Genomic DNA, 288,358 nt, shown 5'->3' on the forward strand with positions numbered 1-288,358 from the left:
AAGGTTGACGTTTCCTGTGAAGGAAAATTCCATTTTATGAACTCCTCGAATCCTGAATTTTGGCAATTTTCAGTTCCATCTTCAAACTTTGTAGTTTGGTTATTTTCTATTGTAGATATTGCTTATACTGTGCCACTGTATGCCTGCATAAAGTTCAGGGTTTCTAAGAATAGCTATAAAAGCAAGTCTTAGAAAAGAGAATAAAACTGTTAAAAAAAGTATAAATAAAATGAAGTCACACTGAAATTGCTCTGTGGTCTGCCTAATCAGTCTTACGTAGCACCCCGTGTTCTGTTCTTGTCACAATCCTGCTAGCTGCAGATCAAGAATTACTCACTAGTGAAATCCATGAATAATTTCAAATATACATACCAGAGTTTTACTATTTTTTGATAGAAAAAGATGCAAAATTCACTGAATTCATTTTTGTGTGAATTATTTGTCCAGATCCATGTACAATATAAGCCCAAAGTCTCTATTCCTTAGCAAGAAAATCTCCCCTCGCTTTCATTGGGAATTCTTCTTGCATTGAGAGTATGGAATCTGCCCCATACGCCAGTAGCACTTCATATAACACAGAACTTTTGACCTATAAAACAAGGAATGTAGCAGGCTGAGAGTTGCAGTGGATTAATGCAGTAGCCTTTCACCTTTGGAAAGCTGCACTTAAGTCATGCTTTAAAGGTCAAAAAGAAAATTAGTTTCATGATCTCTTCATAGTCTTAGTCTATAGAATAGGTCTATGATTGGAATAGCAAGAGACTTGGCAGCTCTGAGGAGCATTGGCAGGGCTGTGTCTGTAAACTCAAGCCTAATTTCTGTGAACATATAGGCACATACTTAGTTTTTTGCACATAAGTGGTTCAAAGTTAAGAATGTGTGTAAGTCTTTGCAGTATCGGTGATTTACACAGTATCATGTATCATTAGTCCTGCTTTGAGCAGGGGGTTGGACTAGATGACCTCTTGAGGTCCCTTCCAACTCTGATATTCTATGATTCTATGTACTGTTCCAATCAGTGCTATTGCTCCTTCATTTTCACAAGCACCAACATTAATTTACTGACAACCCCCCGAAAAAAATTCTATGAACAAAATTCTGCTCCGTTTACATCCTCTGTACAGGGCGGTGCAACCACTAGGCAAACTAGGCGGCTGCCTAGGGCGCCAAGTGTTTGGGGACGGACAAAAGCACGCTTCCGGGCGGCGGTGGAGTGGAGGTGAGCTAGGGCAGAGGGGCACGGGAAGGGCTGCCTGCAGCAAGTAAGGTGAGGCGGCACACAGGGGAACCGCTCCCCTCCCCAGGTCACCTCTGCTCCGCCTTCTCCCCGAGCACACCGCCCCGCTCTGCTTCTCTCCCTCCCAGGCTTGTGGCGCCAAACAGGGCACAAGGAGGAAGTTTCGCCTAGGGCGCGAAACATCCTTGCACTGGCCCTGCCTGTGTAATCAGATGATGTCAGTACCCAAAGACTGGAATTATTTATGTATAAGAGTAGTTCACAATATTTAGCAAAGAATTGTTGGTTGAAATGGTTTAGAGAAATTAAATTGCCAGAGAAGGTATTTACTTTAAAATACAATTTGAATATGCTATTTGAATATATTCATTTTCTGAACTATTTATAATCTAAAATAATTAATAAACGTTTCAATGTAAAATTGAAAGATCATCCGTAATACAGACAAGGTAGTTTATTCCTGGCCAATGCTAAAAGTGGTAGTGGGTATGTGCAATATATACATTTAAAAAAATTAAAAGCAACAGTAGAGTTACTAGTGTTATTTTTCACACCTGCCATCTGTTCTAACATTGGCTTTCTGTCCATCTGTCTAGCTAGGTACTTGTATGGACTTCATCTCCACAGTAACTGAGCAATTTACGAAGTATTTTAAAATAGAAAATACACTAATATTCCCTCTTTCATCTTACCTAGCCTCTAGGAGAAATTGCTTGTGTAGCCCATAAGATGTTTTTTTTATATATATATTTGTTTGTGTGGGTCTGTGAGTGGATGCACTCTATGTGTGTGTCTGAAAAAAAATTAAAGAGAAAACTAAGACAAAAAAGAACAGAGTCCTATGGCACCTTAAAGACTAACAGATGTATTGGAGCATAAGCTTTCGTGGGTGAATACCCACTTCGTCAGACGCATGCATCTGACGAAGTGGGTATTCACCCACGAAAACTTATGCTCCAATACATCTGCTAGTCTTTAAGGTGCCACAGGACTCTTTGTTGCTTTTTACAGATCTAGACTAACACGGCTACCCCTCTGATACTTAAGACAAAAAAATGAGCTTTGCATTTAGTTCTGAACAGGGAGCGGTCTGTGGTCATTCTTCTTGCAAGAGTGAGTTCCACAGTCTAGTACCAGTTTTTGTAAAGGTTCTACTGCCTGCATTCTCAAGCACCCCACTAATAAACAATAGTAGAGCTGCCCAGAAAATAGACATTTTAAATGCAAAATTTTGAAAATCCTACCTTTTAACTCACTGACTGGCTGAATGTGTATCAGTGTGCAGTAGGCACAGACAGCAATCATTTTATTACCTACCAGTCATTAGAAACTTTATTATGTTGAAAAAAATTAATTTATTTTACTGCAAACACCACAGTGTAAGAACATAAAAATTGATAGTGCAACCAACTGGAAGGTCATAAAGCTGGGACCGCAACTGATTCTTGCTATTTCAAAGAACAGCCAAAAAAAGCCATAATGAGAAAAATAACTAGCAGTTATTGTACAACTGTTTGGTTTAATTGCTTAAATTTGAAAAGTTAGTAAATGTTACTATGCAGAAGTCAAAAGATTGATTTTTTATTTTTTCTCTGAAACTTTTTTCTACTACACAGTGTGTAATTTTACAGTCATTTTATTCAAAAATATGATGCAATGAAACCTATAAAATATAAATTTTCACCTTTTTTTCAAAGTGAAACCAATTGCTTAAAATTGGGCCCAAGTTTTGACTAAGAGTCTGATGCAAAGTCTATTCAAATTACCTCAGTTAGCTTTGAATTAGGCTCTCAATGTGAAGCCACCAACTTTAATAAAAGCCATAGAGAAGTTACCTCAACATGACTCTGCCACTGAAGTTCCAGAAGGCAATTCTGACAACATTTGGGCCCTTTTCCGCATCAGTTGAACATCCAAAACTCTTCTGCACATGCAACGTATGTAGAAACAACCTCCTTGCTAATACTGTAGAGATCAATTAAATACTGATTGAAATCAATGGCAGTTAGACAGGGCCATTTTTTTTTCTTTTTGGCTGAATGAGTAGTACAATGTATGAAGTGTTTCTCAATATTTCCTCAAAACTGAGGACCACATTGTCTCACATGCTGTGTCCACACTGCACCACATAAAAGTAGCCAGAGACGGCTAGTGGAAGATTACCCTATGAGTAAGGGAACTCTCTGCTAGTATAACCACATTCTGTGCCTGGAGCATCCTCCTCTCTGGCATACTTGGCATGCTGGGGTCAGAGCAGGGAGGAGGCATGGCAGAGTGAAGCTATGCGGATCCTCCAGTGACATGAATCAGAGTTGCTCCCTCGCCTTTCTAGCTTGTGCCAGGATCAGGGCCATTCCCTCTGAGTGGAGCAGTCAAGAATCTGGTTCTAAATTTTTTATTTGAGCTAAGGTAAGGTCCACAAAATTTTGGCAACCTTAGGGCATATTTACACTATGAAATTAGGTTGATTTTATAGAAGTCAATCTTTAGTAAGCGGTTTTATACAGTCGATCATGCATGTCCCCATTAAGCGCATTAGGTCAGTGGAGTGCATCCTCAATACCATGGCTAGCATCAACTCACTAAGCTATCCCACAGTCCCCGCTGCCCATTGGAATTCTGGGTTAAGCTCTCAATGCCTGCTGGGGCAAAAACATTGTCATGGGTGGTTTTGGGTACATGTCATCAGTCTCCCCTCCCTCCCTCCATGAAAACAACAGCAAACAATCATTTTGCGCCTTTTTTCCTGGGTTATCCATGCAGACACCATAGCACAGCAAGCATGGAGCCCGCTCAGCTGCACACAGTTTTTCTGAGCATTGTAAAAACCTTCCGCATTATCCTGCAGTATGTGCAGAGCCTAGCTAGGAGCCGCCAGATTATGAGGAGGACATGGACACAGACGTTCCTGAAAGCACGGGATGTGGCAATTGGGATATCATGGCGGCATTGGGGCTGATTGATACAGTGGAACACCGATTCTGGGCCTGGCAAACAACCACAGACTGTTGGAACCGCATAGTGTTGCAGGTATGGGATGATTCCCAGTGGCTGCGAAACTTTCGCATGCATAAGGCCACTTTCATGGAACTTTGTGAGTTTCTTTTCCCCACACTGAAGCACAGGAATACCAAGAGGAGATCTGCCCTGACAGTTGAGAGGCGAGTGGTGATAGCCCTGTGGAAGCTTGCAATGCCTGATTGCTACTGGTTAGTTGGGAATCAATTCAGAATGAGCAAATCTACCGGGGGGGGCTGCTGTGATCCAAGTAGCCAGGGCAATCAGTGACCTTCTGCTAGCAAGGGTAGTGACTCTGGGAAATGTGCAGGTCAGTGGGTGGATTTGCTGCAATGGGGTTCTGTGGCGGGGCCAGGCTACCCCACCTTAGCCCGGAAAGAGTTAAGCCCCAGGGACTGCATGGCGGGGCCAGACTACCCCGCCTTAACCCGGAAGGAGTTAAGTCCCAGGGACTGACAGCGGAAGTCCCGCCTCCCTGGGCAGACTGGGCATGCTCCAAGTGCTATAGGAGTATAAAGGGAGGGAGACCAGCTCGTTCTGGGCTGGAGCCTGTAGGAGAAGGACCTGCCGGGGAAGCTCCTGCGGTGGACCAGCCTCAGCCGTTGACTGCCGGGGAAGCTCGTGCGTGGATGGCATCTCCAATGGGAAGAGATGCCATCCACGACCCGCCGGCATCCCGGCGGTTGGAGGAGACCCAGGGGACGACCGAATCCGCCGAGTACCAAGGACCCGACGACTCCTGGGAGACCCCAACGGAAAGCCTGGTAGGAAGGGACCCCGGGAGGGTGACAGAGGGGTACCTTCCCCACCCCCCCCCCGGGGAAACTCGGCGTGTTTTGGTCGGAACCCCCCGCTGAGTTGGTGGAAAGCCCTACGCTATGGTTAGGGCCCCGGGTCGGGGCCCCCCTACTGGGGCTGTCACACCCCAAGTCCTGGACTCTGGCTGCTAGGCCATGCTACCTTCCACCCGAGGGTGCTTCCTGGACTCTGGCTGCTAGGCCACGCTACACTCCACCCGAGGGTGCTTCCTGGACTCTGGCCGATAGGCCCTACTGCCCGGTAACCGAGGGCTGTGTTACAGACTCCTGCCATCAAGCTGCGTCCCCTTGAGGAAAAGGGAACGTCATAGACTCTGGCCGCTAGGCCATACTGCCCTGGACTGAAGGGCTATTTGACGGACGGTGGCGGATAGTCCACGCTGCTCGCAACCTTAGGGGCGTGGACCATCACAGGTTCCCTAACTGTGATGGGGCGATAGATGGAACACATATCCCTAGCTTGGCACTGGACCACCTTGTCAAAGAGTACATAAACCACAAGGGGTACTTCTCAATGGTGTTGCAAACACTGGTGGCTCACAAGGGCCGTTTCACCAACATCAACGTGGGATGGTCTGGAAAGGTGCATGACGCTCGCATCTTTAGGAACTCCGGGCTTGCAGCTTTCCAAACAGAAGGGACTTTCGTCCCAGACCAGAAAATTACCATTGGGGATGTTGAAATGCCAATAGTTATCCTTGGGGACCCAGCCTACCCCTTGCTCTCATGGCTCATGAGGCTGTACACAGGCAGACTGGACAGCAGTTCAACTATAGGCTGAGCAAGTGCAGAATGATGGTAGAATGTGTCTTTCAACATTTAAAGAGGCGCTGGCACAGTTTGCTGAGTAGGTTAGACCTCAGTGAAAGCAATATTCCCATAGTTATTGCTACTTGCTGTGTGCTCCATAATAGCTGAGAGAGTAAGGGGGAGATGTTTATGGTGGGGTGGAAGGTTGAGGCAGATTGCCTGACAGCCAATTTTGAACAGCCAGACACCAGGGCAATTAGAAGAGCACACCAAGGCACGCTGCACATCAGAGAGGCTTTGAAAAACAGTTTCATGACTGACCAGGCTATGGTGTGACAGTTGTGTGTGTTTGTCCTTGATGCAAAGCCTTCCCCTTTGGTGACTGTATTTCCCTGTGCAGCCTGACCCAACTTCGGGTAAATATAATTGTAACTTGAGGATTAACAGGTTCTTGTCCCAAGATCAGGCCCAGTAAGATTATTGTAAAATTATAAATATAATTTGGGAACCCCGATGTGCACAGGTGCAACACTCACACTATAGAAACTCTCTCTATATAAATATGATTTATTAATAATTTAGCAAAGATTATAGACACACAAACTTAACAAAGCAGATGGAGATAATACAGAAAGTACATTTGGCCATCCATACTTACACCCTTATCTTTCATACTTGATCATTATCTTTCTCATCATCATCCTCATCTTCCCCACTAGCCAGCATTCTGGCCCCTCCCAAGGTCTACATTTCTCCCACCTCTCCCCCCCCCCCCCCCCCGGCCCCGTGTGGCTATTCTTTGGGATGATCCCTTTTAGCCAAGCACAAACAGCCCAGCATGCCCAGAGTCCAATGTGTCAGGGATCATCAAACAGAGGGGTTTACTGTTCCATTACAAAACTTCCCCTATTTCAACCAGGTGACTGTGAATGATATCACTTTCCTGAGGCTGACACAAGAAGATAAAGACCGAAAGTTGCATAAATGCGACCAAAAGCCAGGACCATTCGCTGCCATGCTTTGTGCTGCAATGATTCCAGATCATTTGCTACTGGCTTGGTGTGGTAAAGTGTCCTACCATGGAGGACGAAATAAGGCAGCCCTCCCCAGAAACCTTCTGCAAAGTATCTCCAGGAGATCTTCATGGAGATGTCCCTGGAGGATTCCCGCTCCATCCCCAGACATGTTAACAGACTTTTCCAGTAGCTGTACTAGCTGTGAATGCATCCCAATTGTTCAGGGCAAATCAAACAAACACAATTTCTTTTAACTCCCGTAGTGTCGTTAAAATGTGCACTCACCAGAGGTGCCTTCTCCACCTTCAGGGTGTGGGAACAATATGCCCTGGGAGGGTATTGGCTCCAAGGTGAGGAAAAAGTCCTGGCTGTTGGGAAGAACGGATTTTCTGCTTTCCTGCTGTGCATTCTCCTTCTCCCCTTCATCTTCTTCATCCACAAAATCCTCATCCATGTTGCGTGAGGCTGCCACCTTGCAGGTGTCCACGAAGAGTGTTGGGGAGGAGTACAGCGGTTGATTTTAAGAGCGCTCTATGTCGGCAGGAAGGGATTGGTTGTGAAGACACATTCATTATAAAATTGACCTAAGGTGGCTAAATTCAACCTAACCTCATAGTGTAGACCAGGCCTTAGTTCTGAGTGAACCTGAGCCACATCCATCACTTTCCCTGTCTCAGCCTTTCACAACACTAATAAACAGTTCTCAAACAATTCTAATTGTTACTCTTTTCATCCATGTTTACTACACCTTTGTTTATAGAGTAATTCAGTATCTTCATAGTTGTTTCCTTATTGGCTAGCTTAATTTTGGACTTTACATATAAATTGTACAAATATTGTGTTCTCTATGACCTTATCCACCATACAAGCTCTACTGAAGTAATTTAAAGGGGTAATTTTTCCATTTTGTTTTTCCATCATCTCCACCATAAAATAATCATCATTTCATTGTTGCATTGAAAAGAATCATGAAATATGCAATGGCATCAAATGTGAATGAACAAAGCGTTAGAGGGGAATAAAATGATAATCACTGTTTTAAAAAAAGGAAGAACAATATGTCTAAATTAAAAGGCTGGTCAACAGAACACAGAGCTGACATTTACAAAGGTTATGTTTGACTGTAATAAAATAAATGACAGCTTTTTGTGTACACAGTTGTCAATTAGCATTGCATATGTGTCTCTCTTGGCTACATTTATTTCTGTCTAATGACTCCTTATTCCAGATGCAAAAATCTATTATTAATATTTGATAAGTGCTCCTGACTGAGGCAAATAACTAAGAATAATAGCTGTCTCTTTGTATTAGTGCATGCTTTGTGAGAATGTCATTAAAATGAATACATAATATAATATTTAAAAACAGCTGAATTGTTGGAAAACAAGAGAGTCAAAATTGAGTAGAAAAAAATGAAAGTTTGAAACACACAATTTTTTTTTTAATGGTTAAATTAAAGCACCCAAATCTGTTATTTATCTACTTCTAATCTCTCATGTGTAGTATTGTTGCTAATGTGGATATGATTAGACTTGAATGATACTATTTAGCAATAGGAGACAAAAATATTTGTAAAAGCATTTACATTTATTGCAAAGCAAGAATGCTGCTTCTGAATGATTACTCTTTAATGCAAGTTTTAGTTCCTCTTTGTCTTTAATCAGAAAAATTCAAATTGATCAGGAAAGGCTCAAAAGCACAGGGGTTCTCAAACTTCATTGCCCCGTGACCCCCTCTGACAACAAAAATGACTAAGTGACCCCGGAGGGGGCAGGGCTTAAGTCTCAAGCCCCACCATCCTGGGCGGGCAGGCCAAAGCCAAAGCCTGATCCCCACTGTCCCACGTGGGGGAGCCAAAGCCAAAGACCAAGGGCCTCAGCCCCAAACAGGTGGCCTGTAACCTGAGGCATGCTACCTAGGGCTGAAGCTGTAGAGCTTGGGCCCTGGGCAGTGGGACTTGGGCCCCAGACCCCAGCAAATGTAATGCCAGCCCTGGGGACCCCATTAAAATGGGATTGTGACCCACTTTGGGGTCCCAACCCACAGTTTGAGAACCCTTTTGACATTGGCCTGGAAAATCACGCTGCACCAAGAGGAGTGTACAAGGAACATGCCAGCTGCATCATCCATTAACGGTGTAATACATAGGTGTCTGGGGTCTTTTGAGAAGATGCACAAGCCCCCAGTAATGCACACAGGGCACATTCCAGTGCCCACTCAAGTCAAATAGAGTTCTTCCCCTCAATCTTCCCCAAAGAGAAATCTCAGATTTAATTGATGTACAAATGGGTTAAAATTGACCACAGGCCCAGTCCTTCTGCCCTTAATCTTTTTCATATCTAGGCAGAACTACCACTAATAACTAAGAGGAATTCTGCCTGAATCAGGTATGCAAGACTGGACCCCAATTTCACCAGAAACATGCATATGGAGAGCCCATCAGTAGCCAGATGTAAGAAAATACAGACTGATCAAAGTTCATCTCGGTTACTGAACTTCTGCTTAAGGACAAAACAGATGGACAGCACAGAAGAAGTCACTCTAGAAAAGGCAGCATAATTTGCAGAAACATGGTCAAATTTTGTCAGGTGCCTAAGTGACTTAGAAGTCTGAGTCCCATTTTCCAAGGTGGTTCAGGCCTTAAAGAACCTAAATCTCATTAAAAGTAAATAGAACTTAGTATCCTAAGTTCCAAAGGACAGATTTCAATGGTATTTAGGTATCTAAAGATGCAGATAGGCATGAAATGGGTTTTCAAAATCTCTTAGGCAATTGAGATCTTCTGCCGGTCATTGTGAGTTAGGCCTCTAACCAGTTTAGGCACTCTGGAAACCCACTAGGCATCTATCTGAATTTTTAAGGGCTTAAATAGCTTTTAGAAGTGGGGTTTAGGTACCCAAGCCACTTTTGGAAGTTTTACTCACAGTCAAAACTTAAGCTTAAAAAAAACTTAGATGAAATAACAACCCCAGGAAAAGGTTGTGCAAGAAATCCACTGTATTAATAGGTTTTGAAGAGCTGTCTTTATACAGGCTGGAGTCTTGAGGCACAGTACTATAACAGATTAGTTATGGTGGTTTCAATCATTCCCAACCTGACCTGCTAGATTAGGTACAGGGAGAAAACCAACTTTGTGCAGACCTCCCCATTACTGCCCCTTCCATGGTAGCACTTCCTCTTCCTCCAGAGGCTACGGAGGGCATTCTAAAGGATATGGAGTCTGTGAGGCAAAATGGGGACAGGAATCACTAGAATTACAAAGACAAACATACACAGCATAGAAGGAAAGAAAATGGCAGAGAACTGATAGATTAATAGTTGTTTTACTGCAGTTTTCCCTAAAAATGAAAGACCCTGACCCAGCAAAGCACTTAAGCAGATGCTTAACTTTGAGCACCCAAATAGTTGCCTGTCATTCATTTAGGGCCTGATCCAAAGCCTTAGATTAGACTGGAGTTCATGTTCAGAATACTTTGCAGGATCAGGGTCCAATATTGGTGCCAGTGGCAGGGCATACTCCCCCTTGGGGCATGCCTTTACAACTGGGTACAATATCGCTAGTATCCAGTGCCTGCTATTGGCTGTCTGCCTCTGGTGCCAGACCTTCTATGGCTCCACCCCCAAGCCAACACACAAAGTTTAAACCCTTTTTGGGGTATCACAAACAAATACAAATGAACCGGAATAATTATTCTGCCCCAGGGGGCTACTGAATGCTTTCCTCTTTACTCACAAACCCCATCTCAGAGCTTTCCCTGTAGGACCCTACCCTGCCCCAGCAGCATGCTTCTCCCTTGAGCCTCCTATTAGGCCCTAGCTCTGCCAGAGAAACACCTGTCTCCTCTGCAATCTCTCCATTAAGAGAGTGCCTTCAATCTACTTATTATGGTTTAGCTCTGGCCAGGAGCCAATTAACTATTCACCTCACCAGGTGCAAAGCATGACTAATTGAGTGCATTTGCTAGCCTTGCAGGTGATGGAAATTAAGCCCCATCACACTACCACTCCCGTTACAGGGCCTTTCCACTTGCTTTGCAAATCCTTTCTTTGTTAAACTGCTGAAATATTCAGGATTCTAGTCCTCAGCCTGTGAGTTGCTGTGTGACATAATTTTCCCCTGGACAATAACATTCACACTGACAGTAGACGGGCACCTCCCATGCCCTCAACCCACATTGATTTGAGGATGCCCAGGAGCTTGTATGATGCATACCCAATTACTAATATTCCTTTAGGGCTTGATCTGGCTTCTACTGAAATCAAAGGAAGTTTTATTTTCCACTTATGAAATCAAGTACATTCAATAACAGCAACTCTTATGCTGCTGTGCTTACCCCTGCCTATTTGTTTTTAAATATTAACTTTTATGGTTTGCAAGAAAGTTTGTATTGACTAAAAAGTGCCATTAACATTTTAGAAAGTTATAATTTGAGCTTACTTAATTATTTGGTTCTTATTGGGTAAAGGTCTTGCTATTGATCATTTTGATAGACTCCGTTTGAAGTACACTCATAAATAGGATGGGCATTTAGAGATACAATATTATTCCCCTATGTCCTATTCTGAAATTCCTCCTGGTTTAGTTTATATGAAGTACTTTATCTAAGCAAATATGTTTCATTTTAATATGTTAAAAATGAGGCAGTTTATATGATAATGATTTAAGCCTCCAGTATCAGACATTTATAATGAGCTATTTCATGGGCCCCTATTCACATGCAGAACACTAACAAAGTGTTTTAATTTATTACCCGATGAACTAACTGATAATTCTAAATGTGATAGGGCACACATAATAAGGGAATACACTGGGGCACAGGCATGATTCACCCAGCAGTATGTTCCTCAGACGTATAACCTACTGATTTGATAAACATCAAGACCTTAGACCTGATCTCAGGAACAAAAGAAAAGCTTACAGGCTCCAGCCATGAAATAGGTTATTCATAGGTTGCTTTGGGGAGGAGAGCAGGTATTTTTCCCCCTTCATCAGCTGCAACTCAGAGCAACTACTAATTTAGCATCTATCCCCAGAATCCCAAATTAGGACAACAACAAAGCAATTTGGTGTGATTACCAGCCTCAGACTAGAGCCAGAATAAATATAGTCATCCAATGCAGTTTCCAACCAAGGACTCATGCTGGATTAGTTAATCCCCAAAGCAAAAATGCTTTTGAATGTGCATCACTCAGGTGCCTTAAAGATGATGAGCCCTATCCTCAGCTGGTGTAAATAGAATTAGTTCCACTGGCTTCAGTGGAGCTACACTGATTCAGACCAGCTGAAGATCTACCAAGATGTGTGGATACTTTCCAAATTCTTTGACATCCAACAAAATGCTGACGTCCCAGGTGTTAGAAATGTAGGGTGTTGCATCAGGAACCTAATCACCCACCCTTTGACTTGACATCAGGATTACCATTTGGGGAATGATATACCCCCAGCATTCACTTTACACTCATGCCATGCCTATGATTTATAGCAATATTCCCTACAACAAAGACTTATTCCTAGTGATTGGAATTCTCTGTCATATTAAGTCACTGAACACAATTATTTGTACACCTACAGCATTTTAAGTAGACAGAATAATACACAATGTTCATGCAACCCTGTTGACTCAACAATCATTTTTAAAAGTTAATGCGAAGCCAGATTTTTTTTTTGCATCTTGAAATTTTACTTTTGATATGATGTAATATAGAAAGTTCAGCAGATCCACTTTTGAAAATTTGGCCCTAAACACAGTCCAGAAGTTAAACAAAAATCAATGAAGAGATTTTTCTTATTATTTTTCTCAATATTCTTGTCCCATGTCAAAGTTTACCCCTCATGACAATGAGTTCTATTGATTAGATGGGTAACCATTCGTGCAAAGATTAAACAACAGCAAAAATGGTACAGCAAGATCTGTTTCAAATGAGTCCTTCAGCTCCATCTCTTCACCATTACTGTTTGTTTTAAGGAAGAGAAAAATGGCTAAATCTGCTTCCATTTAGAGTTCAGTTTCACTTCAGAAAACTTAAGAACCGTTTGAAATCAGAGCTTCTTCTGATATACCTCTAGCTCAGAGGATTGACTCAGATTTCTAGGCTCTTCCTCCACTAGCTTTGATGTTCCTGTGACCAGTACTGATACTTAATTTGTAAATTCAGTGCCTTCTCTGATCATCTTTGACCTCCCTAGTCTTTTCTGATTATCCCTTGGTCTGCTTGGCTGCCCTCCAGTGCTCCTACATTCCTTAAACCTGTTTGACTTGCGGTAACTTTTACAGCCAAAACCAGCAACAGTTATTAACTTTTTGAAAACTCGCAGTTGTCATGAGCATGGTGCATTCAGAGGAACCATATGAAGGAATAGATGTACAACAAACATCATCTCTAAGATTTCCTTTTAAAAAAAAAAAAACCCTGAACATAGGTTGTCCATCACAGAATCTCACTAGGATGAAGGGAAAGGAGAGGAGAGATGCCTCGGACAGATAAGAGACATAATTATCAGATGCAAAAAATAAATGAATTTTTTTTTGCTTCCATCGCTTGTTGGGAATATAGCAGAGTGTTATTAATTCACAAGCAGACGATCTGACAAATTAGCTAACTTATTCCAGTGCACTACAGTCTTACCATAAATTAAGTTTGCATCCAATTTATCCTTGTTTATGTGACAAAGTGTTCATAGAGATAATGGATGATAAGTCACAAGTCCATGCTACTATTGCTCAGACAACTGTCCCATATAACATAATTTGCTAGATGTTAATGTCCTGCAATAACCCTTACATTATATTAAATCCCAAATTCAATGATGACAGTGAAATCACTTGAGAGGGAGAGCACAGAGACATTGGGAAAAGATGGAGATTTGCTGTCATTTGGCCACTAGAGACAAAATGTTTGCTTAAGAGCTGAAAGAGATAAAAGATCCATGGAGGATGTGCTATGGCTGTTGTTAGATATGTGTGAACCATAACAACGCTGATTTCCTGGTGTTTGTTTGTTACTGGAAACTGCAAACCAAATGAAAAAAAAGTTTGTACAGTCTAAAAATGGACAAGGAAACAACCAAAATAATCAAGTTTGACATGGCTTCAGGTCTCAACCCTTCAGCTTATTGTGATTTCCACCATAAAAGATAAACAGCCTAAATTCATATGGCCCAGATATGGCAAAAGATTCATGAACCTCAGACAATTTTTGACATACAAAAGCCTAAATCCATTACTTATAACAAAACCACAACCAGATGAGTTCACATAACAGTGAATTTTATATGGGAAAGAAAAAGATAAATGTTATGAAATGTGGTTAGTTTGTGAAATTGATTGGATAAAATTCCAGACTTCTTCTTGCATCGTGCCATGCTTGCCAACAATTCCTTATAAAGCAAAATTATAAAATCTCACTACCACAGGAGTTTTCTATTTTGAATAGATCACATGAATTTATGAGATCATTAATTATCGACGTTCCTTGAGCAGGAATGGCTATTATTTGGTATTCAAACAAATATTGAAACTGCTGTTCAACAAGCTGGTGGACACTGGGATTAAAAGGAACGTATATGGGCCACCAGTTATATAGTCATTCCAGCCAATCAGTGGCTGTATTTAGACTTTCCAGGGGCTAGACATGATGTGAAAGGTGATGTAAATCATATCCCCCTACTCTCAGTCTCCCTTAGGGCTTGGCTAGAAAATAACATTGTGATAGCACTAGACTTAGCACTTGGTATACACAATGAAAAGTCGTATTTTCCATTACGACAACTGGCCATTGTTAACTCTAGGTTTAATTATGAAAGGCTGAAGCAATTTTAAACATGATAATCCCTGTCTATGTTAATGGTGAAATCCTGGCCCCACTGAAGCAATGGCAAAACTTTCATTCATTTCAACAAAGACACGATTTCAAGTGTTTAATGTGTTAGGAACCACAGCCCCTCAATATTATATTTTAAGATGATGCAATTTTCTATTGTAGGCAATCTATTAGATATACTTATACCCACTCTAACATTGTGTGAGGAAGTCTAATTCAGTGTAGCACTGGGGAACCAGAAGGAAGTGTAAGCTAATGTAGCCTCCACTTTACTTTAAATCTTCTTACACCTTATTTTGGCTTTTTATGAAATTTACACCAATATAAACTACCTCATACATAGGAAGAATAGATGAAGATGGGTTTAATGGAGTCTAAGTGCATGCCATAGAGGTGCTAAGATAATGTAAAGGAGACTAAAGCTTCAACTATCTTACACATCACCTCTGAATTTGGCCCTCAGTCATAGGACTTAAGTGATCCAGCTATTTTGTTATCTTTCTTCATTTGTTTTGGGGGGTTGGCTGGAAGCAGTAGCTTTCATCCTGGAAATCTCATTGTGAAAGAGAAGGGAAAATATAAAGTGGAAAGACATATCTACATTAAAATAGTAAAAGGAAATGCATCTCTCTTTTCCTCTCCTCTGTGCTTGCTCTTATATGCCGCTGTCCATCTTCTACCCATTCTCGTTTGCTGCCCTCCTGCAGGTGCCCAAATTCTAGCCATTACCATTTTCTGCTACTGTGCCCTGCTCACCTAGAGCTACATAAACTACCAAAGCAACTATATATATTTTATTGCTGTATCTTTTTCATCCTATACTCTATTGTCCTCCCCTTCAAACTCTCTACCAATACTTGCCTTTCCCCCCTTCTCTCTTCTTAAATTTTAAACTTGTTGGGGGAGGGAACATACTTTTCATGAGGCACTGAGTAAAACTGAAGTAATAATAACAATGTCCATGTGCATAGGTAATTTAATATGTTGCTTATGTACAGGTCATCAGGTATCCTTATATTCAGAAAGACTTCAATCTTCTGGTTCACCTGGTCTCCTTTTTAAAATGAATCTAAAATTTAAAGCTTTCTCTTACTCAGCTAAGATGTTAAGGGGTAGATTTTCAAAAGCATCTAAAGAAGTTAGGTTCCTAATTCCCATTGCATTTCAATGGATGTGGAGTGCTGACTCTCTTAGGTGCTTTTGAAAACCCTAACCTAAAAGGGGGGAGAATTCATTGGGCAGGATCCGGGCCACCGTTCCTGCATCATTCTTAGCAGTGGGGAAAGCTTCAATCTATCGAGTAAAATGATCAATTAGAACCAAGCATTTTTTTTCCTTTTGCAGATGACAATGGAACTATAAAGTCAATTTGAATATTTTGCATAGGGCCTGTGGGTCAAGGCTGATACCTTATAGCTACTTTAAGCTTTTTGCCTTCATTACATTTAGCGCATATGAGGCATTGTTGACCATAGTCATGTATGTCCACTGTCATTTTAGGCCACCACCACTTTCCCTTTATGTGGTACAACATAGCTTTTGGGTTTGGATGTTTTGGCAGGTGGTAGAGATCACAAAGGTAAGCTATAATTGCTATAGGAGCCACAAACTGTTGATCTTTTGTAACCCAGGTGTTGCTTTTATAAATTTTGCAGGCATTTTCAATCCATGTCCATTTTTCCTCTTTAGGACATTGCTCTTGTATCTCAGGTAGAGAAATTTGCTTTAAATCAGGAATTTGGGTGGCTGCTACTTGGAAATTGTCCTGCAGCATTGTGGCAGCCTTTTTAGTTGCTTTGTCTATGGCTGCATTTGCAAGGGAAGGAGGGTTATTGTTTCTGGTATGTGCCTTGATTTTGACCACGGCCAGTTTGGATGGTTTTTGGATTGCTTCCAATAAATTTGTAATATATCCCCCATTTTTAAGAGGGGTACCGAATGAAGTGAGGTATCCCCTGTTAGTCCAGGAATCCAAATAATTATGAACCACCCCAAATGCATAGAGGCTATCCATGTAAATAGTTACATTGTGACCTTCAGCTAGAAGGCAGGCTTGCCTTAAGGCCACCAATTCTGCCACTTGGGCCTAACAGGACTGTGGCAAGGGACCTGAGCAGAGACACATACCTGACAGGTGACAAACTGCCCAGTCAGTGTAAGGTTGGCTGTTAACATAGTACCGGGATCCATTAACAAATAAAACAAAATTGGAAAAAGGTAATGGCTGTTCAGATATAAATTGGTCCTTAACAATAGTATCCTCAGAAAGAGGGCACTGATGAGGTTCCGCTGTGGTCAGCATCAAAGTAGCAGGATTAAGAAGATTAGAGTGTGCAGTTGTAATGTGTGGGCTTAAGAGGCTGCACTCCCACTTGGACCATCAGGCTGAGGTGGTTTTTGAAAATCAGCCCCCATTCAGGGTTTTATGAACCGCATGTGACACAAAGTTTGTGAGAGGGGCCCCAGAGACTCGAGGGGCTGTGACAGTTACGGCCCAAGAAGCTGCCTCCACAGCTTGGAGGCAGTGGTTAAAGGCTAGAGCTACCGGATCAATGAGAGTGGAGAAATAAGCCACGAGGTGGCACCTGTCACAGTGGTTTTGAGGGAGCACAGCAACAGCATGACCGTCCTGTACATGTGTCCAAAGTTTAAATGGTACTGTGGGGCAGGGGAACCCAAGTGCAGGGGCAGAGAGAAGGGCTATTTTGAGTTTGGTTAAGCAGTGGACATGTTATGGTGACCAAGAAATAAGGTCTGAGGAGGGTTGGGCCCCTTTAAGGAGATTATTGAGAGGTTGTGCTAAGGTGGAAAAGGATGGGACAAACTGCCTACAAAAGTTAATAAGACCCATTAGTTTGCATAGCTCGTGCACTGTTGTGGGTCGTGGGGCTGCAGCAATTGCAATTCCACGGTCTAAGGTAAGGGCTTATGAGTGCTGGGAGACCATGTAGTCCAGATGTTGGACCGTAGGTAAAGCTATCTGGGCTTTCCGAGGATTGACTTTTAGGCCTATATCTGCCAAGGCCTGAAGTAGCAGTTGAAGGGCATGTAAGTGGTCAGAGACCATAGAGGAGGCAAGCAATAGATCATCCACATATTGTAAACATGCAGAGTTGTCAGCAGCCCAATTTACCAAGGAGAGAGCCTTAGCCATAACCCAGTGGAAAAGGGTAGGGGAGTTGTGGAAACCTTGGGGCAGGCGGGCCCAACTGTACTGTGTGGGGCCAAAGATAAATGCAAACCAGGGCTGTTTGCAGGTGGGAGTTAAAACTTTCCTTTAACATTTTTAGAAATGCCTGATCAATTTTCTTTGGATGGGCAATGCCTGCATTACTTGAATACATCTCCCATTTCTGCTCACAGTATTGAGCAGCAGGCTTTTCCTTGCCTTGTACGCATCCCACTATTAGTCCCCAATTACTGGCACTATTCCCCAAGGCATTTTGGACAGCTTCCTTAAAATCAGTACAGGCACAAGTCATATCATTTTCTGATTCAAATTTGATGGAGGCCCAAATGTCATTTTAGTGTTCTTCTGAGGGGATCTTGACCCATGAAAGGTCAGGGCATTTAGCTTTAGTTAGGATATGAAGATCCCTGGGATATAATGTATAGGTGGTAACCATCTGACATTTTTTTCCAGAATGCCAAATTTGCGTCTTTGGGCTTCAGATCAGGGAGATCTTTCAGTAAGCCCCTCATTTCCTCTGTGCTAAGAGGAATGTGTTTATAAGTATTATGAGCCACTCTGTTATCTGCTGGTCCTGACCACCGCATGGTTACTTGGAGAGGGGTCAGGAGAGCCCTGGTACTTAATTCTGGGTTAAAAGGAGGAGGACAATTACCCCGGTTTTCCCCCGTGTGTGCCAGGTTCCAATCCTGGATTTGTTTTTCAAGGTGTTTCCAATTGATTGTGTTTTGGTCGTTATCAGTATCGCTGCCTGAACCAGAGTCAGTAAAATTAGCCTTTTGTTGTATGCTAGCAGCAATACAGCGTGCACCGGAGCTGCTTTCTTTTATTTTTGCTTTTAGAGTATTGTTTTCTGCTTGAAGCTCACTTAATTTGTGGTTTAAGTCTGTCTTTTTGTTCAGCTCTGATGTAAGTCTTTTGGAGCATTTCCAATTCCCGTAACTTTCTTTCATATTCACAGTACAGTATTACGATTCCTTTCTCTAACTTTCTCTCATCTGACCAGACCACCACAACATGCTATCCTTCACACTCATACCCTCATTCCATCCATCCTTTGCCATAGTCTTTTGAACTTTCCCATGTTTTCCTTTTAAAAATCAATGATTCTCCCTCCCGTAAAGGGTATCATTGATGCACCCTGGGGCAAGTCATACGACATTGTTACCCAGCTTCCTGAAACCCACTCAAGCATTGTTTCAGGGGAACCGACCGAGCACACCCTCGTAGTCAGCACTACTGAAGCACGCTCTGATGCTCAGTACTTGGTGTTGCAGCCTTCACCTACAGCGATCTCTGCAACCCAAAAACCCTGGCCACAAACACAATCTCATTCAGTCCTCTTGTCTGTGCCCCCTACATGTGGTTCATATTTTAAAAAGGGAGTACTAAGAGGTGTCTCAGGGAGTCCCAAACCAAGGTGTGCACTAGAGATGGTAAATAAAAGGGTACTCACCTCTAGCCCTCGTTGTGAGAAACTTTCCAAGGATTCCTGACCTGATCACACCCTGCTTGCTGTGCCAAACTGTAAAGCAAGGAGATTCTTTTCCCCAAAAATCAGGCAGCACAGACAATACTGAAGAAGTTTATTCATGGCAGCGGGAAGACTTCAGCTTTGGCTACACTTGCATGTTACAGCGCTGTAAAGCCTCCCCCAGCACTGTAACTCACTCCCCGTCCACACTGGCAGGGCATTTACAGTGCTGTATCTCCCTGGGTACACCGCTACAGGTACTCCACATCTCCGAGAGGAATAACAGCTGCAGCAGAGTGGCTACAACTCACCGATGTGAGTGTGAATGCTTGCAGCGCTGATTAGCCTGCCTTAATTGATTCTAGCAGCTTCTTCTCAATTGACTCCAGGTGTCCTAATTAGCCTGCCTGCCTTAACTGGTTCTAGCAGGTTCCTGATTACTCTAGTGCAGTCCCTCCTCTGGTCACTCAGGGAACAGAAAACTTCATCCAGTGACCAGTATATTTGCCCTCTACCAGACTCCTGTACCCCACTGGTCTGGGTCTGTCACAGTACATGTACGCTAATATAAGTAACTGTTACATAGAACTATCATTACACTGTGAAGCTCCCAACCATAACATAAAACTGTTCCAATCTCCTGACAACAATAAAAATAGGACAGCAGCAGTTCCACCTCCTACCCTTCCTTAGGGTGAATTTCCTCTGAGGTGCTGGAGACAGCTCCCAGCACTCTGCAACAGCTTCAATGAATCTGGCTGACATAAATGTGGATCTGTGAATCCATCAATGCTAAACTTAAAACCACTTGGGCAGGGGGTGGGGTGGGAGGAATCATTAACCAGAGGAAAAGAATTCAATAAAAAAAATTAATAATAAAACAATGTCTTTTTACCCTGCTAATCAGAACTATGGGGTAATATACATCACACTGATGGCTAGATAGGAAATCATTTGCAGGTAATTTGAAAGGCTCATCAAGATTTTATTTATTCTCTCACGACACAGTGGACTCGAAAACACTCTTCACATTTCAGGACCTTTTGAATTCTTCTGCCTTTCAGTTGGCCAGAAACTGCATAGATTCCCAGCTGGCCAATTAAGTTTCTCAGGCTCTCAGTATGGCTTTCCTTAATTCAGTAATGAGTGAAAAGTCTCTTCAGGGGATGCACTAGATAGTATGAGACATTGCTGTTTCTAATTGCAGTGGCTGTACGAAGCACTGAAAGGATAGGAAAAAGGATAGGAATTCACTTACACACTTTTGTAGCTGTAGGGCAATTAACATCACATTTACTACTAGCCCAATTTCAAATGGGGCTAGTATTTAATAGTTTTCCAGTTTATATTACACTGGGTATTACAGTGGTCCTGTGCCAGAGATGTTTGGGTAATTTAACACAAGGCAATGTTGGAAGGCCCTGTGTAGCTCAGGTATTAATTATTAATTGTTATCATTATTGCATGCATTCCTAAGGCAGCCATAATGGCCCATCTGGTGTGCCCCTTACAGCATATAGAAATGCAACTGCTCTCTGTCAGAGGAAGGGAGAGGGGATGAGACTCTCCTCTCCATTCTCTTGGTAGGAACTGCTTCTTTAACAAAAGTGGCAAACCCAGGTGATGTTCAGAATGCAGTTAGGACCATGCCAGCATCGAATGACTGGAAAGCCAGTATATAGGGATGAGTCTGCAGCAAGGTGCCACATAGGAAGCATGACTTTGGCTGAGTCATATCTCTGGTGGGAGCAAATTCTACAGAGGAACATGGATCAAGAAAATTCATCCTCCAGCCCCCACCAGTACTACTTTGGGACCAACAATAAAATAATTCTTGTTGATCACAACCTGCATTTTGGGTGAGGAAACTGAAGCCATCTCTGAAGAAGTCTAGTCCATTAGGTCTTTATAGATAAGCATAAGGACTTTGAATTGAAGCTAGGATTTATTTGGCAGTCCATGGATAGAATGGCGCACAAGCATGGAAAAATGTGAATTGCCTCTAATATACCACAGGGTAAGATTGTGAGAGCAAGAAAGAGATAATAAAATAGCACCTATTTCCCCTATAGAAACTACATTTTATCTCCTCAAAATCCAGAAAAAAATTCAGGGCAAAACCCACAAAATAAGACACTTTTTTGTGAAACCACAAGAACTTAATTATTTGTCAATTTCCTCATCTGTGAGAATCTTTTTGCATTCTCCCCACCCCTTTATCTGCTGTTTCCAGTTAAGATGCTCAATCAATAAGCATCCTTCTTATCTGAAAAATATCCAAGTATTTTTTTTCCAGCAATTAAGCTGGAAATTGCTGTCTTGTGACATTTCCAATGCACCCTGCATTGAGATGAATGAAGAATTCTGCACTGTAGCCTTTCTTTATTTTCAATTTTTGTCTGTATATATACATATATATATTCACTCAGCATGATTAACTTTTCTATGTGGGGCTGTCTTTCTTACAGATATAATGTGCTACCTGTAGTAGTACCACTTAATAAACAAGCAGCTTCATTCTGCACTTCTTCAAGTTCAAATGGTTTTAAGGTGTAGCCCCATACGGAGCACATTACAATAAGCCAGCTTCAAGATGCCAGAGGCATGGGTAACCATGGTGAGGTCTTCATTTGAAAGGAAAGATTGAAACCCATTTTGTTAAGTATCAGTGCTAAAAAGCACTCTTGATAACTACGGCCATGAAAACATCCAGAAGCCAATGGGGACACAACAGGACCCTCACTTTGTAAACTTGTGTAACAAACATTTAATTAGGGCTGCCTATTATGATTCTTGATACCGAGGTCAGCAGGAACATTCTGCTGCACGAAAAAGGTCGCATGCCAGTTCAATGGTACAGGGAGATGATGCAACTCTAAAATGTTACCTAATATATTTATATTACTTGCAAACAGTCCATCAAAAACAGTGTATATATAAAATTGATGATCCATTTCAAAAAAGATCTCTGGGGCATCTAATCCTAACTTCTCTGGCATTCTATATTCATACATTACTGAACCTGAATGTTCTAGAGGTTTGCTCCAAGAGATTTACTGTGCTATCCACTTTGATTAACATGGCCTTGTGACATTCAGCATTAAGTTCTAAGTCGGAGCTTTTCTTTCCAGGATCAGACAATCTTGGGTTTAATTGCTCAAATTTATTGTGTATTGTAATTGCATGCTGAATTGTTTCCTGTCTACATTAATCTCCCCTCTGCTTTTATCAGCTCTGCTAACATCCTTAAAATTGGTTCTGCTGTCATAGTGCCATTAAATCACATGACTAGGCCACCTGTTGTTTTGGGTTAATTTTAAACTAATGCTGGTTAAACTATTAATCAAAAGTACTACCTCATCCTTCAGTAACACTGTTGCAAGTTACAATATTTTGGTCCATTACAGTAAACTGCAGTAACAATTTTTACTGATTAGCCTAAATGTCAGACCCAACCCGCCCCATGGTATTTTCAGTTGTGGTGTGAACAAAAGACTAGCTCTTCAAATGCTCATTCTTCTGGGCTTTTGCTGTGCTACTGCAAGCTCTGATGCATGCAGTGAGACAGTAGTGGCTTTTTCCCACTGCTTGTAGTCCCTTCTCAGTATTCAGTGAAAATATATGAAGGGTGGGGCAGAGGAGAGTCAGTCAGAAAGAGGAGACAATGAAAAGGAAGTTGAAAAAAAAATGGAAAGTTAGTGCCCCTAACAACATCCTCCAAAAGCTGGTCACCTCAAAGTGGGGAGCCAATCCAGCTGCTTTGTGGACCACTGCTCTCATCATGTGCCACTCCAGGAGACAGTATGCATGTCCAGTGTGGGTATGATCCGTCCATGCTAAAAAATTAGGCCCTGTTCTAAACAACAGTTGTAATGGAATAACATGATGTCTAAAGCCAACACCAAAGGATAGCCTGTACTTACTGGCTGGCATTCCACCACCTGATATCAGGAGGAGGATAGCAAGCCAAAGGGAAAGATCACAGCAGATGGAAGATCCAAGGCATCCATTATATGGTCACACTGGAGTAATCAAATGCCTTTTATAACTAGTGTTGTGCCTTTGGATATGACAGCTGGCAAGGCACAACTGAGGTTATGGAAAGAAAGATGCATTGAAATAGATCTGGAATGCCAGGAGAATCTTCCCAGAGGTGCCGATACAGACTGGTCAATGTGGCGATGCCTGAACTGTGTGCGCATGCAAACTGGCAGATTAAAGTCTAACATGATCAAATGGGGCTACTCTAATGACATGAATATATGTGAGTGTGGTGAGGTGCAGACCATGGACAACCTGATCATTTGCCGACTCTTTGGGCAGATCTGTTTGAAGGAGGACCTTGCTGCAGCAATGGAAAGAGCTATTGCTTGTGCACAGTTCTGGAAAAAACATCTAGTTTCTGACAAGGACATGAGAAGAAGACTGCCTCATTGGAATCCTAGTTGATGTGTAAATGTAAGTGAACTGAAAGGTGTGTAGATAAATCAGAAGATGCCCAATAATTCATTCAGGAGTCAGAAAGACCACCTGGATGGAGAGAGAAAATAATTAGGACATTAAAAATTTGCTCCAAGTGGGATATTTGCTCTGACAACACAAAGTGTATGTGTGTCCTCTGAAACAGTACCAAAGGTGCTAAGTAGATACAGGATCAAAAGGACTCTTTGAAATGTTCATTATGAAACTATATAAATGGTGTGCAGGGAAGGAGAGATTTTGAGGAAAGGAAAAGTTTGTATATCAAGGGATGCTTAACTTAATCAAACATGCTGTAGTAAAGAGATATAGTTGTAAGTGTATGTTACATGTGCTTTGACATCAGAGATAAAAGATGAAGTAATTTCTAACATTAGTACTCTCTCAAATTTTTAATCATAGTGTGGGTCATATCTTATTAGAGACATGATTTCACAGACCACCTCCCCTCTCATTTGCACTCATGGAGGCCACCTCTCTTCCCATTGCTGATTGTGTAACACTTCTATAGGAAGAACAGCAATTTCTTCCATGTAGCGAAATATTAAGAAAGTACTTAACATACCCTTAGCTGTATATTTATGTGGTTTAGCAACTGGAAGCAAGGTGGCGGAGCCAGCACCATGAGACCAGTCAGCTCACTGCGGATCATCAGCAAGCTATCTGTGAGCCATAGAGTGGGAACCTCTGATCTAAATATTGAATGAATCTGCAGATCACAAAGGTCAAGAACTATTATTTTTAAAAGCTGACAGAGGGGCTGGATTGGCCAAATCATCAAAGCTGCATTAGTAACTTCCTAGGGCCCAGATCCTCAACTGATAGAAATCAACTTGGCTCCATTGAAGACAGTGGAGCTACACCAATTTCCACTAGCTAAGGCAACTGCCCACTGAACAGGAGATGCTACCCTGAAGAGACATGAAATAAAATCTGTTTGAGAACTACCAACCTGAATGCTCATGAAATTAGAATATTTGTATTTCTATTAATGCAAAAGGGTATGATCAAAAGATCCAGTTGACTATGCATATGCACTCCATTTATTCTAGCCATATGTTTATTCAATTTAATTTTTTTCTATGATTCTCTCTCTCTCTATTTTGCTAAAATGAAGTTGTTTTTAATTTAAGGCAACCTGAAATTGAATTGGAGACACTTATATTGGGGACATTCACTGCCAGATATTTAAAAGGCAGCAAACTAGGCTCAGATATGTTGGAAACTGAGTCAAAAAGGTGGACCAATCTAGATCCTGGGTCAAAAAGTACACATATGAGGCTTTCCTAAAAGGAACTGTGGAGATGATGACTATGGTCATGGTCAGTATGTGGGAAAACCTTAAGAACTTGAGGGTAGCTTAGATCTGATTATAGATACTTTGACTAGATCCAGACAGTATGTAGGTGCATCTGACTTTGAATGCAAAACCCTGCACTTGCAAACTAAGTAACTGAGCGCACACATGTTGAGATGTGTGCAAATATCACTTTGTATTTGCATGTACAATTACCCATTTTGCAACTACAAATACAGATTTTTACACATGTGAACAGATACACTCACAGATATTAGAGATAGAGTTCTGGACCCTCGTAGTTTTATTTTCAGAGGTACTGAGTATCCAGAAGTCCCTTTGACTTCACTGGGAGTTTCAAGAGCTGAGTACCTTTGAAAAACAGGCTAGAATTCTCTTCCATAAGCAATTGAAAATCGGGAGGACTTAAAGGTTCAGATAATCTGAATATTCATCCAAACTACAATGCAAAGCTTTTCTATCAATGGTGCCTGCTAATCTTCCTATTTCTGGGCGTAAATCTTCAAAATTGCATTGCCAGGCACAGTAATTGCATGTACAAATAATCAGCTGAGATTTCTAGGGGAATGTCTACACTGGATCTGGAAGGTCTAATTTCCAACTCTAGCTCTGACTGAAAATAGAAGTGTAGCCACAGTAGCAGGAGGGGCTAGCCACCCAAGTACACATCCAGGGTCTTGGATACGATCATATTCAGGGGGCTAGCATCTCCTGTTGCTTGTGCCATTGTGGTTACACTTTTATTTTTAGTACAGTAACTCCATCAGAACTAGTGTGGCTATGCCTCCTTAGACTAGAAATTACACCTTCTAGCTCTTAGAGCCAGAGTGTGAAGCCCTTAACTTCTGCTGGTGCACAGTTACTCATTGTAGGACTACTCAGATAAGTAAGTAATCACCAGTAGGAATAAGGACTTCACAATCTGACCCAAAGTGATCATTTGAGTGAACAATTAAACTTCTGTATTTTTAGAAGCACAAGACTTTGAAGATTTGAGGCCAAATTCATGACCGTCATAAATATCTCCAACTCTACTCTACTGAAGGCTCTTGGTCTCTGCTGTGCCCGAATTATCTATTTGCCACCATGGTATAATCTAGGAGCCACAGAAATCGATGGAGTTTCCAAGTTCCCCAATCATGAGTTTCTATCAGTATCTCCTGTAAAATGTAAAGTTAGCAAACATTCATTAAAAACTATCTTTTTTTTTTTTTTGGCAAAGAGATGGAGCTTAATCTCTAGTGATGAGCTTCTGCAGCAGCCAGTTTGAGACCAAAGCTATGATCTGAGTAGGCTATTTATCAGAAGAAAACATTGCTGAGCAGACTGCCAGGAGAAAGATTTATCAGTTGGCTAGTGCACTGCAAAGGTCAAAAGAGCTCAAAGTGGAAGGGAACTCAGAGGAATTTAGCTCCAGCACTTTCCCGCAGTGGAACCAGCAATTGAGAAATAATCAAAAGTTTCATAGTGTCACTCAGTCATGACAAGCATGATCCTGAGACCATAGGAATAGACTAGAGAGGAGAGAAGAGATTCACATTTTTAAAAAAAGACAATAATGGAAGAGGAAGAAGAGTTAATTCCAGAATCTATTCAGCCATTGAGAGAGAGAGAGAGAGGGTAAAGTGACACACGCTGAAGTGTCTGCAGTGCCCAGATGATACCCCAGGCTATATCTAATTCACCTCAAACACAAACCACTCCACCACCCACCTTTCTCACTGTGTAATTGAAATCAGCACCTGAATGGAGAACAGCCAGCTAAGTGAGACACAAGTGAGACTGAGATGGATGCTACTAAGAAGACAAACACTTTGAAAAATGTACCTCTTGGATTACATCCCTCAGTATCGAAGGCACTTATTCTCAGACAGTTGTCAGTCAAACGCCTTGGGATGCTTTTGGCTTCCTGAATAGTATTGGATGCCCTTAAATAATCATAGAGCAAAAAACACTCAACTGTGCTTGGCACCACAACTGATTAAACCTAACCATAGTCCTGGTGACCTAGGCCATTTGTGACCTCAAGTCTTGATTATTACAACTTATTAGACACAGGAATGAAGCCATATGCCCTGAAAACTTCCAACTGGTACAAAACATTGCAGCCCATCTGCTTAGCAACACAGGCCACTGTGAACACATCAGTTTGGTGCTCTGCTCTGTGTAATGCCTCTGTATTGAAAACAGAGTCTAGTTCAAGGTCTCTGTCCTGATATTCAAAGTCCTCCATAGGATTGGCTCTAGCTATCTGACTGATCATCTCTCCCTCTTTGCCTATGACCGCACATGCCAGCTATGTTCCACTGGAACAATCACATTGTCAACTCCTAGGGGAGGCTCAATGAACTTGGAGACAGAACTTTCACAGGAGCTGGACTAGACTATGGAATTCATTCCTGCAAGAAATGAGAGTGAAGATAGACCTCTCCATTTTAAAAAATTAATGAAATTTCTTCCACTTAGCTTTTCCTCAGGTAGTTCTTCACACATGCCTAGACACGCACACACATGCACAATAATTTGAGCAAGTGTTTTTAAAGAAAACATTTAAACTAATCAATCTATTTCTCCTACAGGCTGGAAAGTAGAAAGAGAGAAAGACTGTGTCTACAAGGACAAAAAGGTGTGAAGTATTCCAGTTACATTTGCTCAACGGGGTTGAAAACCCCCATTAACGTCCATGCAGACAGTTTTACACATTTAAGATCAATGTTTCAATTGAAACACACATTTTTGCTCTTGCAGACATGGCCAAACAGACGGTTATTTTTAATTCTATGTTTCAATTCTTAGGCAATGGTCAGATTCTGCAGTGCCAAGGGTTATATGAATACTTAGGTACGTACAGAGATAGATCTGCAATATTTGGTTCCATTTTTCATTATTTCCTTATGCTCTGCTCTCCCGTATGAGAAGACCTCACCTATGTTTTTATTTCCCCTTTGACTATTAGGAAAATAGTTAGATATCATTGGCTCCTGTTGGTCTTTCTTAAGACTATTTTTTGTTGTTATTTCTGAAGAGACTCACATGAAACAAGAAGAACATGAAACAACATGATGCACTTCATATTTTTGAAAAAAAAAAAATACTTCAAGAATCACTTGGGGGCTGACAGAAATTAATATAAATGACTAAGCTTAAATCAATCAATAGAAGTGGGCTGATACCAAAGCCAACTGATATCAAAGGGCATCTTTCCATGGACTTCAGTGGGCTCCGGATCAGTGCCTGGGCTCCAATTCTGAAGACGGAAAAAAGCAAACCTGACTTGGGCATTGTCAATGACACAAGTTGCTATATAAACAGATGTCATAAAATGGCTCAAAGTAGAGCTAGTGAAGAATATTAGATGGAACAATCTATCAATTTAGACAGCATTTTGGATGGAAAAAAGTCAAAATGTTTCATTTCAATAACATCAAAACATTTCAATTTGAATTTATTGTTTTGATTCATTTTTTGACTTTTATATTATGTTAAATTATTATATCAATATGTCTTACTTTATATATTATATTTAATAATTCAATATGATAAGAGTCCATATGATATTATTGAAACAAAATGTTTTAGTGATTCTGGGGGAGTGGGAATCACAATTTTCATTCTGTGGGAAATTTCATCTTTTCATTCTGATTCAGAACTTGTTTTCTTTTTAAAGAAATTTCTCAAATTTCCTGTGGAACAGAAATTCTGGCTTCTGACCAGCTCTAGCGCAAAGATTTATAACTCTTAAAGTGTCTGGCCCTTTAAAAATCCGAGGACAAAAGGATCCTGAAATAGTCAGATCAGCAGGACCTAGCAGGTCCCACATTACCAGACACGGGAGTGAGCTTATCTCAGAATTTTTTCCAGAAAATGACACCAGAGGAGGTGATAGGTGCTTTAAATTGGGGAGTAGCTGTTGGAAGGGTTTTGCAGGAACTAGTGGTAGAAGTTAAATATTCTGGTCATTTATACCAGCTTTAGATAGACCTAACTCAATGTAAACTCTGGAATCTTTGTTTTTTTAAACCACCTTTATAATAGAAAGTGATCCATACATTGTGAGGTCTGATCTGCTCCTGTTTAATCAATGAGTTTTGTCCTTGACATCACATGAATCATGATAATGTTCTTAAAATCTCTGTGTATACAATTTATAAATGAAATTAATAGAATATACAAAATATAGAAACATTAATTTTAAACATTCTAATTCACAAATATAAAGTGCAGAAATCCCTCAAAATCTACAAATGTCAAGTTGTTAACAAGAGAGTTGAGGGTGCTTAGCCACTCAGAGAATCAGACCCTTCTTGTCTAAACTGAAGGTTCTCTCCTCTTAACCAGCTGTCATGGGTTTGATCCTGAAAAGCACTGTTCCATCAACAGTTCCCACTGGCTGCAGGAACAGCTGTCATCACTCAGTGTCTCTTAGGATCATGTCCATCATTCCCCTGAGTTTTTTTACAAATTTAAAGAAGAAAGATCTGTGAACTGGCCCTAAGAGCCAGTCAGCTGGAATACATGGAGGTTCTAGTCATTTTTTACCCCCAAATTAATAGTGTTTGTTATACTAGTGGATTTTAAATTAATAATTTAGAACTTGCATTTCAAAAGAAAACAAAATTTATTTAAGATTTGAGAAAGGCAGACAAAAAGATGTAATTGTTCGCTTTTAAATCCTCAAACACTATGTAAGTGCAATGTAACACTCAGTATAATTAATATTTATTATTTGCATTACAGTAGTGTCTGGAAGCTCCAGCCAAGTTTGAGACCCTATTGTGCAAACACACAGTAAGAGACAGTCACTTCCCCAAAGATCTTACAATCTAAATAAACCTCACAGATGAAGAGTAGGAAGCAAAGTACAGAGAAGTGAAGTGACTTGCCCAAGATCACATAGTAGAGCAAGGAATAGAACACTCATTTCCTGACTTGCAATATAGAGAACCATCCAATGCACCACAGTGCTTCTCAACAGCTTACTGTAAAGAATCATGACTAGGAAAAAGAGGTAGTTGTCTGGGTACACCGCAAGAAGGACAGGAGACACTTGTTATGGATTTTAATCAGGCTGCAACTTTATTATATAGATGTCTGGGACAACCTGGCAGATAAAGTGTACAGTGCAGGCAAATCCATGCTTATTCAGATCAATTCTCCAGGGCTTCCACCAGCCCCCATGTTTCCATCCAGGTCCCCCAGCCGACCCATGGCTTGGACTTTACCATCCACCACCCTCGTAAGAGGGTTAAAGTGGGCTACGAGAACGGGGGGGAGGGAGTGTTGGCTCCCTGCCATACTAATCAGAGGAGTCCCCAATCCCCGCACCCCATTCTGTTCCTTTATCCAGTACCTCCTTTTAAGTCCTTTACCAGGTCATTTATCTGGTCACTGACTGCCTTTCCAATGAAGTACCTGCACTGGACATAAAGCAGAGCTGTCTTTCCTGGGTAAGCCCCAGACAAACTTTTCCCCACCTTAGTTGTGGTGCAATCAATGTGGCTTTCTTAAACAACAAACAAAATCAGCCAAAGCACAGGACTTGGTGGTGATGCGGGACTTCAATTACTCAATCATCTGCTGGGAAAATGATACAAATTTTCCCACAAGTTCTTGGAATGCATTGGAGACAACTTTTTATTGCAGAAGGTGGAGAAAGCAACCAGGGGAGAGGCTGTTCTAGATTTGATTTTGACAAATAAGGAGGAACTGTGAATTTGAAGTTGAAGGAAGCTTGGGTGAAAGTGATCATGAAATGATAGCAGTCTTGATCTAAGCAATGGTAGGAAGGAAAACAGGAGAATAAAGACAATGGACTACAAAAAGGCAAACTTTATCAAACTCAGGCTTGGTCTACACTACCCCCCTAATTCGAACTAAGGTACGCAACTTCAGCTACGTGAATAACGTAGCTGAAGTCGAAGTACCTTAGTTCGAACTTACCTTGGTCCACACTCGGCAGGCAGGCTCCCCCGTCGACTCCGCGGTACTCCTCTCGCCGAGCTGGAGTACCGCAGTAGACGGCGAGCACTTCTGGGTTCGACTTATCGCGTCCAGACTAGACGCGATAAGTCGAACCCAGAAGTTCGATTGCCAGCCGCCGAACTAGCGGGTAAGTGTAGCCAAGGCCTCAGAGAATTAGTAGGTAAGATCTCATGGGAAGCAAGTCTAAAGGGAAAAAAGAGTTCAAGAGCATTGGCAGTTTTTTAAAGGGACATTATTAAGGGCACCAGAGCAATGTATCTCAGTGCATAGGAAAGATAGGCAGTATGGCAAGAGACCACCCTGGCTTAACCAGGAGCTCTTTAGTGACCTGAAACTAAAAAAAGAATCATACAAAAAAGTGGAAACAGTCAAATTATGATGGATGAATACTACCCACCCACAAACAAGTATGCATGGACAAAATTAGAAGGGTCAAGCCACAATATGTAATTAAACTAGCTAGGGACATAAAGGGTAATAAAACATTTTACAAATACATTAGAAGCAAGTGGAAGACCAAGGACTAGCTAGGCCCATTACTCAATGAGGCAGGAAAGACAATAAAAGAAAATGCAGCAAGTGGCTAAAGTGTTAAATGCCTTTTTTTGTTTCCGTTTTTTATTTCTTTTTTTTTATTATTATTTCTGTTTTTACCAAAAAGGTTAGCAGTGATCAGACTAGTAACATAGCAAACAGCAGTGTAAATGGGGTAGCATCTGAGCCTAAATAGGGAAAGGACAATTTAAGAATTACTTAGACAAGTTAGATGTCTTCGAGAAGGCAGGGAGTGACAAAATACATCCTAGTATACTTAAGGAACTGGCTGAAGAGAATTCTGTGCCATTATCTTTCAGAACTCATGGAGGATGGGAGAGATCCCAGAGGACTGAAAAAAGGCAAATATAAACCATATCTGTAAAAAGGAGAATAAGAACAACAAGATATTTATAGACCAGTCAGCTTAACTTTGGTACCTGGAAATTTAATGGAGCAAATAAAACAATCAGTTTGTAAGCACCTAGAAGATAATAAGGTGATACATAACAATCAACACGTATTTGTCAAGATCAAATTATGTCAAACCAAACTAATATTCTTCCTTGACAGGGTAATGCCTTGTGGGTAGGCAGGAATTAGTAGGTGTGATATACGTCAACTTTAGTAAGGCTTTAGTAAGGCTTTTTATAAACCATCTAGGGAAGTACTGCCTATACCAGTGGTTCTCAAAGCTGGTCCGCCGCTTGTTCAGGGAAAGCCCCTGGTGGGCCAGGCCGGTTTGTTTACCTGCCGCGTCCGCAGGTTCGGCCGCTCCCACTGGCCACGGTTCGCCGCTCCAGGCCAATGCGGGAAGCGGGAAGTGGCGTGGGCCGAGGGATGTGCTGGCCCCCGTTGCTTCCCACCGCTCCCATTGGCCTGGAGCGGCGAACGGCGGCCAGGAGGAGCTGCAATTGGCCGAACCTGCAGACGCAGCAGGTAAACAAACCGGCCCGGCCCGCCAGGGGCTTTCCCTGAGCAAGCGATGGAACGGCTTTGAGAATACTGGTCTAGACTAATATATTATATGATGGATGCAAAACTGGTTTGAAAACTATACTCAGAAAATAGTTATTAATGGTTCACAGTCAAGCTGGAAGGGCATATTGAGTGGTGTCCCTCTGAGATCAGTCCTGAGTCTGGTTCTATGCATTATATCCATAAATTATTTGGATAATGGTATATACAGAGTACACTTATAAAGTCTGTGGATGATACCAAGCTGGGAGGGGTTGCAAACATTTTGGAGGACAGGATTAGAATTCAAAATGACCTTGAGAAACTGGAGAAATGGTCTAAAATAAGTAAGATGAAATTCAATTAGGACAAATGCAAATATTATACTTATGAAGGAATAATCAATTACACACATACAAAAATGGGAAATGACTGCCTAGGAAAGAGTACTGCAGAAAAGGATCTGATGGATATAGTGGATCACAAACTAAATATGAGTCAACAATGCAATACTGTTACAAAAAAAGCAAACATCATTCTGCGGTGTATTAACAGGAGCATTGTCAGCAAGACAGAGAATTAATTCTCCTTCTCTACTCAGCAACTCTGGGCACCACACTTTGGGAAAGATGTGGACAAATTGGAGAATGTCCAGAGACGATCAACCAAAATAATTCAAGTTCTAGAAAACATGATCTGTGAGGAAAGACTGAAATAAAATGGCTTTGTTTAGTCTGGAGAAGAGAAGACTGAGTGATAGTACGTAACAGGTTGTTATGTAGAAAAGGGTGATACCACTTAACCACTGAGAGCTGGACAAGAAGCAATGGGCTTAAACTGCAATAAGGGAGATTTAGGTTGGACATTAGGAAAAACTTCCTCACTGTAAGGGTAGTTAAGCACTGGAACAAATTACCTAAGGAGTTTGGGGAATCTCCATCATTGGAGGTTTTTAAGAACTGGTTAGACAAACACCTGTCAGGGATGGTCTAGATAATACTTAGTCCAGCCTCAGTGCAGGGGACAGGACTAGATGACCAACTGAGGTCCCTTCCAATCCTAGATTTCTATGATAGTCATTCACCATTTTAAAAGTTGTGTCTAGGAAAGACACTTACTTGCTTTTTTGTTCATGCTGCACTAAGAGACAGCTATATGTATTTTCCTACAATACTTCCCTTGTTATACTTTAAGTAAGAGCTCAGAAAATGTTACAGAATGCCAGTACACTTTGTGCAACAACAACTAATTTACAACACAGGTGGCAAATAATATAAAATGTTGTGATGCCATTAAAAGAATATGTCATATAAATAGAAAATTCTTGGTCATGATATTTTCACATACTGAAAATGACAAGCTTCATGCAGCCATTTGCACCATCTTCATCATCATCTTACAGTCCAGGCTTGAGAATGTCTTCAATAACTCCACAGCAGCCAATGGAATTGTGCTTGCTTACACCAGTGCCAAATTTGGCCTCAAATTCTTTCCCAGTGTATCTACCTTGGCACAGTTCCATGGACATAAAAATACTCACTACCCGACTAATTGGCAAGACTAATACTGAGAAATGCTGAGACAGAGAATATGAACATCAGGGTCCAATCAATATAAAAAAAACCTAAACAGATTAATAATTGTATAAGGTTGTACTTCAGAAAGTATAACATTAACATCTGAACCCATGGGTTCCAGCAATAAGATCTCTTCTCCCTTAATACACTCATACTCTCACCCCTAAACCACTGCCAAAAGTTCTACTGTCAAAAGTAACTAAAAAATGACACCTTCTGACAAAAATCACACTTAATCTTTGTTTACTTCTGTAACTATTGCAGATTCAAAACAGCTTAAGGAGGCCTTGTGTCATAACTATAAAGGGAAGGGTAACAGCCCTCCTGTGTACAATACTATAAAATCCCTCCTGGTCAGAGACCCTAAAATCCTTTTACATGTAAAGGGTTAAGAAGCTCAGGTAACCTGACTGACACCTGACCCAAAGGACCCATAAGGGGACAAGATACTTTCAAATCTTGGTGGGGAGAAGGCTTTCGTTGTGCTCTTTGTTTTGGGGTTGTTCACTCTTGGAACTAAGAGGGACCAGACATCAATCCATGTTCTCCAAATCTTTCTGAACACGTCTCTCATATTTCAAACTTGTAAGTAACAGCCAGGCAAGGCGTGTTAGGTTTATCTTGTTTTCTGAACTTGTAAATGTTCCTTTTTGCTAGAGGGCTTACCTCTGTTTGCTGTAACTTTGAACTTAAGGCTAGAGGGGGTTCCTCTGGGCTCTTTGAATCTGATTACACTGCTAAGTTATTCTCCATCCTGATTTTACAGACACGATTTTTTACCTTTCTTTCTTTAATTAAAAGCCTTCTTTTTAAGAACCTGATTGATTTTTCCTTGTTTTAAGATCCAAGGGGATTGGATCTGAACTCACTAGAAATTGGTGGGGGAAAGGAGGGGGAATGGTTAATTTCTCCTTGTTTTAAGATCTAGGGGTTTAGATCGGTGTTCACCAGGAAATTGGTGGAGAAGTCTCTCAAGGCTACCCAGGGAAGGGAGTTAGTACTTGGGAGTGGTGGCAGCAAAACCAGATCTAAGCTGGTAATTCAGTTTAGAGGTTCACATGCAGGTCCCCGTATCTGTACTCTAAAGTTCAGAGTGGGGAAGGAACATTGACATCTTGTCTAGACAAGAGTTTTTGGTCATGTGTCAAATAACTTCATGGTAAAAGTTAACACAAAAGCTCCACAACAATTGTGGCTAATTTTAGGCTGATTTTCAGCTACTATAGTTAAAGAAGCACAGAAGTGTTTCTCATATACATTTTTATGAGGAGTGCTATGACCCAAAGAGATCTGTCTTCATGCTGGCCAGATGCAGGAAGTGATGGGAATATGCTGCATCCCATAAAGAAATCTGCACTTTGCATGCACAGGGGAGCTCCAGGATGCATTCTGCCTCTCTGAAGCAGAAAATCTCTGGTGTTTCCCCCCTATGGCAATACAGTTCCATACTGCACTAATGGACAATGACCTAAATTTGGAGATAAATAGCCATTCACTATGTTGTTCTCAATAAAAGTTTCTAAAACCTAAACTTCTCTCTGGTCTGACTTAATTAAACTGAGTAATTAAACTGCTCTACAGCCAAACTGCTTCTGAAATAAATGTAGTCAAACTTTACTAATTCTGGGTCACTGAGAATGAAAACGATGGTTAAAATTGTTGATTGGCTCTAGTTTTCAAGATATGCTATTGGGTCAGTATATACGACCCTTGACTTGGGAATGGTGGAGGATAAGTGAGTTATAAAGGGAAGGGATCTCAATTTAAACCAGAAATGACTAAAATACATCTTTGACTGGATCTGTGAATAAATCTATGACTGGGTTTGGACAGTACTTGCTTTTTAGGCAAAACAATGAATGATGCAATCTGAAGCTGGTATTGCATCATACTTGATATGAATTGCATCATGTTATTCCTAGAAGTCATGGATGATGCAATCATAATGAAGCTTACATCACTCTGTTGAACAAATTGCCCTATATCAGCTCTAGAAATCATACAGTGTCGTGCTCTCTTATTTGTCAGTGTTTGATTTTGCAAAGGGACACATTTCTGTTTAGCCAAAGTGAACAGAGATGCCTCATACTTGTGTGAACAGTGCAGATAACTTCTGCTATGTTTGTGGTGAAGTGACTTTTGCATCACAAAAGTGCAGTATAACCACTATGGTAAAGAAAGCCTATCACCTTTATTTTGGCTGCAAAATTGGAGATCAGGACAAGAGGTGGGCCCCACACATATGCTGCAACACTTGTGTAACAAATCTTCGCCAGTGGTTGAACAGGAAAAGGAAATCTATGCCTTTTGCAGTGCCAATGATTTGGAGAGAGCCAACAGATCATACCAGCAATTGTTACTTCTGCATGGTGCCTCCAGTTGGGAAAGGTGTGTCAAAGAAGAAAAAGTGGACTGTGCATTATCCAAAAATTCCATGAACTATACGCCCAGTACCCCACGGAGAAGGACTGCCGGTTCCTGATGCACCAGAATCATTCTCACTTGATTCAGATGAGGAAGAGGAAGAGGATGAAACTTCTGGTCCTGAACCATCAATGTTCCAACCAGGACCCACATTTTCTCCCATCCTCCTCCTCTGAACCACACCTCATAACACAAGGTGAACTGAATGACCTTGTCAGGAATTTGGAACTACCCAAGAGTAAGGCAGAGCTATTGGGCTACAGACTACAGCAGTGGAATCTCCTGGCAGGTGATATTAGGGTTTCTATGTTCCGTGACCGTCAAAAGGATCTTGTCCCATTCTTCTTCATGGAAGATGATCTTGTAGCCTGCAACAACATCGATGGTGTGATGGCAGCCCTCAACATCGTTCACAATCCAGATGAGTGGAAACTGTTCATTGATTCATCGAAGACGAGTCGTAAAGTTGTTTTATTGCATAATGGCAATGTTTTGCCATCAATTTCAGTTGGTCATGCAGTCCATATGAAGGAAACCTATGACAACATGAAACAACTTTTGAGGTGCATAAACTATGACCAACATCAGTGGCAGCTTTGTGGTGACTTGAAGGTTGTTGCTCTCTTGCTTGCTCTGCAGACTGGATACACAAAGTACTGCTGTTTTCTCTGCTAATGGGATAGTCGTGCAAGAGATTCCCACTACATCAAGAAAGATTGGCCACTCCGACAGTCATTGGAGCCTGGGAGGAAAAGTGTTCAGCATCCACCACTTGTTGAATCAAGGAAGATTTTGTTACCATCCTTACACATCAAGCTGGGTCTGATGAAAAACTTTGTCAAGGCCATTGACAAAACACAAGCAGCTTTCAAGTACCTCCGTGGAAAATTTCCAAGGTTAAGTGAAGCTAAGATAAAGGAAGGTGTCTTTGTTGGTCCTCAGATTCGTGAACTTCTTCGAGATGATGCATTTGACCATGCACTGGGTGGCAAGAAAAAGACGGCATGGAAAGCCTTCCAGTTAGTGGCAATAAATTTTCTCGGAAACAACAAGGCAGACAACTACAGGTTGTTGGTGGAAAACCACCTCAAGGCATACAAAAGCCTTGGTTGCAACATGTCACTAAAGATACATTTTTTGCACTCTCATCTAGATTTTTTTCCACCGAACTGCAGAGCAGTGAGCGATGAGCACGCCGAGCGATTTCACCAGGACATTGCAACAATGGAGAAATGCTATCAGGGCAAATGGAGCCCATCAATGCTTGCAGACTATTGCTGGACAGTGACAAGAGATGCTCCATTTAATGAATACAAGAGACAAGCCAAGAAGCGCCGAGTAGACACTGAATAGGACTAAACTATGTACATAATACTTTTTTGCCTTTTGTTTCATAATACATTTTATTTATATAACCCTTTTTCTGATTTTTAAAGTGTTACATAAACAGGACAGGTGAAATATCATCATTTAAAGCAACCATAAACACATGAAAAGACCTAGGTTTACAATTTATGATTAAAACTCTACTATCTACACAATATACATAGACATAAAATGTAAAAACTTAAATATCTTAGAAACAGTAGCCAATCAGTTGTTTTAATTGTCATATTTGAATTCAGCACATCAAAATACATAATAAATAGCACATTTTATCTCTGAAGCAGACGACGTCTCAAAAATTGTAGACCAGTGTTATCAGAGTCTTTCAAAACGCACAAGGACAAAATTGGGTCCCTAAATCTGCCTTGTGGCTCTTGGCTTTGTCTGGCTTTGTGTTTTTTTCCAGAAATATAGAGCGAGTAGAATATTACAATCAAGCTCTACCATTTAGAGCTCAGAGCAGAATTTTGCCCTGGACAGAAAGAAGCAAGACACAATGAAAGCTCTATGAATGAGTGAATATTGTATTACACTTATTTTGAGAAGGATCAAGTGCTCTTTATGAGTTGATAAATCTTCAGGCTCCTCAAAAAACAAGTTGAACAATAAAGATAACTACGGTGGGAACATTTAAACATTGCATTCTGGTTCTAGTGATATTACTGATATTACTGCTATTCCTCATTTTAAGTACAAGATATTTGGCTGGGATCTAGAGCATACCAGATCCTCAGTTGCTGTAAATTTACATAGCTGCACTGAAGTCAATAGAGCTATGCCAGCTTCCAGAGGATCTGGCCCAATGCCTCTACAACAGAAATTAACTTTTTAAGTATACCAGATGTAATCATTTTTCTACACACTGAAAAGAAAAAACCTTCAGAGACTTATAAAGGACTGTGCTAAATATTGCAATAATGTTAATGTAAATAGTCAAAAAGAGAATAAAAAGGAGGAAGTTTTATCTACAAAGTGTCCTATTTCTTGCTGATAATGGTTATTTGGCATATATTTGATTTAAAGTAACTAAAAATTCACTTTCTGTTGTTGATCAACAGCAACTGAAACAAGTAGTCAGCTTTGTAAATAGCTCTAAGTAGATCCTCATGATTGATAAGTATTCATCAGCACCTAATTCATTCAGCTGAAAGTACTACAAAAATTGAAGAATGTTATCCGAGAATATTTTGTAATCTCAGTGAAGAGATGAGCTTTGATTTCTCTGTGGACTGTTGCTGGTTGCAAAAAGTGCCACAACTGTACTTCACATTTGTTTGGATAATACAATATAAAATGCACTGCAGGTCTCCAGTGTTTCTGAAGCAATAAATTTAACTGACACAAGAAGTCTACTCATGCGAAAATGGAAAATTTGTTGTACTGCACTCCTAAACTGTAAAGGTATTTATTGTAACTTGGGTATTGATCTAGAAAATCAATGCTGTTTCCTGTCAGGTCTGTCACATAATATGAACCTTTTTTTTTTCTTTGGAAAGACTGCAGAATCACCAATTATTGGGATTCCTGAAAAAACTACCATCCCAGACAATGTGTTTTTAGATTTAAAGAGACAATAACTATATAATAAATACCGGAATTACTCTGAGTTATTGTCTTCCACATCATGGCAGAGGGCACCATTTAACTTAATCTCAAAGGTCTCTAATAGTGGCTAAATTGGAAATATTTCATACACTTCAGGTCAGAAACAATTCAAAAAATCAGCAGATCTGAAGAATCAGGTTGCTCTTGACTAACACAGGCCTTTGACTTGGATGGATTCTAAAACAGGTTCTGAGGTGCTGGGTGAGCTAAAGATGAGACTAATACAGTAAGGAAGTGTTCCATATGTCAAAGAAAACCAAATGCACTAGACTGAGGCCAAATTGCAATTTGGTTAAGTACATTCTGCCTAAAAAAATTCCCCTTAGACTTTCAGTTACTGCGATATTCTTGAATTCCTGTCTGAAAATCTTCAGCAGTATTTCTGTGTGCTATTTCACTCCTCCTGCTATGTACCACCGATACATCTTATTTCCATGCTCAAGTATGAGCCATGAGCCTCATCCCCACTCATCCGTATCCAAATCTCCTATTAGATGTCCCCACACATTCTTCACAATCAACAGGAGGGGTCTTCCCCCCTAGTTAATTTAGCAACAGAAACAGTTCCAAAGTAATCAGTGCTTTCATGATAATACCAGAGGCAAGTTACTTAGTTGCTTTTTTTCCACAAGACATTTAAATCTTTAAAAATTGCATTGAAAAGAAAGTTAGAAGGCAAGGGAACTAGGCACATTGTGTTGTAGCATGTCACTCGTTTGATCAGGCCAACATTCAGTACATGCTGTTTTTAAGTGATCATAGTCCAGTGACTTCTTATCCTCTAAAGCTTTAGATGTTTATTCCCTAGTTTGTCTGAATCATTCAGTTTATTTGAGGTCTTCTCCTCCCTTCCCACAGGTCCATGACCACCTCTCTCCCCATCGTATTCAATTATCTCCTTACGGGGTTGGACCACACCTCAAGTTCTGTGTTGGATCCATAGTTAGGTTGTTAGTCAAATGATTTGTGCCCTCTGTCCTTCACATCGGAATTGCCCCAGATCACATATGTCTATGACTGGAAAGCAGTAGTACAAGTAGAATTCATTTCTTACCTGTAAGCAGCACCAGTTAAAGGGAAGGCATGCGACCTCCCCACCTGACGCCTCATGTGACCCCGCCCCGCCCCCAGCCCATGGCCCCGTGCTCTCCCCTCTCTTCCCCATGATCCATCCCATGTTACCTGGGGAGGGAAGCGCTCCCAGTGGGTGGACATGGCACAGCTGCTATGTGGGCTGCTAAGAGAAGAGGAGGGCTTGCTCTCTGGAACAATAGCCAGTTCACAGTCACACCTGCTTTGGGAATTGCCAGCAGAAGAGCTTCAAACTAGCTCCCTGTGACAGAGAATATTTTTTTTAGATACTCTAGCAACCGAGCCCCACGCTGGCAGCTCCTCTGGCATGGCTGTACCGCCCCCAGCTCTGTCCTCCAGTGGGGCTGCTCTACAGACCCCGGACAGGAGACGCAGGTATGCAGCTGCATGTTAGGGCTGGGCACAGTACAGCCATGCTGGAGTTGCTGCTGGCGTGGGGCCACCGGGCAGCCCCACGTTCTGCTCCTCCTGTGTCTTTCCGGTATGCCATACAGGCCATAAATAGCTTACTGGTATGGTGTACCGTATCACTCTACTTACATCACTCCTGGAAAGCCTCTAAGTGCATGAACCCAAAAGGGTCAAAAAACTAGGCCAAGCCCAAAAAACTGGCAATCTAGGGAACCCAATTGGGGTAACTTGCCTATTACACATATGCACTTGGCATTCTGGTAGAATCCACCAGGAGCTAACTGACCCCACTGGAGACTGAACACAATCGGTTGCAGGAGGATTATAAAAAATATGTTTTTTTCAGGCCTATAACTGGGGGAACTCTCAGTGAAATGGAGTTAGTCCTGTTGACTGGTTGCAAATAGAGAAAAGGGAGAAAGAAGGGGATTGTTGATTGCTTGGGGGAAGTAAACTTATCTGAACCTTAAAATAATATTTGGAAGAATGACAGTGGCAGGTTAGCAGATATTGAGGTAGTGAGATTAAATCTTTATTCCACGTCTCAATAAGGTTAGTAGTGCTGGAGTGCAAGACTAAACAGGCAATGTTGTTCTTTCCACAGACAGACTGAACTAATAACAGCAGCGCACCCACCCTATGCAATCCAAATTTGACAAATTTTCAAGAGCAAAATAATATTAAATGAATATAAACAGGTATATTTTGTAATAGAAGAGCAATTAATGAGCCTAATGCCTCATCAGTATATGGAGGTTCCTGGGTGTAGATTGTTCTTTTCACGTCATGCCTTACCTCAACTTTGATAGGAATATAGATCTGTAATGGATGCCGTTACTGGATGTCATAAATGGAAACTATAAAGGTAAAATGTGACTTGACAGTTAAACATTTTGCTTTAGCCAAAAGAGTAGAAACAATGAATCTGGATAACAAATTCTCAATAACTGAGTAAATACATGGCACATTTATACTATTTTTAGTTAAGATCCTGAGCTAAATATGTGGAAAATTAAGCTAACAATGACAGAACATTTGTCCCAGATCTTCAGAGCATCGTGGAAAATGAGCCTCTCATTCACATCAAGTTTGCTTTAGAACATGTGAGTATGTTTATTTTCCTATAATTAATAAATTATTAATGGCAAGTAATTGGTTCAAAACTAGTGGGTCTAGGAACAAGACTATTAATGTTACTTGTATTATGTTAAGAAATATTGCAAGAAATAAAAAAAAGGCTAGATCCCCAAGCTGATATAAATCTGTGAAGCTTCATTGAGTTATATAGTGCTACACCGCTTTACACCAGGTAAGAATTGGGTCCAAACGCTTGATCTGGAGTGAGAAAAATATTAATGTAATTTACTGTTTTAACAAGAGAACTTCAACTCATTTCTCCTGATTTTTGTTGATTAACACATAGCCCATGAAAGCCATCTAGTCATGAGCAGGCTGCTATTTAAAAGCTACTGCACTGGCAAGCAAGGTAGAAGAAATAGACAAACAGCAACTTCAACCCTAAGAAGTTCAGGGTCTGTATCCAAGGCATATTGTGATATTCTGAAGTAGTGAATGATATTCTTTTTATAGATGCGCATACATGAAAGAAAACACTAGAGAAGAGAAAAGGAGAAAAGCAAGGAACTGAAAAATTAGCAATATAAAGCCCAATAACTTTTGTGGAAGATAAAATTAAACAGGAACTAAAAAGGGTGTTTATTTGCTACTCTGTATATATCTTATAATGGATTAAGGCACTGATAAACCTCCTGTGATAAAATAGTCAATTATAAAGCAGCTTTACATTCACTTTCTTCTGCTGTGTTTAGTTCAACTGCTTTTTCTCATTTGATTAGGGTTTATGCCACAGAAACTAACATAGACCTTGGTAGAAAACCCTAACAGCGGATGTCCACTCAGAGGATGTTGCAGATACATAAAGCAGCCACAACTTCCTCTCTCCTGGGGGGTCTAAAGGGAGCTAACACAAGTTATAGGGCCAGATATAGAAATCACTGGGGTTCTATTGGGAAATCCTCTCTTAGTGATGCAGTGTGAGGGAAACTCTGTTGGTTTGATTCTCCACTGCTCTGCAGCTTGCACAAATTCATTACAAAGTGTGCTTAACTCTACTAATCTGATTTGGTAGTATTGTCATCTTCTTTGAACTCACTCTGCACAGATGTAAATGACTAGGCAAGATACTAGACTGCGAAGAATCACCCTTCTGAGCAGAATCAGAGTTCTTTCATAGCTACATAGATTTAGAGAAGGATAAGTATGAAATACACCATTTGTATGAAAGATGCTACTCAAATCTGAAGTCTACTTCTGCTTTAAGAATAGTGCAGCCCTTCATTTCAGAATGAGCCACAGTCCTTTCCTGCATCAGTTGTGTAAAGACATTACAAGAGGTCTCATGATGGAACTTTGCTTCTCTTCATAATGTCAAATTCTCATACAGTTTCTTCAGTTCCTCTGCTCATTGATAAAATTCTACAACATCTTCTTTCTTTTCCACACATGGTAGTTTTAATGTGGGACATAACAAAAGGTGTTTTGAGGTCTATAAAATCATGAATAGTGTGGAGTAAGTGCATAAGGAAGTGTTATTTACCCCTTCACATAACACAAGAACCAGGAGCCACCCAATGGAATTAATAGGTTTAAAACAAATGTTAGGAAACATTTCTTCACTCAATGCACACTCAACCTGTGGAACTCATTGCCAATATATGTTGTGAAGGCCAAAAGTTCAAAAAGGGTTCAAAAAGAATTAGATAAGTTCATGTAGGATAGGTCCATCAATGGCTATTAGCCAAGATGGTCAGAGATGCAACCCTATGCGGGGAGGGATAGCTCAGTGGTTTGAGCATTGGCCTGCTAAACCCAGGGTTGTGAGCTCAATCCTTGAGATGGCCATTTAGGGATCTGGGTCAAAAATCTGTCTGGGGATTGGACCTGCTTAAAGCAGGGGGTTGGACTAGAGGTCCCTTCCAACCCTGATATTCTATGAGTCTATGCTCTGAGTGTCCCTAAACCTCTGACAGCCAGGATGAGATGACAGGGGGTGGATAAATTGTCCAGTTCTGTTCATTCCTATGGAAGCATCTGACACTGGCCACTGTGAGAAGACAGGATACTGGGCTATATAGACCATTGATCTGACCCAGTATGGCCATTCTTATGAGTATATTAGTCATTTTTGTTTCCTCCCCTTCTCTGCAGGGAATGTGAACTGAGGATAATTGATGGGGAGTCACATTATTAAGACTTAATATTGAAGGGATCACTATTTCAGGAATTTGTTTCATGTTGTGAAGTTTTGTTGGTTTTGTTGTTTTGTTTTTATGTCTAAAGAACCCAGGATTTGACCTAGTGAGGAATCATCTACAAATTCTTAAATGTATTGTGTTTGTCTGTTGCCATGAATAATTACCCAAGCTTGGTATTTTTCTATATTTAAGTTTCTGAAGTTGTCAAAATATGCAGTCCCAACTTAGAATAATGAAAGAGGTTTTAGACAATTTCTGTGGCCTTGGGATTGCTCTGCTCTAACTAATGACTGTCACACATTCCCCTTTTTAAAATTAATTCATGTTTCAGAGCTAAACCACCACAAACCATTCTAATTTTGCCTCTCTTTCTCTTTATCTGCCTTCCTCCATAATAGTTCTTTAAAAAAGAAGAAAAACAGACAGTCCTACCAAGCTTTCTTCAGGGAATTTCCAAGTCATGCCTCTAGCTTTATAGTGATGCAATTGAGAACACTATGAACTCAGTTACCCTGGTATAAATCTGAAATCAGCATCTAGACCCAGAACTCTATCTCTAGCAAAATGGAAATGTGAGGGTAATTAACAATATCTATGGATATGATAAATTCTCCATAACTTGGTGACTTTCAGTCAAGACTAGATGTCTTTCTAAAAGACATGCTCTATTTGAATCACAAATTATGGGGCCAGATATAGAAATCACTGGGTGAAAACTGTGGCCTGTGGTACACAAAAGGACTGACTAGATGACAACAAAGATCCCTTCTGGACTTAGAAATCTATGCATCTAGGAAATAGGACTGTTTTTAGATCTAACTCAGCAGATTACTCAAGAAACCTAAACAATGAGGAGTCTCCTCGTTGTTTTTGCTGAAACAGACTAGCACGGCTACCACTCTGAAACCTGTCAAGAAACCTAATGTTCCTAAATTATATTTTAAGATGTGATTATTCTGTATTAACTCCAGATAAGGTTTTTCCCCTCCTAATTTGGAACAATAACATTAAAGAAGGGTAGGTAGATTGTACATTAGAATTGTATATTTTTGCATGTCAGTTTAAAGAATACTACTGAGAACTCTGGCAGGTGATCAGACAGAACTGAGCATATGAAGGACACTTTGTTTTAGCCACATCTTTTAATGCTGCCTTTAACAAATTAAAGCAAATCAAATAGCAGAATGTTGTGAGGAAAGAGCTTACAAACGAACAAAAATCAAGAATGGGCCGGTGGGAGGAGCACATAATCATGTTAAAATAACCATCAGGCTGCTCTAGCCTATGTCTGGGTTGGGATTGGCTTAGAACTGCCCTCAAAATCAAGGAGTCATAGAAGGCTCTCTAAGGGACCCTGCTCTCTGATGCGCTGAGCAAAAATTTGGTATTGTACCTTAATAATGTAGGACCAAGTTTAATAATTTTGCACTTCTATTTTATGCATGATTTTACCTTCTGTCAGCAAAAAGGTTTGCAATCATTGCTGATTTGATGAAACCTCATTTCTCCATTAATTAAAATGTGTTAATCCACGCTCCCACATTTCCTCTCACTTTACCAAGTCTCTGTACCTCTTCTTCACCATTGACGACTGGTCGCCTTGAGAGGTTTAGTTTTTCTAGAAGTACAGTGCATGGTTTCTCATGTGGTTCTTCTAAATGCTTTTCCTCTAAGTTGTTCATTTTCAGTTGAGCGGGCAGGCAGACAGACAGATAGAGCGCCCATATAAAATTTCAATGGGAGTTAGGTGTCTAACCTGTTTAAAAATCCCATATATAATTTCAATGGGAGTTAGGTGTCTAAACTGTTTAAAAATCCCATTAAGTGCCTATCTATATCTTGAGGTGCCTAAAACCTTTGGAAATCTGTCCCTTAATGAAATAGATCACAGAATTCCAGAGTAGATAGGTTCTATAATTTTAAATTCTAAAGTAGGGATTCCAAAACATTAATAGTAGGGGCCACATTTTACTTATGCCAATGTTGACGTTAGTTCATATTCTGATCTTCTATTATTTAGATGAGATGTTAGCCTTATTCTTTTTAGATTTACAAAGTTTTCTCCTTTGTTAACCATATATGAATTTCATTAATTTTAAACAGAAACAAAGAATTTATTTAATAGGAAAAATGGGTAGCTCTTGAGACAGCCCACATGCTTGGCTGCTTATAGAACTAACAATATACCCAAATTTACCTGAGTAAATTGACAGCATGGCAGCCAGCATTTTTAATGACTAAAAAGAGAGTCACCCCAAAAGTACTGTATTTCTTTAGTTAAATGATCATTCCAGAAGCTAATATCCCTTAGGAAGGTGGCACTGAATCTGTACAAATGGAAGAGAGGTACTCTACTATATTTAGTGATCGATTATCTGTTACCTTGCACATGGCTTTTCCAATCCTTCTCCCAAAACAGTGCCCAGATTAGTGGTGTGAAATATGGCAGAAAGGAATACTTCAAGTGTGCTCCTTCTGGAGCCCCTTTCCATGCACTCCTGAGTGCCTGTTCCCAGATTATGTTTGCACTGTGCACTGATGAGCTAATATGAGGAATGGGCTTCCTCTACACTCTACCACTGCAGCACACCTGAATTACATTTTACCCATTAGCTCATAGCTCATTCAACCCAGGTAATTTCCCCTGCCCCATTCATAGAAAGATGGATTTGTGCAGTTGTGTATCTCTCACTGATGTATCTGATACAATCCTGGATATTGTCAATGACAAGATAGCAGACTGGATGGACATTTAATCTGTTCTGGTTTGGTAATTCCTATGTGTTTATGATTAAGTGCTGTCCAATTTAGCCAATGCTTTTTTTTTTTTTTACCATTTCTGGCATAATCTGAAAATGCTGATGAATTATTATTCCTTATAGGATTGTTACCCTCTCCTTCTCTGCTCTATAGAATTTCCATCCTTTTGGAATACTCCAGCAAAATAAATGTTCAGGTTCCACTGAAACTTTAATGTCTTTCATTCACAGGGCTTTTTAAAGAGAATATTTTACTTTTTCCCCTCTCTCACTTTTCTTTTGTGTAACGTTATGCATTCCTGATAGTTTCCTCAATTTTTTCTTCATCTTCTGTTTTTATGGCCATATCCCGCCATTGTTCTACACACTGAACACCTTTTGAAGACAATATGGGCCAGATCATCAGATGGTGTAAATAGACATAGCGTCACTGATTTAAATGGCACTATGCCAATTTACACCAGAGGTGATATGGCCCTTGGAGTTTAGTGTAACTGTCATCTGTAGTTATATGTCTCTCAATATTTTGGAAGCCCTCTTTTCCTCTGAGTGTGTTCCTTTCTACCCCATACTTCCCCCTTTCTAGGAGAGATGGCAGATGACAACTATTCATCTGCCTTGCCTTTTGCTATCTTTACAACTTATGCTTCACATAATGGAAAAACTAACAACAGAGTTGTGAATAAACTGCTTGACTTTACTCTTTTGCTCAGGGTCCAAGTTATTCACTGTTTATGACAATTCACATGACTACTAGGTATGCAAGGAGAGGTTTGTGAATGCCCAAAGCTCTATGGATTTTAGCATGAATGATTATTCATCTGAAAGTTTATAGTGAAAGTGCATTATTCTCTCCTGAATATTCACTATTTATCATTTGTCATTTCTTTGCTTTTAAAAGTTCCAGTCAATGAGTCATAGAGCAGGAACAATACCATGTAATGTAGGCAACCATTCACACACCAATAATAAATTAATTCCAAATACCCAAAAGGTCTAATCCAAAGCCCTCTGAAGTCAGTGGGACTCTTTCCATTGATTTCAATGGGCTTTGGATCAAACCCAAAGTGATCTCTTAGGAACAACCCATATACTGAATATTGTTTGGCCAAAATATTTGCTGCACTTACACATAAGTGAACTGGAAGAAAGCAGGATTCATATTAGGAATGAATATTATTGGCAGCATATAATTTGATCAACGTTCCTACCCCTTTTCCCCAGCTCCTGTTACTAAATAAATTTAGCTGTGAAAATTGTTAAGCCTCAAAGTTGCATGGACAACTCTGCTGAAACTGAAGGAACAGCAGTTTTATTTTGTAGTATTTTGAACCAACACAGAGAACAGCAGCCATCTCCATGGCTGACCTCTCAGCTTGGCATTTTTATTTTAAAGCCATCTATGGGCCTAAAGCAGAAAATAAAAATTATGTCCTTTTGTGCCTTTTTATTATGTAGTCTCTTGTCTTGTCTATTTTTTATTGTTAGCAGAACATCAATAACTCTCATTTTTTACAAGAATTCCACTAGCTTCCATGTTTTATAAGAACAGCAATGATGTTCTCATTCTGCAATACAAGTTGTGGTTAAGTGAGATATATCCATTGGTGGGTCTCTATAGACATCCACATTGCTTGTTGTGAATAATTTATGTTACAATGCAAAGAAATGTAAGTGCCATAATAATATCTAATACTTACTGTGTACAGAACTTCATATTTTCAAAGCATTGTATACTAATGTTAACTAATTAATGCTAATTAATACGGAAAGAAAACAGCACAGACATTTCAAATTAAAAATTAAAACTAGGTTACAATGTTCTCAGCCTACCTCATCCCTAATGGTAATAACATAAACTAGATATAGACTTTTAGAGTCAAAGATCTTCAGAATCTGGAATTCAGTAACATTTTTTGTCCCCTAATGCATTTTGAACATACTTTATTCCCCTTGGACTTTTGTTGCTGTTGTTGATTATGAAGTGAATTTGAAATCTTTTGTGTGAATAATTTGCCTTTTCAGTTTAGCAATTACACAGCTAAAAATACTGCATAATAGGAGAACTTAATGAGGTGCCTCTTTCATTAAAAAGTGTTTAAGACAGAAACTTAAACAAGAGCAAAACTATTACATATGCCATTTTTCAATTCTTCCACCTCCTTCCCAAGATACTTGATTTTGCTCCATACTATTGCTTGCTTACAATCTTTCTGAGCTAGTATTGCATGGTCTAATGGTAAGAATACAGAAAGGGTGACAGTGGCTTTTGGGGGAGAAATATGTTCTTCCCATTTAGACACAATAAGAAATATTATTGGGTATTACAAAATTGTAACATTTTCATTTCACCCTTTCTTTTCACTCAGTTTTTTTTAGAATGCAATGCTGATTAACTATTTTCTGAAAGGAAGTGCAAATAAAATGAGGATTTCAAATAAATAAAGCTATATTTTCTATTTATTATTTGTTGGTATTATGGTAGCACCTACTGGGCTCAAAAGAGACTAGGGCGCCACTGCACTAGGAACTCTAGATACACATAGTGAGACAAAGGTTCTGCCCTGGTGATCTTATAGTCTAAATAGAAATGACAAAGGGTAGGAGAGGAAACAGAGGCACAGCGTACTGAAGTGACTTGCACCAGGTCACACAGCTGCCAAAAGGAAGGATGGTCAAGTAGGTAGAGCACTGGCCTAGGATATGGGAGACCCAGGTGCAGTTCCCTGCTTTGCTGTGGACTTCTTGTATGACCTTGGGCAAAGTCACTTAGCCTCTCTGTGCCTCAGTTCCCCAGCTGTAAAAAGGGGAGATCATAATGCTTCTTTATCTTAGAGGGCTGTTGAGAGGATACATTCATTCAAAAGATTGTCAAGTGCTTTGAGACCTTGTGATAAATGAAGGGGGGAGGGTGTAGCTCCCAGCCAGCCAGTTAGCTATAAAATCTCTGTTAGTAGCTGTTCTCTACTTGCTTTACCGGTAAAGTGTTTAAAAAGCCCATAGGTAGAATGAAGGGAATGGGCACATGACCAAAAGAGCCAATGGGAGGCCTAGAACTTTTTAAAATTGGGGGAAAAATTTTCCCTATGTCTGTCTGTGGTTGTTCTCCGGAGAGAGGAGATGCAGAGCAGCAATGCTGTAAGAAGCTTTAAGCCAGATATGAAAAATCATCAAATCATACCTAGAAATTACTTATTTAAAACCCCAGATATGTAAGTAGATCAGGAAATATCTAGAAAGATGTGATTAATAATTATGATTCTCTCTTTTATTTCTGTAAGGCTTGTGGACTCCTCTGTGCTAGCCCCAGGTGCTTTTGTTTTGTTTGTAACCTTTAAGATGGGCCTCAAGAGAGCTATCTTGATGCTTCATTTTTGTAATTGTTTTTAATCTAGCAAAAAGCCTAAATTCCAGATGCATTTCCTTTCTTTTTGTTTTTAATAAAATTTACCTTTTTTAAGAACAGGATTAGATTTTTGCGTCCTAAGAGGTTTGTGCATATGTTGTTTAATTAGCTGGTGGTAACAGCTGATTTACTTTGTGTTTCTTTCTCAGTTCTTCCCTGGAGGGGGGGTGAAAGGGCTTGAGGGTACCCCACAGGGAGGAATTCCGAAGTGCGCCTTTCTGGGTTCTCTAAAAAGGTTGGGTTTTTTTTTTGCACTTGCATGGTGGCAGCATCTACCCATTCAAGGTCAGAGAAAAGCTGTAACCTTGGAGTTTAATACCAGCCTGGAGTGGCCAGTATTATTATTTTTGTTAATTCTTGCAGGCCCTCACCTTCTGCACTCAAAGTGCCAGAGTGGGGAATCAGCCTTGACAGACCTATTGATGAAAAGAGCTATATATGGAAGATTCATTGTTGTTATTATTATTAATGGCAAAGCTGAGAATAGAATCCAAGTCTTCTAACTCCAGTTCAATCTCCTATCCTCTGAACCACATTGCCTCTCTAAGGGTTATAGTTATGTTTCAGGTTTATACTGATTAGCACATTGGTCCTGTATTTTTTAAGTGAAGTAACCTAAGAAAGCAAACCAAAACATAGATAGGACTCCTAACATTTTAAACATTATTTAAATGAAAGCCTTAGTTTTTCTGACACGTACATTAAGATTTCTTTCCTGTCACTATCATTGAGCTCCACAGGGAGAACTTCAGGATCCAATCATATGCTGGGTGCACCAAGATTGGATGACTGAACTATCATAGATGGCATAAAAAGGCACGTTTAAGAAGCAAGACTCCCTATGGATCTGCAAAGTGCATATGCTAGCAGCACAGGACTTCTACATGCCACATTAATAACTGAACACAAAAAATACACTTAAAAATACTACACATAATATTGTGGTTTACGTTGGAAGGGTAAAGGTGCAGCTCTCTTCTCAACATACACTGAATGCATTTTATGTTTTTGATAGTCAACTGGAGACACTTTGAAAGCACTGTCCATCACTAGACTTTGATAATATGATACCAAAACATCAAAGTTTCTTTAGAATTCATGTAATTCCAGACTTTGGTGTAATCAAATGCATTCTGCATTGGTACTTTTTCATACACCCTTTTATGTATACTTAAAAGATTGTTATTAATACCTACAATCATCACCTTTCTCCAAATACTTAAAATCTACCTAAAATATTATAATCCTCAGATCTGAGAACATGATTAAACTCAGGTCTCCCAGCTTCTTTGAATCAGCCAGTAAGTACTTTAAGAAAATGGAATTTAAAGCTTGCTCTGAATTTATTTTCTAGCTTTGTTGACAACATATGCTCCTTCCCTTCAGATCAGCATCCATCAATTTAACAATTTAACAAATGGATCCCAAGAACTGAAAGCAATCAACAGCATTTCTGTTCAACTTCAACCCAGATAACTCTGATTCTTTTCTCCTTCCCTAAAGTTCACCCTAGTCCAAGATGTTCAATGCAGATTTGTACTTAAAATAACTACTTTCATAATTATGTTACACTATACCATTCAACGAAATAAGGTTCTGGATTAATGTAAGTTCCCTAAAGGTATTTACCAATTTTTCAATTTTAAAAATTAATACCACACTGTTTTCTCTAGTAGGATTCTCTGCTCCCTTAAACACACGAATCAATGATGTTCACAAATATGGCCAACATTATCTGTGAACCTGTAAAAGAACCATGCTCAACTGTGTCCCATTTAGAGATGAGCTGGTATGAATTCAACATACCCAGCTTCCACTCCCCCAAAACACAGAGGTCCTGGGAATACAGCAGACATCGGGGAGTCACACTGCATATTCACTGTGTAACATAACCTGTCATTATCTCTCATCATTTAGGGCCAAATTGTAGAATCTTCACTCATTCATGTAAACACAGGAATACCAGTACATAACAGGACCTATTGTGTAAGTACTCACCAGTAAGAGTTCAACAATCAGTTGGACTTCTTCCACCATCCAGTTTACAAACTGTAGCTATGCTGGGAAGTTACTTAAAAACTCCACATTCTGCAATACCATTATCCTGAGCAGAGGGACTACTGATAGAGAAAGCAGAATAACAATATCCCTGAACTGTTCCCTTGTGGTTGTGGTAGGGGGGATTGTTTCTGGTTCTCATGGAACATAGTTGATGAAATATAATTTGCCTTATTTCCATCTCCACTTCTCTTAAAATGTTTATGGTGTTATTTAAATATTCACTTTATTACATATTACCTATGGAACTTCCAGGATCAATAAATACATCTCCTTTCCCTAAGTTATCTAGCAGGTCTTCATACATAACTACTAAGAGCATTGTTAAAGTGACATGCTAAAGCAGTTTAGTGTGCATGTTAGTTTGGGATCTATTCCAAGCTTCCTTCTGAAAGTGATGAAATATAAATTGGGATTAGAAATAGAGAGAGGTGGGGCTGAAATCTTTGCTGAGTTGAAGATTTTGTCAGCTACTTTCATGTTGTTCCACAAGTGTACACAGCACTGTACCAAACAAAATTCTGAAGATGAATTACATGTGCCCACTCAGTCTAAGATGATGAAATACAAAGAAATATTGAATAAAAGCAATATTTTATTTCTATTAATAGTTTCAACTAGCATATTCCAAAATGTCAGTATTTTAAAATATGCCTATACTTCAACCTTGGTATCTCTGCATTAAGAAAAAAAAATGTTTCAGATCTTCACAGCTAAATAAGAAATGCAATTTATATTGAATGGGTATTAAGGAAAAGTTGTGGCCATCTGTACATATAATAGCCAAAATCCTAAGATTTGCTTTTGATTATTATCATTGGTTAGATATCATGGTGAAAGTTGTCTTACAAACAGCTTAGATGGCTCAGACAGATATTAGCAATTGTCCAAAAAACCTGAAACTCTCATGCTCATTGGCAACCAAATCTTGGTCCAATTGATGATTGGGAGTTTTGCCATTGACCTCAATGGGACCAAGATATGATTAAAATGTTGTGATCTAACCCTCAATTGACATATGGTCCATACTGTGAAAGTCTTTGGGGGGGGGGGGAAACGGTTACTCACCTTCTTGTAACTGTTGTTCTTTGAGCTGTGTTTCTCATATCCATTCCATTAGGTGTGTGCATATTGTGTGCACAGTCATCAGAAAGTTTTTCCTTTAGCAGCACCCATCCGGTCAGATGTGGAGCCCCCTGGAGTGGTGCCTTCATGGCACCCAATATATGATCCTGCCGACCCTGCACCTTCTCAGTTCTTTCTTGCCGATTACTCCGACATAGGGGAAGGCAGGTGGGTTTGGAATGGATATGAGCAACACATCTCAAAGAACAACAGGTACAAGAAGATGAGTAACTGTTTTTTCTTCTTCAAGTGATTGCTCATATTGATTCCAATTAGGTGACTCCCAAGCCTTACCTAGGCAGTGCGGTCGGAGTTATGGAATCGCTGACTGGAGCACCGCCCTGCCAAAACTCTGGCACGCTGGACGATGGTGTAAAGAGAGGTGAACGTATGTACCAAGGACCAAGTTGCTTCCCTGCAGATTTCTTGTATCGGGACTAGGGCTAGGAACGCTGCTAATGAGGCCTGAGCCATTGTGGAGTGTGCCGTAAGTGCCGGGGCTGGTGTTTTGGCCAGCTAGTAGCATGTGCAGATGCATGACGTGATCCAGGAAGATATTCTTTGAGATGAGACTGGGAGTCCTTTCATCCAGTCTGCCACTGCTATGAACAACTGGTTCAACTTCCTGAACAACTTAGTGCGCTCGTTGTAGAAGGCTAGTGCTCGCCGAACATCCAGGGAGTGAAGCCTCTGCTCATGGCTACTGGCATGAGGCTTAGGATAAAAAACAGGCAGGAAAATGTCCTGACTAGTGTGGAAGTGTGACACACCATAGGAAGAAAGGCCAGGAGAGGTCTGAGTTGCACCTTATCCCTTTGGAAAACCATATAAGGTGGGTCTGAGGTAAAGTCCTTTAACTCTGACACCTTCCTTGTTGATGTAATGGCGACCACAAAGGCTATCTTCAATGACAGATAGAGAAAGGACCAAGTCACCAGTGGTTCAAATGGGGGCCCTATTACCCTGGAGAAGATCAGGTTAAGGTCCCACACAGGGATAGGCTGTCTGAGCTGGGGATATAGCCATTCCAGACCTTAAGGAACCGACCAACCATAGGGTTGGCAAAGACGAAGCGTCCAGACACTCCCACTTGGAAAGCCGAGATAGCAGCGAGGTGCACCTTTATGGAGGACGCTGCCAGGCCTTGATGTTTCAGGTGCAGAAGGTACTCTAAGATGAGAGGTATAGGTGCCTGAAGAGGGGGTGTACGATGCTAGTCACACCAACAAATTAATCTTTTCCACTTTGCCAGATATGTGGTTTTAGTGGAGGGCTTCCTGCTGCTGAGTAGGACCTCCCTTATCTGTTCTGAGCATGGTGATACCAGTCAGCTCTGTGTTCTTGGGGAACCAGGGTGCAGTATCCAGCCTGTCTGACTCATGAAGGACACCTCCCCACCTCAACCTCTGCTTGAACCAAAACCGATCAGAGAAAAGTCTTGCAGAGAGCAGTGAAGTTCGGTGGGAGACACACCTAGACCCCTCCTGACAAGGGTGATAGGATTAAAGCAACTCCTCTAGCCTCATCTGCATCAAAGATGGGACAGGGAGGCATCTCCAATAGCATACAGAATGGAGAACAGAGATTCCAAGGCAAGAACCGCACTGAACTCTGGGACCAGAAAAGCAGGGAAGCACTGCATCCTGGGTGATCTCTGCTCCAGATTTTAATGAACCTACGCCTGCACATACCCAGCTCAGCAGTTATCAGACCAATTCTAGTAATAAATCCTTGATTGATATCCAAAATACTGAAGCTGCCTAATTGCATTGTGATCTCCCTGGAAGGGACACCACCCATAGCCAAGAGTGATCAGCCACTTTTGTCTAGCCTAAATAAAACCCTTGAGTCATCAGTTTATCCATAAACAAATCTAGTGTTCTCCCTTGAATCATTGTTGTTTCCCTACAAGAAACATTTCCCCACGCTCAAGTGTGTTCTGATGCATGAATCCAAACTCTGCATCAGTTCCACTGGGATTTCATCTTCTCATGACTGATAGTGCTGGGGGCTCTGCCTGTCTCCAGCACCCAGGATCCTGAACTACCACCATCACCTGGGAACCCCGACCAATTCAAGCTTCGTGGAGCGTTGAGATCTCTCTCTCTCTCTCTCTCTCTGTGTTTTCTTTTCTACCTCAGGTATAACTTTCTAACCCTGACTTGTTTGATCAGGTATAGTTTTCTATATATGACTTTTGTAACCTTTAATAATGTATGTTATGTTGGTTTAGGCTCTCCTTGTGTAGTTATCACTATTATTCAATAAATAACTTTTATGGTTAAGCTGGTTGCTTCCCTTTCTCTCTCTCTCTGAACTTTACTCTTGTGTTTTTAGCTTCCCCATTTATTCTGCTGCAACACTTCTTTTACCTAAACTAAAGATCCCTGTAGCACCCAAAAGTACGGTGGGGTTTGCTCATCAAGTGGGTTACTACCAGTATAATTGTAACATGAAAGTGGGGATAGGGACATGCTGAACCTGTGACATACGAGGGTGGCAGCTGGAAAGTGCTGTTTGACCCAGTCCGCTGAGTCCAGGGGCACGTAAGGGTGGCAGCCTGGAAGTGCTGCTTGGCCCAACCTACTGAGCCCAGGGACATATAAGGGGTCAGCTTGAAAGAGCTGATTGACCCGGTCCACTCAAACTTGCTCTGTTAATATGTGTGTGTGTGTGTGTATGTGTGTGTTCAACCGGTTCTGGGGTTGTGGTACTGCAAGATAGCTCCATTGGGAGGAGATTTGCAGAAGGGAGAAGACGATCTCCATAGAAAACACAAGTGACACAAGCCATACATTGATAGAATTACAGAACTTCCCCCCCACACCCCGAAAAGTAACCCTAATAAATGAGCATACCCCAAAGTAATGGACACATCTAGTAACAACAGAAGCTCCATGGGACTCAGCCATGAAGCTTCCAAGCTGTGAGATGGAGGGACTGCAAGTCAGAGTGATGAAGTCGGCTGTGGTCCTGAGTGATCAGGTCGGGGAGGAGAGACAATGTGATCAGGGCATCCACTGACAGTTCCAGGAGTGTGGTGTACCAATGTTGTCGAGGCCATGCTGGTGCCACCAGAATTATCTCTGTCCCGTCCCTGCGGACCTTGAGTAGGACCTTATGCACAAGAGGGAACGGGGGAAGCGGCCTCCCCAGGGTAGCAGGAATGTGTCCATGATTGAGCCTGGACTGTGTTTCTGGAAGGAGCAGAACATTGGGCACTTTCTGTTGTTCCGGATGGCGAACAGGTCGACCTGGGGAAACCCCCACCTTTGGAGATGAAGTGTATGACATCCAGCCAGATGGACCATTTGTGATTGCAGAAGGACCCGCTGAGGTGGTCCACCAATGTGTTCTGAACTCCTGGTAGATAGGATGCTTCCAGATGAATGGAATGGCTATGCAGAACTTCCACAGCTGGAGGGCTTCCCGACATAGGGGAGAGGACCAGGCTCCACCCTTCTTGTTGATGTAAAACATAGCGGTAGTGTTGTCCGTCAGAACTGCTACGCACTGACCTTGTAGTCAGGCCTGAAAGGTCTGGCATGCTAGTCGCACTGCCCTCAGCTCTTTGATATTGATATGGAGAGAGAGCTCGTCCTGCAACCAAAGGCCCTGTGTTTGGAGGTCACCCAAATGCGCACCCCATCCCAGAGCTGCCATGGTCTTTTACTAGGGACAAGGAGGGCTGTTGAAGGGGACTCCTTTGCACACTGCTTGAGGGTTGAGCCACCATTTAAGTGACTCGAGCACCTGCCCCGGCACAATGACCACTGAATTCAGGCTGTCACGTCCTGGGCAATAGGCCAAAGTGAGCCACGTCTGTAGAGGCCTTAGCCTCAGTCTAGCATGCCAAGTCACGTAAGTGCATGCTGTCATGTGGCTGAGGAGACTCAGGCATCCCCTTGCTGTAGTGGTTGGGTATTGCCTGAGGTCTTGACTGATGCCCGTGATGGCTTGGAATCGAGATTCTGGCAAAAATGCTCTTGCCTGAACCGAGTCCAACACTGCCCCAATGAATTCTATTCTTTGGCTCAGTGACAAGGTTGACTTGTTCAAGTTGAGGAGGAGACCCAGTCTCTCAAATGTGGATCTGACCAATCGGGCTTGAAACTCCACCTGCCCCCGGTGTGGGCCCTGAGCAGCCAGTCATCGAGGTAGGGTTATACCTGCACCTACCTCTGACGAAGGAAGGCAGCTATGACCGACATGCACTTGGTGATCACTCAGGGGGCTCTTGAGAGGCCAAATGGAAGGACCAGAAATTGATAATGTTTGTGGTCGATCACGAACCGTGGGAATCGTCTGTTTGTAGGCCAAATAGTTATATGGAAGTATGTGTCTTTCATGTCGAGTGCAGCATACCAGTCTCGTGGATCCAGAGAAGGGATAATTGTGCCCATGGAGACCATGCGGAACTTCAACTTTACCATGAACTTGTTGAGTCCTCGCAGATCCAGAATGGGTCTGAGACCCCCTTGGCTTTGGGGATTAGGAAGTATCAGGAATAGAATCCATTGCCCCTGAGCTCCTGAGGAACCTCCTTCACCACTCCCATGGTGAGGAGCGCCCGCACCTCCTGCATAAAGATTTTCTTGTGAGAAGGATCCCTGAAGAGGGATGGGAAATGGGGGTGAAAGGGAGGGTAGGAACATAATTGGACAGAATATCCCACTTCTACTGTATGGAGAACCCAGCGGCCCAAAGTTATTTGGGACCAAGCATGGTAGAAGTGGGACAGACGATTCAAGAAAGATGGAGAAGGATCTTTGTGTGGCTGGTGTACCATCCTCGGGTGCACCTTCGAAAGGCTTGTTTTGAACCTGATGATGGTTTAGTCAGGTCCTGGCCCTGCACAGCGGTGGGTGGGAAGGCTTGTGTCTGCCATTCCTGCCCCTTCTCCTATAAAAGTCCTGCCTCGGCCAAGGAGGATAGGAGCGCTGCTGCTGAGGCTTGAAATGTTTATTCTGGGTTACTGGGGAGTGCATACCCAAGGACTTCATGGTAGCCCTAGAGTCCTTTAGGCTATGAAGCCTAGAGTCAATCTGCTCTGCAAACAGACCTACCCCATCAAAAGGCAGATACTGCATGGTCTATTGAACCTCGGGCGGGAGTCCCGAGGCCTGCAGCCATAAGCTACGCCTCATGGCAATACCAGAGGACAAGGTGCATGCCGCTGAGTTCACAGCATTCAGTGAGGCCTGTAAAGAGGTCTGTGCCACTGCCTTGCCCTCCTCCACTATCGCTCCAAACTCCTTCCTGGACTCTGTTGGCACCAGTTCCTTAAACTTGAGCATCGAGTTCCAGGAGTTGAAGCTGTATCTACTCAGAATTGCCAACCCCCATGGAATACACTTTGCGCCCAAATAAATCTAGGCGCTTGGTGTCCTTGGACTTAGGTGCTGGGGCTTGTTGTTCCTGCCTTTCCTTTTCATTTACTGCAGCCACCACCGATGAACAAGGCTGTGGGTGTGTGAAGAGGTGTTCGTACCCCTTAGATGGGACGAAATACTTACTCTCCACATCTTTTGCAGTAGGAGGGATGGACACCGGGGTCTGCCAAGTGGTCTTAGGATTGGCCTTTATAGTCTTGATGCAGGGTAGAGCCACCCTCGATGGGCCTTCTGGGGCCAGGATGTCAACCACTGGGTCCTCCGACTCCACCACCTCCTTGGCCTGCAGGTCAATATTTCGCGCCACCCTGCGAAGAAGGTCCTCGGGGCATGGCTGTCGGGGGGGGGGCGGTCCAGAGACAGAGATGGCTGCAACTGCCTCATCCAAGGAGGATGACGAGGAGGCTAATGGGGGAACAGGGTCCTCCTGACCCTCTTGGTCTCCAGGGGCCTCCTCTCCTGCCTCTCTGTTGGGGCCAACCAGACCTGGATCAGGCTCAGGAACTGGGGTTGGTTCCAGAGGAGATAGTGAAATCTGTACCTTAGGGGTGGAGTGACTAGCTGATGCCTCTGGCACCTGTGGTTCAGAAGCTGCTGAATGGGAACCATTAGATTGGGTACCCTGTGACTGATGGTACGCCCATGGGGTCTAAAATGGCCACTGCACTGGTCTCTGCCACTGTGCAGGCCATGGACCTGCCCCCACCTCAGGCCTTCCACAGCCTGACTGGTGCCAGCCCCATTCTGAGTATCTAGACCCCGTCTCCGAGTCCAAAGATGGGGACTGGGACCGTGATGGCCAAGCGGAGCTGGCCTGCAGAGCAGTGCCGCGAGGCTTGGAAGTGGTGTCATAATCTGGATCAGTACCGAGATTGGGGTCTGATCAAGGACGCTGACTGTGCTGGGATGACCGGTGCCGAGAGCGGGACCTGCTGTACAATGGGAATCGGTGTGAGGATCGGCATCACAATTGGGAGCGCTGCCATGACCTGGAGTGGTGCCACGAGTCTGAGCGGTGCCATGATTGCGAGCGGTGCCAAGATGCCGAAAAGTGTCATGATTCCACCAGCGGTGCTGAGGGACGAAGCATCACCAGTTTGCCTGGAGACAGTGTCACAAGTTGTGGTACTAGAGGCTTGGCTCAAAGGATCGGGGTGCCGTTGTGGTGATGAGATCCCTCGCAGCCTCAAAGGACAGCAATTCCACCTCCTCAATGACCTGTCTCAGGGAGTCCAACGGCACCAGACTTGTTGATCCACCTCGCTGGGCTGAAGTTGACGGTGCCGGCTCCAAAGTCTTCGGCCCTGGGTGCTCCTCTTTGCGACCAACTGTCTGGGTGGGTCTCTGAGCTGGAGATCCACTCCTCCCATGCTTCCCATGCCACTTCTGCATTGGGGAATGGACCAGTGCTGGGTCAATCCCGCCGGTTTTGGCGCTGGGGAGTGGTGGTGCTGCGGGTCTCTACCAGAGTCCTTCCGTGGTGCCACTTCTACCACTGCCACCAGGGCACTGCGCACTGATGAGCTCAGTGCCGGGTCTTGCCGCACCGATGTAGGTTGCAGTCTAAGTGCTGCCTCCATAAGGAGCTGCTTAAGGCGAAAGTCTCGCTCCTTTTTTGTTCTGGGGTAAAACCCTTTACAAAACCTGCACTTGTCCACTTGGTGTGCTTCCCCCAGACACTTTAAGCAAGTGTCGTGAGGGTCGTCAGTTGGCATTGGCTTTTTGCAGGACTTGCAGGGTTTGAACCCTGGGGACTTAGGCATACCCCGAGTCCCAGCAGGGAGCGCAGTCGGGGTGAAGGGGAAACACCCCCCTCTTCAGCTATCTCCTGTAACAACCGAAAACACTAAAACTAAACTTATTGAGGCTATGAATAACGGTGAACTAAATTAAACTAAAAGCTAGGGAAAACGAGGAGAGGTTGCTAAGCAAATCACCGCAGTTCCAACGACCATCACTGGCAGTAAAAAGGAACTGAGGTGGCACTGGGTTTGCAGAGTCATATATTGAGTGCCATGAAGATGCCACTTCAGGGGGCTACACAGCCAACCCGACGGGTTAAAAACTGCTGCTGCTAGGGCAAATACTTTCTGACAACTGCACATGGCACACACACACACCTAATTGGAATCGATATGAGCAACCACTCAAAGAAGAACCCAAGTTATACAAAAAGAATCCGAGAGGAATAAGATACACTATACTTAAAGATCTGGTTCTGTCTGATGGCTGTAAATCAAAGATTCTTTGAACAAATAAAACCAGCTGTAGGATTTCTTTGTCTCTTCACCCTGTCATATTAACCAGAACACTAGAAAGATGTAGGAATCTCTTGTACTACATTAACCCTTCCCTTCTTAAGAAGCACTAATGCGATTGTTTAAAATCGAATTAGGCTGGGCATTCTGCCATAAAATAGTTGATGAATTCTATTCTCATTATAAATAGCCTGTTGCCTAAATGCCATTGGACAGAAAAAAGGGGTAGACAAATGGACAAAGTTTATCCTGAGTAAAAACAATCTTCTAACGCTTTCTTATTTTTACAATGTTCAAGGCTGTGTAGTTTAAAAGGACATAGATAAATGTCTAGTTTATTGCACAATACAGTCCTACTGAGCTTCATGTGAGCTAAGTTTCTCATATATGTTTCTGCTCCCACAAAGAAAACTTAAGAACAATCTCTGCATAAATAAACCTCAGTAAACATGGGCTCTAAATGATCTATGAATGTGGGAAAATCAAAACTGATTTCTTTTTGTTCAAAATCTGAAAATTTTAGTTTGGTAATGCCTCCAACAGTGTTTCATGGGAGTTGTCGTTTAGATCCCTCCATGACATTTTTTGGCTTTCAGATGTTTGGACTTTTGACAAAAAGCTGCAACATTTATCGGAAAGCAAATGTTTTCCATAACAATTTTCAGTTGAAAACCCAATTTTTGTAAAACAAAACAAAACAAAAACAAACAAACAAACAAACACCATTTAAGTGGAAATATTTTGACCTACAGCCTTAGCTGGAACTGATATATGGGTTCCTGCAAAAACAATATTTTACTTATTGAGTTTACCATTAAACTTCAGTTTTTCCTTTGCACTTACTGTGAACAGAAGTCCACAGTGTGGTAAGTTTAAAGTTACAATGTGATTAAAGTTTCTTTTTTTTCAGATCACTCAGAATAGGTATATCTAAAGCAACTGCTTAATTGTCCATCCCCTTCAAACTGCAGCCATTTCATTGAAAGGAGGGTTACTTCAGGAAAGGAGAGTTACCCATACATCGCTATTTCACATATTCCAATCAAAAATCAAGTTAAGGTGTTACACAGTTCATGAGTACAAGATGTTTCACATGCCTGCTGGAATAAATAATATATGAAGGCCTGCTCAGATAACTAATGAATTAGCTTTGGTGTGTCTAATTTTACATATCCTTGAGCTTACTCAGAGATATAAATGTAACATCGCACAATCCACTCACGTGTATCTGTGATATTCTTTAGAGTCTTTAAAACAATGAATTGTCAATTGCAATACTCAAATTATGTAACACAGAAATATGGTCCAGGACAAGATGATCTAATCCTACTGTATTCAGACTGTAGGCTAAGTGAAACATTCATCCCAGGCCTCAACAGCCTATCCAGTGACACTGAAGGAAGAGATAAAGGAAGAGGAGGAGAATTGGGCCACCCACTGCTCAAATCAGATCTTAACATTTCCTTTAGTATGTTAAAAGAAGATAATTTCCAAAAGTGTCTATAAGAAGTGATCAGTCACTAGAATACACCCTGCTCAATGCATATCTTTGTACTGGAGAGCTCTGACCTCTGTCTTAACATAGATAGTGAGCTAAAAGATTGTGTAGAAACTCAAGTAAAATTAAATAACCAAATCAAACTTTATAAAGACAAATCCATTGTAAGAAATTGATCTATAAATAACTGTGCAACATCTGGATTAGCAAATTAAATCAAGCATTCAAGATGGGTCTCTACTGAGTATCACAAATCTGATTCCTACTTGCTTTAAAAAGAAACTAATCACCTCCTCATTAGTTCATTCTACTTTTCTAAGTTATAATGGAACTCCATTTGTATTTGAAATTGACTTACATAACAAATAAAAGGCTGTACCACAGCCAATGCATAAGAAGTTGAAAATGATTGTCATTGCTAGACCTGGCCAGCCGCTTGAGAAACAGTGTCTGTAAGAATTCGTCCTTGAATTCCAAAGGGCTGTTCAATTCAGCAACGCTGATGTCTCCAGCTATAACTCATTTCCCCCAAGAGTAGGTATAAGATTTGCTGTGAAGCTCTAGCCCAGGGGTCGGCAACCTTTCAGAAGTGGTGTGCCGAGTCTTCATTTATTCACTCTAATTTAAGGTTTCGTGTGCCAGCAATACATTTTAACGTTTTAGAAGGTCTCTTTCTATAAGTCTATAATATATAACTATTGTTGTATGTAAAGTAAATAAGGTTTTTAAAATGTTTAAGAAGCTTCATTTAAAATTAAATTAAAATGCAGAGCCCCCTGGACCAGTGGCCAGGACCCAGGCATTGTGAGTGCCACTGAAAATCAGCTCGCGTGCCACCTTCGTCACGCATGCCATAGGTTGCCTACCCCTGCTCTAGCCTCTGTCCTGTGAATGAGATGACACCTTGTTGTCCCCTAAAAAGATAGTTTAGTGCTACAAAGAAATCATTATTATTTCCTTATAAGAATTTAGTATTTTGGAGCTGGAGAGGGAGAGACAAATTAGCTACAACGTTACCATTATTTATTCATGTACTATTTGTTAGACAGCAGCGGAGCTGAGAATCCAACCAAAATCTCCCAGTTCCCTGGTTGTTAACCTTTAACCCCCTCACCGGACAAGCTAGATTTTATAGACTTCTAATAGCTATCGCTATTACAAAGAGATTTTTTTGTTAATTGGTTGATGAGGTAACCATTGATAATATGTATGTGCTATTTAAGATTTCCTGCAGAAAAGAAGAGGTGACTATGTTTTCCACAACAGAGGAGGTCAATATTAAAAATGACAGTGGTGCTGTATCTTAATTGACAGGACGATTAATGTGCTGTAACTAGTTCGTTAATCCAGCCAACCTGCAATTGTTACAGAGACAGTAGCTCTAATAATGTGTTCAGCATTTATTATCAGAATACTGTATAATTGCATTGTTTTATTACCACAAATATGATGTAAACTATCTGAGAGAATTCATACTATTTTATTTTACATTGATACTGTATCTTCTTTCAAATTTAACACATAAGAGGCAGCATGGTCTAATAGATTGGAAACTGCAGACAAGTGTGCCATTTCTGGCTCGGCTCTGATCAGCTGGGAGAACTTGTCATGTCACTGCTCTTTGCCTCAGTGTCCCCTTCCACATTTTGTCTATTTAGATTGTAAGATGGTTTGGGACAGGGACTGTCTCTTACTGTATACCAAATAATACCAATACCAAATACAATGGGTTCCTAATCTCAGCTGAGGTGTCCAGTGCAACTATGATAAAAGCAATACATATAAAATTAAGCATTTTGTATTTGCTAAAATAAGTGACCGAGGAACAGTCAGCTTTCCTCTACATGAGTTTTTACACCTTGCTCAGAGACACACACTTTAAACAGCAACAAAGATTCCTGTGGCACCTTATAGACTAAGAGATGTATTGGAGCATAAGCTTTCATGGGTGAATACCCACTTTGTCAGATGCATGTAGTGGAAATTTCCATAGGCAGGTAAAAATATGCAGTCAAGAATCAGTCTAGAGATAATGAGGTATAGTTCAATCAGGGAGGATGAGGCCCTCTTCTAGCAGTTGAGGTGTGAACACCAAGGGAGGAGAAACTGCTTTTGTAGTTGGCTAGCCATTCACTATCTTTGTTTAATCCTGAGCTGATGGTGTCAAATTTGCAGATGAACTGAAGCTCAACAGTTTCTCTTTGGAGGAGTCTGGTCCTGAAGTTTTTTTTTGCTGCAGGATGGCTACCTTTAAATCTGCTATTGCGTGTCCAATTGCTCGCTTTCATAGGCCTTGGGAGGCAGGCCAGTCCTTGCCCACAGGCAACCTGGTGCATATTCTCACACCACACACCTCACCATGGTAACTCTAACTCAGGAACCAATCCTCAACAACAAACCTCGATGCCAACTCTGCCCACATATCTACACCAGCAACACCATCACAGGACCTAACCAGATCAGCCACAACATCACTGGTTCATTCACCTGCACATCCACCAATGTAATATACACCATCATGTGCCAGCAATGCCCCTCTGCTATGTACGTTGGCCAAACTGGACAGTCATTATGTAAAAGGCTAAATGGACACAAGTCAAATTTAGGAATGGCAATATACAAAAACCTGTATGTAAGCGGGGGAATGGTCCCGCTATTGTGGGGAACTTTCCTAACTTCTGCACTACCCCGGTGAGGTGGGCTAGCGAAAGGATCTGAGTCCCCGCTCCCACTTCCTTTACCCAGAGGCCTCCCTGCCCTTGAGGGCTCCCCTTCCACTCTCCTGTCTGGCTGAGTCCTCGTAACCCCAACAAGGCTGGGACCAGGATTCCTGGGGGGCTCGACCCCCAACCCTGCTGTGGTCACCTAGGACAGGGGCTAGGGTGTCCCCACTCTGGGGTACTCTCTCTGCACTGGGCACCTCCCTGACCCACTGATTATTCCATACAATTTAAAGCAAATACAAGTTATTTAATTAACAATTAATCTAAAGAAAAGAACAAGGAAAAATGGGAAAGGTTAAAGGAAAACACATCACCCCGCTCTGTGGCAGAGAACATCACAAACAATGTCTCTGGAATGTCAGGGCAGGTCACAGTCTGCTTCTTGTAGGTCCCAGGCCTCCTTCTCAGGCCCTGGCCGTGCTGCAGAGACGCTGTGGGTTGGACACTTGCAATGGTTGTGGCCACACACCTCCGGGCTTTGAGTGGTGGGACCCTTCTTCCCAGCGTCAGCCCCCCGTAGGGTTAAGGTCCCCCTCCCAGTCTGGCCTGCAAGGGCCCTTGTCTGGGGGTGTCTTTCTGTGCTGGGCCCTTTGCCCAGGTTCCCCCTTGGCTAGCCCCACTTGCTCACCACACCTGGCTCTGTGGCTGCAGCTCTGCTCCCAGCACAGGACCTGCTCTCCCCGGGCTGCGTCTCTGGCTCTGTGGCTGCACCTCTGCTCCCAGCACAGGATCTGCTCTCCCTGGGCTGCGTCTCTAGCTCTGTGGCCGCAGCTCTGCTCCCAGCACAGTTCTGCTCTGCAGGCTGCTTCTGTGACTCTGCTCCCAGCTCTGACCTGCTTCCTGGCTGCCTGTCTGGCCCCTCTGGCTCTGGTTGCTACAGCTCTGTTCCCAGGGCAGGGCTGCTCTCTCTGGGCTGTGCTCTGGCTTTTGGGGCTGCCGCTCTGCTTCCAGCAGCTTAGCTCGGGCCCCTGCTCTCTCCTTAGCTCGGCCCCACTCTGTCTGACTCAGGCCATTCCAGTTCACACGGAGGACGGGACCCCCTCTGGCCTCCTGACTCCCTGATTAGCCTGCCCGCCCTGTCAATCAGGCTGATCTGGAGCATTGGCCTCTCCCCATTGTACCTGGGGACTGTCAGTCTGAGGCTCCTGATTTGCCATCGACCCTTCCCCTTTTAGTGCTGGGAGGTAGCCAACCAAAACACCCCCACTGAGTGTTAGTAAGGGGGCAACAGTCCCCTTACATGTAGGAGAACACGTCAATCTCCCTGGACACACAATAGCAAATTTAAAGGTAGCCATCCTGTAACAAAAAAACTTCAGGACCAGACTTCAAAGAGAAACTGTTGTGCTTCAGTTCATCTGCAAATTTGACACCATCAGCTCAGGATTAAACAAAGACTGTGAATGGTTAGCCAATTACAAAAGCAGTTTCTGCTCCCTTGGTGTTCACACCTCAACTGCTAGAAGAGGGCCTCATCCTCCCTGATTGAACTATACCTCATTATCTCTAGACTGATTCTTGCCTACATATTTATACCTGTCTCTGGAAATTTCCACTACATGCATCCGACGAAATGGGTATTCACCCATGAAAGCTTATGCTCCAAAACATCTCTTAGTCTATAAGGTGCCACAGGACTCTTTGTCGCTTTTTACAGATTCAGAGTAACCCGGCTACCCCTCTGATACTTGACACTTTAAACAGTTAATGTTTTGAGGTAAGGGCTCTGCTGAAAGTAATTTACTTGAGAGGCTTAATCAATTCTCATTTTGAATGTATCCACCATTGCAGCCATGAAGCAGTTCAATGATTTAAAAGGTTATTTTCAATAATACCATTTTCATCTGAAGGCATTAAGCTTATCTTCAGTGGGATGTGTGTTACTAGCTAGAGATATGTTAGCTATAGGGAGGAGAAACCTCTGCTGTATCATTCTATGAAACTAATGTTTGTACAGCTGATCAATGCCTCTACAGTGGTAATCTAAATCTACCATCATACTAACATGTTACACAATCTTAAAAAAAAAAACATGCAGGAAAAATGTTTATTTCAAATAAGTAGCTGGGATACTGATCAAGGCAGATGCTGACAGAGGTGCTGAAACAATGTGTATAGTGGGGGTACTAAAAGCCATTGAATAAACTGTGAATATGTATATGATGGAAACCACTTCAAGCCAGGGGGTGCTGCCCCACCCCCAGCACCCCTAGTTCCAGCACCTATGGATGCTGAGTACCTCAGCTCCTGTTTTTAGTGCAGGATTGGGCTCAAATGGGCTTTGGCTCAGTAAATAGAAAGGCTTCCATTTGCTTCAAGAGGCTTCAGATTAGGCCCAAATTGTGGAACCAAAAAAATTAGGCCTTCTTTTCATTCAATTCTAATCCTGATCCTGCCAAGTGCTGAGTACCCTCAGTTTGCACTGAGGTCAGTATGAAAAGTAAATGCTCAGCAGGCAGCTCAAAGGAGCATACAGAAAAGTTGGGTATTGAACTTGATTTTGCACATCTCCCTCCCTCCCCTCCATGCTTATGCCCCCAAAAGCTTATGTGGGCTGGAAATCTCTCTTATATACACACACACACACACACACACACACACACACATATATACTTTCTTGTAGTATTTTCACCATACATTTCCACTCCTGACTAGAGACCATAAGTGTATAAATTGTCAGAGATGTAGCCAAAACTCTCCTTGATTTCAATGGGCCAAGGATTTAACCTAAAGTTCAGGTTCTGTTCTGAAAATATGTGAAGATGTAGGTTCATGGGTGATGGAAGCAATCCTAACAGTTTCTTCAAACTGGTTCACCTATCGCTAATACTTATTTATATCAGAAGACACAGAGGAAAATCCCCTTTCAGACCTTTTCTTTTCATAAGCGAAGACTCTGTAACATTCTTCTTATTAAAGTTCTATCTCATTGCAAAATCAGAAATGGAGAGAATCCAGACTTTCCCAAAACTCAAGATATTTTCCAGATCTAGGGTTGTAGTTCAGGGCCTTCTCTAGCTTTAACATTAAAATACATCTGACTTAAATAGGCACAAAGCAATGAAAATAAATAGTATTTATCTGTGTTAATTTGTGGGTCAGTCATTTAGTGGCATAATCAGAGATTTTTCAAATCCTCAGAGTACAAAATGTTAATGGAATACTTGCTTAATGCAGAATTTCTAATGTTCATGAGAAAGACAGTTAATTAATATATGCATGCACATAAAAAAAAGGAGACTAAAGAAGGGAAGGTAGTAGAGACAGCAGCTCTGAAAGAGAAGAGGGCAATTGAGGCTTGAAGAGGTGAAATGGGAAAGGGAGTTATTCTATGAATGGTAGCAGTGGGGGTAATTGAGGGCAACAATTAAAACGATCATATTATTAAGACATGAAGCATTAATGCAACCGCCTATAATTCAAATGCTTCGGTGATATTTCTGTTAATCCAGGCTGTTAGTCATGACTATGCTCTGCAGCAACATTTTCTTTCTTTCTTTCAAGTTCCTAAGCATCTTCATTAGGAAATATTTTATATCCACTTCCATCACTAAAGGCTAGGTGTAATAAAACCAAAGGAAGCTCAATTCCAGTAGGACCCAGATCCTGCACAATTCACTTTCTCCAGGAGATAGGTTTATGTCAACACAGATTTTTTTCCCCATTCATCCTGTGCAACCCCAGATTTTTTTATTTGAACTTTTATGTCAAAAACTTGGTCAAAATTAACCTCAGTGTTGGAAATCTAACATGTTCTGTTCAAAAATAAACAGGAACGAAATTTTGTGCTGTTGCCTCTATCCTTGGTTGAATGATTGTGCATCATAAACTGATTTTCTATGTTTTCAATAATCTTTCAGGGGAACTGTGCTTCATGTATCATATTACAGTGGCTATTAGACTCATCCCTTATAATAGTTCCACAACACAGGCTATGTGGCTTTTCTATTTGGAAGTTCAACGTTGTTTTTCTGTCTTTTGTTAATGCTACATAGTATGAGTTGCTGTGTTTTGTTGTCAATATTGGGCCTGAGCCAAAGTCCATTGACAATGGGCATCCTTCTATTGACGTCAATGAGCTGTGGTTCAGACCCACTAGAAATAGTTATACGTAATTTACCAGAAGTATTCAATATTGGGAGAAGGCCACAAGCCAGCAAGTTGATTTTTTTTAAGTAGGCAAGGAGATTGTAAGTTTTTATGACACAATGAGTGATATCTGTATGAGATCCTGAATGCCTGGGATACATTAGCTCAGTCCACTGAAGAAGTGATGGGAAGAAGACATCACAAATACTATGGGAAAGGTGAAGGGCTTGATAAAGATCTTCGCACTCAACAGTTCCTATTTAAGTACCTAAATAAAGTGGCCAAAAGTGCTTAGCACCCAGCACTGCCAACCGTTATAAATAGTAACTGCTGGGTGCTTAATAATTTTTGAAAATCTGACCCTTTCATAGGCAACTAAAGGTATGCCTACACATGGATAAAAAAACCTGTGGTTGATTCAGGCTTGTGGGGCTTGGACCCCAAGCTGAAAAACTGCTGTGTAGATGTTCAGGCTCAGGCCAGAGTCCTAGCTCTGGGACCCTGAATGTCAACCCAGAGATGGAGCCCTGTGAGCCTGAGTCAGGGCCTGACCAACCTGATTGCCTTCTATGATCAGATAACTGGCTCTGTGGATGGGGGGAAAGCATTGGATGTGATATATCTTGTCTTTAGCAAAACTTTTGATATGGTCTCCCACAGTATTCTTGCCAGCAAGTTAAAGAAGTATGGATTGGACTAATGGACTATAAGGTGGATAGAAAGCTGGCTAGATTGTCGGGCTCAAAGGTAGTGATCAAGAGCTCGATGTCTACTTGGCAGCCAGTATCAAGCGGAGTGCCCCAAGGGTCAGTCCTGGGGCTGGTTTTGTTCAACATCTTTATTAATGATCTGGAGGATGGCGTGGACTGCACCTTCAGCAAGTTCGCAGATGACACTAAGCTGGGGGGAGAGGTAGATAGGCTGGAGGGTAGGGATAGGGTCTTGAGTGACCTAGACAAATTGGTGGATTGGGCCAAAAGAAATCTGATGAAATTCAACAAGGACAAGTGCAGAGTCCTGCACTTAGGAAGGAAGTATCCCATGCACCGCTACAGGCTGAGGACCGACTGGCTAAGCAGCAGTTCAGCAGAAAAGGACCTGGGGATTACAGTGAATGAGATGCTGGATATGAGTCAGCAGTGTGCCCTTGTTGCCAAGAAGGCCAATGGTATATTGGGCTGTATTAGTAGGAGCATTTCCAGCAGATCGAGGGAAGTGATTATTCCCCTCTATTCGGTATTGGTGAGGCCACACCTGGAGTATTGCGTCCAGTTTTGGTCCCCCAACTACAAAAGGGATGTGGACAAATTGGAGAGAGTCCAGCAGAGGGCAACAAAAATGATTAGGGGGCTGGGGCACATGACTTACGAGGAGAGGCTGAGGGAACTGGGGTTATTTAGTCTGCAGAAGAGAAGAATGAGGGGGGATTTGATAGCAGCCTTCAACTACCTGAATGGGGGTTCCAAAGAGGATGGAGCTAGGCTGTTATCAGTGGTGACAGATGACAGAACAAGAAGCAATGGTCTCAAGTTGCAGTGGGGGAGGTCTAGGTTGGATATTAGGAAACACTATTTCACTAGGAGGGTGGGGAAGCACTGGAATGGTTTACCTAGGGAGGTGGCGGAATCTCCATCCTTAGAGATTTTTAAGGCCAGGCTTGACAAAGCCCTGGCTGGGATGATTTAGTTGGTGTTGGTCCTGCTTTGAGCAGGGGTTTGGACTAGATGATCTCCTGAGGTCTCTTCCAACCCTAATAATCTAAGTGTATTACATTGGTGCAGCTACATTTTTCATGCACTCTCACAGGTGGATATTTTCATCATCTTCACACTCATTCATATACAAAAAGGTATGACTCATCTCACCGACTCCCTCTACTCTTTAGCTAATAAGGAAGAAGAAGAACGTATCACTCAGTAGTAGTAGTGGCTCCATAGTCATGGAGGATGTCAAAGATGAACAAATGAAGAAAATCACAGCGTCAGAGAAAAGAGATAAGCAATAAGGACAAATAACAAAGAGATCTACAGAAGCACACAATAACTGACTTTTAGAAGACAAACTGTTGGGTGCCCTAGTTTTCAGAACACATTATTGCTATTTTCTTCTGTGTTATGAGGGCCTCAGGTTTCTGGGCTATAAATTAGGAGTTTAAAGCAAACATTAATTGGTCTCATTAGTAATTTGTAGCAACAATAAAGAGCTTAAAAGCCATATGCTTCAAAGTTATAATACCTAGTAACTGCTTCTCACTCTAAATACCCACTCTCTGTATTTAATTCTATCTTGTAATTACTTCACAAACATTCACATAGTAATAAATGCCCAGCCCCATACAATGGCCTTCTGAAAAACAAAATGTTCAAACTAAAACGCGCATCAGATCTTGTTATATTAGCATTGCCAGACCATGCCCTTTTACAAATCAGGTTGTTGCTCTGTGTATCTGGCTGTCAGAATAGTGCAGCTCCACACTCCAAGCATACAATGACCAGTGTTCAGAGAAGCATTACCATCATATCTGAGGCTAGATTTCACCCTGGCGGGGGGGAGGTGGGGGAAGGGCGTTGTGTTGTTGTCGTTTGTGTGTTTGTTTGGTTGTTTCTGGCCAATCAAAAAGGCAGAGTCATTCCTAATAACTTCATTGACTTCAGTGGAATTACGATAAATAGAATTTGGCCCCAAATGCCTTCAAAACACACAATAGGCTCTTTACTAATCTTCTTTGAGGAAGTACACTGATCACCTTCCTAATGAGAAAAGCATTTTCTGACACACATTTATGTTTGTGATAGAGGAGTAGAGTATCATCATCTATAAAATTATTCCATGGCAGATTATCCCTGACAGTATTATGAACAAATGTTATGTAGCACAAAAATGAGGCATGAATCTGTAGAAGGAAGGCTATCTAAGGCAGCATAATATTAAAGGTATAACAATATTGTATACCTGTACTGTAAAGGATTTGCACATACTTTGAAAGAACAGATTCTAGTGGTCTACCAATGAAATATCCCTGATTCTTAATCATTGCAACATTATACAATAGGAGCTATTGCATTTTGTGTGTAAGCCACGCCTACTCAGTGTCCTTCACTAGGACACTTAGAGCTTAATGAGCCTGCTACAACCTTGGCTAAGAAAGCTGGATCTTTTAGCTCATGCAGTAGACACTCATGAATTAAGATTCAGAGGTCCCAGATTTAATCCCCGCTGGCAACATTCTCCTCAGAGTCATTGGGGTGGCATGCATGTCAATGAAGTGAGAGGCATATCACATGCATGCTATTCCGTGGTAAATTACTTCCAATACATTATGCCATGGAACTACACAGTGGAGATGTCATAAAACAGGCCAAAAAAAAAAAAACCCTACAGATATTGTAATACATTTCTTATTTCATTGATGTACAAGTTAAATTCAATTTTGCAACTAAGACTATCAATATTTATCACAAAAAAGTGAAAGCTTTGAAATTAGGAGGATGTGTGTTATAGTTTTAAAATTTGGCATTTCAAAAGTTGACATATTGTTCCAAGAAAGATCAACATTCACATGAAAAGCAGAAAAGCTTTAATATGTCATATTTTTTTATGCAAAAATAGAAATTGTGTCACAATTTTGTCCTTTTATTATTAATTATTATTATTATCAGCCTTATCAAGAACCATCATCAGCCAGGAAACATTTAATCAAGCTCAGGGAGGCAGCCATACGTCAACTTGGTCTAGTGGACAAGAAACTCAACTGGCAGTCAAGATACCTCGGTGCCGTCCCAACCTCCAGTACCGTCCAGTTGCATAACCTTGGATAAGTCATTTCATGTCTTTGTTCCTCCTCTTTTGGTTTGTCTATACCATGTAATTAGACTGTGGTTATCCAGGGCAGAGATGGTCTCAGAGACTTATTGCAGAGGATGTTGTGAAGACCAAAAGTATAACTGGGTTCAAAAAAGAATTAGATAAGTTCATCATGGAAGACAGATCCATCAATGGCTATTAGCCAAGATGGTCAGGGATGCAACCCCATGCTCCAGGTGTCCCTAAACCTCAGACTACCAGAAGTTGGACTGGATGACAGAGACTGGATTATTTAATAAATTGCCTGCTCTGTTCATTCTCTCAGAAGCACCTGGCACAGGCCACTGTTGGAAGACAGGACAGTTGATAGATGGACCATTGGTCTGACCCTGAGTGCGTTGATCTTATGCTATGTTTTTGTACAGAGCCTAGCAAAGTGGGGCTTCTAACCACTCCTGTAATACATATAAATAACAAAGTTGACATTATGGAATATCAATGTTCACAAAACGGCCTAGAACAAAACTAAAAGAAGAACTTTGCAAATCCTGTCATACATTTTGGTTAAACAGTTTCCGTTCTAATCCATGTGGGTTTACTCTTACTCTTTTGTACCACACCTGAGACTCACCTTGAAGCTAAACCCGGAGTCCAAACACTCTGAACTTTGAGATGGAAATTCCAAACATCTGGATTTGGGCCCATTTCTAGCTGAAAGAAAACAGCACCCATTTTGTTCTAGACATAACATATATTTTGCAGTTTACTCTTTTTTTTTTTTTAAATATTCAGTTCTGATCTGAAGGAAATGGTTATGTTTTTCCTAGCCAAATATTCAAACTTTGGGGCCTAAAGTTGGGTCACTAAATCCATATCTGGGCTGGGCTCCTTTCCTGCAATATGCTGTGTGTAGTGTGGAGACTAGAACGAATAAAACAAAAATTCTGTTAATTAGTTCTCTTATTTAATTAATGTATGTACTTATTTTTTAAATGGCTTTTGGACCAAATGGATTTTTTTGCTGAAACATTTCATTGAAGATTATCAGGTTTCCAGCAACCAAAAACTGAAATATTTTTGGCTTTTAGTGTTCTGATGAAATCCTGAAAAATTCCAATGAAAACAAAATCTGTTTTGCTTTTATCTAAATCATTTTGTGATCAGCTCATATGCCCATATGGTACCCTTTTGTTTCAGGGATCCACTCACACTGAGCTGTTTTCAAGACGACAGCCTCAGTTACCTCACTAATTCAGATTTTAATCTCAAAATGGTGACACATACTTAATGAACAAACAAAATAGCAGTGGGTTTCCTCCTCCTGCCCCACCTTAAGACTCTGTATACCTTAATACACAGTGTGCAGCTAAGATTATAATCTAGTATTTTGTTTTCAAGATCTTCCTGCCAGTAATTAGTGTCTGCTGCTTGTGTGTTTATGATTTCAATTTTTTCTTTGAACCACATTCCTAAAAGCACTGAGGACACATCTAAGCTATTCTATCATCTTTAAACAGCTCCTGTATGTCTCCATTTGTTTTTCAAATTTGATTCCTACTCATTCCAGCAAAGGATTAGATCCCTGCTACATGACTATGCTTAACCAGGAGCTATGTCATCTGTATTGACTCCCTAAATATTCATTCAAAATGGGGAAGAAAGGAAACCAACCTGACACTAAGATTCTGGTTCATTGGAGATCAGGATGTCATAACAGTGATGCCGACGTTGTGCTTTTTTGATAATAATTTCCTATTACTGCCAGAATTACTGACACATACAAAAAAGTAGAAGTTCCAATGAACTGATACCTCTGACTCAGCTGATACTTTAGCAAACAGATTCTGTCTTGTAGCTTTAAACGAGTATTTTGTAGCCTTCACAGAATAGCAAATACCCAGGAAATTCATTTGCTGCTGTCATTGCTATTTATTCTAGAAATTGCCAAGAAAGAAAGAGGAGAGCTAGGTTTTAGCAGAATTTAAAATGAGATTATTCTCCCCCCACCCCTTTTCACGTGCATTTTAATTCTTGTTGCACAATGTGCCACATGATATTCAGTTACTCATTACAAGGGGATGGTCCTGTAGTTATAACGCAAAGGGCCAGATTCTGATCCCCTTACAAATGTCGAGAACCATTTTAATCCAGTTTTCCCATTGATGTTTACAGGGTTTCTCATTCAGGAGGGTATTACTGAATGTGGCAGAATCTGGCTGACTAATAGGAATTCTGTTCCCATCTCTTCCTGTCTGACCTCAGACAAATTCTTACAGTTTCATTCTACAGCTGTACAGATAGCGCTATGAAATTGTGGCTTGTGCTGGAGCCCACTCCCCTCCCTAGGCTTCAGAGTGTCTCCATACTTCATTTTTTACTAGATGTAAAAGGCAAAGAATGATATTTGACAGGGAGACGTGTAGCAAGACTAAAATTCAGGGGTGTTTGTGAAGGGCTTTGGGGTCTTCACTTTGAAGACACTTTGTGTATAGCCTCATGTGATTGTGCAGGGGCAAACAAGAAGGTTTCCCCTTCTGAATTCCAGGGACACAGGAAACAGTTCCTCCTGCTTCCCACCAGAGAGCACGACTCCAAAAGGGGGCTGGGAGAGGGCACGGCAATGTCCCTGTTGCTCCCTCCATACCAGGCCTTGAGGCAGAGCCAGTGCACCATGGGAATCCATCTTCTCCATCATAGTGAATGGAATGCATTGCTCAGCCTCTTCCCTTGTAGGTGTGCAAGGAACAGCACAGGAAAGATGGTATCTCTGAGTCAGACACTCCCAACAGTGCTTCTCCTGCAACAGCGCAGCTCCACAAGGGGCTGTGGATCAAAAGACACAATCTAGTGCAATATAAAGGGCAAAGTATTAGCATAGACATATGAGATTGATTATGATGGTGATTTCACCCGGTGGTCTATTATGCTTGACTGAAGGTGTTGCTACACACACACATACACACACACACACCTGTCCTCCCCGCCCCCATCGACACTGGGGTAACTTGCAGCTACCAAGCCGCACCCTTGCATAGTAGTTGGTGTGGCATGATGCTGGTTTAGGAGGAGCTGGCCAGATACTTGGGAACATCTCTTTGGCACCCAGCACAGCTCAGGGAAGGGAAGGTGGCTGGTTCTAATGGGACTTCTCAAGGAGGAAGGGTATCAGGCTGTCTTCCTGAGTATCTTGCACAAGGTCACACAGAGCTGTGATATAGCTAGGAATAATAAGCCTTCCTAATAAAGACTGCTTCTAATAGGTTTCTCAAGTACTAAAGCCTAACTCTCTCCTCAGTTCCAATAAATTTAAAAGAAGACGTTTATGCCCTATTGTTTATTATTTTGTTTTTCTCCCTTTTTTACCACATCATTATATGCTGCCTCTAACAAGCATAGCAAACCCAAAAGGCTGTTTCTGATTTCATGAATACCAAGAGGAATGTTTTCCTAAGCAATTAGTAATCATACAAAGGCACAGTTCCCCTCACTTGTTATATGAAGTCAGGATAAGAAAATACTTGAAATGCAAAGCACACCTACTACTAAATTATCTAAAAGACATAATAGCAGGATAGTAAATGTGTGGTATGTATATTTAGTATTTATTACAGAAATTTACTGCATATAAATTATGAGAAAGTGCCAGATGTATCTAATAAATACGAATGAGGAAAATTTCATGCCCCCAGAGCTATATATGATGCTGTCTTATAACTCTGGGGTTGAAAACATTATATGAAAATCACTTCACCTTGTTTAATTGGAATTGGGTCCTTTAAATCCTCTATCCCCCTGTTAATCAGCTATTCCTAAACAACTTTTATTTGCAGCTAAATTCCCTATGGCAGAGTCCAAAAAAGCTAATATCTAGCAGAGTTAGGGCAGGGAAAGAGAAAAATTGCAGCACCAATAAACCTAGCAGAAATCACGTCTAGTATCACAAGCAGAAAAACCTTGTGAATATTTTGTAGTTTTGCTCCTTCCCCACTCCAACATAGTTTCTATGAAAAGGTAAAAATGAGTCCACAAGTTGCAGGGGAGGAAAAGACAACTTTACCTGAATGGTGGCATGTCTTTGAGAAAATGTGACCTTTCATTTGAAACAAATTATGAAAATCTAGTTGTTCCATGATAAAATGTCACCATTTTTCACTGCAAAAAATGTTTGATAAAGGATGAGGGGAAATGTTGTCCTTGAAAATTTTCCAACATTCCTCACTTTTTCTTGAAATGTGAAATTTCACAAAGCAAAACCTGAGTGTAACCAAGAAGCTGTAATATTTAAAGTTGTGTGATAAACATTGCATACAAAATAATGTGCAAGGAAAACAAAATCATATTTTGCTTTTGATCATTTTGGTCTTTAATAAGAAGCAGGTCTTACAAGCAAGTATAACAAGCAGCAAACAAACAAACAATCCTTAAGAAAAAGCTCTGTAGAATTAAATAGACAGTGATACATACCATAGTGTTCATTTAAACTATAGGCTCCTATACAACTTAATTATATCCCTGCTATATGTAGAACATTTAGGGATCTGGGGCAAAAATCTGTTTGGGGATTGGTCCTGCTTTGAGCAGGGGCTAGATGACCTCCTGAGGTCCCTTCCAACCCTGATATTCTATGATTCTATGATTTAAAAAACTCTATAGAAAGAAAATCATTTTTGTATTAAATTCTAGAGTGTTCTAGAGTAATTCCTATAGAATTCTATTCCTGTCATCCTGTCACTGGGCCCCTTTAAGGAGAGTTCAGGCTATGATGGGCTTCTCATATTGGCCCAACTGAGTAATTAACTGTCTAGGTGTCTACTTAGCAGCTAATTGATTAACGAGCACCTGGGCCTGTTAAGAATCTATGAGAACTCAACTGCTGGAGACGGGACTCTACATGGGGGAGGGCTCTGAGTTATTACATAGAATTCCTTCCCTGGTTTCTGGCTGCTGGGTCTTGCTCACATGCTCAGCATGAAACTGATCACCATATTTGGGGTCAGGAAGGAATTTCCCCCCAGGTCAGATTGGCAGAGACCCTGGATTTGTTTGTGGGTTTTTTTGTCTTCCCCTGCAGAGTGGGACACAGGTCTCTTGCTGATTTGAACTAGAGTAAAAGGTGAATTCTCTGTAACTTGAAAGTATTTAAATCAAGATTAAGGACTTCAGTGACTCAGACAGAAGGAGTGGGTGGGTGAGGTTCTGTGGCCTGTTATGTGCAGGAGGTCAGACTAGATGATCGTGATGGTCCATTCTGGCTTTAAAGTCAATGAGTCTAATTCAGACATGGGCTGTGCTTCTGGAGTGAGGAGGCTCATAGTGAATGGGTCTCCCAGAGACACAGGCCAGGCCAGGGGCTGCTGCCTTCTGAGCTTTCCCAGTGAAGGGCTGCATTATTAGCACAGGCTTGGGTTAGAGTACACACACACACACACACACACACACACACACACACACACACACACACACACACACCAGGAGGAAGGCTATGGGACTCATGATCCTAAGAGAAGAATCCTGCCTCACTCATAGTACAAAGACCCCAGAAGTAGGGCTGTGACACTTCTGAACTTAGGAGAGGAGGCCTGTTAGAAGTAGCATAAGAAGGGTGGACTTGAGGGGTGAAAACAGTAAACAAATAAATCCCACACTGGGGCAACTTGATTTAAGTAGTCTGGTCTGGGAGTTAATCATTGCAAGATCACCAGAGAAAATCTGAGGGGGCAGTGGGCCTGCAGCTGCCACGCTGTGCCACAAAGGGGCATGCTCGAAGATGGCACTCTGCCACACATGCCTGCCACAATTCTATAGGACAAACAACCCTAACCCCATCTTCAAAGAACCTCCATGTGAAAATGGAATAAGGACACTAAGCGTCAGGTTTTTGAAAGGTATTTATGCACCTAAGGTGATTTTCAAAAACATTTCAATACCCAACACCCATTGATTTCAATGGGTATTAGATGTTTAGTGGCTTTTGAAAAAAATCCCACTAGGCATCTGAATACCTTTAAAAATCTGGCTCTAAGAGCCATACCTTGGCCTACCATTCCAGAAGACAATTCCCATTCATTTGTAATGAAACCATCCTGGTTTAGACACCAGGAAGCATGTGGCTCTAAAATATGTAACTCTTTGCTACATTTTTGTGGATGAAATCTTATGCATGCGATAAATAGCTTTTAGATTCACAACAAGCACAGCCTGTGAGGTAGTTCACATGGATAACTTGGGAGAAAATTCATTTCCCTGGCAGCTACAAACAAAAAGTCCCACATGCCCACTTTCCTGAAAGCTTCCAAGGCCTTCAATCCCCTCTGGAAATAAAAGTTCTTGTTCCCATCTCAAGTTCAATATTTCAATACTTTTGAAAACTGTCTTTTGTCAAGAGTCAAAAGCCACTTCAGATGTGCAAAGTATGGTGAGCCCTGCATGGAGTAGAGGCTTCTCTGAACATTATAGAGTCTCCTTGGCTGTCTGCTACTGAAATTTTATGAGCTATTCAGCCTATCTAGCACATTCAAGAGCGCTCTATACCTCTCCCCAGTTTACTCACCAATACTTAGGGCCTCTACTTTTCCAAAGATATGTTGATGCTGAAGGCATATCGGGAGTCTGCAGTGAACACTACATGTCTGATAAGTCTTTTCCATGTTTAGCATCTACAACATCCAGCCACACCGATTAAATACATTAGCTGCATATTTCTGCAAAAATTATCTATAGTGAAATAGTTTAAAATGTTAACATCTATAGTGTAGTGTAATATTTAGTCTTAGGCCTGGTCTACACTAGTCGGTTATTTCGGAATTAGCCAAGTTAATTCGGAAAAAAAAAAGGATTCCGCCCACACGACCAAACCGTTTTTTTTTTTATTTAAAGGGCTCTTTAATCCGATTTCTGTACTCCACCTCGGCAAATGGAGTAGCGCTTAAATCGAGATCGCAATCCCGGGTTAAAGGTATTGTGGATGCAATTTGACGTTATTGGCCTCCGGGAGCTATCCCAGAATGCTCCCTTGTGACTGCTCTGGACAACACTCTCAACTCTGATGCACTAGCAAGGTGGGCAGGAAAAGCCCCGGGAACTTTTGAATTTCATTTCCTATTTGGTCATGATCAGCACAGGTGATCATCAGCACAGTCCACCATCACAGGCGACCATGCAGAGTCCACCATCACAAGAGACCATGCATTCCCAGATTCGCAGACGAGCTCCAGCATGGTCCGAACGGGAGGTTCTGGATCTCATCGCATGTTGGGGAGACAAAACTGTTATGGCAGAACTACGTTCCAAAAAAGGGAACGCAAATACATAAACTAAAGTCTCCAGGGCCATGAGGGAAAGAGGCTATTCCAGGGACACAGAGCAGTGTCGTACAAAAATCAAGGAGCTCAGGCAAGCATACCAAAAAGCCAGGGAGGCAAACGGGCACTCTGGGTCACAGCCCCATACATTCCGCTTCTACCATGAGCTGTATGCAATTATGGGCAGTGACGCCACCACTGTCCATGGACACGTGCAAGGGGGGAGTTGCACAGAGCGAGGAGGAAGAGTCATTGGAGGATGAAGAGGAGGAGGAGGAAGACAGTGCACAGGCGGCAAGTGGGGAATCCGTTTTCCCCCCTAGCCAGGAAATATTCTTAACGCTGGAGCCAATAGCCTCCCCCCACTCCCAAAGCGGGCTCCCAGACCATGATCCTGGAGAAGGTACTTCTGGTAAGCGAGAGCCTGATCAGAGCCACATGGTGGGGGGCGGGGGGAAACCCATGCATGCTGGGCTGTTCGCGTTTAGTTTAAAGGGCTCATCCCTGCTCAGAGCTTCATTGGAGCCACGCGGTGGATGCGGGGTGTGTGTGGGGGGGTGTTCTGTGAAGCGATCATCCCAGAAAGCCCGCAGGCCCTCCTTTTATATTGCAAGCCCACCAGGCATTGCTTTCTATGGGAAAGGGGGCCCAGCAGTTTGAAAGCATTGAAATGAATGTAGAAGAAGCAGAACCCCGCGTGCCCCTAGGCTGCCTGCAAGCTGAATTCTGTTGCCTGGCCACGTGTGATGGCTTACTCACACCAAAGTGGCAGACACTTCAGTATAAGAGGCAAAATGCTAACTTGTACAGAAAGAACATGTGCTGTGTACTATGAATTGCCTGTTTCACTGAGGAGTGTCCCCTTTGTTCTCTGAAATGTATCTTTTAAAATACTGCCCTCCCTTTTTCTCCTCCCACAGGTGCAAATGTTTCAACATGGCCCCAGCTACTCCATCCCAAAGGCTAGTCCAGATTAGAAGGTGGAAAAAATGAACTTGGGACAACATGTTCGCCGAGCTCATGCAGTCCTCCTGCACTGACAGGGCCCAGCTGAATGCATGGAGGCAAACAATTGTGAAGTCCCATAAAGCATTACAGGAACACGAAGAGAGAAGGAATGTGCATGATGAGAGCAGGCAGGTCAAGCTCATGGAGGAGCAAACTGACATGCTGTGCTGTATAGTGGATCTAATGCAGGAAAGGCAGCAAGACCACAGACTGCTGCTGCAGCCCCTGTATAACTGCCCTCCCTCCTCCCCAAGTTCCATAGCCTCCTCACCCAGATGCCCAAGAACAAGAGGGGAGAGGCTATGGGGACCCACACACTCAACCCCAGAGGATCACCCAAGCAGCAGAAAGCTGGCATATGCGAACTTTTGATTTGGTTTCTGGACTTGTCCTTCCCTCCTCCTCCACCCTCCTAACCCAATTCCCCCTCCTCCCCGGTCTACCTTCTGATTTCTCTCAATGTGTTGTGCAACAAATAAAGAACGGTTTTTAAACAATTTTGACTTTATTTCCTTTCATATATATAGGGGGCGGGTAACTTCAAGAGAAACAAACACAACTGTCACACCGTACCCTGGCCGGTCATGAAACTGGCTTTCATAGCTTCTGTGATGCGCAGCATGCCCTGTTGCGCTCTAATTGCCCTGTTGTCTGGCTGTGCGAAATTGGCTGTCAGACGCATTGCCTCAACCTCCCACCCCGCCATAAACATCTCTCCCTTACTCTCACAGTGATAGTGGCACACACAACAAGCAGCAATTACAATTGGAATATTGGTTGTGCTGAGATCTAACCAAGTCAGTAAACTGTGCCAACGCGCTTTCAAACATCCAAAAGCACATTCTACCACCATTTTGCACTTGCTCAGCCTATAGTTGAACTGCTCCTTACTACTGTCCAGGGTGCTTGTGTACAACTTCATGAGCCATGGCCTTAAGGGCTAGGCTGGGTTCCTGAGGATAACTATAGGCATTTCAACATCCCCAACTGTAATTTTCTGGTCTGGGAAGAAAGTCCCTTCCTGCAGCTATTCAAACAGACCAGAGTTCCTGAAGATGCAAGCGTCATTCACCTTTTCAGGCCATCCCACACTGATGTCCATGAAATGTCCCTTGTGATCCACCAGTGTCTGCAGCACCATGGAAAAGTACCCCTTGCGGTTTACGTACTGGCCGCCCCGGTGTGCCGGGGCCAAAATAGGGATATGCGTTCCGTCTATCGCCCCGCCGCTGTTAGGGAACCCCAGTGCATTAAAATTATCCACAATGGTCTGCACATTTCCCAAAGTCACTACCCTTGATAGCAGCTAGTCAATGGTTGTGTTGGCTACTTGCAGCACAGCAGCCCCTACAGTAGATTTGCCCACTCCAAACTGATTCCCGACTGACCGGTAGCTGTCGGGTGTTGCAAGCTTCCGCAGTGCTATGGTCACTCGCTTCTCAACTGTGAGGGCTGCTCTCATTTTGGTGTCTTTGCACTTCAGAGCAAGTCACAATGTTCCATGAAAGTGGCCCTATGCATACGAAAGTTTCGCAGCCACTTGGAATCATCCCAGACCTGCAACACTATGCGGTCCCACCAGTCTGTGCTTGTTTCACAGGCTTAGAATCGGTGTTCCACGGCATGAACATGGCCCAACGCCATCATGATCTCCCAATTGCCACATGCCGTGCTTCTAGGAATATCTGTGTCCATGTCCTCATCAGTATAGTAATCACGCTGTCATCACTTCCTCGCCTGGTTTTGCAGGTACTGCACATACTGCTGGAAAATTTGTGAGGTATTTACAATGGTCAAAACTGCAGTGGAGATCTGAGCGGGCTCCATGCTTGCTATGGCACCTGCATGGGTAATCCTGGAAAAAGGGCGTGAAACGTAGGAGAGCTGTTCGGTTCAAGATGGCCGATAAAAGGCGGTAAATGGTTGTCTTCTGTAGCTTTCACGGATGCGGGAAGCTTGCTAGAGCTGCAAGAGCGGGAGAGCAGAGTTTGCGGCAGAAGCTGTGAGGCTCAGTTCACGATGGCCGAAAAACGGCGGGAAATTGTTGCCTTCTGTAGCTTCCATGGGAGCCCAGGACAGACATGGAGAAATTAGCTAGCGATGCAAGAGTGGGAGAGCAGAGTTTGCAGTGGAAGCTGTGCTGCTTAGTTCATGGTAGCTGAAAAAAGGCAGGAAATGGTTAGATAAAAGAGTAGATAGAAAGACGAGAGGACATGCAAGGTGGATTCATAGTACCAGGAGACAGGCAGTGCACTGTACTGCACCGTCTGCTGGCAGTATGGCGTTTGCTGTAGCTTTCACGGAGAGAGGAGCGAGTGCCGACACACTCCCAGAAACACCCATGAGAATGTTTTTGCCCCATCATGCACTGGGAACTTAACCCAGAATTCCAAAGGGGGGCTGGGACTGCGGGAACTGTGAGATAGCTTCCTACAGTGCACCGCTCCAACATTCGATGCTACCCTCGGTACTGTGGACTGCCAAATTCACACGCTTTAGTGGGGACACACAACACCGAATGTATAAAATCGCTTCCAAAAATTCAAATAGAATAAGTTCAAATTAATTTCATACTGTAGACGTACCCTTAGAGTTGACATTTCTTTGAGCTAAATGGGGCAGCTCAGACTTCTCCAAGAGCTACTGTTTTCTTCAGCTTTCTTTTGCAGTATAAAATGGAACAATGTGTTTAAAGTGATACAGCAGAGCCATTTTGTTCTGTTGTGAAAGGCAGTTACCTATGGGAAAGTTTGAATTCACAGTGGTAAACCATAGTTATTACAATCAGAATTCCAAAGACAAAGTCACCGCTAAAGGTCATCTATGCTAGTGTTTGGTACTCCCAGATCTCCCAGTTTCAGCTGCATCAAAACTAATGGAATTCAAATGTTGTGTCAGCTTGTGTAGTGGGCTGAATCTTCATGCTCCTGTGGAGACATTTATTTATGTGAACTTTCAGTAAAGCAGAGGAAAGCAGCACTTCCAGTAGCTGTCTCTTGCTTCCAAAGTCAGTGACATCTTTGTGTTACTTTCACAACCAAAACAAGGCCAGTTGTACTTGCCAATTTATGTTGGAATTTCATAACTTTGATCACTGCTTTGACTGGAATGCCATTTGTCAGCTATCTGGAGCATGCCTGACATTCACAGCTGTATGACCAACATTTATTTATAGAAAAAGCAACAATACACACATGTACTCCCCTCTCCTCCTTTATAAAGGTCAGCCCAGCTCATACCTGAAATTGTTTGTTAGAAATGTAAAGTTCCTTCAAACTGACTCTTTTTTTTTGTTTGTTTCAGCTGGAGAGCTTATGTGAAAACAGAAAAGCTGAGCCATAGAGATGTCTTGATTAAAGATGTGTGAATTGTTTGTGTTCTGTTCTATTCTCTGTAGGTTCTTATATCATGCTCATCTCTGTGAAATATTTTGGTCTATATAAATCTGCATTTTCGGGGGGAGACCTTGTCCAAAAATGTTTACCCAACTAAAGAAACCTACATGGAGAACACATTCTACCAATTCTCTTCCAGAGTTTGGCAAAACAATTTCAATACAATTAAAATGGACTCAAATCTTCAACTGAATCTTTTTCAGTATTAGAAAAAAGTTCACTTACCTTTCTACTGTAAGTACCTCTGTGCTTACTGGTTTTGAGTAAGTGTGCATAAACCAAAATACTGCAAGAAATGTTTTCTTTCATCTGACCAGGAAAGAAACAAGAAATACAGTACCACAATTCTCATGGGAAATTTTTTTCAGAAGATTTCCTGACTTAATTTCCAGGTGAAAGAGGTTCAGAAAGTATCTTTGGACACTTAGCCGAACTGACTAATTACTGTATTAATAGTAATACAAAAAACTGGATGTTCATCTGATGCTTATCTGAAATTATCTGAAACCCTTCGATTCACAACAAGCTTTCTCAGGAAACTTCTGGTATTACCATTTTTTGATCCCAAGCAAAACCAGGAAGTAAGTACATAGATCTGCAAGGACACCTCTACTCCGATATAACGCGACCCGATATAACACAAATTCGCCTATAACACAGTAAAGCAGCGCTCCGGGCGGGGTGGGGGGGGGCAGGGCTGCGCACTCCGGCGGATCAAAGCAAGTTCGATATAACGCGATTTCACCTATAACACGGTAAGATTTTTTTGGCTCCCAAGGACAGCGTTATATCGGGGTAGAGGTGTATTTACTTACACGTATGCCCATGCATGGTTAACTAAAGTTATTCCTGAGAAGCACAGTTAGGACTTGTCTACATTACCCCCTGGAACAACGGGCAATAATTCAGGAATAGAAAGGTTACCTGGCTTTTTGTTCTGCTTTACTTTGCTTTCCCTCCAAGGCAACTTGCAAAGACAATACTGTCAGGAGAGACTAGATTGATTATCCAATGCGGGTCTGGACTAGATGCGATAAATCAACCACTGAGCACTCTCCCGTCAACTCCGGTACTCCACCAGGGCGAGAGGCACAGGCGGAGTCAACGGGAGAGCGTCAGCCATCGACTTACCGCAGTGAAGACACCATGGTAAGTAGATCTAAGTATGTCGACTTCAGCTACGTGAATAAGTAGCCTCCAAATGGTTATTTTAAGAATGTCAGATGCTGCATAAGTCCAATTTCAAACAGAGCAAGAACACAAATAAATTTCTGATGTATAATTCTGCAAGAGGAGACCTAAGTAAGTGGTAAATGAAGCAGCCACAGCAAATCAAAGAAAAATGATGAAGACGCCCTAAAAATGTCAAAGATTGCTGTGAAGCCAGAATTTATGATCTAGAACCTGGGGGCAGGTCTCTCGGGTTCTTAACATAGCAGGATTAAATGGACAATGGATGCAGTTTTTGAATTTTCTTTAGAGCCACAGATCTTAAAAGTATGATTGATGTATGAGTTAGAAAACATGAAGTTCCATAACACTAGTCTACAATTTTTGAGAAGTCATCTGCTTCAGAGATAAAATGTGCTATTTATTATGTATTTTGATGTGCTGAATTCAAATATGACAATTAAAACAACTGATTGGCTACAGTTTCTAAGATATTTAAGTTTTTACATTTTATGTCTATGTATATTGTGTAGATAGAGTTTTAATCATAAATTGTAAATCTATGTCTTTTCATGTGTTTATGGTTGCTTTACATGATAATATTTCACCTGTCCTGTTTATGTAACACTTTAAAAATCAGCAAAAGGGTTATATAAATAAAATGTATTATGAAACAAAAGGCAAAAAACTATTATGTACATAGTTTAGTCCTGTTCAGTGTCTACTCAGCGCTTCTTGGCTTGTCTCTTGTATTCATTAAATGGAGCATCTCTTGTCACTGTCAGGCAATAGTCTGCAAGCACTGATGGGCTCCATTTGCCCTGATAGCGTTTCTCCATTGTTGCAATGTCCTGGTGAAATCGCTTGCCATGCTCGTCGCTCACTGCTATGCAGTTTGGTGGAAAAAAATCTAGCCCATAGGAATAGATGGGGATCTCAGACCGGAAGTAGCTAGGGGCCATCCAGAGGTCAGTCATGAGACCCCCCCCCATAGGAATACATGGGAGCCCATGGGAATGTATGGGGATGATGCAATCGGGAGGTAGGATTGCACCACTTCTGGGTATGACTCAGCAAAGTCCCATAGAGATACATTGTAGCCCCATAGAAGTCTATGGAGTGCGAGGAGCTACCTGTCAGGGGTGGAGCCACCCAAAAGTTGGAAGGTGATTGGCTGACCTTGGAAGAGTAAATCATATATAAAGACAACAGCCAGTAGGCTAAACCCTGTAGTGGGATGGATCGGGGACCTGGAAGAGAGAAGAGGCTACAAGGCACCTGCAAGAATGATCATGCCTGTGCAGAAGAAGCCACCTGAGAAGCATCAGCAGAACCTTGCAAAGCCGAGAGCTGCCTGAAAAGCAGTTATTACAGCAGCAGTAGCAGCAGCCCATCCAGCATTCCAAGGCTGTCCCAGGCAACAGCCACTTCCACTATCCAGCCAGCAGGAGACCAGGGCAGCAGCTTCCAAGCAGACTTCCATCTCCCTCACCTGAGAAGCCGTTTTACCTCAGCAACAGCAGGCAGCTAGTCCATGCCAGGAGCCACGGTCTCAGCGAGATCACCCTTCCATCGCACCCCAACACCAGACAGAGCAGAAGGACCTTTGAGATGATCTTCCCCTACCCATCTAGTAACTGCCTGGCCAGTGCTTACTGGATGTTTAGCTTTAAGTATATATTATTAAATGTTTAATTGATATATTGTTATAAGGCATAGAGTATTAAGTAAATGATTATATTTTATAGTGCTATATTGTTATTGCATTGCTTTATTTGCCCCACCACTTCACTCTTGTAACTGTAACCTTTATTGTATTTGTTCCTACTTATATCTATCTCTATTCTTTTACTGTAACTACTCATTTCTAAATAAATATTATTTTTGTTTTCAAAGATTTACTTCTTACTTGTCTATTCTTGATCAGAGGACTGTATCCATGTCCTTTCAAGGGAAAGCTACCTAGCTGTGGCTTTTCCTGGCAATTCCTTTAGAGCGGGCCACAGCCTGGATTTGCAGTTTAGATAGTTATAAAGGATTGTTAAACCAAATCTTCTGGTAACAACAAGCCTGCTCTCAGAGTTGAACAGCAGTTTGTGTCATGAAACACTGCATCAGTTCACCAAGACTCAGAATTTCTCTCAGAAAAATGCACTGAAAAACAAAACTGAAACTTCAGCAGATATCACCTTTACCCCAATTCATAGCTATCCCAGCTATGTACAGAATAGGAAGTCAAGAAAATATGATCTTTCCATTTCCCATGCTTTAACTTTTCCCAAGCTTAACTTTTTATATTTCCCCCTCATTCTCTCACTCCCAGGACTGGCAAAACAAGTTATTTCTTAATTAATTTATCAGTACTGGGAAACATTTTTATAAACACTTAGAATGTGGTATTAATGAAATCATCATCATCATCATTTATTTTGATTATACTAGTGTCTAGAGATCCCTGCCCTGAAGAGTTTACCATTTAAGGAAGCAAAATGGATACTAGGTGAGAGAGAGCAGTGTTAACACCATTTTACTGATCAAGAAACAAGACACAGAGAGATTATATGACTGCCAAAATCACACAAGAACTCAGATCTCCTCAGTCCCTGTATAGCACTTTAACAACAATACTATCCTCCTTCTATGTGAAATAATCTTTTGTTTTCCCAAGGACACTCACAAAGTATAGCACTGATGAGTTCAAGGTCCATTTATATTAGATAAATTAAAAAAAAGATAATCAACCCAGAATACTGAAAGATTATGAGGGGTATCACTTGTGAAATGGGACCAAAAATATCCCAACATACACTTCTATCTCGATATAACACTACCCGATATAACACGAATTTGGATATAACGCAGTAAAGCAGTGCTCTGGGGGGGTGGGGCTGCACACTCCAGTGGATCTAAGCAAGTTCAATATAACGCAGTTTCACTTATAACGCGGTAAGATTTTTTGGCTCCTGAGGAGAGCGTTATATTGAGGTAGAGGTGCATTTAGCAAATACTAGAAAATTAGGTAACTGATTGGAACATAAAGTAATTTATTTTTTTAAAACAAAAAGAAAGGAAATACATTTTGAACTTAGGCTTTTTGATAGATCTTAAAAAAAAACAATTACTGTACAAAAATTAAGCATCAGGATAGCTCTCTTGAGGTTCAGCTTAAAGGTTACAAGCAAAACAAAAGCATCTGGGGTTAGCACAGAAGAGATCCACAAGCCAAAATAAAGAAATAAACCTAATCAAGTCTATTTAAACATACCCTGTCCAATGATTTCTTCTAGATCATTGGTTTGATGCAATAATGCCATTCTTATATTCTTATATTATAATGGCCCTGAATTTTTAATTCTCATTGTACTCGATAACTTTGAATTAAAAATATAACTGTTTAGAAGTAGTTACATGTAGATTTGGAGAATTATGTGGTTGGGCCCAGTTGGGACTTTTACCACCTGGTAAGCCACAGTTAATGGTCTGGGACTGTGGGGCAAGCTGTATGTTTCTGCTAAACTTGTCAGAGGTGAAATCATTTATCCATATCAATATTTAAATTGTTATTATTTGGTTTCATGATTTAATACTTTTTGAGAGGAATGAGACACTTAAGACTTCTCAGAGCTATTTTTCCATTCAGGGCATCTGCAAACTCAGGAAAACAACACTGAAATGGCTTGCATTCTGTTCATATTGAGAGGTTTACCTTTGCAACCACAATGTATAGACTTTTTTTGTTTTTTGAAAACTTAGATTCTGCTCTATAATTCTGCACCATGGAGGGAACCCTGCAGCAGGTTCAATGACTGCAGAATATATGGAACAGTTGGACAGCCAGTTCAAAATGTAATGAAATTACAGTGAGCCAAAATGGTATCTGCATCATGGTACTGAGAAAATATTTGATTGTATTTTGTCACTGCAACTGTTGTGATATGCACACTAGAAACAGAGGTCCTCATTTTTAGCTGTATTGTGCCTACTTTTGCCAGTTCACTGATGCTAAGCATCTATATAAGCAACTAGGGCTGTTGAATAAGCGTAGTTAACTCACACGATTAACTCAAAAAAATTAATTGCAGTTTAAAAATGTAATCACGATTAATCACACTGTTAAACAATAGAATACCAATTGAAATGTATTAAATATTTTGGATGTTTTTCTTCATTTTCAAATATATCGATTTCAATTACAATACAGGATACAAAGTGTTCAGTGCTCGTTTTATATTATTTTCATTACAAATATTTGCACTATAAAAATGATAAACAAAATAAATAGTATTTTTCAATTAACCTCATATATGTACTGTAGTGCAATCTCTTTATCATGAAAGTGCAACTTACAAATGTAGGGTTTTTTTGTTACATAACTGCAGTCAAACAAAACAATGTAAAACTTCAGAGCCTACAAGTTCACTCAGTCCTACTTCTTGTTCAGCCAATCACTAAGAGAAACAAGTTTTTTTACATTTACGAGAGATAATTCTGCCCTCTTGTTAATTACAATGTCACTTGAATGTGAGAACAGGCACTTGCTATAGCTGGAGTCGCAAAATATTTACGTGCCAGGTGTGCTAAAGATTCATATACCTCTTCACGCTTTGGCCATTGTATCAGAGGACATGCTTCCATGCTGATGAACCTCGTTAAAAAAATAATGTGTTAATTAAGTTAGTGACTGAACTCCTTGCGGGGAGAATGGTATGTCTCCTGCTCTGTGTTTTTACCCGCATTCGGCCATATATTTCATGTTATAGCAGTCTCGAATGATGACCCAGCACATGTTCATTTTAAGAACAGTTTCACTGCAAATTTAACAAAATGCAAAGATACCAATGTGAAATTTCTTAAGATAGCTACAGCACTCGACCCAAAGTTTAAGAATTGGAAGTGTCTTCCAAAATCTGAGAGGATGAGACGTGGAGCATGCTTTCATAAGTCTTAAAAGAGCTACACTTTGATGTGGAAACTACAGAACCCAAACCACCAAAAAAGAAAATCAACCTGCTGGAGGTATCTGACTCAGATGATGAAAATAAACATGCATTGGTCCACACTGCTTTGGATCATTATCAAGCAGAACCTGTCATCAGCATGGATGCACGTCCTCTGGAATACCGGTTGAAGCATCATGGGACATATGAATCTTTAGTGCATCTGGCATGTAATTATCTTGCAACGCTGGCTACAACAGTACCAGGCAAACACCTGTTCTCACTTTCAAGTGACATTGTAAACAAGAAGCGGACAGCATTATCTTCTGTAAACATAAACAAACTTGTTTGTCTGAGCAATTGGCTGAACAAGGACTTGTAGGCTCTAAAGTTTTACACTCTTTTATTTTTGAATGCAGGTTTTTATTATACATAATTCTACATTTGTAAGTTCAACTTTCATGATAAAGAGATTGCACTACAGTACTTGTAGTAGATTAATTGTATTATTTCTTTTGTCTTTTACAGTGCAAATATTTGTAATAAAAATATAAAGTGAATACTATCAGAGGGGTAGCCGTGTTAGTCTGAATCTGTAAAAAGCAACAGAGGGTCCTGTGGCACCTTTGAGACTAACAGAAGTATTGGGAGCATAAGCTTTCATGGGTAAGAACCTCACTTCTTGCATCTGAAGAAGTGAGGTTCTTACCCAAGAAAGCTTATGCTCCCAATACTTCTGTTAGTCTCAAAGGTGCCACAGGACCCTCTGTTGCTTTTTAAAGTGAATACTGTATACTTTGTATTCTGTGTTGTAATTGAAATCAATATATTTGAAAATGTAGAAAACATCCAAAAATATTTTAATAAATGATATTCTATTATTGTTTAACAGTGCGATTAATCCCACAATTAATGTTTTTAATCGCACAATTAATCGTGATTAATTTTTTTAATCGCTTGACAGTCCTATAAGCAATAGATCATGCCAGTGGAGGATATCCCGTGTGAACAGTGAAGGTTATACAACTCAGTTGCTATCCGTTTGCAGGGCACAGAAGTCTGGTTAGCTTTATTATATAGTCTGAGAGAAATGACAAAGCACAATCTTCTGATAAGGATGTTCCTGACACCTGAAAACCTGCTATCTGCTACCCCATCTCTCTTCCCACACTTCCAAAATAAGTCTGTTTCAATGCCAAAATGATAAAACAACTGGCACAGAAATAGCTACATTTTGTCCATTGTTGCTCTAAGTCTTAAAGGAAGAGTAAAACAATCTCCATGGTAATTTTTATGGAACAATATCCTATCTACACAAATGGTCAAGGAACAAAATAAAAAAGGAACTGACTAATCAGATCAGGCCCGGTTCAAATGGTCCAGTATCCCATCTCTGATCATGACTAAAGCCAGACATGTCACAGGAAATTACAAGAAACCTTGTAATGGACAGTTTTGCAATAGCCTGTGCACAGGGGAGTTTCTTCCTAAATTCATCACTTAGTGGTTGTTTTATGTCATGAAGCATGAATATTTATATCCCTTGATATTTTTTTTAAAATCCTATTTATTGTAACTCTGGATGTTCTCATTATTCATATAAATTTCTAATTTTTTTCTTTCATTTTAATAAACTATTTTCCTTAATGATACTTTGTGGCACTGAGTTCCACTGGTTAATCATATGTTGTGGAAAAAATAAGGTTCTTTTCAACAGCATGAAATTCATTGTCTTTCAACTGAATGTCCTATTTCAGTGGTTCTCAAATTTTTGTACTGGTGACCCCTTTCACATAGCAAGCCTGAGAATGCGACCACACTTATAAATTAAAAACACTTAGATATATTTTAAACACCATTATAAGTGCTGGAGGCAAAGTGGGGTTTGGGGTGGAAGCTGACAGCTCGTGACCCCCCATGTAATAACGTCACAACCTGTTGTATCCACCAAGCAAAGTATTAACAAACTTCAACAGAACTTTATTTACAGTGGAAGTCTCTTTTCCAAGCTGTAGCTGCACACTCTGTAACTCTCTCAGCCTCCTCAACTCCTCCCCCCTCCTTCCTGTTTCCTGTCCTTTCAGACTCCCAACAGCCAGTGCTCCCAGTTCTAATAATCACATGCAGCATCTAAACACCACACGACCCCCTGAGGGGTCCTGACCCCCAGTTTGAGAACCCCTGTCCTATTTGAACTTGGATTAAGAGAGGCTAAAAAGGAGTTGCTGATTGAACTTCTTTTCTATAGCATTTATTATTTGATATGTCCCTATCATCACTTCTTAGCCTTCTCTCAGATAAACAATTCTAGTGTATTTAGTATTTCCTCATATAAAAGGCTCTTTATGGGTCTAATAATTTTCATCTCCCATATATGTCCCTCTTCTATTTCTTTCAATGGGGTGACAAGAACTGAACACAATGTCCCATATAGTGGTATATCATTGATTGATATAATGGCACTGCACTATTTTCAATATTATTTTCTATCCCATTCCTTTTACATCTTCACTTTTCCCCCTTCAATTTTGATTATTGCTCCAGATATTTTCATTCATCCTATGATGACATCTAGGTCTCTTTCCTTACTGGAATACAATTAACCTACAACCCAATAAGGTGCCCATGTTATTCCTTCCAAATATTTTGGAAAGCCCTTTCAAGTTCCTCCAAGCATTCTCAAGTCTCAACTAACAAATATTTTTGCCCTCTCACCCCTTCTCTAGATCATTATCATATTAAAGGGTTACCTATCAATTTTACTAAAATGCTTGACTAATATAATGATTATTAATTATTATGATTATTATGCGCTTGTATTGCAGCAGTGCTTAGGGGCCCCAGTCATGGATCATAGACATAAGTTCTTTGGTGCAAGAACCGGCTTTTTGTTGTGTTTGTACAGCCTCTAGCTCAATCCAAGTACAAGACAAGATTCATACCATTTCTTTTTTAAATTCTATCTTTTGTAATCTATACGGTAGAAGGGCAAATATAAATATATTGTGCTATCAGTGGATTGCCAGGAGAGCTAGGTAAATGCGATAAATCACTGTCCCCAAAACTCTTAATTTCAACCAGGTTTCTTCCCCTTATCTTTATGTGTTATTCACTAACAGCTGCACCAATGCTTGGGGAATGACTGTTCTGCATACAAATAATTGCATTTCTTACAAACTCATATGAAGAAGTGTATTGATGTGCAAATAAAACGATTCTTTGTTTGCTATTTCTTCATTTGCCTGTTTAAAAAAATTTCAGGATCAAATTTGGCCAGGTTGATGACCTGGCACTATTTTTTGAGGTGGCCATCTTGTTCTCTAGATCCTGGTCTTTCATTTAACAAAGTCTCTAATCCCCATGGTCATGCATAAAACCTTGAAAATGTAAAATGAGTGTAACTGATGCAGAGTTGTCTGCCTAAGACTTCAAAGAGTCTGAATAAGTAGCTCTAGGAGGAGGGAATTGTTCCATTCACTTCAATTTCCAGTGATGGGCAACTCAGATATCCAACAATGATGAATTAAATATCAACACTGTTAACTATTAAAATCATATTTAAAAAGACAGATTACAGATCTGCCTGATCTACCATGAGTGGCAACTCTTTCTTGTGCCACAAGTGGATTGTATTGGAGAAATATCACATTTCCCCCCAAAATTTACCCATGATGGAGCCAAAATTTCAGAGAAATGGAACACAGCTGAGCTGCCTCTACACCTCACCAAATGTAATCAATCTCATATACCTCAGCTGGCTATTCAAGCCCTGCTGATGGGTAGCCAATCCTGAAAAGCCCAGCAGGACATCCAGGCCTCACAACCACCCCCAAAACAATAGCAGCTGTGCTCTAGGTGCTGTAGATGTGCAGCCAGGCAGTTTCTTCCCTGGCTCTAGTGGCGGGTCTTCCTCCCTCTGCTGGAGGCTCTCTGCACACTCAAGCAGAGATAAGTGCATCCATTACACTTGAGTCATAGTTTCAAGTTTTTTCTCTATAATTTTTGATAGCTGAGATTCTGATGCCATCACATGACTAAGGGATCTGGGACCTCTTGTGCCTATGATGCCTCTGAGGTCCAGCAAGAGGAGCCAACCTGACGAGCACAGCAGAACTATCTGATCATATTCTGAACATCTGCACAATCTGCTCTGAGTGGCATCTCATTCCGACACCTCGAGTGGGTAGAACTCAGCTTGTGGGAGGAGCTTGGGACAGCAACATCCTTTTTTATTTGCAATTCAATCAACGCTTTGTGAGAAATCCATAGGCTGAAACCTCTTCTTTTGAATTATGTCAAACTATTAAGAATAATTAATAACATTCAGCACCTGAAAGTGGATAACTCACAAATAGCAGAAAAAAGTCTAAATTAATTATACATACTATTTGCAATAAATAATTCAGCTTTCTCTAGTTACCAGACACCAGAAGTTATAGACTTATTCAATCTTTTTCACATATACTTTCTGCCACAGTATTTTAATTCAGGGAATTAGTGATACTTTTGCATCGACTTAGGCAGGTGGCAAAACAAAGGCCACCTGTATGGTACAGTACATAATTCATTATGAAGGTAAAAAGCTCTTCACAGCAAATCTGAAATATTAACATTATTACTTTTATAAAGCTGGGTATCTGCCAAGGCCAAGATTTTAAAAAATAAGATCCTAAAGTTAGTCCCCTAAGACAAATAAGTGGCTTTATTTTCAAAAAAAAATCAAGTGGCCATCATTGAGGACACAGCAGCTCTCGTTGAAATCAATAGGAATTAGGAGCCTAGACATTGGTAAATCCCACTAGGGGCCATTCTGCATCTTTAGGTACCTAAATCCCTTTGAAAAATTGGTCCTTTGAAAGTCTTTCACTATGTAACTTAGGAACAAAAGTACCACTGACTTTCAAAGGGACAATGTGCTGGTGCTCCTAAGTCACTTAGGTGCTGTTGAAAATCCCACCATATTTAATTTTGTTGGAAATTACTAAGTAATGTAAAATATTGATACATATTCCATTTGCTTACATTGGTTAACTAAGAATTACTGAAAATAATTATGGACTGCGCTCACAGTAAGATTCGCACAAAGGACACACATAAAGGGAGGGATGCTGTGGTGGTGGCTCAGAGAGGGATATATCTTGGATTCCTTCTGTTTTGTGGTTGGGGAAATGAAGGTGAAGAAATTCAATAGAGCAAAAGTTTTCAGACAAAGTCTGAATAAGAACCCAAGTCTTCTGGGACTGATTAAAATCTTTCAGCAACCTCTAGACCATAAGAAAAATGTCCTGAAATATATCACAAGCTCTACTAAAGACAAATGTAAAATAGAATTTGCATATAATCCTATTATTTTCCCCCTAAGTATTAAGACATCCTTTTGACCTACAGTAATAGAAGCTTAAATGAAAGCCAAAACAATCAATGGACTAAAGAACATGGATATTTTAAAACAGATGTGAAGATATTGCTAACATTTACATAAAATATTGTCCCTTCTTTTCCTTTGAACCATGAAGAAACTTCCATTAAAAATTCAGCTCTCCTTCCTTTTTCTGTGACTGTGATAACTTCAGGATTTTAAAGGATATTTATGAATACAGTAGAAGTGCTTCTAATCTGGTACTTCATTGCTTAACATTTTAGATCCTCTGAATGTTCTTCATATTCTGACCTCTGCATTACTACATTAGAGTATCATCTCCCAGTGAGAAACAGCCTAACTCACATATCTGTTTGCGTGTCAGTGCAATGCCCATCCCTGAATTCTCTGTGTTATGTTTTATGAAGCATTTCAAAAATCTGTTTTTTTAACTTCTTAGAGTGATGATTTCAATATGTTTACTGTCAGTAATGACAGAAATACTAGGTGGTCATGAAAAGGGATAGAAATGTGTGGATTTATTATGCAAATATGTAACTGGCACATAATTTTCAAAGGTGTACATGTAATAGTGTATGCATGTACTCCATTATGTAAAATCAGGGTTTGTATATAAGAACATAAGAATGGCCCTACTGGGTCAGAGCAAAGGTCCATCCAGACCAGCATCCTGTCTTCCAACAGTGGCCAGTGCCAGGTGCCCCAGATGGAATGAACAGAACAAGTAATCATCAGGTGATCCATCCCCTGTTGCTTCTGGAAAACAGAGGCTAGGGACACCATTCCTGCCCATCCTGGCTAGTAGCCATTGATGGATCTATCCTCCATGAATTTATCTAGTTCTTTTTTGAACCCTTGGTTCTTGGCCTTCACAACATCCTCTGGCAAGGAGTTCCACAGGTTGACTGTGTGTTGTGTGAAGAAATATTTCCTTTTATTTGTTTTAAACCTGTGCCTATTAATTTCATTTGATGACCCTTAGTTCTTGTGTTATGAGAAGTAGTAAACAACACTTCCTTATCTACTTTCTCTACACCAGTCATGATTTTATAGACCTCAATCATATCTCCCCTTAGCCATCTCTTTTCCAAGCTGAAAAGGCCCAGTCTTATTAATCTCTCCTCATACAGAAGCCATTCCACACCCCTAATCATTTTTGTTTCCCTTTTCTGAACCTTTTCCAATTCCAATATATATTTTTTGAGATGGGGTGACCACATCTGCACACAGTAGTCAAGATGTGGGCATACCATGTATTTATTTAGAGGCAACATGATGTTTTCTGTCCTATTATCTATTCCTTTCTTAATTATTCCCAGGATTCTGTTTGCTTTTTTGACTGCCGCTGCACATTGAGTGGATGTTTTCAGAGAACTATCCACAATGACTCCAAGATCTCTTTCTTGAGTGGTAACAGCTAATTTAGACCCCATCATGTTATATGTATAGTTGGGATTATGCTCTCCAATGTACATTACTTTGCATTTATCAACATTAAATTTCATCTGCCATTTTGTTGCCCAGTCACCCAGTTTTGAGAAATCCTTTTGTAGCTCTTTACAGTCTGCCAGGGTCTTAACTATCTTTAGTAATTTTGTATCATATGTAAATTTTGCCACCTCACTGTTTACCCCTTTTTCCAGATCATTTATGAATATGTTGAATAGGACTGGTCCCAGAACAGACCCCTGGGGGACACCACTATTTAGCTCTCTCCATTCTGAAAACTGACCATTTATACCTACCCTTTGTTTCTTATCTTTTTACCAGTTACCAATCCATGAGAGCACCTTCCCTCTTATCCCATGGCAGCTTACTTTGTGTAAGAGCCTTTGGTGAGGGACCTTGTGAAAGGCTTTCTGAAAATCTAAGTACACTATATCCATTGGATCTCCTTGGTCCACATGTTTGTTGACCAAAGAATTCTAGCATGATTTCCCTTTACTAAAACCATGTTGACTCTTCCTCAACAAATTATGTTCATCTATATGTCTGACAATATTGTTCTTCATTATAGTTTCAACCAGTTTGCCCGGTATTGAAGTCAGGCTTACAGGCCTGTAATTGCCGGGATCACCTCTGGAGCCCTTTTTAAAATTTGGTGTCACATTAACTGTCCTCCAGTCATCTGGTACAGAAGCTGATTTAAATGATAGGTTACAGACTACAGTTAGTAGTTCTGCAATTTCACATTTGAGTTCCTTCAGAACTCTTGGGTGAATACCATCTGGTCCTGGTGACTTATTGCTATTTAATTTATCAGTTTGTTCCAAAGCCTCCTCTAATGATACCTCAATCTAGGACAGTTCCTCAGATGTGTCACCTAAAAAGAATGGCTCAGGTTTGGGAATCTCCCTCACATCCTCAGCCGTGAAGACCAATGCAAAGAATTCATTTAGTTTCTCTGCAATGGTCTTATCGTTCTTGAGTGCTCCTTTAGCACCTCGATCATCCAGTGGCCCCATTGGTTGTTTAGCAGGCTTCCTGCTTCTGATGTACTTAAAAAAAAATTGCTATTACTTTTTTAGTCTTTGGCTAACTGTTCCTCAAATTCTTTTTTGGCCTTCCTAATTGTATTTTTGCACTTCATTTGCCAGTGTTTATGCTCCTTTCTATTTTCTTCACTAGGATTTAACTTCCACTTTTTAAAGAATGCCTTTTTGCCCCTCACTGCTTCTTTTACTTTGTTGTTTAGCCATGGTGGCTCTTTTTTGGTTCTCTTACTATGTTTTTTCATTTGGGGTATACATTTAAGTTGAACCTCTATTGTGGTTTCTGTAAAAAGTTTCCACAGAGCTTGCAGAGCTTTTACTTTTGGCACTGTACCCTTTAATTTCTGTTTAACTAACCACCTCATTTTTGTGTAGTTCCCCTTTCTGAAATTAAATGCTACAGTGTTGGGCTGCTGTGATGTTTTTCCTGCCACAGGATTATTAAATTTAATTATATTATGGTCACTATTACCAAGCGGTCCAGCTATATTCACCTCTTGGACCAGGTCCTGTGCTCCACTTAGGACTAAATCAAGCAGTCATTTAAGGTGTCAAGAAACTTTATCTCTGCATCCCATCCTGAGATGACATGTACCCCGTCAATATGGGAATAACTGAAATCCCCCATTATTATTATTGAGGGGTTTTTATGTTAATAGTTTCTCTAATCTCCCTGAGCATTACACAGTCACTATCACCATCCTGGTCAGGTGGTTGGTAATATATTCCTACTGCTATATTCTTATTATTAGAGCATGGAATTTCTATCCATAGAGATTCTATGGTACAGTTTGTTTCATTTACGATTTGTATTTGTATTCACACATCAATACATTTGTATTCACATATCAGTACCCTAGTGCAAATCAAAGACATGAAAGTGTGTGAAGACTTTTATATCTGAACACTTTGTGAACCTCCTACATTGACAAGCAGTTACTTTTACAAGTAGATCTACTGATGTCAATTGGATTAATGATTATTTGTGTGTGTATCTGCTCCCCAATAACAGCAAGGAGTTTACAATTTGGGCATTTTGGAAATCAGGCCCTCTATTTACAGGTAGTCTTGCACTAAGATGCTCAAGTTTGAGTAAGGCAGGCAGAATTCATTCACCACAGTAAGAGCTGGGCAGGAAGCTCAACTTTTCCCATTCTGCACCAAGATGAACCCAAGACCTTTCAATATTTTTCAGTGTGGTGTAGCAGACTTGTCCCAGAATAGCCTGGTGGCTCAGGCACTCACATGGAATGTGGGGGTCGCAAGTACAAATCCCTGTTCTGACACAGGCAGAGCAGCGACTTGCACTTGGGTTTTCCCTATCCCATGTATGCTAGCCATCTGGCTATTTGGAGAGGGTGGACCTCTCTTCCCCTCCCATACTCTAACCTTGACCTGAAAAACCTTTCCTGATGAAAATGTCATCAAAATTGGTACATACCCAATAAAAGTTTTGGTTTTGATGAATCAGCATTTTCCAATAGACAACCATTTTGTTGCAAAGTTCATGACCAGTTCTAACCATAGTGTATCAGTTTTGTCATTGACAAATAAGCAAGCCCAGTATCAATGGGCTAAATTTATCACTGGAGAAACTGTTGGCATGCTAGGAGAAGGGTTTGCTCCAGCATACACTGGCTGATATTATATTCAGCATGTCGACACTTCAAGATGGAAGCAAACATTCCATCTTGAAGAGACATACCCATGCTAACTTTGATTGAGTGAGCACGCTAAAAATAGCTCTGATCTTAGACGCCAGGCACATACTCAGAGTGGCCAGCCCCTCCCAGCACTTGTGTCATTGTGACAACACTTCCTTTTTAGCACGCTAGTTCAACCGCAGCTATCAAACCTTTACACTAATTTCACTCACTTAAAAAGAGAGAACGTTAAAACATGAGATAAAGTGTTACTTTCAAAATGAAACATTTTAAGAATACAGAAAAATATCAGTTTTTTTTCCCTGAATGCCTTTTTTTTGTTTGTTTGTTTGTTTTGAGAATCAAAAAGTGTCACTTTCAACTAAATCCCATTTTCTGGATTAAAAAAAAAAATCATTGAAAAAAGGTTGACCAGCTCAACTATGGATTTCTACAAAATCTGCTTCATGATATCTTTTTAAATGCACACTGGAACTTATTTTTCAAGTGATATAAAGTACAAATTCAATTAAAAAATAAGGTAGATAATATAGCAAACTAAGCAGAGTTATGGAATGCAATCATTGCTAGCCAGATTATATAGCATTTATAAAGCAAATTTGAAGCCATATTGTGCAGGATATTTAGTGCAGCCTCTGTGAGTGGTAAAACACCTACATCACTTATGAGCACCATAATTTCTGTTATTTTAAAGCCTAGTAAAGATGCAGGGGAATCTGGTAGCTATAGGCTCATATTTTTAATTAATCCAGATTGTAAAATCCTTACAAAGCCGCTAGCTAGGATATTAGAATCTATTCTTCCTGAATTAATTCATCCAAACCAAGTTGGCTTCATTAGCCACTCAAACAATAACATCAGGTTTTTTATAGACTTAATAAACATTAACTAACATTAAAATAAGCATGCAGTAGCTATTTCACTCAATGCAGAAAAGGCACTTGGGTATCTTGGATAGGGGTGACCTGTTCCATATGGGAATGGAACTTGGATTTGGGAATAAACTCTGTTAAATGCCATAATCAAAGCATCAGTTACAATTAATGGTGTAATAGCAAGATTTTTACACTCTATAAAAGGATTGATAAGTGTGCCTGCTCTTCTTTGCTATCTGATTTTCCCTCACATTACTTACAAGCCTTTAAAATTAGTCATTGCATTTCATCTGAGTAGTAAAATGATTTGTCCACACAGCAAATAATTTGTGATAACACTGAATATTTCATTCTAATTTCTGGCAATTAGTGTAGAATTCTATATCTTTATGCCTGTTTTATTTCTCATAAAATCATAGAAATGTAGAATTGAAAGGGACTTCAGTAGGTTATCTAGTCCAGTTCCCTGCACTAAAGGCAGGACTACTTAATAACTAGACCCTTACTGACTGGTGTTTGTCTAACCAGTTAGGAAATTTTTCCTAATGTTCAACCTAACCCTCCTTTGCTGACATTTAAGCCCATTGTGTTTTGTCCTATCTTCAGAGGTTAATGAGAACATGTTTTTTCACCCTCTCATGAGAGATGGGCCATACATTACATTTAAATATATATGCATGGCTGGCCAATCCCACTAAGGAAGTTCACTTCTGCTTGCCCATTGCTAGGCGGCACAAGAATTTGTTCTTGCCAGCTGAATGGATGGTGATGGAGAGGATGAGACCTGTCTGAAGGCAAACCTCTTGTATCATCTAAAGTATAATGAGATACTTAAAACCTCAGGTGTTATCTGGTCAGCACTGACATTCGGAGTCTTGTTCAAAGAAACTCAGAACACAATCAGAAGATTACACATGCAATCACATCACATACCTCAAAAGGATACCCATTATATTAGCCCTTGCTGGATACACTGCAAGTCTTTAACAAATAATTAGTCATAAGTCTGGTGGGACCTGAATCTGTGGGCCCAGGGAATGGCCTTATTCTAATTCACAAGTATAGACCACAAAGCTATCCTAATGTTTGATACACAGAGCACTGAAGACAGTGTTTTAGATTAGGCTTCCTCTTTGGCAAGGGATCAATCCTGCAAAATGCTAAGCATCTCCAGGAGAGGTTGAGCCTCCCGTTGATTTCAATACCTTGCAGAGTCAAGACTCAATTGTACAAGTAAACTATGATGGGCTGGTGTAAACTGATGGAACTTCACTGAAGTCAATAGAACTACAGTATCACAGTCGTGTCATGGATGGCCAGATGTAGCAGTCAGAGCCAGGGTCCACACTCACAAGACAGGAATTAGAAGTCAGCTGGATCAGGGTATCAGAAGATCAGAAGAAGGAGAAAAACTGGATGTTAGAACCAAAAACAAGATGCCAGGAGTCATGCTGGGTCAGGATGCCAGGAAATCAAGCCAGGGGGAAGGGGCAGGAGCATAAAGCATTTGGGACACAGTCGAGATCAGGGTAAAGCCTAGTTGTTCAGATAGCTTCCTATTCCCACTCTGGCTTAAGCACAGTCATCATGCCAATCAGCTGTGCTGAGACTCTGCCAATAGAATTGCAGGGAAGGAGCCTCAAACTGGGGCTGGTCTTCATGGATCCCAGGTAAACAGTTGTCAGCAGGCTTCCTGATGGAGGGTTGGAACATGGCTGCTCCTATAAATCCTGCAGAGCCAGGTTCAAGGCCTGGTGGTCATGACATCATTCCATCTCCTAGGAGTGCCCTGTGGGTGATGTGGATCCAGGTTTTTCAGGGTGGCCCCCAATGGAGGCCCAAACCAGTATGGGAGCATTTTCTGCTAGTTCCTAAGTACATTCCTCTGGTCCATGACCTTCCCAATCGATCAGGTACTATAATTTGCACCCTTTTGATCTTAGAGTAAAGACTTCATGAACAAATTCCTCTTGACCCTGTACTTGTACACTTGTACTAGTATCAGAGGGGTAAAAAGCAACAAAGAGTCCTGTGGCACCTTATAGACTAACAGATGTATTGGAGCATGAGCTTTCGTGGGGAATACCCACTTCTTCAGATGCATGTAATGGAAATTTCCAGAGGCAGGTATAAATATGCAGGCAAAAATCAGTCTGGAGATAACGAGGTTAGTTCAACCAGGGAGGGTGAGGCCCTCTTCTAGCAGTTGAGGTGTGAACACCAAGGAAGGAGAAACTGCTTTTGTAGTTGGCTAGCCATTCACAGTCTTTGTTTAATCCTGAGCTGATGGAGTCAAATTTGCAGATGAACTGAAGCTCAGCAGTTTCTCTTTGAAGTCTGGTCCTGAAGTTTTTTTGCTGTAGGATGGCTACCTTAAAATCTGCTATTGTGTGGCCAGGAAGGTTGAAGTGTTCTCCTACAGGTTTTTGTATATTGGCATTCCTAAATCTGACTTGTGTCCATTTATCCTTTTAAGCAGTGACTGTCCAGTTTGGCTGATGTACATAGCAGAGGGGCATTGCTGGCACATGATGGCGTATTGTACTAGTGTGGCCATGACTGGGCTCTATGGGGAAATGTGCTCTCAGGGTATGGTTTCAGAAGTGAGACATGGAACACAGGATGGACTCCAAGGGTTCGAGGGAGCTGAAGCTCAAAGATGACTGTGTTGATTTGTCGCCAAGGAACTGATAGTCTAGTTTCTAGGAAGGTCTGTCTGTGCGGAGGTGTTCTGTTGAAAGCCAGACCTTTTGTCCTATAACCATCCAAACTGTATCTTCACCCCTGTCTGAAGTTCTATAGGGCAGTCATGGTCCTGATGTGGGGGGGGGAGGTTTTCTGCACTCTTCTTCTCAAGGATGTCCGTGTCATCATGGTACTTGGGGAGAAGTTCCATAGTGCAAATCAAAGACATGAAAGTGTGTGAAGATTGACCCAGGCCTGCCACAGTGGGGGGAGGGGACACAACCCCGACCTCCCGGTAACCCTATACCTTCTGGAAAGCGCCCCCCTCCAACACTTCTGGGAAAGAAGCAGCACCTCCGTGCAGCTCCCAGCTGTTCTTTTGCTTCTCCTGGCAGAGTTAAAGCAGCGGCACCTCCAAGAAGCTCCCAGCTGTTCCTCCACTGCTGCCTCTACCTCTTCCTGCCTGGGGCAGCTCACTGGCTCAGCTACTTCGCAGAGAAGTGGCCCTGCTGCACCACGTGACCGAGCAATCTGGAGGTGGGGGCATGTGACCCCACAAGCACCACCCCACCTGTCGCCTCTGGTCCCCAGGGATGTGCAGCTGCATAGGCACCTGCAAATGGGAAGCTTGTGGATAGGGTTCAGGAAGCATCTGAGTGAGAACTAAGGTACAGGGAAGTTCTCTTCTCTCAAGGTCCAGATTCCCACCACCGTGCCTGGGTCGGTTTGTTTCCTCAAGTTCTTCAGCATTCATACTAGGCAGCCTGAGATAGCATGGCTATGTTCACCACCGTAGAAGCCACAGGTGACATTGCCAGTCCTTTTGTTCAGGTTTGAGTTACTGACGAGACAGATTGGCTTGCATACGTTTGGCGGAAGATGGGTCATGGTATATGGTAAGGGAGGTTGCAGGCAACCTCCTTTCTCTTCCCTTTGTTCTCTCAGCCAATGATCTATGCGGATTGTGAAGTCCACAGAGGACACCAATGAGCCTAGATATTCTACATGGGCCAGTTCATCTTTGATTTCTTTCTGTAAACCCCATCAGACATGATACAGCTGTGCTTCATTCCTTTCTGTATCCTCAGTGAGGTGGCAAAAGTGCACTGCATAGGAAGGCACTGTGCCTCGCCCTCTCAACACATTGGGGCATGGGTATTGCAGGCATCTGTTCAGGGCAAGGTATTGCATGTTGCGTTTACAGCACAGTAATCTCAGTGCTGAGTTGCCTCACTTGGTCCTGCTGCCACTGGTTGTCTGAGGTCAGCTCTGCAACTTGGGCCTGTGATGCTTGATTGTCCATCTGACGGGCAAGGGCCCATTTGGGCAAGTCCAGCACTTATAGTGGCTGCAGTGGTGTTGCTGGGTTCATCCTTCTTGCATCAGGCTTGACCCTTTGGGGTAATTGTGGTCTGAACAAGCCATCATGGCTGGGCAAAGCCAGAGTCTTTACTCACGAGGCAGGAGTCAGCTGGATCAGGATACCAGAAGGTCAGAAACAGGAGACAAACGAGATCAGAACTATGAGTCCAGAACCAGAGTCAGGTTGGGTCAGGATACTGGGGGTCAGAGTCAGGAGACAAACTGGAGGTCAGAACCATGAATCAGTTTTCATGAGTCACAAGGGGGCAGGATGCCAGGAAATCAACCTGGGGGATGGGATAGGAAGCACATGGCACACAGTCAACAACAAGGTAGAACCCAGTTGTTCAAACAGCTTCCTGCTCTGTCTGCTGGCTTAAGTAGGCCACGCAGGCCAATCAGCTGCTCTGATTCCCACCAATAGGACTGCAGGGGTGGAGTCTCAAACTGGGGTTTCTCTTCACGGGTCCAGGTAAGCAAGCATCAGCAGACTGCTGGATGGATGGCTGAAACATGGCTGCTCCTATATACCCTGCAGATGCAGGTTTAAGATCTGTGGGTCATGACATGTAGCCATTTGTAGCAGCAGGGAATTTGGCCCTCAGTGTATATTTTGGGACAGATCATCAGCTATTCTAAATCAGCACAGCTCCATTGACTACAATGGGCTTCCTTTTTGAGCATTATGCTAGTCACCTTTCTTGCCTTCCCTCCCATTTCTGAAACAAGAAAATATTAAATGGAAAGAATACATTTGAAGATGCACAGCTGCATTTGGGGATGAATATAAAACAGGCACAAACTGTCATCAGGTGTCTTACACTCCTATTTTCACCTGTACATGTAGTCTTGGTTGGTGCCTTGTCAGCAATGACTTTGCTGCAGTGCAGGAAACTGCTAGAGAAGGAGGTGGTGGTAAAAATGTCATGAGAACACAGAATGCCAAAAAGCAACTCCTGTGCACTTTCATATTACCAAGAGGTACTTAAGGGATTAGTATTCAGATGGGTGATATTGTCTTCATAACCTATAATATCATTTAAAAACAAAGCACTGTAAAGTAAATTTCTGTAAAAATGACTGCTCCTGTGTGAAGAGACGCCCTCACAAATGAATAGCAAACAGAATGTAAACTGCTGAAAGAGTACATTTCCCATGCACCAAGAGTATGCATTTAACAGCTTTCTGCTATACTAGTGCTTGCAGCTGATACTCATTTACGGCAGCATTAGATCTGCAACAGATTTAGCACATTTGCAATTTAAATTTATTACCGTTCAAGTATTCCTACCACCTGTGCCTTAGCATTAATACATGTCCTCTAAATTTGCCGGTGACCCCAAATATAAGTTTCCCCCATCATTCAAAGATGAATGAACCTATAAGTGACATTGAAATGCAAATCTAAATCCACCCTTTCCAAATTTTTGCCCATATACTATGTTCATATGAATACCTTCTATCTGGAGGAAAACTGCCATGGTAACTTCACTTGCAATGTCCAATGTATAGATCAAATCTGCTTGTTCCTCATAGGAGTTATGCCACATAAATTAGTGTAAAACTCACAGCATCCTTCAGGGGGCAGGGTTTGCCCTGTAACATGAAAGAGTCTGGAGTTTCCACATCCTGAGACTGTATGTCCCTGAGACTCTTGTGGTTCTTGGGGATCCAGTGGAGGCAAGGGGTATCTACAGAGGTATCATGCTCCAACATTAACTTATGCTGCTCTATCTGATGGGGGTTTGTAACGAAATTCCATTGGATACCTGCTAGTGCTCCTGAACTACCACTGTCAGGAGGCAGAAGTGCCTTTCCCGCCTTCCCAACCTGCCCATCCTGGATCTAAAGGCACAGACACACACATACAAAGAAGAACAAGGAGGCTATATTTATGGAATCATTGCATCTGAGAAGTTACTGTATACTGTACTCTAGATAAGATTTGCAGCTACAGAAATAGGACTGGCCTAATTCATATCATCCTACACCCACTGTAAATTGACTAGAATATTTTATTTTTAAAAAACATAACTGAATCATTTTAATATGAGCAACGTGGGTTAATTTTAAACAAGTATACTTTTCTAACAGCATTGGTGTATTTCTGTTGTACACCCAAGGTATTTCATATGAAACTTTAATAGAGGCACTGAAAACTCAAGTTATATTTGGAATGGTGATAGTGAATATCAGACCAAATGAAGTTTCTCTCTGCCAATCAGCTTGTCCAAAAACCGCTCCTTTATTCCTGGATTAAAAATACAAATCACTCAACCACAAAAGCAGTAGTGACAGCAAAAATGAGCCCAAATTTTCTTGCACAAAAAGATACCAGTATCACATATTTCAGCACTTTACTCTTATGGACCACTTCATATAGTGAAAAGGAAAATATCTTCCTCTCTCTACAGTGGCTTATCCATAAAAGTACAGAAAGAAAATAAAAAAGACTTTGCTTTCTGTACTCTAGCCAACCAGCTATCAGGGAATAAACAGAAATGTGGGGAAGGAACTTTTAAAAACATCTCAGCCTATCTGTTATCATGAAAGCACAATCTTATGAATGTACTTGTTTCTTATATAGGACCCAAGAGCTTAGCTCTGAGCCACATATGAACTAACTATCCCTCATATAGACTTCAACACTGTATTCAACACTCACATTGTGTTGTGTAATGGAACCATACTGGTTCCACTGCTTGGGAAGCCATCACATTTGTGGAAGCAGGAGCTGGATTTGCCACTAAATGTACAATCAAGCCTTCTAGTAACATTAACTCAGTGGTTCTCAGCCTTTCCAGACTACTGTACCCCTTTCAGGAGTCTGATTTGTCTTGTGTATCCCCAAGTTTCACCTCATTTAAAAACTACTTTCTTACAAAATCAGACATAAAAATACAAAAGCATCATAGCACACTATTACTGACAAATTGCTTATGTTCTCAATTTTACATGTAATTATAAAATAAATCAATTGGAATATAAATACCATACTTACATTTCAGTGTATACTATATAGAGCAATATAAACAAGTCATTGTCTATATGAAATTTTAGTTTGTACTGACTTTGCTAGTGCTTTTTATGTAGCTTTTGTAAAAGTAGGCAGCAGAGAATTTGGCCCTCAGTATATATTTTGGTGAGTTGATGTACCCCCTGGAAGAACACTGAGTACCCCCAGGGGCATATGTACCCCTGGTTGAGAACCACTGCATTAACTGAATACTGATTCAGTGCTACAATCTGATTCTGGATTAGTTGATCCTGTTCTGTGATCTTATGAGGTTCATAGATTTATAAAGAATGTGTTTCAAAACAGTGTCATAAACAAAAACAAAGGATGGAAGAACGAAAGAAGTTTCCTCTTTGAAGTTGAAGTGATTTCAGATTTACCTTTGTCTGACTTTGCTTGATGTACTCGCTCTTATTGTCTAAATGTCTTTGTGTCTAGTAATTGATAGCTTTGCTCTTAAAAGAATCCATAAAAATGTAAGGGCAATTACACCTTCAGGTATTGTTCCCACACCACTGACAACAATATGACATGATACTTACTACAGCAGGTTCTAATTACCTTACCACAGCTAACCAAAAATCACCATATAAAGGGGTTTTCATCAAAAGTTATAAATGTAGCTGATGGATGCATTGAATAATTTCCAGAGAATAAATTTCAGGAATAGTTAGTTTCGCTTTGCATAAAGAGATAAAACTGTTAACAAGGCAATGCTGAAAGTATCACACACAGAGCAGACTGTTTTTATCACTGCACTAGGGGTGAAATTCTGTAACAGATCTGAGAATGTATATCTGTGCAAAGTGATTTAAATGAGTCCTGTTGTGGAAAAAAATAGGTAACTGATGATTCTGCTCCAAACTGTATCCATCTACACATCTGTATGTGTCCTACATTTCAAATGTGGGGACTTTTTTTAGCCTTATCCATTCCACCAAAGAAAGCTAGATTCTTCAGTCAGATCACTGATGTTTGTGTAAATGAAAGCCAGCATATATGAACAAATTATTCCTGCCTTGTAAGTAAATCTCTGACAAGTAAATCTCTATATCAGATATGGAGCTACTAAGGAAATGTCTAGAATAAATCTGGTGTTCTCTCTCTCTCTCTCTCACACACACACACAAACACACACACCATCCCCCCCTCCATCTGTTTTTTTTCTCTCTCACACCCCCCCCCCCCCCCGCACTATATTGAGGAATAGGGTAAATAAAGCCAGTAGAGTTAATAGGAAAAATCTCTTGTAACAAAAATATTTCTCCTCTGTCTACATGTCAGTTATTTTACACTGTATTGGGAGAATTAGAGGGTTATATTTAATCTACATGAGATATTTATTACTTTTTTTCAATACATTTTCTAACATTATAGTAGTGCCTATAAACTATTATAATGGGCAGATTATGAAATACATAGATAGAATCATAATGGAAACAATTGTAGGAGCTTTTATGGCAGCAAGTGGCCAGAATACCAGTTTAACTTGTCATCTAAAAGACTACATTTCTAATGGCACAGTGCCCCTAACACCATGTGGGATTCAGTAGGAAAGATGGTGTAACAATAAATAGCTTCCTAATAGGAGAGCTATAGTATGATTACCTCTAGGACCCAGTGGAGTGATGTGACAGTTATAGGTTTCAGAGTAGCAGCCGTGTTAGTCTGTATCCGCAAAAAGAAGAACAGGAGTACTTGTGGCACCTTAGAGACTAACAAATTTATTAGAGCATAAGCTTTCGTGGACTACAGCCCACTTCTTCGGATGCATATAGAATGGAACATATATTGAGGAGATATATATACACACATACAGAGAGCATAAACAGGTGGGAGTTGTCTTACCAACTCTGAGAGGCCAATTAATTAAGAGAAAAAAAACTTTTGAAGTGATAATCAAGATAGCCCAGTACAGACAGTTTGATAAGAAGTGTGAGCATACTTACAAGGGGAGATAGATTCAATGTTTGTAATGGCTCAGCCATTCCCAGTCCTTATTCAAACCGGAGTTGATTGTGTTTAGTTTGCATATCAATTCCAGCTCAGCAGTCTCTCGTTGGAGTCTGTTTTTGAAGTTTTTCTGTTGTAATATAGCCACCCGCAGGTCTGTCACTGAATGACCAGACAGGTTAAAGTGTTCTCCCACTGGTTTTTGAGTATTTTGATTCCTGATGTCAGATTTATGTCCATTAATTCTTTTGTGTAGAGACTGTCCGGTTTGGCCAATGTACATGGCAGAGGGGCATTGCTGGCACATGATGGCATATATCACATTGGTAGATGTGAAGGTGAACGAGCCCCTGATGGTATGGCTGATGTGATTAGGTCCTATGATGATGTCACTTGAATAGATATGTGGACAGAGTTGGCATCGGGGTTTGTTACAAGGATAGGTTCCTGGGTTAGTGGTTTTGTTCAGTGATGTGTGGTTGCTGGTGAGTATTTGCTTTAGGTTGGGGGGTTGTCTGTAAGCGAGGACAGGTCTGTCTCCCAAGATCTGTGAGAGTAAAGGATCATCTTTCAGGATAGGTTGTAGATCTCTGATGATGCGCTGGAGAGGTTTTAGTTGGGGGCTGAAGGTGACAGCTAGTGGTGTTCTGTATTTTATACAGACAGTTATAGTAAGGCATGCAACAACTCACTTGCATGCCTTATGCTGTCCAACATGGTATCCTCCATGCAGCATGCCTTGCACGTATGATGAGTGCGAGGTCATGCTGTGTGGAGGACACCATTTTGAGTCCTATATGGGGGCCAGATGGAATCATCCCATGGGCCAGATCCAGCCCACGAGCCTGTTGGTCATGCAGGGCATGCAATGCATACATAGATAGCATGCCACTGCTAGGACATTAGAGAACTCCAGTTCAGGAAGTCCTTGATGAGAGAAGACAATGTATGCAGAGGAAGGAAATAAAGCTTACATGTCACACTGTCTTGGGTCTCTTTCTTTATGCTCACACAAAGTACAGGTGGCACCTTCTGAATCAACACCTCTAACTTGCAAAACCTATGTTTTCTTTGGAGGTCTCCCCTACAAGCACTAACAAATCCAACCCAGCTTAGTTTCTGAGAGCTGACAAAATGAAATTGCCAGCTGCCCACACACATAAAATACATCCTTCTTCCACAGGAATTTTTTTATCCCGTTTTACCTAGGTTCTTATATCTCACCATGCTTAGATGTTCTGAATTCTCCCAATCTGACAAACCTCCAGAGTATGGAGCAGCAGCCTCCTGACAAAAGGCCATATTTCCTTGTGATGCTTTCCAAAACTGCACCTAAATGGCCAGCAGAGATCACTCCTAGTGCAATGAATGACTCACCTCTCCTACCCAGGTTCAACAAACTCTCTCTGACACTCCCAGCTCTTGTTAGCAGATGAACAAGATACCTCACCATGAGTGTGACAAGTAATAGTAGTGCTAGGCCACCAAAATGCATGTTAGCATGATTTTATTTTATTATTTTTCAAATTATAATTGGCTAAAACTATTCTGTATTCACTATGTGTGCCATGCTGGGATATTGCCACTTCTTGGGTGAGCAAAAGCACTTCACCTTCAGCCTTGTCTCTCTGAAACCAAGATAGCATGATGATATCCCAAAATGACACGTCTTGTGATATCTCACTGCTTAATTAACCAAGCTGTGAGGATAATGACCCCAGTTAATATGGAATATATGAATAATGGTATAAATATTTAAGTAGTATGTTTATGTTTATGAGTATATAGGCCTCAAATCTCTGGCTTCAGCCGCTCTAGCTTCAGCCTGAGAGTCTAATAACATGTCAAACAGCAGACTTCATGAATTTTCCTGAGTAACAGTACAAGGCTGCAGGCTAACAAAGCTAACTCATGAGATAAGCTGACCTCAGACTTTTATACTTATAGTTGCTAGATAATGCCTCACTCACCTTAAAACTCTGGTAAATAATATAGTTATTTCTTCCATCAATAGCTGGAATGCAGAAATAGTCACAGCTTCTGTGAAAGTAAATAACCTGCTCACATGAATGTGACAGCTATTGTATACCCCAGAGTACGTATGTAGCAATATACCATAGGATGTCATCTTGCATAGAATCAAGCAGGGACAGAGAATTATTAGACATTGAGATTTCTCTACAGGGAATTGTTAATGCCATTTGGGAAACGTTAAATCCCAGATGGCATTCCAGCATAATTCTTTAAATCTTTTCAGTATATTTTATGTCATGTTTTAATGGATATATGTAGTGATATTTTTGCTAGATGGTTACTCTCTAGAGATACACATCTTGCTTTAATCATTGTGATCATCAACAAAGGCAAAAGGGAATTCTACTTTTAAATATATCAACAGAAGACATATACCTCTGCTACTGCAATTTACTTGGGCAGAACACTAACTTAAAACATTTCAGGGCTGCTCATAATACTAGAGAAATGACCTTATTTTATTTTAATGGAGATGAAACAAAAAGTATCTTCTTAATCCAATCAATGTGTTATGATCATGTCTATTTGCTGTGGATGCAGTATTTTTTATTCTTTTTAGTTTCCACTCTTTCATACTTTACGTTGTGATCCTGTAGGCCTTATGGCCATGTAAGTCTTATTGGAGCCAATAACAGCAGGACTGGGTGTCTCCTTAACAAAATATGATTATTCTCAATCTGCTACTGTTCAAATTTACTGCTGTTGTAAATTATTAAAATGCCACTGAAGCCCTGGAACTGTGTCAATTTACACCAGCAAAGAAGTTGACCATTAATGTTTGTAAAACCTACACAAAATATGGTGGATTTATATAGCGGTAACTAGGAATATGAATTTAAGATGAAATTGGATAAAAATAAGCCCTGAGATAGCATACCATGAAACAATCTAAATATCTTTAAAGTATTAACTTGATAAAATAGGCTAGTAGCTAGAAAAACAATAAGTATTTAGTATAATGTGGCGTCTGGGGTGAAATCTTGGCTCCACTGATATCAGTGAGAGTTTTGTCATTGACTTCAATAAGGCCAGCATTTCATCCCTAAACTCCAATCTGGTCTGCCAAAGCCTGGATTTGGTAATTTTCCAGGCACACTGCACAGGTAATTTCTTTTCTCAGGCTATTGGGGAAGGCAGCTATTATGCTTGCTATGGAGCAGGTCTTATTTTTATTGTATCCACTGGTGCATTTTTGTATATAACTGGCATGGGATGGACAGGTCATTCTGACATTTTACTGTGAAAGTTAAATTATGTACAGGTACTCAGAGCCTAAAATGGGTGATACTTTTGCTTTAAAAATAAAAATTAATTAATGCATTAAATCAAACTTTTATGTAGGACATGAGAACCACAGAGCTGTTACAGTAAGATTCCGCTGTAATATAATTATCCTGTAGAATAAAGATTAAGTACATACTCTTTCTGTTGCTCCAGATGACATAGCTGTTCTTAGTGATTACTAATTATATAAATGATGGGCGTCACTAACCTATACATGTCAGATAGACGAGATGTGGTGCATCTAGACAAACTTACTCTGCTATCTCACAACATGGAAGGAACAGGTTCTGTGAGGAGAGGTGGCACTATGCTAATTACTGTGTTAATCCAGGGAAGTTTGAATAGACTCAGTCAGAGCTGAGTGTTTGTGCTGTTTAGAACTAGTCACATATTTTCCATCCAAATGATTTTTTGACAGAAAATGCAGTTTCCACAAAATTGAAACTTTCCACAATTTTTTTTTTTTTTAATTTCAGGAAAACCAAAATGAGATATTTTGTTTGGGGTTGGCTTGAAACAAATCAAAATATTTTAATTGTTGAACTGGCTGAAACATTTAATTTCAAGTCAGTTCAACATTAAACTGTATTTCCCTACTGTGGCACATTGCCTCATATGGATTATAGTTCAGCCCCTCCCTTCCATTTGACTCCCATGACACATCAAACAACCTAGTCAGTAGGGTGTCCACTTTGGATCATGGGAGATGCAGTCCAGCCAGGGACCTTAGTCTATAGGAGAAAATGGGGTCATCAGGTTTCTGAACTACAATTCCTATAAGACAATGCACCATAATAAGGAAATGCAGTTTAATGTTGAAGTGAATCAAAAGGAAGTGTTTGGGGTCAGTTCACAAATCGAAACAAAATATTTTGATTCAGGAATTTCAAAATGTTTCATTATGATCCAAAATATCAAAACAAAAAGTTTCACCATTCCCAAATCAAATTTATTTTTTGGAATATTTTGTTCTAAGATACTTTTTGCTATATCCATTTTTCATCCCAATTTATGAAGAAAGCAAATGTTGATATATTGGAATTTTCTGCAGGATGGGAAAAACAACCTTACTCTGCTTTAGTACTGTTAATAAAAGTGCCATAACTTCTTTCCATCTGGGAGTGTCATCTCTGACAGAGTTCTAAAACAAAGTTCCAAATATGTGTTACTTAGTTTCCTGTAATTCCTCCCATGCACATCCTATAGGAAACAATTTAAAAAATCTTGAATGCTTAATAACCCTGAAGTTACTTAGTGAATTCAGTGAATGTCTTTTTATTGATTTCAATGTGCTTTAATCAGGCTCTAGCCCTGTCATTTGTATAACACCTTTCTGCTTATACTGCCCCACACCCTTGTCACTTTTAAATCATCTATTACACTGAGGGCTGGTCTGCCCAAGAAAAAATAGATCAACCAGCTACATTTCTCAGGGGTTGGAAAAATACACACTCCTGAATGATGTAGTTAAGACAACCTAAGAATTCTTCCATCAACCAAGCTACAGTCTATTGGGGTTGTGGATTACCTATGCCAATAGGAGAACCCCTTCCATCAGCTACAGCTGTGCTACTGTAGCGTTTGAAGTGTAGACAAGCTCTGGGAGATTCTGGGTTGATGAAGTTCAGCCTCCTCAGCTTTTGAACTAATTTAACAAGTGGCTCGTGACTCATGGCTCTGGCAGATGTTTCTGGTATCAGGGACATTAGGAATTTTATGGGCCTTTTCTTAAGTCCCTCTGATAGGAATGGGATTTCTAATGGGAACTTGACATTAATTTAATAGTTCAGTAAATTGCTACATATTTTTACAGTCCATACCACACCACTTAGGGAAAATACTGATCTCAATTTTGGTCCTATAACTACCAAACCAAAAATATAATATAATTTAAGGCTGGCTGCCTAGTTACCTGACTCAGGGTTGCCTCTGGAGATAATTTTTTATCTCACATGGTTGTGTCAATTGTTACTTAGTATAAAATCTAGGTATTGCTGTTTATAGTGAAAAATGTACTTTGGCCATTAGCAGAACTATTCAAATGCAGTTTTGTAATAATAATAATAATAATAATAATGATGTATTGATTAATAAAAATCTACATATTGATTTGAGCACTATTGACAACCCCTTTTATTACCTACCTGTAAGAATGTGGGCAGGCTAAATTTTGTTGGAAGTGAAAAGTGAGAAGTGAAATAGTCATAAATGCAAAATTGAGGGCTGGCTGTGAAGGCTGTTATGAAGCTAGTCCCCAGTAAATACATGACTACTGAATATTTACTTACAAGTTTTCCTGAGATCAATGTCTGTCTCATTATTTGTTCACACAGATTATTTCAGGACTGCTGGCAGCATGTAATTATTCCTATTGAAAGGAGCTACCATTACATCAGGTGTTTCAATTGATCTGCTATTATCTAGCATCGTATAGTTTTAAACCCACTGTGTGCAGATGTCTGACAATATGTAGTTTGCCTTGGAAAGCAACTTGCAAAGACAGCAACTAAGAGCCAGCCAAATGTCAGTCACTATGCCCAGTTCATTTTGAGATTCTGCTGCTCAGATGTGTGAATGATTTCCATCTGTTCTGTTGCACGATAAAGGTTTATAACTACTGGCACGGGTGAGCATTCTCTAAAAAGGCCAACTTATGTCAGTGTGGGTTGGTTGTTCATGTATGCATGTATCTTTGTAACAAGCACTGCACAAATTGTCAATCTCTTGACAAACAAACCACACAGACTTCATTCCTTATGGATATTACTTTTCCAGCTACAATCAAAACAGCCTCTTTTTCTTTTGTAGTGTGATGGCACCAGATGCTGTTGTGTCTGCCAGCTGGGGGCTACACAATAGAGCAGACTTAACCGATTATTGGAGGCCCCCTATGGCTGGAGTTGCTGCATGCACATCCTGAATGTTACTGTACCTAAGACTCAAACACAGCTCTGCCAGATGAGCCAAAAGGGTTCCCTACGTCTGAGCCAGAAGGCAAACTCTTGCGCAAGACAAAAGTTGGGTTTTGCATCACTTGCTAGCACACATGTAGTAACACTGGCTGGGTAAATTTACAAGCAGACATGCCAAACCCATGAAAAAATGCAGAAATTGGGCTTGGGTTTTTTTGCTTAATTGGCTTGTGAGTTGCTTGTTGTCTAGTTTTGGGCTTGTAGCTTGTTTGGCTTGTAGCTTGTTGCTTCTTTTTTTTTATTGGCTCTCGGAAAGCAGGGGCCAGGGGGAGCAAGCAGGGTCAAGGGAGGAGAGAGTCAGGGGTGCACAGTGGGCCCACCACAGTCCCAGACTGCAGGCCTGGGAGATCTAGTCACGCAGAGTGTTGAAGTTCTTAGGGACTGGCTTGTTTTGGCCTTGTTTTAAAATGGGATTAGCTTGATTTCTGGCTTATTGTGAAAGTCAAGGTGTGAAAGTAGGCAACTGTGTTTACAAGATGATATGGGTGTCCCCAGTAAAAGAAAGACAAATTTCCTTGCAAGTGGCAACAGACAGGAGGTTAATCATAGCTCTGATTTATGGAACGTATCTTCAAAACATTCTGTTCATCTGATCATTAGATGAACCAATCTTTGCCAATGTCTTCAGTACCAAATACTTACTTACTAAAGGGACTTTCACAGGGAAGTTCAAAAGTAACTGCCTTCCCACATCTTGCCTCTGGCATGGAGAAAGGGCAGGACCTGTGTATTTAATACCAATCAGGTGGGCAGAGTGTGTGGAGCAGGCAGGGCACACAGAGGATAGGAGTGGGCAGTCATTTTGCAGTAAAAGTATGGTGAAAAACATTTCTCTCTAGGAGAAAGATAAGAGCAGAGAGCCTGAATTCCTTCTCAGGACTCCTCTTCGGGCAGTGCAGTGCAGGATTGAGTCTAAAGGCTTTGTATAGCCCTCAGGGGGATGACTTTCACTCTGGCATATCATTCTCTGTGGTCATGTCATGTTAATTTCCTCATTGTCCAATCAGCATGAACTGTATATATAACTTATGGTATATATCCTACTGTGTATGTTGAGACCAAGAAATTCATTGTTAATAACACACAAAACCTTAATTCAACTAGTCAAGCCAAGGAGTATGATCTGTAGCTCTGGGTACAATACATTTCATATACTCTTGAGCCACAGTACCAACTTAATTAATTATACAGGTGAATATTAAAATTGCAGTATGCATGGACAAGTAGTAAAATAGAGTTTTTATGAAGCCATCATATTAATGCTGTTGCTTAGTGACATTGATTGGGAAAGAATACAAATTGTTTCTAATGTCTACAGTTTAGGCAGCTAAATGATTTGCAGCACAGATCTGGACAACTAATACCAAATTTTTCTTTACCTCCTTTTTTAGCTTTTGAGGGGGTCTGTCTGGATTTCAAGCGTGTGTATAATTATCAACTCAAGAGACAAAGATGATAGATGAGTAGACAGTTGCCGGACAGGACTGAGGTGTGTGAGAACAGCTACTTAGGGAAGCTTGCAAAGTACCTGCATATACTGTATCTGTTTTAAACAATGTTATCAGTTCCTAACTTTCACATATATGAAAAGCCAAAACTTGGTCCAGTCCTGCTCTCTAAATGGACACCCATCATTTGTTCTTCTAAGCCCTCGGGGGCTGGGCAATGACTGATCTCTCTTATCTCAAGTGCACACCCAGTTTTAGTCCCTATGTCCATCAACTTTCTAGGGCAGTGTGATCCGACAGTTGGGCTGCTTAGACCCTGGAACCAGTGACTCAGCCCTACCAGGTTCCCCCATTGCTTAGACATGTACCCCCTCAACACATTCCACTGGCTACGGAAGCTTTCATTTTCTAGTTACACCTTTCAGTGACCACATATCACTAAAGAAGGAAACAGGCTTAGCAAAGAAATTTATCCTACAATCACTTTACCCTCAAAGCACAAAAGAGTTACAGACCTACGTAAACAGCATTAATCCTGAGCACAAACACTGAGTGTCCTCACCACACCTGTGAGCCTAAGGTAAGGTCAGCCTGCTTAAGGGAAGCCAAGTCCCTCCTGCCTCCACTCTCTTACCTGGACCTTCTGTTTCTGGCTATGAAATGGCTTTCTTTGCCAAAAGAGCATTCCTGTTTTAAAATGGCTTATGATACTATTCCTACCCCTACATTTCTGCTAAGGAACCATGCCTCACTTCCCTCTGGGCAGTAGGCAGAGAGTCATTCAAAGTTAATGGCCCTGCTGGAAACAAATCTATTGTTCCAATGGGGTGAAGCCATTCAGTGGTGATGACCCTTGATTGCTCTGTCACAGTTTACCAGATATAGTCTGTCCACTAAATATCAAGCTCCTCTTTCAAAATGAATGCTGAAAACCACACATTTAAGTTTACATTCAAAATGGAGTTTAAAATAAAAGAGTGCATCCACAAAACCAAATGGCTTACAAAAACATACCTCCCAAACTGTCACACTAAATCACTGTAATATTTTGGATGAGGATAGTAGGGGGAAATGTATCAAAGAGAGAACACTATACGCAGGGTTGGTAGACCCTCCCATTACTAAGCTTGCCCAGCACTTCCCATTATAAGACCCTGTTTTCAGTTACTTATAACTTTGCCAAACTTGAACCATTTAGACTGAAATTATCCAGGTTGGCTGTCTGCCTCAGGCTGAATTAAAAAAACAAATAAACTAAAAATATTCCACCATTTCTGAGAACAAGGCTATAGAAAAGTGCATTGTTTTGCTGAATGAAGCAATGGTCCTGTGGAAAAATATTGTGATAATTTCAAAAATACTTAGGCACCTAACTTCCATCAATTTCAATAGGAGGTAGGCACCTAAACCCATTGCTTTAAAAAGGTATTTTGGTGCCTAATTCCCCTTTAAACTGATGGGAGGCAGGCCCCCAAAACCTTTGAGAATCTGGGATCTAGGCACTTTAAAAATCCCAACAGGTGCTTAGCTGATTCTTATGCACCTAAATACCTATAAAAATCAGGCACTTACTCTCACTGTATCTCAGATCGCCATGCTTTAAAATGGGGATAATAGTATTTCCTTACCTCACAGGTATGCTGTGGGGATAAATACATTAACTATTGTGAGATGATCAGATAATACAGTAATGGAGGGGCCATGCACGTACCTAACGTAGCTGCTGGCTGCTCAACCCTTTTGATAAACAGGCAATTTAGGGCCTGATCCAAAGTCCATTGCTGTCAATAGGAAGGTTTCTATTGACTTCATTGGGTTTGCATCAGGCTCTTAGTGAGGTACCTAAATACAGATTTAGGAGCCTAATTTTAGGGTCTTCTTTTGTTTTTATTGTTTTTATTTTTTTTCTCTTGTTTTATGTTAATAAATAACAAGCCACTGACCGAGATTTTCAAACACGTCAAAAGTTTGTTAGAATGCCCAAATCCCATTGAATTTCAGCTGAATTTGGGTAGCTAACTAACTCTTTTGGATTCCTTAGAAAACCTCACCCAATATAAACATTTTGTATTTGCCATTGCTTGATAATTACTGTATACACATATTGATGATTCTGTTAAGTGCACAGTGCTCTGTAGTAATGTGACTGCCTTCAATTCCAAAATACTCAGATATCTGAAAATACAGCTTGCCTGCACTCAGAACCATAGCGGTCTTCCATGGTGCCATTCCTAACAAACCCATTGTCTGAAAAGTACACTATCAGATGACAGAGAGTCCCTATAAAGGTTCAGCAGGGTTTGGGATATTACTTAGTCCTCTAAATGATGTCAAAACATGCATCAGTTCATGGTATTTAGCTAACTGTGAGTATTACTGTACTGTTATCATTGAGCTTAAGTGCAGAGCTAATTCACATGATGAATCCCCAAGACAGGAGAAGTGAAGCATTGGCAGAATACTGTAGTCTTGTTGTGCAAAATAAGGTATGGCTTCCTTATGAGAGGGCAGGATTCCCATTTCTGTCATATGATAGGCTGTTAGTCTCCTCCTCAATAAATCTTCTCCTGATATGGACAATCTTCTAATTACCATCCTATTTCTAGTCATCCTTAGATGACTGAGAAGGTTGTGGCACATCAGCTCCAGTGCCAAATGGAGTCCTTAGTCTTCCTTGACCCTTTTCGATGTGACTTCCAGCCTGGGGACAGCACAGAGGCAGAACTGATTTCATTGATCAATGATCTTCACTTGGAGAAAAACAGAGGTCAAGTTCCCAGGCTGGCTCTTACTTCTGTCAGCAGGCTTCAATTCTACTGACTGTAATATTTCATAGACTCAGTGGGGATTATGGTAGGGGTGGATGGAATCAAATTTCATTGTTCTGTGCTTTCCTCTGTGAGAAGTCCCAGAGGCTAGTGTTAGCTAATTGCTCATTTGTCCTCATATAAGCTATTCCAGATTGACAGATCCGTAGTTTAACTTGTACATGAGGCTCCTCTGCCAGAAGGCACTATGAGAGTTAAAAATTTAGGTCTTTTTGCACCCAAAAGTAATGCTGCGTCTTCTGTCACTTGTGGGTGATTAATAACGAAGTGTTTGACTCTGCTGCAAGTACACATGACTGTCTGTGCTTCTCTCCTGCCTTCACAACAGATGACATGGTGTCAGAACAAGCTGCATGCCACCTCCAGAGATAGAAGAAAACAAAGAAAGAATGAAAGTAAGCCAGACTATTCTATAGTGAGGAATGGTATAGTGCACACACCCCACAGATACAGGAGCAGCTTGCAGAACAGGCCATACTACCAGCCACACCAGTCAGCAACGGAAGAAAAAAAGAGCCTGAGATTTTCATCTTGGCTGCTTCGTGACCACATCTCCAAGAGATTTTGTTTGTTTGTTTTATCCATATGTAAAATAAAATAATATCCAATCAACTCCTTAACTCTAATTAGCTTCAGACAACAGGGATTTCAGACAACGGTGTTCTTCATGGTCTGCCTAAACAGGGTCCAATTTTCTTATTCCTCCTCTCTTCTGCTGAAAGTCACGGTCACAGCTGCAGCTCTACACAGCCTGAGGGCATGAGAAATCCCACAAATGTCTGTGGCTCAGGTCAAAAGTCTGAGGTTAGACAAGTTTGCTGCTAGGGTTCCCTTGAAAAAGTAGGGAGCTGCTAAAGGTTCAGGGAATGGCTGTGAAGGCACAAAAAGCAACAGCCTGGTGAGGTGGAAAAGAGGAAAGCAGACAGGGCAGAGAAAAATAAATTCCCTTAAAATTAGACTCAACTGAGAAACTTGGCTGCAGGCCCAAAACACAGCAGCTGAATCAAGATGGCCCATATCCCATAGAAACAGAAGAGCCTAAGCCATCTCCACTGGAGCAGTGAGAAAAAACAAGCTGCCGCCTTATAGACACAGAAGTAGCAGGAGGAAAACATTAGAGCCAGGAGTTTGTTAAGAAACAAGTTATTTTGAAGCGCAATGGGGATAATATTTCGTATAATCCTGTTATATATTGTAAACTTTTGATAGGTGGGGCCAAAATGGTTCATTTGGAACAGTTTCATGTTGCACATAGTTCAGTGATCACTAATGAGAGTGATAAATACTAAGTAAATTTCCTCCTCAGCTAGGTCATAGGATCATTTTCTAATGATATCAGTCTTAATTTGTGATTTTCGGTGTTTGTCTTTGAGCTTCACCTCCCAGATTCATGTGATTACATGAGAATCTCATGCTTCCTTTTATTTTTTTTTATTAAAAGAATAAGTTTCTAGTACTCATGATTGTGAAGAAAAGCTTGAAAATGCGATATGAGTTCACACTAAAGCCTCAAAAAAACAGAATACAAATGGAAACACCCAACATTTATTATTTTTGTACAATTCTTGTGATTTTGGGGGCTTTGACTCATTTTTTAATGCTTGGAGTTGTCAATACTGCAGATTAGAAAAATGTGTATAAAATAGAGAAGTTGTTCTATGTGTCACGAGAAACCCGAGAAACCCCCACAGAAAATCAAGGAGAACCCTGAGGATGTGTATTTTACAAACTTCTCTGTGCTATAAACTTCTTTGTTGTTCTTGTGACTGACTACACCACTACATGTCAGCTATTAAAGAGGTGTTTGAACTACAAGGCTATCATTAGGTTAGGCTTATTATTACAATACTATTTTTTGATTATTTGGTGATGTTTGTTCTTGGAGTGCATTATCTGAGACAAGGTCTTAGATAAGAGTGAGTTGCCTAAACTTCATTCCAGGCAAAAGGTACAAAAAGACAGTGGAAGCATCTAAAGGGTAGAATTCACCTCTACTGCTGGACTATGTCAACAAGTCCTGCCATCTGATGGTGCTTCTACTATCAGCCTCTTCCGGCTCTTCAGGTTTCTATGGCAGCCACACGTGTTTCCCTTCTGTTTTTAGCTTTAAGCTTCCAATCCTTCTTCTACTATACCGACCTTACCACAGTAACCCATGCCTCTGTGATCTACAGATTAAATTAGTATAATGGTGTCATAATAGACTAACACTAACGATTATTTGAAAACGTCACCTGATGGAGGATGCGGAGACCCACTTACAGTGTCTAGCAATGTTAGCCCTGGAAAGGATACTATAACGGTTTTTCAAAATCTGCACCCAAGTGACTCTAGAGTGCAATTCCAAGGGTCAAAGGCTGCTTGATGAAAGTGAAATCAATGAGGACTATGCCATTTACACAAGGAATATGTTTGGCCCCTATCAATTTTGATCTCTAAAGCCCTCTACGGTTTGGATCCTAGTTGCTCTGGATCTCTTTCTATGCATCACTGCAGCATCTCAGGGCTTGTCTACACCTAAAGTGCTACTATAGTGCAGCTGCCCCACTGTAGCGCTTCAGTGTGAACAGTACTTCTGCCAACAGGTAGTGTTCTCTTATCAGTTTAGGTAATCCAACACCCCAAGGGGTGGTAGTTACACTGATGGAAGAATTCTTCTGTTGACTAACACTATCTACATGGGGACTTTGGCTGTCTTAACTACATCATTCAGGGGTGTGGATATTTCACACCCCTGAGCAACATAGCTGGGTTGACCTAATTTTCTCATGTAAACCAGCCTTGAGATTCACAAGAGTGCTGCAGACAGCTGTTGTTCCCCCCCCCCCAAAAAAAATGTGTTTCAAAGGATCACCAATGAAATGTATAAAGTCATGGTCCAATACCCAATTAAGACAATGGAAGTGTTCCCATTGACTTAAGGGTGCATTGTATTGGACCGATATGCTATACTCCAGTTCTCCAAGGACCTGTAACAAGTCTTCTGAATTTGAGGAATCTTACAGCTATATTTCAGCCTTGAATTACATTATTTCTGAAAATGCAATTCAGGATATAGATTAGTAACCATGAAGAAGGGTATGTATGCGTGTTTCCATTAATACTATTGATCAGGGACAGTGTGTGCTCATTGCTGGAACAAGAATCCCTAATTTGAGCAAATTCAGAGTCAAGATTAGACAGATTACAAATTATCCACAGCTGTGGATAAACTGTGTATAACCCCCTGTTTTAAGGGAAGAGTAATGATTAGCACTGAAATGAAGACACTTATATATCATTTCCTAGAGACAGAAAACAATAAAGAACTATCTGATGAATTGCCATTTTGTAATCCAAAAACAAGGTATGGCTTTTCTTTCAGTTTTCCTTGTGAATTGAATAGCAAAATGTCTCATGTTTAAAATATCTAAAAAAATTATTTGCAGAATGCTTTTTCTTTTCTTTACAGTTCTGTTTCTTTTAAACACACATCAGTGTTGACATGAATTCTCATCAAAGGCAGATTACATGTAGCATGACCTCAACTTTTACCTGACATAAATATAGCATGATCCTGAGATTTATTTAAACCCAGACATTCTGCTATTAAATTCAGATTTAAAAAGAAAAAGAGAGGAAGCAAATCTTGGCTCAGGAACAGAGCAGAACAGATGTACATTGGAGGGCTCTCTGGATTTCTTTGTTTAACATTTCTTTAATCTTTCCTTTTTATTCAAAAGCGCCTGTAAAAGTAGATGTTGGATGAAATATTAGTGCCAGTGCTCCTGAAACACCAAATTGTAAAGATAAAGGCTCTCAGCTTGAGTCTTTTATATTCTATTCTCCAATTAACAGAGTAGGGAGGGCCTTGTTTTCATCAATGCAAGGCATTTATCTCAGTCCCTGTATACAGCTATACTGAATGTAAAGAATGTTCTTGCTTCTCAAAGAAATGAATGTTAAATGTGATTATGTAGAAAATGCTTTAAACAATCTGGATAACAAGTTTGACCAAATGCAACAGTAGACTTTAACAAAAATAATAAAACCAGAGATTCAGCTATTGTTTGAATAATTAAGTGTCAGAGCTCCTGTCCACGTTTAGTTACCCTCCCCCCAAGCAAAAAATCCCACTTCATGAAAATACATGTATCCTGGCAATACGGTGTCTGATTCTCCTCTCATTTACCCTGGTTTTACAGTGGTATAAAAATGGGTGCCTTCAATGGAGCTTGTGTTAAGAGAAGAAACAGGCCTATGGCATCAATCTGTTTGCAATGTTTTTCTGTATATTGGTGATGTGTTTTATTTTGTAGTGAAAAAGCAGATTGCCAGATCACAACCGTCCCACCTTGCTTCCATATGCAAAAACAAACTTCATGACACCACAAACCAAAGACTAGTGAAAACCAAACCAAATTAAGGGAATAAAATCAAGCAAACACTTAATTTTCTGAATAACTTTTCTCACATGAGTAGCACGACTGATATACAGTGGGACTGTTTGCCTAAGTACAGTTCCTCAAATGTCATAGTATTTACAGGGTCAGAACCTAGATGATTTTAGAAGGATAATAGATTGCAGGGAGTCATTATACATGTAATCAGTTGCTGCCAAAAACCTCTGTGCATGGGGGTGGTGGGTGTAATTATATAATTATAAAAAGTTACTGGGAAGCTACCTGGTCTAAGGAATATATCATCTTGTAGGGCTGTAATTACCTTCTGGATTTTAATCTCAGTCATTTCATTTTCTAAACACTCTTCTAATTCGTCCATATCAATGAAGTAATGAAAAATAGATCAAGGACAAGTATATCATTCAGTTTTAGGAAGTTATTTTGTGGAATTGGTAAGTAAGGCTGGATGACTATATTTTTATAATATTGCAAACATATTGTGTTTATGTATCTATTTTATATGTAAGTCTGTTGTTATCTGGCCACTTCCCAATTCTAGTTCAGGAATAAATCTTGCAGATCTTCCAGTCTAGTTATGCAAACCAAAAGTGTTCTGTGGTTGTTTTATTCACCCCATTCAGATCATCTTTGTTTTAAACATACAGACTATTTGTTCTCAATAATCAGTTGTTTATTCAAGCTAAGTTATTTTTATTATTAGCAATTTTGTATCTCTTTCTTTCTTTCTTTCTTTCTTTCTTTCTTTCTTTCTTTCTTTCAGTTCCTGGAATTCCTCTTTTGTTCCTTCTGCTGTTTCTATAAGGAATAATACTGTCCCCTTATGGTAGCCTGAAAAGTTTCTCATCTGTAGTCAGGGGTGGTCTGTGTGCTATTATTTCTCCAGTATCCTTCTCTCTGTGTTGGTATTGTTATTTAACAATGGGGTACTACATTTCCAAGAATAGCTCTGTTAAACCAGAGGGTACAGAAATTCTATGGCTAATAGCAATGGGGAGTTATCTCTCCCCACTTGGGGACCATGCATAAGCCTCTATTTTGTTAAATATCTCTACTGGTACCAGGAAATATCCCATACAGAAGAAGCCATTATGTACATATAAACAGGAAGAAAATTGTCTATCATAGGTTTTCTATATTGCCAGGGTCCTAACTCTTCTAATTCTGTATTTTTAAACTGACAGTCTTTTTTTTTAATAGCCTGCAGAAGAGTCTGTATGTGGCACCATATTCAGAGGATGGTTTAGACAACTTTCTATATGACTTAAAATAGGTAGCCAGAAGAATAAGATCTTAGAACTTAAGACCAAAGAAAGTTGTGTTATCATCTGGAGGACCTATTCAGACCATTACTAGAGTTGTCTATAATCAGACATTGACCTGCTAGATCACAAATACTTTACATTTGAAAGGACACATTTTTGTGTACATGAATCACTACCTCCCTAATTCATTATCTTGGATACTGCAAAACTTCAGCCCATCCACAAGTTTATTTAAATTCAACATATCCTTCTGCACTAAATAGGATTTCTATATAAATGCTACATTGACACAGAGTCTTTTGATTGTCATAAGCATCCTGGTTCTTTTTCATTAGGCTGTAAAGATCATGAACATTCTACATAACAAATCTTAGTAGAGTATACATAGCCCCACCTTTTATATATATCTGCAAAATACCCTTACCATCTCCAGTTTCTGTACATCCCCTGCTTTACTGCTTTTTCTTCTTTCTCCAACCCCTATTTTCCCTGACATCCTTCTAGAGCAGTCTAGTTTCCTTTCCCCTACAGTATTATGCTGTAATGTTCTAAGATCAGTGAAAATGTTTTTTAAAAATAAGATTTGTAGTGACAGCAACATGATTGAATTAATATTTTGCTTTTCTTGCATACAAATCGTGTCACAAATGATGAATTTAAATCTTGCAGATATTCTTCGTTTTATAAACAAGCGGGAGAATACTGAAAGAGGGCGTGCACACACATTGCCCTACCAATACATTTCAATGCTGGTCTTGGGTGGGAGGGGTTCTTCCCCTAGTACTGAAAAGGATTATGCAGGCACCATGGTCTATACAATTCTTGACCCTCTCTGCAGTCTAGAAATTAGTACAAAGCATTGAGGGGAGTTTGTAATGTAAGATCTGGAGCTGAGACTCCAGCTAACTCATCTCACAGAGGAGTCACGAAAAATCCATTAGATGGAAATTACTTTCAGTCTCCACTAAATTGAACTGGATTCAAAATGGTACAAATGAAAGGCTCTTTCATTCATTAGCAATGCCCTGAGGCACTAAGCCCCCCAATAAACGGTAACTTGTTTGTAATAGGATTACATACCAAAAAAACTATCCTACAAGAACTTTAAGGCTGCAAGGTCAACCACCTGAACGTTAGGAAGTGCTAGAATTAAGGCTGGCTCTGTAACATAACAGGGCCCCTTTTTGTTTATACATTAAGATACAGGCTTAAATTATATGATTATATATCATCAGCAGGATTTCAATCTAGGATCTTCATAGCCACAGCAATAGACCTTTCCCACTTGAGCTCAATTTGCTACTGGCAAAAATCAATTTAAGCAGGTTGTGATGGATAGGGAGCAGCAGCCTGGGGGTTGATAATAGTGAGGGACCAGCACCACCTTCCTCCACATTCTGACCTGGCTCATTTTCAGATTTTCTGCCCTATTCTATCCATTTTGAGATTCTTCTCTCTTGTGACAATTGGGCCTAAATCTTTTTGTCTGCTTGGGAATTAACTATGAAAAGTAGGCCAAGTTATCTTCAGTATAGATAACAAGAAAACCAGACAAAGAGACTGAACTTGTCCAAACTAAAAGGCCTACTGGTACAACTCAAGGACTGTGTTCAGTTCATGCTTGGTAAAGAAGATGATGTGGGTCTAGAAATTAATGGACCAAAACTGGTATGGCAGATATTAGGACTAATTGGTGGTCAAATAATGAGGAGATTAAATATGCCGACCATCTTCCTCCCCACACTTTTTTAGGGAGGGTCATAAAAGGATCATTTGAAAAATCATCTTATGCCAACTTGACTCATCTCCTCCAGCTCATCTCCCCGGAGCCCCAAGACAGAAGAAGCAGGCAAGACCCAAGAATGTTCTTCCCAAGAGGAAGGCCATCAGGAAGGGTTTTTTTTTAATCTGAGTCCTGCAAGTCATCATATCATGCTAAAGGAACTTTAAGGTTGCAAGCCCATCAGAAGGGATTTCTAATTGTCAGCACCAGAGGGGCTCCAGGCAGAGGCATGTAAGATACCATTACACCTCCCTTCCTTTCTGTGTTAGTTTCTGTCCCACTATTCTACTTCCTATCCTATATCTTACTTTCTTGGTTTTTAATTGGCTCCTAAAATCAACTGCACTGTATGGATCAGCACAGGAGATGAGACAGCCCATCCAGCCCTGCCCTGTCTTGGGAGAAACCATCCAACAAGATGATGTCCTTCACTGTAAGGTGAGCCAGGGTCCAAGTAACTGGTGTTCTGGCCAACCTGCCAGCCTAAAGCATCCATTCATGACTGACCAGTGTTCCACTAACATCAACAAAAGCCATATTCCCCACCTTTTCTATCCTGTCTCTCCTCCACCTAATGCATCTGTCTGTCTGCTCAAAACAGGAGAAGTGCATACCCTTCATACATCAGGCTGGAGAATAAAATTAACCCTTTCCTTTTTAGTTTTTTCTTATTTTGTTTGTTTGTTGGATTCTTCTGTTTTGATCAATAAACTTCCAACTTTGGAATGAATGATTTGGGGTGTTTGCCAAGAAACCAAGTAAACCAGGGTGTCTATAGAAAAACCCAAAACTTTTGTGATACTGTTTCAGTGTCAGACCGTGAGAGAGTTTACAACAGTCTTTTAGCCCTTGATATCAATACAACAGCCTTTACCCTACTTCTGTGCCACCCCATAAGTCCTTTCTTTCTCTGTCCTGCATACCCCATCTGCTGCTGTCATCTCCCACCAGCTGCCTCTTCCTCTGTAGGGCTCCAAATTGGATGGGCACAAGGAAGGGGAGTATAAAGGAGAGAAGCAGACAGAATACCTTGGTGTGTGAAGCCAGGCACCACCACAGCCTCTGGAGTCATTAGGGTAAAACTGCAACTCATGCCTGCAGCTTTGCTGGAAGAGTGAGAATCTAGCTTGGATGCAGGAATGCATGACAGGGCTGCCAAAAAAGTGAGTGGCAGGTGAGAAATGTGACACTTTACTGCCTTGTATTTAGTAATGTTTCCACTTTTTGCCATTTCCATATTTTATTCATATTTTAGCTTACCCGCTCCAGTTTAATTATCACTCCTGCTCCCATTAGCCACCACTTCTATTATCTGTATTACAAATAATAACAACACCTGTTGAGACCAGCTGAGATTGATGGCATAGTGCTGTATGCTGCAGCACACATTTTGTAAGACACAATCCCTGGGCTGACGAGCTTACACTCTAACTAGTCAAGACTGATACGATGTGGAAGAAAGGAGATATTTTAGATGGGAAACTGAGACACAGAGGTTTTTTTTTTTTTTTTTTTTAGGTCACTTGCCTCATATCACACAGGAAGTCAGCTTTATGACCAAAAACTGAACCCAGATCTCCTGATTCCCAATCCACTGCCATAACCGGAAGACCGTCCTCCCCCCCCCCCCAGGTTGTTTCTTCTTTCACAATTGCTCATTTCCCACACTCTTCTAAAGTTTATCTTCATTAGGGTAATTTTCACTAGGAAGAAAGGTGTGCATTTTTAATTTATAGTTTTTACATGTCTCAGCAGGTCAAGAGGAACCTTAAGCTCTCCCCAGTCTTTAGTTTGACCTCATGCATGTCAAAACTACCAATTGCCTTGTCTTCACTAGAACTTTACCTGGTGGTTGTTAATGAAAGTTAGCTATGTCGATTTAAAAACACAAACCCTTTTTTCCTACTGAAGGTAAGGCAACCATGACATTGTTTTTTGTCATCACTATCAGACTATTTAGAATGTCATGGAAAACGTGCAGTGATGAGAATGTTAGTAATGTCGAACTAGAGCATGCAGGTATTTTTTATTTGCTAAGAGGTTTTTCTTTGGTCCTCATCACTATAGTGTCTGAATTTGCCAGTACTCAAACCTTTATAGTGTTAATTGTGCCAGTCTTTATTTTTTGTCTTAAACTCTCTTAGATAACTTTGGTCAGCTGTGAGTATTTGGTGTTCTTCTAGCAGACTCTGTTACACAGCTTTGTTTGCTACATGTGTGTTGTATCTCTCACGTTTCTCTCTTCCCTTCTACTAATGCTGGGCTGTTCCCTTTAGTTTTAAAACTACCCTTCTCTGCTCTCTACTAGGCTTATTTGAGTGTTATGATGTCTTTCTCCTTATTACATTAAAAAGACTCTGGAACTAATTAGCAGAACTAATGAAAAACTGGAACTACTGATACTTAAGATGAGCATTTATTAAAATGAAAATATCACAGATACTGCTGTCAAAATGGGCGAGAACATATACATAACAGCGAATGACCAAACAATTCTCTGAGCTTAAATCAGAAGAAAGCAAAGATCAAATACCAGTTCTCCCATGACACAATTGTCATGAAGCCCATATGATAAGTTCCATTACATCCATCTAAGCAGCACAAATTGCTTATTAAAAAAAAATCTTGTGACATATTTTTGTGTGTATTTTTTTCTGGGATTTACAAATACATTGTTGGGGTCACCAGTGGCGAAATACAAGACTTGAATTGCTAGGCTAGTCTCAATGTACTGATTAATATTTCTGCTAGAGCAAGCGCATCTCATAACTGAATGAGCAGCTCTGCTTGTTGGAAGGAGAAACATGTTAGGTGAGGCTCTTCCATAGTGATCCCACTGTACGTGGTGAGGGAGCCCTGCTAGTAGTAGAGGGATTCTATGACAAGCAGTGAGGTCATAGAGCTCAAGGCCCGAAAGTACCACCAGCTCATCTAGTCTGACCTCCTGTATATTACAGCCTACCACCAATACCCAACACCCAAAATTAGACCAAAATACCCCAACCCCCAGGAAACTAGACTATTATCAGCCACAGAGAAAGAACAGGCAAATAGGAGGGATGGAGATGCATCAGCGCTCAAGGTCCCCGCATTGGCAAGGAAAAGATTAAGTGATATATACCCAGATAACATAGGCAAGTGACTTGCACCCACACAATGCAGAGGAAGGAATCTGAAGAATTGGCTCTAACTTCTCCTACTCAGTGTGGGAGAAGGCCTACCTGCTACTCTCTTTTTCCCTTTAATATAAATTTAGAGATGCCATTTCTTTACCTGCAGTGATAGACTGCACAGTGGGAATCTCTAAAAAGGGGGTGGCTCACTCATCGTATGGGGCACAACCCGGAGGGCATATACTTCTAGCTGTCCACTTTGGAATTGTACTTTGTTTATTGCCAGCAGGCCTAGTAGTGTCAATTTCGGAAGATAGTATGTCTGGTAGTTAAATCATATCATTACAGATCTTATTTAATGCTGTCTGACATACTTCCTTGGAACAACGTAATCTAAATGTGGTACTTCTGCCTATGCCATGATAGAGCAGTGGGTTAATTAAGCAAGCACTGTGTGCACCTGCAAAGAGATGTAAACAGCGGATATTTTAACATCTGTAAAGGTTTTCTTTAAGTCAATTGGATTAGCATCCATTTTACTTTATCAGTTACTTTTAACAAGGCATTTGAGATTTAAAATGCATTTATTTAGTGAAGTCACATGTTCTCCAAAAAGTCAGAAAAACAGTTTCTGCACTCATTTAGGTTTAGGGTCAAATCAGAAGTGATGTAAAACAGACACACTCTGAAACTCTTATATTTACTGAGGTCAGGTCTACACTACCACTTACTTCAGTAGAACTTATGTGGCTTAGGGGTGTGAATAAGCCACCCCACTGAGCGATGTAAGTTACACCAACCTAAGTGCCAGTGTGAACAGCACTATGTTGGTGGGACAGCTTCTTCTGCCGACACAGCTACCATCTCCAGTGGCAGTGAATTTATTATGCTATTGGGAGAGCTCTCTCCCATTGGCATAGAGTGTCTTCACCCAATGTGCTACAGAGGTGCAGCTGCATCAGTGCAGCTTCTAGTGTAGCACTTCTAGTGTAGACTAGCTCTTAGAATGCCTTTGACTCAGACACCTTTAGATCTACTTATACCTATGTATTGGTGTGTGGGGGAGTCTGAATTGGTATAACATCTACTCTCCCTTCATCTGGTTCCTCAGAGTGTGAGTTACACCAAGTCACAGCCCCTAATACTCAGAATGGCAAGACATTAGAAATAACATGTATGGTAGGGTGCAAGTTGGGTCAGTGTAAGCAGTGAGTTTAAGGGAATCTGTAGAGAGATTCTAAGGAAGTGTAATTTACATGTTGGGGAGATGGAAGAAGTTCTGAGTCACATCAATTTCGAATCCCTCTGGTTTCCTAAAGTGCATCAATCCCCTCTAAATTTGGCCCATAGTCTCCACAGGTCATTAATGACTCAGAACATTTCCAGAGGTTCCTATGTCCACAAAGGAATACAATGTATGCCACAAATCAACTGAAAAGAAAAACACCAAAAGCAATGGGATCTAAGCTAACACTGCCATCTAAGTCCCAGCAATTTGATATTTGTTTTCATCACAGTGCTGTTGACTTTAAAGTACTGCTTGTAATTCAAGAGAAATTGCATACAGTGTGCCCTGTTTATTGGAACAAATTTCTGTCTTGAATTTGAGTTTCATATTGTGCCTCTGCTCAGCTGCTGAAATTACACCTCATAAATACCTCTAACAAATACCTCTAAACTTAAGTTCCTTTACAGTGTTTGAAAACATGAAGCTTTTTCTTTACATTGAATAAATTTCTGCTTGACAGTTGTAGACATTATGGGCTAGATTCTCAGCTGGTGTAAATAGGAATAGCTGTAGTGAAATCAATATTGCTAGAATAAATATGTCTGGTCAATTCAGTCTGTAGTTTAAGGGTTCTCATGGATTCTTTGATGCCGCTAAACTCTCATATAGCAGGTTTCAGAGTAGCAGCCGTGTTAGTCTGTATCCACAAAAAGAACAGGAGTATTTGTGGCACCTTAGAGACTAACAAATTTATTTGAGCATAAGCTTTCGTGGGCTACAGCCCACTTCATAGGGATGCTCAAATACATTTGTTAGTCTCTAAGGTGCCACAAGTACTCCTGTTCTTTTTTCTCATATAGCAGGATCCACAATGAATGCCTTCTACCACATCCAGTTGACAAGGAGACTCTCTTATCCTGGCAGACAATGACATGTACTCAGTTGTACAGGTTTTCATTACTTCCCATCTGGACTACAGCAATGTAATATACCTGGATGTGAAGCCACCAGCCCTCAGGTAATACCAACTCATACAAAATGCTGCAGTATGTCTCCTCCCCAATGTGGGCTACCATCAGCAAATAAGTCCCATCTTCTGCTTTCTATGCTGGGTTCCCATAAAACAAAATTAAGTTCAAGATCTCATTGGCCTAGATGCAGCAAATCTAAACGATCACCTGAAGTTCTGGGGTGAACTCCATGGACAGCAATTACACCCCTCAGGCATAATGGAATTTTCTACCGTAAGGGTAAACTCAGCTCCGCAGAAGACAGAACTGTCAAAGGGGCTGTCCCAAAACAGAAACAAACTCCCACAGGCCCAAATGGTGGGTTTGCCAACCCTCCAGGATTGACCTGGAGTCTCCAGGAGTTAAAGATTAATTTTTAATTAAAGTGTATGGCATGTGATGAAATCTCCAGGAATACATCCAACCAAAATTGGCAACCTTACCAAAGGGCCATGACAAATCTAATCATCTTCCACTGCAAGTGCCAGGCACACTTCTTGGATCTTCCTTCTCTAATACAAACATAGAGCAGGGTGTACAGTTAACAAAACTCCCAAATCAAAACACTACACTGAACACATGATTCTTCCCACTGTGGAGAGCATGAGAGAAAAAAAGAAAACTATACATGACAAAATGTTTGCCATTGTGATGGATTCGACCCCCTTTCTGGGATGCCACCTGATGTACTAGGGCCTCTCCTGCTCCACCATCCTGGACTCCCTCTCCCTGTTTTGCTGAATTAGGCTCTCTTTCCTCTTGCAGCGCGCACACACACACACACACACACAGGTAGGAACGCATCACTTCTAGAATCACACAGAGGCTGCAAACAGCTCTCTATGGGAAGGCTCAGCTAGGAAATTGCCCAGCACTCAAGTGCAGCTCCCCTCTAGAGTGTGCACCCAAGATAATATTGTTTTGTGCTCTAGAGAAATCTATACATTGTAAGTTCATAAATTCGCCCCTCCTTCGATGTGGAGGAAGATATGCACAGCTTTTTGCCCCCCCTCCCCGCCCCAATGCAAAACGAATTTATTAACTACAAAAGGTAGATTTTATGTGATTTTATGTGATTATAAGGGATAGCAAACAGAACAAAACAGATTACTAAGCAAATAAACAAAACATGCATACTAAGCTTAAGATCTTAAAGAAAATGTTTTCAAGTTGTATTTTCTTATCCTAAATGTTGCTTTTGGGACAGGTTGGAGTAATTTTTGAAGTTTACCTACCCTGCTTGCAGCTTAAATCTTCAGATACCAGCCTGGGCTCAACTCTTCCCCCTGTCCCCACCCACCTGTCTTTGTTTCTCAGATCTTTCTGGCTGCCATCCTGGGCGGGGATTCAGTGAAGAGTGAACCAAGATAAAATTAACTCCCCAGCCTTAATAGAATTTACATGAGGCAGGAACCTTTTGTTTCCCAGTCTTGACCTCCCCCTCTTTTAATGGAAAATCACTAGAAGTCCAAGATTGTGTTTAGTACCAGGTGACATGACCACATGACCTTATAATAGTGTCAAAGGAACTTCCCGGGACCCTTCTTAGGAAGGAGAAAGATTAGTATCTTCAAAGTCTTATTGTTTCTTCCTAATGGCCTATCAAGGCTGATGGCCTACTGTTTGGTGGGTGTTTCCCAAGTACACACACAGTTGTAATTGTTACATAGTCAATATTCTTAACTTTAGATACAGAAATGATGCATGCATACAAATTGGATAATCACATTAAGTAATTCATAACCTTTCTAATGATATCTTACAATACCCATTTTGCATAAATATAACTTAGTTATGCCATATTCATATCATAAGCATATTTCTAAAGAATATGGAGTGTAACGCCACAGTCACATCACCTAGTGAAATACTGGAAGGCACTCAGATGCTACCGTGATGACAGCAATTTAAGAATCTGTATAGAACAGCATAGAGTAGCAGAGTTTATGCAAGGTATTGGGCTTAAGTTTCCCATGCATGTGGGGTACATGCAGCACAGGAGGATGAGCAGTTTCAGCTCCCTATTTCTTCACAGGATTGTTGCTAACATGTGTTAGAGCAGCCTAGAACTTCTCTCACTTACACCAACGGTGAATTATCCCCAAGGGAACTTACAGCTGTGGAGGATGAACAGAGCAGAGTTCTGTCACAGTGGTGGTGATTAGGCAGCTGTCATGGGAGCTTGCTCTGCCAGTTTTACATTCATGGGCTGCTCCCCTTTCCAGTGAAACCCGCTGCTGGTGTGTTCTGTCCAGAATCTGGCCCCCTATCCTTTGCATTTAAAAACAAAAATCTGACTATGTCCTTCAATAACATTGGCTCTGTCTGTAAGTACCAGAAATACTGCAGTTAATAATCAAAAAATATTATCATGGGCCCCAGCCTGTGAAGTGCTAAGTGTGCTCCACTCATTAACTTCAATAGGAGCTTCAGGTTCAGGGATCATTTTGCTGCTAACTTCAAAGGGTGCAAGATGCAGGTGCTGGGTGCTCTGTATTACTTGGTATTCTGCAGCCCTCACAAGGGTTGCATAATGTGAGTGGCCCCAAACTAATGTTGAGTTAAGGGATGCAGACATGAACACCCATAAGTAACAATAATTAATAATTAGCTGTGTTATAGGGGTGTTGTCATGATAAATGTGTCTGTAGAGCACTTTACAAACTGAGAATTCAAGGCCTCTGACCAGACTTCAGAGACTGGGGGAGCATTCATCTAAGGTACACAAATACTAGAAGAAGGTTAAGAAGTCAGCCAGGCTTCAACCTTGGGGTGTCAGTTGACAAGTAGCAAAGAGAAGTGATGCAGGCCCATCTTCCTCTGGGTTTCTTGTCTCTAGTGTGGATTAGCTCTAATATTCTTTATGCTTTTTATTCAGGGTGTGACACTGAAGAAGCAAAAAAACAAAACAAAACAACAAACCCATATTCCTGGGTCATTTTCCATCTCTACTTTGACAGGGAATAAAAAGATCAGCTAGCAGCACTTTAATTTAGGAAAAAACAGAATTTTGAAAGACTCTGACTTGATAAATCTGCATTTTCACTAGTTCAGAAAGCTTTGCTGAGATGTAAGAACCATTCTTTCAATCTGAAAATTAATTTGATATGTAAAGCCAAGAGACTTGGGGCATATCTTCAGCTGATGGAAGCAGATACAGCCCTATTGATACACTGATTTATGCCAGCTGAGAACCTGGCCCCTAGCCTTCAAACAGAGGAATGCTACAATAGAGCCTTCAAATCTCAGATGACTATAGCTTTAAATGTATCTGGCATTGTAGCTGAAATGTCTATTACTTGTAATATCCTTTTTGCATAATACATGAACTGTATTTGTGAAAGATTTCCCGAAATGTTAATGTTTGAGGATTAGTTTTGTGTAGGTAACTAGGCAATCGATTTTCGTTTGTTTTTAAAATCACTTCTATACAAATCCCTTTTGTGCCTCCAAATTTGCATGTATTTTTTAGTAAAATGATTCTTCCAGTCTCCTACACGCATAGCTTGAGCAACTGTATTCACAGAGGTTCTGCAGAGCATAAAAATCCTGAAGTACTATTAAAAATGTTTTCTTCCTAAAGCAGAACCCTTTGTTAATCATTCAGAAACACAGTCTATGCATAGAGGCAGTCACTAAAAGTTCTACATCCGTTGCCTGAAGTACGTGCAGTAACTGAGGTAACTTCCTGGCCTTTTGAAAATCTTAGCCATTTGAAAACCTACCCTTATGGCAATCACATCTGAGCTTCCTAAACCCAAGTTACCTGAACTCTCTACATCCGTGACTTCAGACTGGGTAATTATAATAGCAGTTGTCAGAATAAGCTGGGCAGATCTGGCACTAGATCATGCTGTAAAATCTTCTCTAGACTTCTAGAATTCACAGTGTCTTGTTTTTATGTGAACCTGGAGCAATCTTGCCACTTAATAAAATGTCCCCAAAATTTCACAAATTCATTCTTGCTCTAAGACGTAGCCTCGTGGATTCAATGCCACACCATTTGTAATGACGCAAGTGCTTCATCCAGATGGAAACATACTCAATTACATAATCTAGGTCGGTGAAAATCTGCTTCAAACATCACACAATTTAGTCATTAATCTCTGAAAAGTATCCACTGGTCACCCCAAAAAGCATAACTGTGAACTGATAATGATGTGGTCCAATCAAAAAGGCTCTCTTTTTTTTTTTGCAGTTTCTTTAACAGTAGCTGCCAATATCCACAAGCCACTGGACAACTTCAGATTGGTCCAAAATATCATTCATCTGTTGAAATTGCTATGCACCTTTCTTTGTAACGTTAGACAAGCGGTATGTTTTACCTTTTTTTTTTAACCAGAAGAGTTGAAGATGCCCATGGATTTAGGGATGGACAAATTGCTCCCTTTGTAAGGCAACCTGCACGTGAATGTCAGTCTGACCCAGGAGTTTGTTGGGATGTCTATTTAATGGGATGTGCATCAGTGCAGTGCTCTGTCATGTGAGTCACTTCCAGCTTTTCAGTAGGTCCTGTCGCAAGGATAAATTTGTAACTGAAGCCTCAGCGTTGTATCTGTCAGAGCAGATGGAACTGATTACATTGATGTCAGTGTCCAATTTGGCATGACGTTTATCCCATCTCACTAACTGATTTCCCCCATCTATCACCATCAGATTCCAGACTATAAAATATGTTCTCAACACAGAGTCAGGCATTATATCAATAAAGGTGTGTTGCCTGGTTCATTTGAAAACATAAATAGACAAGTCTGCCATTCCGTTAACAATTCTTGGCTCCCATTTCCTTGAGCACAAACCAAATGAGGAGAAATCAGAAAAAAATCTGCAAAGTTCCCGGCCATTTGTACAACAGTAGCTCCAATGTCCACCAACAAAAACAGGTCTTCTGAGGCACAATCGCCAGTACAGCAACAGCATTTATGATAATACTACCTATATAAATGGCTTCATTAGGTTGTTCCATGGCCACCAACACAGAACCCCTCTAATTTTCAGGCATTATTTCCAACACTGCATGCATATGGTAAATGTTCTATCTGTCCACACATATAACATAGGCCATTACTCTACTATCTAGATGGACCTATGGTCAGCTGCCACAAGTGCTGAGGAACCATGCTTGACAAATGCAATAAGCAGCACCAATTTTAAGCATAGGAAGTTAATCCACAGGTGAGAATTTTGTAGTGAGGTTTATAATCCTGGACCTGCTAGCTAGAGCAACAGGGAAGCACGGAGAACAGGTCAGGAAGAAATCTATGTCATTGACATTGACAACGATAATATTATTTTATTATGGTTCATGCCATGAATGGACAGTGGAGCAGATAACTTTTGCCATTTTATAGAAAGTTGATTGGTTTATGTTTGTGCTAGAATGTCAAGATTTTTATGGACAGCAAGCAAGAGATTGCTCACCCCCTGGTAGTTATCGACTTAATGAGTTGTCTATTTGCTATCCCCAAGTAATAATGATTAATGTGATATTCACAATAACCACTATACTATGTGATGCCATCTATTGTGTAACTGGTAATAGGGTGCGATTCTAATGGAAATCACTGTACATGTAGGGTTTCTTAGCTACTGTCCAAAATATGTTTAACCAGCAATGATGCTAAATCTGATTTATTTCTTCATCATAATATCCTGCAACTGTACCCATGAAAGAATTATACCTTATCCATCCAGCTGTTTGTTACAAAACATAATAGGTTTATAAAACATAGTGCACATTGCCAGTTTAGATTACAGTATCCAAGCAAAAAAAAAAAAAAAAAAGGAACAGCTGGTATATCCTCAAAGCCTCACCATGTTATATTGAAATATATGAATGAGCTGACAAGCCAGAATATGACTCAAAAACTGCAAAGGCAGCAGGTGCAAGGGTCGTTGAGAAGCAAAACAATCAAAAGAAAAATGCCAAGTTTCATGAAATAAAGGTGATTACTGATTCTTCAAATTATTACCCAAAGAATGTATTGTGATATCACATTTGAAAAACAACTTGGACTCTGAAGCATTCAAAATTGGAAATCAGTGTTTCACACTCAGTATGTAAAATATATATATATATATATATTAGCTGAGGTAGCATAAGAAAATACACCTATTTAACAAAGATTGGCCAAAATTAGAACCATTAGTCCGAATTACCTTGAATGTTTGTGGTTTCGATAGAATGGACATAAATGGCCGTAGTTTGTCCAATAAGAAAAGTTGGGGAAACTTTTTTCTTGAACTCCCTTGTCCTGAACCTTGGTGGTTTGCTGATAACTAATTTGCTGGTTGGTTTGCATCTTTTTGTTTGTCTGTTTGTTTGTTTTTGTTTGTTTGTTTAAAGAAAGAAAAAATAGAAAATTCTGAGATAATTGAGTTTACAAATTTCAGTAACTTCTCCAATGCAGCTGAACTTCCTTGATCTTGAGACATTGAAGCTTGTACTCTTACCTCTCTTAAACTCATCCCTATTTAACTGAATTATCCTTTACTGAGCAATCCTTAACTGCCTCTGTAGTTGCTTTAACTAAATATATTTAGCTTGCAGAATTTATAAATTTGTTTATAACTGGGGCTTCCTTAACAAATGCATCCTTAAGTATGAGCTCACTAGCAATTTTGTCCTTAAATGTATTTTTAAAAGAATAGACACAATTCTAACTTGTCTACAGTAAGTTATCAAAGTTACAAGATCATGACTACTCCTGTGGGGAATCTGCACCACTGTGCAAATGCAGAATTCATGTCTCCTGCAGATTTCTCCCTCCCCTGCCCCCTGCCAGAATAATAGATTTTGCAAGGAAGGAGCTGCAATTATACCTTTCAACCCACAAGGGGCTGCTGTGCTGCCAGAACAGAGGGCAGCTGGCTCATGGCCAAAGCAGACATCCACAGAGAGGGAGGGGTCAGAGGCTACCTTCCTCACAGCATCCTGTGAGGCCAGGTGAGGAGGTATGGGATATGAAGGAGACAGACAGAGTGGGTCACACAAGGCTGCTGGGGGGGTCACATAGACTGGGGTTCAGAAGGGCTGAGGGGACAGATTGGGGCAGGGGCACAGGAGCTAGTGGAGTTACAACACTGAGCCAGGGGGCTGAATGGGAGTGGAAGTGCAGGGCCACATGGGGCAGGGGGAGGGGTGTCTGAGTGGGGGTGCAGGCTACATGGGGACAGGGAGCAGGGGGTGCAGGGACACATGGTGCCATACAGGGACACATGGGGACAGGCGCAGATGTGCCTGACTGAGTGGGAGAGGCTAGTGGTCAGCAAGGGTCTGCAGGGGGGAGGACTCCCCAACTCCCTAGCAATCCCTCCTCCCCCCACACAAAAAAACTGTTCCATGCTTCTCCCACCCACACCCAACAACCCTAGAGGTTCGCTCTGAGGCTCCTTCCCACCATTACTTCCCTCTTCCCCAGCTCCTCCATTACCCCTGACTCCCCCAAGCCTTTGCACTGCTTCTGAGGGGTGCAGGAAATACATTTTGTACTGTAATTTAAATGAATTATTGTTCAGAATTGTGTTATTAATATGCCTAATAAGGAATCTGTTTGTCAAAATACATTTCCTGAATCATCTTTTTTGTTGTCTGTATTGTTACAGAGATACTTGCGGACAGGAATTTTGAAATAAATTACCAAAATAATTGAAACAGGCATGACTATATTGTGTTATTTTGACAAATAAAATATGCAGAATGTTAAAATATTGTGTGTCAAATTTTGAATTTCTTGGTGCAGAATTACCCCAGGACTATCATAATGTATAAATAATTGTAGATGCAGACCATTGTGTGCATACGTCAATATTATTGTGGAATATTTTAAGTGAGTAATTCTTATTCAACTGAGAAGTCTAAATGAGGTTAATGGGATTTCTCATATGAGTAAAGATTACTTCAATATATAATGCTCTGATAGGTCAAGCCTATGAAGACTGTTACAGTTTTAAGGTTATAGTTAGAAATATTTCAAGCAGATTTAGTCTTCCTATCACAATTTGCTCCCATAACTGATCCCAGATTGACAACTGTATTGTGAGTAGAGATAGTCAGAAAATATTTTTCCCCAGGGAACAAAACAAAAATGGGGTGGGGGGGAGGGGAATTGCTTTCATTGAAATTTTCCATTGAAATGTTTGTCATCTATATTTGCGAAAACATCAAATATTTCAGCTATAAAATTTCCCGCTGAAAACCCAAAAATTCTATTTGGAAGTGCTGTTATAGTATTTCATGGGAATTATAGTTTGATGCCTCATGCCTCCATCCTCCCCTATTGGCCAGGCTATATCTCCCTAAGAAGCAGCACAGTCTTCTTCTTGCTCAGGCACTGAGGTAAAACAGAGCTGTCCAAAAGACACAGTGATCATGGGAGATGTAGTCCAGCTCGGAAACCCAGGTACCAGAGAAGAATGGTGGCTTGAAGCACCTGAACTACAACTCCCATGACACATTACAGTGGCATTTTGAATAAAAGAAGTTTGGGTTTTGGTCATAATTTCACAAATTCAGGCTGAAAACCAATATTTTGTTTTTCAGGTATTGAGTTTTCAAAAAAGTCACATTTTCAGCAAAAGCATACACTTTTTTGAGAAAAATTGTGTTCAGTCAAAAATCCAATTTGCCATTAAAAGAAAAAAACTGACAGAATTTTCAACCAGCCCTAATTATGAGTATTTTGAAAGGAACAGAACAGCCTGCTATTTTGTGTGCACAAATATAGTGGCTTGCATTCATTTGAAATGTGTGAAAATAAAGCAACCAGGGGAAAAAGTCACACCCAGCCCCTAAATATTTCTGTTTTATTTTCCTTTCACTTCTAGAACTCTGTTAATATTTCTTATATTTCCAAATAATTATGTACTCACTATACTTGACATCATTTAAAAAAAATACTGAACTGATTTTCTTCAAATTTGGCCTAAATTAGATAGAGCCTAAATGAGGAAAACAAGCTACATTTGAAGATTTTCATCTCAACTGTTTTAAAATAATCTGACACAAAATATCTGCTGGGGACATATGGAAAAATAGTATTTCATTCATGCACGCGTAACTCATAACACAGCTCAAGCAACTGTGCCCAACTTTTGCAAAAGTTATCACCCTCAGTGCTGAAGCTAATGGGACTACACGCGGGAGTAAAGCTTTGCAGGATCAGGCCCAGGTATGACTAAATATGAAGTCTTGGGTTTGCCAAAATGAAGGCTCACACAAAAGGGCTAGAAAACAGCATTTATACTTATCCCTTGCATAACTGAGAGTAAAGAGCCAGGATTTCCAGGAAGAACATCAGGAAGATGGTGCCTCAGGCAAGCTGGGTTTTCAAAAGTGTGAGTCCTGCCCCATCAATTGGGATGGAGCAGGTCGCTTCTCTGGTGCTCTGAACACCCACTGCAAGCCATTGCACAAATGTGATGGGGCTATGACTCTGACTCCTCCTTGACTCTCTCATCCCCTTTTTTGGTATGTTGCTCCTCAGGAGCAAGCAGTCCTTGTGCAACATATGACATGTCTACACAGCAAAGAAAAACCGTGGCTGGCCTGTGCCAGCCTGCTTATGCTTCTGGGGCTTGGGCTGCAGGGCTGTTTCATTTCTGTGTAGACTTCCAGGCTTGGGCTGGAACCCGAGCTCTGGGACTCTGTCATCTCACAGTATCCTAGAGCCCAGATGTCTACACAGCAATGAAACAGCCTTACAGTCTGAGCCCCACAAACAAGCCAGCGTCCAATGGTACAGGCCCGCTGAAGGTGTCTAGTTGTGGTGCAGACTTATCCATGGAGGGCAGAGACTATTGTTGTGGGAAGACCTTGAGAAGGTGGGCAAGATGGAATGAAGGCTTCTATCCAGCCTTGCACCCCTGTCAGCAGCCCTTACATGGGCGTGCAGTTTGACCAAAAGTACATAGGATTATTATGCAAAGAGATGCAACTATGCTGGCAATTTTATGTGAAAAGACAAGGGGGCAGATTTTTAAAGGGACAAAGTGCAGTTATGTGCTCAACTCCTGCTCAAAGTTGATGGGAGCCAAGCACCTAACTCACACTGTTGCTCTTTCTCCCACTATAAGTAAAGGCCCAGTCCTGTGAGGTGTTGGGTGCCCTCCTGAGAGATGCTGAGTAATTTCAACCGCTGCTGATTTCATTAGTTGTTGAGAAAACTAAGTGCCTTGCAAGAGAATAGAGGTTTTATATTCCACCCCCCATCATCATAGTCACTTCCTTTTGCTGGGATGGACCAGAAAGGACTAATACAAATTTCTATAAAAGCAAGATGAATAAAATACACAAGATATTGAAAATCTTCAGGATATCTACAAACTAGAGGTGGGTAAATACTCAAAATATTGTAATGATTTTTCTCAAATAAAAAAAATCTTTAATTCAACTTTATTAGGGTTCACGTGCCTTCTGAATTCCTGTTCTGTAAATATTCAAGCAAATGAATGTACTGTCAACATCTTATAAAAAATATTAGAGAACATTTATGCAATGAAAACTTTGAACTTATAAACCCAGGAATTTGTACTGGAAACATGATTCTAAGAGGTACTTCAGAAATCAGAAATAACATTATACGACTTTCAGATGGACTCGTAGTTAAGTCAGTGGACAGAAGATCTGGGTTCAATCCTGGGCTCTGTCATAAACTTCCTAGGTGATATTGGGAAAATCATTTAATTGCACTGTGCCTCAGTGCCCCATCATAAAATTCAATATAAATTATTATTTCTATTTTGATAAGACCTAGAGGATGTCACTGAGATGTGGTCTCCATTGTGGGAAGCCATGTACTTACCCACAGCAAGAGCCAGTCCCTGCCTGATAAATCTTACATTCTAAATAGAAAATAAAGGATGAAAGAAAAGAGGTTCCCCAATTTTACAGATAGGGAACTGTTGTACACACAGATTGCCATTTGCCCATGGTCCACACAGCAAATCTATGACAGAACTGGAAAATGGAATCTTCTGGCTGCTGTGCATTATCCATAGCACCATCCTCCTCTTCTCCTACCTTTACATTGCCTATTTAGATTGTAGGCAGGGACATTCTCTATATATTTATACAGTGTCTAGCACAGTGGGGGTCCCAATCTCATTTAGTGCCTCTAAGCATTACTGCAATACAAATAATTAAAATAATAAATCAAACATAACCAGTGCAACACAAGTTTGGATACAGAATAGTTACAATAATCATGAACAACTTACAGAGCAATTATTTGGCAAGGAATTTGGGCGGGGGGAAACAAGCTATAATTGTGTGAAAGTCATAGATTACGTAGGGTATGTTTACACGGCAAGTAAACATTCATGGCTGGCTTGAATCAGCTGACACAGGCTCATGGGGCTTTGGCTATAGGGCTGTAAAATGACAGTGTAGATGGGAGGGCTTGGGCTGGAGCCCAAGCTCTGGGACTCCATGAGGAGGTTGAATCTCTGAGTTGGAACATTTACACTGCAATTTTACAGCCCCATAGCCCAACCCCTGTGAGCTTGAATCAACTGAGAGAGGCCACCTGCGTGTAAACATACCAATGAAGTCTAGGTGAACTAATCATAACAAACAATTTATATATTGAATGTTGCCCTTTTTTTTTTGCTACTTCTGCCTATTATCCTGCCCATAGTTACACCAGTAAAATTCCACTGACTTCAGTAAGGTTTCACTGGTATAACCGAGAACAGAATTTGACCCTTTCTTTCTAGGCTAGTGTATTACATATAGTTATCCAAATCAGGCCTCATAGCTGCCAGTCTGGTATGTGACTATCATCCCATTAGCAGTTCAGCAGGCATTTGCTTTTAGACCATTCAGTGCTGTTTGGTAAGATAGCAGGAAAGAAGCTATTTGCTGTATTAAAGATAGTGTATCTCCTTTGACAGTTTTTACCTTTCTAACAAAGTATTTGGCTTCTCTATTAGAAACATGGATGCTAGAGGTGATAAAAAATAAGAAGTTTGTGATCGTGACTATGTACATTTTCAGTCACAGAAATATTTGTGAAAGTTCCACACTCCAAAAATAAGTTTTGCTAAAGGTCTTGAGACATAAACAATGTGCCCCAAACTTGACATAACTGATCCATATACTAAATGATAAGAGGAAGACTCACAGAGTATCTAGGTCACAGTGTACCAAACCATCAGTGGATACAACCGCATATTTTTGTGTTTAAATACTGGGCAGGTTGAAATATATCTCCAGGAAATGAACTCGCTGATAACTGAGTCAAAAGATTTACCGGTGAGAATCCCTTCAGGACTGCACTTAAACATTTGTTTAAGTCCCAGTGAAGTTTGGCTGAATCAGAAACTGGATATGCAATTACATTTTCAGTAGTTGTGTGCAAGCCCAAGGAACAGCTGAAACTCTTTTGGAGGCGCTCTTACAACATCTGCCACACACGATGGGCATACACGTCCAGAATTTACAGAAATCCAAGATGCTGAGTAGAGTTTCATGAAGAAGCACTTGGACATGCACTGCTCATCTAAGGGCTTGTCTACATTACCGGCTGGATCGATGGTAAGCAATCAATCCAGCGGGGGTCGATTTATTGTGTCTAGTCTAGACATGATAAATTGGCCGCCGAGAACTCTCCCGTTGACTCTGATACTCCATCAGGGCGAGAGGTGCAGGCGGAGTCGACAGGAGAGCATCAGCCATCGACTTACCACAGTGAAGACACCACAGTAAGTAGATCTAAGTGCATTGACTTTGGCTACGTTATTCACGTAGCTGAAGTTGCATAACTTAGATCAATTTCCCCCCAGTGTAGTCCAGGCCTAAATGATTTAAGACTATCTCTGGATTTTGGTAATGCCTATCACCATTTTTCCAGTGACTATTAAAGCAGCTACAACATACAGCAGTGTCAATGAACCATTGGCACATGTTCTGCCTTTGGCATGTGGACCCATTTTGCTTGGTATGCATGTATATAAATAAATTAAGAATAAATAGAAGGGAAAAAAAAGGAAATCGAACAAATTATCTGAAAAACAAAATATGAATTATAAATTCTGGCCCTTCATACATTTGTAATCTCAGTCTTTTCCTGCCTGAAATCTATAGCACATCACCTTCAACCTTTTTTGTCTATCCTCTGCCAAATTTCCTAGCGTTCCTTTGTGTCATATGTCCACATCTTGGTCAAATGCAATGAGACTTACACCAACACCCATGCTCCTGAGTGCAATTGTTTTAGTTTGCTGAATCCTGTCATTTTGAAACTGAACCGCATTGTGCAGGAAATGTTAGTTGTTTTAATTAAACATTTTAAGTTGTGATAGAATGTGTGAATGATTATACGAGTGGACCATCAGAATTACAATTTGACAGTCTTTAAAAGAAGTGTGTACAGTATTAAATGTCCATTGAAGCTGAGAGAAAAATTATTTCTTTTTATTTTTTTCAGCCAGGTCTAATGTCTGTCAGATTTGTGTAAATGCTGCAGTTATCACTTCTCTGATGCATATACACCCACACTCCCTGGAAGAGTGAACCTAATAGATGGCGTTTTTTCAGAGACACTCCCCATTGCCTATGATATAAAGGAAGTACTGGACTGCTACTACAGCACTGCAGCCCTTTGATCTGAAACAGGAGATCCTAAAGGTGATGCCACTGCTTCATTATCTCTCCTTGTCCCCATACCCAAGGACTCAGTTCCCTTGCTGTACGGACTGCTAACTGGGGGCCTGGTCCAAGGCCCGCTGGAGTCAACGGAAGTCTTTCCACTTACTTCAAGAGGCTGTGGATTAAGCCCTGAAAGAAGAGCCCTGCCCTGGCTGCTATTCTTCTCTGCCTAGTAGCAGCTAGGGCATGATTCTCAGAGAGTGTGGCGTAGAGTCAGCAAAGATAAAGGGACCTTGCCTTTGGTTTGGGGTAAGAGAGAAGCCCCTTCTGTGAGGAAAGGAAAAGTTGTTGTGGGTGGCAGAAGTGTGATAAGAGGAATTCTTTCTGGAAGTGTGACCCTGCCAGCAGGTAGGGGATCTTGGGGGACAACTACGGCACTGGTGGGGTGCAAAATAAACTTTATTAAGAAAATGCAAAAACAGGGAAAATTCAATAGTGAGGGGTACGGGGTTTGTTAAGGTAGACAATTGGGGAGGGGTTTCTTTTTGTAAATAGGATAGGGGGTTTCAATAGCGGGGTACAATACAGTGGGGTCCAATACAGTTGGTAACCAATTAACACTGAAGTATAAATGTAACAGGTAGCTAACAGTTCCTATGTAAAATCATATAACAAACTAACAGTTATGGGTAAAATGTGTTAAATAACCAACAACTCTAGGTAAAAATATGTCACAGTGGTGTAAATGTAAAACGTGAGGTGTGTTAGAGAGAAAAAGGGTAACCAATGGGGTTTTATGCTAGACTTCCGTAATACAATTGAGGTTTGGCAGCAGCAGGAGCGGGGTGAGCACGTGTGGGAAGGGATTAAAAGAGAGCGAGAGAGAGAAAGGCAATGGTAGAGGAGTGATGAGGTTGGGGGATGGGGGAAAAGGAGCACGTGATGGAGCAGAGACCAAAGGCAGAGGCGCTGCGGAGGGAGATTTAAACTCAGGGAGACACAGAGAGCAGACAGGCTGCAAGTTTAAACAGCAGAGAGACTGCAACAAGTGACTGGGCAGCTCGGGGGGAGACATGGGCAAGTTTTGGGGGGGGGGGTTAGGGCAGCGGGAAGACAGACTTCACCACAATTATACAGAACGCAGTAAAATCTTATCTATGATCTAACTCAACCAAGACTACACAAATTAGCAAGTAACAGAACACAATGCAACAATTTTTTAAACCTAACTTACAGAGCACAATACAAACAATTCTTTAAAGCTAACTTAACTACAGCTCTGCAAAATGAAATTACAACTTATCTAGACTAAGAACCTGATTCTAATAGGTGCACCTTACACTATGCCGCTTCTTTGATCGGGAGGGGGAGCGGTTCCGGAGACCAGAGTGGTGTGTGCCCAGGGTACAGCCCCCTGGGGGGGGGAGGAGGGGTTAACTAGTGGTGGCTGCAGCAGTGGGGTGGCTGCAGGCCGGCAGCCCAGGATAGAGTCCAGGAAGGCAAAGCCTAGCAGCGGCACAGGCCTATTTCCAGCAGCAAAGGCGCTGCGGAGCAAGAAACAGATTACAGATACAGACCAAGGAGTTAGCTTGGGTCTGTCTGCTGGGGAAACAAGGCCAGCAGCTAGGACAGGGGAAGTTTGCAAGAGGGAGTTCTTACCAATCCCCAGGACAGCAGCAAGCACAGAGACAGGAACGGCAGTAGCATCGGAGGATGGAGAGAGGACTTGATTCGCTTACAATAATCAGGAGATCCCCAGGCACAAATTCGTTGTTCGTGGGAGGGGAGTTTAAAAAATGGGGGTACGCTCAAAAACAAACGAGAGCGGGGAGAGGGCCCCCCAAAGACCCCTAGCTGATCAGACCAGGTGGCAAAGCAAGGACCTTCTCCGAGGTCTGATCAGAAAATGTCCGGCTTTAAAGGCAAACTCAGGCAGTTTCCCACCCAGTAATTTTGATTGGCTCCTTTTGATACAGGGGAGGAGAGAAGGCAGGGAAAGGCTGCAGGTAAGCATAGGCATGCCTGGGCATTTTTTTGAGCCACAGGAATGACTCATATGCTTAATTAGTTGGCCACTTCAGGTCTTGCATTTCTAGGCAGCGCCCCCCACGCCGAGCCCGGGTCTGAACAAAGGAACCAAACAAAGAAGCAAGAAGCCCCCTCCCTAGGCAGAGCAATGGCTCCAGTTAGTCTGTACAAGCCATTCCTATGAATAGGGCTGTGACTTTAGTTAGCACAATGGCCGGGAGGGACGGCCACACAGGACAAACAGAAAGGACAGGGGAAAAAGGAATGCAGCAGGGTGACAGCTGTAACAGACAAGGTGGCGGCAGAAGATGATGCTGGAGCAGAGAGATGATCACTCAGAACTAACCAACTTGTAATAGTTTAAAAGAACTTTTTTGTTTGTTTGTTTTACAGACTTCACTCACCACTTCTCGTAACTAAATATATAATGTGCAGACTGGAGAATAACAGCAGACAATAAACTTAACAGTAATAAAAGTAATAGCATATGCAATGAAACTGGATATAGACTGGATACTGGAAAGCCAAAACACTTCCCTTCCTTAAGAAAACATCAAGAAAAGTCAGCTACTTTCATGGGCACTGCTGGCAATATCAAAGAACTATGCCAATCATACTCAGATAGTAATGGGAAGTCACTGAATAACTTCTTGAAGACCTGATGCCTAGAAAATTCTTTACAATTCGGCATCACAAATCTCAAATCTCTAGATATTGACAACATCAAAATGGTTATGGTTGAGTGACAGGAGAATGCTACCTGGAAAACCAAGTGTGTTTCCAGGTTGGTTACTAGCTGAAAATGATTAAATATGGCAGGATTGAACAAAACAATCAATCCACTCCCCAAAATGAATTTTTGCAAGCATGGAGCACATTGCTTGATTATTATGTTTCTAAGAATAAACTAGCCATGGCTTTCTTGATGACCTTCAGGTCAATGCATTAATGCAAACAAGTTTTTCAAGAATGAACTTCATCAAGTCTGACACCAAGAATCATCTAGTAAATGATATGAGTACACCATGTGTGGCTCTGAAAACCATCCAATGCAAGCTTATAATTAAAAAAACAAAACAAAACCTGTCATCCAAAATTCAACAGCAGAAATCTCACTGTCTGTTGGTCAGCTGCCTCTGCATATCTGCAAATCATGTGATAATGAGTACATCTTTTGTAATCACTTGGCATAGTGAAGGTTAATGGTCACTGGAAGATAGTATCCCAGTGCAAGACCTCAAGGAATCATATCCACCGATTGTTAGAAAACAGGTGATGACAAGGCTACAGCCATTCAGTAATGTTTTATAGAAATATAAACCTAGTGTAGTATTTATGGTGACACAATCTCAGAATGTTTCATTATTATTTGCTGTAGGCTCATGACAGGGCCCACTTTGAAAAGTTTTGTCCCCTTCTTCCCTCTCCCCCGACCCCAGCATAAAAGTTCTGCTGAACTGAAGAAGAGTGCTGTGTAAGCTCGAAAGTTTGTCTCTCTCACCAATGAACATAAGAAAGGCCGTACCGGGTCAGACCAAAGGTCCATCTAGCCCAGTATCCTGTCTACCAACAGTGGCCAATGCCAGGTGCCCCAGAGGGAGTGAACCTAACAGGCAATGATCAAGTGATCTCTCTCCTGCCATCCATCTCCATCCTCTGACAGACAGAGGCTAGGGACACCATTCCTTACCCGTCCTGGCTAATAGCTATTAATGGATTTAACCACCATGAATTTATCCAGTTCTCTTTTAAACTCTGTTATAGTCCTAGCCTTCACAACCTCCTCAGGTAAGGAGTTCCAAAAGTTGACTGTGCGCTGCATGAAATTTGAAATTAATGGAGATATCCCATCTCCTAGAACTGGAAGGGACCTTGAAAGGTCATCAAGTCCAGCCCCCTGCCTTCACTAGCAGGACCAAGTACTGATTTTTCCCCAGATCCCTAAATGGCCTCCTCAAGGATTGAACTCACAACTCTGGGTTTAGCAGGCCAATGCTCAAACCACTGAGCTATCCCTCCCACCCCACTGAGCTATCCCTCCCACCAAAAAGAACTTCCTTTTTAAACCTGCTGCCTATTAATTTCATTTGATGACCCCTAGTTCTTGTATTATGGGAAAGAGTAAATAACTTTTCCTTATCCACTTTCTCCACATCACTCATGATTTCATATACCTCTATCATATCCCCCCTTAGTCTCCTCTTTTCCAAGCTGAAGAGTCCTAGCCTCTTTAATCTCTCCTCATATGGGACCCATTCCAAACCCTTAATCATTTTAGTTGCCCTTTTCTGAACCTTTTCTAGTGCCAGTATATCTTTTTTGAGATGAGGAGACCACATCTGTACGCAGTATTCGAGATGAGGGCGTACCATCGATTTATATAAGGGCAATAATATATTCTCAGTCTTATTCTCTATCCCCTTTTTAATGATTCCTAACATCCTGTTTGCTTTTTTGACTGCCTCTGCACACTGCGTGGACATTTTCAGAGAACTATCCACGATGACTCCAAGATCTTTTTCCTGACTTGTTGTAGCTAAATTAGCCCCCATCATATTGTATGTATAGTTGGGGTTATTTTTTCCAATGTGCATTACTTTACATTTATCAACATTAAATTTCATTTGCCATTTTGTTGCCCAATCACTTAGTTTTGTGAGGTCTTTTTGAAGTTCTTCACAGTCTGCTTTGGTCTTAACTATCTTTAGCAGTTTAGTATCATCTGCAAACTTTGCCACCTCACTGTTTACCCCTTTCTCCAGATCATTTATGAATAAGTTGAATAGGATCGGTCCGAGGACTGACCCTTGGGGAACACCACTAGTTACCCCTCTCCATTTTGAGAATTTACCATTAATTCGTACCCTTTGTTCCCTGTCTTTTAACGAGTTCTCAATCCATGAAAGGACCTTCCCTTTTATCCCATGGCAGCTTAATTTACATAAGAGCCTTTTGTGAGGGACCTTGTCAAAGGCTTTCTGGAAATCTAAGTACACTATGTCCACTGGATCCCCCTTGTCCACAGGTTTGTTGACCCCTTCAAAGAATTCGAATAGATTAGTAAGACACGATTTCCCTTTACAGAACCATGTTGACTATTGCTCAACAGTTTATGTTTTTCTATGTGTCGGACAATTTTATTCTTAACTATTATTTCGACTAATTTGCCTGGTACAGATGTTAGACTTACCAGTCTGTAATTGCCAGGATCACCTCTAGAGCCCTTTTTAAATATTGGCGTTACATTAGCTAACTTCCAGTCATTGGGTACAGAAGCCGATTTAAAGGACAGGTTACAAACCTTAGTTAACAGTTCCGCAGCTTCACATTTGAGTTCTTTCAGAACTCTTGGGTGAATGTCATCTGGTCCCGGTGACTTGTTAATGTTAAATTTATCAATTAATTCCAAAACCTCCTCTCATGACAGTTTGTCCAATAAAGGTATTACTTCATCCACATTGTCTCTGTAGTACACAGAGGTATTTCCAGATGCTAGACGTTGGCTATTGTATTGTCACCACATAAATGAAAGGATCCAACTGATTTTCACACTGCTACTCCTGGTGAAGGCCTTTTCTAATCATCTACTCTTTGTGTAACATCCAAAGAGTCCTGCTTCTCTGCTTTTATTCTGTCCTCCTGCAAGCATGTGAAAGAGATGGTCTGAAATAATGGAGCAGTAGCCTTATCCTTTACTTTCAAGATGACCTGCATGTGTGCTGCAGTACCCAACCAATTGTCAAACAGTCATTTTTCAGGCTCATTTTTTATATACATGGATTTAACTTCAGGAAACAGATCTCATTTTGGCTCACTGGTTTATCCTGACCCCTTAACTACATCTCATGGAAACTCTGCCCTGTGAGTTTCATAGGTCACTGCCTCCTCTAGTTTTCTAATCAAAGGCGCTGTTTGACCTGTGAAACTTTTTAGCTCAGCATCTGAGGTTTCAAATGGTACTTTTTTAAAATCTTTCCTTATAATAGCTTATTTCAGATGGCAAAAATATTGACTGATATACTTGTACCCAATTCCATAGTGATGGAATTATCTCGATTTCAAATTCAATCACAGTTTCTGATATTCTTTTGACTTGACACCAATTTATGGTGTGAATAGGCAATTCACTACCCGATGTATAATCTCTTTCTGCTGACTTGACTTCTTTTTCACCTGTAGTCACTCATGTTTGAACTTGTTTCTTTTTGGTTTTCTCATAAATTTTTATTTTGTTCCCTTTCTTTCTTTCTTTCTGCCTCCCATTAGTATTTTGTTAGGATCACTAAAGTATACACAACCAATGCATTTTTTGGATCCCAATCCTGCAATGAGCTTGCATAAATGCAGGGGACTGGCTGTGTGCAGTTCGTCACTCACTCATTTGTTGTGAATTTGACAGCCCTGCACCTTTAAGCGGGGCGGGGGAGGGAGGTGTTTGACTGGCTGGACAGCCGAATGAAGGGAACAGTACTTTATGGCTGGGAGAGGGTGGGAGAGAGAGAGATGAAAACTGTTGCAAAAGAGTCAGCATGGTCGCTGACTCATTCCCTAGGAATGCAGAGTTTAAAAGGGCCTGAAGCTCTTTTACATGGAGCAGGCTGAGGAGGGACTCACCCTCCCTCCCCTTTATGTGATAAAATACCAGTTTTGGTCAAGACCTGCTGTGGGAATTACGCTAGCTGCCCCTTTTTTAGAGGGGTTGTGAAGGATTTTTTCCTGTACCATCATATTAGCTTGGGTGCCGTTGGGGGCTTTTCACCTTCCCCACAGCTGGTTCAGGAAGGGCTCTGTTCATGCATGACACGAAGGGCAGTAGACTGTATGTCGCAGCTCATTATGTAAGTGTAGGGTGGGTATCCAGTGCAGGTACTCCATAGAAAAGGTATACAGTGACTGGAAAAATGGCTTGGAAACGACTTAAAAAGATGTTCATTAAAGGAACAAACAGGGGCTGTTGGGGACTCCTATGATTGGTACAGCAGGGAGCCACTCCCCTTTTCTTATAGCCCAGCTTAACCCTCCTACAAAGGGGGGTGAATGGTAAGGTCCTGGCACTAAATTTGCTGGTGAGACTTGGATGGAAAAAGAGGAGGAGCTGTTGGGAGCCCCACCACAGTATGGTAAGGTCCTGGCAATATATTTGCTGGAGAGACTTGGATGGAAAAAGAGGGGGAGCTGGTAAAAGCTCCCCGGGGAATTACGGAATAAACATGGGGTTACCTGCACTTTTATCTGCCGGGTGGTCCCAGACATCTAATAATAAAGTTGTGACCTAATTAAACCCATGTCAAATGTCTCCTGTCCTTCTTTCGGTATAGCCAGACAAGAGGGCAAAGGGCTCAGAATCCAAGAGAAGAGAGAGTTTTTGACTATATATTTATCCAATAAAACCAAGGTATTGTCACAGGTGCATAACAGCACTATCAGCTGTATGGCATGTTTAGTGGACCAAAGTACTACAGTGCCAAGGATTGGTAAGAAAAAAGTATTGCTTTTATAACATTTGTTTAAAGAACACTGCATTAATAATAGAAAATACTTTCCATTATTTAATATGAATTAATATTGAAGACTGGAGAAGAATTATGCAAGTAATATTTTTGGAAAGCATCATTTGTATAACAGCCAGTGATGCAACAATTCATGATGCTGTTTGCATTTTTCTTCTGGAGCACTTACTTTGCTATAACATAGTGTTTAAGTTTTAAGAAATTTGATCATATATCACAATATACTTAATTCCTTTTTGTGGCCTTCAAATCTATGATTAAATCCTTTATCCACTAGGGTTTGATTTTTACTGTTCAGTTAGAACCTGCTTTATGGAATTTTCTATTGATCCATGAATGTGTACATTGGTTATTCAAAGGCAGGTATTCATTTTAAATAACTGCAGTCATTCCAAATGTATCTGTTCTGTTTGCCCATGTTAACCTCTTAAACTATTTTCATTACATGTAACTGCCACATTTTGTAATACAAGAGAGTTGTGACCGTATGTTATTGTGGAATAGATCTTTAATGAAGAAAGAACCAGATTCAGTATGGTGTTTCAGCAGAAATATTTGAAGATTTTTGGGTAATGCTTTGTCAGACCACAAGGGTTATTGCCAAATAAAGCAGTCTCTTTAGGAGCATTTGGGAGCTTCAGAGCATTAGACCAGATTTCACTCTTTTGGCTTGTGTCCTAGGGTAAAACATATTATTGTTTTGTTTGTTTGTTTTTTTAAAGAGGCTTAATTCTCCATCACTTATACCAGCTTTACTCCTGTGTAACTCCACTGATTTCAAAGACATTAAGTCCAGTTTACATGAGTATGAGAAGAGTGAAAGGCCTACAGAGCATTTATCATTATATTCTGTCAGAAAGAGTCTGTTATTCTGTTGTGGGTGAGCTACATTTGGGTCATGACAGGATATGAAATGTTGTAATTCAGATGGAAGGCTAAAAGCAAGCCAGAAAGTGGCAGCCCCTGCCTCCAATCCTGTAGGTAGAATTATTGGGCCAGATCCTCAGGAGAGATAAAAGAGTATCTCCAGTGTCTTTAATGGGAGATACACTGAATTACACCAGTTGAGGCTCTGGCACCAGCTGAGGAGTTATCCAGTGATGACGACTGCTCCATACAAAGGAAGCAATTGCAGTACCCTAGCTTTAAAAATAAAGATTAGGCAGGATAACTGGAATCGTAGTAAATAAACTATTAATTTGGGGAAGAATTCCCTTGTGAATTACACTGATTTTCCATTAAGGGCCATTATAAAAAGTGTCCTTAACTCTTCAAATCATTTAATAATTTTGTTAAAAGAGAGGACTGTTCAAACAGCATATCTTTGTCCTTAAGGTAAGAGCACCTACAAAGTAAAGTATTTATATGAGCAGATTGGATAGTGGTAGCTGTAGAATTCAGAGAGCTATACTAACTATTACAGACTTCTCCCAATTAATATGTAGCCATCAATATTCCCCAGATTCTCTGAGGAAGGATGTTGAAGAAATATTAACAGATCACTAGTATATTAGTATATAGAAAAGCATTGCTGGAAACATTGCCTCTCTGAATTCAAGGGAGGAGTAGGTTGTTTCATAGTAAAATTGCTAAGGGTTCTGTGGCCTGATTTAACTCCCACTGAAGTAAATGAGAAAATTCCCATTTATTGTTATGGGAGCTGTATCAGGACTTATAACCTGATAAGCCCTTATAAACATAAAAGAAGAGGGGAAAGCATATGCCTCTATGGAAGTTGTTTGGGGGAAGGTTGCAATTGATTTTGATTATGCTTTGTCAGTTACTAAATACCATGTTTATAATTTTAATCATATTGAGTCCAAAGCCAGTTCTTTCAGCATATTCCATACAAATGCTAAAGCTATTCCCTCAGTCCCCCTTGCCTGATATCATCTCTCCCAATTTGTCATGTCACATCTAACCTAGGTCCTGATCCTGCAGTGGGGCTCTACATGGGCACAGAGATCCATGTGTACAGAGTTCATTGTGTGATCAGGATCCTACACTGCAAGCTCCTCAAGGACAGGGATTGTCTTTGTTCTCTCTCTCTCAAGTGCCATGCACTCTTACAGCAACACACTAATAATAAATAATAAAGTTAACAAATTCAAATTGAACTTCTGGAAGTACATATGATAGACACATAAGGGCTACATTAATTCATTAAAGTTGGTGCTATTAGAGTGAACACTAAATGTATTTCTAATGTCAGGACACTAAACATAAAGTGGGCAAGATTTTACATTTTGAAGTTCAGTGCGACAGCATCAATCATATTCAACACTTAATTCAGATTATATATAGCTTGGTGATTATACTTGCAGGTTCACACCCCCCCCCCCACTTCTCATCCACCTTTCATCCTATTCCACATTTCTGCTAAAGACCAGAGCAGGTCAGGGGGAGATGTTGTATCACTTTGCTTAGCTTTGTAAAGTTTAGCTTTCTTTCACTGCTATAGATGGTGATAAAAAAGGACTAAATTCAGCAACTCCAAAATGAATGGTTCCTCTTACAGATTGCAATCTGAGCAATAGAATACAGGAAATCATTGGAAGTTTATTACTTGATTGTCTGTGACTGTCACTGAAATATGGGTTGACTGTCTGCAAAAAAAATCAATGGTTTCCCTAAAAGAAAGCACACTTGGGATAGAAGAATGCAGGGCCCAAGTAATTTACTGGCTTCTGTGTTTGTCTGATTGAAGCATTACTGAAGCTGACAGGGTAACCATCGGATTCCTGAACCAAACAGGCTCTCAGTCACACAATGGAAAGATGAGACACAGGGTGAGCATTATACTGCTGTGTGTTCTGCATGTAATTTATTCTACCACACTTCTCTCTCCCCCGTCCCCAAATGCTACTTAGTTCGAAAAAAAAAGAAGCAGCTTTGTTTGGGTTTTTTCATTTTCCATTTGGAGAGGTCGGAGGGACAAAAAAAAAGAAACAAAATCAACCACTTGTTATGTTAATTTGATAGGATCAAGAGGCAAAACCCTGATCTAAAGCAGCATTTGAAACTGTCCCGAGTCTCAGGTGGTCAGATTCCGTAGTTTGGTTTAGCCCAGGTTAAAGATATTAACCATTCAGACCTGGATTCAGATTCCAAAGTCTCCCAGAATCCAGGGATATTCAGATCTGGTAGTTGTGTTTAGGGCCTCTCAACAATGTTAATAATTTCAGTCTTCACAAGTGGCTCAATCCTGAAAGGTGCAGAGCACCGTAGCTCAAATCCAGCAAAACACTTAGGCACATGCTTAATTCTAAGCATGTGAATAATTCCACTGAAGTCAATGGGACTATTCATATGCTTAGAGTTAAACATGTGCTTAAGTGCTTTGCTGGATCTCTGCTAGAGTGCTCAGCATAGAATCATAGACTTTAAGGTCAGAAGGGACCACTATGATCGTCTAGTCTGTCCTCTTGCACAACACAAGCCACAGAATCTCACCCACCCAATCCTGTATCAAACCCCTAACCTATGTCTGAGCCACTGAAGTCCTCAAATCATGGTTTAAAAACGTCAATGTGCAGCTAGTGACCCGTGCCCCATGCTGCAGAGGAAGGCAAAACCCCCCAGGGCCTCTGCCAAGCTGCCCTGTGGTAAAATTCCTTCCTGACCCCAAATATGGCGATCAGCTAAACCCTGAGCATGTGGGCAAAACTCACTAGCCAGAAACCCAGGAAAGAATTCTCTGTAGTAACTCAGATCCCACCTCATCTAACATCCCATCACAGGTCATTGTGCATATTTACCGCTAATAGTCAAAGATCAATTCATTACCAAAATTAGGCTATCCCATCATACCATCCCCTCCATAAACTTATCAATCTTAATCTTGAAGCCAGAAATGTCTTTTGCCCCCACTGCTCCCCTTGGAAGGCTGTTCCAGAACTTCATTCCTCTGACGGTTAGAAACATTCATCTAATTTCAAGTCTAAACTTCCTGATGGCCAGTTTATATCCATTTGTTCTTGTGTCCACATTGGTACTGAGCTTAAATAATTCCTCTTCCTCCTTAGTATTTATCCCTCTGATATATTTATAGAGAGCATATCTCCCCTCAGCCTTCTTTTGGTTAGGCTAAACAAGCCAAGCTCTTTGAGTCTCCTTTCATAAGACAGGTTTTCCATTCCTCGGATCATCCTAGTAGCCCTTCTCTGTACCTGTTCCAGTTTGAATTCATCCTTCTTAAACATGGGAGACCAGAACTGCACACAGTATTCCAGATGAGCAGGAGCGCTGCCAGCTTTTCTGCCGCCCTAGGCGGCGGAAGGTCCTGCCCTGAAATGCCGTGGAAGGTCCCGCCATCGAAATACCGCCGCGGTTGCTGCCCCTCAAATTGTAGTGCTCTTGGCAATGGCCTAGGTAACCTAATAGGTTGCATCGGCCCTGCAGATGAGGTCTCACTAGTGCCTTGTATAATAGTACTAACACCTTCTTATCTCTACTGGAAATACCTCACCTGATCCCAAGACTGCATTAGCTTTTTTCACGGCCATATCACATTGACACCTCATAGTCATCCTGTGATCAACCAATGAGCACCAAAACACTGACAGAACACCACACACTCCCTTCACTAGCCTGTCTGTTCCTCTGCCTCTCTTAGTCTTCCCCCAAACTCCTCCAACAGAAGTCAAACTCCCCTGTTTACAGCTCTGTTTGCTGGCTCCTATGCCACTGCAGCTGTCTGTACCGCTGCCTGATTGGCAGGCTACCTTTATAGGACCCCTAATCAGAGAAACCCTGCTCCCTAAACAGGGCTCAGGTTCTTCAAGGATCAAGCCAAATTAATGTAAACACTTAGAATGACCTGTATTCCCCCAGTAAAACCACTGGCTTCAGATGGTAGTATAATAACTATAACTTCAATTTTTGAGGCAAACCATGCCATTTTCCATTACCTATAAGCTCAAGCATGCTCAGTAGGTGCCTTGGTGTGGCACTTTTTGGAAGATGGCAACAGCCTGTGTGACAGACCCAGACCAGTGGGGTACAGTAGTCTGGTAGAGGGCAAATATACTGGTCACTGGATGAGTAGTTTTCTGTTCCCTGAGTGACCAGAGCAGGGGCTGCACTAGAGTAATCAGGAACCTGCTAGAACCAGTTAAGGCAGGCAGGCTAATTAGAACACCTGGAGCCAATTAAGAAGAAGCTGCTAGAATCAATTAAGGCAGGCTAATCAGGGCACCTGGGTTTTAAAAGGAGTTCACTTCAGTTTGTGGTGAGAGTGTGAGGAGCTGGGAGCAAGAGGTGCAAGGAGCTGAGAGGGTGAGGGTGTGGGTGTGCTGCTGGAGGACTGAGGAGCACAAGGGTTATCAGAGACCAGGAGGAAGGCCCTGTGGTGAGACTAAAAAAGGTGTTTGGAGGAGGCCATGGGGAAGTAGCGAAGGGAGTTGTAGCTGTCATGCAGCTGTTACAGGAGGCTCTATAGATAGCTGCAGGGCCCTGGGCTGGAACCCGGAGTAGAGGGCGGGCCCGGGTTCCCCCCAAACCTCCCAATTGACCTGGACTCTGGGTTCTTCCAGAGGGGAAGGTCTCTGGGCTGTTCCCCAACCCACATGGTGAATCTCTGAGGCAAGAAAATCCGCCAATAAGCGCAGAACCCACCAAGATAGAGGAGGAACTTTGTCACACCTGGTAAAGCAGCAGACAGTATTCCAGCTTCTGGTAATGTGTGTCAGTGTATGTGAGTTCAGAATTACTCAGTTCTAAATGTGAAAACTAACCACCATCTCCTTCTTTAAAGCACTCACAAAGATTCACTTCTCCCATGACACACAAAAAATTAGTAAGCCAAGTCATCTGAGTGAACTGCTCAACTACAAGGAGGAAAAATATCGAACATAGGGAGAGAGAGAGCATAAGGGCTCTTGACAGGGAATCAATGTAGGAGAAAGATGAGAGCACATAATTATGAAGGAAAAGTGAAGGAAGAGAATTCAATATATTTAACTTAATGCACATTTTTTAAAAAAGTAGGTAATATACCATAGGGCAGATGCTCACCTTCTGTAAATGACCATAGCGCAATTGAAGTCAGTAAACATTGAAACTATGACAATTTACACCAGCTGAGGATCTGCTGCCATGTGTCTGTCATGAGCCTGATCACTTTGTACTGTGTATTGCATCCCTTTCTCCCACACCTCATTGTTCTTTTAGACTGTAGCTTCTTCAGGCTTCAAGTATGTTTGAAAAGCAACTTGCACACTGTGAGTACTGCTGAAATCTAAATAATAATAATTTTAAGGGGATTATTATGTGTAATTAGAGTAGAGCAGAGAGGTACCAACTAAGCTGATGGCCCCTTCGTAAAAGGCACTGTACAAACACATGGTGAAAGACAATGCCAGTGCTAGCCCATTGGGAGACCTAAACAAGATTATATTGGGCCCCCCATCAAACACAACACATACTAAATTGATTCGCTTGGGGCCCTAAGCAATGCTTAGTCTGCTTATAACTAATGCTGGCTCTGAGAAGAGACTCCCTTCTCTGAAGAGTTCTATACAAGGCAAGAAGAGGGTTGGAAGGGGAAAAAAAGGACAGAGATTTGAAATTACTTGCCCAAAGTCACACGGTAAGTCTGTGGCAGAGCCAGGCATAGAAACCAGAACTTGTACCTCCCAGTCTGGGCAACCCACCAAAAACCAATAAAGCAAATAAAAATAACATGGATCAGCATATACTTCTTCACACTGCTCATGACTAGAAGATCTTGGTTTCTTCCTGAACAGGGAACTGCCATTCTGTTCTTACAGGCTAGTCAGACCAGTAAATCTTGTATTATACAAAATTGATGTTGTCAGCTAGCTCAGAAATATATATATATTTTTATTACATCTCTTAGTTTTGCTGCCAATTTCTGAGTATGCTACAAAGTAAATAATGCATTAAAATTGACACGTCTCTTGCTATTTCAAAGATTTTTTTTCCAATTGATTTTTCTGTAATACGTATGGACCAAATCATGAAAACCATCATCATGGGAGGAATCCTTACTCACATGAGTAATCCCATTAAGGAGGAACTTTTAAAACTTTTAAAACCCAATCCATTATTTTCCCTTATGGAAAATTATTTTTAGAATTGTAATATAGAATGGTAACCTTTGTTCTATAAAACTTTTAAACCAATCTCTAGGATTCTATAATCAGGGATATATTTCTCTATGATACAGATTAAATAATTCTGTAATAACCATATCATGATTATATTGATTTCCAAAGTCATTTTTATAGAACTCTGTTGGGTTTGGTTTCATCACTATTAAATTTGATAGGATTTTCCCCATAAGGGGCTCAGACTAGAACAGAAACCAACAAAGCTCTCCATCCTTTACTTCCTTCTGTACATTAACATGTCAGCAATAGAGTAGTCTAGTGCAGACATGACCTTTACATAAATGTTCTTAGCAAAATGTTAGGAAGAGCTTAACTATTATTTTGTTTTCATTGTGTCTTATTGAAATGACACATTTCTTCAACTGGCAGGGAGAAGGAATTAAAAAATAAATTTAAAAAGTGCTCCTTAACGGCACATACTATTAGGGCCAAATGGCCAAATCCCACTTGCTTTATTTATAGGGAGTGAAATTTCACTCTTGTTCAGCTGGTCAGCAGCAGGCCTATTTAAGTCCCATTTAATCTTATTTGCCTGTGTGTGGGGGGGATTATACTCAAAGTCCCCACATATTACAGTATTGTTATCTGTGTAACGTTAGTGGGAGTTATGCTTATATATGGGGGAGGAGAACAAACACCATAGTGATGGCCAATAAAATAAAATTACTTCTTGTAGCTACCTATATAATTTAAAGGACACTATCCACCTATTTAAACCCACGGTGTGATGTACCTCATAAGTGCTATCGTCATTCTAAATATCTTTTTAAATTTATTTTTTAGAATTGGATCTCACTAGTGCTGAGGAGAGTGGGACAATTACCTCCCATGACTTATACACAAAACTCCTGTTAATACAGAATCTAGTATAGTAGCCTTTTTTTAAACTGCACCACATTGTTGACTCACATTGAATTTATGATCCACTATAACTGCTACATCCTTTTTCAGCAGTACTACCACCTAACAAGTTATTTCCCATTTTGTAGTGTGCATTTGATTCTTCCTTCTTAAGTGTAGCACTTTGCATTTGCTGTTATTGAAGTTCATCTTTTTGACTTCAGACCAATTCTCCAATTTATCATGGTTATTTTGAATTCTAATCCTGTCATCCAAAGCGCTTTCACCCCCACCCAGCCTGGTGGTGTCATCTACAAATTTTATAAGCAAACTCCCCCTTATCCAAGTAATTAATGCAAATATTGAATAATACTGGACCCAAGACAGAGATATGCTATTGGGTCAGTATATACGACCCTTGACTTGGGAATGGCGGAGGATAAGTGAGTTATAAAGGGAAGGGATCTCAATTTAAACCAGAAATGACTAAAATACATCTTTGACTGGATCTATGAATAAATCTATGACTGGGTTTGGACAGTACTTGCTTTTTAGGCAAAACAATGAATGATGCAATCTGAAGCTGGTATTGCATCATACATGATATGAATTGCATCATGTTATTCCTAGAAGTCATGGATGATGCAATCATAATGAAGCTTACATCACTCTGCTGAACAAATTGCCCTATATCAGCTTTAGAAATCATACAGTGTCGTGCTCTCTTATTTGTCAGTGTTTGATTTTGCAAAGGGACGCATTTCTGTTTAGCCAAAGTGAGCAGAGATGCCTCGTACTTGTGTGAACAGTGCAGATAACTTCTGCTATGTTTGTGGTGAAGTGACTTTTGCATCACAAAAGTGCAGTATAACCTCTATGGTTAAGAAAGCCTATCACCTTTATTTTGGCTGCAAAATTGGAGATCAGGACAAGAGGTGGGCCCCACACATATGCTGCAACACTTGTGCAACAAATCTTCGCCAGTGGTTGAAGAGGAAAAGGAAATCGATGCCTTTTGCAGTGCCAATAATTCGGAGAGAGCCAACAGATCATGCCAGCAATTGTTACTTCTGCATGGTGCCTCCAGTTGGGAAAGGTGTGTCAAAGAAGAAAAAGTGGACTGTGCATTATCCAAAAATTCCATGAACTATACGCCCAGTACCCCACGGAGAAGGACTGCCGGTTCCTGATGCACCAGAATCATTCTCACTTGAGTCAGACGAGGAAGAGGATGAAACTTCTGGTCCTGAACCATCAATGTCACAGGACCCACATTTTCTCCCATCCTCCTCCTCTGAACCACACCTCATAACACAAGGTGAACTGAATGACCTTGTCAGGGATTTGGAACTACCCAAGAGTAAGGCAGAGCTGTTGGGCTCCAGACTACAGCAGTGGAATCTCCTGGCAGGTGATGTTAGGGTTTCCATGTTCCGTGACCGTCAGAAGGATCTTGTCCCATTCTTCTTCATGGAAGGTGATCTTGTAGCTTGCAACAACATCGATGGTGTGATGGCAGCCCTCAACTTCATTCACGATCCAGATGAGTGGAGACTGTTCATTGATTCATCAAAGACGAGTCTTAAAGCTGTTTTACTGCATAATGGCAATGTTTTGCCATCAGTTCCAGTTGGTCATGCAGTCCATATGAAGGAAACCTATGACAACATGAAACAACTTTTGAGGTGCATAAACTATGACCATCATCAGTGGCAGTTTTGTGGTGATTTGAAGGTTGTTGCTCTCTTGCTTGGTCTGCAGACTGGATACACAAAGTACTGCTGTTTTCTCTGTGAATGGGATAGTCGTGCAAGAGATTCCCACTACATCAAGAAAGATTGGCCACTCCGAGAGTCATTGGAGCCTGGGAGGAAAGGTGTTCAGCATCCACCGCTTTGTTGAATCAAGGAAGATTTTGTTACCACCCTTACACATCAAGCTGGGTCCGATGAAGAACTTTGTCAAGGCCATTGACAAAACACAAGCAGCTTTCAAGTACCTCCGTGGAAAATTTCCAAGGTTAAGTGAAGCTAAAATAAAGGAAGGTGTCTTTGGTCCTCAGATTGGTGAACTTCTTCCAGATAATGCATTTGACCATGCAGTGCGTGGCAAGGAAAAGATGGCATGGAAAGCCTTCCAGTTAGTGGCAATAAATTTTCTCGGAAACAACAAGGCAGACAACTACAGGTTGTTGGTGGAAAACCTCCTCAAGGCATACAAAAGCCTTGGTTGCAACATGTCACTAAAGATACATTTTTTGCACTCTCATCTAGATTTTTTTCCACCCAACTGCAGAGCAGTGAGCGACGAGCACGGCGAGTGATTTCACCAGGACATTGCAACAATAGAGAAACGCTATCAGGAGCCCATCAATGCTTGCAGACTATTGCTGGACAGTGACAAGAGATGCTCCATTTAATGAATACAAGAGACAAGCCAAGAAGCGCCGAGTAGACACTGAATAGGACTAAACTATGTACATAATATTTTTTTACCTTTTGTTTCATAATAAATTTTATTTATATAACCCTTTTGCTGATTTTTAAAGTGTTACATAAACAGGACAGGTGAAATATTATCATGTAAAGCAACCATAAACACATGAAAAGACCTAGGTTTACAATTTATGATTAAAACTTTACTATCTACACAATATACATAGACATAAAATGTAAAAACGTAAATATCTTAGAAACAGTAGCCAATCAGTTGTTTTAGTTGTCATATTTGAATTCAGCACATCAAAATACATAATAAATAGCACATTTTATCTCTGAAACAGACGACTTCTCAAAAATTGTAGACCAGTGTAATAATCAGGATGTTTGTCTAAGAGCAGAAAATGGACTCTGATCGGGAAACATACTTATTCAGAACAGCATCTGTTTAAGTCCAACGGAAGCCAATGGAACCTAAGCACACTCTTACGAGCTTTCCAAAATTGGCCCCTTAATGTCTGCAGCTGCATCTTGTTTTATTTTCAGAAAAGCTGTGAAATGCAAAGACAGGTCTGCATTGCCATATTTTAAATGGAACACTTCAAGGGGTAGGACTTTCATTACTTCTAGTATTCAGTGGGACTAAGAATGGGCTGACACCTATTTACATTTAAAATTGTGCGAGGAAAAACTTAAGATTTTACAAATGCTCTCACTCCACAGTTTTTTTCCTGTTAAAATTAGGGGAGGAGGAGTTACCTTTTATGCTTGTAGTAAAACAGAAAAGAAATGTGATACTGATATTAAATATTTGATGGCTATCATTTATTTATCCTATTTCCTAACATATGCAAAAAGAGGATATTAGTTCTCATTGAAAGATCATTGTTCCATAACATTCTGATGCTAGCTTACTTTGTGATAAATATCAAAATACAGGGTAAATATCCTCACAGTAGCATTTCCTTTAGCCAAAACTCTGCAGTGATTATATTTATCTGAGTTCTGCACATGTTGAGGGTATTGAAATTGATAATCTATGAACATGTTTCTAGGTCACCAATTTGAGTGACAGCACTGCACAAGAACACACTTGATCTCCCCCCCCCCCCCCATGAGCTTTAGAAGTTAAACATTTTGATGTTGTGTTGTAAGGAAACAGAAACATGACTGATGGCATATGTGAGTAACCAACAGACCTCAACACTAAATCAGCTGCAGTTGCCTTCTTTTTGTTAAGTATAGGGAATATTACAGTAACATTATTTACTTGCAAGGATTTTAGATCTTGATTTACCAACATATTGAAGCATAGCCTATCTCTAAGCACATGATGACCAATATAAAATGTGTTTTAAATATTAAGGTCTCAACATCAATATTGCTGGAGCGAGGGGTGAGGGGGCCATTCTCCCCCACCCCCCGCTTTTTAACAAAATAAACGTAAGCGCAGAATTCATGTCCCCCGCAGATTTTTTGCCCTGCAGAATAATAGATTATTCTGGGGAGGCACTGCAATTACGTCTTTCACCCACCAGGAGCTGCTGTAGCACCATAAGAGAGGGAAGCTGGCTCACTGCCAGAGCAGCCAGCCTGGGGAGAAACGGGGCACTTTGGGTTTGCCCCCATACCTCCACTTCTACAAAGGTTTCAGCACCCTTGATCAGTATTCTATACAATTCAAAATTATTATGTATGCCTATCTAATAATATTATAGTAATATTTTCTATATGCAAATATAGGAGCTCCCCAATTTAACTGTTTTAACGCTTTTGGGCATAATCCTCCTTCTATTGAATTCAACAAACATTTTTCTGCTTTTGGAGACCTGATTCAGATCCGATTTATTTCAATTTTATCCTGGAGTGTCTCCATTATTTTAAACTGAATTCCTCCCAATTTAGACTGATTTAAACGAGATCAGAATCAGATCCTGCAAATTTTGAAAGATCAGGTCCACATATTTTAAGAGAAAAATATACACTAATAAAGTAAAATACTGTGTTTGCAAAAGCATAGCTTATTATTTAATATTTTTTTCTAATATTGGCCTTTGAACAGGACCCTACCAATCCCTGGAGAAGATCTGAGTCATGAGGCCACCAAGCTATTATGGTCCCAGCCCTGTCAGGGGAGGAGGCACTAATGCTCAACAAGGATCTTTTCAGTGTAATGAAAAGAATATTCTGAAGAGACATGCTTTATTTCACTGTAGAGCTTCTGTCTAAATCCTTTTCCAGCCTCCCTCTTGCCCAGTTTCCTGCTACAAATTTAAAGAAACAGCTTCAGATCAAATCATGATTTAGTCATCATCTGCTGTTTAGAAACTTTTTACAGATAATTCAATTAGATTATCAAATTGCTTAATTTCTTTTCAGGAGGTTGAGGTGACTCTTCTCAATAGGATTAGCTCCCTTCACTAGATGGTGGTGTGATTACCCGTGCTTGTAGGTTCATAAAGCAATTCGGCTGGGTTTGGAAGCAGTTGAAGATGATACCTGTTTTTCTACATTGAGTATCTTAATTAGTTTCAGGTAGGTAGGATCGCCACTGTAGCTCTGTCCAATGACAACAGCTGGAGCGGTCCACTATTTTACTCATTCAGTGTTAGTAGGGCTCTTTCTCCTGGTTTAAGTTCAGGTAGTTTTGGCCTTGCCAAAGGGATACTGAGACCTGTTAGATTTGGTGTCTCATTTACACATCCAATAAGCAGTTCCATTTGGGGTAAAGATTTATCTCTAAAAAGTTAGCAATGTTCTCATCTGTCAATGCAGAAGGAGCCAGATGGCTTTACTATAGGGATTCTTATGGAGGTTGTCATACAGCAGTACTAATACTGGGTGGTATTTGTGAATAATTTTCTTTGCACATTGCACTGCTCTGCCCCGCCCCACAATCCATTCTTTTGAGCATTGTAGCCTATAGGATTAACCTACTTGCTTGCATATGTATATCTTTTCTTATAGTTTAATTATTTGGTTTATTGTAATAGGTTTATAGATTTATATGAAAGTAAGTTCGGCTGTAATGCAAGGGACCTACAGGTCATATCCTGTATGTTAAGCTAAGGCAAAGTTAGTATATCTATATCTGGGACCTTTCACCCAGGTAGCAAAGTTGGCCTATATTGAGACCTTTCACCTAGATAAGCACCCATGCATATGACTAAGACCTTTTACCTAGACAGATAGATAATGGAAGAATGTTATAGGGGGTTTCCAAGTCTGTACCAACAAACTTAACAGGTACACCACAAGGAGAACTAAAATAGCATATGTGTGTATGTACATGCCATCAATACCCACAAACATACTAGCCTATGGAGTAAGTGTATCCTAACATTTTTGTGGGTGAGGAATGAAATTTGGGCATAGGAGGAAGGATTTCTGGCACTTGTGCCCTATAAAAGAGGTGACCCACCTTGCTAGAGTATTCTATTCTAAGGCTATGCTATCTATCTACGACACTACTAACTATTAGTAGGCTGTACTTGTTTTTTTTCAAACTTTAAGTTCCAAGCGGCCTAGGCTAAGCTTGGTTTCCCTAAGCTTTTATTCTTAGTGTGTTTATTAGGTTTTGATTTTAAGTTTAAGTTAGTTAAATAAACTCTAAGTTAGCTTTGATCATGCTTAGCATTATTTTCTTCTAAGCACTGCATCTCTCACTCAAGAATTGAGAAACCTGAACCGCCAGAGGCGAGGCTGGTCCTGTCTCTCTTACCACCAGGTTATGGGTGTGAGTATATTAACCAAAGCTTTGTAGCATATAATACTATATTATCATCTGTATCTTTTAAATAGCAGTAATGCAATTGTAACTTTATAACTCTGATTATTTTACCATTTAATTACTATTTCATTGATTTTAATAAAAAGTCTTTATGGCCGTATCTGTCTCAGTGTGAGCTTCCTGTCATACCCCCGAGGGTCCTTTGTAAATTTTGTGGAGCCAGATTCGAGATAAGAACTTCTGATCATATGGGTGAGCCTAAAATCCGTATTATCCAAATTAATATTATTAGCACCCTAAATCAGGCAACAGCATGTGTGGGGCTAGACTCAGCATCCTGTAGCCCAAAAGTTTGGAATTCAGAACTAGCAAACTCTGACATGTCAATTACTATTTCTTCCAGAGGGCCAAAATGAGAAACAATGCCTCAATGTTTGCATTAACCATTCATTGACTAAATTAAAATAAGGAACAAATATGTAAAAAGCTAAATCTCTATGCAGGTAATTAATGAACATAAACAAATTTGTTGAATATGTCATTCCCTTTGATTAGTTCAGCCAGTTCCAAAACAAGCACCATAAGGAGATCCAAATATAAAGCTGGCTACCTAAAGTTGCTGCTATAGAAAAGTCAAAAAACTAACATCAGGATACTTATTGTATTTAGAGAAGACCATTTGTGTCTTATTGGTCTTGCAGGCAGTTATTTCTTAAATGGCAGTTCCTCTCCACTCTTAAAGCACTAGAGCAATGTTTTTCAACCTGTGGCCCACAGACCCTTGAGGGTCCGCATACTCTGTCTAAGATTTCCAAAGAGGTCCGCACTTCCATTCGAAATATTTTAGAGGTCCACAAATGAAAAAATGTTGAAAACCACTGAAGTAGAGCAATGATTTCATTTCACAAATGTGGTTTATTTTTGCAAATCAGAGTGGCTGCATAAAGATTCTGCTCCAATTTACAAAAATAAATTACATTTTGAAAAAACATCACTCTGGTACTTTCATGAGGGAGAGAAACAGCTATCTAAAAACTTGTCACTTAGCAACAAAGTTATGCTATGCCTCTGGTGACTTCTCAAGACCAGCTGCTATGGAGTTTACCTTCATGAGAGCTTTCCAACTTTCTCCACTGGCTGATCAGCATTCCAGCAGGGACAATTTTGAGCCTTTCAGCCTTGATCAACTTTCAGGACGATCAACAATGCGATAATAAACTGGTACCACAAACTACAGGTGTCAACTATTCAGGGTCATTATTGCAATTATTTCATAAGTTAATATATGTTATCATCTGCAAAGAAGAATACACTCTGGCAGAAGAGAGAGCATATCCCATTCCCTACCAGCCAGTTTTCACACTAGACACAATCACCATTAGTCTTTATGTTTATAATTCCGCATATAAATATGTTATTGTAGATATCACATTTAATTATTACAAACAGTATATAAAAAGCCATTTTTGCATACACAGTGGGGATCACTAAAAAACTTCATTACCATTCCCGACACAGCATGCAAAATACACAGGACTCACACATGATAATTCAAAACCTTCTGGGGCTTATGTCATTTTATAACCACTCCGTTGTTCTTATTTTACTGCAGGTAAAATTTAGACCATTGTTGTGAATAACTGTTCATTTTCAGTTTCAAGGGTTTCCAAAGCAACATCCAATTGTATTTAGTTAGGCTGTTTTCAGGATGGATGGCTCCCAACACTCTTACAGCTGCTTTGAGTAGTTCCAGTAGCTTGAGATGTGACAAAATATGTGAGGAAGAGAATAAGTGAGAAAAAGAGGAAAGGAGGAGAGATGGAAAGAAGGGAAGGAACAGGAATGAAGTTTGCCAGTGGAAGGTGAGATATGACAAAGGGAAAAGGAAAGAAATATAATGAAGGAATACAGCTTTGCACAAAATAATGTACTGAATAAGGTAGAAAAGGAGGTATTGCTGGGAAATCGACAACAGAAAATAACGAACAGAAGAGCGATGCAGGTACAACCATGCCTTTGAAGACCAAAGATAGGTGAGAAGAGGACTTTGGTGAGTGGGAGAAAGCAGAGATTGTGTAAGGGAATTAAACTTATGAAGCCAAAAAAATAACACACAAATGTACAGTCAAACTCCCTACTGGCATAAGTGGGCCAAGCAGAGATGACCCGTGCCTGCCAATAGTGGGAGGGAAGGGGGTAGAGTGAGGGCAGTTGGCTTCTGCAGTATTACTGAGCATGCTCAATCCAAGTGAGCATGCTCAATACAAGCCAAGCAGCAAATCTGGGTGGGGGGTACATGAGCCCACATGTCCCCCCATTTGTGTCACCTGTGGGGCCAAGCCCAAAGGTGTTATGCCTGCTTATGCCAGCAGTGAATTGACCTATGGATGTCACATAGCCAATCAAAGTTTGCCACATATTTTAACTTTCAGAGAGCCCAGCAGTCTGCCAGTCTCTCTCCTGGACCCTCAGCTGCCATTGCATGTAATACACTCAGCTCCAGACTACATTATATGTCATATCCCAGAAAGAAAGCAGCTCATTCTAAAACACAGTGTATCATTCTAACTAACCACACAGGTGTCTTACTATAATTACGTAAAAGGTTGGCCTATACATTACTAATGATTTTTGTTAGCAAAGTCATCAAGCCTGTAATAAAGTCATTAAAGAAAGTATTGAACAGCTACCAGATTCTTAAGGTCATATCAGCAGCTCATCTAATAATGTAACCCATGTTTTGCTGTTAGTGCTGCCTAGAAATCAATCAATCTTATTCCTTCTGAGAAAAATTCACCCTGTCTCATTCAATGAAGGATAATTGAGCTGCATAGGTGTCACCGAGGGCATAAATGGAGGACATCAGGGATGCACAGGTGTTATTCAGCACAACATTTGGTCCCAGTATCTTTACTACTATAGAAGATCCCAAATCAAATTTGCGTGGCTACCATTAAATAAGTTAAAATACATTTTTCTTGAATATTGATTAAATTTTGTATGAAATCATTGAGAAACAGATGCCACTAAGTCATTTTACAGTCACTTTTCAGAGTAGAAGAGCAGTTTTATGCATTTCCTTCCATGAAAACTGTTTTATGAAATGTTTTACTAAAGATACTGTTAGGAAAGTAGAATGTATGACATGGAAACATTTTTCAAATGGCAGAGAGAAAGCTGTGTCGTTAAAGAACATTTAGAGGAACTGATCTTTGGAATTCATTGAGTGAACACAAAGATACAATTCATGCAATGTGTCCTGGAGATGCAATAGGTTAGCAGAGAGTAGCTCAAGCAATTTAGAATTGGCAACAAAGCCTTGGGTGTGAATTGCAACCTTCCATTGCATTCATTCAGTGATCAGCTGTGGTCTTTATCAAACAGAAATGTAAAAAATTTTCCAAGTTCAAAATGCCCTCGTAAATACTTAATTAAGGAGTGAGGGCTTTGTTTGGATTTTTCTTTTCTATTCCCCCTCAATTTGTTCACTACAAACCCATCCTCAACACAAACATTTTACATTAAAAAAAAAGAAATGATAATATCTTCTACAATACAATTCCCATTAAGCATCTATGAAAAATTAAGTAACTGTGAATCCAGGAAGTCATTTTGAGGTGTTTCATAGTAGTTAGTGACAGATTTAATAATAAATTGATTAGAATGGAAGTCAACTACCAATTATTTAACTGGGTTCTACATACTCCATCCCAGCCAGATTACCTCTGTACCTGAATCTGCATCTTCAAAGAAATCCTTTGACATGATTTTGTAACTTTACCAAATGGTTGATTTCTGTTTCTGTCTTTCTATGTGAAATGAATGCCTGTGGGGAAATCAAACAGAGAATGCTAGGCTCAGAAATGCTGCCCTGCTAATTTCACACAATGTAATTGTTTTATAAGTGCTACTGAGGTGCTGTAGACATAAATAGACAATATATCAAAAAGAATTCAAATGTCCCCAGATCTCACCTATTTTAGTATTAAATGTATAAAATGACAGGGTCAATAGGTCCTATGCCGTTTTGCAACCCAGACAAGAACAATGCAATAGGAATTAGGGCACCCTGGCCCATGCCACAACCTTGGATCAAAATTCAAGATTTAGATCTGACCGTTGTGCACGAGATGCCTGGCTGACTTCAATGGAGTTATGCCAAATTACACAAACTGGAGATCTGTAACAAACAGAACAAGAACTCTGGATTCCAACTCTCCTTTCTTTGGGAATACAAAATCCAAATCTGATCCACCTTTTTTCAAAGTTCAGTTGTTCTGGATTGTTGTTTGGGTTTATCCCATTATAGGGACAGGAGAGAGAATCGCAAATGCCGATCCCAGAGTTTAATACTGGGCCACTTTGTGATTGCTGTTGCAAGTGTGTACAAAAGGGATGGGGGGGTGGGAGGGGCATCACGGGGAGACCTCCCAGGGCTTAACTCAAGAAGCATTTATGCACATGATTAAGTCTTATTCAGGAAAGCATTACATGAGACTTAAGCACATGCCAAACACTCTTCGTGATTAGGGGTGCTTTCCTGAATCAGTGCTCCATAAAGGAAGTAAACACTGAGAACGGGTGAGAGGTGTACTAGCATGGTCTGAAGTCCACCACACCCCAAATGGATACAGGTGACATGGCAGAGGCGAGACCACCATACTTTCTGGACCCTCTGTCATTCAGAGGTTGGAGTCAGTGGAAACACATGCCATTTGGAAAGTGTAGTAGTTGCTGCTGATGAATGTGCACCATCAATCTTCCTGAAGACATTCTGCCTGCCTCAGAATCCATAGGCAAAATACATCCAGCAACTGCCATTGGAGTGATACTCCTCTGCACCACTTCCTAATTGTACCTGGGTAAAATTTTCAAAAGCATCTGAATGATTTTAGGATTGCAAGTCTCACTTTCAAAAGCGACTGAGGCTCTTTGGAGCCTAAGTTTTACCGAAAGTCCCTGGGACCTTTTACCCTGTGGCTGGAAAGGTTACACACTAAAGCACAGATAGCAAAGACAATATTCTAAAGCAGCGGTTCTCAAACTATGGGGCTCATCTGGGGCCCAAGGGAGGTGTGCATATGTGTCAAGAAAGGTGCAAGCTGTGTGCTTTTGTTTGTTTGAAGAGCTCTGGCTGTCAGCCCCGGGTGGCCGGAGCTCGTGCAGAAGGGCCATGCACACCCATGAGGTGCGGATAAAGGGGACAGCCAGAGCTCTGCCACCCAGGCTCTCCTTCTCACCTGGAGGCAGTGGGGTTCCAGCTGTCAGCCCCGGAAGTGGCAGCAGCAGTGCAGAAGTAAGGGTGGCAATGGGACACTGAGGCTACATCTATACTATGGGGGGGGGTCGATTTAAGATACGCAAATTCAGCTACGCGAATAGCATAGCTGAATTCGACGTGTCGCAGCCGACTTACCCCGCTGTAGGGATGGCGGCAAAATCGACTTCTGCGGCTTCCCGTCGACGGCGCTTACTCCCACCTCCGCTGGTGGAGTAAGAGCGTCGATTCGGGGATCGATTGTCGCGTCCCGTTGGGACGCGATAAATCGATCCCCGACAGGTCAATTTCTATCCGCCGATTCAGGCAGGTAGTGTAGACCTAGCCTAAGTCTGCTGTGAAAACTGATATTGACGAATATCACTTTTCACACTGCCACCCTTACTTCTGGGCTGCTGCTGGGGCAGTGCTGCAAATACAGATGTAAAGAAAGGGACCCCATCAAATAAGTTTGAGAACCACTGCTCTAAAGAGATGTGATAAATATAAGGCTGGTTAATTCATAAGCCCAAAGACTTGTATATAAAAGACACTTAAAAGAGGAATATAAAAAGAAAAGCAAGAGGAGAGAGTAAGGATGTGTTAGCTGAAGTAAAGCAAAAATATTCTGACTAATAATTATTAGCACATGTATCAGTGCTTACTATATTATTTTATTTAATTAAAATACAGGAATTATTGTCCTTCAAGTCTTATTTTTTTATTGTAGCAGAGTTATTTGATTTATGATTATGGTTTCAATATGCCAGGCTGAGTTAAAAAATAAAATAAATAAATATTAGAATGCAGTAGAGAAAAGGTCATGTATGCTAGAAAATGGGATTACAGAAGAAAAACTGGAACCAGTGGTAAACATTGCAGAAAGTTTAATCACAAATTAATGCTTCGAACAGTACAGCCCACTTAAATGTTCATACAAATAATGAAGACAACTGAACAACCTCTACAGTAGGTGGTCCTAAAATTGCTAAATAGATTAGGATCATTAAGCAAAGCAACCTATACAACAGAGTAGTGTTGTTGTGCAGAAGGAATTAGATCCTCGGCTGTCTCTGCTTTGAGGAACAGCAAATACAATTTAATAAAGATGTGTGATGCTGTGTGCACTATGAGGAAAATGTAGCAAAGCATAGGTAGGCCACAATTTTCAAGATACTGCAGCACCCACAATTTGCACCAAAATAAATTGGCCAAATTTTCAAAAGAGTCCAACACACTGGGTGCTTATTTCTTTTGCACATCTGTCCCCTACTGACATGCCTGAACAGGATCTGAACTCTTCTGAAAATCATGCCCCAAATGGGAGTGCTGAACATTTGAAAATCTGGCTTTCAGGGCTCAGTTTTGTTCTCATTGAAATCGATGACAAAGATCCCACTGTATTCATTATGAGCGGATCTGGGCCCTTATTCCACCACATGAAAGAACATTTAGCAAACAGCAGTAAGTTATTTGGCTCTTTCTCAAACCACTTACTTATATGAAGTATCAACACAATTGCAAATAAGATATGATTTCTGCTGCTTATGCAGCACCACACAGCTGGGATTCTGAAGTAAGTAAACGTGGAAGTTACCCAAGTAATTATAGCAGTTTATTTTCTAGTTTATTGCATATTTGTTTTCTTTATGGAAAAAAAGGCAGGATAGAGAATATATAAAACAGACCATAGAAAGAGTATCTCACTTACCCCATTCTGTGTTCAAAGTAGGACCATTTTCAACTTGCGGTCCTCAGACCCCCTGGGATCTGCAAACTATGTGTAAGGGGTCTGCAAAAGATTATTGATTATTGTTACCATAGAACAGTGGTTTTCAACCTGTGGTCCACAGACTCTGTCTAAGATTTCCAAAGAGGTCCACACTGCCATTCGAAATATTTTAGGGGTCCGCAAATGAAAAAATATTAAAAATAAGTGTTAATATTTTTTGGCATTTCTTCATGTTACTCATGTCCTTCAAGTTCTTTTTTTTTAACCGTAAGTATAAACAAACTAGGCATAATTTGTCAAGAGGTTTTTTTCATTGTCTATCTGTTCACGTACATCTACTAACACCTAAAAACTAAGTGTTCTCTGAAATAAAGCTTTGCAACAGCATTAATTAGCAAGCCCTCTGGGAGGGATCAGTTGATGGATTGCCAATTAAACCAGTGAAACTGATCCCCTTGTCAATCATTTTCTTATTCAGATAGCAGAACAGCCCTCTTCCTTTGCACTGATGAGAATAATACAGATATGTGGAACAGAAAATCACTGATCAAACTAATAGTTCAATTTAAGCTACACTCATTATGAGCCTGATCTAAGCCCATTTTAGTTAATGGCTCAATGGACTACAGCAGGGTTTTGATGCTGACCACATGTTGCCATAACAGGCGGAAGTTAAGTATGTTAGTAACAATCCTGTGCTCATCTTTACATGTGTGAATAGTTCCCATGATTACAGTTAAGCAGGTGTGTTTCCAGGATAAAGGTCAGTGATTGTCCTTTTGTTCTGTGTTTGCACAGCACCTACCACACTCATTGGCAACATGAGAAAAAAACAAATAAGAATAATGATTTATTTTGTATTATTTATTGTAATTGAGCTCTATATTTTAATTGTTTTATAAATATTTATTTTTTAATTTCTGGAGTCTGTCAACTGTGGCCATAACCAGGGGACGGCCCGCGAACCTCCATGATTAATTTGGAGAACTGGATGCAAGAGCAACTATAGTAGTTCAGAATTGAAAACGTCTGGTGCAAAGCTATACTATATTAGGGGGTAGGAATTTATTTCTCACATCATGGTCTTAGAGTCTGTTAGAATCTCCTCTAGGCCCTGAATCTGGAATGAACTGTGTGTGGAGGTAGGAGCTCACTGCAGGATTGAGGCTTTAGTCACTAAACAAGCCAACTGGCTCCAAAAGGGAAAGCTAAATTAAATTCTTGTGAAATCCCAAGAGTTCTAGAGGCATTATACACCCTAGAGTGCATTGTGTATAGAGAGGTGTTACATTGTATTCATCCTTTTATTCTTTCAAATAATTGACTTATTAATAATCATTGCACTAGAATACAAACAGAGAGGTAATTAGCTCCCTATAGTAAAAAGAGTAGAAGAGTAGAAATGCATCATAGTACAATTATTCTAACAATGTCCATGTAAGAGAACAAATATAGAATTTTTTATTAAACTATTTTTGAATATAAAAAGACATTTTTGTCTAGTCTTCAGACTTAGCGTATCCTATCATTATGATTTCATTGCTGATTTAACTTTAATAAGTGTGCCTTTCACTAACATACATTCTTAATAAGCTAATGTGTCACGGAGTATTCAAGTAAAAGGATTAAGACTATAATGATCTTCTTCATATGTGCTTGTTAACCTAAGAAGGCCAAAAGGTAGGCAAGTAGGATTTAAATTTTTGCATGCCCATCATAGCTATTATAACAGCTGTTATAATTAATTTGACATATTCTACAACAAGTGCAAAACTGCCTGGAATCTGATATTTCTTAAGTGGTTCTTCATAAAGGGTACCTGCTATATATACCATGCTGCAAAGTGTGACTTGGAACAGGAAGGCCTTCTTTCATAGTGAACCAAGAGAAGAATCTCTGGATATTGTTAAGGAGGGAAGAGGAGGAAGAGAGTCTCTCAGAATCAACATGCCAAAATCCTGATTTTCCGGACAGGAATTCACTGACAGTCTAAAATCTTTTCTGACTCACATCTCCATTTTCAACCTTTTTCTTAAATCAGTTCTGGAAGATACAGCAGGTAACTCTGAGGACTATGATCAACTGAGTAGCCCATGTATTCTAATACTAATCCTAAGCAAACCTACTCGCAGCACAGCACAGCACAATTATTTTATTGAAACCATAGCACATATATACAAATATCTTGCTTTTGCTGCAACTTGAAAATTAATACCGAATCTACAGGCACACCCAAAACTTCCACAGACTTCAGTGGGAATTTTGAGCATTCAAGGAACGCAAGATCGAGCCCATAGTTACAACCAGGCTCAAAAACATTCAGCATATGGTTGTATAAAGCAACATAAATTTAACCTATTTTTTTCAAAAGTTGATTGCACATTAGTAACTGCTCTGTATGTTATTTTATGGTTTTTCATTTTTCTGAATGCCAAGTTATGTTCTTCTGCTTAGTGCATTAGACATGCCTGTGGTTTGTAATTTATAATATGAATTTGACCTTCTAAACAAAGATATAAATAGTCATAACTTCAGTAGTCCACCCACTTATTTTCTGAATTTTGTTTTCTTGTCAGCCGGTGATCCCCAATGAGTTTCTTTCAGAAGAATCCCAAACTGAACTCATTAATTCAACATCTGTCTAAATGTGCATCTAATTTATATGTGTATGTTGGATGGTCTCTGATCACTAGGCTTCTGCATTTTAATTATTCCCTCTTCTCACAACCCACAGTTCCATGCCCTTAGTGGGCTGTTGATCAGGCTGAGGCCAAGGGAAAGATTCCCACCTTTGATCTCTGGGGAGCTTTCTCTAATACATTATGCATCTTAACTGCAGTACTGTGTATGGGCAACAATAGGGGTGGAAACATTTTCACTCCTGTTCTCTTCCACCACTAAACAGCAGGGACATGTAGAGTTCCATATCGATTAGTTTTATAGCTAAGGGCACCAGTGTGGTTCCTGAGCAACCACACACAAGTCGTTGAGGAATACGAATAGGTTAAACTCCAATGTCAGGGCCCTGTGTTGGTACCAGGGTTACAGATCAATCTGGTTGTTCACAGGTTTGGCTAGAACCACAACACAACTTTATTTCTGGTTATGTGAGGGGTTCTGGTTTGATCTTTCACATAGCCCTACTGGTAGCCCCCTTCTCTGACCACTGGAAAACTCTTCTCCCACATCTACCTCTCAAATACAAATGATTGCAATTTGTGAAATTGCAGTTGGTTTGCAGGAGCTCTCTGGTTAGCCGCTGTAAAAGGAAAATGTCGGTGCTATTTAAAACGATATCGAAAATAGATGGATAGATTAGATAGATTAGATTTTCTAAAAGGTTTTGACATCTTTATTTACAGTTTCTTTTAACATTTCATCAGTCACCAGTACATACACACCAAGCAGAGAACAGCCTATGTGATAAGAGTGAAAGAAGAGAAATAGTCTTCCAATGTAGACTCTCATCCATCAAGTTTGATAAGCATTAAAAGAATCCAGTGTTTGATTACTTTAATTAACTTCAGACAATTAGATGCAACTGATCATTTTAGTAAACTACTCTTTCAGATAATTTCTTGATATCATTAACCTTGGTAGTATTCTTTAGCAATTTAACTACATGCATAGTAAAACTTAGCTCCAAAAATCTGTACTTCCTTCTTTTGGCTGAATTACATTTAGGACAAGTTAATGCATTCTGTGTGCTCTATAGTTTCTTATTTATGCTATTATCTAAAGGACTGTATTTTGTTCCTTAGCACCTGTATCTGTGTCTAGAAAAAATAATGTAACACATACTTTGGCAATTTATTGCAGAAAAGTATCATCTGCAATTCTTAGCATACACCACATGTAAAAAATCAACTACAATAAATAAAAAATGGAAATATAATTCCTTTTAATATGGCATTCTCTGTATGAATGCATAATATTAGATTGTAGTAAGACTGGAGCTGAGCAAATACCTCAAAAAGTGTAAAACTTGGAGTCAAATTAAAACAGTTAATTCACTTTAATTATGTTCACAGACACCCATGTGGTCTTAACATTCTGGGGATTAAACAGCGAAAAAATTCACTTGCAGGAATCAGTTAATTTTAAACACATATTTGAGCATCTTCACAAAACTGAAGTTTTGAACTTGCAAATGTGAGAATTTACACCAGAAACTTAATTACGGGTCAGATTCTGCTATCCTCACTCACATTCAATGGGACAACTCACAGAATGAGGCACTGCTCAGTAACCGTGATGGAGGCAGAATCTAGCTCTCCAAGAGCTACATTCATCCGTTCCGGGAATAGAACAGTATCAAATGACTCATGTGTCCAATTAAAAATAACCAATTCCTCTTGAATTTCAGATATAAGTTTCTTGCAGCAAACTGATCAGAAAGCAATTCTTGTTCTGTGGATCATTTCTGATTTTCTTTTGTCAAATACTTATGAATACTGAAGTATTTTTTAACTTAAATCTGCACATGATTTATGAACAGGAAAAGAGGCAAATTTCATCACATAAAATAATGGCTACAAATTATTTATCCATCTCTAGACATTACTGACCTTATTTCTACATAGAAATATAATAAAATTAAAAAACTTTGAGCATAGCATTTTCATGCAATTTATGTGTTCACACACACACACACAAAAGTGCAACCCCTGACAAACTGTATACTAAAACAATAAAGAATGAGCAGTATTCCAGATTAATAGTCTGATTGTGATCCACACTTGCACTGGTTTTATACTGCTATCACACTATTGCTGTTAAAGGAAATAATCCAAGGTAAACTAGCACAGTGGTTCTCAACTAGGCATACATGTACCCCTGGGGGTACGCAGAGGTCTTCCGGGGGATACATCAACTCATCTAGGTATTTGCCTATTTTTATAACAGGCTACATACAATTTCATACAGACCATGACTTGTTTATACTGCTCTTTATATTATACACTGAAATGTAAGTACAATATTTATATTCCAATTTATTTATAATTATATGGTAAAAATGAGAAAGTAAGTCATTTTTCATTAATAGTGTGCTCTGACACTTTTGTATTTTTATGTCTGATTTTGTAAGCAAGTAGTTTTTAAATTAGGTGAAACGTGGGGGTCCGCAGGACAAATCAGATTCTTGAAAAGGGTACAGTAGTTTGGAAAGGTTGAGAGCTATTGCACTAGCATAAGTGAAAACAAAATCAGGATCCGTGATCTGGCCCTAAAGCAATATGAACCAAATTCTGCTACCCTTATTCACAATAAGTAGAAGATTACTATGCAAGCCTTCTAATTTGTATCAGGAAGACTACCCACTGTTTCAAGAGTTAATCACTGTAAATGTAGCAGAACTGGGTCCCGTGTTACCTAATAATATGTCTGAATAAGAAAGTCAAATTCTGCCCTTAAGTAACTCCCATTCAAATATACTGTACTCAGGGTAGATCTGAATGCTTAGCATCCACATAGGATCTAGCTCACAGGAATCTAGCCCTGTAGTCTTCACACAGGCAACGTTTCCATTGATTTCATCACAACACCAGCTTTGTTCACCAGGAGGACCAAGTTCATAGAATTTAAACATTAGCCACAGCCTGGCAAATACCTTTTTCCCTGGTAAACTTCAGTTGTTCCTTTGCCCTAGCACCCACTCCTATGATATAAGTTTCCTTCTTGTTCATGAGTAATGCCTCATTAAATTGGGTTTCACCTATGAACTGATTCTCCAAACACTTCACTAGTAACAGACTGAGTTCTTATGCTAGAAACAAGATTAAATAGCCTCTATAAATCCCTCCTGTCAGAAGGATTATAAATTTGATTCTGTTTCCACATCACTAATCATTTTCAATAGTAAATATAGTACAAGGTCACATTACACATTATAAACAGAGTATGTGTGGAAAGAGAAGCAGAGACAAGTAAAATTGCATGGTGCCATTTCAATATTTTCAATTAGTTCTTTCCGTTAAAAAAGGGAGCTTTTATCTACTGATCTACATTGTGTGGCATCGTGTGCTAATGTGTATTATATGTAAATCATGAAAAATTAAATAAATGTTTATTGAAATTATGTAAGCAATTAAATAATTTAAAAGATACACTTTATAGAATATAAGCATTCACAAATTACTTCAGCATGAATTAATAATGAAAAACTAAATTATTTAAATTTCAGTTGCAAAGGTGAAACCAAATGAGATCATAAAGATTTCTTGCAGGAAAATTTCATAGCAAAAGTGTGTTTTCCAGAAAGGTAATTTACTGCCCAATAATTTATGGTTATAAAAATGTGTTTTTCCAGTCCAGGTGATTTACTCTCTGGAATCACTGGATGCTATGAATGGTAGAATGACTGAAATAAATAGACAAAGAGAACAGTATAATAAATCCCTTTGGAACAGTATAGTATCATAAACACCAATGCGGTCTATGCATAAATCAGAAACACCTCTTGATCTAATTTTCTAAAAGCTGCCCTCAAGGAATCTAAATATGAGAATAGGATCATTATTAAATTTGGTTCTGTATTTTAAAATGTTTTGTCATAGAACTTCTGGAAAATTAATGACAATCTAAATGTGTGTTAAAAATAAGAATGATTCTTTATTATAAGGGAACAAACAGTCAATACAAATTAATCTTTAAGAAGTAGTTGCTTATAACTCAAGCTCCATAAGCTCCTTCATGATGAAAAATGAAGCATGTACTCACTAAGTTACCTTCCTAAATCCTGAACTATAACACCCCTACTGTTGTAATTCACTCAGTTTATCATGGCTGGGATGCACTTTCACGTCTGCAGTTTTTATTTCTTTTAGATTCTTGGTATTAATGCTACGAATTTATAAACAAGCATGAAGATGAAAAGTTAAGGAGGGTTGCTGTTATAGCAGTGCTCACCATGGATTCAAGGGGTGTTGCATGGAAGAGTAGTAATGAGCTGCCAGTAGGTGTGCATAGCATGGTGCATTGCTAGTCATCATCCAATAAGTGGAAAAAAGAGAGGAGGCGAAGCACTGTAGACTGATAAGCTGGCAAGAACACTGTGCCCAGCATATGCCATGAGTCATTGAAAGCTACCTATGAGGAATATTGGGACAGATCTTCAGCTGGTGGAAATCAGTGTAGCTCAATTGAAGTTAATAGAATTGCATCGTCTGACACCAGTTAAGGATGTGGGCCACTGTTTTAAGAATACTTGAGCAAATTTCTGAGTCAGTAGCTTCCCCTATTATCAGTTTCTTCTTAATACCCTTGAATTTCCATGTAAAGTGATTATATGGCTCCCATTACCAAAGCATCCAAGTGCTTCACAATCAATAATGTAATATCCTCAAAACACCCCTGTGAGGTATGGGAGCACTATTTTCCCCATTTTTCAGATGGAGAACCTAGGCAAAGAGAGAATCTAAGGGTAAATTTTTCAAAATTGCCCTAAGTGATGTAGGCATTGAAGTACCATTTTGAAGAGTGATGTAAGCATTTCAAAGTCCAAGTCTTCCTCGCTTTCAGTGAATCTTAGCCTCCTCAGTCCCCTTTGAAAATTTTCTCCTTAGTATCTTCCACAAGGTCACACTAGAAGTCTCTTGGTGGAGTAGGTAATTAAACTTGGGTTTCCCAAGCCCCAGACTAGCACCCTAACCAGCAGTCAGTTATTCCTCCCCTAAACAGCTACCTCAGTCCAGCACTACGAGTAACTAACAAACCTAAAAATGGCCACTACACATATGATTTGCATTGACTGTATGAAGTTCTATGTGGGCAGCCTCCTGAACCCATAGGGTGCCCATTTGGACATGTCTACACTGCAGCTGGGACCAAGCCCAGGTAAACAGTCTTATGCTAGCGGGGCTCAAACTGGTGCACTAAAAATAGCAATGTGGCCATTTCTGCTCGGGCTGTGATGCCCATTGAATTGGATGGGCTTGAGGGCCAGAATCAGAACATCCACATTTAGCACACTAACTTAAACTCTGCTAGCACAAGTCTGTCTACCCAAACTGGGAGTTTTGCTACCAGCTGCAGAGAAGACATCCCCTATGAATTCACAGACATTCCAGGTAGAAGCAAAGTTCCACCTACGTGACCCAGTTGCAGGACTGCAACCTAAATTCAGTAGGTCTCAAAAAAAATGAGGCTCAAACATAGCAAAAGGCAGCAGAGGTGGAACAGGGGAGAGAGGAGGCATAATAAGACAACATGGTCACTCAGGTCCATAAGCCTGGTACGCATCTTGATAGCTATCAGTTTAGGGGGCTTTTTAGATTACTGCTCCTCACTCTCCGTTTTTATAGGCTTTGCAGCAGAAGGGAGATGAATTTTATGGAGGGAGCTGAATGAGACAGCTCTAGGAGGGTATTCCAAACAGAAAGGGCAGCATGCAAGGCATAGACACAGCTGTGGGAGAAGGATAGAAAGAAGGTATTGAAGTCATTGGCAGAGCAAAGGAAGAGAGGGCATTGTACTCTGTTTGCACAGGCAGCTTCTGTGAGTGCAGGCAACCTTGCCCCCTCCCCCAAAGCTGTGTATGCATAATTAAGGAATATGTTTAATGGCCACTTTGAAGGAGAAGTTGCTTTAAAAATGTGGCACCCAAATGAGAAACACTGTTTGAGACACAAATTTGCATTTTTTAAATGTGTTGCTTGCAGACAAGTGAGCACACTCAGATCTCCAGATTTTTTTTTTTCCTTTGTGGAGCAACCTCATGAGCATATAGGACCAGATCCTTCTAATCCCATTAGCACAGGTCCTGCAGCATAAAGAGATGGCTTAATCAGTGTTGGGGCATTCTTAGTTGGTGAGAAGCAGGGTGTTACCAATCCCACTCTACCATGGCCAAGAGTGCATCTCTGTAATCTGATGATCTTCAACTAGGATATAGGCCCCTTGGAGCCATTACCAGACAGAGCAGACCAACTGGTCCTGGATGGCCCAAGAATCTGGAGGTCATAAAGCAAGCCTTTGTGCCCCTGCCTTTAGGTCATGCAATGAACAGAGCTTTTCCAGACCCAGAGAACTAGCCAATAATAAAGTCAACTACCGTATTAACCAGGATTAACCTTTGCAGCTCTGAGTGAAATGTACTGAACTGTTACCATTTCAAATGCATGAACCCATCCACCCTCTCATTCAAGCACTAAACTCTTAAAGCTCAGGAAGTATTTTTAAAGCATGTAAATCATAGAACTGATGGCCCCCATGACAACTGATATGGGAACCAATGAGTAGATTGCAATCCTGCTATCCTTACTCAGATAAATCTCACAAAGGGAGCTTTGACTCAATAAGAACTGCAGGATTGGGCCTGGAATGATCAAATAACACTGGACAGTGGTGAAACACTGTCTAACAAATCACTCTCAATTGCATGAGTTCGGATTCTATTATAAATGTTTATGCAGATTCTATTATAAAAGCTTATGCTGTAAATTAGATGTTGTCCAGCTGTTCATGTAGGCTAAACTGTGCTTTTTCATTACTTACTCTCAGTCAAATATTTGTTTTAGAAATCTGGGTTTACTATTAGTAGATGGAGATATATTTCATACACTAAGTACATTCCATTACTGCAATACAAAGGTAAATTGACAATACATGAGAAATTCCAAGAATACGGTGTAACGAGACATACCACCAGCAAATATAGTATAGACATACAGTACCTCAAGACAGATGTTCAAAGAGAGAGTAAATTTAAATTATTTATACAGCATGACAGTACAAAAAGCAAAAAAAAATTACAATATATTTAATAGTGTTTATGAAAATGAAGAAAAAATGGGACCAAATTTGCATCTAATTAAGCTGAAAGACATGACAATCCTTGTGAAACTTTTCAATTCTTAAAATTAAACAATCCATTAATAAGTCTTCCTTGATTGATTACATATTTTACTTTACATTTTTTAAAAATAGCAGGATGCCTATTTCATTGCATTTCAGCTGGTGGCTGGGAGACCATGCACATGAAATCATCCTTCCACTCCTAAAAAAGGTTGCCAAAGCCCATATGCTTTCTATGTAAATGACAAAGCCAAAATTAAGGTCTCCACGGTCAAGCACAATGTAGGTATCTCTTCAGAATGTGGCTGGGTCTCCAAGACCAATGTGGCAGACAACTCTACATTCCCTCTATTTAACGGTGCAGTGCACAGAAAACACATTTTAACAGATATGGGTTACATATAGCAAAGTCATTCCCAGACTTGGAGAGAGGGAACGGGAGTTAGTAATTGTACTTGGGAAGAGATTAAATCAGCAGGATGGATTACGATTGGAGAGTGAGTACATTCCAGATAAGAGAAGGAAGCACCAAGAAACTAAACAACAAAAGGGACTGAGGAAGGAGATTAAAGCTGGAAAAAAACAGAAATGATACAGGCCAGAGGAAGGAATGTGTAGATGGTTTCTGCCAAAGGTAAGAAAAAGCAAGACAGTGCAAGGAAGTTGGGGGTGGGGGGCGGGAGGAGATTAAGCATCTTCTAGGTCAGTGGTTTTCAACAGCGGTATGTGTACCCCTGGGGATATGCAGAGAACTTCCGGGGGGTACATCAGTTCATCTAGATATTTGCCTAGTTTTACAACAGGCAACATAAAAAGCACTAACAAAGTCAGTAAAAACTAAAATTTCATACAGACAATGACTTGTTTATACTGTTCTATATACTATACACTGAAATTTAAGCACAATATTTATATTCCGACTGACTTATTTTATAATTATATGGTAAAAATGAGAACATAAGCAATTTGTCAGTAATAGTGTGCTCTGACACTTTTGAATTTTTATGTCTGATTTTATCAGCAAGTAGTTTTTAAGTGAGATGAAACTTGGCGGTACTCAAGACAAATCAGATGCCTGAAAGGAGTACAGTAGCCTCAAATGGTTGAAAACTACTGTTCTAGGTAACACCCAGAAATGCATTTCAAGCATAGCTAATATGACTAACTCCATATATTAGTAGTAGTTTTAAACAACTCAAAATTAATGCTTGAGTTTCCTTTAGTTTTGAACACATTTCTCCCCCCAACCTCCATTTGTTTATATTGAAACACATTTTTCAAAATTTGGAAAATATTAATTAGTTCTAATAATATACATAGCAATTTTCAACCACAGTCAATTATACACCTTCAAAAATTTCTATAAATAGAGCTGGTCAAAAATACATTTTACTTTCAATAACAGAAAAACAAAACCAAAAAAATATTTTCAGTTTTAATAAAAACTAAGAAGAATTTTGAAAAAACAGACAATAGAAATTATTTTCATAATTTTTGCAGATTTCTTTTGTAAAGAACATTTTTTTTAATATATAAAAGTCTAAAGAAATTCAACAAATGTGGAAATTCTCACACAAACATATTTTGGCAAAAAGCTACTTCCTTGTTTAGAAAAGGTGATGAAAAATTTTTGGACAGCTCTACCCACAATAATTTAAATACAATACTTTATAATTTTATTAATATGTGGTCTGATTCACCCTGTTTCAACTGAAAACTTGTAATTGCAAACACTTTATTTTCTACATTTCTTATTTAGAAAAAAAAAACCGATCGGTATGCAGAGGTATTTTCAAGATATTGAACTCAGCTGTTATTATCATGTTAGTATTGCACCACACTCTGATTGAACACAATGCTCTTTTTTGTTCTGGGAGATGAATAAGAAAAGTAGGTATAAAGTGTAGGCGTGAACCTAACATTCAAAACTGCCATTTCTAAACTTTTATTAGAAGACAACATTACCACCAGTCAGAAAAATACAATTGCAGCCATATTTGCTAAAAAGCAACACTGACTTCAGTGGCCTGTTAGACTAATGCTACCACAGATGACCACAGGTTAATCACTTTGTCATACAGAGATATTTAGAACTGCCTCAGGTTAAAAATCCTAATCCTGTTCTGTTCATCTATTAATTAAAAATAAGCAGGCTAGTTGAGTCAATGTGTGACATTGGGCTATACACACTATCTGTTTAAACAACCAAGTTGAGCGGGGCTGGGTGTCAAGAGACCTAGAAAACCACAGAGATTCTAGTCAGTCCAACTCAAGACCAATCAAGGAGAAATAATCTGTCAAGAGCCCATGATCTTCACAGTCAAAAAGTTAAGGGTATGTCTTCACTACCCGCCGGATCGGCGGGTAGTGATCGATCTATTGGGGATCGGTAGACACAATAAATCGATCTCCGATCGCTCTGCCGTCGACTCCAGAACTCCACTGTGGCGAGAGGCGGAAGTGGAGTCGACGGGGGAGGGGCAGCAGTCGATCCCGCGCCGTGAGGATGTGAGGTAAGTCAAACTAAGATATGTCGACTTCAGCTACGCTATTCTCATAGCTGAAGTTGTGTATCTTAGGTCGATCCCCCCCAGTGTAGACCAGGCCTAAGAGAAACCTGTGCAAAGCCAACTCTGAAAGTCTAGCAAACTCTGTACAGGGATTGTTTGAAGAAACTCCCCTCAGTTGGAGATTTTCTAAAGCCCAAGTACAGGATTTAGCCTCTTGACTCCCCTTGAAATTAGTGGGGAATTGTGTGGCTAAATCCACTAGTTATAGCTTTCCAAATTCTCCTATGTTATCCTCTTTCAATGCCATAACTTCAGAGATAGATTGCTCTGTTCAAGGTACATCCACACTTGGAGCTGGGGGTGTAATTTCCAGCTCTGGTAGACATACGAGCACTAGCTTTGACTGAACTAGCATGCTAAAAATAGAAGTGTAGTCACGTCAGCGTGGGCTAGCCACCCCAAATACAACCTTGCCCAGAATTCCAAGTATTTCTCAAGTAAATAGCCTGTTCCACTGCCCGCGCCACCACAGTTACACTTTTTTTTTTAGTGTGCTAGAGCATGCACATCCACTCAAGCTGGAAATTACACCTCCAGCTTGAAGTGTAGATGTACCCACAGCCCAGACAACCTAGGGTATGCATTATAGCTCCTCCAAATTATTGGTGTTCTGACTACAACACAGAGATGCAAAGGAAAAAAAAAAAGTCAAAGATAATAGAATGCTTTGGTAAACCACCCAAGCTTGAACATTTTGGACTGAATGTTTAAAAGTTATTCTCCAAAAGAAGAAACAAATTTTACTGGAATCCTCAGAACATGACACAATGCCATTGTCTCTCTGTGACAATACTCTGTATCATCCTTTGTTTTTCATAAATTATAAAGTAACACAAAAAAGCACTAGCTAATGTAGATACTCCATTGCTAGAGTAAGAGAAAAGAAGTTTAAGAAAAAAAGGAAATTACTCTTTTAACAACTATCAAAGTTTTGTTATTGTAGAATTTACATTAACTATTTTGTTAGCAGTATTAATTTTAGCACCACTGTAATTGCTTTAGAAATAGCCTTGATAATAGCTTTTGTATTATTTTTGTAACAGTACAAGAGACAGTTAGAGAGATAAATACTGAAAGAAGTAAAGAATATCACTGTAAACATGAATAAGTTTTTCTTGAGCATGAGAGGTAGACTGGGAAGCCAGATGTACTGAATGTAGTAGGAAGAGAACCTGAGACATAAGCTCTTGTATTAGAGGCCTGGTATGAGGCAGGACCTGCTTACATAATTTGGCAAGAACAGGGCTGATATTGCAGAAATATATATTTCTAAGAAGTGGTAGTCACAGAGTATGTATGCAAACACATTTCAATATTAAGTGGTACCAGAACATGCCAATATTAAGGATGTCACAAAAACATTTCCCAAGGATAACAGGAACACATTGACCCCTTCTAAAAGATAAGGTCAGAATGACAGTATGTAATAGAAATGTTTTAATCAAACCAACATGTACAAAATAATAGGTAATAACTAGCGACACCAGGGGGAAGTAACTAACTATGTCAAAGGGGCAGTAATAAAGATGTATCTCAGTGGGAATATCTTTGGCCAGCCTAGGGAGCAGTGGAAAGTCTCACCACTGACTGAGCTGCGTCCATTGTCACGAGCATGCATGTCTTAGCATCCGTGTAGAGTCTGCCAGGTGCTATTACTGTGCTTTGTCAACAATAAACTTGGCCAGGTGACTTTGCTGAAAACCAAGTCTGAAAAAAGTAATTCCATTGACATCCAATCTAAGGCCCCTTTACACTGCCAGAATAGGATAAAGTGGTCTTATTGTATATGAGAATCAGGCCCTAATTTATTTTCTGAAGACTCATACTGCTAATGCCGGGAACTGTTAACTTAGTAATATAGTGATATAGCTAATGAGTCACATAAGGGTGACTTGTAAGCTTAAATACAAATGAAATTGTTATATTGGGGCTATTAATAAATTTCCAAGACCAAACAATTGACTAGAGCCAGGAAGAAAGGAAAGAAAAAAAAACAAGTTAAAAAAAAGTTTATCCAACTATTGATTTATTGGGTAAGGTTCTTTGGCTTGTGTCATGTAGAAGGTCAGGCTAGAAGACAATAATGGTTCCTTTTGGCCTTAAAAATCTATGAACCTATTTAACCACGGGGAAAGAGGAGTCTAAGAGCCCAGATAACAATGGATCGCCATCCTCCATGGGTTGGTACCTTGTCTGGTTATAAGAGAAACTTAAAATGAGGGCTAGAAATATGACTAGATTGTGCCAAGCCTTGGAATGGTTTGCGGTGTTGCGCTTTGGCCTCTGTAATTAAAGAGTTTGTCTTTCCATATTTGCCATTACCATTCTCAAACTGTGCAGCAGGTAAGTCAATAAAAAGGAGGGAATAGGAAGTGATTACTTCCTGGTACTTATAGTATATCGAGGAAAAGGCAAGGCTGAGGATGGAAGAAGGCACCCTACTAGGGATATTTTAAAAAAAGGAAACAGAACTTTTTAGAAGCAAATATAATCAAAATATCAATGAACTATGCATTAGTGATGACATTGAGGAGTTTAGTAGCAATATAACGAGGAGAATCATGATGGCAGCAAAGTTAGCTATACCTAAGCTATCAACTCACCCCAAAGGTAGAAACCATGTATGATGGTGGAATGAGGAGTATAAAAAAGCAATCAAGGAAAATAATAAAACATATAAGAAAGAAAAAAAATACAATGAATACTGAGGACTTAGTGAAATATAAAAGAAACAAGGCAATTGCACAAAGAAAAAAGCTGGAGAAAGTACTGTGAAAAAGGTATATAAGCAGATTAGGACAACGAATGGAATATGGAGTAAGAGCAATTCTATACAGGCCTCATTGTAGAAAGCTAATAGATAAAAAGCTCTAATGAAGGAAAAGCAGAAGCCCTAGAAGAAATATTCCACAACGTTAGGAATGGTGAAAATGTAGTCCCAGTGTGGAAGGCAGGTAAGCTCTGAACAAGACTTGATGCATACAGGCCAATTGCCCTCACATCATGTAAAGCCATAGGAAGAATGGTGGCAAAGATTAACAACAAATCTAGAGAGCAATGGATTTATAGACTATGTGCATAGTGGGCTCAGGAGGGGAAGGAATACAGTTGATCATTTAGGGTACGTCCAGACTACCCGCCGTATCGGCGGGTAGCGATCGATTTATCGGGGATCGATATATCGCATCTTGTTAAGACGCGATATATCGATCCCCGAACACACTCCCTGTCGACTCCGGAACTCCACCAGAGCGAGCGGCGGTAGCGGAGTCGACGGGGGAGGTGCGGCCGTCGATCACGCGCCGTGAGGATGGGAGGTAAGTCGGAATAAGATATGTCGACTTCAGCTACGGTATTCCCATAGCTGAAGTTGCGTATTTTACATCGACACCCCCTCACCCCCGAGTGTAGACCAGGCCATCGTAAGAGTAGCGACAGAAGCACAAAAATGTATTAACAATAAAGGTTATATGATAGTGGCTTTCCTAGATATTGAAAAAGTGTATGATATGGAGAGAGGGTTTAGTGCATACAACAGCATAAAAGGAAGAATAGATAGGGAGATAAAGGATTTCTTAAGTAAAAGAACTATGCAGGTCAGAGTAGGGAAAGCCTACTCTAGCATATATACCATGACGAATGGCACTCCAAAGGTGAGTGTCATCAGCCCTTCCTTATTCAACATAATGATAAATGATCTCCAGGAAAGGATGAGTGCAGGAATAGACATTTCCTTGTTTGCAGATGACTCTGTCAGATGGGCTAAAAACAGAAACCAGGAAATAGCTGAGAAGTGAATTTAATGAAACCCTTAGGAAGAGTGTGGAATGGAGAAACGTGGGGCTTGAAATTTTCAATTCCCACAACCAAAGGAAAATTTAAAAAAATTATAAACTGTCTCTATATAGGCAGCAAATAAGTATAGTTAAAAGCTACAAATTCCTGAGTGTGACATTTGATAGCAGGCTAACATGGAAGCATCACATTGAAAATAGTCGATAAATGTAAGGTTTTTCTTTTAAAAGTATTACTGGAACCACCTGGGGCACAGATAAGAAAGCTATGGTAATGCTTTCTGGAGCATTAGTAAGACCAGTCATTGAGTACAGATGCCAGGCATTCAGTTCAGCATCAAAAACTAACCTAAGGAACCTACACTCAATCAAAGCCCAAGCATTACACATAGCATGTGGTGCCTTCATCATGACCCCTTTGTGTGTAATGCGGACAGCTGCTTGTGAAATGCCTGTAGCATTAAGAATGAAATTACTGGATTTAATCTTTTGGGCAAAAGTCATAGTACAGAGGTAAGATGGAAACACTAAACAAATATATGAAGAAAAGAGGGAGAATAACTATATACCATGAAATCTAGCACATGGTGGTTATAGAACCAGTATGTGAGTCTGCTATGCCATAAAATTTAAGAAGAAAAGGGCTTGGGGCTGCCCAGGTGCTGGTTCGCTGGGTTGGGTCTGGTCTGGTTTGGCTGGAGGATAGGACTGGAGAGGGTTGCTGAACTCGCAGCAGGGGGAAGCCTGCGCTCTGCTTCTGGCTGGCTGAGCAGAGCTGGAAATACAGTCTGAGAGAAAGGCTGGAAGTTACACTGGAAAATGAGGGAGAAGTAGCAAGGGATGAGGAATGAATTCAGACTAGGAAGAAGGAAAAAAATATAAATGTCTGTATCTGAAGAACAGGGAGCAGACAGGGATGGTAAAGAGTAAGGAGAGGGAGCAACATCTTATAATTGTCAAATCACTAGCTAATGATGTAAAAACAGGAGATGTTAATCCCTTGAAAACAGTGGAATGGATTAGATGAAGTAACAGAGATTTATTAAGAGCTAAAAGACTACAGGGTGCAGATTTATTAATATCATGTACACATAAGAATAGGCTGAGAAACTTCTTAAAAACAACAATATTAGGAAAAATAAAAGTAATTTGCCAGCTACCTAAATATATGACACAAACAACAGGGGAAATGTACAGGGTTCCACTGGGCATGACTGAGGATGAAATTAAAAGGGGTGTAGGTGAGGACCAAGTGCCATTTGTTAAGCAACTGATTAGCAGGAGAGGGAGAGAACTCACACCATTCACAGCTGTCCAAGTAACGTTTAAAGGTGCAATGCTACCCGATAGGATTAAAATTGGATATGAACTCTTCTTGGTTAAACCATATCTCCCAGCCACCTTGAGATGTTATAAATATCAAAAGTATGGGCATGTGGCAGCTGCCTGTAAGGGGAAAATGAGGTGTGGTAAATGTGGAGAACTTTTGTATGGGAGGAACGATACTAAAATGCAGCAACGGTGGGGATAAGCACAGTGCAGCATACAGAGGGTGCAAGGTGACAGAGCGAGCTAGAGAGATATAGAAAATTTAAACTATCCATAAAATAACCTATGCAGAAGCCATCAAAAGATATTGACAATAGAAAGTGGAAAAGGAAAATGCCAATGGGGGGGAAAGAGTTACTGGGACAACTAAACACACTTCAGGGCAGGACAGATACCATAAGGGGAATAAAAAAGATGTACTGCTTGTAGAAACAGAATTTTATAGCATTCATGATAGACGTAATCAGTTGCACTTTACAGACAGGGAAGAAGACCAAAAGAATAAGATAGAGCTTGCTAAGTTTATGGAGGGGATGGTATGATGAGACTGCGTACAATGGCATGTAGCCGATCTGTGACAGCTAGCAGCAAATATCTCCAACAGCGGGTGATGGGATGCTAGATGGGGAGGGCTCTGAGTTACTACAGAGAATTCTTCCCCAAGTGTCTGGCTGCTGGGTACTGCCCACATGCTCAGGGTCTGGATTGCCATATTTGGGATCAGGAAGGAATTTCCTCCCAGGTCAGATTGGGAGAGAACCTAGGGTTTTTTCGCCTTCCTTTGCAGCATGGGGCATGGGTTACTTGCACGTTTAAACTACTGTAAATGGTGGAGACTCTGTAACTTGAAGTCTTTAAATCATGATTTGAGGACTTCAGTAACTCAGCCGGAGGTTAGGAGTGTATTACAGGCGAGGGTGGATGAAGTGTGCCTGTGGCTTGCAGTGTGCAGGAGGTCAGACTAGATGATCATGATGGTCCCTTCTTACCTTAAAGTCTATTAGTCTATGGGTGTAATACAATTATAACAAATGTGTCAGAAAAATATTTGCATGAAGGCAATTTCTCAATAGACCACATTCATGCAATTTCAGATGAGTGTAATAAAGAAGTTTAAACAACATGGTCTTAAAGACTTTTCGCTGGAATACACATGGTTTAATAACACATGGTCAGGAATTAAAGTAAGCTGTTTTTGAAATGGAAAATAAACCTCAGGTGATATGTGTACAAGAAACATGTTTATTAAGAAAGCATATGTTTAGATTTCCAGAATCTGATGTAATCAGATGTGACAGAGAAACAAGAAGAGGAGGGGTCTCTATAGTTATAAAGGAAGGTCTTAGTTATGTCAAAATAGATGTACAGAACTTCAATGTTGAGTGCTACACTGTTGAGATTCCTATGCAGAATATTAAATACCTTTATACACATCTATAATTAAAGCTAGGATTTGGTCACGGAGGTTGCAGAAGTCACGGAATACACGACTTCTGCAGACCTCCGTGACTGCAGCCTGCAGCATTGCCCCCACCTCCCCTGCTGGCCAGGAGCTTCCAAGTATTCCTGCCACCTGGAGGGGCAGGGGTTTCCCACAGCTCCCCAGCCGCCACAGGTGCCAGGGAACCCAGGCAGCTCCTCAGCCACAGCCAGTGGAGGATCCCCCGGAGTTCCTCAGCCACCTGGGGTGGCGGTGGGGGGAAATCCCCAGGCAGCTCCCCAGTCCCCTCAGGTGCTGGGGACCCCCGGAACTCCCCAGTCCCCATGGGCATCGGGGGATACCCCACAGCTCCCCAGCCGCCACAGGCAGGGGTCCCTCACAGCTCCCAGCCACAGTAGGGCAGGGTGCTGGACCCTCTTCCCTCCCCCTTTTTGTCATGAACATTTTTAGTAAAAGTCAGGGACAGGTCACAGCTTCCATGATTTTTTGTTAATTGCCTGTGACCTGTCCACGACTTTTACTAAAGATGTCCATGACAAAATTGTAGTCTTATCTATAATATTTAAAACCCATGTAAAAACTAGACAGACAATCTAGAATTGAAAGAGTTAGGTAAAGGTATCAAAGACCTGTACATTATTTGTGGAGACATTAATAGCCATGATGAATTATGGAGAAGCAGGAAAACTGATTATAAAGGCAAATGCCTAGAATACTTTAATTGTCGTGCATAACCTGGTATTCCTAAATACTGGAGCATCTACTAGGTTTAATTTGGTAGATGGAACCTTTTCATGTTTAGATCTGGGAATTGCAACACGCAATATAGGAACTACATGCAGCTGGGAAATATACAAAAAAGATGGAATAGGACGTAATCACTTCCCTATGCTAATTATATATCAATGCCAAGGTAGTATTGAAAACACTGAAGGAATCCCTACCTGGAAACTTAGAAAAGCAAATTGGGGACTCTTTAAGACTAAGTGTGTGTGTGTATCAAAGTACCAGTTGTATAAGTGATAATTTAGAGGAATTTCATGATAATATAATAATCTGAATTGTAGCAGCAGGCAACCTAGCTGTATGTAAGAAATCGAATTGCCAGAAACTTAGAAATCGGTTTCCTTTGTGGAATGAAAATTGTATAAGCAGCACGTAAAGGGGGAAAGCATACACACAAGGGAAAAGTACAAGAAATAGTAATGACTTAATGGATCATAAAAGATTTAAAGCGGTGGCACAATGACTTATTAAAAAGAAAGAAAAAGAGGTGGAGAAAATACTGAGAAAATGAAAAAAGATTCCAATGTTTCAGAGACATATAAACAAGTTAAAAGACAGAGAAAGAACAAAGGTATACCTGATCTTACAGTAAACAATAAAGTTTTAAGTTCTGATTTAAGCAAACCAGATATTTTAGCAAAAGAGTTGCAAAAAGTTAGTAGTGATACAAATCAAAGTAAAGAGTTTGGTGAACAAAGGAGAATGTTTGCTGTAGAAAAATGTGAGCTCCTAAATGGTTAGGTGGGATTTCAGCATACTGGAACTAAAAAAAAACGCAAAACACTATAGCCAAAAATAAAAAATAATAATAAAAAAAACCAGCCCCAGGTAAAGATAGCATATGCAATGTAATTAATTAAGCATTTACTGGAAGGGAGTTTATGGGGTTATTGAAATTATATAATAGTATATGGGGAAAAAGTAATCAATCAGTGGTTATATCCATAGAAAAACCTAGCAGATTACACACAAGACCAGATGCATATTGACTACTGCATTCATGTTGTGTGTGAGCAACATTATGGAAAGAAAGACAAACAGAAGATTAGTAACACACTTGAGGAAAAAAAAATATAAATTATGAACAAAGTGGTTCAGGAAAGGAAGATGAACAGTTGATCATACTGTAAATTAGAAATGGAAATACCAAAAACCATGAGGAACAGAGTTTATTATAACTGTCTTTTTGGACACTGACAAAAAGTGTATGAGATGCTATGGCGGGAATGCTTGCTGGATGAAGTAGCCACAATTGGAATAACAGGAAGAATGTCCTGGTGAATAAGGCTACGTCCTCACTACCCGCCTGAATCGGCGGGTAGAAATCAATCTCTCGGGGATCGAATTATCGCGTCTTGTCGGGACGTGACAATCGATCCCCGAATCAACGCTTGTACTCCACCAGCGCAGGTAGGAGTAAGCGCCGTCGACAGGGGAGCAGCGGAGGTCGATTGGCCGCCGTCCTCACAGTGGGGTAAGTCGGCCCGGATACGTCGAATTCAGCTACGCTATTCGCGTAGTTGAATTTGCGTATCTTAAATCGACACCTCTCCCCTCTCCCCCCCCCCCCCCCCGTAGTGAGGACGTAGCCTAAGAACATAAGTAACAGAACCTTATAAGTCAGGGTGGGGATGGCTTTGTCAAATATTTATAGCCTTACTAATGGCATTCCACAGGGGTGTGTTATCAGCTCTGCCCTATTTAACATAAAGATTAATGATCTCAGAGAGTGTATGGGCAGGAATAAGTATTATCCTAATTGCAGACGACTGTGCTAAAACGGGGCCAAACAAAAAGGACTTGAGATAGCTGTGGAAAGAAGCAGTGAGGTACTCAGGGGGATTTCAGAATGGAGAGATATTTGGGGATTTAGGTTCTCACTTACTAAAACAAAGGGAATAATCTTCACCAAAAATAGTACATTCTTAGGAGTTATGTTTGATAAACTAACTTGGAAGGGTCATATAGATAATATTAAGACTAAATGTAAAGATAGGATTAATCTGCTTTAAAGTATTGCTGAGAACAATTGGAGTACAAATAAGAACAAACTGCTGATGCTGTATAGGGTATTAATAAAACCAGGTACAGATTATGGATGCCAAACCTTCAATTCAATTTCTAAATCAACACTTAAAAATGAGAGCTGATCCAAGCCCCAAATCTGTGAATCGGATGTGGTGTGAATATTACACCACCATTGTGTGTGAAGAAGGTAGCTACCAGAGACATGTCTATAAGTTTAAGGATGAAATTGTTAGATTTAACCTTTTGGTCTCAAGTTAATGGAAATAGTGAAGATAAGAGTACTAAACAAATATTGAGGACGGTTTGGAATTAAGTAGACAAGATGTTACTGGGCACTACAAACTCCCGCATGTTAACAGGATCAAAATTGGGTAAACAACTTGAGTAAAATCAAAGGGCTGGAAAAGATTAAAATCTTTAGTCATGGGAAATCAAACTATAGCTTGATATCTGTCTCTGAAGATGTGGATTTGGAATTATACTATAAAACAAAAGGAAGAGCAGGACTGTCAAATATGATGAATAAAATTTCTAAGTTTATAAATGGAAAATGGGGTCAGCATTGCCAAATCTATAGTGATAGATCAAAAGATGACAACACTAGTTGCAATGGCCTTTTGTATCCCTGAATTTAGACTTTAGAGATCTATAGACTATCCAATGTTGTGGCCATTATGATGGCCGAATTGGTAGGCATTCTGTTGACACTGACCTGAATAAGGGATGTATGCCCAACTACAGCTGTAATCCTATTTGATTCTTTATTGGGTTTAATGGCAATCAGAAAGGGAGCCTTGGAAAGCAGAAATGTCTTAATCGATTAAATACTGTCCTTAACTATGGAGATAGTACAATTAGGTAAACATATAGTAATAGCATGGATTTTGGTGCATGTTGGGATACCTGGAAATAAAATGACAAATAAAACAATGAAAAATGCCTTAAAATGCAGAAGTTGATATTAAGTCCATTTGAGTACACGGGACTTCAAAAGTCTGGTTAAGAGAGAATTTAAGGAATTACAATAAATATGGTCCAAAGACACACAAAAAAAGATGAAGGTTCTAGGAAATATATCCTAAACTTGAAGATAATGTTATACTTCACATCTACGATAGAAGAAGTGAAATAACTAGCAGAGAATGATTGTTTCTTCAGTGTGTCCAGATAGCAAAGTTATGCAACATTACCTCAATGTGAGGATTCATACTGGGTCATACCTGTTATGCATGGCTGGAAACACCATTCTAAGCATGTCTGTCTTAGGCTATGACTACGCTGCAGCCTATGTCAGCAAAACGTATGTTGCTTAGGGTGTAGATATTCCACCCCCATGAGCGACATAAGTTACATCAACATGGGAGAGCCTCTCCCACCGGCATAGCTTATGCCGCTCGCAGAGATGTTTTTTTTATGCTGACAGGACAGCTCTCTCCCATTGGCATAGAGCATCTTCACTAGACACGCGTTGGTACAGCTGCACTGCTGTAGTGCTGTACGTATAGACATGCCCTTAGTGTACCTAATACACATTCTTTAAAATTTAATGGCTTTTGCTTTGCCTAATTCGTTTTTTTTCATCCTTGATCTTGCATGAGGTTTATCCTATCACTCCAAAACTCTTGAATGTGCACTGATGTTTAATAAGAATGGTCTAACCACCCATCTAATACTGTTTTTGCCAATTTCTGCATACAAAAAAATCAGATATTTTGGAGTTTGCTGCACAATATCTTAGAGTTTGTGATATGGTCTAGATATTTTTTTTATTATCAATGGAGATATCCTATCTCCTAGAGCTGGAAGGGACCTTGAAAGGTCATTGAGTCCAGCCCCCTGCCTTCAGTAGCAGGACCAAGTACTGATTTTGCCCCAGATCCCTAAGTGGCCCCTTGAAGGATTGAACTCACAACCCTGGGTTTAGCAGGCCAATGCTCAAACCACTGAGCTCTCCCTTCCCCCATATGTCTTTTGAAAATATAGTTTAGCTCTTTCTTCAGATGTTGATATTTATATGCATCATGTCCTGTTGGTTTCAGAGTAACAGCCGTGTTAGTCTGTATCCGCAAAAAGAAGAACAGGAGTGCCACAAGTACTCCTGTTCTTCTTTTTATGTTCTGTTGGGTGACTGCATGACACAAGATTTGCAACTGACATCTTTTCTCTGGCCTATATCTCAATTGCAGTTTATATTTTTCTAGTTCAAGATTATCCTTTTAGATGTTTGTAGAGTAAATGGCTTGTTTAGAATGTGTTCTAGTGTTCTAGTGGTTTGTGGTTCATTTCTGTGCTTACAACTTGGTCTTAAAGCAACTGGGGAAACTTCTGGCAACTGGCCATGATTTCAAACTATTCCTTTTTGAGTTATACATAATTTTGCTGTGTTTCTGCTATCACTCTTGAGCTATGAGCTAATGATTTCTTTTCTTTAATGGGCACTACGCTGACTATTGCCCGAGAAGCATGTACTCGCTAAGTAATTTCCTTATTTTCATCAAAATACTTGACGATCAGTTTGAAACTTCAAGAATAATTTAGCTTCCTCCATCAGACATGTTCTGAGTGCATCATCTGTCTCAGTGTCTGTGCTTTACACTGGTTCCCAGAACAATGTTAATGTCCTAAAATTCTGATTCACATCTTACCATGACTGTAGCTACTTGATCCTTTGAGAGCTTGTAAGTATTTGATCAGCACAGGTGAGCAATATACCCATCTCCCTACAGCACACACACACGCACACACACACACGCACATGCTTTTTACATTGGGCTCAGATTTTCCCTTCTGCTTCCCATTACACACATCAAGTTCATACACTTAGCTATTTCCTCACCTTTTCTAAGCTTCCACTTCCGCTTGGTGTCATGCAAAATAACCCAGTTGGCATTTCTGTGGCTCATGGTCACTTGTTTGCCACTGCTGTTATTCTTGTACTTCCTCATTGAAATTTCTCTGAATTTTCATTTGTTCCCAGTCCTGTACACTCACGCTATTCTATTTGCCTTCTCTAGGGCCAGGCTGTATACAGTGAATAGATTTTCATTTGCCCTTGAAGAATGATTCCATTAAAATTCTGTTTTAACCATGTCATCTCCACCTATAAATGCACAGTCTCATGAGTTTCAGCCGAGGTATCCATTCATCTTTTGAGTCTGGTAAGCCTTGGTTCCGCTCATGAAAGTCTTTACTTTGAACTGAGGAGTTTTTAAATGACTCAAGTACTTCAAAAATTTAGAGACTTAAAATCACTGCGAGTGACTGACCCACTGTATTTTCATGCATGACCAATCTCTTTCTTTCTGTCCAATGTATGTTTGCAAGTGTGCAACTTTTAAGTTGCTAACATCTGTCTCCTTCATATCATGCACACATCTACATCAGGCAGCACCATCCATCTGGCCCAGTTTTCAGAAATACTGCCTATTTCAAAGTCCATGGGAGATCATTTCCTTACACTGACAGTAGTTGCCATTTTAGTTTCTTTCTGACACCATGACCCAAATATTATAACATTAAAACACAACTGTTTTACTTAACTGCAGCAGAGAATTGCTTTGTTTCCTGAATTTACTCCCCGCTACTAGTTCCTCTTCAAGTCTTAAAATGGTGAGGGCTCCATGTGCTAGGTGCTGTGCAAATTTGTAGTAAAAGACTACCCAAATGCTTACGATTTACATGCTGCTGCTTCTGAGCTCATTCACATGTCACAATACAATACATGAATAGCAATATGAGGATTGATATGAAAGATTGCAAGAGAGCTGACTAAAATGTAACAAATTTGCATAGTTAATTCCTTATTTAATGAGTACATAATCACCTGGCATTTCTAGTTGCATTCTAATCTCTTAAATTAGGCATATACTGGGCACCATTAAGTAAATATCTTTGCTCCAATCTTCCTGGTATTCCCTAGGCTACAAATGGAAGATATAACAAATACCATAGTAGATGTAATTAGTTTGAATGGATAACGTCCAGTTTTTAATGGACCCAACGTATGCTCCTTTCAACAAAAGACTGTAGGGAAAGAGAATAACTACTATCATTTGCTTTTAGTTTTCTCTCTCAGAACGTATTACTTCCTGACATAAAATATGTAGTAGTGCCTTTGTGCTTCATCAAAGTTTAACATATTCAATAAAACATAGTGAAGACATATGTTTTTCTTAACCTTCCTTTCATTTCTATTGTAAAATGCTTCCCCCCCTCCCCTTGGTGCTGTTCTCCTGCTTTAAAAAAAGATGCCAGAAATGAATCTCTTTTACTCCTTGCAGAATATTTCATTAAATTAATGGGAAAGATGTAGGAGGTCAAAATGAAAAACTGATTTTCCTTTTACTATCTCAATAAAGTAACTTACTGATAGAAAGAAAAATCATGCATTCACAAATCATGCTGTAATATAATACATCTTCCCCACCTTATGAGCTTCTTTTAATTTCAGTGTCAAATCTAGAGGTTAAAAGTCAATAAGTGCCATAAAGCTTAGGTTAGATGCTTACAAGGGGGAAAGAAACAATTTATCAAGTGTCAACAAGTTCCTTTCACTGAGATTTAGAAGCAGGAAAATCCTAAAGCAGTCAAGAGCTCAAGTAAGTGATTGTATGCTGGGAACATCCCTAGGAAACAGGGGTAGACAAGATGGAATTCAGATGAAACCTGACCTTTCTCTTAAATTTTACAACCTGATGCATATTATAAGATACAGGGTGGCTCATTTAAAAACACTTTACACTAATATAATTTGTGTATGTCCATTTCTTCCCTCTCTTCGGGGGGTCTCATTCCCTCTATCTTTCACGCCCCAAGAACCTCTTGCCCCCTTCTCCTTCTTCAGTGTTTTCAGGAAGGAGGCATCTCTTCCCTTACTAACAGAATTAGGATGTGGCTCTCATGAAAGAGCAGGTTATATGAACTGCTGCTCCCCTTATTCCAGAAAAGGTTTTCTGGACACTGGGAGACCACTCTGTGATGGGTTGGATCACAGAAACCCTCTTGGGAACTGCCAACTGATGTGCTGGGACTACCTCTAAGCCCATTTTCCCTGAAAGCATGGGACTTCACTGCCCTGCCTGGTTTGAGCCAGACACGCTAGCCTGCTGCAAGCCCAGACCCAGGTCTGAACAACATCCCCCAAAAGCTGCGGGCTTAACTGAAAACAGCCTAAGATGTGTTTCTGTCGCCAACATTCAGATGCCCTTCTCCCAATGGGGTCCAAACCGCAAATAAATTCATTTTACCCTGTATAAAGCTTATACAGGATAAACTCAAATTGTTCGTCCTCTATAACACTGATAGAGAGATATACACAACTGTCCCCCCCCCCAGGTATTAATGCATACTCTGGGTTAATTAATAAGTAAAAAGTTATTTTATTAAATATAAAAAGTAGGATTTAAGTGGTTCCAAGTGATAACAGACAGAACAAAATGAATTACCAAGAAATATAGAATAAAACACGCAAGTCTAAACCTAATACAGTAAGAAAATGATTACAGATGAAATCTCACCCTCAGAGATGTTCCAATAAGTTTCTTTTATAGACTAGTCTCCTTCTAGTCTGGGCCCAGCAATCACTCACACCCCGGTGGTTACTGTCCTTTGTTCCAGTTTCTTTCAGATATCCTTTAGGGGTGGAGAGGCTACCTCTTGAGCCAGCTGAAGACAAAATGGAGGGGTCTCCCAAGGGCTTAAATAGACTTTATCCTTGTGGGTCTAAAACACCTCCCTCCCCCTCTGTAGAATCCCCTCTACAAGATGGAGTTTTGGAGTCACATGTCCATGCATGACTTAGCCCTGGTCTACACTACAAGTTTAGGTCAAATTTAGCAGCGTTAGATCGATTTAACCCTGCACCCTTCCACACGACTCAGCCATTTTTGTCGACTTAAAGGGCTCTTAAAATCGATTTCTGTTCTCCTCCCTGACGAGGGGATTAGCACTGAAATCAACCTTGCTGGGTCAAATTTGGGGTAGTGTGGATGCAATTCTACGGTATTGGCCTCCGGGAGCTATCCCAGAGTGCTCCATTGTGACCGCTCTGGACAGCACTCTCAACTTAGATGCACTGGCCAGGTAGACAGGAAAAGCCCTGTGAACTTTTGAATTTCATTTCCTGTTTGGCCAGTGTGGTGAGCTCAGAGGTGACCATGCAGATCTCATCAGCACAGGTGGCCACAGAGTCCCAGAATCACAAAAGAGCTCCAGCACGGACCGAACGGGAGGTACTGGATCTGATTGCTATATGGGAAGAGGAATCCTTTCCAAAAGACGAAATGCCAAAACATTTAAAAAAATCTCCAAGGGCATGAAGGACAGAGGCTATAACAGGGACCCGCAGCAGTGCCGCGTGAAACTTAAGGAGTTCAGGCAAGCCTACCAAAGAACCAGAGAGGCAAACAGCCGCTCCGAGTTAGAGCCCCAGACATGCCGCTTCTATGATGAGCTGCATGCCATTCCAGGCAGTGCCCCTACAACTACCCCAGACCTGTGCGTGGACTCTGTCAATGGATTCTCACACAACAGGGATGCGGATTTTGGGGACGAGGAAGATGATGAGGAGGAGGGGGTTGAAGATAGCGCACAGCAATCAAGCAGAGAAACTGTTTTCCCCGACAGCCAGGAACTGTTTTTCACCCTGGATCTAGTATGCTCCCAACCCACCGAAGGCAGGCTCCCGGACCTAGAAGGCCGAGAAGGGACCACTGGTGAGTGTACCTTTGTAAATATAATACATGGTTTAAAAGCAAGCGTGTTTAATGATTAATTTGCCCTGAAGACTTGGGATGCATTCACGGCCAGTACAGCTATTGGAAAAGTCTATTAATGTGTATGGGGATGGAGCGGAAATCTTCCAGGGGCATCTCAATGAAGCTCTCCTGGATGTACTCCCAAAGCCTGTTAGCCACGCGGTGGGGGGAGGGGTGAAGTGATCATCCCAGAGAATTGTGTGTGTGTGGGGGGGGTTCTTGATACGTGAAATGAGGGCGCTGCCATTTGAAACCATTCCGACATGTTATGAAGGTTAAAGAAGCCAAAATACAGTGGCATACCATGGCTGACTGCAAGCCAAATTCTGTTGCCCACTGACCCTGCATGTGTGATCTCTCACACCAAACTGGCAGGCCCTCAATATAAGAGGTAAAATGCGACCTTGTAAAGAAAGCACACGTGCTATGTAATGTTAACAGCTTGGTTCTCTGAGAAAGAGACTATCCATTGTTCTCTAAAATGTTTCTTTTTAAGGACTACTCTCCCTTATTTTTCCTCCCACAGCTGCAAATGTTTCAACGCTCCTCGTATCATCTCCATCCCAGAGGCTAGCGAAAATTAGAAGGCAAAAAAAACGCACTCGTGATGAAATGTTCTCTGAGCTCATGCAGTCCTCCCACACTGAAAGAGCCCAGCAGAATGTGTGGAGGCAGACACTGTCAGAGTGCAGGAAAGCACAAAATGAATGCGAGGACAGGAGGGACATGTGAAAGGACAGATGGCGGGAACAAGAGGAAAGGTGGTGGGATCAAGATGATAGGTGGCGTCAACATGATGAGAGGAGGCAGGAAGCAATGCTTAGGCTACTAGAATATCAAACTGATGTGCTCTGGTGTATGGCTGAGGTGCAGGGAAGGCAGCAGGAGCACAGACCGCCGCTGCAGCCCATGTGTAACCAACCGCCCTGCTCCCCAAGTTCCATAGCCTCCTCACCCAGACGCCCAAGAACGCGGTTGGGGGGGGCCTCCAGGCACCCAACCACTCCACCCCAGAGGACTGCCCAAGCAACAGAAAGCTGGCATTCAATAAATAAGTTTTGAAGTGCAGTGTGGCCTTGTCCTTCCCTCCTCCCCTCCTCCACCACCCCACCCGGTGTTTCCTTCCTCCCCCACCCATCCCGGGCTACCTTTGCAGTTATTCCCTCTTTTGTGTGACGAATTAATAAAGAATGCATGAATTTGAAACAACAATGACTTTATTGCCTCTGCAAGCAGTGATCAAAGGGGGAAGGGGAGGGCGGTTGGCTTATAGGGATGTAGAGTAAACCAAGGGGGCGGGTTTTCATCAAGGAAAAACAAAGAGAACTGTCACACCGTAGCCTGGCCCGTCATGAAACTGTTTTTCAAAGCTTCTCTGATACGCAGCACACCCTGCTGTGCTCTTCTAACCGCCCTGGTGGCTGCTGCGCATAATCAGCAGCCAGGTGATTTGCCTAAACCTCCCACCCCACCATGAATGTTTCCTCCTTACTCTCACAGATATTGTGGAGCACACAGCAAGCAGTAATAACGATGGGAATATTGGTTTTGCTGAGGTCTAACCGAGTCAGTAAACTGCGCTAGCGTGCTTTTAAACTTCCAAATGCACATTCTACCACCATTCTGCACTTGCTCAGCCTATAGTTGAACAGCTCCTGACTACTGTCCAGGGTGCCTGTGTATGGCTTCCTGAACTATGGCATTAAGGGGTAGGCTGGGTCCCCAAGGATAACTATAGGCATTTCAACATCCGCAACGGTTATTTTCTGGTCTGGACAGTAAGTCCCTTTCTCCAGCTGTTCAAACAGACCAGAGTTCCTGAAGATGCAAGTGTCATGTACCTTTCCAGGCCATCCCACGTTGATGTTGGTGAAACGTCCCTTGTGATCCACCAGGGCTTGCAGCCCCATTGAAAAGTACCCCTTTCGGTTTATGTACTGGCTGCCTTGGTGATCCATTCCCAAGATAGGGATGTGCGTTCTGTCTATCGCCCCACCACAGTTAGGGAATCCCATTGCAGCAAAGCCATCCACTATGACCTGCACATTTCCCAGAGTCACTACCCTTGATAGCAGCAGCTCAGTGATCATGTTGACTACTTGGATTACAACAGCCCCCACAGTAGATTTGCCCACTCCAAATTGATTCGCAACTGATCGTTAGCTGTCTGGCGTTGCAAGCTTCCAGAGGGCTATAGCCACTCGCTTCTCAACTGTGAGGGCTGCTCTCATCTTGGTATTTTGGCACTTCAGGGCAGTGGAAAGCAAGTCACAAAGTTCCATGAAAGTGCCCTTATACATGCAAAAGTTTCACAGCCACTGGGAATCGTCCCAGACCTGCAACACTATGTGGTCCCACCAGTCTGTGCTTGTTTCCTGGGTCCAGAATAGGCGTTCCACGGCATGAACCTGCCCCATTAAGACCATGATGTGCACATTGCTGGGGCCCGTACTTTGTGAGACGTCTATGTCCATGTCTATGTCCTCATCACTCTTGTCACCGCGCTGCCGTCGCCTCCTTGCCTTGTTTCGCTTTGGCAGGTTCCGGTTCTGCATATACTGCAGGATAATGCGTGTGGTGTTTACAGTGCTCATAACTGCCACGGTGATCTGAGCAGGCTCCATGCTTGCCGTGGTATGGCATCTGCACGGAAAAAAGGCGTGAAACGATTGTCTGCTGTTGCTCTAACGGAAGGAGGGGTGACTAATGACATGGCTTACAGGGTTTGCTTACAGGGAATTAAAATCAACAAAGGGGGCGGGTTTGCATCAACGAGAAACACACACAACTGTCACACCGAAGCCTGGCTAGTCATGAAACTGGTTTTCAAAGCCTCTGTGATGCGCGGCGCGCCTTGCTGTGCTCTTCTAATCGCAAACAGCCTAGTCAGCAAATAGCACCAGCGAGATTTTAAATGTCCAAAGGCACATTTTACCACCATTCTGCACTTGCTCAGCCTATAGTTGAACTGTTCCTTACTACTGTCCAGGTTCATGAGCCATGGGAGCAAGGTGTAGGGTGGGGTAGGTGCGACTGCGCGGTGCTGCCGGCTGGGAGAGCAGCCTGAGGCAAAAGCCTCCAGCTCGCATGATATTCTAGGCAGGACTGAATCTCCGTTAGACGAAACTTAAAGAAGAGAAGGACCTGGAGTCACTCCCACTTATGTCCAGGTACCCCTGACCGGCCAGGAGCAACCAGGAGACAGCAGCAGACAGTCCAATATTGCTGCTAACCGTCTTTGCTGACTTGCAACGGCAAGGAGCTGCTGCTGTGTAGCAATGCAGTACTGTGTCTGTCAGCAGCACCCAGGAGACATGTGGTGACAGTGAACTGAGCGGGCTCCATGCTTGCCGTGGTATTTCGTCTGCAAGGGTAACCCAGGAAAAAAGGCGAGAAACTATTTTTTGCCATTGCTTTTACAGAGGGAAGGAGGGAGGAGGGCCTGACGACATGTACCCAGAACCACCCGCGACAATGTTTTTGCCCCATCAGGCTTTGGGAGCTCAACCCAAAATTCCAATTGGCGGCGGAGAATGCGGGAACTGTGGGATAGCTACCCCCAGTGCAACGCTCCAAAAGTCGACACTAGCCTCAGTACTGTGGATGAACTCCGCTGACTTAATGCACTTAGTGGTGACACACACAATCGACTGTATCAAATCGATTTCTAAAAAATTGACTTCTATTAAATCGACCTAATTTCGTAGTGTAGACATACCCTTAGTTCTCTACAGGAATGTTCAGATGTTGATTGGTGTCTATCAAGGTCCATTGTTCACCAAGTACTTTCATTTACTTGAATAACCCTCTCACATTATGTTGATCAAATTTGCCTTAGGTGCTTTCTACAGCAAACATTTTAAATACAAGCATAGAGCCAACGCTCATAACTTCAGATATAAAAATGATGCATGCATATGAATAGGATGAATACATGCAGAAGAACATAACCTTTGCAAAGATATGTTACATGGCATATCTAGCATAAAACATATTTCAGTCATATCATATTTATACTCATAATTATATTTTCATAAAATCATATAGAGTGCAACGTCACACACTGACCAACCCCCATCCCTATATTGAAAGCTAGGCTCAAGGACTGAGAATCTTCAGAAGCCATTTCATGATAGTTAAGGAAACTGGAACTCTGTGGATGGAAGGGTTATGAAGACATATGCCATGGACCTGAGTGAGAGAGAAAAGAGAGTACCATGGTGTGAGTGTCCTGGTTGAGAAACAGAAGCAGTTTAGTTCCTTGGAGGATGAGTCCCAAGTACTTCCCCCCAAAAATATAAACTACTGTGCATCTAGCTATAGTGGTAAGGATTATAGAGCACCAATGCCAATGCAGGTGCGAGGGATATTTCCTGACTATGACTGCTTTAGGGAAGTTGGAACCTCCTGAACACCTGGAGACCCTTTGAATTGGAAACTGTTTCCCATTGCAAATTTCCCAGAGACCTGCTGCAGGTGGCGTACCCATCCCGAAGAATGCAGAGGTGGCTACTGAACCACAAGATGTTCCAGCTCTTCTGTGAAGATAACAAAGGCAACAAATATCCCCAATTAAATGTTTAGGCGTTGTTGCAAGCAGCAATGAAGACAGTATCATCCAACTATGTGATAAATGAGTATGTGTAGGGAAAGGAAATAAATATTAGTGGTTACATTTTTGTGCCTCAATCTTCCAGTGGCAAAACAAATACCATCAATGGCGGGAAGGGTAAATAAACATGTGTCAGCAGATAGAGAAATTAAGTTATTAAATGAGACATTTTTGTGGTTAAATTTTTACATGCCACTGCTTGTGGCAGTGAAATAAATATCTATCAGTAAGGTAACTGTTAAATCAGTTGATGCCAGAGTTTCCTGTGAATTGTATATATTTACACACCAGACACCACACAGAGAACTGTTTAAGTATCACTAGATGCAGTGTTGAAATATCTATATGATTAACTGTAATTAAAATATATACCAGCATGATTGTCTTTAGATTGTGTATCCCTCTCCAAGTTTAGTAGACAGGAAAGTATGGACATATACATATGAATAGCAAGTGAACATCACAAAGTGATTCCTGAAACTGGATTGTGGTCCACACATATGGAGCAGCCATACACATCTTCACCATGCAATATGCCCACTTCTACATCATTGGTTATGACAGTATACTTTCATAATGTTTGTCCAAAGTCATGGTTTGAACGGCCAGTTATGCTTTTTGATATCGCAGCACTACAAAAACTCCTACTTGTGCACAGCTAGGACTTCATTCATCACAAAATAAAAAAGTGAGTATCTTTAGTTACTCAGGGTGATCTCTACAGATGGAAAGATATACCTGTTATTGATATCCTGAGTCTGATTTCACTTAGTGCAGCTGTAACTCTATTGCATTCTGTGGAGTTACTCACAGTTTACACCCATCTATACAAGATCAGCTCAGACCCATTAGGTTAATACATTCTTATGCCATACCCATGGATTTTAGTGTTCTTACTTTTCATATGTAAGGCTTTATTTATTTAAGACTGGCAATCATCCCTTAATGCATTTATTACAGGGCTGACATTTTACAGGGTTATTTCCCCCTCTATTAAAATCCAAACACCGGGAGCATTTACTTTTATTAAGAGTCTTATACGCATTTATCTGTGTTAGAGATTTTCAGGGCTACTTGTCAGTTAAGCACCTGGTTGGTTTGCTTCATTTAAAAGCATTTTCCTCTCATAGGTGGAATGGGTTACTCTTCTTTACTTGTTTATGATCCAAAGGAAGGAACAGTCACCCCAGAAGATTGCTCTGGTATGAAACGTCATAAGACTAAAAAGAAGAGACTGTTTGGAACAAACATTCTTCCCTGTGGTGGGCCGAGGGAGGAAATGGAATTCTGCTTTCAATCAAGGAATCAGGAATTGTTTTCCCTCCACTTTCAGTAGTTAGAGAAGGTTCCTCTGCTTCACCATCTAACATAGCATGTGGGTGAAGTGAGGGAGTTGTTTGATTTTTAAAATAGCCAAAACCTGCGATCCCAGATAAACATCCTCAGGGGCAGATCATAAGGCCAGCTCTTCCTTATTTTGTTGCCACCACAGCTTTTCCTTCACAAAATCCATAATGCCCAACAGACATTATTAAGGAAATATAATTAGTACAGCTCTCTTTGGTATCACATGCCACTACTGCTAATCCCCATTCTGCTGTTTTAAAACCCTCTGCCCACAGTATAGAGAGGGGAACACCTAGCTTTCAAATGGAAGCTATGTAGCAAATGATTTTGCATGTATAGGTTGTTTTTTTTTTTTTTTTTTTTTTTTGCGTTCTGTGTGTAGCCTCCACCACTTTGGTAGTGAAGCTCTTGAGACCTGTCCTGGTGGTGAGCTCCCAAATTACAAGAGATATTGTTACTTTATTATTTGACCTTGAGCCATTCAAATATTACTGACTGCAGTAGGTATAAAAGAAACTTACAGTTATGCAACAAATTGCTTGTTATTGTCATAAAATTTGGGTGCCAAAGAACAAATATTACCTTTTTGTTGTTTCTTTATTAAAGGGGCACAGCCAATTTATTAAATGCCTTTCCATACCAGTATTTTACTGTTATGCAATCCCAGGATTTACCTATTGGCTGGTTAGCACAAGCAGGAACAGTACTCAAGCACAAACTCAATAAATAACAGAACCATACCTAATTATTACTGGCAAAGGGAACAGAGGCAGCTGCTCTCCTGCTTCTTGTGTTGCTGTTACCAGATAGCTTTCCTTGCTCCTAAAGGCAGGAAACGTGCACACACACACACACCTGAACTTCCTCTCAGCATTAATTCCTGGGACAAGTCCTTCCCACCTAGGAACAGCCACACCCTCTATAGGACTCTCTGTGGGTGTGCCAAGAACACCCACTCACCCTTCCAGCACGGTAACTATATTGTTAATCCCAGTCATGCAAACATCATGAGCTAGGCCTGAGAAAATCATCAGATTGACTTAAAATGATCAGTTAAAAATAATAATAATAATAATAAAAAAAAACCTTTGGGTTCTTTTTATTTTTTTCTGATTTCTGAGACTTTAGGTTGTTTCACATTATCAGGGTTTTCTCTACAACCTCAAGGACTAGAAACTTACCGTTTTTGTTTTGTTTTTTTTAAATGAAAGCCAGGATTGCCAGCGAATCACTTAACTCCGGGAGTTAAGGCTTTAAGAAAATTACCAACATAGTGAAGACTGCAATACCTTAGATTATTACAAGATTAAGTCAGTTTCCATTTTTTGTGTTCTGTTTTTCTTTCAAGTTTTTATTTCTACTGTTTGGGTTTCAAGCATTGCAAAGAATGTTTATTTGGTTTAATATAATATATAATAATAATTAATATCATGCATAACCTCTTTATCTGTAGATTGCAAAGTGCTTTACAAAAGAGGTCAATATCATTATCCCTTTTATACAGACAGGGAAATTGAGGCACAGATGTGAAGTGACTTGCCCAAGTTCACCCAGCAGAAGAGTCAGGAATAAAAACACAGTCTCCTGAATCCCAGTCCAGTCCACTAGGCCACTCTGCCTGCATTTTTTTAATGGAAACATATTGGTTTAAGCTTTATAAAAGTTTGACTTTGTTATAAAATTTATAGTTATTTAAATTTAAAATGTTGGGGGCAAATTTAAGTTACAAGTATCCCTTTAGGGTACATTAACTAGAAGAACATATTCATAGAGAATCACTGTGAAAGGAAATAAACATTATTTAGATACTTTAGATGGGTCCTTTTTAGGAGCTACCAATGAATTCTTACCCTGAAGGGATCATGGCTCCAAATAGAAAATATAATGTTAAGAAATATTTCCATACGTGTCGTCTTATTTCAAGATGTGACAAGACTGTTCAGGTGAGAGAGACTCTAAGGATGTCATAAGTTGGCAGTAATATATACAACTATGCTGTGAGGGACCAATGGCTGCTGTGACACCTGACTGAAATGATTTTCACAGCCATTATTATTATGGATAATAATACTGAGGCTGAAATTAATGGTTTAAGTTCAAGAACGTTATCCTTAAAAAGTTCAGTGGGTAGGATAAAACAAAATTTGCAATCGTTGTCTAACTGTCATGACACTCCTAAATCCAAAATTGATTCTTCATTGAATAGTTTCTTCAAATATTATTAAAGAAAATGATATATTATCTCCTGATTTGGAAATAGTTGAAAAACCACATGAACTCAAGGAACTCTTGTATTTTAGGTGTTAAAGAAGGAAACAGTAGACGCTGATTCCTTTATTAAGAGTTATACTGGTTCCTGATACACAGTTCAACCCATCACTGTGAGTAAAAAGAAATACTTTGGTCCCTCCAATCCTCCCACATTCATTTCAAATTCTATTTTAAAAAATTAAAGAGAATTCCCTAGATGAATATCCTGTTTTAGGCCTGCCTTCTGCAAGGTGCTGAGCTGCTTCAGTAAGATCCTGAGAAGGCTCAACTCCCACTAAAGTCAGCATGATACTTAGAACATTATTTTTTTTTAAATCAGACATAAGATTCTGCCTACAGCTTAGCAAAACGATGCTGTTTTAGGAATGAAATATTTGTTCCCTCATGTGACCAAGCTAACAGTTTTCTGGAATAGCAAATTTTATGATAAATACCATCCCAATCAATGGCTATTAGGCAGGATGGGCTAGATGAATCTTTGGTCTGACCCAGTATGGCCATTCTCATGTCAATAGGGTACACCATAATATCAGAACTTGGGGAACTCCATTTTCAGGAAGTGCTTGATGAAAGAGAACAATGTATGTGGAGAAAGGAATAAAGCTGTAGGAACATAAGAATGACCATATTGGGTTAGACCATCTAGCTGAGTATCCTGTCTGACAGTGGTCAGTGCCAGATGCTTCAGAGGGAATGGACAGAACAGGGCAATTTTGACTAATCCATTCATGGTCATCCTGGCTCAGTTGGAGTTTTAGGGACACCCACAGGATGGTGTTGTGTCCCTGACCACCTTGGCTAATAGCCATTGATGGACCTATCTTCCATGAACTGATCTAATTCTTTTTTGCACCCAGTTATACTTTTAGCCTTCACAACATCTCCTAGCAATGAGTTCCACATGCTGACTGTGTTGTGTGAAGAAGTACTTCCTGATGTTTGCTTTAAACCTGCTGCCTATTAATTTCATTTGGTGACCCCTAGTTCTTGTGTTATGCAAAAGGGTAAATAGCACTTCCCTCTTCACTTTCTCCACACCATTCATGATTTTATACACCTCTAGGATAGCCCCCTTTACTCATCTCTTTTCTAAAACAAACAATCCCAATCTCTTAAATCTCTTATAGGACCGAAGCTGTTCCATAACCCCAATCATTTTTGATGGTCTTCTCTGTTCCTTTTCCAATTCTAATATATCTTTTTTTAGATGACGTGACGAGAACTGCCTGCAGTACTCAAGGTGTGGTCATGCCATGGACATATATAGTGGCATTATGATATTTTGTGTTTTATTATTTAACCCTTTCCTAATCATTCCTAACTTTCTGTTAGTGTTTTTGACTGAGACTGCACATTGAGCTGACGTTTTCAGGGAACTATCCACAATGACTCCAAGATCTCGCTTTTGTGGTAAAAGCTAATTCAGACCCCATCATATTGTATAGATAGTTGAGTATTTTCCAGTGTGCATTACTTTGTACTTATCAGCATTGAATTTCATCTGCCATTCATTGCCCAATCACCCAATTTAGATAGATCTCTTTGTAACTCTTCACATTCACCTTTGGATTTAACTATCTTGAATAATTTTGTTAGTCTGCAAATGTTGCCACTTCATAGTTCACCCCTTTTTCCATATAATTTATAAATATATTGAACAGCACAGGTCCCAGTACAGATCCTTGGGGAACCCTGCTATTTCTCTCCATTGTGAAAACTGACCATTTATTCCTACCCTTTGTTTTCTATCATTTAACTATTTAGTGATCCATAAGAGGGCCTTCCTTCTTATCCCATAGACTCTTTACTTTGCTTAAGAGCCTTTGGTGAGGGACCTTATCAGAAGCTTTCTGAAAATCCAAGTACATCATGTCAACTGGATGACCCTTGTCCACGTGCTTGTTGACTCCCTCAAAGAATTCTAATAAATTGGTGAGACATGATTTCCTTTTACAAAAGCTGTGTTGACTCTTCCTGAACATAGATTTACATGACATGTGTCTGATAATTTTGTTCTTTACTATAGTTTCAACCAATTTGCGTGGTACTGAAGTTAAGCTTACCAGCCTGTAATTGCCAAGATCCCACTGGAGTCTTTTTAAAAAAAATCAGAGTTATATTAGCTACCCTCAAGTCATCTGGTACAGAGGCTGATTTAAGTGACAGGTTACATACCACAGTTAGAGATTCTGCAGTTTCATATTTGAGTTCCTTCAGAACTCTTGTGTAAATACCATCTGGTTCTGATGATTTATTACTGTTTAATGTATCAATTTGTTTCAAAAACCTCTTCTACTCACACCTCAGTTTGGGACAGTTCCTTAGATTTGTCACATAATAAGAATGGCTTGGGTGTGGGGATTTCCTCACATTCTCTGCACTGAAGACTGATTCAATAAATTCATTTAGGTTTTCTGCAATAGCCTTGTCTTCCTTGAGTGCTTTTTTAGCAATTCACTCATCCAGTGGCCCCACTGACTATGATGAACTCAAAATAAATGTTGCTATTATTGTTTGTGTCCTTAGCTAGTTGCTCTTCAAATTCTTTCTTGGACTGACTTTTTTTTACTTTTACACTTGATTTACCAGAGTTTATGCTCCTTTCTATTTTCATTAAAATCTGACTTCCAACTTTTGAAGGATGCCTTTTTGCCTCCTACAGCCTCTTTTACTCTGCTGTTTAGCCAGGGTGGCATTTTTTGGTCCTCTTACTGTTTTTTGTTTTTTTTATTTGGGGTATAACATTTAGTTTGAGCTTCTATTATGATGTTTTTATATAGTCTCCATACAGTTTGTAGGCATTTCATTTCACCCTTGTTACTGTTCCCTTTAATTTCCAGTTAACTAGCTTCCTCATTTTTGTGTAGTTCCCTTTTTTGATGTTAAATGCTACTTTGGTGGGTTTCTATGTCTTCCCCCTCCCCCCTCACAAGGATATTAAATTTAATTACATGGCATTTCTGTGCATTCAGATTCTATGGTACAGTTTGAATCATTTAAGATTTTTACTATATTTGACTCTAAGCTTTCTTTCACATACAGTGCCACTCCCCCACCAGTGCAACCTACTCTGTCATTCCTATATATTTTGAACCAGGATATGCATCCCATATCCTCATCCCATCAACTTCCCATGATGCCTATTGTATCAATATCCTCATTTAATGTCATGTACTTTAGTTTGCCCATCTTACTATTTAGACTTCTAGCATTTGTATATAAGCACTTTTACGTTTTCTCAATATTCAGTTGCTTGACTTCTTCATGTGTGATATTTAAATGTGAGTCTTTTACATTGACTATTCCTCACTAACTCCTGCCGGTACTTTACCAATTTCTTTCCTATCCTTTTTACTAGGATGTAGAATTCCCCTTTTAATAAATGCATTCCTAAGGGATGTCTCTGCCTGAACCAAGTGGTCCGCCGCACCTGTGGATTTAATAGCGCTCACTGTCTTTTTATGCTTACTGAATGTGGTGTCAGATGTGAGTTGGCTCCTGCAGGTATGTGGAATTAGAATCTAAGAATGTTGCATATACAGCCAAACAAAAGAGAAACAATAATGACGACAGCTTACCAGATTTCTGATTCTGAGCAGATGTACATTAAAGGGGATGTGTTTAGCAACTGAACATTCTTTAGATCACAGTAGGAAAACTACAGAATTGCAACAAGTCTGGATAAAAAGGAAAACAAAATAAGAACTGCTACCCTAGTACATGTAATGGATAAATGCTGCACATGCGTCATCAACATCTGGATATGTCAGCAGCAGACCAGGAGGACCCATGGAAGCCTTCCAAAAGCATTTTCTTGGAAGCATTTCAAAAGCATTTTCAACCTTCAAAAAAGTCATATACAAAAGATATCTTTTCAACAAGTATAATCAAGAATCTTCAGAAACAATGAATCAGTGTATCGTCAACTGTACATGATGGCTGACTCATGTAACTTAAAAGATTAATTTATTTATGATAGATCAGTAATAAGGGTGAAAGTTAAAGGAACTTGAATGAGAATCTTCAAAGAGTCTGCACTGACTCTACCAAGGCATGTACAAAGTTAGCGAATAATCTCACATCCTAATGGTGAGCATAAGTGAAGATGACACAGAATTCATCAAGTAGTAAGGGAATGCATGAAAATACAAGGAGAAATACAAGAAAAATAGTGCAAAAGCAAATGCACAAATACCATGCAGAAGAGATAGGCAACATTCAAAAGAAAAACTTTGAGAAAAACATGATAAGGGAAAATGCCCTGCACGTGGAATCATTTGCAATATTGTGGCAAGAGAAATCATTATGGCAAAGCTTGCAGAAAAGAAAAAAAATGCACCATATTGAGGAAGCAAGCTGTGACTCAGAGGATGAGATTGTGCACATATATGACATTGATGCAGTGCAAACCAGCAAAAACAAATGGTTTGTAAAACTCAGACTAGCACCAGATTGAAAGATAAGGCAGCAACACACAAATGAACAGAATGTCAAATACACAGTAAGGCATCAGGAAATGTTCTGGGCTGTAAAGACTGTCGTATTATGTAAAAGTAAAAAGAAATTGCAACTAGCATGGCCAAATTAAATTTCTATGATGGCACAATCATAATAACCATGAGGACAATGTAAATTACCCAGGAAAGTATACACCCTGAAATATCAGGAATACAAACAACATAGACATCACTGCTTCAGCTAAAGCAAGTGAATTCATTAATCTAGTGATGCTAACCTTGGGACAAATTATTCATATATTTGACACACAAGCAAAACAAAAGCATTTCCAGAGCAGACAGGTATCCCTACAGCAAAGTTGCTCAGCAGGTAGATACAGATGGTTCCCCATTTAAGAACAAACCTGCAGAGGAAGAAAATAAACAAAACGCACTAATAGGACTCACAGGGTTTAGTGTCATAGGTGACATGCTGGTGTGTGTCTTCAGAGACAAGATGGCAGAAGTTGTGGTAGATCATGACCACAACCTCATCTGTCTACTAGAAAGAGCCCTGGAAGTATATCTAAAATTAATTAAAACAGGGTGAAATTGTGGTTGTCTGCAGTACTATACATGGGCCACTTGCTGACCTCCCGATGTTACCCTGAAAACAGAATTAGGATACCCCCAGAATAGCCCACATATTGCCCCCTCTAGAGTTTACCAAGGGTTCTCTCTAAACAGCCTACCTGTTTACCAATTTGTTCTCCTAAGGTATGTGTCTCCAGGGTGTCCAAGGAATATCTTTGGCTTGCCAGGGGTTCTCTGTTTCATAAACTCCCCAGTACAGATCGGACCTGTTACCCACAGAGACATAGATACAGCCTTCGGATTAATGATTGACACAAGCACTATTCCAAAACAAGGTAACTTTTATTGGTGCAAACAACAATACCTGACTCAATAACAATCTAAAACACAAATCCCTTACAAGAAGTTAAAGAGCACCCCAAACTATATTGCCTTATAGTTTGAAACAATGCAAAGTGATGCGCCCCACTTCAGCTGACCAGTCTTCCATAGGTCACTAACAGCAGTTCTTAGATGTTCAAGTCTTACATATATTAATTCCTCTCACAATTAACACACATCCATACATCTTTATTAACCCACAAACACACATATACACACTACACAATAACACTATACTATTCTATAGTATGCTATAACTTTGTCTGTCAGACTTACTATGCTTGCAGACTAGGCTACATTGTCTCTCTCTCTCTCTCTCTCTCTGTTCTTTCTGACTAGCTATGAAGCTGAATTAGCAACAAGTGATCAGTCACCACAAGTCACTGACGGCAGCAGTTCTTCTCTTTATTCACCTCTCTGTTCAACTCCCCTCAAGTTTAGTGACAGAACAGAACTCCCTTTGCTGCTGTTCTTCGGAGAATACTCTCTTCTTAAATGTCAACTCTTAACTGTCCCTATCTCAACTGTCTCCTTAACTGAACCAAATTGTCAGCTGTCAACTGACGCACTGACCTTTATACCTTTTCTCAATTCTATTTTAGATACATGACCTCATCCTACTTGTTTACCTTCTCTGCTGGCTCTCAGTTCTATTTTTAGCCTCACTTATAACTGCCAATTATATTTTTTAGACTTGCAACCTTTATTTACCTAACAGTGTTATGATCTGCTGGATCCCTGCCAAATTGGTTTTCCCACTAATTCTATAGTTAGCATTCTGACCTGCAGCTTCTATTTAATGGTGGAATGACTCTTGCTTATTTAAAATGGAAGCCATGGATACAAAATGGGGTCTGGGAACTTCAAAATAGAGTGTCTCTGACTACAACCTGCCTGGCAAAAGGTAAAATTAACTCAGCAGATTCTAACACCTAAAGCTATTAAATCAGGTCAGAGACTCTCAGGATTTCTAAACTATCTTCAAAGCTTCTCAGACACATGACAGCCCCCTGAGGTGACTACTGAACGAAGATGCAGTATGGACATGGTTACTCCAACATGGAATCCTAGAAATGTAGAAGTAGAAGGGACCTCAATAGGTCATCTAGCCCAGTCCCCTGCATTGAGGCAGGACTAAGTATTAGCTAGCACCCTGGCAGGTGTTTGTCTAGCCTGTTCTTAAAAGCCTTATTTCCAGTCTGAATTTGTCTAGCTTCAACTTCCAGCCATTGGATCTTGTTATACCTTTTTCTGCTAGATTGAAGAGCCCATTATTAAATATGTATTCCCTGTGAGGATACTTATAGACTGTGATCAAGTCACCCCTTAACCTTGTCTCTGTTATGCTAAATAGATTGAGCTCTTTGAGTCTATCACTGTAAAATATGTTTTCTAATCCTCTAATAATTCTTGTGACTCTTCTCTGAACCCTCTCCTATTTATCAACATCATTCTTGAATTGTTGGCACCGGAACTGGACACAGTATTCCAGCAGTGGCCACACCAGTGCCAAATACAGAAGTAAAAATTACTCTCTACTCTTACTCGAGATTCCCCTGTTTATGCATCTCACGTTCACATTAGCTTTTTTGGCCACAGCATCAGATTGGGAGCTTATGTTCAGAAAATTACCCACCGAGACCACCAATCTTTTTATCCTGTAAGTATGGGCTACATTCTTTGTTCCTAGATGTATACATTTACATTTACCTGTATTAAAAATCATATTGTTTACTTGTGTCTATTTTACCAAATAATCCCGATCGTCCTGTATCAGTGACCTGTCTTCTTCATTATTTACCATTTGGCCAATTTTTGTGTCATCTGCAAATTTTATCAGTGTTGATTTTATGTTTTCTTCTAGGGCAGTGATAAAAATTTTAAACAACATAGAGACACCAGTAAAAATTCACCCACTTGAAGATCCCCCATTTAGAATTACATTTAAACAGTTAGCCATCTTTTAATCCATTTAATATGTACCGTATTTTTATATGGGTCTAGATTTTTAACCAAAATGCCCCTCAATACCAAGTCAAATGCCTTAGCTCTATTTATGTACATTACCTCAACATTACAGGTTTGGTTGATAAAGGTAATAATCTTATTTAAAAAGTTCATTTGACAGGATCTGTTTTCTATAATCTCATGTTGATTTACATTAATTATATTACCCTCCTTTAATTCTTTATTAATCGAGTCGTATATCAACCACTCCATTATCTTGCCCAGGATTGAAATCAGATTGACAAACCTATAATTTCCTGGGTCATCGTGTTTACCCTTTTTAAATATTGGCACAACATTAGCTTTCTTCCAGTATTCTGGAAGTTCCCCAGCATTCCAAATCTTATTGAAAAATCAACATTAATGGCCCAGCAATCTCAGCAGTCACCTCTTTTAAAACTCTTGGATACAAGTTATCTAGACTAGCTGTCTTAAACATGTCTAACTGTATTAGCTGTTGTTTAACGTCCTCCTGAGATACTAGTGAAATACAAAGTGTTATCGTGTGATATGACTACATCATCTGTTTTTTTACCAAGTACAGAACAAAAAGTATTTATTGAAGACTTCTGCTTTTTCTACATTATTAGTGATAATTTCCATCTAGTAATGGACCGGTACCATTGTTAGGATTGTTGTTGTTCCTCATATACTTTAAAAAATCAGCTTTTATTGTCCTTATCACTGCTGGCCATAGATTTCTCCTTGATCCCCTTGCTTCCCTTATCAATTTTCTACAATTCCTAGTTTCTGATTTATATTAATTATCAACTTCCCCTTTCTAATTATGCATGGAATAAATCAGGGGTCGGCAACCTTCGGCACGCGGCTCGCCAGGGTAATCACCCTGGCGGGCCAGGCCAGTTTTATTTACCTGCTGACGCGGCAGGTTCAGCCGATCGCAGCCCCCACTCACCGCGGTTCGCCGTCCCGGGCCAATGGGGGTGGCGAGAAGTGGCGCAGGCGAGCGATGTGCTAGCCGCAGCTTCTCGCCGCCCCCATTGGCCCAGGACGGCAAACCGCGGCCAGTGGGGGCCGCGATCGGCCGAACCTGCCGCGTCAGCAGGTAAATAAAACTGGCCCGGCCCACCAGGGTGCTTACCCTGGCGAGCTACGTGCCAAACGTTGCCGACCCCTGGAATAAATATATCCACAAACAGTCCTGCTAAAGTGCCTCTATCCTTACCATGAAAAATCACCTCTAGGTGTGACAAAATAGTTTATTCCAATACTAGCACTGAAGTACTATGTTTATGGTTGGTAGGTGAATACCTAAACTAGAAATCCTTAATTCCTTGGCTTCCCCGTTGAGATTGATGACACAAGTGGCAGTTGATTATTTTTTATAATGGTCTTCACTTCCCTGTTAAACCAGGCCAATTTTTTAACCAATACGTCCTTCCTTGATTGTGGCTTTTTGGGCTTCTAGTAAAGTTTTCTTGAAGAATTCCCAATTATTATTCATTTTTTTCTGATTAAATTCTTCCTCCCAGGTGATTTGGCTCAAAACTGTTTTCAGCTTTATGAAATTGGTCCTTTTAAAGGACCATGTGTATATATTATTGATCTGGACTTTATTCAGATTGCAAATTACAAATTTCATAGTGTCATGTTCATTTGTACCTAAGTTAACATTAATTTGTAGTTTTGTGATCAATTCTTCTTTATCTGTCAAGATGAGGTCTAATATAAATTTCCCCTATGTTGGACACAACACTTTCTCAGTTAGGACATTGTCATCTATGATATTTAGAAATTCTGAGGCTATTTTAATACTGGCAGCATGAGATCTCCAGCATATGTCACTCAAATTGAAACCCTCATTGACCACACAGCATTTTTTATTCCACACATTATAGAGCGGTACATGAATAGTCAGTCACCATGTGATTTGGTGTCTGTAGCAGGGATTAAGTATTACCCCATCTTGTGATTTATCTATTAGGCAGTTGATCTATAAACATTCAAGATAATTTCCTTCTTAGTTTTCAGGGACTCAGAAACAAGTAATGCCATTTCTGACATACAGTGCCAGTGCCACTCCCACTCCCCTTTTGCCCAATTAATCTTTCTTAAAGAGATTATAATAATTGATTTTACCATTCTAATCATGTGAATCATCCCACCAGGTTTCAGTAATACCATCTGGAACACGCTATAATGTTCCAGCTCTGTGTCTCATTATGGAAGATAAAAAAACTTTACTAAGAAAGGGTGAAGCCCATTACTACTAAACCCTTCTTACAGATGGGCAAACCAAAGCCACAGAGTGAGCTGGTAGCAGAGAAAAAGAGAAATAGGAAGGAATTTTATTAAGTGCTCCAGTTTCCATTCGATACCTTCATCTCAGTGAGTTAAAGGTAGCACAGAAGACAGAAAAATCAAACAGACTTGGACAGAGACAGAATGATGGTCAATAAGAATCGCAGGAACTATAGAATGTTAATTGCAGATCCCAACCCCAATTATCCACTTTGTCCAAGTGCAGAGGAAAAGTGACAGCAGGGAGCTAGTTGCAGCTCCATGATTCAGAGCCACCAGGTCGCAACTCAACTTAGGGCTACACATTTTACCAACACCCCAGCCTCAACATGCCAACTCATTCTCTTTACACTAGGGGCTCTGCTGCCTTAACCAGTGGAGAGTTTCCCTGCACAGCGGAATTTCTCTGCTGACCATCTCTGAGTGCTTTAAGGCCACTTTGGGCCATTGAGTTAATTTTGTGGAGCAACCAGCCCGTCCTGTTTGAGTTTTGAGACACACACAGTTAAAGACTAAGTCTATGTACCAGCAGATTATTATTCTTTTGTCGAGATCCTGTCATTAAACACAGTCCTTTCAGGCTTCCATTACAGGAAATGAAAAACTCTAATGTACCGTATCAGATAAGAGAAATTCTATATGATTCTGAAATGTATATCACTGTTTACATCCACAGTGTTATTTGCTTACAATATTTGTGCATACACTATCGATGCAGCGTATTTATAGTTGACTCCACTGGCACTATAAAAGAGTTTGTGAAAAGAGAAAGAGGCAAAACATATTGGGCTCTTGCTGCTTCTTGAGTTTTTTGAAAAAGTGGCATTAGTATAATCTTAATCCCTTGCCTTCCTTTTAGGGGTTCTATCCTGCATTGGCAGGGAATATACTTAATGAGTCAGTAGGGCTTTCCCATCCTGAGTTACCAGGATAGAGGAAGCATAGTCTAGTACAGTGCTTTAAACAGAGACTATGAGATAGGAAATCAACTCTCTGGGCTTGATCTTATGACATGCTGAACATTCTGCCTTTGATCCAGCAAAGCACTAAAGTTCAAGCACATAAGTAATGTCCAATTACCAGTGGTAAACTATCATCCACCATTCTGACTCTGCTCATTCCCCATCCAATTCCTTGAGCAGGGGAGTGGAAGCAAGCTTACCGCCTTGTCCTCCTGCACACCTGGATCCAAGGTCTGACTATCCTATATATACAGATGAAAAGGGGTTCTTATGCCCTTGCATGAATTCAGAGTCTGAATACAATCTAGTTCACAATAAACAGCAGCGGGTATTTTTATTTGCCCAAAAGGTTTTTATTAGCAGCTATCTTTATAGCAGTTAAGTAACAACACAAACTTCAGAAGAAAAATTCCCTAGATCGTGGTTGAAAAACTTTTGACTATCTTCTAATCTGCACAAGTAAAAGCATATCACCACAGCAGCCTAAAATTAATCGTGGTTCACAGTGAGCTATCTATAGATATATAGGCATGTGGAGTTAAGGATAGTTTTATCCTCTATCTCAAACAGATAGTGATTTGCACACCATTTTTACTTTTTTCATCTTTTATTAAGATCTATTTAAATTCAAGAGAGAGATCACATTGGATGGCAATCATTAAGTTAAACAGTGTAGTAACAATCTCTTGGAAATCTCACCATGCCATCTTTGGATAAAAATTTTACAAATATTTTCTCTCAACTCATTTCAATGTGAATGTGAAAATTTCCGACACAGCTCCGCAGGTTTGCAACAGTTGCTATATGTTTGCAATCAAGCCATTGCTAAGCAATTTCTTAGATATTTAATAAGTTAATCACATTGGAGAGAGAACTTTCAGATTCCCACTTGAAGAATATTCCTCCAGGTGAGATCAAGGAAAGTGTGTTGTTATCGTTTACAAATTACATCTACAAACTCATTTGTTCAGGTTGGCAATATAATTAGTAATGATTATATGCATTTCCCACTGTTAAGCATTCTGTAATGCAGTGCAAGAGGAACAGTGCACATTCTCATTGCCATTTTTTCAGCTTATAAAATGTTGGCCTCATCACTAATCAAACATATTCCACATAAAATAATTAAAAATACCGACGATAATGTGAATGAAATTCTTCACAACTAGCTAATCCTTTAATCCTATTACCATTGTAACCATATGTTCTTATTAGTTTGCATTTGCTCCTTACGCTGGAAGTAGACCCAACAGAAAGAAATACAAATTTGGACCACACATCGATTTTAAAGGTAGCTGTCTCCATATGCAATGAAGATTTTCAATACCTGGAACATGTTTCAAACCCTTCTTTGCTATGAACCTTGTAATGATAAAATTATGGCACAAATGCAGTTATTCTTGCTCATAATACACATTTTTGTTACCTTTACCTGTACATTATCTAATATTGAAATGTTATTTTCATGGCAACAGGTGCTAATATTATGCATTGTATGAGCCATTTGATGTACAGTCACTATGGATGAAACTCTGCAGAGAAAGTGTAAAAGTAACCAGGCAGTAACTGCACCCAGTCAGTCACTGTGGCCCAGCTCCACAAAGGGACTTGGGCGTTATGATGCTGAGCATTGCAATATCTAACTTTTAGGCACTTAGAAAATCACAGGAACAACACTTCTATCCACAAACCTGAGTTTGGCTTCTAGGCTCCCTATACAATGAGTGGGGAGAGAGAGGCACCCAAGAACAGGATCCACAAAAGCCAGCAGTCTTGGTAGATCATAGCCTAAGCTATCCTATGAGAGATGCCAAGGCGTAGAGATCTTAAGCTCCACCCATCTGATTGAGATGGGCACCTAAGTATGGGCTTCAGGGAGGTGCCTAGCTCTGCTAGCAATCCACAACCAGGAACACATCTTCTAGTGTAAGGTGACTTAGGCTTCTAAGTCATTTTTTTAGGAGAATGAGCTAGGTGCCAAACCTCACTACACATAAAATGGCTGGAGGAGGAGGTAGTGTTGATGCTTACCTTACAAATTTTAGTCCAGTGGTTAGAGCGCTTGCCTAGGATGTGGGAGACCCAGGTTCAAGTCTCCTTTCTGACTGTCGCGGAAGAAAGGATTTGAACAGAGGACTCCCACACTTCTCAGGGGAGTGCTCTAACTGCTCATCTAGGGGACATTCTGATGTGGAATTCCCTCAGACTCTCCTGTCAAAGCTGTTCCACTGTGTACAAATATTTAAGAATCACTGGCTGGATCAGAGCAAACAAGGATGACTCTGTAGCCTGGTGGTTAGGGCACCCATCTGAAAGGTGAAAGATCCAGCAGTCAGTTCCCCTCCTCCAGTAACTATTTTTACAAAGTGGAACAGTTTCAACAGGAAGGATTGAGGGAGCCCCACAGCAGAATATCCCAAGCTCACTGGTTAGAACACTGTCCTGAAAGATGGGAGAACCCATCTTCAAATATTTTCTTCCTCACAGGCAAAGGGGGGAAATGAACCTAGGTTTCCCCCCCATCCCAGCTGAGGGTACTAGCCACTGGGCTAGAAATTACAAGGTGGTGACCACTGCCTACTGTTCCCAGCTTTTGAATGGAACTAAGTAGGTGGACTCTGAGCACTCCTACCAGATTGGGCCCCACAGGTGAGTTAGGTGAAGGGTCACTTATCTTTCCCTGGTTCATGGATTGCACTTAGGCCTAGGCAGGAGAAGATGTTTCAAGTGAGGCAACAGTGTACGTTCCCCAAGGCAGAAACTTAGATGCCTAGGGAACTTTTACTCTGAAAATGTAGGCACCAAGTGAGTCTAGACACTTCCAGACTTCAGTGGCAAAGGAGAAGAAGTTTTGTGAACACAGTACTGCCTAAAACTGGGAATTAGGTGCCTAAGTCTGGGGTTTAGGTGTCTAGTTACCTTTGTGTATCTGGGTCTAATGGGACTATGTGCATTAAAGTACACCTGGATGGGCAGATAAACCTTTTCAGAGGTCCCTTTGGGTAGCAGAACAGTGCACAAAAGGACAGTTAATGGCCTATCCACCTTTCAAGGCTATGTGATCCTAGTGGAGGAACTTTGGAGTCAGCAGGTTTCCCAGGTGCAAAAGCCAGGGGCTGAGGCAGGAAAACTGAACTGTGTGTTAAGCAGTTAGATTCCAAGAGAGCCCTAGAGAGACAGGGACCAAGACAGCTGTTTGTTGGTGACAGAGATGTGGTTCCTCAGCTGAGATTGCTGGAAAAGGAAGTTTCCCTTGTGAAGTCTGTGCCTTCTCTGTTCCAGGAACAGGATTTGTGTCCATTTTATAAATAAACCAATCACAGTAAGAAAATACCTGGACTCTGAGTCACTGATTTCTGATCCAACAGAAAACTGCCCTGAATGGCTTTGAAACTCAGCACTCAGCAAGGATGAAACATTATAGTGAATAGCGATCGACCCATCAAAGCACAAGCCAGATCTCAATCGCATTGAATTCTGGAGATCAGATTCAGGATCAGAACCTGGATACAGAGCCAAATTTCTCAAAATGGCATCTGAACCAAATCCTCAGATGCAAAAAGCCTCCACTTCTGGGAAGTTCACAATCGATGTCTAGGTCTGCATTTTGTGGTTGAGCCCATTTTTAATATTTAGTGCGTGACTACAAAAATTTCAGAACATGTAGCAATCAACACCTGCCTTTAGGCTTCCTCTAATAGTATGGGTACATGACAAAGAGATCATGGTACATTAGAGGCATTAAGTAAAAAGTATTGGGCTGACATTACTGTATTTAAAAAAATTGATAGTAAAATGCATAAATAATAACTTTTAAGTTTATTAGTCAATGCCAAATGAGTTTCTTTGATAGTTCAGTTACTCAGATACCATGAAAATATGCCCAGGATATGGATAGCTAGATCGATCCATAAAATCAATGTTTACATCCAGAGCAAACAAATGTCTCCTTAATTAATCTTCATTTCTGTTCATGTATCAAATGCAATAAAGATAAATATCAGCAGTCATTAGCTCATTTTACTATCAATAATCCAATCTGCTCAACAAGTGTTAATTTATATGGCCTAAATTGATGCTGCATTATTTTTTTTCCCCTGATGGATATTTTCATTTTAGGAATTATTTTGATCGCTTGATGGGAAGATGACAGAGCTACTATAAAAAGTTATTCATTTCTCAGGATAAAGCACATGTGACCATAGCTGACAATTCAGTAAAACCCAAGGATGAGGATTGCTCTACATAGCATAATCAACACATTATATGACAGAGGAGTAGAATCGTCTATCCAAGGATGATGTACAGAATTATAAACTACCAGTTACACATCCCTTAGACACCTAGACTCAGTCATCAACATTAGCTCCCTGTGGTCTTGTCAATACCTGAACACATTCTTTATTAAAAAACAAAGGCAACACAGATGGCCAGATCCTAGTACAGCCTGTGGATCTCCGGAGGGAAGTGCTTAAGGGCAACTTTAAGTAACCTTTGCTCTCATCTTAACCTGGGGATGCTAGGCTCCATGCTACTTTCCAAATATAATGTTTGTAGAGCAAAGGGCCAATCCAGCAGCTCAGGATTTCTGGGGCATAAGGACTCTTTATCCAGGCTCTTTTCCCCTGTACCAGGGGATAAAAGGTGTGATGTGACACCAATTGAAAGGGGTTGGAAGGGAAACACCCCCTCTGCCCCCCAAGGGTTTTTGCCCTTGCACAAAATTCCAGAGGCTGCAGAGCAGTGGTCCCATATTACATCAGTATGGCTGCTGCTGGAGCAGTTTGTAGAACCCTCCACCTGTGTGGTCGCAACGCCACTGATATTTGGGCCAAATCATAGTGAGTGTCATTGCAACCTGGTGCATGTGTTCTCACCACAAATCAAATTTGGCCCCACTACCCTTCCATTCAGATGCTGGGACATCCAGGCCAAATGGTGTTGCCACCTAAGTTCCCTCTAAGCTGCATGGTGCAGCGATGTCTCTCCCCCAGCCCTGGACCTGCCATGGCTGGGAGAGGCACCCCTCCCCAGGCCCTAATCCAGCCCCGACCTGGACCTCCCATGGCTGGGGAGAGGCACCTATCCCTCCAAGCCCAGGTGCTGCTGCAGGGACAGAGGGCTGGGAGGAGTCCTCTCTCCCCCACACATAACCCCAGGTCAGCCTGCATCCCAAAGCCCTCATCCCCAACCCCACCCCAGAGTCCGCATCCCCAGCCAGAGCCCTCACACCCCAAAACCTCTGCCTTAGCCCTGAACCCCTTCCCACACTCTAAACTCCTGGGCTCCACCCCCACCACATTAATTTTGTTATGTGCACCAATATGGAGATGATGTGGGAAAAATTAGAGGGAACACTGGCTTGCAAACTAGTACACAAGGAGTGTATTCATTTTATTCCTTTACGGTGGAGTGCAGAGGTGTCCACCGAGAACTCGGCTCCTGGAGGCACTAGCTCATGCACGGTATGGGTAAGAGAGAGGGGAGACTCCCCAGCTGATGGAGACCCAGGTTCCCTGCGGGAGTTAGAAGGATGATCAGGGACTGGAACAAAGTCCCTGATGGAGATAGAGGCAGGCACCAGAATTTGCCTCCCTTCCAGGAAATATCTGAATTGGCACCACTGGAGATCTGGCATGGGGGAATCCCCAGGGTGAACTTTACCATGTTTAATGCTCCTTGGACCAAAGTGCTGCAAATCAGCCTTAATAGGGTGAATCATCTTGTTGCAACAGTACTGAAGTTCACAACTATGGCAGCATAGGTTCTGCAATTCATTTATTTTACATGCATGTTATGTTTGTTAGAGATGTACCAGGAAATTAGGGTAGAGAACATGTTCACTGAGGACCAAGTGTCTCTCAAACCTTACTCAGGCAGAATTTAACAAATTATCCTAGCCCTGGATGAAATCCCCCCTCTACAAACACTGTGCTTTGGGGGAGTGGGAGCTCGGTGGTAGGTGGTGGGGGTAACTGGCTAGAGAGAAACTGTAGCTGAGGAATAGCTGCTTGAGTCAACCTGCTTCTTTGGGAAGGGAGCCCAAAGTCTGTGACAAATTATGGTGGATGATAATGCTGCTGGTATCATCATTAGCTTCCTAGGAAGGCTGTATCAATTCATAGCTGTGGTGAGGAAGCAAATAACAGCATGGCAATATGAATGAGCCATGCTGCCAGGAGGCCGGGTAGCCAAGCTTCAGTTCCGTGGGTCTGACTGGGAATGCATAGGTTGGGGCCATTCGTTTTCCATGACCAATCTTTCCCCTTCCACCAGGTCAGGGTCCTCGTGTAACTGTTTCTTTTTTTAAATGCCTGAATACATTTGGTGCTCATGAAGCTGAGGAATGAATAACACCATCCAGAATGAGGTGTAGTATGAATCGATTTGGTGAAAGCTACCTCCACAACTTTTCCACTGCATTGCAGTGATTAGCTGCCTCTAAACAAAGACCTACCAGTTTTTAATATTTGGATACTATGGTCTAAGTGTCACCCATAGGTAGGTGACGACCTATATATATTTGTGCTGGGAACCATTATCCAAATATTAAAAAAGAACAGGATTTTTATCAATAGGAACATTTAGAGAGAGTCTATATTCAGCGTTGCTCTCCTCGGGCTGTCAGATAGTTATTCACTCATTACAGTTGTTTCCATGAGTAAATCAGGTGAAAATTTTGGGTTGTTACATATTTTTATGTAAACTTTGAGGATGTACTTTACTGCGATGGCCCTGTCTACACTAGCTAGTATCTTTCTGACAGAGATGGGCCCTAAGCAGAATATTGAATCTGAACATCCCAGACTTTGAGGACGATTGAGCTTGGATTCAGATCCCAACACCATGGCTGGTCATTGTCTGTGTAACTGGCTAAATCAGAATCCTGGTTCCAACCAGTACAGAACTTTTGGGACATCCTACTCTGAATCTAGATATGAACTTTGCAGCTGGAGCCATCTTTGCTTTCTAGTTAGAATGGTGTCATTTGGTAGAAAGATACTAATGCAGACAGGACTAGCCTGTGTTGCAGCTAAGGCTGACTGGGCTATTTCTTACAAATTTACTCCGAATTTATTCTTGCAAAGAATGTAGCCCATTTTTCTATTAGTGAGTAATTCGTGTACTGTAATGATTATTTTCAAAAGTATTTGTTATTCATAAGTATTTGCCAACAAGTTTGGACACATTTTCTAGGCTATGGCTTTGTGAACTGTTTGCTTCAAATATTGGCTATTCATATCGCGAGGCTGACCACATAAGTCACAGTATTTTTTCTCATCCCTGACTGGATGAAAAAGAAACATTTGAACAGGAAAAATAATGAAAAGCAAATTGTAAATATTGCCTTTTTTATACAGGTTTCAAGACTATAATCATTTGTACTAAAATATGAAAACCTTTTGAGCTTCATAGACATTTTCATGAATACCTAGCAATCATCCACCTACCTATTAAAAGTGAAAAATAGGATCCCATGAAGCAAAGCAACTAAACTTTGCACTTTTAATGAGAAAATATTCACAAATCACGCTTTCTTGCAACAGCAGCCATGTTAACCTGGATACAGCTAAACAAATTGACCAATTAAGAACACAATATACTATTTAAATAGTCAATGTAATTTACTTTTTTTCTACAAACTTAGATAGGTTCTGCAATTCTAAAGAGTGGACACTTTTTTCTGCTTTCACAAATAGCTCACAAAACTCCTCCATGCTGCAGTATTTCTTGGGGGGGGAAGAAGGTCTGCTTAAACTGTTAACTTTTATTTTTCATCAAGAGTTACAGCATGCATCAAAGTTAAAAGTACTTTATATTATCCTTATAGTTCCAATGGGACAAATTACTTTTTATATAATTAAATTTAATACTGTAAAATGAAACTTGTCAATCCAGATTATCATATTGAATTTTGTTAAAAGTGACTCCACACACACAAGAAAACATACTACACCATAAAAACGAAAGATAAAACAAAATCTTACGACTATAATTGTGGTAATAGCTTGCGTTTTACATCATATTGTCAAAGAGCATAATAAAATTGGAGAGCTTCTCCAATCTCAAATGACACAGCATTTATGCATTTTATTGATTTAAGGTTTAAATACAATAAAATGAAAAAAATGTACTTGAAATTAATTTAATATCATGAAAACAGGAGCCAACATATTAATAAAATCTAAATCTAAGAGACAAGTTGGACTTCTTAGAACTGAGAGCATTAAGAATTACATTATAGGGAAAGCAGGGAGCTATTCAAAAGGAAATAAAACTGCTGAAATAAAACCAGCACAAGGGCCTAAGAAATTCCATGAGCTTTCCCTTTCCAGGTTTCTTACTCCCCTCATTAGGAAGGATTTTGGGGGCCTTGGAGAAGCCAACAGATGTAGTCTCTAAACCACACAAAGTGAAGAAATGAGAGTTCCAATCTCATGGAAGAGTTACTTCTCCACCATCTCCATTCTCCATAACAGTACTGCACCTCTACCACAGGCCTACACAAAAGCCTTGGGAGAAATCCTGGCCCCATTTAAGCCAAAGGAAGTTTGGCTATTCACTTCAGTGGGGCCAGGATTTGATTTCTCATCTCCACATAGATACCAGAAGAGAACCTAGGTTCAGAGAAGAGCAATAAGGATGCTTAAAAGACTAGAAAACATGCCTTTTTTTTTTTGCAGACCACTTGAAAATTGCCGAAGGTCTTGGCAGTCCACTTAATGATCTTTGCAAATGTTGTTTGTACTGCTAGCTAGCTAACTATTGTAAAGTGCTTTGGATAAAAGTGCTATATAAAAAAACCCAATAATAATGAACTTTTTTTGTTCTACAAATAAAAGCACACAAATAATATTTTAATATGAGTAGTCTTACCTTTCTAATGCAATGGATGTGCCCTCTCTCTCCATGAGCTAGGCTGGGAAAGAGGGGGTCTCTCCCTCTCTCTCCCACTGCGGCAGCCCCCGAGCTGGGGCTGGGAAGGAGGGGGGTCTCTCCCCGGCAGCTGCAGCCCTGGAGCCGGGGAAAGTCGCCTCTTTCCCTGGCCACCACAGCCCTCCACATCCCTAATTCCTCCCTCCCCCTCTTCTCACCCCACTTCCCCCTCCCAAGGCCACCACCTCACCTTACACGTGCGTCTTCTCCAGGGTCCAGGCACCTATTTAGTGGAGCCAGGCCTGTGCAACTCCACTGATTAGGCGGGTGGCCCTTCATTCTCTAATGTGCAGCCACCCAGATCCACACCTTAGAGGGAACTATCCGCGGACCACCTGAATGGAGCGGTCTGCAGACCACAGTTTGAGAACCTGTACCTTATAGTGATAGATTCTAAGGGTATATCTACGCAGCAAAGAAAAACCCACAGCTGGCCCATACCAGCTGATTCGGGCTTGTGGGGCTCGAGCTGCAGGGAGACTTCATGGCTTGGGCTGGAGACAAGGCTCTAGGATCCTGTGAGGTGGGAGGGTCCCAGATATCAAGCTCCAGTCCAAGCCTGGAAGTATACACCGCACTGAAACAGCCCTGAAGTCTGAGCCCCATGAGCCCAAATCAGTTGACACAGGCCAGCAGCGGGTTTTTCTTTGCTGTATAGATATACTCAAAGAGCTCAGTCTATTTAGCTTAACAAAGAGAAGGTTAAGGGATGACTTGATTACAGTCTATAAGTATCTACAGGGGGAGCATATATTTAATAGTGGGCTCTTCAATCTATCAGCAAAGGGCATAATACAATCCAATCGCTGGAAGTTGAATCTAGACAAAGGTATACATTTTTAATGGTGAGAGTAATTAATCACTAAGCAATTTTCCAGGTATGGTAGACTTTCTATCACTGGGAATTTTTAAATTAAGATTGGATGTTTTTTCCTAAAAGATCTGCTCTAGGAGGAAGTTCTATAGCCTGTGTTTTACAAGAGGTCAGCCTAGATCAGTGATGGGCAGCCTGCGACCTGTCAGGGTAATCTGCTGGCAGGCCAAGAGTCAGTTTGTTTACATAGACCATCTGCAGGCACAGCAGCCCACAGCTCCCAGTGGCCGTTGTTCACCATTCCCTTTTATTTCAATTACAACACAGAATACAGTATATATGAAAATGTAGAAAAAACATCCAAAATATTTAATACATTTCAATTGGTATTTTATTGTTTAACAGTACAATTAAAACTGTGATTAATCACGATTAATTTTTTTGAGTTAATCACGTGAGTTAACTGCGATTAATCGACAGCTCTAATTTTAAGATTTTATTCTTTGTTCCCTGCATACATCATAGCATAAGTAAGGCTAAGGCTCATATTAAAGAACATCTGAAAACTCAATAGGGGTTTAAAAGATATAAGACACAGTTCTGCCTTCAGTGAACCGTCTTAAAAACCTGCCAGTGTTTCCCTTTTTTTAAAGTAGATAGTTGGTGTTTGCAACGTGCTTCCCAATGTAAATGTAGGGAATATTTAAGTGGCTTCAAAAATGGAAGTTAACGTTATTTGTTTATCTCAGGATGACCACTGTATATGTCATATTATTTCTTCCTTTCGTTTATTACTTTTGAACATAACATGTTTTTGTTTATGCTTCAAACAATTTATACCATAGATGATCAGAGTGCACAAGCATGTGGTATCCCAAGAAAATGAGGCGGCAACAAAAGTCTGCCCTTTGGTAAGAAAAAGAGATAAATATTCTTGCTGCTATGAATTTTTACCATGTTTAGAGATATCCCGTACAAGCACTTCCACAAGGATGGGAAAAATCTGTTCTGGATGGGGGAGGATAGGAAAATTGCAAATAAGAAATGAGAAACAACATCCAGCCAAGGGAAGCTCTAAATTCAGCCACTTATAACAGGTGAAATTCATAAGCGTTGCATGAAGTCTTAGCATGCTGGCTTTACACAGCTGTACTGCCCTGAAGTTTGGGGACATCAGATCTACCTCCAGGGTAACAGGCATGATTCTCCTCCAGTTTATGGAGACTAGCAGCCATGGCCCCTTCACATCCCCATGTGGGGTGATCTCAGGATTCTGAGTCCATATAGTTATGGCCCCTCCCCTGGCTTGCCTCTAACGCCCCCCACATTCTGCATTGATTTGCAGCTGGTGCAGATACACTCTACAGCAATCCCTCTCATGCTCTCTCCCCATCTTGCACACTCCCCCCTATGGCATTTACACTATGTGTAAGTCCTTGTTTTGGCTCCTCACTCCAGTCTGAATTTCAACCAAAAATATACATCAAGTGCTGTAAATAACTGGCTCTCCAAGACTTGCATTGTAACCTTAGGTTTCAGAGTAGCAGCCGTGTTAGTTTGTATCTGCAGAAAGAAAAGGAGTACTTGTGGCACCTTAGAGATTAACAAATTTATTTGAGCATAAGCTTTCGTGGGCTACAGCCCACTTCATCGGATGCATATAGTGGAAAATACAGTAGGAAGATATATATATACACAGAGAACATGAAACAATGGGTGTTACCATACACACTATAAGGAGAGTGATTAGTTAAGGTGAGCTATTATCAGCAGGAGAGAAAAAGAACTGTTTGTAGTGATAATGAAAATGGCCCATTTCCAGCAGTTGACACGGAGATGTGAGGAACTGTAAGGGGGAAAAATAAGCATGGGGAAATAGTTTTACTTTGTGTAATGGCCCTTCCACTCCCAGTCTTTATTCAAGCCTAATTTAATGGTATCTAATTTTCAAATTAATTCCAATTCAGCAGTCTCTCGTTGGAGTCTGTTTTTGAAGTTTTTTTGTTGCAATATTGCAACTGTTAGGTCTGTAATCGAGTGGCCAGGGAGATTGAAGTGTTCTCCAACTGGTTTTTGAATGTTATAATTCTTGACATCTGATTTGTGTCCATTTGTTCTTTTATGTAGAGACTGTCTGGTTTGGCCAATGTACATGGCAGAGGGGCATTGCTGGCATATGATGGTATATATCACATTGCTAGATGTGCAGGTGAACGAGCCACAAGTACTCCTGTTCTTATTGTAACCTTAGCTTCAGTTCCACCTCTTCTGCCCTCTTTTTGCTCCCTCAGGCTAGTATAATATATGAAATTATATAAAAATAATGAAATTACTATAGTTAAAGCCTACATACACACACACACACACACACACAAAGGGAATGAACAAACCGTTATGTATTAAAAAATCTCATTATCTTTTACAGTAATGGGGTAAACATCAATCTTTCCATTCCAGCCCAACACTTTGTCATGTCATGCCTTGCTTTGCTATGTCCAACTTAACAGTAAGCATTTTATGGCATGGATCTGATTTTAATTTGTTTGTAAAGTGCCATGTATCCTTTTGTTGCATAATATAATAGTATTCATAGTGGCCAGAGCAGACATCTTATTATACAGAGTTACAGATTCATGTGAAGCAAATGCCACAGAACCATTTCTGAATGGGTTCACCTGAATAACTCTTTATCCTTATAAATTGCTTTATATCCAAGGATCTACACACAGGTGACCCAACCACATCCACCACACAACAATTAAGTCCCAGAACAGCCATGTAAAATAAGTAAAAACTGGTTATTTATCATCGTAAAAGTGGTTCTTCAAGAATGTTTCTTCAGCCTATTCACACAGGTGGAACAGGCGTCTGTCACCACTTTGCTTCAGGAACTTTCCAGAAGTTTCCATTTCCACTGGGAATGCATGAGTTCTCCTTTGCAGCACTGAAGGATCAGAGATGGAATTAACATAGGGACATGTGACCCCAGCTGCATCATTTCCGTTCACTGCACTCTACAGCATAATTCCAAAGAAGAGGGGAAGGTGGTCAGGTATGCAGAGGAAGGGATCAAGCTAATCAATGACAAAGTATTAGGAAGTCTTTGTTCCATTCTAACAGGACTATATCTGTGATTTAATCTCTTCCTATTCCTGCTTTTCAGCAGAACTGAGGACAGTTTGCATTGCTACTTGTCCTAAAGAGGTCTGGGGGTGGACAGCCCACTTTTTGAACAGCAGATCCACCATAATGTACTTCAGTGGTCCCTCCTCTTGTCCCTGCTATTTACCCTTAGCCTCTTGAGGTAGGCGATGGTGCCAATAGCTTTGTGCTACAGCACCAACTTTCTCAGGGCTGAGAAAGATCTCAGTGTCAAGTGGGGTGCTTATATTGCCTTTTCCAGCAGAACAAAGCTGCTAAGAACCAACAAAACTTCTTCCTCCTACAAAGAGTATGGGGTTTCTTCAATACAAATATCAATAAGAATCCACAATGACAGAGTCCTAAGAAACCAAAAGCAGCCTTGGCCCCAGTAATAGTAATGGAAGTCTCACTCTGCAGAGAAAATATTCTCAATGGCGGTGAGACCTTGATGCCCACAGAAGAGCAGAGACATGGCACTATAGGCAAGGATATTGATCTATCAGGCACTGACTTCTTTGGTGCCATAGTTATCCCTGCTTGGTCTGGTATTGAAGCCAAAGGCAATATGCTCTGTCCCTTCACAGAAGCAGATCTAGTGATGGATCTTTGTCAGACTTTTTCTGTGAGAAATGCACAGTGACTCTGTACCTATCAGTTTGGGCTCAAAATGTGATGACACAATATACCAATCAGTGATTCAGACAATAGATTTTCTCCAGATAGAACAGACAAAGGGAATGCAAGTCCAACTCTGGGCATATGAAAGGAAAAACATATGGAAAGCCTCCTTTAGTATCTGGATTTGTGAAGGACTTATCAGCCATTACCAAAGGTCATAGGACCCTGGGTCCAGAAAAAAGAAATAATATGTAATGACCCAAACTACCTGATGAAAATTAATTATCTGTAATATAACATATGACTATAATGTAACATTAACACCCCTTGTAAATCACTTCTGTAACAGAAAAGTCCTTACACATTAGCCAGTTGCAGAAAGGAAGGAATTGAGATGGTTACAGTGATGCAGATGTTTTATAACCTGGACTCCAAACCAAACTTGAGGGGCACTGCCAGGCACTGATCTACAAAAGTTCCTAAAGCACACTGACATTGGGAGTGCAATTGCAGGTGTGAATATACAGATGATACCTTGAAGAAGTATAACACTTCCATTTGGGCTGGTGGGTAAGCAAGGACAACATGCAATTAAATAACTTCCCCAAAAACAGACAGCAGCAGTCAAGCACGGAATCCTAGTATTTGGACTTCTTCCCCTCTGCTTTAACTACTAAACCACAAATAACTTTAACCAGCAGCTACCAGTTGCAGTCCTTCTATTTCTGATGAGAAAATACACCTCTACCCTGATATAGCGCGACCCAATATAACAAGAATTTGGATATAACACAGTAAAGTAGTGCTCCGGGGGGGCAGGGCTGCGCACTCCGATGGATCAAAGCAAGTTCGATATAACATGGTTTCACCTATAACGTGGTAAGATTTTTTGGCTCCCGAGGACAGCATTATATCGGGGTAGAGGTGCAGTAAAAATAATTATCCTCTGGGTTCATTCCTAACTTAAATTGTATAGGTGAAAACAAAGCAAAGTAATGCACAACCTTTGACTAGGAGTTAAAGAGATCAGCTTCAATTATGTACAGTGGAGAAGAATACCTATTAATGGCATTTTTAAGTGGAAACTTGAAAATCCGAACTATCTCTTTAAAAGAAAGTGGCCTTTCTCCTCAAGTAGTCAAAAAGAAAGCTAAATTTTTAAAAAGGGTACAGTAGAAGCCAGAAGCTGCAAATGACATTTTGCCTTCTCTTTTGTTAAACTAGGTAAAGGTGATAGAACATATATTGCTTTGAAGAACTTTAATAAATCAATTACTTTGTCCCTGGAATGTAATATTGCTGCCCTGTCGCTATTGCTCTTAGTCCTGATAATAACTGCTACTTATTTGTGGGCTCACAAGCTATTTCCAGAAGAGGTTTAATTAATTGCATAAATCTTTACGTAGCAAAGCATACTTCCTTTTATTTCTTCTACAGAATGACTTTCAGATAACATTTTATTTCAATTCGAAATGAATTCCAACTTACTGGACGTTTAAGAATTCATAATCTCTGAGTGAGCATTGCTCAGCTTTATCTTAAATCCATGCACTTCAGAGAGCTTTGTTAAATAAATCCAGAACTCTTTAGGGCTCTCAGATGTTGCGTATTGGCATCTGGCAGGAATAATTTTCCCCGCTACTGTAGGGGGTTTTGTTATGTTTTGTTTTCTACAACCCATGGCTTTGTTTACAAGAAAGCCCTTAAACTAGCTTTAAAGCCCAGAAATGGAGGCACACCGACTGAGGATCTCACCTGCAGGGTCAGATTTTCAAAGATATACGCTAAAACAACGAGGAGTCCGTTGGAGTCTTAAAGACTAACAGATTTATTTGGGCATAAGCTTCCGTGGGTAAAAAACCTCACTTCTTCAGAGGCATGGAGTGAAAATTACAGATGCAGGCATTATTATACTGGCACATGAAGAGAAGGGAGTTACCTTACAAGTGTTGACAAGGCCAATTCAGTCAGGGTGGATGTGGATGAGGAGGTGTCAATACCAAAAGAGGGAAATTGCTTTTGTAATGAGTGAGCCACTCCCAGTCCCTATTCAAGCCCAAATTAATGGTGTTAAATTTGCAAATGAATTGTAGCTCTGCAGTTTCTCTTTGAAGTCTGTTTTTTGAAGTTTTTTTGTTGAAGGATGGCTACTTTTAAATCTGTTATTGAATGTCCAGGGAGATTGGAGTGTTCTCCTACTGCCTTTTGTATGTTACCATTTCTGATGTCTGATTTGTGTCCATTTATTCTTTTATGTAGAGACTGTCCAGTTTGGCCAATGTACATGGCAGAGGGGCATTGCTGGCACATATCACATTAGTAGATGTACAGGTGAATGAGCCCCTGATGGTGTGGTGAATGTGGTTGGGTCCTCTGATGGTGTTGCAAGAGTAGATATGGGGACAGAGTAGGCAACGGGGTTTGTTACAGGGATTCGTTCCTAGGTTAATGTTTCTGTGGTATGGTGTGTAGTTGCTGGTGAGTATTTCTTCAGCTGGGGGGCTGTCTGTAAGCGAGGACTGGCCTCCCTCCCAAGTTCTGTGAGAGTGAGGGATCGTTTTCCAGGATAGGTTGTAGACTGTTGATGATGTGCAGAAGATATACGCTGTTTATCCTACGTTATGCTGAGAAATTAGATACTTTTAGGCACATATGTGTCTAATTGACTATGCACACAAACACATACCCTGTTGCAAATCTGGTATTTGCTCACATATGTCAGTCACATGCAATTGTATACATATAATCATGGCACAGTGTTTGAAATTATGGCTCACAATGTATTTGGACATGCAGCTTGCAAACTATTGCACTACTTAGGCAGTTAATTCACAGTAACTTTAAACTCCTGACCTACTACATGGTGTCTTAGAATCTAATGGTGAAAGATGGTCATGTGTTTGGAAAAGCTTTGAATTTTCTGTGTTGGAACATATCCTGATTCATGTACAAGGAATGTTATTATTTAACATGTATATTACAATAATGCCCAGGAACCCCATAGTGCTAGGTGCTTTGTAATCAAAGGCAGACATAGACCCTGTCCAAAGAGCTAACAATGGGAAGAGCAACATATGAAGAATGAGGGTATGATAGAGAAATATTTGAAAGATTTATTGCAGTTATCATGGCAGAAACAAGTCTTGACTCTGAGTGTAACCCCCCTTTGAACTTTGTAAGGTCTTGCAAAACTGGATTGAGCCTCAAGGGGACCTGCCCTATTGATTACAAAAACAATGGCTCCAGAACCTCCAGACACCATTTCTCTGCCTGCCTAGAGTTGGGGGTGGGGACAGAATAGACTAGAAACTCCTAGAATAGCCAATGGGGATATTTCTGATGGAAGGTTATATGCAGGCAGATCACAAAGCCAATTATGAGCCAGGACTGCTCAGTCCATTAGTGGGAGGGGGACATGTTTTAGTTTCTCTTTTGGAGCTGAGAGAGAAGCAGAACAGCTTAGGGAGTCTCTGCTTAGCTCCCAATTCCCACAACTGCTGTGTGATCCAATGCATGGTCAAATGGTCCATAGCTGAAGAGACTAGTGGCCAGAGAAGCAGGGCACCAGCTAGGTGCCAACTATCTAGAGCCAGCTGACACCTCCATAGGACTCAACCCAGGATCCATGAGAGGTCCCTGTACCACTCAGGGCTAAAAACACTGTAAGAGAGCCATTTGCATTTTCTTTAAGCCGGCCAATGTTTGTAGCACTGCTACACTCATCTCTGGACTAATCCTATGCGTTCCAGCTGCTTGGAAAGGTTCCAAGGAAGGTGCTGAGGGTTGTGGTACAGTAAGGAATGGTGAGGTGAATTTGTTGTTTTATTAATGTCTTAGCATTTATTTATTATTTATTAACATTAACTCTTTTCCTTCCCCAGAGCCTCAGTTTCCTGTCCCCAATAAAGTTATTTTTGAGCATTTCATTTGTTGGGGTTACATTCCTTGGTAGGAGTTGCAGTATTAGTCATTTCCCCAAGGGACAGCATCCCTTGTGTTCCAGGCACAGAGAAGAGTTACCTTGGGTGGAGGAACCAGGTGTTGCAACAAAGAACCCAGGATCCAACCCATGTGAGGAGGGGAGAGAAGCCACTCCGATTAGCAAGCATCGGAGAGAAGGCTTTGGACACCTCCATAGGACTCAACCCAGGATCCATGAGAGGTCCCTGTACCACTCAGGGCTAAAAACACTGTAAGAGAGCCATTTGCATTTTCTTTAAGCCAGCCAATGTTTGTAGCACTGCTACACTCATCTCTGGACTAATCCTATGCGTTCCAGCTGCTTGGAAAGGTTCCAAGGAAGGTGCTGAGGGTTGTGGTACAGTAAGGAATGGTGAGGTGAATTTGTTGTTTTATTAATGTCTTAGCATTTATTTATTATTTATTAACATTAACTCTTTTCCTTCCCCAGAGCCTCAGTTTCCTGTCCCCAATAAAGTTATTTTTGAGCATTTCATTTGTTGGGGTTACATTCCTTGGTAGGAGTTGCAGTATTAGTCATTTCCCCAAGGGACAGCATCCCTTGTGTTCCAGGCACAGAGAAGAGTTACCTTGGGTGGAGGAACCAGGTGTTGCAACAAAGAACCCAGTATCCAACCCATGTGAGGAGGGGAGAGAAGCCACTCCGATTAGCAAGCATCGGAGAGAAGGCTTTGGACACACATCAGGGAAAGGGCTACATGAGTATAGGCTGAAGGAGAGGGTAGCAAGCAACCTTATGGCTAAAATAATACTCTAATTCAATTCTTTATTAATCCAATCATAGTAAAACAATAAGAACATACAGAGCAATCAAGCTGGTTAGTAGTAGTAATTTAGTAGTTCCAAATGGGAAAATTGTTAAACTAAACAAAGAAAATAAATGAATATTAAAGGAAAGAGAAAAAATATCTTTAGTAATGACCATTTATATTAATCTAGGATTATGGGAAATGTATAGAATATTATACAAATGATGCTCCAGAATGAAGATTAACAGGACTACGACTGCAAAAATCTGGTGGAATAAAACACAGAATTTGATTGTTGCCCTAGTCACCCTATCTGGGATTATTGGGGCACAGTATTATCTAAAATCTGCTCCTGATCTATCCTCCTATAAAGGGCCTGATTCAAAGTCCATTGAAGTTAAGGGGCATCTTTTCATTGATTTCATTAGATTAGACATTGGATCAGGTCTGGTCTAGAGCTGAGCCTAAATTTAGATAATTAATTCTGCTGATAATTTGGTTTAAACAAATTTGAAAATAAAAATCATCTTGCTGTTTAGCTTCTGCTAATGTGTCCACTAAGCACTTAGGGTCAGACCCATCCCTGCCCCGGGTGGGGGGAAGCCAAACCAGGGGTAGAGGAGAGGTAGCATGTACTTCCCTTAGTTTGAGAGAGCTGTTTTGGCCCTATGGACCATCGCAGGCCTGCAGAATAACTGAGGTATAAAAAAATTCCCCAGCCAGTCTCTCTACCAGAATCCTTCCTGGTCTGCCTTGGAGCAGCCCCTGTACTGGGGCTTCCTGCCAGAGGAAGCTCTGCAGAGTCAGCTCCAAAGTTCCTACAGAAGGCCTCTTGTGCCGAGAGTATTCTCTGGGGACAGTTATACCTAACCTAAAACCCTTTGCACAGTGCAGCCCACAGAAAGGTAGGAATTTATTCCCCCATACGGTTATTATTACTAATGTGTTATTTATATATTTTTGTTATTATATGTTATGCATTAGTGTGTGTACTTGTGAGTAAAGTTATGAGATGCAAAGCTGAATGGGGATGTGACATTTGAGTAATGTGTGATGCAAGGAGGTGTTGGGTTTCAAGTACGAGGTGACTTGCAGGCTGGAAGGAGGTAGAATGGGGTGAAGGATACTCTTGGCAAGTGCTAGTGGATAAACATATGCCAGGTGCTGTGTGCAGCTTGAGTGTAACTGAGGGCTGTGTGAAGAAAGTGCTGTGTTGAAATCAGGTGGAGGTATGGTGAGGGGAGGGTTTGCTGGGGGGAGGGGTTGCTGATGGAGGGTGTTGCTAGTTGGGGATTGGATGCTTTCCCCTTCTTCCCTGCACATTGGTTACCTCTTGGTAGGAAGGGAGAGGGTGTAATGCTGTAGTGAAGTTGCTGTGTGGGTGGGATGTTCTCTGGGTGCAGTACTGTTACATGAGTGCTGAGCTCAGCTGGGCTATGGAGCTCTGGCAAGAATTTTTTTATTAAGGCCAATTTTATTTTCAGGCATTTTAAATGTTGGTTTCAGATCATTTCTATTTGGTAGCACACATCATTTTATCAAACTAATTAGATCTGTCTTTGTGAAAAATTGCCAATAGTGTTGATGTAACATGCCAAGACTTCTGGAAGCCATTTGACCTAGTGCCACATGGTATCTTGATTAATAAACTAGAACAAAAGAAAATTAACAGTTGTATACATTAAATATATTAAAAACTGGATAACTGATGGTTCTCAAAATGTATTTGTAAATGGCAATCACCATCAACTGGGTCTGTTTCTAGTGAGGGCCCACAGGAATTGGTTCTTGGCCCCATGCTATTTCACATGTGTATCCATGACCTGGAGGAAAATGTAAAATCAATCACGAATAAGATTTGCAGAGGACAGGTAAGCAATCAGATGAACATGAACTCCAAGTGTGACACTGCGGCCAACAGGTGATCTTTGGATGCATTAAGAGGAGAATCTTGAGTAGGGGTCATCATCATGGTGTTCCCATTATACCTCTGTCATTTAAGGGCAGTGATAAAGCTCCTCCACTCCTGTCTGTTTCTGGCAAGTCTTTCAATGGTTCCCCACTGTGACCCAGGTTTTTCAGCTCAGCTTCCACAGCTCTTTGTCATGTTGTTTTCGGGCGGTCTTGTTTTTGCTTGCCTTCTGGTGTCCATCTTAATGCTACTCTGGTGATGGAATCAGTTTCCATCCGAAGCACATGGCCAATCCATCTCCAGCACCTCCTGCTAATGATGGTGTTGTATCTTGGCCTCACTGTGTAAATAGGTATTGGTTGGAGATTGTTCTGGGCCAAAAAATACAGAGGATTTTTCTGAGGCAGGTTGTATGAAATGAAGACATTTTGGACATGTCATACTTTCTCATTCCCCAACATTCCTCACTATAAGGTAGTGTTGAAAGTACGCAGCTCTGATAAATCTTGAGTTTGGTTTTGGTGCTGTATTTTGATAATTTCCAGACTGTATTTAAGCTCTTGAAGGTGTTCCTGGCTTTATTCATTCTGTTCCAGATGCCCTGGCTTGTTCCACCATCCTCATGGGTGCTGCCCAAATATGTGAAGCTTTCTACATTGGTGAGAACTTGATCCTCTATCTGTATTGGTGATGGTGAGGCAATATTAAAGGTCATGATATCTGTCTTATTGTGATTGATTTTCAGTCCAATTTGCTAGCTGAATGTGTTGAGTTGAGTTGTTTTTTCTTGTATATGGTGTTGAGTATGTGATAGGAGAATGAGATCAATCTGTGAAGTCCACGTCTTCGAGGAATGAAAAGGGTATCCATCTAACACCTCTTGGCATGTCTTCTATTGGATACTGCCCTACCCAGTTAGTGGCAATGTTGAAGAGGATTGCAGACATGACACACCCCTGATGTACTCCTGTTTTGACTTCAAAACTGAGCTCACTGTGATCAACACTGTATGTAAAGTTGGAATAGAAGATTTTGATGATGTTGATTATATGGAGAGGGATTCAATATGCCCACAGAATGTGCCATAGGCTGGTCTGTGAATGTTCTCAAAAGCCTTCTTTAAAGCTATGACGTTTATGTAGAGTTGCTACTGCTATTCTAAGCATTGTTCTGTTATATTTTGTAGAGTGAAGATCTGGTCTGTGCATCCACACCCTTTCCGAAAACCCGGTTTTCTCTTTTCTGAGAACACTATTGACTGCCTCTGATATAGGCTGGACTACGATCTTATACATTATCTTGCTTGGCACAGATAAAAGTGTGATACCATGCCAGTTATTCCAATCACTGATAGTTCTCTTCTTTGGAATCTTCACTATAACCCCATTGACCCACTCATCTGGCACTTTTTCCCTTTCCCAGACTGATGCATATAGAGGGGCCAGGATAGATGCTGCTAACTCAGGATTTACCTTGAGCAATTCTGTATTCAATTTATCCTTGCCAGGAGTTTTCCCATTTTTTAAGGATTTGATGGCTTGAATGATCTCTTCCTTAGTTGGGGTGTCTGTGTTGATATCAAGATCTTCTTCTGCCTCCCAGATGTTTGCTTTCTCTTTAGGTGGTTCACTGTTCAGCAATTCTTTGAAATGCTCTGTCCAGCATATTTCTTGTTCTTTTTCTGTTGTCAGTAGGTGGCCTTGTTTGTCCCTGATAAGAGTGGTTGTTTGGTGTCTGCTGTTTACCACTGATAAGCCATGTCATTTTGTAGATGGTTCCTTGTTCACCACGAGCAGCTGCATTCCCTGTTTGTGTTGCCAGATTATCAATATAATGTCATTTGTCCACTCTCACAAGGCATTTGACCTCCAGACTGCTCATGGTATTTGTCCTTTACCTTCTGGGATTTTGTGTCTACAATTTTTTTCTTCAGGGCCCTTTCTAAGGCGTTCCATGTGCTGGGTGTAATCTACTCCTTTCTTCTCTTCTCAATCTGGTTCTTATCTCTGCCATTTGGAGAATACCATATAACCTTGTGAATTTCATGATTTTGAAATAGGGTTCTGCCGATGAGTAGGTCGTTTATGTTGCAGAAATCAACAAGTCTCTCTCTGTTTTCATTCATGGTGCCACACCCATGTCTTCCCATTGCTCTGTCATTGTTTGTGTTGTCCTTACTGACCTTGACATTCACGTGTCCCATGACGATAGTTAGGTCATGGCATGGTGTTCTCTCTAACTCCGCCTGTAATGTAAGGTAGAATGTGTCCTTTGCTTCTTCATCACTGTCATTTGTCGGAGCATAACACTGGATCAGGGTGATATTATTGTATTTCCCTTTCAGTCTCTCTCTCATAAGTCTGATGATGATGGATTTCCACTCAAGTAGGGACCACTCACTTCCTTCTTCAAAAGGATGGGAACACTGCAATTCTTGTCCTGCTTTTTGCCACATGTGTTAATTTGTTGTCTAAGGACCACAAGCCAGACCTCCAGCTACTGTAAACTGACGTTAATGGAGTACTGGTGATTTACACCAGCTGAAAATCTGGTCCTACATAGCCTCAGTTAAAGCTAATGGGAAAAAAAACAAAATTTGTAAGCAATAAAACAGACAATTTGAGGGCAGCAATTTTCAACCAGCTCTACTCTGTCACTCTGTTGAAATCAAGGTAGTAGTTGGATTTACACCGATGTATCTGACAACAGAATTTTCCTTTAAGACTATAATTTAAGTTATTTTCTAATCTTCACGGTGGTTTGTTTTGATGTTATCTCCATTATGAGGTTTTTTTTAGTCATTCAAGTAATGGTGTTTTCTCCCCTAGGCCTCAACCTCTGAATTTGTCTCTTGAGTTGTTTCTCCAAGCATATTCCTTCTGCAGTCTTTTGTGAATAGCTTTTGTATGATTCTCCAGATTTTGACCAAATATCCATTAGTGAAATCTGTGTGGGTTTTTCAGCTGTCCTAATTTTGGGAAGCCAGATGCAATCGTTTAGTGTAATTATTATAAAATTGAAGCAAACAAAATTGAAGCCGTCATGCTCTGTAGTTGAGCACATCACATGGCCCACATTTCCTTTTGCATGCTTTATTTTCTTTTATACTGCCATTTTAAAAAAGGAAAACACGGAATGTAAAAATGGGTATTAAAATAGCCTTATATTTTAGAAACAAATATAAACTAAAAAAGGAAACCAATGAAATTTGCAGTTGAAGCTGTCACTACTGTCCTTAACTCACCCTGACTGTGCCTACAGATATTATAAGAGTCTTAGCTCTTTGAATGTTTAAGAAATAAGGCCAAATTCTGGCCTGATTTACACCCTGTCCAGTTCCATTGGCTTCAGTGGGATTGGATTGCCCAGGGCATCCTTTGAATAGGTTTTCAAGCATGAGGCTATACTGTCCCTGACATTCAGATTCAAAGTATTGTATATCTTTTTTGAAAACCTGTGGCATCTTGTAAGTGGGGAAGGGTAGGGGGAGATACATTCTCCAAGCATGTCCCTTACAGCATGACATACCACTAAAATTCCCTGCCTTAGTTGGGGGGAGGGTCTAATTTATTAAACATTATATGCTCCCCCACCTCAAAGCCCTCTTCTCCTTTGGTCCACCCCTAAGTTCAGGCTCCACAGTCTGGAGTTGTGTAGTTCCAGTCATGGCCTCCCCAGTCTGCAAACTCTCACCTTAAGTTCAAGGTTTGCACAGCCTTTCTTCTGGCTGAATTGGGCTTGGACCTTCCTTTTAGATTACTTGCCCAGTCATCTGACTACTCCCTTGGTCCTTTCCAAGTGGCTCTAATAACATCTGGCTTGGCTGGCTGAGAGAGAGTGGAGGTTTGTCCTTCCCACTTTACAGCTTCTTAAAGGAACAATGGCCTTGATTTTCCAGCTCCTTTCCCCTGCCAGATACAAACTATTCTTGGGACCATCCTCCTTTCACCAATGTCTGTTTTGATTATTCCTTCATCCGCCTACCCCAGACATCTGGGATAGGAATTGTCTCCTTTGGCCATAAAGGGCCAATACCCTGTGACACTTCTACTGAATCTAATTAGTTAAATGTGCATGGTAAGTGTCAATACTGTTTTTATTATGAGAGATGTCACAGTTCAGGATCATCATGGTCCCTCAAGGGTACCCACATTTAAGCTCCCAGCTGTCACTTCTCTTGGGCAGAGATCTGCATCACTCTCCCTCCTGACTGGGGTATTAAGCTCCCTCATTTACACTGGGATATTCCCAGCAAGTCAGATTGCCTCAACAAGCCAGCGTCTGCGCTTTGCTGCCCCTTCAGAGGCTATAAACAGCATAATTGCCCACAGTTACAAGTTACCACACAACTCTTTCTAAGCAAGCACATTTATGCATAAGGTCAAAGCATTACAGAAAAAAAACATACTAAAACAAGAAATGAACCTACACACATGCTAAAAAGCTTACCCAGAGGTCAATCCAGCTCCAACCTTGAGCTTTGGTAGGTGTCAGTCCTTCAAAACCCACAACTTGGTTTTCCCTGTGGTTACAAGTTAATAACTGTCTTAGATTCAGAACCAGAACCCAGGCTTGGCAGTTACCCTCTCCCTGGGTATTCTCCAGGAAATCCACTTCACAATTATTATCCCAAAAGTCCATTTTTGTTTTTCATATTTTCAGTATACTCCTTTGAACACCCAGGCTTCACATCACATCTCCCACCTAGCAAGGTTACATGCACTCCAAGCCCACAATAATACATAAACTTTGTATTGAATAAAATGACCTGAAAGATACTTAAACTTAATTCAATAATGTTCCCCCAGGATACGCAGGAAATTGCCATATCTGTCAGAAACACAACTTCCAAGCAAAGACATATGGCATTATTCCTTTTAAAAATGCATGTATCTAACATATTTCATATTAGCAGCAGCAGGTTTTAGTTTATCATGTTTGACTTGGCAATTCATCCTTAATGTTATTTTAACATAACTTTTTGCATCCAATATTATGCAACTCTGACACTCAAATTATAACTATCAAATGCAAAACTGAACAATAAGTGCTTTCCTATTACAGTATCTTTCAAATGCTTTAAGTGGGACAAGAGAAATCTGAAGACAACCTATCTTCCTGTCACATTTTGAGGACGATGTTTGTTTCAAGGATGATCATAAAACATTGTTAAGCTGAACAGTCTAAGACTTCGGCAGAGTAACATAAAGAAGTTTGAAAAATGCTTTTGCATGATGGTTCTCTGACTGCTTGTCATTGATGATGGGAGCGATGAGTGAAATAAAGTATGTGACTGTGTTATATAGACAGTGAAAATTCTTTAACCACCATTAACACTTTCCAAGACAAAATACAGTAAATGTATCCTTTTTATTCATGTTATGCTTTTCTCATAAGAAATCTATCATCCTCATAAGCAGTTCTAAACAAACCAATAGATAGTATACAATATGTGATCCCATAACCTCAACTTTGGATCTCTTTCTATTCGGATATTAGACATTAGAAACCTAACAGATGCTGTGACTGTCTATACTTGTATGGCCACCACTTTTACAAGATTATGATAAACTTGGTACAAAGTATGCCTTGTGAGGTACCATTTGAAAACACAATAATCAGCTGAATATTATTATCCCATTGAAATATGTGTAGCAACATTATATGTGAAGTCATGAGATTCTACTGCACGATTGTTACTGAAATATGTTGTAATTCTGGGTAACACCCACAAACCAGTTTCTCAGAGACAAAGAAACACTGGCACCCCAGCCAGGTGTTAAAGAGCGATCATTGGCTTAAGCAGCCATTCTGCTGCAATGGGTAAATGTAAACAAGAAAATTACATTGCATCACAGGAATGTTTCAACCCGCATGTCCACAAGGGACTATATGATGCCTACACCCCAGTGTCAGGTAATCCTAAAAGAGGGGAAGGTGGTATGAGAGAGACAGTGACCTCCAACACACCTCTCCTGCTCCCACCTCTCTGCTCATGACAACAGTGACAAAGAACTCAAAGAACTGAACTAAAGTGGGAGTGGTCCCGGGCTGAAAGGAAGTTCAACCTCTGAAATATTACAACTTGTGGTGAGAGAAAGATACTTGCTATAAATCCTATTAGCTTGTTAAAGTTTAGGAATTGGCTTACAGATGTAAGCAGAGTCAGGATGAGCTCTACCCTGACATCTGGTGGTGAATTATGGCAAGTGTGGAAAAGAACTCCAGGGGCTGATCTTGTTTGCATAGGCACACCCACTCGCCTGGCATGAAACCACAGCAACTCAAAGTGGTTACTTTGGCTGGTGTGGGATCCCCAGTTTCTCTGTTATTGGGGCAGGAAAAATAAAGTTTTGTTACCCTGATTCTGTGAATCAAGGCCAGTGGAACTGTTGTATGACAGAAGGACTGAGTGAGTCATTCACCATTACCTAAGTAGCATTTGCTTGTCAAGGGGCATGGGTTACAAAACCCAGTGAATGGAGAGAGGATGGGGACAGGTATTTGTACCTGATGGTATGGCCCCCTCCCTGAGGGGGTTGAAACACCAATTGCACTACCTCCTCTCTCCACTGTTGAATGTCAGAGCTAACTTTGATTCCCTTAGGAGTCTAGTTACAGACTGCTGAGCTGAGTTCATTTTGGGCCCACAGTGCACCAGCACTGGGGCTCCCCTACTACTAGCTGAAATCACTAAGAGCTGAAATCACTAAAAGCTGAAGCTATTTAAGAGCTGAGATCACTGAGGCTGTGTTAACTAGTGGGGGAGCCCGAAGCTATATTGCTAAGCTAACTTAGCTTAGTGGGGGTGAGCGGAGCGGAGCGGCTCACAGGTCGGTGAGCGGAGCGGCTGGAGGAGCAGCTAGCAGAGCAGAGCCTTGTGGGAGCGGCCCAAGGGACGGCTGGAGCGGAGCGGAGCAGCTCACAGGTCGGTGAGCGGAGCGGAGCGGCGCGGCTCACAGGTCGGTGAGCGGAGCGGCTCACAGGTCGCGGAGCGGAGCGGAGCAGCTGCCAGAGCAGTTCGTGGGACGGCAGGAGTGGGACTGTGGGTGGAGTGGAGCAGTTCGTGGTGAAGGCTGCGGTGGAACCCCACGGAGAAGCAGCCGGTTGGCCTCGGATCACGTAAGGTGCCCCTTAACACCCTGCTCACCCCCCCCCCTTTGAACTCTGGGGCTGCACTGATCATGGACAGAGACTTTGGGGGGTTGTCGGACTTTTGGGACTTTTGTGATTCTTGGGTTGCTGGACCCAAGAGACTTTGGGATTGGTGGACTTTTGGGACTTTGGTGATTCTTGGGTCGCTGGTTTCAAGAACCAACGGGAGAGGACACGGCCCAATTTGCTGGGGTGGGTCTTCGCTCATGGTTTGGTCTAAGAACTCTAGTTGTGGTGTTTTTCCAATTTAATGCTGATGTTGTTTACCTCATGTTATTAAACATTTTCTGTTACACTCAGACTCCGTGCTTGCGAGAGGGGAAGTATTGCCTCTTAGAGGTGCCCAGGGGGTGGTATGTAATTGTCCCAGGTCACTGGGTAGGGGCTCGAGCCGGTTTTGCATTGTGTTATTGAAACGGAACCCCTAGATACAGAACCCGGCCCTTGTTGCTGCCAACTTAGATGGGCAGAAGGGTTACACATTTTTATTTTTTAATGTTTCATTTGTAACCAATCCTGACTTTTATGCATTATCACTTATAATCACTTAAAATCTATCTTTCTGTTGTTAATAAACTTATCTTATAGTTTTATCTTAACCAGTGTGTTTGGACTAAAGTGTGTGAGGAACTCCATTTGGAATAACAAGTTTGGTGTGTTATCATTTTCCTTTGAAGAAATGATGGGCTTATTGTGACCTTGTACTGTCCAGGAGGGTACTATACAGTACAAGACACACATTTCTGGAAGAAAGTCTGGGACTAAGAATTTGCGGGTGCTGCCCTTTATGTAATTCATGAGTGGCTGGATATAGCATTCATGTATTTAGCTGGGAATGAATTGGCTTGCTGAAGGCTGTGTGAGCAGGCCAGGTGTGGCTGGCTGATAGCAAAGCAGTGTAAAAGGCACCCCAGGTTATAGAGTTAAGGGGAAACCATTGTCCAGCAGTCCAGATTGTACCCTGGGGAATGTCGTAGATGCCTCTTCTAAAACTTAGTCTACTGTGTACATCTAAATCTTAGGGGTTCGCTCTGTACTCCAATTTCTTCTCATAGTGCATGAACACAAGGCTGTTAACAATGAGATGCAAATTCCTGAAGATCTCTCATGCACTGGCTCCCTACTCTGTTCTGTGGGTTTCCTGCACTTCCACTGAATGTCGAGGGGATCCCCCTTAAAGGGGTAACTGATTGAACCCAGGTCATTCCATAGAAAGTTTTAGTCCCATGTCAGTTAACATAGGGGTATGTGTTGTCTTCAGCACTCATTCCTCAGCTGTTAGGGCAACAGCAGAGATGCTGGTAGTGGCAGACATGGGAATCCCCTTCAACTTGCTGGAGTAACTCAGGATGCCCAAAGGAGATAGCTTTGAAATACACACAATGTCAAGGGCATAGAGTTATTCAACTCAAGACAGGAGTTGGTCCCCATGGCTGGGGGAACAGGACCAGGACAGGAAGTCTCCTCACAAGGGGAAGGGACAGTGCAGAGAGCTTGTAAATGTGTGGTAATCCCTGCCATTGTCTGGTGTTGGTGTCCTACAATGGTCTGAAAGCAAGGAAAAACTATGGGAATGAAGGGTCAGGCAAAAAAAAAAGGTCTGGCAGTGGCTGTAGCCCAAAAAGAATTTGCTTAAGAACATTGGAAACAAAAAAAAAGAGCTCAAAGGGAAGAAGGAAATCAGGAATAATGTGGATAATATTTTCTCTCTCTTATGCTGGTTAAACAACACAAGAGGATCTCTGACGTGAGAGGTGGTATTTGGGGAACTGTAGGATGGAATGTTGGGGCCTGAAGGTTCTATGTCACCTGGGCAGTACAGAATGGGGACACGTGATGAGAAGAGGTAAGAAGCTCTTCTGCTGAGTTCCAGTGCCTAAAGTCCTGTTTTCCTTTCTTAAACTGACCCAGGTGACTATTTCCCTGCCATTACAGGAGGTAATACTAGATGATCTAGTGGTCCCTTCAGGCCTTACAGTCATAGAGTTTATGACCAAGAAAAAGCAAGTGTAGCCAAATGAAGGGTGACAAAAAAGGAGATGACTCATCAGAACATTTCTTAACCCAAATGCCATCCTAGCACAGTGATGAGACACTGTATTCCTGAAGGTATTGCCATCTTCCTCCATCGTAAGACCACGGAACCTACCTCCCCATCAGCACATGAGAAGAAAACCTTTCAGCTTTCACTGAAGTCTGCCACCTCCTTCCATCTTTTACAAGTGGTATACAATCCACAACTGTGAAAATCTGCATTGGTATTTCTGAGATTTGCATATGAAGAGTGCCAGATTTCATATGATCTGGAAGTGGATACATTTGTGCTGCACCACTACTTTTTAACCCTCTAATTATTCCCAGGATATTAGTCCACTCTTCACATGGTGTTCCAAAGCCTAGACATTTGGATATCACTATTTGAAATAATCTGTCTTTGTGTGAAATATATGGCAGCCTGGTTGTGTGAGTGGGATCTGATATATGATTCTTTAATAAAAATATCAGTTATATAAATGTATCCTTTGTTTCTCCTGCCTTCATTTTAAAACCCTCTTTGTAATCTGATTATGTTGTCTTCCCTACATTCCTGTGCCTGGTTCTCAACTCCTAAAGGAGTCAGATACAATACCACTGCATAACTAGCAGAATTAGAAATTAGAATTCTCTGCAGGCAGCTCCCCCTTTCTGTGCTTGGGTAAGAGGAGCAATGGAATGGAGACACTGCTGCATCAATCAATAATTCATCTAAAGTAAATGAAAATAAAAAGTGCTACTGTCTGGACTTAGGATCTTGCTTATGATGGGAATTCCAAGGATTGCATCAAATCTGACCTCTCTTTACAGTACTTCAGAGTAAGAACTTACACTTGTAGAGTTCAACTGTCTGAGATCTGTAGCTGGTCATTTAAAAACATACCACAGACTCAAAGATTATAGCACTATGAATTTGGGGGTGGTGGGAATTGCCATAATACCATAACATTAGTCTGTGTCTTTGTGTGGCAAACAATGAAAAATTCATTTTATAAAAGCAATAACTAGATATGGGCCAGAAGCAAGAAACGTTTATCTGATCTTCCTTTCTTTCCTCCTTCCTCCAAGAACCTCGCTGCTTTGGATAAAATGGAGCCGAGATTCAAGCGACTCCTATTTTGCTTCTGCAAAACCAAAACCTGACTGATGAGGATTTACAAAAACAGAAACCCAGTTACCTCAGCCAATCTGTAGTAATAAGACACTTCAAGTAATTCTGGAAATATGTACAGGTATTTAGGCTGTAGTGCCATGCCCTGCAATGCAACTGTCTGATATGACCACACACCTTTTCAATCACCCTGCAGTGGCAGCTCCTGTTCTGTGAGTCTTGGCCTGGCTCTCTGCTCTGACCCATTGGCTCTTGCTACTCTCAGTATCATTTGATGCACACTTTCACTCACAAGTGGGGCCCTCCCCCCACATGATGCCCCACATCACCCCCTTCCTGGCCCTGCTTCCACTAGATGCAGGGCCTCAGGATCTCCCACTCCTTCCCTAGGACTATCCCTCCTTCCCAATCACCTCAGTATCCCCCCTTCCCTTTCCCCCCACCAAGATCACCTTAGGATCCTTCCCTCCCTCCAAACCATCTTTCCCCATCCTCCTGTCAGGATTCCTGCTTTCCTTGGGACTGTCCTCCCCCGCCACAATCATCTCAGAGTCTTCTTCCTGGACGCTCATACTGTCCCCCTACACGTGGACCCTCCGCTCTGCTCCTCACCTGCACCATCTCCTCCTCTTGGGATCCCCACTGCGACAGCTCTCCCCCACTCATCTGATGGGGCTCCCTCAACACCATGGCCCGCCAGACATGGCAGAGCTCTCCACAATTGGCACTTTTCAAATTTCTACCTTCCCAGGAAGGGCTGCTCAGGAAGGAGCCAGGAGCTAGTGCCACCTGCTGGGACTGAGAAATCTAACTCCACCGGCCGGGAATCCAGCATACCAGCAGGGGGCCATCTGTCCAGAATGCTCTGTCCCTTGTACTGCTGGATGCAGAGCTTCGCCTGCTAAGCTGGGCATACAGATAGGTGGTGGGGTGGGGTGGGATAACTCAGAAAATGACAAGGCATAGACACATTTGGAGTTGCTGAGACACTTCTACCCCTACTCACCTGCTGCCTATGCACAGTGGTGCTTAAACTTTGCCTATACACAGACTGAGGTTGGTCTGTCACAATGTGCTACTGAGGTCTTCTTTTAGCAGGGAACTAGAGTGTTGACCTCAGTCCCAAAGTTAACTAGCAGAGGAGAAAGGGCTGTGAGTGATTAGGGGTTGGTGTGATCTCATACAATTACTGATAGGACCAGAGATAAAGAAAAAAAAAGAAATTTTCATAGACAATATCCTCACCACAAAGTCAAAAACACTGACTCAGGTCTTATCGTTAACATTAAAGATATGGTTGTCATGCACACTAGTTTCAAGCATGATTAAAAATAGCTGTAAATAGTAATACATTTTACTAAAAATACAGGCAGTACCTTTTGCTTCCAAATTTCAAATGTTACCCACCAACATGCTGATGGAACCTTTTTGGATTACCCTGTACTATAACCATTAATATAGGAACAATAATGTTTGCGAAAATCTTCCACCTTCTCTAGAAATTAAAAACCAGCTAAGTAAGCCTGTAGCCTCCTAAGACTGACCATCCTTTCATTTGTTTCTCCATTAATTACAGACATTTTCAATGTCAAACAAATTATTGGCTTAAAAATAATTGACCCTGGGGAAGGAAGGGAAGCAAAACAAATCAATGGCAATGGACATTTTCATTCAGTCCAACCCCAAAGCAATAAAAAAAGAATTAATATTGGCACGCTCTCACACCCTCCCTTGCCTTATATTAGCTCACTTCAACCTTATTAATGGAAGATAAAGCCTGAAGCTTTGTTTACATAGCAAAAGAAGTAACGATGACATTAACAGCAAAGAAACCAATATGTCTGGGAATGTGTGATGGGGCGGCTGCCCCACACTGGTATATAAGGGGTTAAAGCAGAGGTGGGTAAACTAGAGCCCGCGGGCCACATCCGGCCACAGGACCTTCCTGCCCAGCTCCTGAGCTCCTGCCCCAGGAGGCTAGCCCCCGGCCCCTCCCCTGCTGTTCCCCCTCCCCGCAGCCTCAGCTCGCTCCGCTGCCGGCGCAATGCTACTATTAATCCCATGTATTCACTGAAAAGGATTCAAATATACATATATGTTTAGAGGCTATCCTGTAATGTTCTGGCAAGTGTATATGTGTATCCCTGCTTCCTTGAAGAACAGAATCGCTCATCTTCAGTATATATCAATTTTAACTCACTTTCAAATTAACCTGCAACTCTTTCTTTGAGCCATACACAAATGGGATAATCTACCCACCTATTTGCAACTTTTGTTCACCATTTGAGGTACATTACCTTCCTAAAGTTCACTTCCAACTTGAGTTGTGTGTATGAATAGCAAAATCTTTAACTAAAGCTCCCTGCAACTTCTCCACTGTTACCTATGGTAGGTCAGACGTGTTACCAGTCAGGGACATGTGTGTGTTAGACTTCAGATTGGGTGGAGATTTTGGATGCAGAGGCCGTTCTATCTACTTGCAGATGAGGCAGCTACCTGGGGCAGCAGATTTCTGAGGACAGCAGATTTGGGTGGCAGGGAATAAGACTGATGGAGTCACCTGAGGAAGGGGATGACCACCAGCCAGGGTTGTGAGGAGCAGGAAGCAGCCCGAGTTAGGGTCCCAGAGAAGTGCTCCAGGCCCTTGCCCAGCCACCCCCGTGCAGGTAAGATTGTGGCTGCAGTTCAGGCACTTCGGCTCAGGGCTGTTCCTGGCAGCACTGCCAGGGCTTCAGCCATAAGCAGAACAACCCATCTGTCTCCATATCAGTGCCCAGCTTGAATCTGCCACTCTATGCCTGGTCCCCCCGGGGCCTGCTGCCTGGGAAGGCACCTGGCCATCACTGCTACTTGGACTTGCATTGTGGCCAGCAATGAGGAGCTCATCTGGAAAGATGCTGGGGGGTGGGACTGTGAGTACAAAGATTGCTGGGGGCCAGACAGAATTTGGGTGTGCAATGGGGAGTCCAGGAATGGGTTGGAGGTACTTAGTGCAGGCATCTGGACAGAGGGTTCATAGGTCTTTTTGTGGTTGAGCTGACCATCTCCAAGGGAAGGGGTCACAGTCACTGGTCCCAGAGGTGAAGGATGAGGATGCCGAGGAAGGTTGTGTGGGCATGGATAGGGAGCCAATCCCTGGTCACAGGGGATGAAGGGGACTGGACGAGGATTGTGATGGGGAGTGGGTCCTTGCCATGACCTTTTAAGGGGTTAGGATGCAGGGAGCAGTACACAGATTGGCTTGAGGGGACTCTGGCCGCACCCTCAATCTGACTATAGTATTTAATAATCCCTTTCTTTTATACATTATCTTGCTTGATACATCTTCCAGTGTCATGTAAACCTACTGTAACGGCATGGCACCCACTTCTCATAAACATCCCTTCTAGTCAGGTGCATCTGCAGTCTTTAAACACTGCCAGCCCTGGTACCAAGCCATACACCCAGGCCTTCTTGGAGGCATGATTTTGCCCTCTCTGGGTCCTTCTGACCCCAGCTCTCCAGGTGGGCCACTAAGTAGTTCAGATCCCTTTTTGGGGGGTTATCACTGTCCAATTGTAGACCACTTCCCTAGTGACCTATGGGAGGGGACCCAGGCCCACTCCCTACTCTGGGTCCCAGTCCAGGGATCCTAAAAAGAGCAGCCATGCACTGCCACACCCTTTAACAAAACTGCCTTTAGTTCCCTGGGCCATTTCCCCATTGCCCCAGCCTTCACCAATGCTTCAACCTTAGCTCAGGGCTCTTCTGTGTTCAGGCCCAGCAGCCAGCCAGTAGTTCTTTGTCTCTCCTTCAGCCCCTGCCAGCACTGAGCTGTCCATACTGCAGTTCTCTTTGGCCAGACAAGAAAACCATCTGCACTTCTCCAACTCCAGCAAGGAACTGATTGTAGACTGCCCTGCTGCTCCATTTTTATATGGCCCTCCTGGGCCCTGATTGGGTGCACCCTACAGCCTTCTGATTGGCTGCTTCCCCTGCAGCCACTCTAGGCTGCTTGGAGGACTCCTCTACTGCTGTTTTCCCTGGGACAAGTGTGGCAAGACCCTGAGGCCTCCAGCAGGGGACCTCTGGTCCTAGTCCACCCCGTCACACCTACTTATCTATTTATCTGTATATCATGGAGTTTGATACTGTCATCCACCACACTAGTAACTGAGCACCTTCCACATAAAATCAATAGCAAAGTCCCTAGCCTTATGATGTTAAGTAGCTGGTTGAGATGAGGGTGGGGTTGAATTGTTAGTGTCACTCATGGTGAAAAGGCTTTCTGAAAGGAAGATTTTTGCAATGTTTCCTAAAGCTAGTCAGACTCTGGAGGCACCTGATCTCCTCTGGAAGACTGTTACATACCCAGCTCCCCTTGACAGAGAATGCTTTCTGCTCTCACATGCATCATCCTGGCCATTGTGAGTTACAGTATCACAGAGGATAGTAGTTCATAGATTAAATTTTGATCTTTGATAGAGTTGGGGCCTGAACCCTTAATAGCTTAGAAAATTAAGGCCAAGGCCTTAAATTAGCATCAGATGCTGCCTGGGAGCCAGTGGAAGGACTTGAGCACAAGCCTGATGTGCTCATGGCAGCCTGAGCCATAGAGAGGCAGCCACATTCTGTACCAGCTGGATCCTGTACATTGTCTTCACATTCAGCTTCAGATACAATGAATTACAGTAATTCAGCCTGCAGGTGACTAATGTGTGGATTACTGGGGTCAGGTCCTTCATTTCCTAGCAAGCTGGAGGAGAAAGAAAGCATTTTTGGAAACTGATGCTACCTGGTCATCCAAGCTTCATGAGGAGTGATACAGGACCCTGAGGTTCCACATAATTTTGATGAATGGGAGGTGGGGGCTGTCTGCCTTCACTGGAAGGTGGAGACAATGTCTTCACAAGCTTCTTGATACATTTCCCTTTTCCAACCATTATAACTACCTAGAGAAGCATTGACAGATACACTCTGCACACTTGTCACTGACAGGGGCCTAGGGACATTATTCTTTAGCTTCCAGAATGGACATTTCTTGTGCCTAGTTAACTAATTATATTATGTTTTGTTCTTCAATAGTATCATCTTATTTGATTACACGTAAATGACTGTCCACCTTTCAGCTGTACTGGGGGAAAAAACACCTCACAGTTTATATAAGAGGCAAAAAAGGCTATTATGATTTTGTGAGAGCAAACCCTTAATATCATTTTTATTAAATTATTGTATTTTCTTTCTCTTTTTTGTCTTGAGTTACAGTTTTACTGAGAAAGCAATGGTTTTTCCATTCTGTATAAGAAAAAAACATCTCAGCATTCCTATCTTTTCCTACCTTGAGGGCACAATTTCAGTATTTCATAAAATATATTGATTTATCACAAGCAAAACTTTACCCTGGGATCATGAACAAGTTATCTTTTATTTAGATCAGAGAGGCATTTCACTTTCTGGACAGTTTGAAGGTTTCCAACTTATGGAACTAGGAACATTTCACCACTGAGCAAACTAATGAATTTATCCTTATATTCATGAAATGCAAATTAATACTTCTACAAAGAGCTGGGGTAAAATTTTCAAAAGTGACTTAAACACTTAGGAGGGTAAGACCCAGATTTATAAAGGTATTTTGGTGTTGCTCTGCTCAGGGTTGCAATGCTGAACTGCCTTAGCAATCTAAGTCTTATTGAAAGCCAATGGGATGTAAGAGCCTAAGTGCATGAGGCCATGTCTACACAGTGGCTTCTGCAATGCTGTAACTTCATAGCGTAGACAAAGATAGATGGGGTTTTACCATTAGTGTAGGAACTTCATCTCCTTGAGCAATGGCAACTACTTTAACAGAAGCATTCTTCCATCAGCCTAGCTGTGTCCACACTGTGAGTTAGGGTAGCATAAATAGGACACCCAGGGATGTGGATTTTTCACACCCCAAGTGCCATAACAATGCAGACTTCAGTCTAAAGTGCTGACCAGGCCTAAGTCACTTTTGAAAACGGGACTTAGACACTTAAGTCAGTGTTTCCCAAACTTGGGGCCAGTACGGCCAGTACGTCCTTCCACCCGTGCCACTTCCAGCAGCTCCCATTGGCCTGGAGCAGTGAACCGCGGCCAGTGGGAGCCGCGATCGGCCAGACCTACGGACGCAGCAGGTACAGAAACTGGCCCCACCCACCAGGGGCTTTCCCTACACAAGCAGAGTCCCAAGTTTGGGAAACACTGGCTTAAGTCATTGAGGCATTTTTTTGACATTTTATCCATGGTCCACCCCAAATACACCATCTTGAATTTCTTGTCTTTTTTCTACTGATAACTCTAAAAATCATATCCAGCTATCCAAAAAGCATAGAACAATATTTCTGTGTTTTTTCTTATAATCTAAAAGAACCTCTAGGCACTCTTATCTTCCTATGTTGGTGCTTTCATCAAATGCAAGTAGAGTTATTTACTGCCTTTATATTTTTATTTTTGTTGCTGGAAGGAAAAAAAAAACAAGCATCCCCAGCACTTTGACCTCTCCTGGGTTTTGTCAAAAGGGAGAAAATGTTACAGAAAGAATGAAAGGTAGAGAATTCTGCTTTAAATATTCTAAGGCATCAGCATCTTTCCACAAATTGAACACCACTTTCCACACGGTACTGGGGAATCTTTGAAGACACAGAATTTTTTTCCCCAATAGTCAGCCACTTGCTTTATAACAGATTTATAGCTGTTCAAATAATGCAATGTCATCTACAGACAATAAAGCCTAAGATTGTAAAAAGGTATGTGATTAATTATAATACCAGGCTCTTACTCAACAATGAGCCTCTATCAATGTGTGTGAGATAGGCCAAGGTAGGGAGCAGTCCAGCACAGTTGTCAAGTGTGTGCAGGTTTTCAGGTAGCCAGCAGATCAATCCATATCAGACACAGTCCAGAACAACAGTCAGTTCTCGCTAGGATCAGCAGCCAGAAGATCCAATCCAAGAAGCCAGGTCCGTGGGTGGCGAGGCAAGGCAGCACAGCAAAGCAATCTTGGTAGCAACCAGGAGGCACAGGTTTGTTGCTCAGACAACTTCCTCTTCCTGTTGGGGCCTTTATATACATCAGGTACCCAATGAGAGTGCTGCCTGTCCATCTAATCAAGGCCAGGAGTATGGCTACCATGGGCCTTAAGACTAAGGCTCTTGGTTAGTGGTGCCAGTTCAGTGCATTGTCATCTTGCAGCAGCTAAGGATGCTACCTAAGCACCTGGGGTCCTGACTATGTGTATACATACCGTACATCATCTGTTTTTAGTTTATTTAGCAAGATAAGACCATGCGTCTAAATAAGTCCATTGAAACATTTATTAAATATCTACATATAAACAAGAATACATAAAGTAATTAATCTCATATTTCATGCATTCAGTTATTTGGTGGGAATTAATTTAAAAGATGCCATCCATACAATTTTAAAGAGTGATTCAGGCCCATTTCTAAAAGGCTGATTCAACTTTCATTAAAGTAAATGGAAAGATTCAGTTGGAGTTGGATCGAGCACTTAAAAGCATATGGCCAAATTCTGAGTGGTTTACTGGGTCTGACCCAGCATCATTGAAGGCAATGGAATGACACTCCCATTGACTTCAAGAGGCTTTGGATCTGGCCTGTAGTGAGGAAGATACTATAGCTCAGATGTGGTACTTTTGCTTGTTGTTCTTATGCGCAGCTACATGAAAGAGAGATGTTTTGGCGTAGGTGATCACTAGAAGATCCAAGAATCACTGTACAACAATGTTTTTTTGTTTTGTTTTTTTATATTACACAAACCAGCAACTTCCTGTTGCCTAAACTGATTGAAGCATATGCAATAAACTAGACACCAATTGTCCCATGTGTAAAATAGAAATAATCAGTTCAGTATGCAAGTACAATTTAAAAACAATTAGTGACACAAAATGTATCCCTCTCCCTCTACTTATTTTCATCCATCCAATATACAGTACGTATTGATAAATAATGTTTCAGTTTACTTTCCCTGTATATCAAGTTCTTCCAATCTAGTCTGTTCCAGTCCCATTTTAACCTAAGACTGTTGTGGGGGAAAGGCTCTCTGGGACATTTACACCCAAGGAGGGGAAGATGTGGGACTACATATGGACCATGTACAGAAGCTGTAGCTTTCATTTGCATATCAATTGATTGGCATGCTCACACAGCTTAATTCCTCACCTGCAGTGAACACTATGGGAGCAGTATACTTTGAGTCATGACATGAAAAGTTAAATACAGAAATCAATCCAGTGTCAAAGTGTTTTAATAACTAATACAAAATGTAAGCAACATTACTACTGAGAAGCACTGTAGTTTAATAGATAGGGCACTGGGAATGCTGGAGTCCTCGTCCAGTCTGTGCTGCTAACCTGCTGTGTGATCTCGGACAATTCAGACCCCTCTATTCCCACTCCTATGCATTGTCTGCTTAGATTTCAAGCTTTGTGACAAAGACCATCTATTTATTATGTGTTTGTATGGTGCCTAGCACAATTGGGTCTCTATTGTATAATACCAGAAATAAAATGATTCAAGCTCTTGAACAAATGCAATAGAAGTAGTTGTATTAATTATTTGTTCCTTAAAATTGTAGCACTTCATAATACCTGCAAAAGTAATAGAGGAAAATCAGTAATGGCTCAATCTGTGCATTACTTTAAAAAGTAGGATGGTCCAAAATAGCTTCACAATACAGTCAAATCAAATATTATGGAACATTCCCCTTACATGAGTTGGGGTCCACCCATGAAACTTCCCAGATTTTTTTCCCACAGCTTCATGGTTTATTTATTGCCTTTTATGCTAGTAGCAGCACGTTGCTTGGTCACTGCTTTTGGTGAATGATTTAATCTGTGAATATGACCTTGCTGGACATACCTCAAAACTCTATCAATTTCTTAGTTTATTTCACAGTTTTCTTCTTCTTGGTGTATCTGAGCATAGGACAGTGTCTTTTACAGAAAAGAGAAACATCATATTCTTTCTTATTCATTACCATGCTGATTTGTCCATACATCTTTTTCTTTTTCATATTGACAAGGCTTCCTTGTGTACCTAGTGCTTTATTACAAGTTTCTATTGTCTTTTCTTGTCAACAGTCAGCAATGAGGAGGTAGTGCTAAGCAGAAGTAAATAAGAAGTTGTATAAAGTACGTTAGAAGAAAAGCTTGCAGACACAGCTATGCAAAAGACAGCTCGATATAAATGAGAATGCCCTAACCAGTGCTTTAAGAGATGTGCAGGCAATTAAGCATTTTTCACATTTCACTGATTTATGGCCTGATTAGATGTGCAAATCTACCATGCCACAATTTTGCCTCAGAACTGAGTTGAGTCTTGCTTGTAAAGAAGAGATCAAACCCTATCTTAACCATACTCATAGATTCTTTGCTTTTAAGACCAGAAGGGACCTCCTGTATATCACAGGCCAAAGAATTTCACCTAATTACTACTGTATTGAGCCCAATAACTTCTTGACAAAAAGAAATCTTCTGGAAAGCCATCCAGTCTTGATCTGAAGACAGCAATAGATGGAGAATCCACCATTGCCTTGGTAGTTTATTCCAATGGTTAATTACCCTCACTGTTAAAAATATATGCCTTATTTCTGATTTGAACTTGTTTGGCTTTAAATGATTCACATCCTATAGAATCATAGTACAACTGTGAGATTTTGAAGACTGTGACATGATTCTATGGCATAGTTGAAGGACAATTTGAGCCTATCTACAAAGGCAAAACCAAGCCATGGATGGATATTAGCTATTGGGATATGATATTTTGTAGTTGTTTTCTACTGCCTTAATTACACAAGCATAGTATTTCCTGGAACTGTGTAATTCCTTGTGTGCTAGGTTGTGTCTCTTAGGCAGAACCACATTGCCTCAGAAGAATCCCAGGAAGGCTATGGTCAGGATATGTTCCCTTGGAATACCTGTGCAAGCTGGTAAGGAGGCAAAGTTATGGCCATACCTGTTTTCGATCACTCCCACCCCTGAGAACAGAGAAATGCAATTGCTTGTGGCCTTGGAGGATACAAGGAAATTTTCTTGTGGTCATGCCAACATATCCTTATCTACTTAGCCAACGAACAATCTGGCCCTGTGAATGCCAGACAAACTGAGTCCCAGTAAGTAATTTTATATAAAAATATGCACAGTAAGCCATTCTTAAAGTACATGCTACGGATTAACTATGATGACAGGGGTTTTATGCTGCTGTCCATCACCATAGTCTCAGAATTACTGAAATATGAAAATCAATGGCAAATTACTGAAGGAACTTAGTCATAGGTCAGAAGGGACCATTATGATCATCTAGTCTGACCTGCACAATGCAGGCCACATAATCTCACCCACCCTCCTGTAATAAATCCCTAACCTATGTCTGAGCTATTACAGTCCTCAAATCATGGATTAAAGACTTCAAGGTGCAGAGAATCCTCCAGCAAGTGACCCATGCCCCATGCTGCAGAGGAAGGTGAAAACCCCCCAGGGCCTCTGCCAATCTGCCCTGGAGGAAAATTCCTGCCCGACCCCAAATATGGCGATCAGCTAAACCCTGAGCATGTGAGCAAAACTCACCAGCCAGCACCCAGGAAAGAATTCTCAGATCCCACCCCATCTAATGTCCCATCACAGGCCATTGGGCATATTTACTGTTAATAGTCAAAGATCAATTAATTACCAAAATTAGGCTATCCCATCATACCATCCCCTCCATAAACTTATTAAGCTTAGTCTTGAAGCCAGATATGTCTTTTGCCCCCACTGCTCCCCTTGGAAGGCTGTTCCAGAACTTCACTCCTCTGATGGTTAGAAACCTTCGTCTAATTTCAAGTCTAGACTTCCTGATGGCCAGTTTATAACCATTTGTTCTTGTGTCCACATTGGTACTGAGATTAAATTCCTCCTCTCCCTCTCTGGTATTTATTTCTCTGATATATTGTAGAGAGCATTCATATCTCCCCTCAGCCTCCTTTTGGTTAGGCTAAACAAGCCAAGCTCTATGAGTCTCCTTTCATAAGACAGGTTTTCCATTCCTCGCATCATCCTAGTAGCCCTTCTATGTACTGTTCCAGTTTGAATTCATCCTTCTTAAACATGGGAGACCAGAACTGCACACAGTATTCCAGATGAGGTCTCACCAGTGCATTGTATAATGGTACTAACACCTTCTTATCGCTACCGGAATACCTCGTCAGATTCATCCCAAGACAGCATTAGCTTTTTTCATGGCCATATCACATTGGCAGCTCATAGTCATCCGGTGACAGTTTTCACAGAGCACTCAAAACTAACCCTAGGGGAAATAAGACAACTCAGAAATAGATAAGCAATGGGATATAAGAGTAACCAGTTATAAAAATCTCACCATAAATGGAAGGAATCTTGCAGGAAAGTACAGTAATAGTTACTGTAACTTGCTGTTACTTATGTTTCACAACTAAATATTTATTGTACTTTGCAAGGCTTCCCCTTTACAGATGCAGGTAGAATAGCTTTCCCCTGTTTATACTTAATCCATTTGTAACCGATTTTCCTGGTAAGTATTCCACTGCCAGCATTGGAAGCATCGAAGTCATGAGTACAAAGGATGTAACAATTACATTCATCTCCTTCGCTGATGGAAACTCTTCTCTTTCCTTCTGTTTGCTGCTTTGCAATAGTCTATATCCGTACAGTTGGAGAGATATGCCCTTTCCCGCTACAAGTCATAAGAGAATAAAACTTAACATGTAATACTGCTGTGTACCTAATGGATAAATATTATTGGAGTTAAGGACTATTTCAACTACTAACTTTGCTTTGCAAAACACATATAGGAACAAACTATATATATATACCTCGCCAGATGCATCCCAAGACAGCATTAGCTTTTTTCACGGCCATATCACATTGGCAGCTCATAGTCATCCTGTGATCAACCAATACTCCAATACTTCTCCTCTGTTACTTCCAACTGATGAGTCCCCAGCATATAACAAAAACTCTTGTTATTAATCCCTAAATGTATGACCTTGCACTTTTCACAATTAAATTTCATTTTATTACCATTACTGCAGTTTACAAGGTCATCCAGATCTTCCTGTAGGATATCCCAGTCCTTCTCTGTATTGGCAATACCTCCCAGCTTTGTGTCATCCGCAAACTTTATTAGCACACTCCCACTTTTTGTACCAAGGTCAGTAATAAAAAGATTAAATAAGATTGGTCCCAAAACCGATCTCTGAGGAACTCCACTAGTAACCTCCCTCCAGCCTGACTGTTCACCTTTCAGTATGACCTGTCGGAGAAAAACACAGTTCTCACTCTTTGGTTGGTTGCAGCAAAGTCAGATATTTTATTCTCAAGCAATTGCATAGAGGGAGAGAGTGCACTAGGACACAGGGGTTTCCCCCTTCTAGGCAGGTCTCTTTACAGGTAAACAATTACAGCAAGCATTTATACCTTTGTTACAGACAATAATGAGCAACAGCTGCATTTTGTTTATACATAGTGTGACAAAGTTCCTCCTCTATCTTGGTGGGTCCTGCGCTTATTGGCAGATTTTCTTGCCTCAGAGATTCACCATGTGGGTTGGGGAACAGCCCAGAGACCTTCCCCTCTGGGGGAACCCACAGTCCAGGTCAATTGGGAGGTTTTGGGGGGAACCCGGGCCCGCCCTCTACTCTGGGTTCCAGCCCAGGGCCCTGTGGACTGCAGCTATCTATAGTGCCTCCTGTAACAGCTGCATGACAGCTACAACTCCCTGGGCTACTTCCCCATGGCCTCCTCCAAACACCTTCCTTAGTCTCACCACAGGACCTTGCTCCTGGTGTCTGATAACGCTTGTGCTCCTCAGTCCTCCAGCAGCACACCCTCTCACTCAGCTCCTTGCGCCTCTTGCTCCCAGCTCCTCACACTCACACCACAAACTGAAGTGAGCTCCTTTTTAAAACCCAGGTGCCCTGATTAATTGATTTGCCAGCCTCCATCCTAGAAGTCTATTTCCCTCCTTACTCAGGTGAAGTCCATCCCGAGAGAACAGTCCTCTGTCCATGAATGCCTCCCAGTGGCCATACATCCCAAAGCCCTCCTTATAGGGGGAGGGATAGCTCAGTGGTTTGAGCATTGGCCTGCTAAACCCAGGGTTGTGAGTTCAATCCTTGAGGGGGCCACTTGGGGATCTGGGGCAAAATCAGTACTTGGTCCTGCTAGTGAAGGCAGGGGGCTGGACTCGATGACCTTTCAAGGTCCCTTCCAGTTCTAGGAGATGGGATATCTCCATTATTATTATAGCAGCACTTCCTGAGCCATCTGTTTATCATAATAATCTTGTCACACCTCTGTTGCCTTTTTCTATGAACAGGCAGAATCCCACTGAAGATCACCTGAGCCTCGATTTCCTTGAGCATCTTCCCCAGCCTGGAATAGTATCCCTTGATATGTTCCAGTGAGAATCTAGCTGTATCATTTGTTCCCACATGAAGGAAAATCAGTGGATTCTTTCCCGCTCCCATTAGGATCCTCTTCAGCCTCAGGTCCACATCCTGTATCTTAGCACCTGGCAGACAGCACACCCTTCTGTTCTCTGGATCAGCTCTGGTTACAGGCCTGTCTATTCTTCTCAGTAAGGAGTCCCCAATCATGTAGACCTGCCTTTTCCTGGTGATGGTGTGATTCTCCAGTCTATTCCCTGTTCCCTCTGACTGCAAATCCTCTTGATTCCGATTCTCCCTTGCAATCCTCTGCAACTCATCCTGTATCCTCCTGGGGCTCATATTTGGTGTTCTCTCCATTGACTCTTCCCCTCTTCCTATAGAACTAGCTGCTCTTCTCTTCTTCCTTGCCCTCCCACCTTCAGTGACCACCTGCTGTGCCCCTTCTTCATCTTCCAATTTGGCAAACCTGTTCCTGAGCTCTATTTCTCCTTCACTAGCCCGTCTTTTCCTCTGCCTGGTTCTCTTAGTCACATGCTTCCACTGTCCACTTTCCTCATCCAGCAGTCTCCCCTCAGAGTTCTTTGGTCCTGTTTCCATCTGCAAGTCTGAGCTTTTCCCTTCAGCCTCCTCATGTCTTTGCTCCATCATCTGCTCGAACCTGCTTCTAAACTCAACCAGAGTTTCCACCTGCATCTCCAATCCTCGGATCTTTTCTTCCATCAGCTCTATCAGGCGACACTTCATGCAGACGAATGAAGGTATCCCCTCCAAGATCATGTACATACTGCAGCTTCCACATCCAATCATCTTCACTGTGCCTTCCACTGCTTGGGTCACTACCACTGCTGCCTCTGTATCTGTCATAGCCTTCCCACCTAAGTCCTGTTAGTCCGGGAAACATAAACCAAACCAAAACACCATCACCCACAGCAAAACAAACCCCCAACAAGCACCACAACACTGCCAGAACACCACACACTCCCTAGCCTGTGTGTTCCTCTGTCTGGTTCTCCTAGTCTTCCCTCCAAACTCCCCTTGCAAACTCCCATTAAAACTCCCCTGTTTACAGCTCTGTTTGCTGGCTCCTGTGCCGCTGCATCTGTCTTGTTGGAGTGTGACTGGCTCACCTTTCTTTTTGGGGTTAAAACTGTACTTGAGTAATTTTTTTTTGTTTGTGTTGGCGGATTATTTTTCAGGTTTTTATTTATTGTATTTTTAGGGGTGTATATCAATGTTCTGAATGTCATTCTTGCTCTTCAGGAAAGGCTTTTTTAAGGATGAAGGTTTGGCAACTTCTTTAAGGACAGTCAGACTCTGTATTAACCTGATCCCCATGAAGGTTTGATCCATAGATGGATCCTATTGATTTAGACTGATTGGCCCCAGCTCTCACCACTGGTTCTGGGCTTGGTGATCTCCTTTGTCCCAAAGGAGTGCAGCTGTCATGGTGGTTCATAGATCGAAATTTGGCCTTTGATGTAGCTGGGGCTTGATCCATAAATCTCTTAAAAAATTAGGACCAAAGCCTTAAATTGGCATTGAGGGATGACTGAGTAACTGGCAGGACATGAGCACAGGCCTGATGGTCTCACTACAGCCTAGACTGAAAGAGGCAGGCAGCCACATTCTGTACGAGCTGGAGTTTTTGCATTATCTTCACATTCCGCTTCAGATAAAGTGAATTACAGGAATCCAGCTTCAATGTGACAAACGGATCATTGTGGCCAACTCCTCCTCTAGAAGAAAGGGGTGAAGTTTTCTATACACTGGAGCCATTTTTGACAGTGATGCTACCTGATCATCAAAGCTCAGTGAGGAGTCAAATAGGACCACTCGGCTTCATACCACTCTGATTAATAGAAACAATAAAAGGTGGGGATAGTGTCTTAGCTAGTTCTTCAAATGTTTTTCCCCTCCCAACCAGCAACATTTTGGTCTTGCCTGGGTTCACCTTGAGCCAGCTTCTATTCTTCCAAGAGCTGATATCTTGTTGATATTCGGACATCTTAATGTAATAGTGAAAATTTGCTGACCTACATATAGGCCACCTACATCTTTATCATTAACTGCCTCATCTCCTGAAATGCACCCAAGGAAAGGAAACTGTATAGTAATAACATGACTACTAAATAAATTATTCAAAACATGTGTTAGAGAGCACTTATCTTGTATATCACCTAAAGCAATAAAGACATATTGGACCTTTATGACAATTAAAGTAATATACGTAAAAAGAAATCTCAGCTTTGCAGTTCAGCCCAAACTATATAATGGGCTTACCCAAAATCCTAGATTCAAGCACTCCTAAGATTTGGAGAAATCTGGATCCCAAGCTGAGTGTATGTTGTTGTTTTTTTGTGGGGGCCTGGTAGGGATGGTTTGGCATGACTTGGAGGCATAGATGCTTCCTGCCAATCCACTGCCACCAGTCTGAACAAGGGCCTGAGAGTGCTCCTGCCCACAAAAAATACATAGATTATGAGTGAGCTGCAGCACAAAGTATGTCCTTAAAGTCAGCAAACCTTTAGCAAGGTATCCACCCTAACAAATGTAGAGGGAGAGAAACAAGGAGATATCTACTAGAAAAGCATGCTCAGGGTCCTCTAGGATTTTCTAATCTTTTTCTCTTCAACTCTTGCTCCTTTCTCCCTCCTGTGCTTTTGCCATCACTTTCCCTCTCTCTACTGTCAGGTGCTCATTCTCTCTTCCTTTCTCAGGGTCACCTGATCCTCTCTCCTTCCCCAGGCCCTACCTCAGGATCCTTCCATCCCTAAGATCCCTACATTTTCTCTACTATGCTCCGGATCTTTCCTTCAGTTCTTTCACTTCCAAATCCTCTCCCACTCCTTGGGATCCTGCTAATTCAACTCTCTGCCTACATCACAGTTCTTCCACCCTAGGATCACTCCTGTTCATCTCTTTTCGGCAGGATCACTTCAGTTCTTTGCTCATTCTCTTTATAATCTCCCTAGTTAACCCATCGAACTAATTTGTCTGCCATCCAGATTTATTTTTTTCTCCCAGGCTGGGATTTTCAAAGGAGCTTAAGAGCAGTTAGGTACAGAGCACCAATTGAAAATCAAGGGAAGATGGGTGCCCCTTCCTGCTTCTCCACGTGGGCACCAATGATACTGCCAAGAATGACCTTGAGCGGATCACTGCAGACTACGTGGCTCTGGGAAGAAGGATAAAGGAGTTTGAGGTGCAAGTGGTGTTCTCGTCCATCCTCGCTGTGGAAGGAAAAAACCCGGGTAGAGACCATCAAATCATGGAAGTCAATGAATGGCTATGCAGGTGGTGTCAGAGAGAAGGCTTTGGATTCTTTGACCATGGGATGGTGTTCCAAGGAGGAGGAGTACTAGGCAGAGACGGGCTTCACCTAACGAAGAGAGGGAAGAGCATCTTCGCAAGCAGGTTGGATAACCTAGTGAGGAGGGCTTTAAACTAGGTTCACCAAGGGAAGGAGACAATTAAAGTAATATACGTAAAAAGAAGCCCTGAGGTAAGTGGGGAAGTGTAGTGCCCATCTTTAAAAAAGGGAACAAGGAGGATCCGAGGAAATACAGGCCAGTCAGCCTCACCTCAATCCCTGGAAAAATCATGGAGCAGGTCCACAAGGAATCAATTCTGAAGCACTTAGAGGAGAGCAAAGTGATCAGAAACAGTCAGCATGGATTCACCAAGGGCAAGTCATGCCTGACTAACCTAATTGCCTTCTATGACGAGAACTGGCTCTGTGGAAAGTAGTGGACGTGTTATTCCTTGACTTTAGCAAAGCTTTAGATACGGTCACCCACGGTATTCTTGCTGGCAAGTTAAAGAATATGGGCTGGATGAATGGACTATAAGGTGGATAGAAAGCTGGCTAGATCGTAGGGCTCAATGGGTAGTGATCAATGGCTCCATGTCTAGTTGGCAGCCGGTATCAAACGGAGTGCCCAAGGGTCGGTTCTGGGACCGGCTTTGTTCAATATCTTCATTAATCATCTGGAGGATGGCGTGGACTGCACCCTCAGCAAGTTTGCAGATGACACTAAACTGGGAGGAGTGGTAGATATGCTGGAGGGTAGGGATAGGATACAGAGGGACCTAGACAAATTAGAGGATTGGGTCAAAAGAAATCTGATGAGGTTCAACAAGGACAAGTGCAGAGTCCTGCACTTAGGATGTAAGAATCCCATGCACTGCAACAGACAAGGGACCGAATGGCTAGGCAGCAGTTCTGCAGAAAATGGCCTAGGGGTTACAGTGAATGAGAAGCTGGATATGAGTTGACAGTATGCCCTTGTTGCCAAGAAGGCTAACGGCATTTTGGGCTGTATAAGTAGGGGCATTACCAGCAGATCGAGGGATGTGATCATTCCCCTCTATTCAACATTGGTGAGGCCTCATCTGGAGTACTGTGTCCAGTTTTGGGCCCCACACTAGAAGAAGGATGTGGAAAAATTGGAAAGAGTCCAGCAGAGGGCAACAAAAATGATTAGGGGGCTGGAGCACATGACTTATGAGGAGAGGCTGAGGGAATTCGGATGGTTTAGTCTGCAGAAGAGAAGAATGAGGGGGGATTTGATTTGATAGCTGCTTTCAACTACCTGAAAGGGGGTTCCAAAGAGGATGGATCTAGACTGTTCTCAGTGGTACCAGATGACAGAACAAGGAGTAATGGTCTCAAGTTGCAGCAGGGGAGGTTTAGGTTGGATATTAGGAAAAACTTTTTCACTAGGAGGGTGGTGAAGCACTAGAATGGGTTACCTAGGGAGGTGGTGGAATCTCCTTCCTTAGAGGATTTTAAGGTCAGGCTTGACAAAGCCCTGGCTGGGATATTTAGTAGGGAATTGGTCCTGCTTTGAGAAGGGGGTTGGACTAGATGAGCTCCTGAGGTCCCTTCCAACCCTGATATTCTATGATTCTGTCTCCCTTAAGCTCCTTTGAAAATCCCAGCCCAATTCACATACCCACCAGGACCACCACAGATCATCTAGATTCTTCTGCCCACTCAGCCCACTGCTGCATCTCTCTTACCCTCCTTAGAGCCGGCCCCATCTCTCCCTCCTCAAGTTTTCCCCAGTTGATGTCTCACTTCCATTTCATGTTCCCCTGTCGAGGTTCTGTCTCACCCCAGGGTAATGCATGATTACAGCTTATTGGGAATTAAACAAATAAGAAGGTCAAAATTGAAACAAAATGTTGCAACATTGTCAAAACAATTGATCCAATTCATATTAGATACGGAGATAGATTTTTGGTTCAGGAGATTTTGAGATTTCAATTTTTTGTCTTAAAAGAATCTCTGAGATTCTCAAGGGAGGGGAAAACCCATTTCCTTCCCAGGTCTAAACATGTTTGGAGCTTTCCTCACCTTCTCTTTTCCTGATCACTGAAACTTCATTATTTAGGAAGGAGGACTAATCCGGCTGCTAACAAGGGAGGATGAGTGTGGCAACAGCTGGTGCCCTCTCCCTTCTCCACCCACCAACAGTGAACATAGACCACAGTGAGGTGGAACAGAGCAGCAGAGGAATAACAGTTCCAGGATGCCCAAAAGAGGTGCCAGGGTGGCCTTTAGTGATGGGAGGAGTAAATAGCTCAGAGAAAAATGCAGCCCATAGTCCTGAAAGCCCCACACCCTGTGCTGCACTCTGTGGCTTGAACTCCATGGAAAAAAGGAAAGTGAGCTGAACTCAGCTGCCTTTTTCAGGGAGATTCTGATGCACACGACTCTGGACCAGCCATCTAAGGGGAAAAACAGAGAACAGAGTAGCCAGTTATGGTTTCTGAAACAAAAGCAATATGCAAAATTTGCAAAGTGTAATAAAAAAGTATAAAAACATATTTTAAAATAATAGTAATTTCATATAACTACCATTCTTCAGATCTTACTTTCCTTCCCTTCTCAGACACCTATAATCTAAATAAAAAAGGAAATGGACAACCTCATCCTGCAAGCCATCTAGCAACTTCATTATAGCCCTGTGTCTTAGTTTTTAACTAAGCATGCAGCTCCAATGCACATATTGCATGTGTTGCTCCTGTGAACCAAGTCTTGGAATGAATCATTGAGTTTCTGAGCAATATGGAGTCAGCAGCACCACCATGTGGCATCTCGGAACAAACAATTATAGCAATTGAAACCAGTCATTTGTGATACAGGCGAATTCAGTTTGGGGAAGTTACTGTACAAAGTCACATCACATTTTTAGGCAACCACAGCTATACAGGGAAATACAACCTACATGAAGCTACTATAAGGTGGGTGCATAACTGGTTGGAAAACCATTCCTAGAGAGTAGTTATCAGTGATTCACTGTCATGCTTGAAGGGCATCACAAGTGGGGTCCTGCAGGGATTGGTTCTGGGTCCAGTTCTGTTCAATATCTTCATCAATGATTTAGATAATGGCATAGAGAGTACACTTATAAAGTTTGCGGACAATACCGAGCTGGGAGGGGTTGCAAGTGCTTTCGAGGATAGGATTAAAATTCAAAATGATCAGGACAAACTGGAGATATGGTCTGAAGTAAATAGGATGAAATTTGATAAGGACAAATGCAAAGTACTCCACTTAGGAAGGAACAATCAGTTGCACACATACAAAATGGGAAATGACTGCGTAGGAAGGAGTACTGCAGAAAGGGATCTGGGGGTTGTAGTGGATCACAAGCTAAATATGAGTCAACAGTATAACACTGTTGCAAAAAAAGCAAACATCATTCTGGGATGTATTAGCAGGGGTATTGTAAGCAAGACACGAGAAGTAATTCTTCCGCTCTACTCCGCGCTGATTAGGCCTCAACTGGAGTATTGTGTCCAGTTCTGGGTGCCACATTTCAGGAAAGATGTGGACAAATTGGAGAAAGTCCAGAGAAGAATAACAAAAATGATTAAAGGTCTAGAAAACATACATGACCTATGAGGGAAGATTGAAAAAATTGGGTTTGTTTAGTCTGGAGAAGAGAAGACTGAGGGGAGGATATGATAACAGTTTTCAAGAACATAAAAGGTTGTTAACAAGGAGGAGGGAGAAAAATTGTTCTTCTTAACCTCTGAGGATAGGACAAGAAGCAATGGGCTTAAATTGCAGCAAGGGCAGTTTAGGTTGGACATTAGGAAAAAGTTCCTAACTGTCAGAGTGGTTAAACACAGAGATAAATTGCCTAAGGAAGTGGTAGAATCTCCATCATTGAGGATTTTTAAGAGCAGGTGGGAGAAACACCTGTCAGGGATGGTCTAGATAATACTTAGTCCTGCCTTGAGTGCAGGGGACTGGACTAGATGACCTCTTGAGGTCCCTTCCAGTTCTATGATTCTATGTTATATACTGACACTGTAAAACATCCAGATTATATGCTACCTACAGGATTTCTGCTGCATATACAAAGTACATAGGATGTGTGCGGTTTTCTATATGCTGTTTGTGCATACTCTAACAGTGTAATTTAGTTGCCATGGTTACATTTCGTAAAAATTCCTGGCATACTGGCAAATTTGGCTTTGAATGCATCCACAGTATAATAAAACATGTCACACGGACTGACTGGTGGACTGAATGATAAGAACTGGTAACAGTTTAGTGCCGCATAAGATACCAATGTCAGATGAGTACTGTATGAATAGCTGCCCAACAGAAGCTCACACATAAAGTTCTGCTTTTCTGTCTACAAAGAGCAAACCTCTACTTTCAGTCTGAACAAGCTTTATTTTGGATTAAGGAAAAGCAACAAAACAAGAATGAGCCAAAGTAAAAACTGCATGACACTCAGCAGTGTACGTACACAGCTTGTTAACATGCTGCATCACTCTGCTTCACATATGGCAGCTGTCCCTGCAAAGAGCAGTTCATGAGAAATTTAAGGAACACAGAACAAATCCATTACAATTATGCAGCTACATATAGCACAGATGTGAGTGGCCTCTCCCACCCTCTATCCATGTCCTGGTATTTTGAACAGGAAATAATTTATTCCTTCTTTTCCCATTCTGCTTTTAGTATAGTTCTGTCCTTTCTCTATATTTCTTCTTCCTCTCCCCTTAGTGTACCCAAGTGATCCCAGCATGAGGGAGGTGCTGGGAATGGGAGGTGGCATGGCCAGGTGATCTCTGGAAGGCATAATTGCCCCTCAGGGTTTGCTGCAAGCTGGCACAGTTTAGCACTCCTCTGTGCTGGGAAGGGAGACAGCATAGAACCAGTCCCTGTTTGGTACCATTTTACACTAATTTTGCACAAGCTTGGAGAGTCAGGCCCAAGATGTCTGAACAACAGGGGAGAAATAATGTGATGCAGTTGCAAAAACACAGGGAACATGTGGATCAGTACAGAAAACAATGAAAGCCGCAGCTTTCAAAGACACAGCAAGAAAGAGACTCAAGCAATAGCAGAAGTAATATAATATTATAATAAAGAGGATCAATTATAATTACCTGTTTCTGTGGGGTTGTTTCCTTTAGTCATTGGAAGAGTGGGTCAAACAATATAAAAATGAGTAGGATCCATATTCTTATTATCTGTAAGTGTTTCTATGAGAAGTGTGTTCCATACCCTTCTAAATCAAGCTTTGTTATCTAGGATCCCCTCTTTTAGGGGAAGGTAGACATGCAGTAAGTGTCATAGGGCCTGATCCTGATGTCACGTGCACTGGAATAAGTCAGGAACAACTCAAAAGTTAAACTAGCATGAGATCAGAATGAGACCATTGAAATTGGAGACCAGGCACCATAATTCTCAGTTAGTAATGGGAAAACTTCACAGGGTTATTAGTAGCAGTAGTAGTCCTATTACAGTAATGGTTAGAGACCTCAGCTAAGATCCTGGCTTCTTTCTGCTAGACACTGTACAAACATAGGCAGAGAGAGTCCCTGCCCCAAAGAGCTACAGTACAAGACAGACACCGGGTGGGAGAAAAATCATAGGTAAAGTAACTTCACCAAGATCACACAGCATGAGCATTGCAGAGCTGTGAACAAAACCCAGGTTACCCAAATCCCAGTCTAGGGCTCTAGCTATTGGGCCATCCTGCCTTTCCATAGAGTGTTCCAAATTGAGGCTTAATTCATGTACGTACTCAGAAGTTTGGCTGCTTAGCTGAATTTTATGAACCACAAAAGTATTCAAACTTTGTCTGGAAGTCATATAAGAATAGGTTCTCTCATTAGATTCCCAGTGTTTCTGATGCCAGGCCCAGCTAGAAATACCACAAAAAGGTGTGGTTTTGTTTTTGTTGTTGTTTTGTTTGTTTTTGTTTTGTAGTGTTTTGATACTTTTTCTTTTTAGCCCAGCTGCATTCTACAAATGCAGAGGTCTACAGAAATGAAAACATTCAGGACAATAAAAGTTCACAGAACATTTCAGAATCTTCAAAAATGTTTGGATCAGAGTCCTGTCTAGAAAGCAATAATGTTTGGGATGTCATTATTTTTAGGTCAGTACTGTGTTTCCATTCCTACATATAATATGGTAATGGCTCTTCCGAGTCCCAGTGGCTTCAATGTGATTGCAAAATATGTAGCTACTATGCATTCATATTTACACAGAGTTTCAAGGGTGGACCAAATGTAGCCCTAAAATGCACCATATTGCAACTTGTTTAGTGTTTTGAATTAAAGATTCCAGCTGCGGGCATATGGGAGGGACTGGGGCAGTTTCTGTCTCCCATGAGCAAGTTCTTTTCTGCTTCACCTTCCTCCCCAAAGGTTAAATCCTGGCAATACAATGATTAAAGAGAGAATATGAACATATGGACTTTTCTAATTGCTGCCCTGCTGAAGCTTATTAAACTAATACATTTTATTTATGTAGCACCTGTCTACCAAAGGATACTGGGCACTTGAGCTATATAGAAGTGCAGATTATAAAAAAAATAAATATGTCCAAGAGTAAAACAAAAACTAGTAAGTGTATTTTAAAATAATAAATAAAAGGGAACACACTGTGCAAAAAGGCCTTACAAATTTTTTAAAAGAGTTTGAAACTAACTTTTTAAATAAATTGTTTCCCTGTGTATTTTCATTATCCCAACAGAAGGCCTATTCCATAGCTTTGTTCAGTGCTTTGTCCAAGTATAAGTGTGCAATCACATGAGTAATTGTTTTTTTTCAAACTCCTATTGTTCATGTTTCAAAAACGATGCTGTCTGAAGGTTGTGTGTGTCCATAGTTAACAGTATACGATGTTTACTTCACAATTTTCAAATCACACCCATCCACCAAAGAGAGTAAGTGCTGTGGCAGGTGTGAAGAAAACACTTCCTATAAGATAAACTTTATTCTACATAAGCTCAGGCAAACAAATGCAGAATCAAGGAATTAATCGTGTGATTCAGTCAGCATGATTTACCAATGTAAGGTACATCTATGAAATCTATTGCATACTGGAAAAAAAGTATAAATTCAAATAGCAATTCAGTGCACACAGTGCTCACAGGAATAATAGTGATTCCTGAGTTGCCAAACATTTCCTGGGGGGGGAAAATTAGCTCAGAACCTCTGCTACAGCCACTGGACACACAGCACACCTTAAGAAGGTGCATATTTGCACAAGGTTGACTTTGAGCCATATTCCCACCCATTGAATCTTTGGTTGATTGTGCATCAGGCCATTCCCTGGAGTAAGTTCAAGCAGATTGTAGGCCCCAAAGCATTCATAAAGCAGCTGGGGATCTTCCAGCACACTGAGAAGCCCTTATGTCAGCTGCAGGGGAGAGGGAGTAGTATAGGAGTTGCTATCTTGGCTCTACAGTGATCCTCCTGTGGGCTGATTAGGGAAGTTTTAGGGCTGCTTTGTGCTGGCTGTAGGGTGTAAAGCAACCCTAATATAGATCCGCTCCATAATCTCATCCCAAAATTTCACTGGAATAGATAGCGTCAGGCATGCTTTTCACCTGAGTGAAGAACTCGGGACACCCTGCTTGTTTTTGAAGAAATGGTTGCTGGATATCTACTAGCCCAGTCTGTTAGCTGCACTTGCAGCCATTTCCTAGTGTCCCAGCTGTGCAAAGTAGACATGAGGCGTTCAACCAATGGAAGATTCCCTCTACATTTCATCCCACATTTCATGATCCCCAGAAGATTAATACAGAATTGGTCCTGTACTTCTACTGGCAATGTGACTACTGCGTCTCTTATGTAATTTCATCCCATTATCTTTAGGCTCAGATTCAAGAGGTGCTGAGCTGTGGGCACCCTCAATTCCCTGTGAAGTGAATAGGAGCTGAGGGTGCTGATCACATGCCTAGTGCTGTTGTTAGTTAGCCTCTCCTTTTCGCCTCATTCTCCATTATCCTATGCCACATCTGGGTGGTAAATTGCAGAGCCATGTGATAAATTGGAGCTATCATATATAACATATAGGGCTAGATTCATTGCTGCATTTCTATGTGCCATGCTGCTAATGCAAAGCAGTCAGAAATGCTACTTTGCATAATTAGAGTTGCACAAGACATCCAGACTATATTAATGAATGCTGGCCATAATCTGCTTGTGCATATATGTCTGATTCTGATACAGTTTGAGCTGCCAGCTCTCTGTTCAGACAGCTCCTAATTTACATATTGCAGATGAACGACTCCGTGAACAGCTATTTTCCCTCTACTTCCCAGAAATGAGAGACTTCTTTCTTGTAAGTTTTCCAGCACTTCTCAATTTCTAACAGGACACAAATGGCTCAAAAATAGCATTTTACATTGTGATGGGGGTGTTCACCCCACACTAGTTCAGAAAAGCACAAATGTGTCTCAGAAGGTGTTAATTAACCTATTAGGCCTTGATGGGCAACTGCTGATTGAGGATGGAGCCCAGCTACACAGGAGCAGGCAGGGCTGATATAAAGTCAGGAAGTTTGCAACAGAAAGGGGCTACAGTGTCAAAGCCTGCAGTCACTCTCTGAGCTTAGAGAGAAAGATGGAGAAACCCATGGGGCGAGTGGAAGCCCTGGGATCCTGGCCCTGAGGGAGGTCCATACGCAGGGAGATGCTGGTGGAGAAGGAAGCCTGATAGAAGCGGAGTAGGAAAAGGCTTAGAGAAAAGGCAGCAAAGTTTGGGACAGAGCAGCACTGGGCTACTGATTTGAAAGTCCCTGAGTTGGAACATGGAGTAGTGGGCAGGCCCAAGTTCCTCTACCAGCCACTGGGGAAGTGGCACAGTCTGGGCAATGCACTGGAAGACTACCTAAGATAGGTCATCCAGCAAGACTTTGATTACCCCTGGCAGAGAAAAATCTAGTGACCTGGCTGGAGGCTAGGCAAGGCCAAGAAGAGGGAGCACTGCAACTTCTGGTGCATCAGAGGGGTTGTAGCATGAATGAGAGACAGATGTCAGACTGGGTGGAGCTATTCCCCAGACATAACCATAAGGAAGCGCCACAGCGATAAGTGTACCCTGTTATATGCATGGAAACAGAGGGGCATGTAAAGAGGTGTGGCAAATACTAGATTCTCCCCATTTCAAAAGTTTAGCTCCTGGATTTTATTTTATCTTAACCTGTTCTAATTACTTCATTAGATGATCTTCTCCATGCAATAACCACCCTAAAAATGGTCTTTTCCTCTCATATGTACAATAAAAAGTAACTCTTGGAATCACGTGAGATATAATTTTCTGTCCACAGCTCAAAAGATATTATAAAATATAAAAGCAATAGCAGCAACGTGTCTTGGAATTATTGATACTAGTGTACGAGTATGCTTCATAATCACCAGCTTTATCTGCAACTACAAGCACATAACGTGTGTGTGTGTGTGTGTGTGTATCTATAACATCCTGCAGCTCAGTGCTAAGCAACAATCATGGAGCAGGGGAAATGACACAGAAGAGTCATAATGAGTTGTTACACTGCAAAGTCTCTATTCAGTTACTCATGGGATAAGAATGACTTGAGAATTTTTGTCATTCAACTGCAAATGAAAGCATCACTTCACACAGATCAGGCACTCAAATCACTCCTCAGTAGCTTGACACTTACAGGAGCTTCCATGTCTGGAAGTCATATCTTTTCCTACTAACTCTTATGCTTGGGTGAAGCTGCTCTGTGCATACAGCCATCAGGGTCTCAGTGGAGTTGTTAGTCCAGCACAAAAATAATTTCAGTATCACAGGGAAAAATGTACAATTCTATCCTAGTTTCCCAGCTCAGAATCCATAATTGTACACTCCATCCAAATGATTTAATAGATTATTGCTCCTTAGGGATATCAGCTATGCAAATTAAGATGTAATATTATATATATAATTCTATGAAAGGCCCCAATTCAGAAATCATCTTCTTAAGTGCTTTCCTGAATCAGGGCCAAAGTGCCTTACGATCAGGGAACCTAGATTTCTATGATAACCCCCTCCCCCCAAATTCTCTGATAAAAAGACACAAAAATCCGTGTTTTTCCATAATTAAAATGAAATGGTGAGCTTTAGTTTCCCTAGCCACAATATTATATATATATATATATATATATATATATATATATATATATATATATATCAGTTGAACACAACGTTTTATTGAAATATTTACAATTTTTAAGCAAGTTCCAAGCCTACCAGTGCCATCAATCATTATAATACAATACAATAGAATTGCAATTTGTATTTCTTACTTATATCAAATACATCTATGTCTGTATTCTATACAGTGGAACCTAGTTTATCCTAAGGTTGTCAACTTTCTAATCACACAAAACCGAACACCCTAGCCCCACCCCTTCCCCGAGGCCCTGCCCCCTGCTCAATACATTCCCCCTCCCTCCGTGGCTTGTTTTCCCCCACCCTCACTCACTTTCACTGGGCTGGGGCAGGGGGTTAGGGTGCAGGAGGTGACTCCAGGATGGGGCAGGGAGTTGGGGATCCAGGGTGGGGCCAGAAATGAGGGGTTCTTCAGGATGCGGGAGGGGGCTCTGGGCTGGGGTAGGGAGTTGGTGTGCAGGAGGGGATGAGGGCTTCAGATGGGAGAGCAGGCTCTGGGGTGTGGCTGGGGATGAGGGGTTTGAAGTGCAGGAGGGGGCTCCAGACTGGGGGCTGGGGCCAAGGGATTTGGAGTGCGGGAAGGGGCTGCGGGTTGAGGCAGGAGGTTGGGGTGCAGGGGGAGTGAGGGCTCCATCTTGGGGTGCAGGGTCTGAGGTTGGGCTGGGGTGAGGGGTTTGAGGTGCAGGAGGGAGTTCTGAATTGGGGGGACTCAGGAATGGGGCAGGGTTTGGGGGCTCAGGGTTAGGGCACAGGCACAGGCTTACCTCAGGTGGCTTTCCGTCAGCGGCAAAGCGGGGCTAAGGCCGGCTGCCTGCCTTTTCTGGCTTTGTGCTGTACCCCAGAAGCAGCCAGAAGGTCCGGCTCCTAGGCGGGGTTCCATGCACTGCTCTCGCACACAAGCACCGCCCCCCAGCTCCCATTGGCCGCAGTTCCTGGCCAAAGGGAGTGTGGAGATGATGCTCGGGGTGGGGGAAGCACGTGGAGCCCCGTGGCCCCCCCGCCTAGGAGCAAGACCTGCTGGCCACTTTCAGGGCACAGCACGGTGCCAGGACCGGTACGAACTAGCCTGCCTTAGACTCGCAGCACTGCTGACCAGACTTTTAATGGCCTGGTCGATGGTGCTGACTGGAGCCACCAGGGTCCCTTTTCGACTGGGTGTTCTGGTCGAAAACTGGACATCTGGCAACCCTAGTTTATCCGATGTACTTGGGCCCGGGGCCAGATCACCTGAAGCCTGAATCGAGGTGCCTGGGGCTGCCAGCCCAAGCCCCATCAGCTGGGGCTTGGCCTGCCAACCCCAGTTCAATTAATATGGAGAGCTGGATAACAGAGGCTCAGTTAAACGGGGTTCTACTATATGTATTTATTGTTTTACAAAATGTAAAAATAAAAGGTTCTCTGTAAAAACACAGGTTTCTAGGATTGCTGCTTATAACACTGTACTTTTAAGAGCACTGCAATTTGCCCATCTCTTGGAATATCAATGGGACCAAGAGATACTGTTGGCAAGTATATCAGGCCTACTTCATACTCTTACAACAAATGCAATTCTATCTTTTAATGTCTACATTAAAATTAGAGGAGTGATGTGTAACTTGTTTGTACCTGTGTATAAGAATGTGTCCCTGGGGTGGTGTCTTTGTCCGGCCACGGGGGCAGTGGAAAGTCCCGCCACTGAGCCGGGTCCTTGCCAAGAGGCATCTATTAGTAGTATGCCCGGTAGACTAAGTAATCTACGGGGAACTGCAATTGTGTCCGAGATCGCAATAAACCTGGCCGAGATGCCTTTGTATCTTAGTAGACTCTGTAGTTATTGGGGATTCTTGTCGGGTCTGCTGTGTCAGCTATCTGCGCAGAGCTGGGGCAGCACACAGAGGGAACACACGCACGCAGCCGAGTGATATCAACAGGAGAAAGCAGAAGCACCACACCGGTAGCCTCTCACAACACTGGTGACCCCGACCGCTGATCTGGTGAGTAAGCAAAACTGCCGTAGTAGGAATCGCGATCTAACATGGCAGTAAACCTCGAGCTAGGGAACCCCCTTATCCCCTCCCTCATGATCCCCACTTTGGGTTTCACTTTTTACAGTAAAAGTAGGGTGAATTCCCCATTGAACTCAAAGTCCTATCCAGGCTTTGTGGCTGGTGGTTTAAATTACAGCACTTTTGTAAACTAGCAATGCACAATCACCCACCAACTCATCAAGACGTAAGAGGTATGTGCAAGTTGCAGTGTCTTTTAGCAAAATACCAACTGCTTTATCTTCAGTAGCACTCCAGTTTAATCGGTCAATGCAAAGTATGGTGAAATTGAGGGATCCACCTCCTACCCATCCTCTTTGAGTCAGTTTGTGCCCCTGGAGATGCATGGTGGCAACAGTCTTATTCTTCATCTAGGCACAGTAATTGCAGTTGACCCTGCAACTTCTCCTTGTGTTAGGCATCCAAGGAAGGAGAGGTTCCTTGTGCACTCCCCATGTCTTGTGTGCCCATGCAAGAGACAGTAACAATCTGGCCATAAAAGTACATTCATATTCCAAAGAAAATAAAAAGAAATCTGTTCAGTAAAACTGTTCAACTTCTTAATATGCCAATTGATTGCATCAAAATATTTACTGTCTAGCATTTGATTATGTCTGACACTTTATGACCAAAATAAATTTATCCATAAAAGGCCCAACCTGATGTCACAGTCTCTTTGACAAAGCTATCATATCCTCTTATTATGTTCAGAAACCTCTGATTTGTAATACATTGCAGGCCGAGAATCAAAGCTCCCAAAATTGCATTGCACCACTCATGCAAGGTCAGATTTTACAGCATATAGAAATTTTATCCACAAAGTCTTAAAACTGCTGTGCCTGAAGTTTTGACAGGTGTCATAAATTATGAGGATACTTGCTCCCAGCCAAGAATCTCCCCTCCCCCCTCAATTTCTAAGTTAAAAATCTTGTCTGCAGAGATCTAGGGGAGGGAAAGTACACACTATGGTATTAGCAATGATCAAGAAAAAACCCTACCTGCTAATTTACAAGCCATTACATCTGTTACCTAAACTGATTAAGTAAAAATTCATGAGATTAATTTGGCATTTACTCTTGTGAAAATATGCCACATTTTCTCTTTCCTCTCTTTTGTTTGTGTGTGTGTGCCAGGAAGGGGAGAGAGAGGAGGTTGGCTTGTTAGTCTGGTTTGTTGTGGGGTTTTTTTTGTTTTTGTTTTTGTTTTGAGGCTTTCTTCTGACGAAGTGGGTATTCACCCACGAAAGCTTATGCTCCAATACATCTGTTAGTCTTAAAGGTGCCACAGGACACTCTGTTGTTTTTTACAGATCCAGACTAATACGGCTACCCCTCTGATACTTAACTTCAGTAGCTGCTGTTTCACTTACTCCTGAGATACTAGTGGAATAGAAAAAGTGTTATCCTATGATATGGCTATGTCATCTTTCCCCCAATACAGAACAGAAATATTTATAGAACACTTCTGCCTTTTTCTGCTTTAATAATGCTATTTCCATCTAGTAATGGACCAATAAAACTGATAGGATTCATTTTGTTCACAATATACTTAACCTCCCCTGCACCTCTTCTTGTCCATAACTCTGCTGGCCATATATTTCTCCTTGTGTCCCTTTGCTTCCCTTATCAATTTTCTACAATTCATAGCTTCTGATTTATATTAATTACTATCTACTCCCCCTTTCTAATTTATGCATAGAATAAATATGTCTTGATAATGCCAGCATCCCCAAACAGTCCTACTGATATGCCTCAACCTTGACATGAATAAATCACCTCTAGGTGTGGCAAGGTAGCTCATTCTCCATACAAACACTGAAATACTATGTTTATAGGTGATAGGTGAATACTTAAACTAGAAATCCATTCATTCCTTGGCTTCTCTGCTGAACCTGGAAATTCTGATTAAAGAATATTTAGATAAATTAGATGTATTCATGTTGACAGGGCCTGATGAAATTCATTCTTGGGTACTTAAGGAACTAGCTGAAGCAATCTTGGAACCATTAGTAATTATCTTTGAGAGTCCACAGAGGACAGGTGAGGTCCCAGGAGATTGGAGAAGAGCAAATATAATACCTATCTTTAAAAGGGGAAACAAAGAGAACCCTGGGAATTATAGCTAGTCAGCCTAACTCTGATACATTGACAGATACTGGAACAAAATATTAAATAATCATTTTGTAAGAAGTGAGAAGACAATAGGATTGCAAAGAATTAGCCAGTATGGTTATGTCAAGAACAATTCATGCCAAATCAACCTAATTTCCTTCTTTGACAGGGTTACTAGCCTAGTCGATGGGGGACATGATATATCTAGTACATGATATATCTTGATTTTAGTAAGGATCCTTAGAGGTTTTTAAGGCCCAGCTTGACAAGGCCTTGGCTGGGATGATTTAGTTGGTGTTGGTCCTTCTTTGAGCAGGGGATTAGACTAGATGACCTCCTGAGGTCTCTTCCAACCCTAATAATCTATGATTCTGTGATTCTATTCTAAATCTTTTAAGAGCATGTTCCTTGGATTGCCACTCAAAGTCATCCTCTTCAGTCACCTGGGAGCCAAAACAAATGGATTTCACGAAAAGTTGTGAAGATATGTAGGTCTCAATTTTCCAGCTGTTTTGCAACACAATGGAACATATTCCACACAGTTCAAAGAGGTTTTATAACTGAACAGGAGACTACTGTGGTGGAATCATCTGGATTATTCTGACTGGATGGGGATCACTTATTTATCAGAATGGGGGAAACAGGTAAATAGAGCTCCCAGCCCAGATATACAAAAATACTTTAGAAGTTTTGACTTAGAGAGGTATGAAGACTTACTGTGAGGCAGTGAGTGCCCTCAACTCTCCTTAATTTCCGTGGGAATTGAAGTTGCTCATCATCTTGCAAGATGAGCCCTCTATTTTTCTTAACTTGATGATCATATGTTTAAGAAATAGTCTATGACAAACCATGCCTGTAGTGGGTGAGACTGTCTCACAGGCAGAAGTGCATATCTATGCTACTGCAAATGTAATTTTCCAAGCCTCTCACTTAGACCATGTCACCCTTCTCTTTGCATCCCTCCACTGACTCCCTCCCATAAGCTACTTGTCTTCACTTTCAAGGCCATACATGACCCTTATTCCCACTCTACCTACTGTCTTTCATTCAGTACTGAAAGGTTGATGCCTGCCTCCAATCAGCTTATGATGCCAGCCTCCATCACACACTTATTAACTTTTAAAATAGGGTCCTTCATGCTTTCTTCCATGTTGCCCTTCATGCTTAGGCAGAGCTCCCCAAACCATCCACTAAATGAATTCATTATCTTCCTTCAAACTCTCCTTTGCCATGAGCCCTACAATAACTTAACAACAGCTAGGCTGCTGGTGTTCTGAGACCACAGCCTATCATGCTGACCAATATTTCCTCATTGTTTCGCATTAGTCGCCATCTGTATCCCTCAGATCAGCGACTGTTTTTTTGTTCTGTGTCTGTACAACACCTAGTACAATGGAATCTTGGTCTATGACTATAACTCCTGGGCACTGTGATAATATATATAATGCATTAATAACAACAACAACAAAAGTTTTGGGGAAGGGCAGAGAGGCTTTCATACCTTAGGAGTGACTTCACTGTACAAAGGTCCCTTAGGCTGAAATAGATCCATACATGTACAGGGGAGGATGTTACAGACAATACAAATGCTAGGAGTATGGATATTGTTGGTGGTATGTTAGGCTGTTTAGTCCTGAAGTTAGTTAATACTAATACTCTGCAGTTATACAGCAGCTTGCATTAGAAGATTTACAAGCATAAACTTTTATCAAGCCTCCTAAAAGGTCTATGATGTAAGTATTTGTTTGCCTATTTTACAGATAGAGTCATGTGAATTGCCCAAAGTCACACATTATGGGCCTGATTCAATGCCCATTGAAATCAGTGGCAGTCTTTCCATTGACTTCAGTGGGCCTCGAGTCAGACCCCAACTCAGTCGCAAAGTGAGGAATAAAACCCAGAAGTGCAGACTTGCAGTCATCTGAGGGGGGAGAGATAGCTCAGTGGTTTGAGCATTAGCCTGATAAACCCAGGGTTGTGAGTTTAATCCTTGAGGAGGCTACTTAGGGATCTGGAGCAAAATCAGTATTGGTCCTGCTAGTGAAGGCAGGGAGCTGGACTCAATGACCTTTCAGGGTCCCTTCCAGTTCTATGTGATAAGTATATCTCCATATATTATTAACCACTAGACCACACTAACAGAAAAGCCCACTGCCCCTCTACGATGAAATCAATAGCTACATTTTGGTGATTTGTTATCTTTTTACCTTTGATTTTGTTTTGTTTTTATTTATGGTCATATGTTATGTGAACATACTGTCTTTTTCTACCCAGTATCAGTAGGGTATTAAGATAATTATGTCTGGGTGAATGGGGGAAATTTATGGAAGTGTGCCAGAATTGTGAAATCAATAGTTCATATAAATACATAGGCAGGTTAGGGTTGCAATAACCAAAGGCTATAAAACTACATTTACTAATTAGCTCTCCTGAGTCAAATGTGGTTACTATGTTTAATATGTAAAAGTATCAATTTATAGGTCATTTTAATTATTAACAGCATTTTCTTTATTTTAGTATACCATGCTTTGTGGGCTACCATCAGCAGAGGGTTTGAATTAATTAACTGTTAATGAATTTCCAGGTATTGAATTCCAGCACGTGACTCATTTCATAAATCATGCAAAATTAAGCTAATTCTTTTCCTTACGAATGTTTTGAAAATGTTTGGCTTTGCAGTGATGTGAGCTTTGACTCCCCAACTGAAACAGATGACTTAGAAAGGGGCCCTCTAATAAATGGAGATCTCTATGTGGTGCTCTCAAAAGTTGCAACCAAATTTTCTGCTGGAAAATACATATTGTTTCAAAAATCAGGTAGAGAAGACTGCTGAATGGGATTGCTGGTAGAGAGTCTTTGGGAATAGGGCAGGGGGAGGTATGTAAAAGTCATTAATCACTGAATAAGAACAGGTCCAGCCTCAATTAAATTGGTTAGCCAATATTCATGAATATTAGAAATTTTCTTTTCAGCTGAGTAAGCTGACTATCCCCCAAAGCTCAGGTGTAAACTGCTGCAGCTAAAGCTTCTATAAATTGTGAATTAAATAGTCATTAATTCCCTTACAGGTTAGATGATGAGAGGGTGAGTACAATGTTTATTGCATAAGTGGAGATGATTAATGATTAACAGCTCAGATGGCTTTCAGAATAAAAATGGGCAGCATCATAGACATTATAATAGCACAACCT

This window comes from Chrysemys picta, chromosome 2, assembly GCF_011386835.1.
Source record: "Chrysemys picta bellii isolate R12L10 chromosome 2, ASM1138683v2, whole genome shotgun sequence".
Lineage (NCBI taxonomy): Eukaryota > Metazoa > Chordata > Testudines > Emydidae > Chrysemys > Chrysemys picta.